The 282,072-nt window shown below is 47.8% G+C and overlaps 6 protein-coding genes across 19 annotated transcripts; 4 read left to right on the forward strand and 2 right to left on the reverse strand.

Moving 5' to 3' along the window:
• Positions 1 to 6,435: 6,435 nt before the first annotated feature.
• GBF1 (golgi brefeldin A resistant guanine nucleotide exchange factor 1) lies at positions 6,436 to 116,351 on the forward strand. Of its 5 annotated transcripts, XM_055720778.1 has the most exons (41): positions 6,438 to 6,652; positions 9,740 to 9,833; positions 12,840 to 12,945; positions 14,274 to 14,340; positions 71,084 to 71,215; positions 76,360 to 76,478; positions 77,087 to 77,195; positions 77,557 to 77,617; positions 79,269 to 79,323; positions 85,987 to 86,122; positions 88,445 to 88,674; positions 89,505 to 89,673; positions 89,763 to 89,974; positions 90,666 to 90,764; positions 91,185 to 91,379; positions 91,754 to 91,940; positions 92,353 to 92,493; positions 93,010 to 93,098; positions 96,268 to 96,470; positions 96,729 to 96,852; positions 97,154 to 97,279; positions 97,859 to 97,941; positions 100,217 to 100,453; positions 101,327 to 101,420; positions 103,829 to 104,005; positions 104,510 to 104,574; positions 104,676 to 104,799; positions 105,364 to 105,435; positions 106,727 to 106,821; positions 107,271 to 107,424; positions 107,642 to 107,864; positions 109,531 to 109,694; positions 109,994 to 110,240; positions 110,629 to 110,828; positions 111,796 to 111,946; positions 112,343 to 112,473; positions 112,802 to 112,903; positions 113,475 to 113,588; positions 113,836 to 114,013; positions 114,222 to 114,359; positions 114,688 to 116,351. In XM_055720778.1, coding segments are annotated over exons 2-41 (5,598 nt in total). In that variant the 5' UTR covers positions 6,438 to 6,652; positions 9,740 to 9,831; the 3' UTR covers positions 114,975 to 116,351. The 5 variants fall into 5 exon arrangements, with proteins under 5 accessions (XP_055576756.1, XP_055576753.1, XP_055576752.1 ...); XM_055720777.1 differs by lacking the exon at positions 9,740 to 9,833; XM_055720779.1 differs by lacking the exon at positions 9,740 to 9,833 and having other exon boundaries at positions 6,439 to 6,652; positions 110,629 to 110,816.
• Positions 116,352 to 119,404: 3,053 nt separating this feature from the next.
• TMEM150A (transmembrane protein 150A) lies at positions 119,405 to 129,163 on the forward strand. 3 transcript variants are annotated; one of them, XM_055720793.1, is made up of 7 exons: positions 119,470 to 119,948; positions 122,017 to 122,064; positions 124,131 to 124,202; positions 124,341 to 124,408; positions 124,549 to 124,676; positions 125,537 to 125,729; positions 127,468 to 129,163. In XM_055720793.1, exons 1-7 carry the CDS (start codon positions 119,488 to 119,490, stop codon positions 127,710 to 127,712), a joined length of 1,215 nt encoding a protein of 404 aa, XP_055576768.1. In that variant the 5' UTR covers positions 119,470 to 119,487; the 3' UTR covers positions 127,713 to 129,163. The 3 variants fall into 3 exon arrangements, with proteins under 3 accessions (XP_055576766.1, XP_055576767.1, XP_055576768.1); XM_055720791.1 differs by lacking the exon at positions 127,468 to 129,163 and having other exon boundaries at positions 119,405 to 119,948; positions 125,537 to 127,304; XM_055720792.1 differs by lacking the exon at positions 125,537 to 125,729 and having other exon boundaries at positions 119,465 to 119,948; positions 127,488 to 129,163.
• Positions 129,164 to 129,410: 247 nt separating this feature from the next.
• On the forward strand, positions 129,411 to 140,091 carry NFKB2 (nuclear factor kappa B subunit 2). Its single transcript, XM_055720790.1, has 24 exons — positions 129,411 to 129,507; positions 132,196 to 132,389; positions 133,282 to 133,326; positions 133,885 to 133,963; positions 134,420 to 134,460; positions 134,563 to 134,661; positions 134,855 to 135,006; positions 135,622 to 135,728; positions 135,872 to 136,030; positions 136,137 to 136,241; positions 136,389 to 136,474; positions 136,600 to 136,738; positions 136,817 to 136,936; positions 137,043 to 137,225; positions 137,396 to 137,537; positions 137,676 to 137,790; positions 137,988 to 138,195; positions 138,284 to 138,453; positions 138,597 to 138,699; positions 138,838 to 139,058; positions 139,180 to 139,249; positions 139,337 to 139,509; positions 139,588 to 139,699; positions 139,800 to 140,091. Exons 2-24 carry the CDS (start codon positions 132,345 to 132,347, stop codon positions 139,916 to 139,918), a joined length of 2,793 nt encoding a protein of 930 aa, XP_055576765.1. The 5' UTR covers positions 129,411 to 129,507; positions 132,196 to 132,344; the 3' UTR covers positions 139,919 to 140,091.
• Positions 140,092 to 140,279: 188 nt separating this feature from the next.
• Positions 140,280 to 187,841, reverse strand: PSD (pleckstrin and Sec7 domain containing). 6 transcript variants are annotated; one of them, XM_055720784.1, is made up of 19 exons: positions 187,814 to 187,841; positions 185,327 to 185,379; positions 185,106 to 185,216; positions 174,904 to 175,807; positions 174,723 to 174,825; positions 173,776 to 174,295; positions 167,795 to 168,238; positions 158,729 to 158,929; positions 158,142 to 158,222; positions 157,479 to 157,591; positions 156,599 to 156,657; positions 155,966 to 156,055; positions 146,670 to 146,713; positions 145,217 to 145,395; positions 144,438 to 144,508; positions 143,707 to 143,864; positions 143,249 to 143,393; positions 142,461 to 142,604; positions 140,280 to 142,175 (listed from the first exon to the last, which is right to left on the reverse strand). In XM_055720784.1, exons 4-19 carry the CDS (start codon positions 175,678 to 175,680, stop codon positions 141,936 to 141,938), a joined length of 3,369 nt encoding a protein of 1,122 aa, XP_055576759.1. In that variant the 5' UTR covers positions 175,681 to 175,807; positions 185,106 to 185,216; positions 185,327 to 185,379; positions 187,814 to 187,841; the 3' UTR covers positions 140,280 to 141,935. The 6 variants fall into 6 exon arrangements, with proteins under 6 accessions (XP_055576759.1, XP_055576760.1, XP_055576764.1 ...); XM_055720785.1 differs by lacking the exons at positions 185,106 to 185,216; positions 187,814 to 187,841 and having other exon boundaries at positions 185,258 to 185,369; XM_055720789.1 differs by lacking the exons at positions 185,106 to 185,216; positions 185,327 to 185,379; positions 187,814 to 187,841 and adding an exon at positions 178,457 to 178,599 and having other exon boundaries at positions 158,735 to 158,929; positions 173,776 to 174,244.
• Positions 187,474 to 193,852, forward strand: FBXL15 (F-box and leucine rich repeat protein 15). 2 transcript variants are annotated; one of them, XM_055720796.1, is made up of 4 exons: positions 187,474 to 187,520; positions 189,009 to 189,259; positions 190,000 to 190,502; positions 190,860 to 193,852. In XM_055720796.1, the coding sequence occupies exons 2-4, from the start codon at positions 189,077 to 189,079 to the stop codon at positions 191,047 to 191,049; spliced, it is 876 nt and encodes a 291-aa protein (XP_055576771.1). In that variant the 5' UTR covers positions 187,474 to 187,520; positions 189,009 to 189,076; the 3' UTR covers positions 191,050 to 193,852. The 2 variants fall into 2 exon arrangements, with proteins under 2 accessions (XP_055576771.1, XP_055576770.1); XM_055720795.1 differs by lacking the exon at positions 187,474 to 187,520 and adding an exon at positions 187,940 to 188,358.
• On the reverse strand, positions 192,134 to 206,101 carry CUEDC2 (CUE domain containing 2). 2 transcript variants are annotated; one of them, XM_055720798.1, is made up of 9 exons: positions 206,007 to 206,101; positions 199,378 to 199,471; positions 198,393 to 198,536; positions 198,006 to 198,067; positions 196,449 to 196,582; positions 195,165 to 195,335; positions 194,772 to 194,833; positions 193,052 to 193,112; positions 192,134 to 192,663 (listed from the first exon to the last, which is right to left on the reverse strand). In XM_055720798.1, the coding sequence occupies exons 2-9, from the start codon at positions 199,449 to 199,451 to the stop codon at positions 192,517 to 192,519; spliced, it is 855 nt and encodes a 284-aa protein (XP_055576773.1). In that variant the 5' UTR covers positions 199,452 to 199,471; positions 206,007 to 206,101; the 3' UTR covers positions 192,134 to 192,516. The 2 variants fall into 2 exon arrangements, with proteins under 2 accessions (XP_055576773.1, XP_055576772.1); XM_055720797.1 differs by having other exon boundaries at positions 205,855 to 206,076.
• Positions 206,102 to 282,072: the final 75,971 nt, after the last annotated feature.

Genomic DNA, 282,072 nt, shown 5'->3' on the forward strand with positions numbered 1-282,072 from the left:
GCGCGCGTTGCTCACTGCTTGGCTATCCGGTACCCCGGAGCCCGTGCGGGCCGCCCGCTCCTCTCGGTGCAGGCGCGGCGAGCCCGGCCGGGCTTTACAGCGGGAGGCGCCAGTCTGGCCGAGGTTCCTGGGGGGAAACACGGGGGCAGTCGGCTGCTGGAGCGCTCCCCGGCGCGGTGGAGCCGCGGTTGCAGGGGATGCTAAGTACAGGCTAATTACCGCATGCACCGCTGCGGCTCCCGGCGGCACCGAGTTGCGCTTCCTTGGCAATCCTGTGCTGCATCTCCCGGGACACGGGAGCTGCCGGCTGTGCGGGGAACACCGCGCTCCCGCCCGCCGATGGCTCGCTGGGAACCCAAGTTCAGGCTCCAGCCCGGCTCCTGCCGAAGGTGATGGCAAAATCCCGGTGCGGCGGCACAGGGTGCGACCCCTCCCTGAAACGTCCCGCGAGGCTCATTCCCGCCACCGCGACCCTCGGACGTGTCGGTGCCCACGGGCCGCCCCGGGCAGTCGCGTTCCCTCTTCCGCGCCCTCGGGCAAGGCTCTGCAGGAACCGGGCTCGGCCTGCCGGGGCCCGGGGGGTTATCCCGGCCAGGCTCACGGGGCTGGGTGTGTGGTTCCACGCTCTGATCTTCTTGAGGTCATTTCCATGTCAACCCGCTCTCCGATTTATGATGCCAAAGGTCACCTCCAAGCTCTTCCACTGACATGTTTTAGAGATTAGGAAATAACGTTGTGAGAACAGGAGTGAATTTTAACCCTAGGTGATTTATGAGCCATATTTAGGGAGCCTGCTAAATGTGTAACGTGGCATATAGATATGTATGGGGAGACAAACGCACACGAAGCACGGGATGTAAAGAGAGGTTAAGTAGACCCAGGCATTATGGATTACAATTCAAAAATATGCGCAAACACATCAATTCAGTATAAACACGGAGAGTTTCAAAGGAGTCACTGTGTTGACACACTTATAAGAAATTACCGTGGTGTTTTAACGGTAGTAATCTGGGGTTTGTGTTTGCCTTACTACTTTTTTTGCCTGCCAAAAATGACAGCAAGCCAGACCACATATTTTTCCAGCCCAGATTTTAACCTACCCAGGCATGGGTTTGTCGCCCCCAAGAGAAGCAGATACAGCGTAAAAGCACTAGTGCTTTGCACAGGGCACTCTGTCTCTACCACCACATGCTGCAAGCTGAAAACCCTACTCAAGGTCTGCAGCAATGAAGGGACCTTGTTTTGGACTGCCTCCCTCTCCCTCCAAACCCTTCACCACCAGTAGCCTGCAGCAAATACAGTCAGTGCGTACGCTTTCACGTAATAATGAAACAAAGGTATTTTTAGCTATTTCCCTTGAGCAAGTGGAAATATGAACCGGCACTATGTCACAAGCTTGTTCCCTGTGGAGCGCAGTGTGAAGACTGCTGGATTAAGACTATCCAGGGACCTGCACCAGGAGTCTTTCATTAGGGCAACCTTGATGCAGCTGCTGGACCAACCCCTGAAGGTTCTCTGGGAGGGAGTGCTCCAGGATTTGTTGTTGAAATGCAGTAGAAGATCTTGCTGGTTAGTGCCAAGACCTCTTAGCTGTAGTGCATCTTGTCTTGCCAGCTGAAGAATTCATTGCTGGGGAAGAGACCAAGAACTGCACCCAGGTTCAGGAGATAGATGTTGCTATTTTATGTAACATAGACAAGACAAGACAAGACAAGAGAAGAGAAGAGAAAAGAAAAGAAAAGAAAAGAAAAGAAAAGAAAAGAAAAGAAAAGAAAAGAAAAGAAAAGAAAAGAAAAGAAAAGAAAAGAAAAGAAAAGAAAAGAAAAGAAAAGAAAAGAAAAGAAAAGAAAAGAAAAGAAAAGAAAAGGAAAGGAAAGGAAAAGCAAACTAAACCAGAGTGAACCTGACTCACATCTTGGCAGAGAGATGGATATGCAAAAGGAAGGAATTACTCAGCATCTTAGATGTATTTGATTTTTCACCAGCCAGGAGGAATTTGTTCTCAGAGAAAATGCTGTCTCTGTCACAGGCAAATGTGATCCTTGTGCTGGATGAGTCCATTGCTCTTGGAGAGTGGAGGAGCTGTTGGTCATTGATCATGGTTTCCATCTTTGTGTCTTAACTGATCTTTTAGCCATGCTGAGTCCATGCCATTGAACGCCTTGAAGAACAGGTCTCAGGCTTGAATTCAGCTCTGCTTCCAAACCATAAGGTGGCCTGGGGAGTAGAGGGTAAGTCTGATGCATTTGTGGTAGCCAGGGCTCCCACTGCAGCAAGCTCTTCTAGCTGGCATTTGCCAAGTGCTGTGGGCTTCATGCCCACGTATATCACGTAGCTGTAGTCTAGCCAAGAGGTGACGAAGATATGACTAACTGAGCCTGGGTTGCTCCTGCCAGAAAGGCATGGCTTGCCTTGGCCAAGAAGAGACAATGGAAAACATTACATTGCGATGCTCATCGGGAGAGTTTCAAGTCACCGGGAAGTGCAGGAGCGCTCCTGAGACACGGACTAAGTAGAACAGTGGGCAGGGTATTTTAGCCTAAGGAGGTTGCTCTGCAGCTTCAATATTGTACTTCATATAGTTTTCACAGAAGGGTTTTTAGTACTTTTTGACAGTCTCAGGTTAGCTCTGTTGCTACAGTTGTAGATCCTGGCCTGAGTGCAGGTTGCACCAGATGCAGCACATCAGTTTCCCTCTGGAGAGCCTCCAGCTGGCTTTGGGCTAGCCTCTACCCAAGCTTGCTCTGGAAGGGAACAGCTGCTTAGAGCCACTATGTTCAGGATTCAGTAGCAGTTTTGGGATGCTCAGCTCTGGGGAAAGCGACTGCAAGCAGTTTCTAGCTGTGAGAACTGCTTGCACCTTCTGAGTCAACACCCTCTTTCTGCCCTTTTCCTGGAGACCTTACTCAGAGAAATACCAAAAGCCTCCAAGAGGAGTGGGTGGAAGTTCAATCTCTCTCAGACTATTTAACCTGCTGGAAAATTTCTGTGTTGCAAGTGCCCAGGGGTCCAATATCTGGGCTCTGTGGATGACCATGAAATGGCAGGGTCTGAGCAAGGTTAGCAGACCGTGTGAAGTTGGTCCCGTCCATTGGTGCAGGATGCAGGGGTGGATGTGATAAGCAATGCAGATTTGTGACAGTCTCATCAAAGGTTATTACACTGGCAGCCTAGACCCAAATGAAGGCAACTGATGTGCCCATGGAGGCACTGCCCTTTGCAAGGAGCTGGCTGCTCAGGTGTCTCGGATGAAAGCAGGTGAGCTGACCAGGCAACTGGGCAAGGCCTGAGGGGATGGTTGTCAGTGAGGCTGCAGCCCCTCTGTATGCTCCCAGCAGGCTGAGGAAGAATACTCAAGACAGAAACTGCTGAAAAGCTGCATCTTTGCAGTGAGGACAAAGCCCAGCTTTCCCAACCAGGCAGCAGGAACCTGAGGGATTTGCACAGGCTGTGCTCATCTGATCCTTGGTTTCACTGTACCATGCTGCATCTAACAACCAGTGCATTTATCTTGGGAATAAAGGGACAACAGACCGTCCTGCGTCCTGGTCCTGCACCTGGTTCCTTTTGTGCACAGAGAGTCCTCCAACTTGCCCACAGATAGCCTGTACAAGTTGTGCACTGCTCTGGCAAAACGCTGCTGGTTTTGGCAGCCCAGGCAACCCAGTTTGGCCCACTGCTGCGAAGCTGGGGGCATTGGTGTTGCACTGTCGCATCAGCAGGATTTTCTTTGTGGCCAGGGCGGTGCTGGGCTGTCTGAGGGCTGACTAATACAGTGCCATAGTGCGTGTGAGTGAACTCTCTTCTCCCCAGGCAGTGTGGGGCCTTACCATATTGTTTTTCTCTCCAGACAATGCAGTGCTAGATTGTAAGTAAAAATGCAAAGCACATTGCAATGTTTGCTCTTTATTAATGCACTAGGATGATTCGGGTGAAGCAGAAGGCTCCTGGCTGGCTTGGTTTCAAACTCCGTGACAGGCTTCCATAAATAACACCTTAGCAGGGTCCAATTCACCAGATCAGACCAGGTGGGAGCCCAAGCTGCACACCTGGCACTGGAAGGGGCAAGAAGGCATGGAGAGGGCTCTAGACCCTTCCTGGGGAGGGCAGGCAGGCTTGGTTGACCTGGACTGAGCTGTGCTGTGCGCAATGGCCAGCCCACCACCCAAAATCCTCTTCCCTGAGCAGGGAGTGGATGGGCATAGCAGCAATGACAAACTCTTGTGAATTTCCAAATGTCTGGCAGATACCACAAGGGCTTTAGCAGCTGCTAGAGCAGGGCAGAAGGGAAGGAGAAAGCACTAGCAACTAATCTGCTTGTTCTGCAAACCTGCACTCATTGCTTAGGTGGCTTTTGCAATCTCTCTGCACTAGGTGAGCATCTGACTGCCTGTTTTATAGCTGAGGAGCGTAAGCTAAAAACTGCATGTACCATGGCTGCAGCAGAGGCTGTGGTGATACGTTTTAGCTTGAGCCCACAGTTAGGTCACTGTAACATGCTTTTAACCGTGTTTCTTGTTCTGCTTTGGGGGAATAAATGTGACTGCTTAATGTAGATACAGGTTAGACTTCCAGCTCCAAAGACTTCCTACATGTTAGCAGGTAAAGCACAGCTGAAGCAGGTCCCCTGGCCTCCAGCTGTCGGAGCTGGGAGATAATGGCAGTTTAAGTCTGAGATACATTGACTCTTGATCAGGCAATATTCAGGCAGCTATTTGCATGGAGAAGGGAGGTGACCATATGGTGACCACGGTTTCCAGACTGTCCCATCCCACAACAATCTCTCTGAAGGTTATGCCCTCAAGAGAGGGACATGATATCTGGCCATCTTTTAGGGTGGTCTTGGAGTGAGCCTCAGATTTCAGTTTGGCTGGCCACAGAAGAGTCCTGCTGCGCATTCCCTCGGGCCTTTTTGTGTGAGAACTTTCCTCTTTTACCCATGCTGCAGCAGATGAAGTTGTGATCAGGACCATGAATGAATAGTTTTTGACCTTTTCATCTTTCCTTCACCTTCACTTTGATTTGCATTCTCCCTACAGACAGAGTGTAAGATTTTGGGGTGGCCACTGCTCTGACCACTCTACCACCTGCCACAATAGATCCCCAGGCTGACAATATTAGTGCTATAAAACTGTTAGGTAACCTCAAGGACCTTCTGTCCTCTGCCCCAAGTTCAATGGCCAGAGGCTTAAACAAGCAGAGCAACCCCTGCAAATTACTGCCATTAAAGTACACTGCATTGTCATGGAGGCACAGACACAGAAAGCAGCCGAGAAGGGTGGACCAGCACCAAAAAGTCATCGTGCTAGGAGCTGTATGGTTGCAAAGCTGTGACTGCTTTTGCCAGGGAAAAAAAAAAAAAAAAAAAAAAAAAAAAAAGAGTCCAACAATAAACTGGCTTCAAAGAGCAGTTAAACCGAATTGTGGTTCCTGGCTGCCAGACTAGGTGGGCTGGATGAACTGGGGTCGTAGCGCACAGCTTGCAGCCCAGCTTCAGCAGAGGATCACTTGTGTTAAGGTTTGAGGAAAGTTACCAGGTGAGCAGGACTGCAGAGGAAGGAAACACTATATGCTCCTCTGGGCAGTGGTGTACTCTGACGATAGCGGTATGCTGTCTTTCACGCATTTGAATCTTCCCACCTGCCCGCTCAGCGCCTACTCTGGGGGAGCTGTGCCAGCAACGGGGGCAGAACTGTGACCCAAGGAGGTGCACAGGACACAAGCTGCTTGCTGGGCACCACCTCCCAGCGGCTCCAGAGAAGCAGCTGGGAGAGGCTGTTGGAGCATGCTGGGAAGGAGTTGCAAAGCACGGAGAGAGGCACTGCTGCAGCCACTGCTTCACCCGGCCCACGAGAGGCGGCTGGCCCAAGCCCTGCCCTGCAGGCCCCGCGCCACCTGCAGCCCTTCGCTTGCAGCCTTTCTCCTTCAGAACACCCGAAGGTGCGCGTCTGAAAGGCCCTGTCGCGGCCACCCACCCTGCCCAGGTGTACCAGGTGGGCTGGGCAGGAGCCGCACCGCACCGCCCCAGGCACGCACACACACCGGCCCAAGGGCGGCCCGGGGCACGGGCGCTGCCCGACAGTGGCCGGGGCAGGCGCGGCGGCGCCGGGTACCCCAGCCCACACTGCTTTGCGAGGCCGGCCCTTCCCCCAGCTTCCGCTCAACCGCCCTTGCTGCCCGGCTCAGGGGAGGCCCCGCCCCGCGACCGCAGCACTCCTTCACGATTGGTCAGCGATCTACTAGTTCTATCCTCTCTCCTCTCATTGGCTTTCCTCCTCTTGTCAATGGAGGGTCCGCCTCCTCCGGTTCCAGACCGTGATCCCATTGGATCTCTGATGGACCTGCGCGTCGCATCGTGCGCGGGTTGGCTCTTCGGGCTGTCCGTCGGCGCAGTAACCAGGCAGCAGGTTGCGGTGCGCCTGTTTCCACGTCAGTGAGAGCAGTGCGGAGCCGGTTTCGCTTGCCTGTGCCCGGCAGGATCCCGCGCTCGGCGGCCTCGCCGGGTTTGCCGCCGCCTCCCGCCGCTGCCGAGAGGGAGGAAGGGGCGGGCAGACGGAGGGCCGAGGCCTCCCGCTCGCCGCGCCGCCCGCCTGACCGATATGTGAAGCGGCCGCCGCCGCTGGCAGCAGGCGCCGCCATTTTGGATGCGGGGGTCAGTGCCGGGCGGCGAGTGCCTGTCGCGATACTGTCGCGACGCGGAGGCGGGCGGGCGGGCGGCTGCGGCGGGGGAACCGTGTGGTGCCGGCGGGGGGCGTGGACGGAGCTGAGGCGGCCTCGGGGGCGGGCAGGGCGGTAGGCCGCAGCCGGGCGGGTGCGGCGGAGGCTGGCGGCCGCCCCCGGGCGGGGCCGTGACAGGCCTGACGTACTGCCCGGGGTGCCCCGCGGGCGGGGGACAGCGGCCGGGAGCGGGGGAGACCGGGTGCACACAGCACCTGCACTGGCACCCGCTCACCGGGGGATCTTGCCCAAAATCCGGTGGAGACGGGGGGCTTCTCCCTGCTCAGCTGGGGCAGGAGGAAGGCTCGGAGCTGGCTTGGGGTGTACGCCGTGCGCTCAGCTGCTGTCACCTTTCTTAGTTTCAACAGTATGAAGTAACTGGAAGAAAACACCCCTCTCCATATTTACCTTAAGTTTCATTTTTACTCTGCAGTTTTGATAGATAAATGTGCGTTGCCTTCTCTTCTGGATTCCCAGGCCCTATCTCGCTGTTGCAACTAAATGCGGAGACTTGCAGAGAAGCCTGTCCCACCTTCCTGGTGTCCCACCACTGCCATGTTACTGCTGCTTATCTGTTAAAGGGCCTTCTTAATCACCCAGAATTTTGGCATCACTGGACTATATGGTTCCCTGCCGTACTCATAAATTAATACTTTTCAGTTATTTCTGGCCAGGCATTGGGAGCTAGCCTTTGGAGAAACATCCTGAGTTCTCTGCGCTTTTGCTGCTTGTGATGTTTATTGCAGAGTAGTTATTACATGGAAAACCTGAGCAAGTTAAGTTTCCTGGTAGAGATTCATGTACCTTCTGTGGGCAGTTTAGAAGGGAGAAAAAGAGCTTTTTCATTGTCAGCTGGGCTTCTGGGTAAGCTTAGCCAGCTCAGAGTTAGGCAGGAATTGTTTGTGGTTCATGGACTGAAGGGTGTTGTGGGTTCTGTTGTGGTGGCAGTGTCTTGTATTGGGACTTGAGTGACCAAATCTAGGTCAGAGATACACAGATCATTCAAGCATTATCATAAACAGTGCAAATTTAGGTCAATGGAAGCTTACTGTGAAATACTGTCTTTCTTGCATATGTAGTGATTATGTTGGTTTTTGTTATTGCTGTTCATTGGAGTTCATTCACCAGCTTTGAGTCAGTTACCATAGCTGAAGGCTAAAGTTAGTGATAGAAGTGATTTGATGGAAGCCTGCCAGACTTTGTCAGTTCTTATGCTAACTCTTGCTTGTTTCCAGGAGAGTTGTATGCATTTCCCTGCAGGGGAAGGAGTGTTTCCTAAAAGTCTATCTGAGACTTCTTACAGTAATACCTAGGAAAAATGTGGATTATCTATGCACTGGGATGTTTTGGCATAGTGTGTTCCAAGGCTGAGCAGAGGAGTGTTCAGTGCATGTGTGAAATAACATTTCTAGATGTTTTGGGTTTTGTTTTTATATGAAGATTCCACATCTGATACTATTTTAGGAGTCTCAGAGTAGTAATAATTACTGTCCATGGAACATTGCTGAAGGCTTTGAGAACCACATGAATGTTAGCCTTTGTTCTTTTATGACATGCTCAGACATCCACCTTTTTCTACTTGTAGTGTTAGTAACCTTGTTAGCAGTGAGGCTGTGAGTGCTGACAGCTTCCCAGTTTCCCATGGTAGGCAGGGCAGCTGCGTTGCCTTGGTTTGGAGCTGTCATTTTGACTGTGCCGTCTGTTAAAGTTCTGCGCCAGAGAGAAATCTGGGGACTGGTCTGCAGATTTAAGCAGATGTATGAACCTATCATGAGAAAGAAACAGGTGTTTACTTTGGACTAACTGAAGGGATAAGGAGCTAAAAAGCATTTGAAATTGAATAGGTACCTTTCCTGTTTTTTCTGCGTAACTCAAGACCACAGAACATAATCCATTTTTTTCTGTACTGAGTTCACTATCTTGTGTTTGATTAAAGATTGCTTTCAGAAAAGGCAGCATCCAGTCTTGATCTGAAGACCTCAAGAGGTGTTGTAACAGTGGCTTTGCTAGGGAGGTTGTTTCAACTTTTTAAATAATCTTCAGCATCAGTAATTCTGTTAATCTGTCCAACCAACAGTTATACAGTATCCCACTCTTCAGACCATACCTTTGTAACAGTAAGCCTGCATTCATGTTAGCATTTTTTTTTGTACTTTGAACAAATATTTAGTGGTTTTGCTTGACTACCACCATGCTATCATAAACCTAACTGATCATTCAGTGCTAGTGTGGTAAATCTTGAAACTTCTCTCTGCAACTTCGGAGCATTAATTTAAGTAGTCTTTTAACTTAATGCATCTATACTGAGCCTTTAAACTTCTTTCAGTATCATCCATCTGTAGTGAGCTCCCAACTGCGAACAGTTGTTGCTTGTGATGAACATATAGTTGGAAGGAATGCATACTGAAATTCTCTGATAGTTCAGAAGGGTAGACTTTGGGAAGGGCACAGTTTCAAGAAGCTATTTCCATTGCTTGAAATAAACTTTTAAAGGGATGAATGGTGCTTTTGGTGGGTTTAACTTACAAGGTGCATCTCTCTGAAAATAGTTGTCTGGCTTCCCTCACCCCCCCCAGTAATTATTTCCCATTTCCTTCTCTAGCACACGATTGCAGAGGTCCTTTGCATGAATTAAGGTGGTTGGCTATGGTTTACTTTGGAATGTGTGTGTGCACTGTTGCTTGGTTAACTGCAAGCTTAAGTGTAAAGCAGGATTTTCCCCTGTTTTTACGCAGTGTTTGTGGTGAAGTGGGCTCTGTGTTTGGTGCTTAGAGATCTAAGAGTGAATTTGTGGCTCCAGCATGATAGGTTATTTCAATTGCATTGGGCCGGTAAATTTTTTGGCATGTGTAAAGTGAATTTTTGTACTTCTGAATGAAGTTACGTTTCATGGGACCTGCAGTGAGGAAAGGAGTGCATTCTCATCAGGTCTTCTCAAATAGTTAACAATGAAAGGATATCATTGCAAAAAAAATTTTTGTACCCTTGCTTGAAAGGATCAGCATGTTCTGTTTCCCAGCAGGTTAAAAGGAAAAGGTGTGTGTGGAGGTTTGTGTCTATCTTCTTCATATTTTGCTGCTTGGAGATAACATCAGATTTGGGAACAGCAGAGCAATGTAAGTCTCCTACACGCAGGAAGGACTGAGTTTAACAAACTTTTGTCTTGATTCTTTTAGGTTAAAAGTAGAGGAAAAGAAATAGGAGTCCTACAAGCAGATTCAGTAGTACAGAGAATAGCATTTAAGCTTTGGCACCGCTTTATATGTTGCCAGAACTATGGAGTATCTGTGTATGTGCAAGGCATGTGATACATATGTCTGGCATTTCTTTACGTGCTTTTCCAAATCATGTTGGGGGGCCTTTGTTTCCATGTCAGTTTGCTAAATGCCTGGAGTGGCACTACAAAATTTACGTGCACAATACCATTTTGTAATGGTGAAGATAGGAGAAACTTGAGTTTTGACAAATCTGAATGTATAAAGTATTTCCCAAAAAGTACTTCTGTGGACCAGAGTTTTGATCCCTGCCTGTGTAGAAATATAGAAGATATTGGAATTACTGAAAGAAGAAGTAATTAAAGAGGGAATTTTACATGGAGGAGAAAATCTCCCGTTAATGCCTAATGTACTAAAGCAAAGACTACATACTGAGGTAGAAAAAATTGCGATCAAGGGTATTTTTATGCAACATTTTAATGTAGTCATATAAATAACACATGGAGTAAGTTACCGTTGGGAACGGAACACTTCTCAAGCATTAGAAACATGAGTAGGAAGACTATCCATGGTTTTGTTATATACAGCTGTGAAGGGAGGATATAAACCTTTGTTCTTCAGGGCACAAGAAAACTACTTGGCAGAACTTTTTGTTTATTTTTCTGAGTCATCTAGTAGTGAATGAGATAAACTATTGATTTGGTCTGTCATGGCAGTACCTATATTATAAAATAGTTTTGTCTTTGCCCTTAATTTATTGTGTAGCACTTAGGAATACTGTTATGTATAATTAATCTAATGAAGTAAGAAACAGTTTTGCCATAAGATTGTTCTTCCTATTGCAAACATATAAAAACCTGAAACAACAAATCTGACACTCTCCTTTGTCCTTTGGTAAGGTATCTTTTTATAATGTTTTGCTTTCTTTCCATTATTTACAGAGTCCTGAAACAAATTAGTCTCTTTCACTCAGAGGATATTTGTATATTTGAAGTGTTGTTGATAATTCAGACATGTTAATTAATGTCAAACCTGACATATCCAGGATGTATGTTCTGAAATTCCTGTGGTGGTGTTTCAGAGGTCTGGTGTAATAGGCCAAAACTGTTTCCTTCCTGCTTTGCTTTTGCTACATGGGCAAATACCCTTCCCTCACTTTGTGTTATTGCCCACCCACCCCCCGAGTCCTTCAGCTGAGCCTGTCTGTTGTGAAGAGTTATGGTCAATGTTTCATCTGCTTTCAGTCTTTTGCTTCCCTATGGATGGCCTGTTGTGATTTCAAGTTGGATCCTTCATTTTCCTTTCATATCTTCTGAAAATGTCTCATTACTTGGTTACCATTTCACTAAATCCTTCTCGTTTGCAGACATGGTATCGTCTGACTCTCTGGCCTCTTAAGTCCTGTTTATTCTTCATAAACAGTCATGTCTCGTCATTCCTCTCCATTCTTCTTTATGCTTGACTGTGTCTGGGCTCCAGCTAGTATAGAGAGAACAGTATTATAGTAATCCACTCTTTGTTTCTTTTTCTCAGACCATTACAAATATTTGTTGCTTGTAAAATTTTTTCCCCTCTTCTGGCTCCCTCTCTGGGTACGCCAATTTAAGATTTTTCCTTGTCGTGGTTTAACCCCAGCTGGCAACTAAGCACCACCCAGCTGCTTGCTTCCTGCTCCCACAGTGGGCTGGGGGAGAGCATCAGAAGAGTGAAAGTGAGAAAACCCTTGAGTTGAGATAAAGACAGTTTAATAGGTAAAGCAAAAGCCACATACACAAGCAAAGCAAAACAAGGGATGCATTCACCACTTCCCATTGGCAGGCAGGTGTTCAGCCACCAACAGCAAAGCAGGGCTTCATCACATATAATGGTTACTTACTTGGGAAGATGAATACCATCACTCCAAACATCCCCTCCTTCCTTCTTCTTCCTCCAGCTTTATATGCTGAGCATGATGTCATATAGTATGGAATATCCCTTGGGTCAGTTGGGGTCAGATGTCCTGGCCATGCCCCCTCCTAACTTCTTCATCCCCAGCTTGCTCGCCGATGGGTGATGTAAGAAGCAGAACAGGCCTTGATTCTGTAAGTACATTTCAGCAATGACAAAAACATCCCTGAATTATCAAGGCTGTTTCTAGCACAAATCCAAAACAGACCCACACCAGCCACTATGAAGAAAATTAACTCTATCCCAACCAAACCCAGCATACCCTGTAAGACCTCAGGCTACATGAGAGTAAATGTCTGCCTTTAGCTTTCTCACTTTTTCTCCTCACATGCCGTCCAGTTTGGTCTCTAGTTTTGCTCATTTCTTTGTGGGGTCTCACCCATGACTTTTTTACTTGCCTGCTTTCTTGAAAGCTTTTTTCATGAAGCAAGTGTGAAATCAACATCTGTTATAAATTGCTTTATTTTGTCAGAGTTTAAAGCCCCAAAGAGTTTTGCTCTGGCCAGTTTATTCAAGCCACTAACGCTTATTTAACTGTACAGGATTGACTTTGCTCTGTGTAGAGCTGTAGGACTTTGCATAAGTGCTGGATATGCTTGTATTATTGCATTGTCATGGATGTCTGTCCTGGTATCCTAACGCTTTATCTTCCTGTGAACTTACATTGACTGGAAAAAAACGAGGAATGTACTTTGGCAAAGTTCTCTTTTGCTTCACAGATGCCCTTCTATAACCTACTGTCCACTCTTGTCTTGAAAATGCGCTCTGTGGAGAAGCGTCTTCCTTTTGTCTTCTTTTTGACAAAATAACTATTTGTCTGCATGCACGAAAGTGAGATCTGAAAGAGTTTCCTGCATCTCTGCAGGCCTCCTACTTAACGAGGGCCAACTTAATGTTTCATCTGAGGAAGAAAATGTTTCTGAGGAGCTGGGGATTGATTTGAATTACTTTTATTTTCAGGATGGTCAGGATGGTGGATAAGAACATTTACATTGTACAAGGTGAAATCAATGCAGTGGTGGGAGCCATAAAGCGTAATGCCCGATGGAGCACTCACACACATCTGGTAAGTTACTGGGAATTGTTGTTCCCTGTTCACTCCATGGCAGGAACCACCTAATTTTAGAAAAATACCTCCCCCTCCTTTTTTTTTTATTTTTCAGCTGTTGTTATAGTACTTTTGTAAGCAAAGTTGGAATGCCTTTCTACATTATTTTATGCTGAGCAGTGTTGGCTTCTTGTGTGCCAGTGAATGTAAGAGGTACAAAGCTGGAAATCTTCTACCTATATACCCTGTAAACAAACACACACACACATATGCACACCCCCACACCCCATCCCTGTTGTATTTCACATGGGGATCCTCTCATTTAGACTTCTGTTACCTGGTATGTCATGGATTTTGAATGTATGATGTTATTTTATTTAGCACAATGTTTTTATAGATCTTTTGTTCCCTCAGAGAAGACTTCATCACAAACGCCGTGAAATAAAAAACACCCTATATATATTTTTAATTTTTCATATGGCATAGTATCTTTTTTTAGCTCTGTTTTTAGCTAGGACTGCTAGCTGTATTCCCAACTGAAAACTGTGAATAGTTTCAAACCCGTTTTGTTAAAAGCCATTAATACAGTGTTTTCCAGTCTAATGATGCATTGGTCAGTTTATGGCTTCCACAGTGTAAATGTGTGCATGTGGCATACTGTATCTGTGGTGCACTTCAGAATGTCACATGAATAGCAGATGGCTGTCGTCCAACACAAGTGGTTTCAGTTTGTCAAAGGGCAGGGCCCTTTTTCATTCGAACAGGCATTTCTTCATTAGAGCTGACTGCCACCCAGTAGGAGGTGTGGCTGTGGGTATACACAGCTTGGAGAAACTGCTGCTTCTCCTTATTTTAGTATTGTAAGAGTAGACTAAGGCTAAAGGATGCAGCTATTTGTATAAATTTTGCACTGTGATTCTTCCTTCATGTTATTTTAATGGCACCAAATGTCATTGTATTTCTGTTCCCATTACAATCTGCATAGATTAACATTATAGCAAATCCAGATGAGCCATTTCAATATGGTATGAGTTAGATTTGCTCTGAAATTTATTGAACAGTGGGAGGCTAATCAGAAATACTTCTAAGGACAATAAAACCAAATCAGAATGCTCAGTTTTGAACCTATACTTTGACGTTTGAGCTGTATGACATTGGGGAGCACTAGCAGAAAAATAAAAATGCTTCTCTTGATTTTGATGGAGTAAACACAATGACAGTGATGAATTCAACCCACAGTGCTTCCGTGAGTATGAAGGTAAGGTCTTCACAGACCCGTTATTAAGATTTGTCTTCAGGAATAGGTTTGCCTCATTAACGACTGCCTTCCTATGTATAACCTATAGGATGAAGAAAGGGATCCCCTGCTGCATAGCTTTAGCGTCTTAAAAGAAGTGCTGAATAATATAACAGGTAAGCTTATACAGAAATTGGCAGGTATGTGTACCTGCTAGGGTATATGCAAATAAATGTACAGGTGTACTTGTTTGTCTTATTTACTATCCAGGGGTCATATATTGAATAACAAGAAAAGAACAAATATGTATATACTTTTAGGCAAATAATACCAACGTAAACTAGTACACAAATACCACTGCTGCCACTATCTGGAGAATTTATATACATACGTGTGTGTGTGTGTATATATATATTTTTTGTGTGTGTCTATACATATATATTTTCCTATATAAATATGCATGTTTCTTCAATATACTGAAGCTTGCAGTAATATATGATATCTGGTGTATTATTATGCATAGTCTTTCTGTGCTTTGTTTATGTTTTCTGATCTGTGGGGAAAATCTGCTTAGAAAGAAGCCCTGCATTATCTGTTTTCTCCTCACATTCTTTGATTTGTTGGTTTTCATCATCTGTTATCAGTAATAAGTGACAGACTTCACTTTCCTTTTGGGTCTCTTGCATCTTGAAATAAAAGGCTTACTTTGTGACCAGTTGCACTGAAAGGAACTAGAAATCTATATTGATTACAGAAGTAGAACACAAGGCTGTGATGTATATTCTGACCAGGTTTTTTTCTCCCAACCTGTCTTTCTCCCCCTTCCCCCCACATTTTCTCTTTTTGTAGTTTCAGGAGTGATTGTTTAAGTGTAACCTAAGTATATGTGGAATGTCTGTAAGTGAGGGTAATCCTGAGTAGCATGTGGTATTCTGCTGGTTCTTCCCAGGATTTATTTTACTGGTTATAATATTTGAAAGTAAGCTTTCTTTCTGGTCCCTTTAGTACAGTAAGTGTATCTCAACCTGAGTTTGAGATGCACTTTTTGCATTTCTCATTGCATGCCCATTCTTCTGTTGATGCTGAGCCTGGAATCCCATAAAAAGTATGTTCCCTGGAAGTACAGTAGTGCCACTTCTAGGTGCTGACAAGAGGTGCTGAGGGCACATGCCCTTGCTGCTTCCTCTTTTGTGACTGCCTGCAAGCGTAATGCTTTACTTTTCTTTGTCAGGTGAAATTCCTTTGGTTGTGAGCAGGACTATTCTGTCAGGCCATGACATCTTGGGGTACTCCTGCACAGCTTGTGTTTCTGGATAGTGTCTTTGTTCTGGGTGTTATGCTTGTTCCAAGACCACATGACAGTATGAAGTTGTCATTTTTTGTAAGCTCACTCACCTTCTGTGGGATATGCATACAGCACCAAAAATGTTTTGAGAGGCATTTTTCCTTCTCTCTCTTCTATAAGATAAAATTTTCAGTAAAAGTAAGACTGTTGAAGTTCTTTGCCATTATTGCAGATGCCTCTTCTCATCAACAAGAGCAGGGAGTGTCAGGATGCTCAAATAAATTCAGTATGAGTAAATGCCAGTGACCAGCCATCAATGTAAAGTAGCTAGATACAATGTGCTGTTGACTTGTTGGGTTAAAAATGCAAGCCCACTATCTACTCATGTTAAAGAAAGCAAAGTTTAATGTACCAAGAGATTCAGAGACTCCCTGTGAGTATTGGTCATCATCTAAGTGTGGTTCATGCTGAGATAATAATTGCTTATAGATGGTGATGGTAGCATTTGATTACACGGGGTTCTTCTAAACAGGTAATTTCAGCTGCAGCGACTGCTGTTTACCAACTACTGTCTTGAGATAGGACATCATTGCTAATGCTCCATTTTTTTCAGTTTTAGATATGGAGCGGTTCCCAAGCAATGCTTTGAACAATATAGAGCCTCCTGCCTCATCTTTCAGGCAATGAGAAGTCCAAGCTTAGGGGTTTTTGTGGGTGGTTTTTTGTTTTCTTGTGTTTGTTTTGTTTTTTCCCCTAGACCTTCCTTTCATGTCTCTTTCATTAGCTCATGGAAACGCATTGCTTTTATATTTAAATTTATTCAAGCTGTAATCTTTGACATTTGATTTAGCTTTTAGTACAATTTTGCATTTATAGTAATATATATTATGTATTTTCTCAATCCCCCAAGAACCCATTTTAATCTGTTCCGGATGCAAATTTCAGGCTGCCTTGTCCCATCTTCCCTCTTGCTCTCTCCCTCCCTTCCCCTCCCCCATGCAGCATGTTTGATCAGGTGTGGCAGGAATATCCACTGTCAAGCTGCGCCCTTTATATTAGTCAATATTATCCTTCCTTCCCTCCCACTCCCTTCATTCTCCTCTGGGCTTTACCGGTTGATTTATAATTTTGGAATTCTCATCGGAGTCTGTAATACAGTTTGTTCATTATTTAACCAAAACCTGTTTAATGAGCAAAGAGAGGCAATGTAAATGTTAGGCATGTTGCAGTGGAGTACCTTTTGTTCTCCTCTGAGCTAGTGGGTATTAACTCTGTCGTTACTGTGATGCTGAAATACCCTGGTCAAGGGTATAAAGATGCACGGTATGCCTCCAGCAGCTGAAGAAGCCCATTTCAAAGTATTGCTCCTTAAAAGTAGCTAAATTATATAATGTGTTTTATTTGATTACAAGATAGTAAAAGTTTGCCTGAAACTCAGTAGCGGTATCCCATCCCATTAGAATGTCTAAATGGGCTCTTGAAGGAAGCATCTAGAGAAGATGCTGATGCTGTTGCTCAGCACAAACAGTCCCATGATTATGGTAGGAGTAACTTTGCTTCTACCGTTCAGCATACCTAGCTAAGGCCCTTGGTCCTGAATTATGTGGAATGATGTTGCTCTTCAAAATTCTGACAGAGAAACTTAATTTCTGTAGCAATTTTATGTAGATATATAAAGGCAGTTTAATAATTTGAAAATGAACAGCGTGTCTGCTCTGCACTATCACTTGGTTTATTGTATGCCTTTTTTACACTTTTATGGGCTACATATATTTTAATTAGTGTTGATAGTAGTTGCTTGAAAAACAGAAAGGAAAAATAGAGGTTCTGTCATATTGGGTGATGCATAAGTTACTCCAAAATAAATGTAGTAGCTCAATGCCTGTGGTACGTACCATATGCCTAAGTTTGATGTGTCTGGCCTTTCCAGTGCTTAGAAAAAGCAAAAATTAGTGTCCTGAGTTACGACCATATGGAAGCAGTGACTATCAAGCTTTGTCCGTCCGTGCAGAATTGACATACAACTACATCTTCAAAGGTTATTTTAAAACTGATGGAAGCCTTAGGATTGATACAAATTTGGATCTAGGGTCACTGTCACCACAACTTCCATCTGACTGCTTTTTAAAGTAAGCTGAGTATCTAGAAAATGGCTGGATGTTGAAATATTTGTTCATTTCGTTAGTTTTGTTATGGACTTAGGTCAACAAAACGAAGCTTCTTTTTGATACCCGGTGGTAACTGAACATCTTCTCTTTCATGGGTGTTTCCAACTTAGGATGCTCTTGAGCTCACTAGGGAGAGGTTTTATAACTGCAAATGGATGGAAATATGAATTAGTTACAAGCCTTCTTTTCCACGACCTGATGAGATTGGGTTTCCTTAAATCTTGCTGTGGCTGTTGAAGTCTTCAGACCATTCTGGTATGATGTAGAGGTAAGAGCAGGTACTTCTGTAGTTGTTCTCCTCCTTGCGGAATTTGTGCTTTGCTCTGACTGGGGGGATGAGTCGTTAACTAGGATTTTTGTGACTGAAGTACTGCTTACTGGTGTGTAGGATGGCTTTAGGACAGAAAATGACTGAATACAACTGCCTTGTACAAGTCGGCACTGCAGTGGGAGAAGCAGGTGTTTGTGGAAAGTGTGTGCATGGAGAGTCTATTTAAATAAGGTTTAAACTAGGTAAACACACCTGTGAAGAGGTGCTTGTGTATATTTTAGGTCCATGAGTGCCAGACTGGAAGGTTTGAGTCCTTTTATCCTCTGGTGGTTCAGAGTTACTGCATTTAAACAGAAGCTGCAAAGTAAGCTGTTAGAAGCACTCTGATTTCATGCACATTCATGACATTTTAAATGAATGCTTGTACAGTTGGTTCAGAAGAATCTTTTCATGGCTTATTTCAGACAAGAAGCTGCTGCAAATCTCCATCTTTAGAGGGTTGGCTGGGGCATTAAGAGCTGGCTAAAGGTCAAATGGCTGTAACCGTAAGAGAACCTTTGCCCAGTGTACTGACTTAATATACTTGTTACTGTAGCCATCAGTTTTCTGGTATGTGGATTTGATTGCACACTCATTTTGTCATGTCTTAGCTCTGGAAACTCAGTTTTTAGGGAAAATCAGACGTTTGTATAAAACAGTACAGGAATTTTATCCTGATTTGGGATTAATGTCTGAAATTTTTCTGAAGGATCTAGTTTTAAGAAGTAAATCAGTACTAAAACGATGTATGGCCTGTTCTCAATGCTATTGCAGTGCTATTGAACAGAATCAAAGATATTCATTGTGGTCTATTCAAGTTAAGAAATTAGAAAAAATAAATGTTTTTTTTAAAGGAGCGTAGGAATTGAATCATATGGATTTGTGATATGTATAGTGCTGCAGTGCTTGTTACTTTGCAGATAACAGCAATACCATATTTTATTTATTATTTATATCTTGAGTTTCTGCAGAAAGTCCTGGACTTATTATTAGCGAATAACAAATACTGATGCACTGTAAGCTGTATACATCTCCCTTTGTTTGCGCTGAAAGATTGCAATGTTGTCTAGAGCAGACGTTAAAAAAATTAAAATTTGCTTGAGCTTTTTTCTATTGCATATCAGCTTCAAGTAAGAGATCTATGACTCACTGGTCTCCTAGATTATGTCTGTTCCTGTGGTAACTGAAAAAAAGAAAAAAAATGATAGTATTTCCATATACGTGTGTGTGTGTGTGTATATCTATCTATCTATCTATCTCCATTTTTTTTAAATAGCCATATATGTTAACTTGGTATTTTGGAAGACAAAACAACTCAGGCTAACATTTAGCTTTTGTTGCGTTCTCTGTAAAATTTTTAAGAAAAATGGAAAGGGTATGAGGAAAGGTTAGGAAATGGATAGAGTAGGGTTTCTTCCATAACTTTTAACTCAGCCTCACTCCAATTAGTGGATGGCAATACTATTTGAGTCCATATCAAATGACCTGACACAGCGCACAGAAGTGGTAATTAATTTCTCTTATTATTTTCTGTCACCTTCTTGTAGTAAGAAATACGAAGATATAGCCGACAATTTTAATTTGATGCTTGACTTGCAGGTTGAATGTAGACTTGATACTGTGAATCGTGTTCAGACAATGTAGCAAAAGTTGTAATTTTAAAAGCAAGTTCCTAGTCTTCATGAATGCAGCCATCCTTCCAAGCGTGTGGAGAATGTAAACCAATGCAGTATTTTTGCCTTGAAAGCTGCAGGTAGTTCCAAATACTTGCTTAGAGAGTGATTAATCTTCTTTTTAATCTCATTGTACCATCAAATTAATCAAATGACTGTCTTACGGCTGAGGTCTTTGAATCGCCTGCACACAGTAGGTTTCCATTGATATTTTTGGCATAGATTTTTTTGGTGTTACTAGAGAAATAATAACCCTGACTTTTCCCAGGTGGTTGCTAATTCTGTGCTTCACTTTCTAAGTGATTTTCCTGGAGTGACGCTAAGAATAGTAGCTGCACTGGGAGACCTGGGATGTGAGCTTTTCAAGCCCAAAACTAACACCAAAATTGTCATCATTTCACTTAAGACTTAGTTTATTTTCTGTATAAAGGAAGAAAGAAGAGGAATGTGATTGATGAAGAATAACTGTTGGTATTTGTAAAGCTTATAGATGCACCAAGACAAGCACTATAACTTTTTCCAAGGCTTTTCTGTTGTGCGTGGGACAGCATTTATGCAGACTATGTCAGGAGTCAGGTATAGATAGGGTCCCTCTGAACTCTAATTCTATTGAATCATACACTGAGCCTTTCAGCATAGGTTACTGTATGAAACCGGGACTCCTGAGGAGGGGAAGCTTGTAGTCGAGAGGTTGTATAACTAAGACTGAACAGGCAGAAGGGGCTAAAATGTGGTTGTGTAGCATCCTTAATTTGCTCTTGTGTTCATCTTCTAGTTTGTGTTTCTGAGTAGTAAGAAGTTTAATGAATAAATCCAAAAGAAGTGGAGTGAATCTGGGAATGTCTAGAGCCAAAAAACCAACCAGCCCAGTAAGATGGTCTGCGCACAGGGTATTTCTGCACTTCTGTTAAAGTCAGGACATCTGTACTGTGCTTTCTGCAGTCCAGCACACCACCCTTGTGATACCACCTAAGCATTCTTTTAATACAGTTCTTTGGGTGCAATTTAAGACAAGAGCTTGGAGCTTAGGATTTTTCCGTCAATTGTGCATGGTTAATGACTGGCAGGTACAGGCAGGAGGTGGTGCTGTTGGAAGGAGTTGTTTCCTGACCTCTAATCCTTAAGGACCCAAGGATTTAGATGGACAAGCACTCCTGGCTGTTGCTTGGCAGAGTTCCCACGGTGGGCTTGGTCTGTAACACCAGCCTTCTGTTACCATTGCAGGGCTGGGCTCTGAAGAGCTGCCACATGTGCATGATGCGCAACTGACTCTCTCTTGTTCCACGCTTGTTGAGCAATTACTTTCCCACTTGTTGGGCACTCCATTATTTCCTTCAGTTACTGCTTCTGTGTGAAGTGGAGCCATAAAGGAAATGGCCTAATGTACATACATTAGTGGGCAATAAATTGCAGTTTGATTTGGTAGAAAGGGAGTACCAGATGTTCTGTTGAAGTTAACGTTCCTCTTAAGTCATCCATGGAGGTTTTATTCCAGGTTTTTTTGATGATGATGTCTTTGTTTTGGTCAAGACTAGTTAAAAGGAATTGTGGCCAGTTAAAGAGATGTTAAGGCGTATTTGCTTTAAAAATGCTCTGGAAGTAGAAGTATGAAATTGCTGAATTACAGTAGAACTTTATTAAATATCTAGCTCTTCTGTCACTTCCTTCTTTTAACTGTCTTCTCATTAAACTGCTGCTGTCTAATCTGTTAAAAACGTTTCAAAGGTGATTTACTTCAAAGAAGCAATAACTTGTGTCAGAAAGTACAGGTGCATATAGAGTTGCATAGTATGTAATAGGACTGTCAAGAAGCATCAGTCAAACATATACAGCAAGTGTACTGACACATTCCACACCTCAGAGCATTTGTAGCTGAAAAGGGTAGAAGCAGAGAGAATTCATGAAGTATACAAAGCTGTTAAACGCTTGATGGTTTTTCTTAATGACTACCTCTATTTGTCCTTCAAGCACACCATCATTGGCTGATCCCTAATGTGGTCTATAGCAAAATGTGTGTTTGAAGGAGAGGTTCGAAAGAAGATTCAGTTGGGCAAAATGCCCTTTTTTCAGTAGTAGTGCAGGGTTGTGAGATAAAGTGCTGCATCTCTCAATAATTAGTGTTGAAGAAAACAGCCAGCAAGAAGAGAGGTAGAACAGGAGGGATTTAAGGTAAGTATAAAAGTAGCAGAGTAATGGAGAACATTGTTATTGAAATAGCAAGTTGATTGGTTAGGGAGCATTAATATGGAGGGGTGTGTAGTTGGAGTCTTCCCTGTTTGAGGTAAACTTGCGAGAGCTTTGTCTTTTTAGAGTAACTGTTCCTACCTTGTCTGCTGTCTGCATGTTCTGGAATAGATTATTGCTGAAGTGGTTTTTTTTGCAATCAGGAAAAATAATGTCTTCCAACATGTTATGGACCTCCTCATTGTAGGTTCTTTAAAAGAAATTTCAGATAGATAGTCAAGACCTTGCTTTTGTAATTTGCCTTTAGAAAATGATACAAGACAGCAAATCTGTCCAGGCAAGAGCTGTAAAACTTAGAGCTGTGTGCAGTCCTGTGAAAACTCCTATCATCTTTTAGATGACATGATTTTAATTTGCTTTACAGTACCTCTAAAAGCTACAAAGTTTGGTATATATTGCCTATAATATAGTGGCTTAAAGGTAGGGTCTCAGGTCTTGTGGTATCATGAATTCTGAGGTTAAAGAGATGGAAATGTCATGTCATGGATGAGTTTGCAGTGCACTTATTACAGCGTTGGTGGTATCAACAGATAACTTTCTGTGGAAAAACTTCGGAGTGAGTGGAAATCTGTGAATGCATTAGTAGAGTGAGGAAGACTGAATTGTGAGAGAGTTAAATATATGTAAAGCTTCTAGAAGCAATGAATCAGTACATCATCACAAAATTATAGGAAATAGAACCCAGTGTGAGAAGGAACATTTATCAACTACCCACAGTTATTGTAGAAAATTCATAGATCTACATTAGTATTATATGATGTACTGTATCCACGTGACTTGGAAATGCCATTGGAAGTGTTAAAGCAACCTGCTCTTGCTTTGAACTCCTCATTGAAGACACTTCTTGTTTGGGCATTTCTTGTTTAAGGGCATGGGTAGGCATAGATTCCTTGTCACTTCAACTTAATGAAATTAATGTGTACATGCTCTTTGCATGGTGCAATTGTGAAGTTAAAACTTGCTAATTCTGTATTCCAGCATGGTGTGAAAGGAGGAGACGTATAGCTACGGGACAGTTGAGGAACAGGGCAAGACATGATGGCAAAAAAACCCAAAAAGTCAATGTGAGATGGGTAGAATTGTAAAAGTAGATGATGTTAGATGAGAACTTGTGTATATATGTAACAGAGCTAAAGTTTGGGGTGATACTGGCTTTAGGTGTCTTGTTAAAATGCATAGATTGATAAACTGTTTCCAGGCAGCTTATGCTAATGTGTTTTGCACTGTAATCACAGTTACACAATTGTAATACTCAAGAGGTACACTTGATTAATGTTTGTTAGCTGAATATGTTAAATTCTTCAGTGATGGTGGTACTTCCATTGTTTGATCCTCTATCTGTACCCTAACACAGCACTTCAAAAGCTCTGATTTCCAGTTCTGCCCTTGTAACAGTAAGTTGAGACATGGTTCTAGCTATACTGAAACAGTAAGTTATGAAACTTACTATATGCAACAGCCTTCCAGAAGGTGTGTGCTGCCTTTGCTTGGTGCAGGAGTCTGAATGCTTGCGTGACTAAGTAATGCTCAACATGTGTGCTACTTAAATGAGATGAGAGACTTCAGAACAATGCTGTTCACTTTTGATGGGGTTAAACTCAATTTTGGGAGGAAGTCTTTTATTAAAATGTGTCTTAGTGTCCCATTACTTTTCAGTAAATTGTCATTTCTCTTGGTACAGTGATGAAGTCTGCCAAGTGGCTGTTGAATTAGATTCTATTTACCTCTTGATTAACTGCTTAAATAATTCAGGTGCCAAATTATAAATAGGAGGTATTGTTGAAATAAACCAAGATGTGGTTGTTATCTTGATCATGGTGTATTGAAGAACAGTGTATTAGATCTGCGTATAGCTTAGTGGAGGGGCTTTGTTCTAGAAATAAAACAAGTGGCAGTGGTAAAATATGGTTGCTTATGTAAGCATCTTTAGTAACTTTACTTAGGAACTTGGATGTTCTTCAAAGCGGGATTAGACAGTTTATAGCGGCCCATAATAGTTCTGTAATAACTAAGATGGCTGTCATGGCAGTATGGAAGGAGACATCGTTAGCTGGTTTTCACTGCAGCCTGAGGCTTTCACATTTGTGCTTTAGAAATACTGTGCTTTTCTTTGCATGCTCAGGTCTTAGTTAAAAATCTGGTTTTTCATTGTGTGAAGTGTAAATATATTGTCAGACTTAACATTTCATAGTGCTTCTTAGATCTTATTTCTTTACTTCCTCTTTCTTAAATACATTCTGCCTCAGTATGAAATTAGCACATTAGCACTTAATGTGAACTGATCAGGCTGGTACAGGGAGTAGGAACAACATGGTCTTGGGAATATTTACTTTAGTGGCATTGTTGATGATGGACACAAAGATGTAGGAAATGTGTGCTGAACCAGTCTGTTAAAATATGGTCAAGAGGAAGAGACTTCTTCCGTTGAAACAGAGTACTCATATTGTAGGAAAAGTAGATTTTGGTTTGGCAAAGAGGTAAGTTCTAAACAGCAGAGTTCTGAAAGCATATGACTTCTTTGCGCAATACGTGAGTCTGAACTCTTCCGTCGTGAAGGTTTCTGCTTCATTAAAAACATGAGGGAAGAAATATCTGTGTTTGGTAAATAAGAGTAGCATTTTCTTGGGGAAAAGGCTTTGCCAAGCGTGTTGGAAACATAAGAGAGGAAGAAACATAAAGATTCAGGCATTGTAGAAAGTAATAGAGCCACTCTAGCAGAGTAGCTGAATGGTAGTTCAATAACTGAAAAAAAATAATGTTTTCTTCAGAGAAAAATAAATTGCTGAAGAAATATTTTATTAACTAATGGGGGAGGGAGACCATCATAGGCATCCTGGAGTGCCTAATTCAATGTTTGTTTGGTAATTGACTAACAAAGTATCGTGTCAGAGGCAGCATCAACTTAAATTTTGCAAATTGTTTTCTCCCTTCTGCTTTTACTAATAATCCATTAAAAATCTGAAAGGGAAGTTCCTTCTCATTCAGCTGCCTTTAAATTGTAGTTTCTTTTTGGATAGCAGTTCTTAATGCTATTGAGTTTCGCAGCCCAGACTGGTACTCGTTCACATGCACAAGACCCAAGTGCTGCAGCGGAAGGTCACACACTCCCTTTCACTCTGCAGGAACAGCAGGTGATGGTACCAGCTGTTCACATCCCTGTATTAGATGCCTGAATCTGAGCAGCTGTATGAAGCTGCTAATAAACTCTAACGTGTAATGCAGTTCGTATTTTGCCACATTTCACTTGATGCTCCTCAGCGCTGGCCAGTATGTTTTTTTAACATCCTTCAATGTCACCCATAAGATGCTCATTTTCTTTCTTGTCGTGCTGGACTCCACTCCTGTCATACGATGTGCCAGTTAGATGCTTGAAAAGTGTTCCGGTGTTACAGCTTTGAAAAGGAAGTGGTACCAGAAAACATGCAAATGTACAGGGTTTAAGGAAGCAGGAATAATCTCTCTAGCAAAACCATTTTAAAATATTAAAATTTTAATGCTGTAGTGAAAATAATCTAGGCTGTTCTAAAAGATGTACGTGTCTTTAAGCAATGTGAGTTTTGGATACAAACCTAGGTGTGTTTTCATTTGTTTTAGAAGAATGGGTGCAAAGTGCTATTGTTCTGAGGAACCTCTACCTGCATTCAGCTAGTTGAAGAGGTCTTGTTATGTGAATCTGCTATTAAAAGAAGGCTGCAGTGGTTTTAATTCCACCTCGAGTAATAAAATTGGCCTGGCCATGAATTTTGATATATCCACAGTTGATTCCAACTTGTGCTTTTTATTTAAAAAGCTTATTTGTGACCTGTTAGGACCCTCTGTTAAGCCAGTTAAATAAACGGTGGAAAGGTTGAAACTGCCTGTCTGCGCTTTCCAGAAAAGGGGAGGAGGGAGCCAAAGAAAGAATATTTACAATTTTAAACCCTTTCAACTCCGCTGTTCACCTCTTCCTCTTGCATCATTGCATCACTGAATTAGCTCCCATCTCTTTCTCTGGAAGACTTATAGTACCTAGAACTGAGAAATACCTTGGTTCCACTGACTGGCCACCAACGTGATTACAGTCTCCTTGCTAATAAGATCCTGAGAGGTGACTTTGGTGGTGTTTTGTTTTTTTTTGTTGTTGTTTGGGGTTTTTTTGGGGGGGCAGTAGGTTTTGTTTGGTTTTTCCCCCCATTGCTGTAGTCTCAAAAAATACACTTTAGAATCAAAGCCGTATTGAGGTAGAAGCTGTGAAGAACATCTTTTAAAAATATGGAGGTGAAGGTGGGGAAGAGAGTTTATTTGGTCTTTTGCTGAAAGGTTCTCAGGGAACTCAGGAATTCAGCAAGAGCCAAGATAATTATTACAAGTCTGGTGTTAAGTATCTGATAGAATTATGAAAACAAAAGAACCTAGCTGTGTAGTTAGGATTGGAAGAGATGGCATGAGATGCCAGAAGTATATGGTAGAATATGTGAAGAACATAGCTGTTAAAACAGTCAAGTGGCTTAGCTCGGAAGAAATAAAGCTAGCTTTTCATTAGATCCTATTCTTACTGCTCCACAACTCAACTAATTTTAGCTGGTCAGCATTCGTAAATTGAACTATCTGAATTCTAGAGCTGATTTTCCTTGCTTGATATGTGTCACTTTTCTCCAGCAAAGATGGCACAATTTTTTTATTATTTTTTTTTCCCCTGGATGGAGAATTGGCTTCACCGATGGCAGATTAGAGCTGTAAGCTCCTTGTTTAGCATCTAGCCTTTTTTAGACAGCCTTACAATTTCTTTCTAGACACCCAGTATTAATTGCTTGAAAGAGCCAGTTATTTTTAACTGCATGTTTCAGATTTTTTAAATTTTTTTTTTTTTTTTACTGTTCAGGTGTCTCTGTCAGCTATAATGAAAGCAGTTGAAGTAAATAGCTGTATCAAATGAAGTACCTCTTGTCCCCACAACTGCTTCCAAAATAAACCGAGAATAATGCTTTACACATTTTGTCTCCTTTAACTCTACAGGCAAGCAAGAGAGGAAGCATGGATTAACATGTAGTGATTTCTAGGAGTTGTCCTCTGCTCAGATTCCTCTGTGCTTGGGCTGACTGACAGGGACATGTGGCTCAAGTGCATCTGGAAGTATATCATTGGCAAAATTTGGTCGGGTAAATATAGCAGGAACGGGTTGTAAGGGCAGGAGACAGATTGTTCTGGGAAAGGAAGTGCTGTCTGTCTTGTCTGAATAACAATTTCCTATATTTCTGAGACTTACCTGTTTCTTTCGGTATAGCTAAAGGTACCAGCAAGACCTGACATACATGCTGTGTTCTTTTGTTGTATGTTCTTGCAGTGAGAGTGTTACTAGAAATGGTAAAATTGGCATGAGTAGCTATAGAGAACTGATGCCAGTGTATCCTTTGGTGTTTAAATAGTAGTGGCACACACTTTATTCCAAGCTCTTCTTGAAAATAGGCAGGGACATCATACATGAAAAGTAACTCCCAGAGTTTTCAGGACATGCTAATACTGAAGAATCCTGACTTTTGCTTAGGTGCAAAATTGTTTCTAGCCCATGTGGTTCCAGAAAAAAAGCAAGCAAGCAAGCAAACGACCCCCTCCCCCCAAACAAAACAAAAAAACACCCCCACCCCTGAAAACGGGCTGAAAGCCCATATTCTAAAATTCTTTTATTTTGTTGGCAGTTGATATGTAGAAGATGAGCAGGGATAGAAAAAGCCAATTACAAGGCTTTCCTTCAGCAAAAAGCTGATTGGCAGAGGTATAAAGCTTCTTGAACCATTGTGACACTGATTCAAGTCTCGACGCAAATTATGCTGTCTGTGGAGAAAGTGGAACCAATGGCATTAGAGAGCGGCCTATGGAAATCAGTGCAAGCATAGGAAGGGTGCAGGCTGTATTGTGTGCAAAGGGCATAATCATGGTCAATGACAATTAAAATCTTAACAGATGCAAGGAGTAGAAAATGGAACAATAAATTACAGACTTTCTGAAGTTTATCAAGGGAAGTTGGCGATAACTACAGATTGGAGGGGAAAAAACCACAACCAAACCCTACTTAAACCTCAGTAGTAGCTGACTATGCTTTCTCCTTCTCCATGAAGCATTGAATAACTTCATCAATACCATTTGCAGCATGTGCTTGATTCAGTGGCCTGGTTTTTACATCTGCTTGCTCAAGAATTCATGGGAGATGGAACCCCGGACAATTTTGTGCACAGTAGCTGCCTGTTGTTAGTTACTGACACCGTGGCTAGTCCTGAGAGATTGCATACTGCTTCACACCGTAGTGAGCTCTCATTCTGCTGCCCTGTGATGTGGCTGTGTCTGGGGTGGGGTTAGCAGCCAACAGGTGCACAGCATACCACACAAATGTGGAGGCAGAGAATTTGTCTCCAAGGGCATTGGGGGTAAATAACTGTAGTTGTAAAAAGTGTTACATGAATACTAACTTTTTCACTGAGCAGTGAGTCTTCTAAAATCTGCCCCACAGACTTCCATGTAGTAACCTTAAATTTTTATCCTCAGAAGCTGGAAGAGCTAAACTGATGTTGGAATTTTCTTTGGCCTCTAAGAAAAAATGAGTAGTTGCTGAAGGATGCAACGGATTCAGACTAGAGGCTGTCCAAAACCTTGCTGTATTTACAAGGAGTAGGATAAGATATGGGATTCTGTGCTTTTTGAGTAAAACCTGCATGACTGAGTAAACTGTTTTGTCAGTGTACAGTGTTGTTCAAAAATATTTGTAAGCCCTCAGGATTACTTCATTATTTCTTCTGATTGCACCAGGTCCAAATACTGTGCTGCTTGTCATGACTTATGCAGGGATAAAACCTCACCTTTTCTCATTTGCAGAGCCACCTCAATACTTGTTATTTCATTTACTGGTTGTGTTGCATAGCACGCCTGATTTGCCTAGGCCTTTTGCAATGTAAACATCAGCAGAAGAAGCAGTACATTAAAAAAAGAAAAAAAAGTCTGTGCTCATCTTATTGTTGCCTGCACATGTGCCTCTTATCCCAGGTGTTCTGTCTTCCAGCAATAGAGATTTTAAGTCTGCCACATAGAAAACTCTTGTTTCTTTTCAGACTGCCCAGATACTGTTCCTCAAAGCCCTTTTAATCTAGTTCTTTATTCCATTTTATTTTTCCTTTGCCTGGGTCACCCTGGAATAAAACTGAAAGGGCTGAACTTCATGTTGCAGGTGAAGTTTCACATCGAAGGACACCTGTGTTTTCTGATCATCTGGTGCTGGTAAACAACATGTTTGGTTTTCTGTGCACCAGCTGTCAGTATGTGTGGCAACAATCTACTTTCTAATTGGGTATCTAGCAACAGAAATTAAATAAAGCATAACATATATTCAGAATGTATTATCTTTGCTTATGTGTCTACCAGCATTTAATAAAAAGATGTTGTTCTTTCCGCAACATGTATATTTTGTTTTTAAATAGCAGAATTCTGCTGTGAACTAAAAGCAAGAAGGTGAGATTGTCTACAGTGCATTAAAAGTATATTAAAAGATTCAGATTGTGGTATTAAAAAGAATTGCAGTTCCTTAAATTTGAAAGAAATCTAGAAGGACCAAAGCACAGGGAGATTATTTGTAAAGGACTTTGAAATTGTAAAGTATTACATGTGATGAAATATGGACTAGTATTGGGAGGCATACAAGAGGGGCATTAGTTTGAATAAACATAAGAAATGGGTTATCAGTGTATTAGCAGAGTTTAAATTTCCCACAAACACTTAATGTTTCTGAATATGAAGAGATATGACCATAAAGCCCAAGTATATGTAGTCCCTGAAAAGTCACCCATTTTCTCTGACTCATTAATGAGAAAGGTGACTAAATGTCTTTTAAAGTAGTAGAAAATGCACCGGTTTCTGTTGCTTATTTTTAATCATTACATACCTCTTGCATGGAGTGCTCTGCAACATTGTAAGGGAGCAAAATGTGGATTAGAAATTGAAGCAGAATAATAAATAATTTGTGCTAGATTAAATTGGAAGGAGGGGAAGGAGAGAAAGATTTACTAATTGACAACTAGAAAAATGCTCAGAGACTGCAATTCTGCAACAATTAATAGAAGTTTTTTAACTTATTGCTGTGAGGAAAGTGGCTAGAATATTTAAAACTTTTCTACAGGAGTTTTTTGTGCAGGGGTTTCTTCGGGGACACTGTTCCACAATAGAAATGGCTTTGCTCTGCAGGTGTCTGTGTGATGATTTATTCAGGGTGGCTGTAGAACTACATGTAACTCTGATCTAGCTGTGTTGATAGGTGTTGTCATGTAAATAGGAAGCATTTAATCTCTGTAAGTATAACTTATTTTGCATTCTACAGCAGTCAGTTGCAACTGTCTAGGTAATACTGAAAGCTTATGGTATTTAAGCCTTATTTACTAGCAGTAAATGCTGAATTGCTAACCTGTTCTGATCATCTCAGCTGTTTAATTGTATGAAGAAGACAGTTGTTTCATTTGAAACATTTAAACTGTTTTACTGTTTTAGCTACTATTTCTGGGACAAGAATTCACATAGGTTGATGACAGAAGCAAATAAGGACATGTAGACATATAGAATCTAAGTGGAAGCATAGTTACCTGTTCTTGACCTCTTGAGCACCTTCTTGGTGGTAAGCTGTATGGGAATGGAGATGATCATTGCCTTTGTGAGATAACTTACTATTTTCCAGGCTGAAATTCCACATTATGAAAATAATCTGAAGTGGTAGCTTAATCTTTCAGTCTGAGCCCACAAACTTAAACTGCACAGAACTTACTACAACAGGCTGTTGTAAAATATTTATGCTGCAACCTTATTTTTGGTTTTGAGAGAAGAATCACTTATGCTTAAGAGACAGAAAAAGCAGTGAAAGCAAGGCAAAACTTGGGACAAGGACATCGACCCTTCAGGCATACCCTATACATGCACAGCTGAAGTTTTATACCTGAAGAAGTTGCCTGAGTTTCTTGTGTTACACAAACAGCGCCTGGGGCCAAATACAAATGCCACGAAAGCTGCTTTGCAAAAAGAAACATACTCTTCCAAAATATTTTTTAGCTTTGTCTTCCATGAAGTCATGTTCCTGTTTTCTCTTTTGCTGTTGCTTTCTGTTTATGCTTTTTCTTTACTGAAATTGCATGTAAGCCCATTAAGATTCTTTCTGTTTCAAACTTACAGTTAGTGTAACTTTTCAGTAGGAAACCCCCTGTATTTGTCTGACACAGTTCTCACTTCCCATTCTTTATGTCCCCTTTGCACAGTCAGCACTGAGTTTTTGTTGGGCTTAATATAAAGGGGCTTAGAAAGGCAGGTGCTTCTGGATTTGAATTTATGAGACTTCCAGACATGGAGTGTCATATGTGCTCCCCCCACCCCCTGTCGTTCTCGTCTTCTGTAGTGCTCTGTAGTCTGTAATAGGTTGAGTTGTAACATTCATTAAACCATTCCTCACATTCCCTGCTTTGAAGGCTTATCAGGACTACTTTTGATTTAGTTATCTGGAACAAAAAAAAAGCCGTTTGTGAAGGTTGGAATGGAGCTCTGGAGCAATAATATATTGGAGATCAGATTTAGGTCCCAGTTGTATTATTCCTAGGGATTTATTTGCCTGTGTACACACAGGAGCAGAGTAGCTTGTATGGAAAGCTTGCAGGAATGCAAATTGGACACATTTTGTTGGGACCTGTAGGGGATTTTCACTCCTTCATAATTTTTCAAAGGTTTGTTATACATCAGGCAGCCACTGCCTCTTCTTTAAAGCTTTAAATCCCCCCTCTTTTTCCTGTTCTAAAGGTCAGATTTTTTGACAACTGTGTGCAGGAACAAGATTTGTTAAATCCCTTCATTTTTATTCATACAAATATCGGTGTTTTGTGAGCAAGAGTCACCCCAGGATTCAGAGGCACATAAAGCTCAATACAAGCCTTCTGAACCTAAATTCAATTCAGAAGTACACCTCTTGGGACTGAACCTGCCATCTGAATATTAACCCTTGGCACTGCACAGGGAATGCATGGTAGAAATGGCATCTCTTTGTGTCATTAGTGGGCTGGCTTCACAGGGTGGCTGGTGTCCTCATAGCTGTGGAGCTGTGTCCTGAATCGTGTCCTGAGTGCTTCCTGGGCACAGGGCTTGAGGCTGAAGAGCTGTTGTATCTCGACATGCCACATATATTCATCTAGCACTAATCCTTTCTGGTGAGACAGCAAAATACTTCATTTTGAGCCTTTCCTGTTCTGATCCAGTCAATGAAGTAATGGAGTCCCCAGTGTTAAATCCTCTTGAAGCTATTTTTAGTTTGATTTTATACAGTCATATGCAACTCGGCTTTGAAAAAGCAATGTGATGTGCTGCTGATCTTTGAGATGAGTGTGAACACTAGGTATCCCCTTTCTTTAGGGATGACTGGCAGTGATTTGCTCCCAGGAAAGCTAGTCATAGGCATTGCTCAGTAGCTGTGAAGTCTTCCTCGTTGCCTTTCTGCAGTGTGGGTGAAGGGAAAAGGTTTAGGAGAGGGAAGTTTCTTTTCATACCCAGAATAGCTCCTCTTGACTAAGGCAGCTGAGAGATGAGAACTGGCAAGTCATACTGTGGTATTTTATGCAATATTCTAAACCATTGCATTGAGCGAAGTGCTATGCTAGCAGGGTGGAGTTTTTGTTACATAGTTATCCATAAAAAAAAATAATTGTGTCAATATAGGGATAATGGTCAGGGATTGTGCATTTTTATCATCTGCTGGACTTTATTTTGAGGTGGCTTTGGAGTGGCCATATGTTCCCTTTGTTTAAATCTTCTATAGGGGTTGATAATTTTGGAGGGAGGTGGAGCAGACAACTTGCAAAGGCTAGGCTGGGCAGCATCTTGAATGTTACTTCATCACAGGAGGATTCTCCAGACCCAGTGTAACTGCTCCTCAAGTTTACCTGTGTTGTTTATGTCGTGTCAGTACATCTGTGCTAGTTATGAAGAACAACTGTGTTCCCTAACCACTGTCACTGTGTTAATACAAATTTATGACATGGATTGTTAGATGTGCAGAAGTCTTTACATAGCATATTTTGTGTTGAGTTAGGTACAAAGCAGTTCTGTTAACTTTCATCATGCTAAATCTTGCCAGTGTAATATACAGCCTCACACGGTGTGGATAGGCAGTATATTCAGAACCTGGATCATACAGTTCCTGTTGGTCATAGCTAGCAACACAGTGTGGATAACTTAAAAGATGCTTTTGCTGTGGGTTTTTTGTGTGTTGATGCGAAAGTACGGGGCGGGCAGGAGAGTTGTCAGAACTGTTTTCATGACTTAGCATGTTTACTGGATTTAACATACCTGAGATACCAGAAATGGTTAGACTGTGATCTGGTGTAGGGTGAAAGAAAAAAGTTAAATATTTCAGCATAGATCACTGTCAGCTTGCTTTAATATTAATGCCATAGGTTTTTTTGGTGGGTTTGTTTTTGTTTGGGTTGGTGTTTTTTTTTCCAGCTATTGCACAGACACTTTTCTGGAGAAGTTCTGCAGCTAGCCAAGAGTTTTGACACTGCTTACATGTAAATTGGCTAAGTAGGTAGAAACTTCGTTCCTTCTTGCAAAGTACTCAGCCTCATGATAAGAGTGGCGAGCAGTTGCTTGGGAGCTTTAAGGACTGACCTCTGAGGCTGTGCTTCCTCGCTCCTGTTTAGAAAAAGGTCTTGATTCTGACTGGCCTTAATGCTAGGATACTATTTCATTCTTGAGCTTGGTGTTTTGAAGCAGAAATGTGATGGTCCAAAATATTTTAGTACTCTGTCTGTTAGCCAAGTGAGGTCCACTTAAAGGCTGGCTAAAGAAGTACTATTTTGGCAATCCCTTACAATAACGCATTAACTCATCACCTCTCCTGTGCAGATAGCTTTTGGCTGCTAAATAAAAAAATGTGATGGGCAAGGATGATTTGAGCTTGACACCAGTGAAAGGAAGCCGGCTTGTCACTGTGCTCAGTGACTGTACTGCTGTGTTTATACCCCTTGTTCTTCAAGTGGGTAAAGGCTGCATTGGGTTCTGTATTGTCCAGGATGAGAAGGGTTGGGTGTGGGGGCTGAAGAGTAGGACATAGTTTGCTTTCTCAAAATAACAAGACAGCTAACACCACCTTGGAAAAAGACCTGCTCTGTGGAGGAAGCGTGTTCAAACAGCATTGCTAGAATAGCTGAATGGACTGTAATGGAATCCGTTGAAGATTAACCTTGGTGCTTTATAGATGAGCCAGGCCTTCACAAAGGTTTGACCTGAGTAGCAATTTTAAACATAGGGTCATGGTTAGTCAGGCAGAACGAGAGAGAAGGGAAGTGTATAAAACTTGGTGATTGCACTAAGAGACTTTGGTATCTCAGAGGCTTTTCTTTTTTTTCCTTTTCACCGATCAGTTTAGATGTCTTCTTCCATGGAACTTTTTGGAGCCTCAGAAAAATGGTGAGGAAGGCCATTTGGTGGGCATTAGGTTAACAGCTAACTAAAAAGGTATGAATAGAATTAAAACAAACTGAGAGGTAAATTGCCTTTTGTGTAGATAACCTGGCCTGCAGAGTCTTGATTGTGCTGATAATATAGGCCAGATGTGACTTGAAATAAGCCCTGTGGGAGAGAGAGAGGGAAAGACATCTCTACAGGGATAACGAGCTGTCTGGAAGCATAAAGGATTAATCTATTAATTTGTTAGAAAGTGTGATGCAATTTAATTCAATGAGATGCATACTTTATTTACCTCTTTTGAGTAACTTTGTCCTTTTGTCTTTGTTGGAAAATGTTTGGGACATGTCCACCCTTAAAAGACGGTTGGGAAGGTTTCCTTGATGTTTTAAGTAGTGATGGAGGCTGGTAACTGCCTCACCTGACTCATCACCAGCTTCATTCTGGTCACTTATCTTATGTGTTTGGAGATGACTTACATGTATTGAAGGTGTTCAAAGAACACTGCCATTTTCTCTTCCTTTTTGAAATTTTAATCACACTGATGAGTCCCTTGTACTGTAGTAATGCATGTCTGCAAAGAAGAATGTGGTGTCCAGTCACTGTGTAAATTGCTGCTTTAAGGATGATGTTTTGGGATTCATGGACTGATAAATGACCAGGTATAGGAAGGCTCGTAGTGAATTTTCTTTTAAGCCACCCATGTAACATTGCAGGTCACATTTTTAAAGGTTTGGGGTTTGTTTGTTTGGTTTTGAGTTTTGGTTCTATTTTTTTATTATATGAAAATTGATTTCTATACATAAAATTATTGGAATGACAGCATAATTCCTGCTGCTGCTGATGTTACCAGAAACAGTGACAAATGTGCAGTTCTGGTGCCTCTGCGGGCTTTGAAGTGACTTGTGGCTGAGAGCAAAGAGGTAGGTAGTCTTCTGGGATGAAGTGTTATCTGTGTAACCTGGACTGGAAGGAGCAAAAGACCGCAAGTTTCCACATGACTAGGGGCAAATTGTAGTGATTAATATAAGTCATTACAATGAGCTGCCTTGGAGCGGCTGGTCAGGAGCTGTAAATCTGACCAGTTAATGGCACTTTAAGCAGAATGACAAGTTTGGCTTATGCCTCATGTGAAGGAGGGTGCAACTGTTGTCCTGCTTCAACAACTTTCAACAATATCCTGGGTGGATGGAGGGTCACAGACAGATGTAATTATTCAGGTTTGGGGTCTCTGAGGTGTTGACAGAAGCATTGTATAGGATACAAAACCAGTGTCTGAACTGCAGCCACTGTATTGCTAGATTAGCTTTTACCAGTAGGGTTTGCAAGAGGCTGAAAGGCAATTGCTTGGCAGTTGGTCTGCTGCATGGGTTTTTGGTGGTATTATAAATCAGAATGGTAGTAAATCGGATTGTGGCTGATGAAGCAGTGGTGAAACAGGGTCTCTGTTTTTCTGTAGCACATTTTAACGTTAGCCAGCTACTTCCCTGTATTAGAAAGGAGATGTGGCCATTTGCTGTGTTGTGCATCCCCTGGTTCTGGATGGCACTTGTATTTCATCTGCTGTTAGTTGTAGCAAACAAAAAATTCCAGCATTCATGAAGGCTAATGATTTCTAGGATAACCAAATCTGGCTTCATCATTCTTTGTCTTTGCTCATGTTGAGAGTCTTCTCCCAGAATTCTTAGTTTAATCTCTTGGGTTTAGAATGGTTGGTGGTATCTGTTTGAGCAGTCAGTATGTGGAATAGCAAACATGGAAAGAAAGCATGGTGATGGGTTTTGGTTTTTACCTTAATATGATGGAAGTAGACTTGGTGTTAAGGAGAAGCACTCATCTGGCTACTTGGAGAATTATCATTTTTACAGAACAGGGGCAGTTTCCTGTTTAAAATTTGGCATTTACATTTTTGAAGCTTGTATATGAGCCTCCTTGGGGAGGGGAGAATCAGGGGAGGGACTTTCTTTTCTTTATAGGAAAATCCAGTTTAAAGACTGAAAAGTCAGAAAAGTACTTATTTTACTACCTTACCATTGCAAGTAAAAAATTGTCTGATCTACTCATGCTGCCTTCCCCTTCAAACCTAAATACTTGTAGCATGTCAGCTTTGTCTGGACAAATACTAGCTTTGGTCTTCCCTACTTGAGACTTAAGTTTTAAACAGAAGGCTAGGATTTAGTTGTTTTCCTCTGTGACAAGAAATTCAGTGTGTCCTCTCTGAATGTGTAAGGTATCAAGTGTAGAATGAAATTCTGAGAATTTGTCAGTAAGCTTCTTCACTCTGAAATTAATTAAAAATGGAGATGTAGGGGGTTTGTCTTGAGCTGAGTTGGGTTTCAATGGAAGATGACTTTTTCAGACTTGGGACTAGGGAATCTAGCTAGCCTAGGCACAAATGGCAATAGTAGGTTTTAATAAAGAAATTGTTATTTAGTGACCTGAAACTTCCGCCGCCTGAGATATGGATGGTTACAGCAGTGGAGGCAACCTGTTACAACACTGGAGGTAACCATCGCTCTTCCTGCACAGATGACTTCTAAGCAGAAATTTCAAGTTTGTCTAAAGGACTGTGGATATACCCACCACCAAGATATTTAGGTGAACTGCTATTTAGATGAATGGAAACTGGAAAAATCACCTTGGCAGTCTGTCTTAAATTTCAAGTTTGAGAAAATCAGGCTAAAGACACCAGCACATAAGGCATTGAGAGATAGAAGGTTGAAAAATACAGTAATATTGTGTAACTGATTGTAACTTTTACTGTTCACAAAAATCTCAGAACTAAGTATAAATTTCATAATATTGCAATATATCAAATTATTCTTCTCTTGGCTGTGCCTCTAATTAACCTTTTCTGACCCAGGAAATTATCGTAGTATGCAAAAGTTGATTAAACTAACCTTCAGGAACTGCCAATAATGCAGTCATGTGATGTGGTGAATGGAATGTGGCAAATAGCTGATGGGTTGCTGTGAGGGGCATTGGATATGGGCCTTGTGCCTCCAAAAATTAGACAGCCCTATTAAAACAGTCATGCGTTAAATAACACATCACCAGGTCCCTTTGTGTTTCTTTATTCTCATCAGGTGTCGGAAACCATTAGGATCAAAGTTTTCCTTTTCAGTTAGATAATAGGCATTATGAAGTGGAGGAAAGGAGAAGCTGCGGCCAACAGTCCTGTACTGATTAAGGGTACCTTCCTAATTTCATATTTTTTGCTAGACAGAATCAGTGGTTTGCCTATGTGCAGCCTGTAGGGAATAGAATTAAGTTTTCATTCTAGTCTTGTAATGTTGATAAGTTGTTTTCTAGCACTGAACGTGTATTGGTAGGCAGACTAAGTAAATGAAGGGTAAAGTTGTGAGATGAAGGACAATATGTAAAAGTAAAGATGAGTATGTACTTTTGCCCCCAAATTAGAATTCTTCAGGTGTTGTTTTTTCCACTCTTCCTTGAGTTTTTAAAGATTATTGGTAAATTAGATGTTCAAATTCAGGTCAGGCAGAGGGTGCTACGATAATGTGTTTATTTATGCATGAAAATACCCAGTTTTCTGTTATCTTTGCACTATTGTTGTATTGTGTGCAAGTAATTCTCCCCACCCCGAACCCCTTCTGTAAGCAATCACTTTACTCTCCCGTAAAAATTTATCTATACTTTAAATGTTAATTTGTTTTAAGGGAGAAGGTGAATTTAAAGCACAGCAGCTTTTCTGCATAATACCACGTATAGTTTACCTTTCTCCTGTTTATCATAGTCCATTTTGAAAGTTAGTATTGAATAATAATGTGTAAACAAAACCCTAATGAATGTCTCATTCTTATTCATTAGGTTGTATCCCTTCCTCTCCCTTAGAGAAGAGATGGAGTAGGTATTGGTGGGTCATCGAATCGTACATTAATGCTTTCCACTGAGGTCCCACTTTGTTTGCATAGAGGACTGAATGCTTCCTCTTCTTTAATATGTAGAGGGATTTAACTAGAACTGGGGAATTGATATTCTCTGCTCCTTCCCTGTACATCGAAGCAGTTCTAATTCTGAATCTTCAAGTATTAATTGTTCTGACGTTTAGGACTAGTTACTGCTCATACCACGGTTTAGGTGCAGATTTTCCTAAGCTAATACAAACAGAGTCATTGGGGAGCAATTTAACAGTCCCTGTTTTCTGTTATTGAGGGATATACTTGCATAAAAGTAATGCACATGGAATGGGTAGGGAATTTTTTTGTTTGTTTGAAGTAATTACTTAAACTGTGAGGCTGTTGTTTTCCCTATGAAAACAATTTTTCCTCCATATATGCTTTGGGAGGGAGGGGCTATAGAGTAAAAGAGTTCATCTCCTGTGGAGAAGCCCTTATTTGCTAGTTAAGTTATGCAATTGCAATCAGTTCCAATATAGTGGAGTCCATTTGTTCTCAGACTGTTGCTTATAGTACGTTGGGAGTCTGCAAAACCACAGTTACTGGTTTGCAGTGGATGCAGGGCAATATTCAACAGTGATTTCCATGAAAATAGGTCACAGGAATCTGGTCACTAATCAAACTCTATTGATTAAATAAAAATATGAGTTACTTTATGTATTTATTCTAATAGCATTATTTGTACTTTGGTAGCTCTCAGAAGCTCCAAGTATGGCTAGGCCAGTTGTTTTTAAGCATAGAGCTTGCATGTATGTTTCGGTTAAAAAAGTGGCACAAAGCAGGAGAGAGGAAGCACTGCTGCTGCTTTATAGATGGGGCATTGAAGCACAGAATTAACCTTCCCGGGTTCCTTAGGAACACCCCAAGGAATTACATCCGTTTTTCCTGTGGATCTAATCTGGTGTCAAAACTGCAAAGCTAGCTTTTTATGTGTGGCATGGGGAAGTAAATTGAAATGAGAAAGGATTTCTTTACTGGCAGTTTTTGCTTTTCACTTTCATTTTATGTTTTAACTTAGCCAAATAGAGAGCTAAGAAAAAGAGATTTAAATAAAATTCAGGCATATGTGCTTCTCTATCTCTCTCTTTCCCAGAGATTGTAATTTGCTTCTTGTAGCAAAAGGAACTGTAAGACAGCGCAGGGCAGAGGAATTTTAGTAACTTTTTTTGGAGTGTTGGCTAGAAGGCCCTAAATAATTGTATTGCTCCCAGTGACATCAATTCTTTACAGCAGTGTGGATTTGCAGTCAGTCACTTCCACCATAAAGTATTGCTGTTGTAAAGAACAGTTCTCATTCTGTATTATATGTGGTGGACTGTACTGATTTTTTCTGAGCCTTTTGGACTACTGAACATGATTTGTTGGTATAGCTCTGTGAATACATGATGCTAGAGAAGCAAGTTTCTAAGAACTTGAGCTCCTAAGCAGATGGATAGAGAAATAGCAGTTCTTTGATAGACTTTCTCTGCCTTTGAAGTGGAGATGTGAATGGTTGAAGTTTCTTTATTATTAGCAGGTTTGGGACACCATTCTCTTTTAGTCATTGGTTATGTTGATCAAAGAAGGAAATGAACTAGTTCTCGTGGCTGGAAGATGAAGACTGGACTCTGCAACAGCTGTGACTTCTGGAGTAATTTCCTGCTGTCTGGCTCATGCTCTGTATTAGAAGATGACAGCACTGGGCAAACTTGACTCATGAGCTAAAAAAAATCTAAGGTCATCCTGGCATAGGTTTTTTGCACTTGTGGTGGGAAGAAAAGTTTTGTGGAGCTTTATTATTACCGGTAAACTTAGTACTGGAATGGCTGGACCTGTTTTATTGGGGCCGTGTTGCTTGTTTTGAAGTGATTGGTGTGAGCTAGAAATAGCACCGTGTAATACTTCCTCGCCTGCATTTGCTCAGTGCTGCTTTGGGGCTGCGGACTCACTGAGGGAGCAGTGTCTTGACAAGACGGCTGTGTCTTCTTCCCACTAGATGAGCACGCTAGGTGACTTGTATGGGGCTCTACCTGGCAAAGACAAAACCAGCACACAGCACAAGATGCTGGAAGCATATACAGTTCTAAATAGAAATTGTAAATTACTTTTTATTCATTGATTCCCGTGCAGCCAAGGTCAGGGAAGAGGTGGCTAAAGTAAAAAAGATGCACGTGGAAGATTTCAGGACTACCCTCTGAACCTTCAAAATCAGAGATATAAATTAAAATTCTTTCTCAGCTGCTCAGTAGCCTCTATAAGGTGAATGATACTGTTTTGTTTCTGCTATCATTTTTCAGATGATATATTGAACATGCTGTAAAAATTAGGTGTGTTTTGAGAGAGAGATCAGTCTTATTGCAAGAGTGAATCCTTTCTTCATCTTGGATTTAGACTTTGAGGTGGAAATTCACGCTCAAGGTGGTAATTCTTTCTCCTCGTTTTTTTTTAATTCCTGAGCCTGCAGGACTTTGATCATTGGACTCGTTTAGCATTTTCAACCTGAATCACTTACACACTAAAAAGGAGGAAGGGGTGGTTTTTTGCAGCTATTGCTGTTGTCAGTGGCCTGTTCTTACCAAGTGTTTGCAAAGATGATAGCAGCTTTGTCATAAACACTAAAGCTGCCTTCTGCTAACGTGGGCATGCATTTGTTAGGCTTTGGAGACTGATGCGCAGCTTGGACTCTAATCATATCTGGTTGTCAAGAGAAAGCTCTATCTGATTTCTGTGCCTGATCAGTCACTGACTGATATGACAGCCCATGTGTCTGAAGTGTTGAGCAGCAGGTAAGTGCTGACACTTTGATTGGACAGGCCACAGTTTGGGGATTGACAGCAATGTCTGCAATGACGTTGGAAGAGCAGCCAAGAATTTACTTTCAGTGGACAAATGGGATTAGTTACTATGTTTAGCTGACATTAAGCTATAAATTATCTGAAAGGTGGAAAGAGATTCTGCTCAGAGTTCATGCAGAATTTCCATTTACTAATCTGGTTGCACTGGGTCTGAATGTTTACAAGGGTCTTCCTGCACCATGTTGTATATGTTTTTGATGGATGTTCTTAGCACTTGTTACGCCATTCAAAGAACCCAGTTAGAAATTAAGTTATCCCAGGTGCTGTGTAAAGCCATACATTTAAGTCCTGAGGAGCTTACATTATATTATCTTTGTTCTGAACACAGTTGGGTATCTGTTTAAAATTAGGCTGATGAGTATTGAGGGTGATGGAGTTTCCTTGTGTTGATAATAAAATGATGAATGGCTGTTTCATCTAATTCTTCTGTCTTCAGGGTACTTGCACCCACACATTTATTACAGTAAATCTTAGGTTCTTTTCAGAAGTAGAAAACAATCTGCTTTGATTAACTCTGTTGAGAATATGGGTGGCCACTGGCTCTGTGTAGGCCTCTCCAGTGTTAAATACCTACCTGTAAGAAATTCTCAGCACTGAGTCATTCTTTGTCCGTTAGTGCAATTACCAGCCTCAGCAGTCCTCAGCATGAGTTTTAGGGGATTTTATTCCTAATATTCAGTCTCCTTCCCCAGCAAAAGTAAGTCATTACCTATTTTTTTAAGGTAAAGTAGGTAAAGCAAGTATAGCAGAGCTAACATCTTGTAGGTGTCACAAGAGCTGGCCTTCAGGGAGATGTTTATCACAATCCCTGGATGACAACAGCTTTCTTTCTCAGGTCACAAATACTCTTTTCCCTTTTAATTCACCTTTATCTAATCTACAGGTGTAGGGTTGTGGGCTTTTTTTCTTGTCTAACGGTTTGTATTTTCTTCACTTAAGTGACCGTAGCCAACAAAGTTTGCCAGTATTCCTTTTTAAATTTTGTTTATTTGTTCATAACTAGGTCTGACAGAAAATAGAAGGGAAGATATTCCAGTGTCTGAAAAATAGGCAGTAAATGTGAAATAACACTAGCTTAATAAAAAGGTGGGTTTTTAGAATTTGTTTCTACCTGTTGCTGTTTGTGGCAGGAAGCCTGCTGAGTGGTTTGATGCATTAAAATGTCATACAGATTTTGTTCTAAGCTGTTGTCTATGGCTGCTTTGTCAGTTGTCTAGTAACTGTGCAGCCACAATTCCTGTTTGAAGTGAACCTTAGGAGAAGGAGTTCAGTGTACTGCTCTGCAAGCTTTGATGGCTGGCCTTTTCTGTTGCAAAGGTCTTAGAAAAGGGGCAAGTTCTGATGGTCACTGTCTTACTGCTGCCAACCACTTTGCATACATGACGTTTTTGGGGTGGCTGGACAGCTGGTTTTCTCTTAGTGTTCTCTTTTGTTGCACCTCTTCCTCTGTTGCACTTTTTCTTACTGTTTGTCATATAGATTTAATTTGGTGTGTGCGTTATGAAGGATGCCCCTTGGTTTGAGTGAGGATCCTTGAGGAGAGGTCTCATGGAGCAACTGAGAAGAAGAGAAAGGAAAAGAGGCTGTTTGTTCTTACAGTGCACAGGTGGCACTCCCTCACTGTATGCTTTTTCATCTATGTGTGCTCATAGTGCTGGTGAAAATTTATTTCGGGAAAAGTCTGTTAATGAACTTAATTTAAAAATGTGCATGTTTCAGGGTGCAAAGATCTTAGTTCTGGTGTTGGTGTAGCAGATTTCATAGAGAATTTTGATATGTGGTCTGACTAATCTGGTATTCAAAGTACTCCAAATTGTTGAGAAAGATTGGAATTTTTCATGCAGTTCTTTTCAGTTATTAGTTACCTAAACCTTTAGTTATTGAAACAGACTTGAAATTAGAAATGACCAGCATGTGTATTCCCTTTATATTTTTCCTGTGCACAACCTTGTGATTCCATCTATAGAGAGGTGAAATCTCAGATTCCAGAGCTTGGCTTTACACATCTCCACAGGTTTAAAGCAGTATTTGCTTTTAAGCCTCCAGTGAAGATTGCCATAAATAGAAGAATGGAAGACTAAACTAATTGTTCACACTCTAGAGTTAGTTGTATGCAGATGTTAGCTGTATCAAGGGTTTTCAATACTTTGACTTGGTTAACTTCCTTTTCCATATTAAATGCTTTGAATTACTGCTATTTTTCTTAGTTCCACATGTAACTTGCCCTCTGTCATAAAGGGTGATAACAGTATACTGCAGTCCATTTGTTGTTTGAGTTTTGTATCAATGTTCCTTTCCCAGCTGGTGATGTCATCTGTTTCTTTTGAGAGAAGTTGATACTGCTAAATTTATTTTGCAAAACTAGGAGTAAGAACCCTGTTCTATGTGGTAATGTTTCAACACGGAGGTGAACCAGACTTTGTAATTTTCATTTTCTATGAGGATCATAGCCCTACAGGGGCATTCGACTGGCATCACGGAGATGTGGTAGGATGGCTCCTATGACTGGAGTGTTGGGATGGAAAGATAGAGGCTCTTTAGGAAGGACAGGCAGGGGAGATCAGGAGGGGGTGTTGCTCTCTGTATCAGTAGCCAGCTGAAGTACATGGAGCTTTGCCTGAGGATGGATGAGAAGCTGACCAAGAGCTTATGCGTCAGGATTAAAGGGAGGGCAGGGACAGGTGACATTATAGTGAGGGGCTGCTACAGGCCACCCAACTAGAAAAAACAAGTGGATGAGAGACTGTATGGACAGATAGGAGCAGTCTCATGTTCACAAGCCCCAGACCTCATGAGGGATGTCAGCCACCCTGATGTCTGTTGGAGGAAAAACACAGCAGGGCATAAGCAATACAGGAGATTCCTGAAATATGTTGAAGATAACTTCCCTCTCCAAGTGACAGAGGAACCAACTAGGAGTGCTACGCTGGACCTTGTTCTCACCAGTGAGTAGGGGCTGGTGGGGAACGAGATGCTCAAGGGCAGCCTTGGCTATGGTGACCATGCAGTGGTGGAGTTCAACATCCTTAGGGCAATGAGGAGGGCACACAGCAAACACACTACACAAGTCTTCAGGAGAGTAGACTTTGGCCTCTTTAGGAATCTGCTTGGTGGAATACCATGGGATAGAGCCCTGGAGGGAAGAAGGGCCCAAGAAAGTTGCTTAATATTCAAGAATCACCTCCTCCAAGCGAAGGAGTGATGCATCCCAACAAAGAGGAAGTCAGGCAAAAATTTCAGGAGACCTCCACATATGAGCAAGGAGTTCCTGAACCAACTCAGACACAAAAAGGAAGCGTACAGAGCGTGGAAGCAAGGACAGGTGGCCTGGGAGGAATACAGATAAACTGTCCAAGCCGCCAGGGATCAGGTTAGGAAAGCTGAAACCCTGGTAAAATGAAATATGGCCAGGGACATCAGGGGAAACAAGAAATGCTTCTATAGGTATGTGATAGATAAAAGGAAGGCAAGGGTCATCTCTGTAAGGAAACCAGAAATGTGGTTACCAGGGATATGGAGAAGGCTGAAGTACTCAACAACTTTTTTTGCCTCCGTTTTCACTGGCAAGTGCTCCAGTCACACCACCCAAGTTGCAGGGACAATGAAGAACCGCCCACCGTAGGAGAAGATCAGATTCAAGACCACCTAAGGAACCTGAAGGTGCACAAGTCCGTGGGACCTGATGAGATGCATCTGTGGGTCCTGAGGGAGCTGGCAGATGGAATTGCTAAGCCACTATTGATCATATCTGATGATTGTGGCAGTCTGGTGAGGTTCCCACTGATTGGAAAAGGGGAAACAATAACCCTCCTTTTTTAAAAAAAAAGGGAAAAAAAAGAAAGACCTGGGAACTGCAGGCCTGTTGGAGCAAGTCCAGAGGAGGGCATGGAGATGAACAGAGGGCTAGAGCATCTCTCCTATGAAGACAGGCTGAGAGAGCTGGGGTTGTGCAGCCGGGAAAAGAGAAGGCTCTGGGGAGACCTTCTAGTAGTCATCCAGTACCTAAAGGGGACGTACAAGAAAGCTGGAGAGAGACTTTTACAAGGGCAGGTAGTGATAGGACAAGGGGCAATGGCTTTAAACTGAAAGAGGGCAGATTTACATTAGATATTAGGAAGAAATTCTTTATTGTGAGGGTGGTGAGACACTGGAACAGGCTGCCCAGCAAAGCTGTGGATGCCCCATCCCTGGAAGTGTTCAAAGGCCAGGTTGGATGGGGCTTTGAGCAACCTGGTCTAATGGAAGATGTCCCTGCCTGTGGCAGGGGGTTTGGAACTAGGTGATCTTTGAGGTCCCTTCCAACCCAAACCATTCCGTGATTCTATGATTTATTTCTTTTAAAGCTCTAGCGCTCAAGCAGTACTGTATAAGAATAATAATTTACGCAAATGCAGTGATTGCATGCATGATCATTTAAAAATACTCCGAAATTTAGACAATTGCAGGTGTAAGAGGCAAGTATTTTCACTGAGTCAGCTTTTCTTTGCAAATATTTTTCACTTAAACTAAAAGCTTTGTGGATATTAGTTCAAGGCAGTAGATGAGACTTACTGTGGAAGTGGTAAATTAGTGTTCACTTTTGTCCTTGTCCTTAGGGATCACTTTTTTAAATTATTTTTTTTAAAATGGATGTAGGCCCCTCTGTGCACTTCCAGTTTTACCCGCTACCTTGTGCTGGCAGTAAATAGCCTGCAAAAAAAATGTCATTTGCTGGGGGATTGTTTTTCTGTTTATTGGAGGTGACATGAGCAGTGGGGCAGCGGCAAAGAGGCCGTGTTGCCATTGCTAAATATACATCCCTGACAGTCTGATAATGGGTTCCAGGAAGTTCAGTGGAAAATTAAAACAAAGCAACATTTATAGCTGATTGAACTTGAAAAGCAGTTTTCATGTTGAATGGCAAATATGTGGACTTCAGCATTCCAGGAGACTGATGCAGCTCCACTGGATGGGCCTGACCTTGTGTGCAGAATGGACTGTGGACACAGCAGCAGGCAGAATGGCTTCATCTATAGAGGACTTCATGGGGAGGAAAAATTTGCTATCGTGCACAGAAATAGTTCTCACATACGCCTATATTTATACAGTGTCCACAGGTCTGAATAGCATCTTTCGTATGAGGGTTTTGCAGCCTGTTAGCACTACAAGAATGTCTGGTACTGGGACTGTCTTTGTCCCTGCCAAAGTGCTAAAAATACCCTGCCATCTAACCCCCCCCCCCCCCCCCCCCCGCCTCCCCTTCTGAAGCTGTAAGCAGAGCTTGCATTTATTGGTTTTGTAAAATAAGGTGAAAGTTACAGATTGTGTTCTTGGCAGTGGTGTGCGAGTTCAAGTGTAGAGGGCTCTATTTTCAATGTCTTGCTTTCTGCATTTGAAAAAGCTCCCCCCACCAAACCCTAAAACCTGAGAAAGCAAACAATGTAGAAGGTGTTTAATGGGTAATAATATTTTGTTATTTTAAATTTATAAAGACCAAACACTTCTAGAAATGAAACTTACTAGGTAGAAGAAAACTAATTCCTTGCTCACAGTGTTGTGTGAGCTAAGTTACCAGAGTTACAGCTTTCACAGCTCAAAAAGCAAACGGCAGGCTGAATGGTTCTCTTTCACTGAAACCCATCTTCTAAAAGTAGTTTTGATGGAGACTGCCTTCTTTAAGAGAACCTAGAAATAGAATTTTTAAGTAACCTACTGCAGTTTTTTGGTATGTATTTCAGATTGGACTAGAGTAAATGTGAAAAGACAACTAATGACTAATGACTCCCACTTGGTCACAAGAGTGTAAGGTTTACTGTTTTGTTTCTTTTGGCTGGTACTCTGCCTTAAGAGTCTGCACATTCAGTATTAAGGGCATACATAGAGGAAGACATGTCAAGTGCTCTAGCTTCTTGTAGTCTTAAGATCATCTGATTACTTGTCCTGAAAAATATATTCTAGATTCTGCCTATATTTGAATGTGAGTTTGGAATGTAAAATGTTCCAAAATAGTATGGCCAACTACAGAAAATCCTTCCTTGAGCATCTGAAAGAGTTTTAGCTGCATGGCCAGTAGCATACCTTCACCTTGAAAAAGGTGCACTGGACTTGGGTTCTTTGATCTCTGAGGGTTAATGGGGCATAAAACCCGTGCACATTGCATCTTGTTGAATCTTGGATTTTCCTTTGTCCTTTCCTTAAAAACAAAAAAACTCCCAAAGCTGAACAAGACAAACAGGTGTATGTGTGAGCTGTGCACTTCCTTGCTGCCAGCTATTTCTCATGTGAAAGAACAGCAGATTGTTTACAGATACAGAAAATGTCAACTCCATCTCTGCTCCATTCTGCCTCTGGAAGGGCTGGACATGGCACTTGATGGATCCCTTCCCATCTGCTCAGCTGCATGTCATGTGGTTCCACTTTCAGCCTTGTTTGCTGGTGTTTAGTTTATAAACTTGGATAAACTGGCACCATTCCCTCACATCACTTGCATGTTAGTGTAACGCACGTTCAAGACTTCCTCTCTGTCATATGTAATGCAGTGGTCTTTTCCTGGTCCATTGGTTGTGAGCCACTTGCTGAGCTGTTAATAGCTTGTGGCAGGCCTGTACTCCAGTTTAACCTGATCTCTGACTCTTTTTAGGGTCTAGAGAGAGTTTTTTGGTGAAGGCAGGGAATTTTCCTGACTCAACTCCCCCTTTTTCCATCTAATGTTTTTCCCGGCTAGTCTCCAAGATGCAGCCGTTTGACACTTGTAGCTTCTGTGATGGCTACTCCTTTTTCAGCACTCAGCTGCATATAAATTTGCAGTAGACCAAGACTGACTTCTGGAATTTTTGTGCTAATATTTGTGGTTCATAATTTTGCATGTCAGTGAAGGTGAGGCCAGGACCCTCACTTTGGGATCTTTATTGGTGCTATGATGAAATGCAGCACACTGTCAGAAAATCAGTTTGTTTATTTGTATCAGTCCATTTTATGTTTTAGTTTAACATGAATGCTGTAAAAAGGGCTTTTTCTCAGTTTTTAAGAACGCCTTCTGTTTGTAATGATGATTCTTGCCAAGAATAAAGCAGGTCAAATCTGTTGGAGTCTGTCTGACATCCTCTTGAACATCAGAGCAATGAGTTACCCTTTCAGATTCCCCTGCTGCTCTTGTCCTCTCTGAACACAGCTCATTTTAGCTGTTAGTTCCACAAACTCATTTTAAATGAGTAATCTATTATGAGTAACGAGGTGTGTGCTTTTATGTGAAAGAAAACAAATTGGCTGCTGTGCAAGCCTTTCAAATTCCTGAGTGTGCTTGGAGGTGTGGGTTACAGGAGAAGCAGATAGTGAGTGAAAACAACTCTATGCTGGGCTCAGCTGCTCAAAGTATTTGTGGTGGTGTGTGTTTATTTATGAGCCTGTCTTTGCTGGGGATTCGCTGCCCTGTATCCTGGTAGAGAAGACTCACAGGCAGAATGAGGAAACCCTCATTAATCTTCATGCTCTTGTTTAGAATTTCTTGCGCTGCCTGCTGCGGCTCCTGTTGGAGCAGGGACTGGCCTCTCGCAGTGAATTGAAATGGCTAAGATTAATATTAATCCCTTTAATACTGCAGCTCATGATATAGTCATTAGGTGACTTGGAACTAATCCTGCCCACCTAACTAGTGTGATTTATTAAATACACATGGAGGATTTAGTGTGAATACAGCTTGGTGGAATAGGCATCAAATAAATACCGCTGTGTATCTGTGTTAATGCTGGCAGATTGGGACACAATTGCAGGACAGGCTAGGAAGAAACAGGAGTGCAAGGGATACTTATCATACGGTTCAATGGAGTTTACCTTTTTTGGATTAGTAGTAATGATTTTTCTAGCTGGACACAGCATGTGCCAAGCAACCTAAATGAGGCTTAAAAAATTGAATTAAAAGATTGGGGGAAGCACAGATACATTTATACACTGCACTCAATGGCAGGAATTGGGCAGCTTCCTTGCTGTACTGTGAGGAGACAGCAGGTCCTCTTCATTGTCTGCTCTGATCCTCCCAGTGCAGGGTGCCAATTAACATCCCGTCTGCAAACATTCAAGGTATAGAATAGGAAGACAGTTAATTAGTACTGAACTAATGAGCATTAACCTGCTATTTCAAAATAACAGAGGCTCCTATTAAAACAGTTTGGGAAAATAGCTGTCTTTTTTCCTTATGTGTGTGACAGAGGTCTCTGAGGAATTGTTTTTGATGGGTTATTTACTGGGTCTGATTAAGAAAGGGTTGTTTAAAGGAGCTGAGCAGAAAACAGTGGTCTGGGCAAGGAGCGTCTGTGTATATAGCTCTGAAGAGATGGCTTCCTGACCCCAGCCCTGGTGACATGCCCATTTTGAGCAGTGAGGGAAGAGGGATCAAAGGTAAAGTTATCAGTGTCTAGATGCTGGAGGCAGAAGATTAAACTTAGATCATTTCCTAAATTCCCACAATCTGATCAGTGCCTGTTAAAGCTTGCAGGCTGCAAGATGCTGCAGTGAGCAGTACAAGTTTCCTTGCTTATCCTAGAAGAAATCTTAGTGTGAGCTGAAGAGGCCATGCAAAAGTTGGCAAGGAAATATTAAGATCTATATGCAAAGATTAAGTTTTTTATGCCTATCATTTGCTTTTTGCACTTCAAGTCTTTTTAGTTAAAAACACAAAATGTGAAGCTTTTATTGAGACTGCTTCTTTTTGAGATGATTTCAGTAGCTCACTCACAGAGAAAAGATGAAAATATAGACCCAACACAGCTGTACCGGTAGTGTTGAACAGGGTGGGAAATAACCTGCGTTGTGGCCAGGTTAATTCTTACCAGAATGTGGTGCAAAGGGGCAGATTTGTTAAACTGGAGCTGTGGGCTGGAGAGGCAGAGTTTGGTGTGAGGGACAGATTGCTGAGTGCTTTATTAGTAGATTTTATTTTTCACTTAAATTTTCAGAAAAAGAAATTGAGTCCTTATCTAAAGTGTACTTGAACTCTGAAGAGGGATTATCTCTGTGGAAGGAGGACTTGCAGCTTGTCCTACTGACTTCTTTAATATTAATAAGAACAGAAAGTTGCATTTCAAGTTGAAGTGCTTACCTAGGCAGAGGTTGGGAAGATGTCTAGTATCACACTAGTGACTAAAAAAGACTAGACTTTCTGTGCAGTGGGACAGATATTATTGATCACTTGCTAGCTCTGAGCCTCTCTCTTGCTTGAAGTATCAGTCTGATACATTGGCCATGTTAACCTTAAGTTTTTCCAACAAGGTGGGTTTTTTTTTCCTTCTTGCTGCTCCTGAGCTTTGTTAACCATACTTTTTCTAACCAGCTATTCTGCTTCCTCAACTCCTGTGACTTCTAACCTTTTTTTTTAATTTTTGTACTTGACATTTCTTTGAAACTTCGAAAGACTTCTGGTTTTGTACTGAATCTTCTTTGAGACTTAACCCAGTTCTGACCACACTAAATCTGTGTTGCTAGGACATTCACTTTTAAGAGGGGACGTATGAGACCTCATGGTATTTTTCTTACCTTTGTCACTTGGGATCAGGGTGCGAAGTTATCTGGCACTTTAAACGTGATCTGTTTTGATTTGAACCCTGTAATAGAAAGCTAGAAATGCTTAATTATGATGGCAGCAAATAATTTTTCAGTGAGATGAGTTAAAATGTCTGGCCTGTTTCAAAGAGGGGATGGGACTCCGCTTGCCTGTTCAGTTGTCTTTATCAGTCAATGTGGGAATACAGCTGTGACTTCTCATAAGAGATGCAAGGTCATGCACTAGTTCTTCGGAGACCATATACAATTTCTGATAGAATAAATCTGGTTGTAGCTGAGGAAATTCAAAGTATGCCAAGTATGAGGCTTGCTGAAATGTATGTTTTGGTCTTATACATTTAGGTTCTTTTTGTTGTATATTGTCATTGGTTCTGGAATAAGATTGCTTGATACAAAATTATAAGATTGTCAAAACAATTGCTGTCCTGTTAATGATTTATCAAATCAATTTATGTTGGTTTATTTTATCTGGATTTTGGATTTTACTGAGTAATAGTGATAGATGCCCCTGACATTCCTGAGTTTTCCTCTCCGACTTTGATGTACTTTCTCCCCAGCCTCATGCCAAGCCCCCTCCCTAGCACTGCTATAGCTCTTCAGTGGCTAACAGGACAGTGCAAAAGATTTGTTTAGAAGGCAATGAAATTCTAGTATGTATAGGAAGACCCATGTATCCTCTAAAGTCTCCTGTCTTCTGGATACTTGAAAATGTACTAGAAAGCTAAGAAGTTGCTAGGACATATTCCAGGAAATTAAAATTTTAATGTAAAGCAAAGCAAGATACTTAATTGTTGCTTTTAAAAAGCCTACTAATGAGGAGGCAAGGAGATTATTTTGTTAGCTTACCTGGTGTCTGTTCATACAGTAGTCAGATTATTTCTGAGGTAGTTGCTTATCTTGGAAAAAAATAATTTAAATAGGCTGCAGTTGTGATTTCTGTTAGTCTGTGAAAAGTGCTTTGTTTTGTCCTAATTGCTTGCTGTCCGATTAGTGCATGTTTGTATATGCTGATGTTTGTTGAGTGGTTGCAGGAGCTAGTTAGGATACAGTGAAGCAGAAGTATTGGGTGCTTTTTTTGGTTGTGGTTTGTTGGTTTTTTTTTTTGTGAAATGCAGCATTGACTATGCAATGAGTAACAGCATGGCTTAGTGACTGATGATCACCTATTAGTACAGTTAAGGCAGATGTAACTCTCAGCTGAATTATCTTAGAATGTCATCATGCATCATTCATATAGTAACAAGTGTAAGGGTCTGATGTTTATTAAATGCTGCCCACCAATGACTTTCTAAAGTAAATAAATGTCTGTTAATTCAGTTAATAAATGAGGTATAGCATTTTGAATAAAAGGATTTAGAATTGAGCAAAGTCTAAAAATACAGTTTTTTGTTTTGTTTTACTAGTCTGAGGAACTTGGCTTCTTTATAAGCAAAGCAGCTGCTTACACTTTCAAGGAGATGCTTCCCACAAGATAATATTATTGAAGGAGGAAAATGTTAAGGTGGTATAAAAGCTAATTTCAAAATTAGCTTCCATAGTCTCCTTTCTAAAAGTTACCTTTAGTGCCTGAAACTCCAGAAATTAAAAGGAAATGCCTCCAAAGTTAAACTCACTATAGGAGCTTTCCCAGGTGGCATAGTTAATAATAAATATTGATGTCTTGAATTATAGGTCGGTTTCTAATCTCCTCTGAAGTCTGTCTTGCTAGGCACCCAGACCAATCATTCATGCGTATTGCAGAGTCTGATATGCTATTAGGTAATTTGCTCCCTCCCCTTTGTATATTAGCTGTTCTTTTTAGGGTTCCTCGTATAAATGAGCTCTCCACTCCTCCTGGTTTTTGATGCATTGGCAGCCATTAGTAAAACCTGTTAAGTCATGAGACATTTGCTAATTAATTTTGGAGTTATTTAAAATAGTTTGAGCTTTGCATTGTTAAAGTTTCATTTTTTTCAAGTGGCCCTTTGTAAATCTAAAGGATAGAAATCCTCAGCAGAAAACTAAGCCCCTGGTAATCGCAGGATTCTCTTTGGAGCTGAGCCTTTATGAAACATTTTCAGTAGCATGGCTGCCTAGGTAGAATTGTAAGAGTCACAGAATGACTGAGCTTGAAAGGGACCTCTGGAAGTTATCTGGTTCAGTCTCTCCTGCTTAAACAGGGCCACCCAGAGCTGGTTGCTCAGGTCCATGTCCAGGCAGCTTTTTAATAACTCCAGGATGGGGACTGCACGACAACTTAGAATTATTGGAAGTTACCCACCCACACCCCTGAACCTAAATGTTTTCCACTGTGTCCTGCTTGTAATAAAGTTTTGTGATTTGCACTTAGCGGTCTTTTTAAGGGGGTGGTTTTTCATGGTGTGTGGAAACAATTGTTTAATTATTTTTTTTATTTTAAGAAATCTTTTTCTCAGTTTGTTAGCTAACATCTAACAGCATCCAGTACAGAACAAAACTAGATTCTAGGTGGCCCTTGTCTCTGGGGCAGAGAGGGATATCTCATTAGGGTCTGTAGCTAACTGCAGTTCTTTAATCTTTGAAATTCAAAGATTAGGTGCAAGTATACATTGCTTGTATAAGCAGTGTGGTAGATAGTTGGGACAAGAAGTACAAGTCACTGTCAGTATATGTAAAAGAATATAAATGAACACCTGATTGCAATTCAGCTAAAGAAAATAAACTCACAAAGTACTTTTACTTTCATGTGATATGACTCAGGGATGAATCATGTCTGTTTTACTGGGAGTCTTAGTTTTGTTGGAAGAGGACACTAGGGAAAGAAGGACATTGGTTTGGGCTGGGATTTTTTGTTTCTTTTTTGGGTTTTTTTTGGTGGCAGTTTGTTGGTCTTTTGGGGTTGGTTTTTTTTTTTTTTTTGAAGTTGGTGTGTCCATTAATGAAGAGAATTTGGAGCATGGAAGTAGGTACTTTAGGTCAGCTGAGAAGTCTGTTATGTAGCCATGGTGAGAGCAAGTGATTAATACCTTGCTTTGAGGGTCTTTTGTAACCTTTTAAGTCAGTTTATGTAGTGAAATGGATAGTGAAAACTGACGCAGTGATTTACTCTCATCTGCTCGCCCTGCACATACTGTCAAGGAGGCATGACTAGACAATGATCCGTATGTACTTGAACAGAACTTTGTGAGCATTTGGGAAGTAGAGGCAATAAAACAGATAAGACTGATCTAGTTAATGAAAGTCTTTTCCACCTGCCTTCTTTTTAAATAGGGACACATAATAATGCCCTTATGAAAATGGCAGAGCAGAAGTTTTCTGTCCTTACCTGGCACAGTGCTGGGCATCCTGGAGATGACAGGAATCATGTGTCTATTTCTACTTGTAGATATTTTGTCTGCTAGCTTTCTGCTTCTCCCTATGTAGTTTAGTGAAAAATGCTTTGAGAAGAAAGTGTTGTTCTGTATTTGATCTACTGTTATTTACTGATTACATAGGGAAGATAAGTATAAATGCTAGCCTCTCTGTCCCTGTCTTTTGGCATTGATAACCCCTCTTGAGATCTCTTCTTTCAGTGAAGATACATCTTTTATTTTTTTCTTTTTCCTTTTTTTGAACTCTTCCCTGCCATTCTCTAACAGAACAGTCTTCAGTTAAAATAAAATCCCCTATTACAGGTTTAAATATTGTTCAATTTGTCCATGCAGTCTGCTAAACTTTATCCAGACATGGAGGTATTCCATAAAACACTGATGTGGCTCTCCAGTAAAATGGTTCTCCATTTCCTTGTCTTCCTACCAATGTGGATGAAAACAGTATGCCACTCCCCCCATCCTTCTTTATGAACAAGCAGAATAAATTGTAGCCCGTCATTTCTGAAGCTTAAGAAGTGGTTTTCTAACTGTAGTGTGCATAACCAGTTAAAACTTCTGTGAGAACCTTCCACATCGTGAAATACTGTGTTCTTTCCACTGCTGACTCCAGAGGATCGCAGGCTGCTCTGCTTGTTCCTTTTGCAGTGCATGCACTGCTTTCAAACACATTGTTCATTGCACAGGCCCATAGCAGTAGTCTTGTAAAAATGTGTAGGTTTATTTAGTGTGGAAAAGGCTGAAGAGGACCTGATTGCAGTCTTCCACTAACTAAAGGAGGATTATAGAAAGGGCAGAGCCACTTCTCAGAGGGGCCAAGAGATCCAGTGATGAATTTTTAACAGGAGAAATACCAGCTGGGCATAGGGGGAAATACTTTCTAGGGAGGGTGAAATACTGGGACATCAGAAGAGAGAGTGGAATCTCCATCCACGGAGAATTTTGAAGTTTGACTGAACAAGGCCTTGAGCAACCTGATAGAACTCCAGAGCATGGACTTTGGATGAGCAGGAGGTTGAAGTAGGTGACCTCCAAAGACCTGCTTCTTCTGGTCCAGACCTTTCTGTGGTTCTGTGCTGGTTGAACTTGGTAATTCTTAATCTCCACTGTGTAGTTACCTCTGACTAGCTAAGTGCTGCCTATTTGTTTAAAACATAGTCAGTTGATCTTTAAAATCCATGTGTGTGTGCTCTCACATTGCTCTTCCTCATTCACTCTGTACCATCCCTCTTTTTATGTACTCAGCACAGACATCTTCAGTGTCAGCTCAGGTGACTTCTGTGCTGACATGTTTAGTCTTAAGCAGTGGAATCGACTCTGCCAGACCATTGGCTTGGCTTTCCATTATTTTCCAAAAAATGTGGGAGCAGGGAAGGGAGGGAAGTAGCCTCACCCCCACCCCTCCCTGCTCTGGCACCTCATCTCTGTCCGCTTGAAAAGTGAAGTGAATCTGAAGGATTCTGCTATTCCCTAGAGCACGTCATTGTCCAGTTGAAGGAACCTAGCAGGTGAAGCTAATATGTAAGGAGCATTTCTTTTTCTCTTGACTCTCTCAAATGTGCACAGTTGTGGATGTTTGTATTCAACAGAACCACTGTGAAATTTAGTCACAGCCACAGCATGTGTTCCAATTTTCCAGGGAAACTTTCTCCCATCTGTGGGTTAACCCTTTCGCCGCTTTTCTTTTTGCCTCTTCAGCATTTTAGGAAATTTCAGTGAGCAGTTTCTGAGACCAGGGAAGCTGGAAGAAGACTTAGATCTCAGTGGTCATATTGGGGAAGAGTAAGATTAAATAAGGTTGGGTGTTGATGGGATGTACATAGGAGATTATTATTATTTAGTTAGTTTCTTCAAAACAATTAAGACACTTTTATTTCTGCAAACTTGTTATACAGTCCCTTCACACCTCTTTTTTTGTCCTATGCTAGTAACAGATCTAAACCAAACTTAAGTTGCTGCCAAGTAGTCTGTAGGTGCGGCTTACCTAAGGCTGTGGTAACTGCCATACTTTTCCAAGGTTGTCACCCCAGTAAAGCTGCATTCATCTTAGGAGTTTTGCCATTCTGTCTTCTAGGCTTAAATTAGATTTTTAAGGGAGATGGTACAGATGCTGTATTGACCAGGGGTAAAGGCTTGCCCTGCCCCGTGCCCCGCCCCCCCCCCCCCCCCCCCCCCCTTTTTAAGCATGCTGTTGTGCTGGGAGTGAGGGTTTCTTTCCTGTTTGTGGAAGAAATCTACTTGTAGGTATATTCTTGTTTGTTTTGCAATCATTTGTTAAGAGACATATTATAGTGTGGAATAAATGTGTTTGACTTTATTTCTCTGCATGAGAAAAGCATGTCTAGAATTATATTTTTGAGTTGTCAGTGTGTCCTGATGTAAAAGCAGGAAGCTTCCCATCAGTGTGCTGGTACAAAATGAACCTGCTGACTTCCTCTCAAGGGAATGTATTTTATGTTTCTAGATTTAAAATCCGAAAGTTACTGTGTTAAACAACCCTAGCTTATAATGTCTAGTAATAAAGTGATTCCAAATCATGCAACAGTGTTGAATCATATTTTACACCATTCTTTGAAAAAAAGTTGTCACACGTGGAAAATAATGCATACTCAGCACTGCCCACAGTAATCATTGTGAAGCAGAGGGTGAATAAGATACTCTGCTGTAGAGGGGACATGGTACTTGTAGCACATTGTCTTCAGCTGCTCTTTCTCTTTGGCCATATTAAATTATGTTGTGGCTTCCTTTGCCCACTGCTGCTCTTTTCACTCATTTCTCTATTTGGATTCTTTTTGTGCTGTGATTCAGTCCTTCACAGAGCAGGAAAATGACATCTTCAGACTGTCTGCTGCCAGATCACAACAGCAGTTTCAATTGGAAACTTAAAAGCTGAAGCAGGTGCTGGAAACTCTATTCTCCCTTTGGTCTGATTCATTGAGCGCCAGCCTTCAGCTGAGGAATGGGGAAAGGAGGAGAATTGATTTTGTGACTGAAATCTTGGACTGATTAATATTTGCAGTGCTTCAAACAGTACTGTGAAGGCTCCATAAATTAACTCTGAACTTAGTGGAGCTTGAGGTGGTTGCGGTGCCACTGGGGGAATTGTTTTAAGTCTGAAGTTGTGACTCAGGACCAAGGTGCTTATCTGCAGCAGATGCCATGTCTTTCTAAGAGAAGACAGGAGGAACATACTCTTGTTTCTGCTAGTTTTCTGGAAGTCCCCAGATTTGGTAAACTGTGGGTTTGGTTTTTGGTGGTGGTTTTTGGTGGTTTTTTTTCCAGTTCAGTTACAGCCTGAGTGTGCAGCTTCTGTTAGAAGACTGATTCAGAAAATTGTGAATGTTTTCTAGGGATAGTTCTGGAATGAGCTCCTGCTTTGTATTTATTATTGCTGCTACTGACCAGTAGATGATCTGGGAAGGGTAGCTCTTCACTCGGTGAATGTTAGAGTGGCTACATTCATAATGTACAATGTCAGAGGGGTATTTTGTGCCTGGTAAGCACAAGTCAGAATTGGAATAATTTTAGTAGGAAGAGACCTCTGGAGGTCATCTGCTCCAATTCCCTGCTGAAAGCAGGACCAGCTTGGAAGTGAGATTGTGTTTAGGGTTAGAGCCAGCTGAATTTCAAATATCTCCAGGGATGGAGCACCAACAGCTTCTCTGAGCAAACTGTTACAGTGTTTGACCACCCTTCTTTAGAAAACGTCTTTCACAATATCTACTTGGCATTTCCCTTGTTGCAGCTTGTGTCCACTGCATCTCATACTCTTCTGCATTCTTCCATTGCTTTATTCCTATTAGAAGAGACTCTTTTCCTAAAAGCATAAGGTAATATGAGAATGAAGAGACATTCTGGCATGTTTGGACCAGAGTAGAGATTTTTTTCATGTGCTGTTTTGGAGAAAAGGCACAATGAGCACTTCTGCTATGTGCTTTTTCAAGGGATAGCGTCGATTCAGATGCAGCCTTGTAAGACCTGGAGTTTCTTGACCCGTAGTGTGTAACAGTAGTAACAGTTGTGGTACAACAGCAGGCACTGAGTCTTGAATAAGACTCTCAGTTGAATTTAGGTGTTTTGTTCCAAACCTTGGTCTAGAAATTGCAGTAGGCTGAGTGCAGGGCATTTACTTTTCCCGTTTATCACTCAGCATTGACAGGTAGATGCAGTGCTAGGAGGAGAAAAGCCCACAGCTGCTTAAGGGGTGTCTAAGGAATTCTTTTTGTAGTGCTGAATGGGCATGAGAGATTAAAGTATTTTGAAAGGTTTATCTTCAGACAGTGCTTAGTTATTAGCCTTAACTTTTTGGAAACCTAATTGAGATGTTATGAACCAAAACTTTTTTGTAGAAGCCTTATATTCTCATGTCTCGATAGTCTGGACCAAGACTTATATGTAGGTGTTTTCAGATGAAATGCTAGCTTGTGTGTAATTTCCACTTATTATTGGAGAGCAATGAAAGAGTTAAAGTGAAACATCAGTTAGCTATTTTTTTTAACCACCCTTAACAGGAATAACTTCTGCTTCTGCTCATCACTGATCCTCTTGTCTGTTGCCTTTTTTTTTTTTTTTTTTTTTTTTAGTTAAAAACATTCTTTTTAATTCAGTGTGATAAAACATCCGTTATTTGTAAGTTGATTGAGCATAAAGTATTTCATTATAAAATGGTCATCCATCACTGGAGGCTGCAAAAAACATTAACTGTGCACTTTTGGCTGGAATGCAGCTTCTCCAGAATAATGCAGCTTCTGTGTAAAGCATGCAGCATAAAAAAATCAACTGTTCAGGAAAACAGGTGCTCGCCTTGCTCTCTCAGAGCTTTGGGATTTCATCCCAAGTTTTTGGAAGGGCCCTCAAAGTCCTTCTGTTACCTAGAGTCACTTTCTGGTTTTAAGCACTGGCCTCAAAGCTGAACAAAATGCTGCTCTGTGTCAAGTGGTTTCATTCTGACAAGGCCGTGAGAATTGACTAGCTGTTTAACCATTGTTATGTGGTTAAATGATGTACATTTTCTTCCCCTTATTCATTAGCTCCTCTGAAAGTTACATTGCATTTTGTTTTTTTCCATAAAGCTCCTTAACACTGCCACCCCAAAAGTGAGCGGTCAGGCCAAGTTGTTTCTAGATGTGACTCCATTATGTCCCTGTTAATTTCCTCGATAGTTCACAGATTGGACCAGTGGGTTTCTGTGTAATAGATTATAAAGATTATTTTGATCTTAACTTGGGTTGTACAGTGCTTGTCATACTTCCATAACTTAAATATGAACTTGAGAAATAGCTTCATTCACCAAGAGTCTTAGTTAACTTTTGGTTTTGGGAAAACCTGGGATGATAGGGCAGGAAGCCTTTATTGGATTGGTGTTACTGTGAGCTGGGGTTTTTTTTTTAGATTATTTCCAGGTAATCTAATGGCACAGCACTTAAAAGGCCAAATGTGTCCCCTTTTCATATGAGGAATTGACACAGAGATGAAGTGACTTGCCCAGGAGCATGAAGGGCAGATGAGTGGCAGAGGCTGGAAAGTAGGCTGTTTTACCTATCTGTGATCAAGGACCTTGCTACTATCCAATGCTCAGTTTATTTGCATATCTGTTTATATCCTGTCAGAGCAAATTCTGTAGGTCTAGGCTTGAAAATCAAAAGGAAATTCTGTCTTTGCCTTTTTAACAGGTCTTGGGAACAAATGCTGTTGAAGTATAATGGTTCCATGTCAGAGGTCATGGTAGCAGAAATGCCGGGGCCGAGAGGTTAAAGCAGAGTTGTGTCCACTGACCTGTTCAGTGTGTGTTGTGTATTTCAGTTGGAGAGTCGGGCTGCGTTGTGCCCTAAGGGAAGGAGAGAGGGATTGTAGAAGGCTACATACGTGTGTGAACTGGGGGCTGGTTTGAATAAACAGGCCTGCTCATCTGCGTGAGTTGGAGTTTTGTGCTGTGCTGTCACTTTTAGATCGCTCTTGCTGGACAGCATGCAGTGATGGCCTTTATAATGGTAGGACAGGATCACTCAGTTGAGCTCCTAAAGCACTCTGGTGGTTTATTGTGTCATAAGCACATACTAGATCAAAACCTTTAGCAATAGATTAAAATAGATCTATTTGGCACTTTCTTAGAGACTTTAACCAGTATTCTTTTTCTAAGATGCAGTGCTAGTGGCCTGTATGCCAAGGAGTTAATCATACTTCTGATACAAGCCTGCTGTTCAGAATGCCGGTTACCTGTCTTCCGTTAAATGACTGCTTCAGAGAAGCTGATGCAATAGGGAGCAGGACTATGGGGTGGCTAATGTCAAGCCATACTGTACCTGAATCTTTATTTGGTGTTTGTAGTCTTCCCGGGAGAGATATGAGCTGTCAGTATACACGTGGACTCTTTCTGCCGTGAAAAACTTTGTCTAAATTGGGAGCATTAAGGATGTGAGCAGAAGAGTGTTGGCCAAAGGTGTTGCAGAGGGAGCTTTGGCTCAGCATGGTGCTTCAGAGTATCATGTTGCCTTCTGGAAATAAATAGTTGCATTCATAGGCTACCTGTACTTGTGTGCATTCTGAAAGGGTAGCGTAAGTAGGATTTGTAGCATTGTTTAGACCTCCTGACAGAAATCACATCAAAATCCTGGATAAGTTTATAGAACTGTGTAGAGCACAATAGGAAATCCGAAAATCCTGAAGTTCTTTAATTCCTGTCACATAAGTTTCTTCAGACAGTGCAAGTGGAACAGAATCAATAATATTTAACCTTACAGGCTGCAAGAAAAAAGTCTTCATGGCAAGTTTTCTTGACCAAAACAATCTAGCTTTGGTATAAGAATGCCAATTATGGGCCTTGCCCACAAAGACCAACTCTTACTGGGGGAAGAGCTAGTTCAGATTGAACCTCAAATGGCACAAAGTCTTGCTGCTTGGGAGAGGAATCATTCTGAACTACCTGTACATTTTTTCTGGTATATTTTGCAGAAAAATAGATATTTTTCTCTTTAACTATGTATATAGATCCTCTTGAGTCTGGAGGAGCGGGGAGAATAGAAATCAAAACATAGTTTTCAACCTCTCACCTGTTAATGAACTTTGCTCTTCCCTTTGAGATGGTGCTTTGACCATAGAAATTAATGGGGTTTGTTAGTGGAGGCTGAATTACTGTCCTTACATTCAGATGTGGTGAAGTATAATGCTTAGGTTTCCAACTGGTACAGAAAGCAACTGATTATTTCTCTCTCCAGGCTGCAATAAGGGCAGCTAGCTTTTTATGAATGTGTGGAATCCCTTCATTTCTTCGCAGAGATTTTTAGGTCATTTTGACTCTTCACAGACATTTTATTGTTTTACAGCTGATGCATGATTCCAGGACATGGGAAAAAAAATAATCATGAAGTTGGAGACTGATGTAATACTGTTTCCATGATGCCCATCTTCAGATGGTGATTGCTGAAGTTGAAGCAATCGCAGACCTTTTCAGTTGCAAAAACGGTAAATGAGTGTTAAATCTCAGGCTTCTGCTTCCCTTCCGTGTGCCATCAGCACCTTGTATCAGTAGATTGCTCCAGCACATAGAAGTATGAAGAAATTAATTTATTTCCCCAGTCCATTCTCAAGAACATAATATTCACTTGTTTTCATCATTCTAGGAATTGAGCTGCCTTTTAATGGAGGCAGTCTGAATTTCTCCTTGTGTGTGTGCATGGATTACAGACAGCTTCAACTGTTGCTGTGAGAAAAAAAAAAAAAAAAAAAAGTTGCTTGATATTTCTACTGTTGTAGTGTCTTAAGGGAACAGGTGAAGTTACTGCCACCAGACCAGTCTCTTCTCCCTTTTGCTTCTGTTCTTTTTTCACTCCTGTAGGTCTGAAACTAGTATTCCCACAGTGTTTCGCACCCTACCATGCCCAGGGCTCCCATTTTGCGTCTGTGGTAATTTGGTGTGTTGGTTCTTGAGCTCTGGGCAGTTGTGTTTTGCCATTAGCACTTGGGAATTTTACTTTCTTGTAATAACATGGTGAAGCACAGTGTCTCCTAGATTAGGTTGGATAGAAAAATTTGTGTAAATCATAACAGTAAGGTATGTTAAACCTTTGAGAGATATTTGTCATTAAAAGATTCTCTTTCCTCTTGGGCCATCAGGGTTTTCTTCATTTTGTTCTTTGGGTTTTGTCTCTCTCTGTTGCTTTTTAGACTCTCTGGCAACACAAGAAATGTCTTGGCTTGTTTGGGATTTGTTGTTCTTCAATTTTCTTGTTAATTTTTCCCCTTGGCACTTACGGGCTTCCCTTGAGGAAGAGGTAAACAGAACGGGGTAACATCCAGACAGCTAATTGATGATAAAACTGTAATCTTTTTCTCTAGCCTTTTAGAAGTAGTGAGGCTTTCCTTTTCACAATATGGTGAATTTGCAATGAGAGAGCTATTCATAGCATGGTAGACACACAAAGCTGTGGAGAATTACTGTGCTTTAAAATACCGGGGAAGAAGTTTTAATTTCTCCTGGGCTTTTAAATTGCCTACTTAGTTTGGGCCTGGTACCGTGCAAGACGTGTAAAATATCATAGTGAAGCAAGTCCAGTGACTGAATAGAGTTCTGTAGAGTATCACAACCTAATTGCTCTTCCTTCAACATGTGCCAATTTCTTTTAGAGAGGAAAAAAGTGCTTAAACTTGGCATACATCAAACTGGTGCTGTCAGTAAGATGGACGGATCAGTCCATCCTCTGGACTTGGCGGTGTGCAACGCAGTTCCCTGTAGGTTTCATTTAGCCTAGTCGGCCTTGTTAGAGTGGCCATGCTCTCTTTCTCGTATTAGGACGGAACCTTGGGAAACCTGGCTCTAATTCACAACAGCAGCAAGATCAATAACTATCAACGTTTGGTCAAGGGCAGATGAATTTGTCATGGGATGACTGGTTTTTGCTTTGGTTTAGTTTGGTTTAGTAATTTCATTTAGAGTTGAATGTCATTGGATCAGAGGAGTGCCCATGGGTTCCGAAGTTCAGAGCTGGTACAGGTTCATCCCAAGAACTGGCTATTGTCATGTGCATGGTGATTTTCTGTAAGAAAACTTTCAAAACAATTTCAGCTGGTTCTAAACAGAGGCAAAGGGTGAATCTTGCCTGCATTTCACTTACCCTGTTGTTATGCAATTTATTTCTTTATTTAAAGAATAGTGTTAGACTTCCGGTTACCTGTGAAACTCATCGCAATTTAACTTACCGAAGGACTTTTTCCTTGTAGGTGTATGGGAAGGTTGATTTCTCTTCCTTGGAAGTTGTTCAGACCTTTGTGTTAAGTAACTTCCACCCATGGGGAAAAAACACTTCTTCACAAAGGGGCAGGATTTCAGTTTTTGTAGAGCTATTGAGGAGTTCAGTTTTTTGGAGTAGGATTAAGTGCCATTACGACTGTCACTAACAATTTTGAACTTGCATCTGTCTAAAAAAGCCACAAAAGTAGTTGTATATTCCAGAACCTATCAGAGGCTCAGGTCAGCAATATTCCCCCATCTCCTTTCCCTGAGAGCAGTCACCCCCTCTATAACAGATCAAAATTTAAGTAATTCTGAATTTGCATATGTGGCTTTACAAACAATGGGTCTTGATCTAATCTTTTTCTGGAATGTGCTAGCATAATCAGGTGTTGCTCTAGCGCTCATCCTCTAGTATGACATAGGAGGAAGGGCTTCTAGAAAACAAGGATGGATTAGCATTGAAATTACACTTAAAGGTAGATGGGTATTACTGTTCACACTGGCCATAAACACACTCATGGGATAACAATTTGGAAACAGTAGGCTTTTACTGTGTAGAGTTAATTGATTTGTTGCCTTTGATCAGAGCAGTTGTGTCCTTTTAGAGGTATTCAGGTCACAGGGCAGGAGGAAATACTCTAGGATTTGTACCAAGGTCTTCACCTGACAACCTTCAGCCTTACTATGCCAAATTAACTCTCAGTTCACTTTAAGAGCTATTCTTGGTTTGAAGCAGAGACTTTTGAATATAATCTCTGACTAATATCTGTCAACTATAGCTCAGAAAAACGTTTGTCAAGGTGCTATTATTCCAATCTCTACTGTCTCCTCGGTGCTAAGAAATAAGAGCAGAATTAAACAACTTTAAATTTTGAAGGTGCTGTCCCAACAACTTAAGTTTTTTTCTTCGCTCTGCCATCTGTATGACTGGTATTAAAAATTCAAGTGGTGAGCAGTTGTGTCTGTGCTTTTAAGTCCATCTGCATAGAAACCATGAAAGCTTGCACTTTGCGTAGCTTGATGCTTCCTGTTGATGGTATCTTTTTCCTTGTGAATGGAGTGAGTATCTCCCACTTCTCCCAATATCACTCCCTCTGAAACAGAATACTACAACTAGGTGAAAAGTGCTTGCAATAACAGTGGAAACACAGCTGGAGTTTTGAGAGTAATTTTGGCTGAAGATACTCTAGCAAGTACCTGCTTATGAAAAAATGCCCAGAGATTTCTAACGGGCAGTCAGCACAGCTTAATTTGAAGCATGACATCAGATGAAATCCCTGGTAACTAATGGCTAACACTGGTGGGACTGTCAGTGCTCTTGCTTCACCAGTAGATGCAGGAGTTGGTATTTCAGTTGAGTTTATGCCGCCTTGCCCAGAGGATATCAAGAGTCAAATGCTCAGTATGCATTCTGTCATCCTTCCCCAAAATAAAAATCTCAATTCTGAGGGGCGCTTGAGAACTTGGCAGTATGGAACAATGATTTGTTAAAGTCATGTTTAATGAAAGGGAGATAAACACATGAAGCTGAAGTGTGACAAATGAAAGCATTTGTGCCATTGTAATGAAATTAGGCAAACAGAACAGGCTTGACAGCTCTGGGTTCCCCCTGTCAAACTGCATTTGTAATTCTAGCCTTGCATTCATGTGTGGCTGTGAATGGCACTGTTTTGCTCTTGATATGGTGGGCCTGGGCCCCTGAATGACCACTTTAATTCACAGGGAATTAGCTTTGAAGAGTATATTTTACAGGCATACCAAAAAGGCTTGCAGTTAATTCTTACTTCTCCTTCGTTGGCTTGAATATCCTTAATTTTGGATCTGTGTTTATTTCTACCATATGTAAACCTTTCGTTAACACTTACTATAGTGCAGTATAGATTTCAGAGATACACAGAGCTTGCTTCCACACATCCCCATAGTGAGCTTGTATGCTGTGTTGTGCAGTCCCAGCAGTCTTTTGAAAATAACTTGCAGTATTTATGTGTTCTGGAAACTAGAGTGTAGGCTCCTGGCTCCTCAGCTTCTCCCTAGCTGTCAGAATCCAGTTCTCTTCATCTATTAAATAGTTTAGATTGGGATAAGACAATTATATTTTTGGGTACCTATAGGTAATGTCAGGTGGCTGCTCTTTTTGATGACTTCTTACTTATCAAGTTAGTGGACATTGCCATCATTATTTGCAGGAAGTTGGACTAGAGATTTCTCTGATCACATTAGCCGCTAAGTCAGACTATGTAAGTAGTAATCTCTTCTCATTTCAGATAAGATCATCTCTGGAAACGTGCTTTATGTTGCAAGGGCTGGTCTAAACCTTGGAGAAAAACAAGACCAGAACAACAAAAACCCTGTGGGGGGAGAAATGACAGAGGGTTCTTTTCACTTGAAACCTTGACTGTACCAGGACTGTGCGGAGGGAAACGTGTTCAGGAACAAATGAATGCAGATCATGTGGTTTAGCTTTTTTACACTTGTTAGTCTACATTAACTGGCCGTTAGTGAACTGGAGTTAAATGTTGGACTAAACTTCCTAGCTAGAAGAAGTCAGGGCATGTCTTTCATTGCAGGTGCAGGGTGGCATGTGTTCTGCTCAGTCTGGAGAATTTGTTTTCAGAGTGGTGAAATATGTGCCTCCTCTGCACATCAACTGTAGAGCTGCTGAAGTTGTAGTTTTGCCAAGGGACCTAGAACCAATATGCGTGTGCTTCTCTGTGGCATTACCTAATTGACTCTATGTAAAGCAAATTCAAGGTCTGCATATTTTTAGAGGAACAAGTTACTGTAGTTCTGTTGGCTAGGTTTGTTAATCTCTAACCAACAGATAATCACAGGACTAAGTCAAAGGAATTCCTCTCTTCCCTGTGAACATGCATTTTGATCTGGGTGAGAGTAAGCCAGCAGTTAAGACTTCAGAAATGTTTTTGAAAAACTGAAGAGTATGGCTACTCAATACTTACTTATAGATAGTTTTAAAGGGCAAATACAGTTTTGCCCTTTTTCCTTGTAACTTTTCTTCTCTCTAACTTGCTGAGAGAGACTGAAAGAACTTCTTCCCCTTGCATGAAAAGACAAAATGTTTTGGTGTTTGGTAGGTGAACTGAGAATAAAGCACATGAAGTCACATAGGCCAGAAAGGCAGTTTTTTCAGGAAGTGTTTTTGAGGATGAGACAGGAAGTACTTGCTGGTACCTCAGTTTTCTGTGGCATAAACTCATTTATCTCCTAAGCAGGAATGCTGAAGAGCTGGATTTCTGCTCTGTTACAGTGTTACCTTTATCATCTTCTCACCTTAAGAAGAAAAGAGAATGCTTTTTCAGTGTACAGTTCAGTACATAAGCAGGGAACGTAACAGCACATGCTTGAAGCATTGCTCTTGTCTGAGCCCATCTGCATTGGAGAAGTGCGTGGGATACAGTTGAGACAGCCTTTCTGAAGGCTGGGCGTCAAAGGCCAACAGCTGCTGCATAAGAGGAGTCCAGGTCATGTGGTTTGAGTTGCAGTTGCCTGTCCTGGGGACAAATGATGTTGAAATAACTTGTCATAAACAATTTTTTCTCGTTCATTTACTCTGATTCGGAACGCATAGCCGATCCTGATAAGAGTCATTCAGGAGTGAAGAGTTGAACTGCCAGAGAAAGCAGCTTATGTGAGCGTTTTAGATCAGGAATGTGCCAACAGTGTGCTAACAATAAGAAACCTCTTCCGAAGGGGACCTGCTCCTGTACCTCAGGAGAAGGGGGCCGCCGGAGGTCTGGTGCAGCTTATTTGCTGAAGTGCCAGAATGGCTGGACAGGATTGCTGAAATGGGAGTTAGGTGCTTAAATGTGAATTAGTTGTTTAAATATCTTTATAGACATGTGTGTCTAAGTGCAAATAATCCATAGGATGAGTGAAGGAAAGCACAGTGTTCTCAAAGGAATTCCATCCTCATATTGCAATTGCCAGCCTGAAGAGTTGGGTTTCTGGTACACTAAAGATATTCTTTGCTTTCTTCTCTATCTTCATGCACTGTTTTGGGCTAGCCGAGCGGTTTTGAGTGTAGGGCTGGTTCTGGTCTCTGCTTTCCTGAAATTCTGTTGAAGGAACCTATGTGAAAAGAATGGGAAGTGGTCTCTCCAGCTGGCCTCCAGAGCAGCCCAGGCTCTTCTTGTAGGACTAAACAATGTTTTAATATATTTTCTCCCTAGCTTTGAGTAGATTGAAAAGGAAGGCTGGTTTTAGCAATCCCTAGTGACATTTTGATCTCCTTGTGGACACTTGTTCAGTTTTTCCTCTTGCAATACCCTTATGCTGAGGTCATGCTTGCAGGGCTCGTGAGATTTGGGGTTTGGTTTGTTTTTTCCCCAGACTTGAAAGCAGTAACCAAAGCAGAACACCATCCCCTGTTTTCTAGGTCAAACACTGAGAAATGTCTCTTGCTAGGAAATATACTTGGAGAAACACCTCTATCAGCAATTTGCAAGTCTTTCACTGGTTATGGTTTCCTCACTGGTAATGCCTGAACCTGAATCTTGCAGAGCAGGAACCAGAATGGTGAAAAATCAGAGCTTCTTTTTTTGGAAAGCTTTTAGAAAAGTTCAACTATGTACTTCCAAACACTCAATATTTATTTTATATAGCCCTTGTTTTGGCAAAGGAATTCTTAAAGTTGTAATAGATTTTGCTGCCCTTTCTGAGGTTCTTAGATACTTTCAGGAGAGCATAGCATTGCTGGTTACAGTTAGGTGCCAAGAAAGAGCAAGACCTTATCTAGTGTCTCTTTCATGAAGTTTAAGGTGCTGGGCAGAACAATTCTGTTTGAAGACTATGGTCCTACCTTGCCAAAGTGTTGTGAAGAGAGTGTTATTCAGTTCCTGCTGTTCTGTGCTCTAAATTAAACTTGAGCTCTGGTAGTAAAAGCGCAAAGTGCACCTTGCAGTTGTTGATCTGAAATGGCTGGCAGGTTGGTTCTGGATACTGCCATGTTCAGTATATAAGGCTATGAAAACCTTTTGGGGAACGAGCTTCTGAATTAACTTCACTGAGCTCAACGGGATTGAGTTAAAAGAGAAGGATTGCTCTTTGACTTACTGACTTGTTTGCAAAATTTTTACTTTGTTTAAAAACTTCCAAGTAGCTTTAGTGCCACTTTCAGATGCTGAACTGGTAACTCCGGCCAACGAGAGTAATCTGCTTCAAGACGGGATATAGCAAGTATAGCTACATTATTACTGTTTTTCCATGCTCCCATCTTCCTGTTAAAGCAAGCACTGCTACCAAGATTGAGCTCTTCCTTGAAGAGGGAGCTGGTGACCCTTATAAGTCCTTAATGCCTGCAAATGCTGCTGGTAAGAAGAGCTCATTGCAATAATTGAATGAATACTCCTCAGATGCAGTTAGCAGTGTGATTGGTGTTTCACTGAAATTCAGATCTTTCAGACAGTATTCCTTTAATGGGTAAGTCTTGCACTAAAAACACTCTCTCCTTTAGTATATTTTTAATTTTATTTTTAATTTTTTTTTGATAACGCAGCACCAGCTATCCAGTCTGAAACAGTTTTACAGCATACACAGTCACTTTCAGAGAGCTTAATGTAAAATGCTGTGTTACCATAAAAGCTAGAGTCTGAACATCAGGGAAGCTGGCCAGAATTGCTGTGTAATCAACAGTATGTGTCTAAGTTAAATCCTAATTATGACAAGCCATTTTGTGATCTTCGTGGAAGTTGGGAATTTTAGTTAGACTGCAAGGGAATCTAGTCTTTAGCCACATCAAGATTCACAAATTTAATCAAAATTAAAATATGAAACAGTCCCCACTCTTGTAAAGAAAATGTCTATTTGTTGTCCTGAAAATGGATTAATGGAAAGTGTTGTCACCTACATATCCTCTGCTAGCAAGCCTGTCTTCCATTATCTCTTTCCATCAGTGCAGCTAGGTACATCTGCTGAAGTCCCATTTTTCTTAGTAATCAAGGTGCAGCTTTTCCATCCTGGGCTCACTAGATTGAAGGAGGCTGGAGGAATTGACAGGATTGTGGTAGTGCTAACTGTCCTATAGAAGAGATCAGGTTTGGGGAAGAAGAGTTTGTGTGCTGAACCCTTGTAGTCTTACTATATGTAATGTTGCCCAAGTGCTTGTAACCAGACAAGTGTTTATAAAGCACACTTAAATAAACATTGATGAAAGCATGTCTTATGATCCTCTGCATTTCCATGAGCTATTGAGAGGTGACACAATTGTAATGTCACACCAGGATATTATCTGACAAATTGGGGGAGTTGTTCCTAAGCCAAAAAGATTGAATCATCACGTTCCTTTTAACCTCTCAGAAGTTAGTGGCATTGGCCTGATTTGAACTGATCACTGAAATGTAAGAGACTGCATAATGATTCCCAAAGTTAATTTTCAGTTGCAGTTTTGCTTTAGTCAACAGCAAAACTATTGCACTTTGATGTTGTTCTCAGTGGTCTTAACTATTTAAAACACCACCACCCCTCCCCCCACATTATTCTTTCTCCTTTGTTTCGTCACCATAATTTCTCACAGTTCTGTTAACATGCTTTCTGATAGGCTTTTTATTTTGATACTTAAGGGTTTTCAATAGAAACTGTGATAAAACAGAATTCTGCTTGACTTAGAATCAGAAAGGTTTGGGTTATCTTTTTAAAAGTAAAATAATTGAGTTGTATCAGTAGATAGAAAAGCAGCAGCTTGTCTAAGGACTCAGGGATTACAGGCTTTTTTCTCCCCCACCTCAAAGAAGCTCGTATGACAGATAACTGCAATACTGGATAATCAAGAATATAAATGCCAGTGTTCCTGTGACACTGTTAGCCATTAGACTTGTTAGCTTTTACTAGGAATAAAATGTAGGTTTTAGCAATTTGAGCCAAGTGTTTGTACTTCAATAATTCTGGTCTCAGCGTTATCCACGTTAATTTTAATACATTCTTCTTTGCCTGCATACTGACTGTATTCTGGTTGCCTTTACTTGCTTTTTAGTGCTTTGTCCTCAGGCCTCCTCTTATCCTGATTCCTTGTGTTTGGTGTGTTTTGGTGTTTTGTTTTGTTCTGGGGTTTGGGGGGATTTTATATTTTGTCACTTTCCCTAGGTCTGGCTATTCTTTTCTGTATTTCCTTTTCATTCCAAAAGCTTCCATTGATCATCTTGAAAAGTTTAGAAAGATTGTTAGTTGTTCTTTCTCCAGCTCAACAGCTCACTGCATCTGCCTTCTTGTATTGCCGCTTTAGAGAGGAAACTTGCTGTCCAAAGCAGCCAGTGAAGAGTAGCCTTTTTTTCTTTGGTTAAGAGGCTAGTACAGGTACTTTGAGAACAAGACTGGAGAGTTTTAAAATTTGTTTATTTTGTGGGTTTTTCCTGTCCTTGCCAAGCAAACTTCTAATGTTGCAGAAATGCAGTTTATATTCAGGCAAAGAGCTGCAAGAGATCCAAGTAATCTGGTACATTTGTACTGTGCATGTACTTAGCATGAGGCTGTATGTGTACTAGGATGTTACAGAAGTGGCAGAAGGTGGGGCAGGGTTTATATAGTTCATGTGATCACACAATTCCAGGAGTACTAGGAAAATGCAACTGTATCTGCCAATTAATTAAAGCATGAATTTAGGCAGCAATGGCTTTGTGGTGTTCACAGAGTGTTCTTACAATAGGATTTGTTTTAGAACGCTCCAGAAGGCTGTTTTGAAGATCATAAGAAAGTGAACTTCAGAAACCGTTGCTTTTAAAAAATACATATGTATACATGTGTGTATGTGTGTCTATGTATATATATGTATGTATATTTATTTTAAAAGCAATGCTGACCTTCCCACCAGCTTTCTGAAACTAAGCTATGGCAGGTCTCTTTCCTCTGAGATTAAGCTTGCTGTAGATTCTTAAAGAGTAAATGAATCCTAATGAATCAAGTCTGATTTAATGTCTCTTTTATTTTTATTTTAACAGAGCTATCTGAAATTGAACCCAACGTCTTTCTTCGGCCTTTCTTGGAAGTAATCCGTTCTGAAGACACTACAGGCCCCATAACTGGATTGGCCCTCACCTCTGTGAATAAATTCCTCTCATATGCACTAATAGGTATGTGATGTGGCTTCCTGGGATTTACCAAAATGCCAGCCAAATGCATCTCCTTGAGATGTGCCTTTGGCAGGATACATGCTTTCAGTCTTAACAAGGAGATTGGGGAAATAAGAAAATTGTCATTAATGCTGGGGAAATTGGCATCTGCAGTTTCTTAATATAATAAGATATTAAAAGAAAGGCCTGGTGGTCTTTCATGGATCTACAGCAATGGCTGGATTTTCCAAAGAAAAATGGAGCCAAAGCTTCTAGTCTACCCTGACTGCTGCGTGTGCTTATGGCCCACTGCAGTGGTCCCCAGCTGCTTTTCAGTGCAGTTTGGGCAAAAGGGCCAGGGAGGGGAGAATACCAGCTTGGGTTACAATGTTGTCATATACATAAACACAGTGGAATTTATTGAGTTTTGGGGACTAATATTTCCACTGTAGAGCGAGGATGTATTTTGCCCAGCCCCAGACCCTATCCAATGGTGTGCCAGTAGTGTACACTTCTCGTAGTTGTCATGGAAGAGACAGTTTTACCACTGCCCAGACTTTCAGATGTGTGCGTTCTCCTTTCTATTTTTGAAAGACTAATAATGTGCATGTGGTAAGTTCCCATGGCTCAGCTGGCTTGTAGCAACTCATTAGCTGGCTTTCCGTCTGCCTTTGGTGGGTCATCCTGTTGTTAATGGTGCTTGATTTTTTTCTGTGTAAATTCTGTTAGTACTTTCTGATCATACTTGTGTGAATTACAAAAGTTGTTTGTCTGAGTTTGTTTATACGTAGTCTTACTTGGAGAACATTATTCTACGTGTCTGCTTTCCCCCAGGTTCAGATTTCTCACTTCATTTTCCCCTTTACGTTGAAAGTGGCACTGTTGTTTTAAATATTTTGTTCTTTAGAGTTAGCATGAAGGAAGTTGGAGAAAGAAAGGGCTTGATGTAGATGCTGACCACTTTTGTGGGAAAGACCCAAAATTAAAATGAGCAAAAATGGAGACTTGCAGGAAAATGGATTTTAGGAGTTTGTTGAAAAATTAGAGTATAAAGACATCAATTAGTGGGCAGTATTGGATATAATTAAGTGAAAGAAAATAACTAAAATAGTGCAATATTGATGTCACTTCATAGAACAATAAAGAAATCTTAATAAATAAGCCTGTGAAACATTTCCCTCTGGAGCACTAAGCACTAGTTTAGAATATGTTACTTTAAACATAGAATGAGAGGTGGAGGACTCGTCTGGGCTTTTATGATCTGGGTGGGATCAGAACATCAGGCTGGTATCGCATTTCCAGGCAAATGTCTTCAGAGGCAACTGACTACAAATATTTGACTTGAGACAAAAATGGGAACAAATGTGGTTAAGAGTTTGTAGCCATTCTCTAGCTACTTGTTATTTGGAATATTAATTAGGCCATTCAGCAAGGGCACATCCCTGTGACTGTTGATGAGCTTGTCTTTGTAGCAGACAGTGGAACAGACCTCTGCCTGGCTTTTGTTGCAGAGTAGAACCTGTAATCTAAGACCTCCGGTGCTGCTTCAGGTGACATTCACAGCGGCCTTATCCTTTGTGCTGCTCCAGATACCAGTGAGGCTGGGATTAGTGGTGCTGGCTGAACATCTGGCTAGGGTTGTGTTGTTAAATTAAAGCTTTTTGGTCATATATTTCTCTTTTAATGTAAGACTAAAGGTAGTCTAAAGACTGTTTGCCTAAAGATAGGAAAAGCTTAAAACCATCCTTAATATACAAATCCATTTCAAACTGTACAGAACAAGAAGGAAAGACTCTGGCACAACCACAGTGGGAAAATTTCAGTGTGGCTGGTATTTGTGGTGCATTTTAGGGCTGCGTAATTGACAGGTGAAACCACCACTTTTTTCAAAAGTGTCATTAGCTGTGTCCTGTGAGTGGATGCCTTTTGCTGTACGTGCTGGGTTGAAAACCAGTGGGCAGTGAAAGGACCAAACACTCCTCTGTAACTATCTTTGTTTAAAATGGCTTCCTTTTCCTATTTCCAAAGCATTTAATCGCTAATCCTCGTGCCTTCTCACTGTTTTTCTTAATGTGTCACATGTTAGCAGGTGGTTATCTGTCTGCTTTTCAGGCCAGTATTGCTGAGGGGTATGTTTTAAAACCAGTTAAAAAAGAGTAATTCTTGAGTAGCTTTTGAGACTTCTGTTCTCCAGTAGTCTGAGTTGCAAAGATCTGTTCTGAAATTGTTACATGTAGCAGTTCACTAATGGCACAGTGTGCAGTCACAGCTCAGTTAAAGTGACTTGATATCCATCACACTTGTGTTTTAGTACGAATAGTTAGCCTTACAGAGCTTCTCCTCTGCTCTGAAATAAGTACTGCTGTTTCAAAAGTTAGTCACTAAATTACATAGTAATTTTTAAAGTATGAGAAAACTGTGTGACAATACTAAACTCCGTTGATTTTCATCGCTCAGATTAGTTATCTCCTTACTTAGCAGTTTTGCGCTAGCCATCTAGCTGTCAGCCTTTTTGATGAGCTCAAGCCTTAGCTATAGGAAGACTAATGGCTGAATTTCAGAATTTTATTTTTTGTGTTTTCCTCAGAAAAGGTATGTGCTTTTCTTATTATCACCATGTACCCACAGCAGCTTCTGGCTCTGTTTCTAAAGTTAATTTTCCCTGGTGTTTCTGAAAATGACATTATCTGTAAGTGAGTAGCTGTTGCTCAGCTTCCAGCGAGGGGACTTGCTGTTTGGGGAGTGTTAAAGTTCCCTGCTCTACCTCTTCTGTCTCCTTGGTGATTTATTTTAGTTCCATTAAAGGTGTTACTGGGCAGGCTTCTGGCCTTCTTGGATTTCCCTGATGGTTGAGCACTTGGATTTTCTGCTTTCGGATTGTTCTTTTGTCTGCCTGTTGTGAAAGTACACCCCATATGAAATGTGTATGCCTAGATGGGGTATCCATGTCTTTGTATTGTAGGTGGCAATTGTCAAACTGATCATTTGCTTTACACAAACTTATTTTTGTTAGTGATTCTGAGCAGGCATTGACAAATCTTTCTGTACTGTTTTCTCACAAGGGAACAAGGAAGCGGGTTGATCTTTTCTGTATCTTGTTTCTGCAAAGTAGAAGTATCTGTGCTTTTAATTGAACTCAAGAGACTTTCTAAATTGACCTGAATTTGTAGAGCTGTTCCAGGGAGCCAGAACTGAAGTAGTCAGCCATGATGTCTGCTGGGAGAGAGGTGTGTTTATTAGTGTTGAAGGTAGGGGCTGGAACAGCAAAGCGGTAGTTATAGATCTGTTAGAAGCATATATACAACTTGCTTGCATTTCCTTTTCACACAGACTGTTTATCCATAACTATGACTAAACGTATACCTAAACCTAGAGCAGCGCACATCTACTGGGAGAGGTGACAGTGAAGTGAATCTGTCTGTTCTGCCCGTGGGAGCCTTTTCTGCAGCAAGTGGCTTTTTCCTTTCGATGCCTGCTTAACTGCTTTCCACTGTAGTTATGGAGGTTGGTTAACAGTAATGCTAATGTGGATGCTGGCATTGTAACACCACTGGTCTTCGCCTGCTTTAATTGAGGCGATTTAGAATGATCCTGCATCACCACTGGTGGTTTAAGCTATTATTTCCATTTGTGAATAAGAGTGCGCGGGGCACCAACATACGGCTGACTTTATTGCCTCTGGTAGAAGAGTGGTGGCTTCTAACTGGATTATAAGCCATTATTGTAGGTACACAGCGAACTGTCTTTGACAGCCAAGCCTCTTACCTAATGCTTCCCAGTATCAGAGTTTAGTATCCTGTTGAGTGCTGCTGCTGAAGCAGGTAAAAAATGACCGATGGTTCTTAGAACAGACTCCTTGATAGCTCAGTGAGGTTTGACTGGCAATCCAGGAGAGGAACTCCCTCTCAACTATGTAAGAGTTTTTGTGTGTTTGTGGATGTGTGACACAATTATGTCAAAAGTAGGCAAGCTCTGTTCTTAATAGGGATGTGTAAGAGATGGCAAAGTGCTGTCCCTGTGCAGACTTATGGGATTCTGAGGTACGCTGATGTAATTTCAGTTTTGTGCAACTATGAGAAGTTTCTTATCCTGCAGCCCTTCAGTATCCCTGCAGCATGGTGGAGGCTGCTCTCCTTGGTCCACTAGAAGGGCAGCTTTCTTAAATGCCGAGGGCTTAGCCCCTGCTAGGCATGAACACAACTGGAGTCAAAGATGGAGTTCGCGAAGCTTCTCTGCAGAGTGTACAAGGTCTTGCTTGGTTCCTCTTTAAGCTTCATTCTTGCTGGAGTTCAAGAGGCCCCGTTGCCAATTAATGAGGTATTAGCTAGTGTTTAGGTTGTCTCCTTTCTTTCCTAATGACTGTTTAGGTAGGAAGGTAACAAGATTCTTGCCCAGTGTCGTATTGTTTAAGTGAGAATGAAATCAAAGCCGGAGGCAGCTTTTCTGAAGCCACTGTAATATGGCACAAGATACGGTTACTAGCAACAATCGTGTCCTAAACATTCTCTCAACTGCACTATTGTTTGTAGCTACAAAAGACTGAAATGGAGAGAAGGAGCCTTGATGAATGATTGAAGTGAGAGGCCTGCAACTCTGATACTCAAACTGTGATTGTGTCTGTCGACTGTTTTCTCTGGGGAAAGCTACTGGTCCATTCCTTCCCCAGCTCTTATTCCTTGGGAGGGATGTAGAACAAGAGACAATTTTTCCTTCGCAATCTAGTGGAACCTGTTTGGCATTTTCTCCTCATGGGAGTAAATTTGAGGTTCCTTGTGTTTAAGAGCTGTTTTCTCTTGTTCCCAAGGAGGAACTGAATGCATTTATCAGCTGATTGTGCTGTATTGCAGGGGGTGGGGCAGGAGTCTTACAAAGTAACATCTAAAAACCTACAGAGCCAGTAACAACTGAATTGCAATTCTTTTCTTTGTTAGGTTACATGTTTTTGCAAATGTAGATAGACTCTTGATAACAAGTCTTTCTGAAAGCTCCTGGATTTAGAAACTGTAACTAGGAGGTGAGTTTCGCTCTTTTAGGGTCAGCTCACTCCTAGTCACATAAATTGAGGAAGCAGATGGCAACAGAGTATCTCTGTGTAGATGTCTCCCCACAGAGGTGGTAGGCTGTAGGTAGCTTTCCCTGTCATATGTTTTTATTCTGTTACTCAGATCCCAGCCATGAGGGCACAGCAGAGGGGATGGAGAACATGGCAGATGCAGTCACGCATGCCCGATTTGTGGGCACGGATCATGCGAGCGATGAGGTTGTCTTGATGAAAATCCTACAGGTAAGCAGAGAGAAATGGTAATTACCATAATGGTCATTGCCCGGTGTGGAACATATCCTGTTACGTGGAGATGAAGAGGAGGGAGCAGTGGTTTGACTCTGTAGCAGCTTAGTGACAGACTTTATTTTTAAACAGATGGCTTATATACTGTGGTAAAAGCTTTTCCAAATGAAAATAATTAAAAGCTTAAATGAAATGCTTTTTAATTTAAGGGCTTGATAATGTGGTGTTGCTAATAATCCTACCTTGTGCATGGTCTGTGTTAGTGATGGGTAAATTATACAGAGCTCTCAAACTTACTTCTGAGAAAAATTCATTGTAGAGACAAACCTATAAACTAGAAACCTCTTTGGTCTATGTACTTTTGAGCAGATACCTAGTTAGTGAATTTAAATACAGGGTAGCTTATCAGGCCTCTTTGAGAAGTAGGTCATGAGATCATTATTGTCTCCTACTCTGCTTCTTGAGCACAGCATTCAGTTTGAAAGGGCTCCTGGAAGACCCTAAGGTTTTCTGCTCACAGCAGTTCTCCTTGAGGAAGCCAGCCTTCTCTTGGAAATGCATGCAAGTGTCATTGTACTATGGGATGTATGTGCTGTTCTTTGCAGGTTCTGAGGACCTTGCTGCTCACTCCAGTGGGAGCCCACCTCACCAATGAATCTGTGTGTGAGATCATGCAGTCCTGTTTCCGCATATGCTTTGAAATGAGGCTCAGTGGTAGGTTTGTTCATACTTCTGCAGTGAAGAAATGATCCGGTTTCCTGAGCATTAACTAGTTCTGTTGTAGAACATGCAGCCATGGAAAGCTGCTGAACTTTATTTGTGTTACTGTGTCTTTCTACAAGTTATGGAAAATTCGTTAGAAGTTCACTGTACAACTTTTGACTGCTTTTTCCCCAGCTTTGTGGCGCCACCTTGTGATTTATGCCCATTTGCAGTAATGCGGTGTTGGAGCTGGTTTTAATAAATTTGCCGTAATCTCTGTAAACAAGGCTCGGAGGGGAGTCTGCTTGAAGAATCCTCTTGATAATATCACACTGAGTAATGACACCTGTGTTATTTGTTTTTGTCTTCGCAGAGTTATTGAGAAAATCTGCAGAGCACACTCTGGTCGACATGGTGCAGCTGCTCTTCACAAGGTAAACCTGCTTGTGTTTGCCTCAGCATTGCTGAGATGGCCCTCTAAGGACAGAAAGATTCCACACTTCCACTTAAGAGCCCTCAGAAAAATCATCCAAAATGGTCATTATTTAGAGGTGGAAGGGGATGAAGGATTTGGCACTTTTCTCTTGGGCTGACCCTGTCAGACTGCAGGGAGACAGAGGTAGGGAAGGTTGAGTGTCCTTTGAGTGGAGATGGACAGCCAGGTAATGAAGAGCTTTAGGATAGGGAACCAGTTTGAGAGCAGAGAATGCAAACTTCACTCAAAAAAACCACAAAACCACCTCTAAAAATTATAGCTCTCTTCAGGAAAGAGAATATAAATGGTATTGGATAGCCACATGTTGATTTCAAGCTGAGAGCTTTGACCTCACATATCGATGAGAACTGTTGAGATCATATGTCTTGGACAAATGTTCTGCCCTTTTCAGCACCCTTCAGAGTAATTAAGATTACTCAAGTAAGTTGTTTAACTTCAAAATTGTTTCTCCAGATATGAAAGTAATCATAGACTTTCTCAGGGTAGTGTAAAAAGGAAATGTGCAGATAGAGAAATATGTTTAGTAGGAAAGGATTGTAGTAAAACTGACAGCTTGTGAAACACAACTCTTGTAAAGTATTTCTTGTTTCCCATTGTCACCTTCAGTTCCAGCAGGATCTCAGTTTTTTCCTCCTCTGTGTGATGAATGTGGGGCAGAGTCAGAATCAATGTCTCCAAAAAGGAGAGATCACGTTACTTTTTCTCCAAATGCATATGCGAATTTTGCTTAGTGCTTATTCATTCCTTACTGTGTATCCTCTCCTCTGTCCTTCTTGATGAGACTTGGAAACACCACCGCCACCATCTGTGCTGTGGACATTGGGATGGAGAAGCAAGGCAAAGACAGAAACTGTAGGGGTGGTTTGGCCATCTTGCTTTCCAGAAAAAGAAACGGCCAAAGCTGTGCTGCAAGGCTTTTATCCTTTCAGCAAGCAGATAGAACTGTAGTAAAGGAACGGAAGAGAGAGCAGGGTGTGTGGAGTCGTAGAGCTGTACGGATTTGTCATTTGGTAGCACAGGCATGAGCAGTCTACTTCCTTTACTTCTGAGACAGGGACTGTTTAGCTCAAACCGTTCAGCTTAAACTGAGATCCAATGTGCACCATAATTATGTTTTCATGATACAGAATAGAGGATAACTGCTGGGGTTTCCACAAAGTTAATGAAAAGAGTTGCCATGACTAGTAATAACATGTACGCTGCAAGAGTCCTGATGTGGTTGACACTCTGGCTCAGCAGCTGTTTTCAGCAGCATCAGAGAAACCTGTTTTGAACCAATGTAATTAGTCTGCCACTGAAAACATACACTGAAAGAAAAGAAATTGTACTTACATGACCATTAACAAAGAAAATCAATATGGCAAAACTGCCATTAACGGTAATAGCATGCAAAGCACCTCTCATCTGTATTTGGGTGTTTTTTTCACAGATTTTGGCAGGAAAAGAAACTAAGAGCATCTCTTTTTGCAGAGAAAACCTAATTCTGTTTTTCTAGTATCTGTAGCATGACTGAAAAGACAAGTCTACTTTTTCCTCTTTTTGTTAACTTAAGAAAGCTTATGTATTTTGGCTTCTTCTTTGTCTTCCAGGTTGCCTCAGTTTAAAGAAGAGCCTAAAAGCTACATGGGAACGAACATGAAGAAGGTAAGACTCAGCACTGTGTTGGCTGTTTTGCTCTTGTCTTGGGCTTGCACTTATCTCTATATTGTTTGTTTTCACAGTTGTGTTTCTTCATTCCTGCAAGTCCCTAGTTCACTGAAAGAGCATGTTTAACTGCATAAATGGACATAGCTTCATTAATTCTGTGGGATTAAGCCCACATAGTCCAGTAGTGAATCTTGTTAATGATACTGCTGCCTAAGTGAGCCGGTCTGAAGTCTGGGAACAGCCATCAGCTGCTGTGGGCTAGAAAACCCCAGCAAGTTAATGGGACCTGATGGTGATATCGTCTGATCATTTGCTGTCTTCTGCTCTCTCTCCAGCTTCTTTCTTCTCTTCCTTCATTTGCTACGTCTGATACTGAGCTCTCGGGATGTGTTTGTCCAGTTCTCCCTATGCAGAATGGGAACTTTTTGAGGCTGGTGAAACAGCATGAAAGCATTATGAAATTGGGCTATTGTAGAAAAAGCTTTGGTGTCTTCTAGAAGGGGCAGCATTCTGTAGGAAAAACCTTACTTCACATGGGCAGTGCCATCTCTGTTGGTAGCCAAATCAAAGTACACTGTTCTTTTTCTTCCTTTTTTTTTTAACTGCACAGTTTCCTGAGGGTGGAAGGTTCGGGTTTGTTCAACAGCACCATCTCCCTCTATACAGTGGGTTTGTAGCAGCTGGATTCAGTATGACGAATACCATAAATGTGACCTTACATGATTATTAATGTAATTATTTCTTAGGTGGAGGGAGGTCCACTTGAGGAACTCTCTCTGTATTTATATACTTATATATATATATTCTTTATACTCCATATAAAGAATTTCAGTAAAGATACAGCATTCTACTGTTAAGAGCAACAGGATGGGAAAAGAATACTAGAGAAGAAATAACCACCTTTGAACTTACACTGAAAATACTGTTTATAGTGTTATAACTTCCACTCTGTATTTTTAATGAGTTGAGGAAAGTTGCAACATTGGGTAAATGTACATTTCAGAGCCAGTGTCTTGAGAGACTGAATGCTTACTTTTAGAAATCTAAAACTAGCTTGGGGCTTTACTTCTTGTGTAGTAACCTAATGACTCCTTGTTTCCCTTGCTGTGGGAGAGAAGTGGCAAGATTTGTGATGATGGTAGGCTGGTCTAAGGAAAGCTAAAAGAGATCAGGTTAATATACTGCAGTTATCAGAATTTGTCAGGGTCAGTGTACAGAATGTGTAAAGTGGAAGTGAATTTGAATTTAGGAAGGCTACCCTTATCAAGCGATGGCTGCTCCCAGCTTGGTTGAGTGTTGCTCTCTCTTGTGTCTGATCTGTGCAGTTACCTTGTACTGTCCCTTTGCTGTGCATGCCAGGAGTCTGTCCTGCAGCCTTGCACTCTGCCAGGTTATTCTGCTCTTTGGGTTTATTTTGCTTTGTTTAAACCATGCATTTACCTATCTTTCACAGATTTCTTCATGTCTCCTCAACAAACTGGAGCTAAGTAGTGGGGAACAGCCCAAAGCCCTGAACCAATTAGAGAGGGTATTGCTCTTTAAGAACCTGAAGGTCTCTCTCTCCCTTCTCCCTTCTTACTTTACTCTCCTCTTTCTTCTCTTGTGGACACCACCTGAGAGATAGTTAATTGTGTGCAGCAAACCTCCCTCCACTCATTTGACACAGCATGGCTTTTGGGGGCAATGCATGCAGCGTTTGCTTTGCGCTGTTGTGGCTGCAGCTGGGCGGGCTTGGGAGGGAGAGACCCTCGTTTTACTGCAGCGTTCAGTGTCTTGGTGAGTCCCACCTAAGACGCCATTGTGGCATCCTCTGAAGAAAGCAGTGGGGAGGGCAGTGGCAAGGTTTGAGTCCTCTATGACAGTGAAAAAATGAAAAGAAACATAAAAAATATAGATTGCTCTCTGAAGGCTCAAGTGTTGTGTGTCCTAGCTGTCGATCTTTGTTATGGAAGTAGCAGCATACCTGAGGAGTCTCCTGACCCAGCATGCCTTAAACAGCTTTACTCAAAGGCGAATCTCCAAGTTTTGTTGCTTGGTACAGGGCCACAGAGTTCAATGTTCTCTAAAGCCTTTTTGAAAGGAGGCTGCTGTATGTTTTCAGCATCTTTGGCCATGTTTCTACTGAAAGTAAATATGGTTCCCAGCACAGTATTTGTTAATGAGGGATTAGTGGAGCCAAACTGAATTGTGAAATTTGTTAGTCCCTGCTAGTTCCCCTAGAAAATACTTCTAAACTAGTACTGTAGGCCTGCACATCATTGGTTGTGGACCGATCATAGAAACCCTGAGAAAGCAACTTAGGTGGGACCCTTCTCAGTTTTCTGTGTTGGTTCATAAACTTAATGTAGCTTTAGTTCTTGTCTGCCATTAATGCTATTTGGTTGAAAAGGGGCTGAACAGAACATTTAGAGATGCATTTGCCATTCTTTTGTCCTGTGTCTGTGGTCAGGAGAGTTTGGAAGGACAGTGGCCGAAGACTTGCAGAGTTATGCAGTTACACAGAAGACAACTAAGAATTGTTTACTTTAGCAGTAGAAAGTGGTGCTGTTAAACATTGGATTCTGCGGTGGGAGTCAGGAGGAACCTAAATCTGAGTTGTCACAGATTCTGGGGGCGGATTATGTTCATAGTTGCCTAAGATGCATAATAATGTTTCACCAGATAAACTGAGTTGTTGCAGTACAGGCAGGTAGGTAAGTGAGAGATGACTGGACTGCATCGGTGTCTCCAGGACTTGGATCGTGGACTGCGTTCTCTCTGCATGCTTTTGTGTCTTGAACGCTACTTGGTGTGCTGACCAGTTCCGTGCTGCATCTAGAATGAGCTCATGTTTTAGTATAATCACTTTAGCTACTAATCATTGGCCCCTGCCCTTTTCTCTTGAGGCTTACAGTATCTTATGGAAAAACAAACGAGTACAGGTAAGGTGGCTTGTAGAAAAATGAGATCTCATGGACCCTTTAAAAAGAATCTTGCAGTAGTACATTTTTCTTCAATTTCCTGGACCTTAGCTGGAGTTTTATTGTTAAAACCTCATCTATCACAGGAAGCATTTAGAGTCTTGTAATTTTTTTTTCTTCTACAATTTTGTCTACACCTGTCTTTATGCAAAGGTAACTCAGATAAATGGGACAGAATCTGTACTGAGTTCCAAGATGAACGAACAGTAGCTCTGAGCTCCCTCTCTGATTTCTAAAGAATGGGTTTTAAGTACTAACTTCAAGTGCTTTTGCTGTGGGAAGTACAAGCTTAATATAATCTGAAGGACATTGATGATTGGAAGGCTAACGCAACTATAATATCACTGAGCATTGGAGAGGGAAGGAGAGTTTTAGATTATGTTTAAAATTCAGGATATTTTAATGATCTTTTAAATGCTATTTACCTGCAGCATTTAGTCAAGAAGGCAACCTTAGGTTTAAAGTTATCAGCCTGTTAACATGTAGCCAAGCTTTCTAGCAAAATCGGGAAATGCCTTGGTATTGAAGATAAAAAGAAACATTAGAAATAGTTCCTTTAGTCAAAAGACAAACTGTGCAAGTTTTTTACATTTTTTTACTAACATAAAATACAAGAAGTCGTGCAATTCTTACCTTTTAATTCAATACAAAATACAGAACGAAAAATGTTACTTTGCTGTCCTTTGATACATGTATTGTTTTAGAATTCCCAAACTCAGAGTTTGTTTGTTAAAGCAACATATAGACCCTTGATACCGGTGAAACATTTCTATTAAGCATTTCAGTTTGCTTCTGCAATATTTTTTTTAAGCTATGCAATTGTCATTGTAGTTTACTATCCCTTATTTATAGGACATAGCAAAATTTAAAAAGGGGAAGGAGAGGGGATGATTATGGGAGGTAGTCCTAGGTAATCCTAGTAGTAATTCTAATAGAAGGATACCTGTTTGTGTAGAATGTGAAATACTGGATGGTATGAGGTGGAAAAGACTTACTGGATAATCTCACCTGTCTGTTAAATTGTCAAAAAAAACCAAAAAACAAAAACCCCAAACAAACAAAAAACACCTTAGATTCTTTTTGGGATTCTTTATACTTTGATTAAATGTTTGAGATTCTTCAAAAATCAACTGAGCCTTTTTGCTTGCCTGACTAAACGGTATCCCATCCATCTGAAGCTGTTTTGACTCAGTCTCTGAAAGGTGGCACAGGTTTGTCAAAATGATGACAGATGGGCATATGTCTTCCGAACCTCAAGAGGAGGAATCTTGGATTTAATACAAACACAGGACAATCACTGAAAAATCAATATTGTGTCTGAGAAAAAGTGCCTTTTCAAAAGGACTGGTGTTGAACTGAGATGGCATTTGGTGTTGTGTGAAAGGGGGAGATCAGAAGTAGTAAATTGACAGCTTGAACCTTCTGATAGGATGGTTCAAAAGTTACCTGTTCCTCAGGAGCATGACTGAGGAGGGTCAGAGGAGTGGGACCATCATGGCTAGCTCATAGCAGTATCTTGGCTCCATTTTGCTGATCCAATTCTGCACCCTGCCACCCCCCACCCCCTGCCTCAATTTTTGTTAGCAAGTAACTTTTTACCTGTCAAAATACTGCAACGGGATATAGTAGCTAGAAGCAAATCTGTTATTTTGAATTTATGTGAAACAGACTTTCTTGGGTTTAGAACATAGTGCTTTCAGGTATTCCTTCCTATATTAAATAGTTTGGTACAATGAACTGTAAGTCTTCAAGTTTTATAAGTTACTGAAAAGGGAGAGAAAAATAAATATGGCTATTTCTAGAATTGTTTGTAGGTAAAGTAAGACTACCTGGTCTAATTAGAAGCTTAAACCTTTAATGAATAAAACTTATTGGTAATAATTAAGGCTCAGAGACATTTTTTAAATGGAAACAGAAACTAATTAAGCATTGGGAATTCGCAAGAATTAAAGATAATATGTTTTTTTATATAGCCCTGTGAAGCAGTGAATAGGAAAGATGAGAGAGCTGGCAATCTTTACCTGAAAGGATTTGGTCCATAAGCATTTTAAAACATTTTGAAATCTAGAAAATTTTATTTTTAGCTGTGTGCTTGTCACATAATGTTTGTCAGAAGCTGTGATTTAGAAGGAGATTCTTGCTGCAAAATTTGGAAGAAATAAAAAGGAGCAAAGTAATTCTGTATCCGTTGTTAATTAACAAGCTCAAGGAAACTGTAGCATAGCTAAAACTTGGGGATTAGTCATCAAGCAAATAGAATTTGTGGTGCAAAGAAAAGTTACACAAATGGTTTACTGCACTGGGACATAACATTTTCACAAGCTTTGTTTAAATGAGAAAAATTACAAGCCATGTACAGTGATTTAGAATTGTAGCTGGAAAAGGGAAAGAGATGGAAAAACAGTAGTGGAACCTAGACGGTTTATTGGCATTTAAGAAGAGTAGTAGCTGGAAGGAGGCAAATTGCAGAAAAAGGAAGAGACTAAAGAATATAGCTGTCTTGAAGACAATTTAAGTCTGATGCTAGGGATATAAAAAATAAGGAATATTACACCCTGAAATACAACTTAACCACGACAAATTTACAAAGAAGAGTACCAAGTAGGGACTGGTACTGAGACTTGCTGAATGGTTTCCACTACATGGAGGGTAGCTGATCAGTGGTTACATTTTCACCCCAAATTGAAGAGGTCTGACAGCATCAGGAAAGCTGACTGCAGCTACCAAACCAAGCGTAAGGGCAGTCCTGCTCTTAGAGGAACTTCCTTTAGAAGGAAGCTGTTACCATTCTCCATGTGGCTAAGTGTTGTATTGTTTTTAGGAAGTTCTGGAGCATCTGTGTGTGTTTGCAGTAACAGCATACTGCAGCAAGTACCATGCAGTTTGCATTGCTCCGGCTGTGGTTCTTGTTTGCCAATCAAAGATCTGTATGAGAACTAGAGGTAGGATCCTGGTCAAGAAGCATGTCAAGGGTTAGGTTAGTTTAAATCTGAAGAGGAGTAATAGCAGAACGCAGGTGAAAGCAGAATATAGTTTGTTTCTAAACCACTAGGGTGATATTTGCAATGTGTTGTGCACCAGGAGTGAGTGAAGTGTTAAGAGAAACACTTGTTAACGGTGAAAGATACCTGGAGGAAAGTGAGCATGGCATTGCTACAAAGATGAGGAGTAAACTGAGGCAAGAGATAGGTGACAGAGCTGCAGACTGCTGTGTGGGACAGGGTGCTCAGGCTTCATTCTCAGCCTTCATGTATAGATGGTTAAATTTTAATTGAATGTCAAACCTAACTAACACTTGCTTATATTCTTTAATTGATGTCCTCTACAAGTCTGGAAACACTGGCAAAACCAAAGAGATTTGAGATGTGCCTGTAGGTCTAAGAATTCTTTATCCTGATACAAAGCTAGGAGCTATTGATAGGGAAGAGGGAGCGTTGTGATAATTCAACTGATAAGTATGTATTATAGAAGAGTAACTCCAGTAATTTGTCCCTTGATTCAGGCATGGAGTATTGGCTAGCATGAGGGGAGTCAGGGGCTGGTTTGCATGATTTTGAGGTGCTGATTAATTTGTGTGATATATTCAAGTGCTGTTGCCTGACTTTGAGTGTTTGAGACAGCCTTTGTGGGTTGGCTTATGTAACCCATTGTGCTATATGGTTTTGCTATATTGATATTCTTAATGAATATTTGTTTTCAGTTGAAAATGAGAGCTGGAGGAATGAGCGAATCATCAAAATGGAAAAAGCAGAAGAGATCACCCAGACCACCTCGCCATGTTACTAAGGTCTCTGCTGGAACAGAACAACCAGCAGCCAATGCTAGTAACACCACAGGTAAGCTGAAATCTGTTTCCAGAGACTAGAAAGCATTTGTTCAAGAGCTTTTTTGGAATCTGTCCTAATTTTCTTTCTCTTAACATGTTGTTTTGCATTAGATGTTGGGTTTTTTTAATATTACTTCTCAGTGACTATAGCAATAAAACATATCATAGCTTTTCAGGTCCAGGAGAAAGAATTTGAAGGAGATGGAATACATACTGATGGAGAAAAGCATGGTCCTGTGGCTAACTTGAGAGCATTTCTCTGCCTTCAGCGTGCCTTACAGGGGTGGTGTGTACTAAAAGGGAATGAGGACCTGGAGAGGTGGCTGGTTATGGGCAGCCATGTGGTACAGAGGAGTTGGAGGGTGCAGCAGGTACATGGAAGAGACTGAGAACAAGAGCCCTGGCAAGAGGAGAGTTAAGAGTAATGGAGCTGGGGAGAAGGTTTCCTGCAACAGGAGATTGCTGACTTAAGTGACATATTCTTTCCTGTGTTCCTGAAGGGTGCACCAAAGGGTATGAGTGTGGCGGTAATGAGGGAGGAGCAAAGTGTGACTGGGGAAAATACACAGGTAAAACAGAGAGATGTGTGGAAACCTAAGCATCAAGGATGGGTGAATGAATGGATCTCTCGCTACAGATGTGAAGACTGAAAGTGCACTTACAGTCCATGAAGTTTGAATAAAAGGCCACACTCATTAAGGGACAGGGAAATATGGGGTACATACTTACAGCTTACAACTGTTATGGGAAGAGTAGAGGCCTTGATATGGTAAGAAGGCATGAAGAGTTATGTAGGGGAAGAAGTAGAGAGAACAGCAAAATTACCTGAAAGGGGGTTGTGCGCAGGAAACTAATGGGTATGCACACGACTCCTTTTCCACGTGCTTTGATTCCGCCTGCAGAAGTGATACAGTATGTGACTAGTGCTGCAAGCTCAAGAATATAACGTTGGGGAGTTTCCATATCCTGTTGTTATGTAGGTGTAGGAGGAGACTAAGTAGTTACAACTGGTTTTAACCTCTCCTCTGGTTAAATGAGTCCCTCCGGCTGCAAAGGACACTGTCTTGTGTGCTCTACATTTTGGCGGCTGAGAAATAAGCATGAACAGCGAAAGGAAGCAGAGAGGAAAATAGAAACAATAGCTATGTAAAATACCTAGTTCTGACATTTGTTCTGTCACAGGAAACTATTCAGTGTAGCAGGAACGATCCCAAGTGTGTTTCTACACAATGGCATGAATGGTGAAAATAAATGCAATCAAATTGCATATAACTCAGAACATCTATCTAGATGAGAACTTATCTCTACATAAACCATTGTTAATGTTTAAGTTTTCAAATAGGTATTAAATTCCGTTAAAGAGCATTATAACTCCTGTAACATTTTAGAGAGAAAGTTGATTTGTGTTACAAAGCATGTCATTAACTCTGACCTTGTAGTGTGAGGTAATGTATTAATGGTGCTTTTTAGGCCAAAATCCTGGCTTAGCAGGTGAAGAAGAAAACATTGCAAAATTGATCATGTATTCCATTACATTTCTTAAAAATCAGGTAATGTTCTGCTGCTTATTTCCAAAAATCAAACCAAAGCAATAAAACCACTGTACAAAACCATACGCATTTCACATGTAAATTCATAACATAACTCTGGTTTGTGCCTTTATTACCATGCCCTGCAGTATATCTTCTCTTTTTTTAAAATAATTGGTTTACATTTTTTAAGTTCTCCTCAGAACCATGAGACCTGCATGTGGGTTTCGGCTAAAGGAAAACTTAGATTCTTGGAGCATTGTCTCATATTTAGAAATAGTAAAAATTCTTCACGGCTCTGTTTCAGACCCATTTGGATTCTATTACAATTCCATTTGTTTAGGGAGAATTAAAGAAATAGTTCTTGTCTTCCAAGCAAGCTAAAATTCTCATTTTGAAGGAATGATTAATTCTTGATTCAAGTCTTTAAAGTGATTGTGCCATTGTATCAGAGAGTGAAGTACACCTTTTGGACTACTTTCAGATTCCTTCTTCATTATAGAAACCCTCTGCACCCTTTATCTAATTATGTGAATTACCTTGTTTGCTGAAGCTGTTAGATTCCAACTATTGTTCTTTAATTTAGAGGACTGTTAGTATCTCACCCATTCATCTATTTAATCCATTAATACCTAGCAGAAGAGAGCTTAGTTTATGTACATTCTCTCCATTAATGCATAACTATCTGAGCATTTGTTGTGCGAAGCAGTGATCCAAGTAATTCTTTGTTGCTGTATTGAATGTATAAATTTGTGGTTGAGGAACAGAATAACACTGATCTTTTTGCTTCCATTTCTCATCAGCAAGTGGAGTTACTTTCATAGATGGTCCTTCTCCCAGCTCCTCTGGGAGCTCAGAAAATGTTTCATCAGCAGTCAGCCCAGCAACAGACAGTGGTTTGGAGTTGTCCTCACAGACTACCTCCAAGGAAGACCTGACAGACTTGGACCAAGTCACTTCTTTGGGAGTTAATGCAGGAATGCCTTCAAATGAGGCCAAAGGCACTGAAAATCAAAATCAGCCCGAACTCCAGGTAGTTTATTCTTAGGGTCAGAATAAAACATTCTTTGCTGTAAGTGATTTGTAAATTCACAAGCATTCATTCTTTTTTTTCTCTTGAGACCATCCATCTCCATTGGCTCAGAAATAACTGTGCAGCCCATCAGAGCACCTACATAGCTAGTTGTACTCCTGCCGATACCATTAACCTTAACTAAAGGAGAAACTGTTAGAGGGAAACGCAGAGGAAAACTGCAGAACTCACTTTATTATCTTTAGGGAACAATTTTACTTGCAGCTGTTGGTGTTTGTGCATGTGCATTGCTGTTGCTGTGAAATATTGACAAACCTGAACAAGGCCTTTGTCAGCAAGTTTTCCTCAGTGTTGTCTCCACTTCTTCTGCAACAGTATTACTGTTGAGTGGGTGGATTAGAGCTGCAAAGAACCTTTCAGCAATGCAGGTGTTTTGAATGATAAAAATGCTAAGAAGGCATGGATGGAAATAGTGCACTGAAATTATGTAGCATTTACAACAAAAAATATGAGCCAGATCCTAACCTCTGGGGCAGTAAGAACTGATTGGTTATAGGAGTATCTTCAAAGTCAAGTCCTGAGACTGGGCACCTAGAGTTACGTAAAATGCATAAAAACTAAATGGAAGTGAAAGGGCAGAGAGGGTGCAGATTGTCTAGATGCGCTCTTTTCTCTTAAATTTTGTTTTCCTGCTCCTCTTCCATTAGTGACCTGTATAGTTTTCATAGTTCTGGATGAACAGTGAACAATAAGCCTTTCTTTTTGCTTGTCTAGTGCTTGTTAACTCTTGTTTTGCTTCTTTCATTCCAAAATGACTGGTATCGATGAAGAATGAAAGTCTGAGGGAGGAGAAGATCCAGTCAGCTTCCGTGGAGTCTATCCCTGAGGTCCTAGAGGAGTGCACATCTGTAGCAGAACATTCTGACTCTGCCTCGGTTCATGACATGGACTATGTAAATCCCCGAGGAGTACGTTTTACTCAGTCTTCCCTAAAAGAAGGTGAGAGTTGGGCAGTGCTGTAACATTTGTTAGGCACCTGCAAAAAACAAAAGCAAAGTTAAGAGTGCTAATCTGTCTTTTTCCTTTAGGAGCAGCACTGGTCCCATATGGTCTACCATGTATTAGAGAACTGTTCCGCTTTCTTATCTCACTCACCAACCCTCATGACCGCCACAACTCTGAGGTGATGATCCACATGGGGCTGCAGCTGCTAACTGTTGCCCTAGAATCAGCACCCATTGCAAACTGCCAGTCCCTCTTGGGACTTGTGAAGGAGGAGTTGTGCCGGCACCTATTTCAAGTGAGTCTGGCTTATGCTAGCATGGCATATGGCACTGGGGAGTCAGATACTAATTTGCATCAGAGTCTATCAGAATTTAGTATTCTGAGCTTTGGCAGGTCTCACTCTTCAATTAAGCTCTCTGCTGCATTGCAATAAAAGTTCTGAATTGCACCAGTGAAACAGTGCTGTTGCAAAGCCAGAAGGGTTGTCATGTGCTGCTTTCTTCAGACCAGGGCCAAGAAGGATGAAGGTAATTTGAATGAACTGTTACTGTGGGGCAACACTGTGTTTTGATATAATTGGTTTTGATGTAATTATGGATGCAGGTTACCAGCTTAGTAGTAGGCAGAACATTTGGTGTACCAAGCTGTTAATTGCACAAGGACCATCTCAGAGGCAAGTCTTCTCCCAGGTTCTTTCACCACTAAAAAGATCTGTGGACTTGGCAAAAGAACAAAGTTGTACTAAGAACAGTGTTACCACAAGCAGAAGAGAATTAAGTATATTCATCCTCACTAGCAAAAAGTGAAACCAGGAGGTTGAATAAGGGCTTGTTTTTTGAAACACTATTGCTATGGGAGGCAGTGTGTGGGTCTCAAGGCTGTTGCAGGTGATGCCTGCAGTGCCACAGTACTGCTGCTTATAGAACATCATCATGACTAGCCTTCATAATTTTTAATGTTGTTTTTTTGTTTTGTTTCTTACTCAGCTACTAAGTGTTGAACGGCTCAATCTGTATGCAACTTCCCTCAGGGTGTGCTTTCTTCTCTTTGAGAGCATGAGAGAGCATCTGAAATTCCAACTGGAGGTGAGTTTTTTGACTCACTGGGTGCCTAGTAATAATTTATTTGGCTTTGATTAAATGCATATAGCTAGGCGGTAAGATAAAGTCTAAGTATCAATTTACCTTTTTATAAATGACTCAGTGGGTTTTGGGTAGGCTGTGTAGGACTTTTATTGTTGAATAATAAAACATCTTTGAGATAGGTGTACTGCACTGCCTACCTTCATACTGTTGGGGTTTTTTTAGAACAGAGAATTCAGGTGCACTGAGTGGCAGAATTATTTGAAACATTTCTGCAACCTCCTTCAGAATAAGCTATCCTTAAAGACCGAGTGTCATGTGGGAAGATGAAGCTTAAATCTATTTTTGTAGTCCTCAAAGCTATTCACTGTCCTGCTTTCTTTTTTTCTTTTCTTAAACTGAGCTGCCCTGTGTTTCTGCCAGATGTATGTCAAGAAGCTGATGGAAATAATCACTGTGGAAAACCCAAAGATGCCCTATGAAATGAAGGAGATGGCTTTGGAGGCCATTGTTCAGCTGTGGAGGATTCCCAGTTTCGTGACGGAGCTCTACATTAACTACGACTGTGACTACTACTGCGCCAACCTCTTCGAGGAGCTCACCAAGCTGCTCTCCAAGGTGCTGGCCATGGGCCGGGGGCTGCCGGGGGTGGGAGGGGGCAGTGGGGTGCTGGAGGGGAACCCAGTAACTCGGAACAAGGGTCAGTGCTGGTGCAGAGCTTAAGAATTGGAGTAGTTGAAAGATTCGGGGTGAGTAGTCTTGTAGAGATGAAGGCAGCCATTTAACATTTGGAAGCAGAAGAGAATAGCCATGATTCTTTAATAATGTCAGAGCAGCTAAGCTGTTAAGTATATGCTAGAAGGCCTTGTATGAAAAGCTTAGGGTGCTCTGTCATATGCTTTAGGCTTCCCCAAGCTGGGGGAAGACTTCCTTCCCCCTTTATGGTCAGAGAGAGGCATGCAAGTTGACGATTCTTACATTTTATTTCCCAGAATGCCTTCCCAGTTTCTGGACAGCTGTATACTGTCCATCTGCTGTCTCTGGAAGCATTGCTGACAGTGATAGATAGCACTGAGGCACATTGCCAGGCCAAAGTGCTGAGTAACATACATCAACAAGAGAAGGAGGTTGTCAAATCCAGCCCAGAAACCATGAACAGCACCAAAGAAACGAGCAATAGTAAGATCTCTTTCTTTGATATTTTGGTATTAAACTTTAGTCTTGTGCTAAACTTGCAGATCTCATTTTGGTAGTTGATATAGTAAGCTCCTTAAGTATATGTTTTCAGTCTTCCTGTTGCATGCTTTATAACTACATGCTGATGTTAATAACCTTGTTATTTGTAAAATCTGCAGATACTAAAATGTGCCCCTCACATGAAGCTTTATATAAAGACTGTGTCAAGACTGGCAGTCGCAACAGAAGGAGGGCATGCCATGTAGACAAAACACTGAGGAATCACAGTCGCTGGGGGGAGCTCCTTTGAACAGGCATATGTTCAGTTTAGAGTGATCAGTTCATTATTTCTCTGTTGCTAGCTTTTTCCTTGGTTTATGCGTTTGTTTATGCATGGAGTTTTTAACTTCTACAGATAATGAGAGAGTACTCAGTGAGGGAAGATCCTCCACTGCAGTCTCAGAGCCTGCTGGGGCATGTCCTCCCACCAGTGGGTGCCTTATGGCTGACCAGATGAAGGAGAGCTGCATGGAACTGGAAGGAGGAAGCGAGGCAGGTAATAGTCTCTGTGGTACCCTGGTACTCTGAGTGTGCGTATGCTGAGAATGGTCCTGACATTTGCTGACTGGTCCTGCTCTGCTATAGACCACTGTAGCTATTGTGTGTTCAAAATCAGAAGGAGGTATGTGGTGAATATTTATTATGTGTGTGCTATATATGCCTACTATTAAATTTCTCCTGGGAGGGGTTTAGATCTGGTGGGTCACTTTGGGGCAGAAGTGTGAAGTTCATACAGGTGTTTAGTATTTTTAAGGCAGTCAGGAGTTCTCCAGGGGATCAGTAATGCAAGTAGTCAGAACAGCCAGAAAATTAAATCTTGTGGATGTGTGAAACTGTCCAGGACAAAAAGAGGATGGGAGGAGTGTAGTAATTGAATAATAGGAGTGTGACTGCCATTTGCAGGGCAGCATATTGCAACGAGACTCCATGACTGAAAGTTATGATGGGACACTAGTGGGCTGAGTGTTACTCTGGGGATAGTTTTAACTATAATGATGCTTTGTCCTTCTAGCTGAGAAGAGTATCCCCAGGAAACCTACTCGATTTTCTTGTATCCTTCCAAGCCCTCAGGAACTTATGCAGATTAAGAACAAAAAGAAGGTATGATTTGGAATATACTACAAATGCATCTTTGAGTGTTCTCCTTGCTTCTGATCTCATGTGGGCTTTGCGTAACTGGTCATACCTTAGAAATTTTGAGTTCTAGTCTCCCATGATAAGAATTAAATAGTCAGTCACTGAAAACCCTGCTACGCTGCAGAGGCAGCAGTGATTATCTGTTCTGGTTTAGTTTTGCTAAAAGTTGCAAGAGGTGCTGGGGAAATTCTGTGGCACAATTTGTATGCTGGGTCCATCTGATTTCTGGGTTGGAAAGTTGCTGCATCTAGTTTGCATTATATGGAAATAGTCAGGTACTTTCATCAAAAAGGGCAGGTTCCCTACTGTTACCAAAGCTGTAAACAGGGAGCATACCAAGAGGCCCATAGTAGAAATGAACAGTCTAGGCTGCTATTCTGATTTGTTTATTCCTGTGTTTTCTTTATCATAAGGATGACTGGAAAGATTGTCTTGATTGTGGCAAAGCCATTCTTTGTCTAAATGTCTGTTTCTTTAAAACTCATTAATCCAAGTCACAGTCTAAACTTCGTCAGCTTTCCATTCCCTGAGTGGTTCCAGTCTAGGTCTAATGTTGGCAGGAGGTGCTCCATGCTGATGGCTTTTGTATTTATCTACTGTTCTGTGTCAAACATCAAGTGCTGGCCTGCTTGTTCACCTCCAGAGAGAGGATGAACATGATATCTACATTCTCTATGGATTACATGGGACTGGTTTTTTTGGCTAGGGTTTGGGTTTGTTTTTTTCTCTATTCACTGATGTTCTTTGTACAGATTTTGTTCACTTTGCACAACATATACGTGAGGTAGATTAGGTTATTTAGGAAGTAAGAGATTACTAAATTTCAGTATGAAAATGACACATATTCTGGATGAAACATGAGTGGCCGTAATAGTTGTTGGGTAAGGAGCCAGATGATACAGTGGAATAATAAAGTAATGGATTTGAACATTTCATTTATGTTAAAGAGAAGGTTTTGATTTGTACCTGACTAAAAGGCTTCTGACTTCTGTCTCCAGTGTAAGTGTTTTTATTTTACATTGTTATAAGGGAGCAGTGGTCATATTTGTGGTCATATTTGTTTAAACTTACTTAAACAAAAACACTGAAGAAAGTACAACAGATCTCTTTCTACTGCTGTGCTCATCTGTGCTTTGTGATCTGCTGTGGCAGTCTCTGGATCTGAATGTAATTTAAGGCATTGGTTTCCCTCTAGAAATTCTGCTACAGTACTTAAGAAGTTGGTTCTTCACCTACAACACAGTGCTGCAGTGGGATAATGCTGACTGGCTTCCCAAGCCACAAGGATAGTGGGGGGAAGTGATTGTCAGCATAGTCTTCAAAGGAACCACTGAGTTTCGGCATTAGCTAATTTCTAATAAATGAATATTGATTTAGTTACACTTTCATTTGTAATCCTTTGCGTTAAATCTAGCTTTTGTGGCAACTTTGCTGATGGACTTTGTGAAAGTCCATTGTTGAGAAGGGAGCTTGCATGGAGTGCTTCCACTGTTCCAAGCGAAAACCTCTGATAATACTGCAGCTTTACTGTGCTGGAAAACAAGGATAGGAGTCAAGAGCATTGCCAGTGGCTGAGTTTCCTTAAAAACAGTTCCAGGTGGTCCTAGAAAAAGGGTAGTGCCTTACACTGCCGCAGAGGGCAGAAAGACGTTCATAAATCTGTTAGTTTGCCCAGGGAAAATCCTTTCCTGACCCTAAATCTGCTAATGGTTTCATCCTAAGCATGTAAACAGGGCACACCAAACACTCAGCTCTAGTAATGTTGATGCTGGCATGGCACCAGCATGTTGTGCTTCCTTTAACCTCTGAAGTACTAAACATTACAACAGGTGGAAGGAGGAAAAAAGATAAATAAAAGCAGATAACAAATCACGCATCAAATGGAAAGTTTTCTTTGACATTTCCAAAGGTAGTGACCAGAAGCTCAGAAGCATAGCACTGACATGATTATAAATGCAGTGCAAACTGCCGGCAGTCTTCCAGGTGGTCTTAAGAAGTATAACCAGTCCATAGAATACCCTAGGGCTTAGGTTGCAGGATTTACAGCTGAACAGAAATGCTGCTAGCGTCATACAGTCCCTTCAGGCCTGTTATACCAGGGCAGCACATGGTTGTTGGTTTTTTTTATGCCCTCACTGGGTCCTTGTGCGCTCTGTGCTGTTTCAGGGTCTGTATTTTGCTGCAATTTGAGGATGTCACACAAGCAGGGAAGCAACGAACAGGGGGCTGGTGGCTTCTGAGGTACTAAGAAACCCAGGGGAGCTAGTAGTCATGATGGTCACGAATTTAGTTCACTAGGTCATCGCTAGCAGTTTGATCGTGATAGGAGCTAACAGGGAACTGACATTTATTCTGGTGCCTTAGTAAAGTTCATACAGTTGTTTGTGCTTTTGGTTTTTCTGAACACCACCAAGAACGTTCAGTTAACCCTTTCTTAGTCAGGTGTATTAATACACTGTGACTTTGGTACAGTCTAGTTTCCTAAAATAAGAATGAAGCAGGGCATAGTAGCTGACTTCCCTTAAAACCAAAAATGCATCTGCTCTTCCCAACTGACAGGTAGCTTTGTCATGCCAGAATACCAGGTGTTCCTGGGACCATGTCTCACTAACAGAATGTTTTCTCGTTTTCTGGTTTAAGCTTTTGCAGTACTTCTTCCTTGCACCTGCTGAATAAGTGCTAAGGATTCTTACTGCATGTCTGCTGGCACTGAGGTAGCATAAAAACACCAGGAGCTAAAGGGTACAGAAGAGGGCATGGAGCAGTGTTGCTGTTGCAGCTGGGTAGAGCTGATCTTGCCACATGTCTGGGGTTCATCAGAGACCCTCCTCTGCTCTGTTTACACACTAGAGCAGGTGGGGCATTTTGGGTATCAGAGCTAATATCTCGGTGAAATGTCAGAGCTTTTCCAAGGTGGCAGCTCATGCTTGCTCTGTCCAGTATTAGTTGGTAGTGAATCCTTGTGATGAATGCAGGTTTTCTGGCCTTGGTCAGCCTTTTTTCCTGGATTACTCAGTACAATAAACTTGATCATGGAATAAACATTTCTACTTCGCTTTTGGTTCAAATACCAAGAACAATCTAAAGTAAGAAATGCACTTCAAGCTTGTAATTACCAGAATGTCTCCTTCAGCTCCTGATAACCGGCACAGAGCAGTTCAACCAAAAGCCAAAGAAAGGGATACAATTTCTGCAGGAGAAGAACCTTCTTGCCACCCCCATTGACAACAATGAGGTGGCCAGGTGGCTGCGGGAAAATCCTCGCCTTGACAAAAAGATGATTGGGGAATTTGTAAGCGACCGTAAGAACATAGACTTGCTGGAAAGCTTTGTTGGGTGAGTATCTTTCTCTGTAAAGACTGGAGAGACGATTACATACATAATCACCTGTATGATTGTTTACTTTCTTTTGTTGGTTTTTTTTGCCTGTTCATGGTATTTTATTTTTTTTTCTCCTCACCCTCCACTCTTTACTGTCTGTCCTCTGTGAAATCTGGTGTTCTGATGCTGCAGCAAACAAAATTGTAGTCAGTGAGTTTATCCTACCTTTCCCATCCTGTTCCAGTTTCTCATTACGTTTCCTTCTTCTTGCAGGACTTTCAGCTTCCAAGGCTTAAGGCTGGATGAAGCTTTGAGACTTTATCTAGAGGCCTTCAGATTACCGGGAGAGGCACCTGTAATCCAGAGACTGCTGGAAGCCTTCACAGAACATTGGAGGGTGTGTACTTGGTGGGCAGAAAGCTCAAAACTGCATTCATTCTTGAGCATCTGCTTGCCGTGATGGACATGTCAGATCCGACTGCCTGTATAAGCTTACTGTGCCCTGCAGGCAGCAGCTGTTGTTTTGTAGATGGCAGTGGCACATAGATTTTGAGGTGCTTTGTGGGAGCTGGAGCCAGAATCTTGGGTTTTTAGTTGTCCCAGAGGTACTTCAGTACCGTGGGTAAGAAAACGGCTGTCTCGAGTCACTGATATCACCCTTCCTGTAGGACTAATTTGTGCATACATTTGCCTTTCAGAAATCAAATGGATCCCCATTTGCCAATAGTGATGCCTGCTTTGCCCTGGCCTATGCAGTTATTATGCTGAACACTGACCAGCACAACCATAATGTCCGCAAGCAGAATGTCCCTATGACTCTGGAGGTGGGTGTGATCTGTGCAGGCACCTGTCTTCTCTGGCTTTGCTAGCAGTGTAGTACCTGTCTTTATCTCAGTGGCATTCTCTGTTTTTTTTCCCTGGCATCCATTGCTCATGTAGACAATAAGCTGGTGTGCAGCACTGAAGTTGAGTACGGTTGGAGAGGGGAGCTGTGGGCAAGGGACAGTCTGAAGAAACACAGGCTTAGCAGAAAACTTGCTGAGCTCGTCAAGAGGCTTCTGTGTGTGTGAGCAAAATGTATCCTAAGACACAATAAGAATGAGAAGATTGTTGAACCGCTGTGGATTTCTGGAGAGTTCAGGTCCTGTGAGTGTCAGTGCAGTGGTACAGACCTGTCATTCTGGTGTCTCGCCTCAGCTAAGCCAGTATTACGTTTCCTTGTGAGCAGAGACAGGGGTTGCTGCACACTACTGCCACTAAGAAAAGTATTTAGTCTTTGAGGCTACATGTTGAAGAACACAGGAAAATCTCCTTCTGGTCTCATGAACAAGTGGACTACTGATCCTAGCCACACAGTTCAAGCTGGAGATATTAGGAATTAATGTTGATGTAACCTTTTTCAGGAGTTTCGAAAGAACCTGAAAGGTGTGAATGGAGGCAAAGACTTTGAACAGGACATATTGGAAGACATGTACCATGCCATCAAGTAAGAATCTATCATCTTCTATGCAGAGGGAAAAGTCGAGTTGTTTGGTGTGTGAGACCTTTGGAGAGTATGGAGAGACACTCACTGATCACATGCCTGTTTGCCTCAAACTAACTTCCAGCTCCATGTGGGGCTGTGGTAACAAGCCTGTCACAGTGATTGCACTGGTTTTGTAACTATGGATTCTTGCCATGGTATTTTAATCCACAGAGCTTAAGCTAAAGTTAAAAAATGTCATGCCTTCTATCAACATGCAAAAGAACGGCTGAGCAAGATGAGCACACGTGAAATGCTATATCTAAGAAGGCTCAGTTATCCAGGCCAGCCCTTTGGTTTTCTTTAGAATTTTTAACGTAGTACTAGAGGTAGTATCTCATCCCCAGGACAGCACTCGTGCCCTGACATAACATGTCCAGGTCTCAGTCTCGTATGTTCTGCTTTGAGCTCTTCATATGAGGCTGCTGTTTGCACCAATCTCTTTTGCCACTCCTGAAGCTCTTGGCGCACTGATCAGTATTTGAGGAGAATTCCTGGTAGCTGAGGCCCTTGTGTGCACACTAGCTCTGGGCTGAGATCTTTAATAACAGCTCAGAAATCTAGCCTGTCAGTAAATCCAGGCCCAGACAATTTGAAGCTGAGAGGATTACATCTCTGAGGAGACAGGATGCAACTCTCAATCTCAGCTGATTTCAGTCTGCAGTGGCAGGCAGCGGCTCGTGCTGGAAACAGGGCAGTGTGATTAGGCTGACCCTCCCTTTTGAGCCTGCTCTGGGAAGATTGGGATGCTGCCTGTACTGAATATCCAGAAATTCTTCCAAGAGGTAGCTCTAGCTTTCAAATAGAGCTCTAGTTTTGATTGGCCTCTCTCCCCTGAGAGTGTTCTTAATATTTTGAGTAGCACCCTGAGAATGTCTTTATATCTCTCAGTTATATAGTACCTCTGTCCATCTATTCCCCTTATCCTGCCTTCACCAGATACTTTGGCTTTTTCAGTATGTTCTATGGCTAAAGCAATTGGTGTGTCATTTCAGTATCGCTCCATGTCAGATGGATTGCCCCAGTGTCATAGTTGAGATTGAAGGGCTCTTTGTTTTCTTTGTATTATTAGGGGGAAAAAAATCAGACTGTAATCTGTACAGAGTAGTACATGATTTCAGCGGGACCTCAGCATTTCACTTTTGAGCACAATTTCGTTTCCTGAGACTTTTCAAGTAAACCCAATCATGTGCTTCTGTTAATATTAATCAAATATGTATTCTTATTAAAAATATGCTGTTGACTGCAAACTTACTTTCCTATATAATCTCGGTCATTATTGCTCTTGTCAAAAATAGGCAGGCACCTGAAACTGAGAAAAGCTTATTTCTTATGCATAAATCAAGAGGGGTTTTTATAGTTGTTGTTAGCACATGAAAATTGCTGCTTTGGCGACTGAAGCACATTATTTTTTGATTGTTGCAGAAAGACCTACTTTTCAGATTGGCTGCAATCCACTATTCTTAGTAGATTTGAGACTCTTGTTCAAGTAATTGGTCATTTGCAGAGGATTATCAGTTACATATGCAATGTTACCCAAGTCTAGGGATTATGTAATTAAGCTTGATATATTTATATATCCTGGGATTGCAAGTACTTCTTGGCATTTATCATAATTGTTTTATTATTGTATAGCTTTAACCCAGTTAGAATAAGGAGCTGGTACCCTCATTATGAATCACCCATCATACATTTGGTTTCTTACTTTGTTTTTAATTTTGTACTACTTGTCTTTCTGATATTTGATGTTGGCATAATATGAATATTTGCATTATTTGTCTAGAAAGGTACTTATGCCTACTGTTGACTGCAGTGGTTATAGCAATGTTTTATTAATTTTTCTTTTATCTGGAAGTAGAGCTATGCAGAGCACTCTGACAAAGTGAGAGTTGGGGTGGGAAGTTGAAGCTATGCCAGTGTGCTGTCCAAAATTTCCCATCATGTAACTGCAGTACGTGTTGCGTTTTGCACTTGGTAGTGTTAGGTAGCTGCTTCTTCAGTACTGTCCTTAAGTGTTTTCTGCTGGGTGCTGCTGAGAGCCAGCAGACTTGATATCCAGGATATCTAAGAGGGTCAGGGGAACCAGGCAGGCCTAGGAAAATAGAATGTTTCAGGAGCTGGCAAAACACTCCAAAGTAGGTATCACTTAGTTTTGAGACCACGTAATTAAAGGCACTGTGTAAATGTTAAGTTTGGATCAGGATGAACAGTTCAACCTTTCTGCCTTCCTTCCTTGTAGAAATGATGAGATAGTGATGCCAGAAGAACAGACAGGCCTGGTAAAGGAAAACTATATCTGGAATGTCCTGCTACATCGTGGTGCCACTGATGAGGGAATATTTCTCCACGTGCCTCCTGGAAGCTATGATCATGATCTCTTCACGATGACGTGGGGGCCAACCATCGCAGCACTTTCTTATGTTTTTGACAAGAGCTTAGAAGAAACAATCATCCAGAAGGCTATCTCTGGTTTCAGGTAACTCTTGCCTTCATTAAGACCTGGAAAAGTTCAAGTGTGGCCATTGTCCTCCGTTTACCTGCTGGAGACATCACAGCAATTGAAGAGCATTTTATTGTGACCTGTGGTCCTTTAGTTTTGTTCTGTCATTTGTATTGATTCATCCCATCTTGGCCTCTCTTGGTTGCCACTCACTGTTTGGCTTGACTGCTCTGTTGTAATAAATCAAAGTGCCTGGGGTATGTATTTTTGAACTCCAACCTGGTTACATTTAAAAGACCTGCTGACATAGCTGTGCTGCATGGTACTGAGGAGAAAAATGTCACTTTTAACTTGCACAGTGATGCTGGCATAATCCCTATATATGAATAAAACCTCTCATGTGTACGAAGCTATAACTGTGGCTGAATGGGATGGGGGATTTTTTTTTTATTTTTTCTGTCCTAGATGACCAGTATTAAAAGAAATCAAACTGGAACAATCTTTGGTCCGGTCCTGCTTAGATCCAGACCAAATGATGCCTTAAGCATAGTTTTAAAGCTCTGTTAATATACTGCTGTAGCCATGATCTGTTGGAAACTAGACCTTCAACACTACTGCCAATCTCAGCAACTCTCTCTTCTGTCAAGGCAAGAGATTAGGTGTATTGGCTTAGGTGTGAGTCGTCTGTCTGTTTAGACTTGCTTCTTGAAAGTGATCCTGTGGACAAATATCACGATGTATGAATGAGAATTGAGATTATTTGAGGGATAATAGTATTCAGCATTCATTATGAGTGGGTGAAGAGAAACGTCTAAAATGTGAACGGAGAGGCTCTCTGATTTGCTGTCTGGTAGACAGACTTGTCTGTGCTGACTAACTACATAATTTTCTGTTTTCTTCTTTCCCCAGGAAATGTGCAATGATTTCTGCTCACTATGGCCTTAGTGATGTGTTTGACAATCTCATAATTTCTCTCTGCAAGTTTACAGCCCTCAGCAGCGAGGTAAGTTTGCAAGGAGGGGAAAGAAGCATGGGTTTTAGTATATCAGAGCTATCTTCCTCTATTAAACAGTAATACTTGCTTATTTTAGTTATCACTATATCTGTAGGTTTCTATCAGCCTCTGCCTAGAGTTTTCTGGAAGAGGCAATGAAAAGTGTATAAATGAAGTAGGATTTCCATAGGACACGTTGAAATACACACGTTTCCTTCTCCTCACTCACAAGTGGCAGTGCAGAGCAGAATGCCAAGATGCAGAGGAGACTTAGATCTCCCTGCAATCAAGACAGTGATCATCCATGATCCTGAGCAAGTTTATGCATTTCAGCTATTGAATATTTAGTTATAGGGCTTATGCAGTGCCAAGAGGGACTGTTTTGTGAGCTGTTCTTCAAAGTGTGGGGGCTGTGCACCCACCCAGCGTAAAGGGTTTAGAAAAACAAATGGTTTGAATTGTTGGACGATACATGGAGTCTTGGTAATAAAATCAGCTGTTAGCCCCAGTTTTGGCAAGCCCTGAAGACCATTTCCATGGGTTGTACTGCGGGAATAAGTTCAAGGTACAGTGGTTAGTGTGAGCTTTTTTTTTTTTTTTGCCTAGATCTGTTTGTGTGCTACAGTATCAGCCTGTTTTTCCCCAAGGCGTTTGGTAGTGTGTGGCAGACTACTAAGGAGCTAAGTGCTAAGGAGAAAATGACAGCAATTCCTTTAAAAGGTCAGAACTTGCAAAGAATCTCACAGCATTGCTCTGAGAACCAGTGCAAGATTCACAGTGAGCAGATCAGAATTGCCACACATACAAAAAAAAGGGAAACAAGATCATTCAAGACTGAAAGCACGGGAGTAAAAAGGCCAAGACAGGTGATACTTTTAAATCCCTTGAAGGGATCGCAAAAAGGCAACAGTCCTGCAAATTAATCCAGCTAATGGAATTGGACTGCAGGGAAATGGGATTGTTTGGACTGAATGCTTTGGATCACTTGCATTCTAGCATTGGTAGCAGTAAAAATGTACCAGGGTGACTATTAAAAGACGAAGAAATCCCAAGCAGTGAGGTTGCCTTAGATTCCCTCTTCCTCCGCAGCTCACAACAGTGAAGATGAAATACTTGATCGTCTCCAGGCATACCAGACCTTGAGACTACCACTAGATAACACACACAGAGGAATGTCTGCCATGAAACAACTGTTGGACACAGATTTACACAGTTAGAAACAACTAGACTAAGCCCTCAGAGGCACCAGCTATTGCCAGCTGCATCCCATCTAGTTGTGACACTTGAGACTGGAATCTGGAGCACTCCGAGGTTTGTGTAAATTAAGCAAGCATGTCTTTTGGTGATGATGTAGAGAATCAGGGACTTCTGGATTTGAAGAAGGCCCTAAGTTCTTATCTTTGGCCAGATTCCAAGTGCACCAATTACTTTCTGTTGTCCTGAATTCCTGTAAGGCTTGGAGACAGTAGTGGGATATGGCAACTGAACAAATATTTGAAAGACAGTCTGGTGAAAGGGGAGAAGGAGGGGCTGTCTTCAGGACCTGAGGAGACAAAACAAAGAGCAACTGTTAGAAAGCAAGGGAAGAACATCAAAGTATCACTTAGCTGCTAGTCGCTTCCCAGGCCAGATCATCCTGGTGATCATCCTGTCCGAGCACTGCAATTGCTATGCCTGGCCACTTTGGCTGGAAGAACAGGAATGGAAAGAAACAGGGGCTGGGGGGGGGAGGGGGGATTAAGTGTGTTAGGAAGAAAAAGTGCCCCACTTCTTGATCTACAGTTAAAACTCACACTGACTCAGCGTATAAGTAGTAGTAGTAGTTTTGGCGGCAGCATGTACTTGATTGGTTTCAATGACTTGGCACGCTTTTTGTGTTTTGAAAAGCTGTGAGTGCGTTTAACAGATTATGGGGAATTGTGATCCAGTAATTGGCAGAGACAGCATGTCAGGGTTCATCACTCTTACTTTGAATCTTGCTGTTAAGTAGTGGTAGGGGTAGCTTTGCAAGTCAGTAATGATCCAGCCATAGTTTCCTTCTCTAACAGTAGAGCAGAGTAATTGCTGCTTCCAGAAGAGATGTGGTACTTTTTGTAGAAGGCTTTGATCATGGAGTGAGTTCCCATAGCAGAATAAATTAGTGTTAGTGAGTTTTCAGCAGGCACTTTCAGTATGTTCTGTATTGCTGTTGTCCTTGGAGATCTTATATCAAAGTGTTTCAGTGATTCAGCTTGTATCAGGTAAGCCGTCTTGTCCTTGTTTTTGTGCAAAGTTGAATGTGAGCTGAGGAGTTATCCAAGCATCATACACAGAATTGTTGTCTTTCCTATAACCAGTTCTGAACAGCCTGCCCTAATTTGTCTTGAAAAGAAAACATCTCTTACTGACAGATTGCCACCCCCTCTTCTTTCCTGCAGTCTATTGAGAACCTACCCACTGTTTTTGGAAGTAATCCCAAGGCCCATATTGCAGCAAAGACTGTGTTTCATTTGGCCCATCGCCATGGTGACATTCTGCGGGAGGGCTGGAAAAACATCATGGAGGCCATGCTACAGCTTTTCCGAGCAGAGCTGCTGCCCAAGGCCATGGTGGAGGTAATAACAGCTGGCCTGCGGGTAATTGAAGAGCAGGGGAGTGGGAAGCCAGTTTTTCATAGAACCAGTTCAAAGAGGAGAGTTCTCTTGCAAAGGCCTGGCTTTGGTAAAGCGTGTGCAGAGCTAGAAAGCCTGCGAAGGGTGTAGCATTTGAGTTATGTGCAGGCTCCAGCTTCTTTTGTAGGGTTTTGGGTTTTTCTCGCATTACTGTTTGTTACATTTGAGAAATTCTAGCATTCATTTCACTTGAACAGATTTTGAATATTGTGCAGAAGAAGGACATGCTTATAGGCATGAAGTATTAGAGCACAGCATTGGTATGGCCAGATGGGGGTGACACTTTACTGGGCGTCTTCACTGGGGGTGAAGAGCTGAGGGTGACTGCCAAACACATGGGCAGCTGGGTGCAGTGTTTCAGCACCAAGTGGAACTTCATGGGCTCGGTGGGGAAGGCTACAAAGAAGTAGACAATTGATCATGTATGTGTTCTGGTCTGTCTTCCAGGTTGAAGACTTTGTGGATCCTAATGGCAAAATCTATTTGCAACGTGAGGAGACACCATCTAACCGGTGAGTACTGTAGATGGCCCAGGCAGTCTTTTTCATACCAAAGCTGGAGAACAATACAATTTCTTGTTTCCTCACTGATGCTGGTGTCTTCTGATTTGCAGTGGTGAATCTACAGTGCTGAGTTTTGTTAGTTGGCTCACCCTTAGTGGGACAGAGCAATCTGGTATGAGGGGGCCATCTACGGAGACACAGGAGGCAAAGCGAGCGGCTCTGGAATGCATAAAGGTAACATACAGGCTGTAAAAGAACCTCCTTTTCCTGGTGGTGACAGTACTGTGTGGATAATGGGCAACAGCAGCATAAATACGCATGCTTCTAGGCAGTATTGCAGGTTCCAGAGGACTTGAAAATTGCAAGAAACTACAGAGGCACCTGTCTGCGTTGACAGCTAAAGGGTCTTATGTGCTGCTGTGCACAAATGCAGTAACGCATGAATACAGGAATGAGTCCCCACAAGAGGCTGGGATCTGCCCCTGGCTTCACAGTAAATTCTCAAATGCCTAATGTTTTCCAAGACAGTGTTAAGGCATATGGTGCCAGCAAATGCTGAACCTAGGGTTTGAGCAGTGTGTGGACAGAGGAGTTATCTGCTAAAATCTGTCTAGCACAGATCAGGTCTGATAAAGGTAACTGATGTTAAAGGAGTGAACTAGCTGGCAGGAATTTTCCTCCAGGTAATTGTGTTAAAGCCACTATCTGTATCTTTCCTGGGAACAAACTGCTTCTGGAGAATGTTTGTATGCCTTCCCCATCCCCCAGATGCCTAGTCCTGTCTTGTATCTTTTGCAGCAATGTGATCCTGAGAAGTTGATCACAGAAAGCAAATTCCTTCAACTTGAATCCCTCCAGGAGCTCATGAAGGTGAGAGAAATACTGGGCAAGGGATTGAACTGGTGATGGAAGAAGTATGCTGCGCATGATAATGGATATGTGCTGTGTACTTGTCTAGCTCCTCTGTCCCCAGAGGAAGTCTTGGACCTTTCTGGGATATGAAACCAGTCATTAGTTTAGCTGTTACATGTAACTTCTGTGCTGGCAGCCACAATTGCTTTCGTAGTAGAGGAAAACATTAAATTGTGGAATGCATTCTAAAAGCCTTGAGGAGGTCAAGGTAAGTGTTTGCAAATATGTGTGGCTTTGTAGGAGCTTAAGGTTTTTCTTCTTTCCTGGTGTGCTGTGTGCCTAATGAGAACATTCTAAAAGGCCACTTTAGAGGCAAGAGCTGTGCAGATTTATTTCGACTGTGTGCTTCTAGGCAGCATGGTTCCTGGCTGCTGTGGGAGCCCTAACAAGGCTGAACTCACTAGCCTTTAGGCTAGAGAACTTCATCTTGCTGGGGGAGGGTAGTTACTTACCTGGTTCTAGTAGTGGCTTCTCAGGCTACTGTGGAGTGTGAGACCACTCCAGAGTGTGGAACAAATCTGGCCGCTGCTCACCATTTCCAAAAGCAAAAAGTGCAGTGCAGCCCTTGCAGGGATGCTGTGTGGCTCCTTGAAGCACAAGTGCCCTTTCCCTTCAGGCTGCTGTAATTGCAGTTCACTGGCCTCATCAATAGGGTGCGTGACGCTATTGAGACTTGTGCTAAAACAAAAGGTTTATTTGTCAAAGTTTGCTGCAGAGGTTCAGAAGAATAGGTATTGAGCTTCAAAATAAAGATGCTAAATGAGTAAACCCCAAAGAACAATATTTAAAACAGCTAAAGCAGAACTTTCTGTTTGGATCACACAAAGACCACTATGTTGCTGGCCCACTGTACAATCTCAGTTCTGGGGAAACATTTTGCTCTTACCCCTTTTATGTCAGGAATTCTCCCTTCATATACAAGCTGATGGCTTGAGGGGAATAGTTCCAGTATTTGTAGTCATTCCTAGGTATGTCTGCCTTTTCTATGCTTCACGTGTTCCTAGCCAGCAGCTGCTGGCTTTCAGAATTCCTCTCCATCTGAGAGACTTTGTCACAGTTCAACATCTTTTAAGTTCACACTGCGTGTCGCATAATAAAAAGAATATGGCTTTCCTTATATTTAGCTTGACTTCTATCCATTGCATTTTTGATAGACTATGCATGACCTCAAAGCGTTCTGTTGGTCCTCACTTGTTGGTGCCCCAGTTTTGGGGGCTTGTGATTCACAAACGTTTCCTGTCTTTTCTAGGCTCTAATCTCTGTGACTCCTGATGAGGAGACATATGACGAAGAGGATGCTGCCTTCTGCTTGGAGATGCTTCTGAGGATTGTGCTAGAGAATAGGTATGACCTTGAAATATATGCAGATTCACTGTAAATGTCCCTGCTTTACTGCAGCTGCTGCCTGGGTCCAGGGAGCGAGTTCCTTATGTGCTTGAGTTGCCAGCTGAAGCAGCATGTGGCTGTAATTTCAGGGCTTAGCAATTCCATGATAGCATGTGCAAACAAGAGGGGCCATTCGCCCATGAATTAGTGCTTGATATTCTGAGATTTGGAGAATATAAACTAAACTTTAGAAGAATTCTCCCCCCGATTGCTTTGCAAGTAATGAAGTAAATAAGAAATCTGACAGCTTTGTTGTTTCTATTTTTCTGTTCTTGTGTCTCCTGGTTGGAGGTTTTTCATTAAAATGAAGAAATATCGGGTTGTCTGGAGTTCTGGGAGAGGTAGCTGGATCCCACTTGTCTCATCTCCTTTCATCCTACCCTTTCCCTCCTCCTCGTTGTGGCTAGGGACCGTGTGACCTGTGTCTGGCAAACTGTCCGAGACCACCTCTATCATCTCTGTGTGCACGCGATGGAGTTCTGCTTCCTGGTGGAGAGAGCAGTGGTGGGGCTGCTGAGACTGGCCATTCGGCTCCTTCGTCGGGAAGAGATCAGTGCACAGGTAAGGGATTTCTGAAAGTCAGTTACTGGGGTTTTGTGGCTACACCTGGCAACACAGGGAACCATTTGCTGTTGAGTGGACCCAAGTTTAAGCTGACTGTGCTGCAGGTAACAACAAACAGCTATTGTAAGTAGCTGTAAATAAATGAAGGGGGACTTCACTGTAGAATGGAGTGTAAAGAGTAGGGTCTGTTATTCTTGTCTCCTTCTCTGGCCAGGTTCTCCTCTCATTACGTATCCTGCTCATGATGAAGCCAAATGTGCTGTCCAGAGTTAGCCATGAGGTTGCCTACGGCCTCCACGAACTCCTGAAGACCAATGCTGCCAACATTCACTCTGGGGATGACTGGTACACACTCTTCACCCTTCTGGAGTGTATTGGGTCTGGGGTGAAGCCGCCTGCAGCCCTGCAGGTTACTGCAAGGGCAGATAACGACACAGGTAAGACAGGCCAGCTTTTGCTAGGAAATCTGATGCCTGCCTGCCAGATAAGCAGCTGCTTCCTCAAGCTTTCCAATTAGCAAAGGGGACTGCAAGAAAACAAAGCTGATATTAAACTACATTAGCAAGATTAAAACCAGCACCTGCTGTTCACTGCTACCCCATGGTCTGTCCCTGTCTCTACTCTGCCATTTCTTCCTACTCAGTGAGCAGCAGTCCAGGTGCAAGTCCCTGGGGGAGCAGTGGGAGGAAAACTGATATCAGTTGCAGCAGCTGTAAGAAGGTCTTTGCTCTACCCAAGGAGCACTTTCTGCTGGTAGGGGTCTGGTGCCTTGGGTAATATAGCCTTAATCTCTCATCTGGGTGTGTAATGTAAACCCAGCTGTTGTTCCTGTCATACTTGCTTTTTTTGTGGGGCTGACTCCCTTCTGTCCCTGTTTTAAGGATCTTGTACAGGGAATTGTTCTTTAAAATTCTATTTCCAAATGCATTTGTGTGGATTTGGTTCAGAGTGCCTGAACCATTCACACAAGACCAACCCACTATTTCCCACTTCTCTTGACTGTGTTAGAAAGACGGTCTTTTCAGCAAACTGTTCCTGTTTTGCTTTAGCCAGCTGGCAATGTACTTGGGGCTGACGGCTTCAGACTTTTAAAGCAAACCGCAAGAAAAAGCAAGAAAAGGCTTTTCCAGAAGCCTTCATTTTCCTCTTTGCTTTTCTAGAACTTCTTTGCTAGGTCCTGATGCTTTGTGCTAAACAGATGGGAGAAACCCCTGTGGCCTTTGCCTTCTGGGCTAATGCTGGGCTATCTTCTCCCATTTTTATTTTTTTCAACTGCTTCTGTCTTTGCTGATTGAGCAAACTACTTGGCTGTGGCATCTTGCACATCAGAACTTTAGTTCTCTTTAGCACCTCCTGAAAATGTTTGGTGTACTGTGTTCACAGCAAGTCTGCATCTCTGCTGGTGAGTTTCTAGATAACTCTAGATAATTCAGTGATTAAGAGAATGAATTTTCACTTCTAGATAACATTGTGTCATAGCTTAAATTTTGGCCCTTGCAAAGATCTCTGTGCTTGGGACGTGGCATTTAAGGTTATCCCGAAGGTCAGGAAAGGTAGATGTGACAGATGTGGAACATGCTAACATAGATTGCTATTCATGAGCGAGATTTGACCAGTATTAGTGTGGAGCTGAGTGACCCCAGAGTCCGTGAGTATGTGAGTCCTGTCATTCCATGTTGTGTTTTTGGAGTTGTCTTGGCAGAACCTAACACCTCCAAGTAGTTCTTAAGGTGTGTGGTACATCTGATTCTTCTGCCAGGATCAAAGCACTGGACTTCCTGCCCTTTTTTAATGCACAGTCAGGCTGAGAAGTGACATAGCAGAGGAAGGAAAGCCCCTTCCTTCTGAAAGGGAAAGCCAAGCATACCTACAGGGTAGAAATGGTCGGAGATCTGTGCTTCCTGCTGTCTCCTGTGCATGCTCCTGTCACAGTTTTCTTCCTCTCACAGGAGGAGAAGGCTGGCCTGTTTTTTTCCAGGGCCCACTGGTGGTTCCTAGCTAATGCTGATGTGACTAATCTGGATTGTTTCTCCCTTACCCACAGCTACTCTTCCAAATTCTTGATTTGGCTTTGATCTAAAACCCATGGCTTTTGTCTTGAAGGTGCCCAGTCAGACAGCGAGGTCTCCTCCTCCTATCATCCAAGTGACATGAGCCTGGACCGTGGCTACACTTCTGATTCAGAGGTGTACACAGACCATGGGAAGCCAGGCAAGATGCATCGCTCGGTGACAGATGTCGATGTCATGAACAGTGGCTGGCTAGTGGTAAGTAGCCACTGGGCTTCTGGTGCCCGAAGAATACTCCTAGCATGGCTGGGGGCAGAGGGTGTGGTAGGGAGAGAAGGCTTAAGACAGTAGAAAAGGGCTATGATGAGCTGACAGTGTAGAGGCTGGGGAGGAGATGCAGATGGAGAGGAGAAAGCTTGGAGGCAAATGAGGAAAAGGGAAATGGATCCTACAGAAATGTTACCTGCCGGCTTCAGAAGAAAGCCTCTTTCAGCATGTGCATAAGGTGCTGCTTGTAATGCTACCCTCTCCTGCTACCCTATTGCTGTGCCCTGCAGGTGGGGAAAGATGACATCGACACCTCCAGATCTGCTGCTGGGCTCAGCAGACTGGGGCCATCTCCTCTTGTCAACCAGTACAGCCTGACTGTGGGGCTGGATTTGGGCCCACATGACACAAAGTCTCTCATGAAGTGTGTAGAGTCCCTGTCCTTCATCGTGCGAGATGCTGCCCACGTTACACCTGAGAACTTTGAGCTCTGTGTCAAAACCATCCGCATCTTTGTGGAGGCGAGCTTGAATGGGGGTAAGATGTCCCTTGGTTTGATGGTCAGGATTGGGCTTGAGGTGGCCAGTCGGCAGGAAGTGTGCAGTATACTGTCAGGGGATGAGTCCCCAGACCCCAGAAAATGGTCTGCTGTGAGAAAAGTGTCCTGGCTCCTGCGAGTAGCAGGGACCTTATTCTTATCCCTCTCGCTGGGATGGAGGGGAGGTCTGGAGCTGATGTGGAGGTAGCAGTATCAGCTGTTGCTGAAGGCTCTTCCTGAGGGGTGCTGGGTGTCTCTTCAAGCAGGTAGTTGCCATTTCACACCTAGTTGCTGGGGATATCAAAAGGTGTCTGCTGTGTGTGTTGAAGGGCAGAAAATGTTGTGGTGGAGTGCGTATATGGTCTGTTGCTGCCTTTGAATTCCTAGGCTACAAGTCCCAGGAGAAGAGGGGGAAGAGCCACAGGTATGACAGTAAATCCAGTCGGTTAAAAAAAAAGCCAAAGGAGAGTTCCACACGGCGATCACGGGTCTTGAGCCAGCACCAGGCACACACGCACAGTGATGAGGACGAGGATGAGAGCATCCCTGCCAGCTACCACACTGTGTCTTTACAGGTTAGTCAGGACGTAAGTATAGCAAGGATTTCCTCCTTTCCTTTCCCGTGCTCAGGGCCTTGCTAGTGAGACACTGCAATTCTTCATGGGGCAAGTGGGGGCTGCATCCTGGGTTAGTGGGCACTGGATGGCAGAGGGTGGCTCTGGTGGCAATGTGTGGTTCAGCAGTGAAAGAGGAAGACTGCAGTTTGGACAGGCAAAAGCAGAATAGCAATGGAGAGAGAAGTCCTCTGAAAAGCAGGGAGGGTGGCGTCTGGAGCTGTGAGTCACTACAGTGGTTAAGATGGGTGTGGATCAAGGGCATCTGGAGGCATGAGCTTCATGTGGGATTAGTGGGGGGTCTCATGGGGCATCTCCCCTTGTGGAGAGGGGAGGCACTGGCATTTCAAATACAACTGGGATGAGGGAGTAATTTCTCTCCCCAGCTGGTACTTCGAAGGTGTGAAGGCACAGGCCTGCTGACTGCCAGGCTGTGGGGCCTCAGTTCAGTAGTAAAGTCACTAGAATGCTGTCATTTGTCCATACGGAGCTGCTCTGAGGGAGCTTGCTTTGTGCTTCATGCTTTTTTTGTTTTGAAAAAAAAAAAAAATCAAACAAAAAATGTTGTAGAGAGTTGTCCCTGGACAGCACATGAATCACTGGGTTTCTCCGTCTGCCTGGGAGAGTCAGTGCTCTGTGCCAGGAAAGGCTTCATTCTCTCTCCTGGCAGGATTAGGATGCTGTACCTGGAAGGTGGGATTGACATGGCTACTGAACTGACACAAATCTTGCTGAAGATGCCTGGCACTTGACCTCTCAGTGAGGGCACAGACAGCAGGGCCTGATGCCATCTCCATAGCTGTACCTGGTTGCGTACATACAGGAAACAGGCTTGAGTAGCTGTGAACCTCTTAGAATTGGTTTGGGGAAGAGCAGGGACCGGGATTGCTTAGAAAATGTTACGTTCTGTGTGTTGCTTAATGTGATGCTTGACTTGCAGCTCCTGGACCTCATGCACACCTTGCACACACGGGCGGCCACCATCTACAGCTCCTGGGCAGAGGAGCAACGCCATCTAGAGACAGCAGGGAGGAAAATCGAAGCAGATTCCCGAACGCTGTGGTCCAACTGCTGGTGTCCTTTGCTACAGGGTAAAGCCATCCCCTTGTGATGAGAGTCAGCAGAGATACTTCCAGAATAATGGCAGCATTCAGGAAAGTTGAGGAGCCAAGAACTAACTGCAGAAAGCAGGCAGAGGTTGTTTTTAGGGTCTGCTGTAACTGAAAAAGAACTTGGAACAGATCTGGAAAGGTATTTTTAGCATGAGTTAGCTGCCAGCTTGTTTCTGGACCTGAAAGTAGATTCCCACTCTGTGGCCTGAAAAACATACAATCCTTTTCTTTCTTCACACACACAGGCCCACTCCCACCCCCCCACACCCGCTCCCCCAGGGGTGCTTGATCTTCATTAGACTTTTCACCCTAGACTAGGGAAGTAGGGATGTGACACTTTCCCTGTGGGCTTTTCCCTGAATCCCTCTCTTGCAGGCATTGCTTGGCTGTGCTGTGATGCCCGACGCCAGGTACGGATGCAGGCACTCACTTACTTGCAGCGAGCGCTCCTGGTACATGATCTACAGGCCCTGGATGCCCTGGAATGGGAATCCTGCTTCAACAAGGTAACCTCCTGGCTGGGCTGGGCATGTAGGCAGGATAGTGTTGCTGGAGTGGCAGGTTGGTGTCCTATTTCAGCACCATCTTCTTGAGCAGGTTGTTCACCACAATCACCTCACAGAGTAGGGTGTTCCCTACTCTGATCCTATGAAAAGTTCCTCTCTGCTTAGGCTTCTGACAGAGCCTCTTGGTTCTGTCAGAATCCACTTGCTTCTCCCATGCTCTCTTCCTGGAAGCCACCAGTCCCAAAAGCCAGCTTTCCTGTAAGGCTGTCTGTGCAAATCTCATCAGTCATTTTTCAGCTCTGAAATGTCAACGTGTCTCATCCAACAGGTGCTGTTCCCTCTGCTAACCAAGCTACTTGAGAACATCAGCCCAGCTGATGTTGTTGGGATGGAAGAAACTAGGATGAGAGCCTCAACACTACTCTCCAAGGTGAGCATGCTTCTGCTGCCTGAAAGCTCAGGGGAAACCACATGCCTCAAAAAAACCACAGTCTGCTGTTACTAGCTTCTCAGCATCTCTGATCTGGGTAGGTGTCAGTTTGCTAGTTTGACTGTCTTCAGTGCTGGGCTTCTGCACCAACTTCTGCTGTTGAGACGTCTTCTTTCCAGAACTGTCTCCACAATCCCGGCCTTCAGAAAAATTGTCAGGAAGAAGGAGTTTGTGACTTTATGAAGGATGGAAAGAGAAGTATTTTACCTGACATTAGTTGAAGACAGTCTGTTCTAGTGGTGAAATGATGCGTGTCACAAGCTCATAGCACTGACCTAAGGCAGAGAGTCTGGATGGGCTGGAAGACGTGGTGCAGGCTGCACTGGCCTCATGCAAAGGAGACAACATCCACTCCTCTGCTACACAGCTCAGGAGAGTGGAGGCCACTGGCTTCCTCAGGCTGGGCCTGTGCGTGCTCCTAGCCTGCCACAAGGAGGGGGAATTCCAGATAGGTAAGGCTGGCTTGCCAAGGTATAAGCAGCAGCCCTGGTACAGTTGTGTTTTTTTCTAGGTGTTCCTACAGCATCTCTCCCCGCTGCTCTCGCTGACCACCTTTGCTGCCCTGTGGCTGACAATCCTGGATTTTATGGACAAATACATGCATGCTGGCTCCAGTGACTTACTGGTAAGGTGCTGAAAGTGATGCTGCAGTGCTTTGAACACCCATTCATCGGTTTTAACCTTCTAAACTTGAAAGGTGTTTTGGTTTGTTTGGGTGGTGGGGGTTTTTTTAACCTTTTAATCCTTCCAAAACCTATTCCATGGTCTCTCCCCTTGGCCTCTGTTTCCAAGGCAGCCCATCGGCTGTTTTGAGCTTTTATTCGTTGCTGTATGTCTATTCTCTGTGTCCTGAGGAGTGTCTCTGATTACAGCTGGAGGCCATCCCAGAGTCTCTGAAGAATATGCTGCTTGTAATGGATACAGCTGGGATATTCCACAGTGCAGACTCACGGACGGGGTACTCGGATCTCTGGGAGATCACCTGGGAGCGGATTGACTGTTTCTTACCTAGGCTGCGCGATGAGCTCTTCAAACAGACAGTCATCCAAGGTACAAGGGGCTGAGAAACCTCAATAAAACAGGTCTTGGATGCAGTGCTTGCACCTTGACCAGTACCCAGCTGCCATAGTGCCTGGATGCTGATGAAATAGTAGTTGCGGGAGGCTGTAGGAGCTTGGCACAAGGAGGGTGAACTGAGGGTGGGCAAAAGGAGTGAGAAAACTGGTGTGTGGGCTCACTGCTTGTTTTCTTTTCCTAGATCCTGTCCCTAGCATACCCATGGAGCAGCAGCATCAGAAATCAATAGTGTCTGCCTTACCCCCTTCTCCTGGGGGGGATGTGAGACCAGCCACCCACCTAGCTCCTTTGGAGAAACCCTGTGAACTGGGTGCCAGTGGTGAGTCTTGTTCTCTTCTTTCTGGAATTGTCTTCCCTGCACAGTGGCATGGATCTGCTTTTCCTTGGTTTAGCGTGATCTAAATTGAACCAGGTCTCTGGTGTTGTGCTTCCAAATGGATAGGTTGTGGCCTTCTTGCTGAGGTTACTAGGGTGGGCAGAGGCTGGGGCAGAATGCCTGCTCCTCAGGGCCTCGTGTGAAGGTGTGTGGAAGGGGCAAGTCTGAAAAGGCCCCTGAGTTGATCTTCAGCCCTGCTTAGCTTTGAGCTGAAAAGTGACTTTGTCAGGGCTTGTGTAAGGATTGTATTTTGTCTCTTCCTTTTTTCCAGAGTCTGAGAGAGCTGCAGCACCTGCTTCACCCACCATCAGCACCTCTGCCTCTCCTTCTTTCACAGCATCAGCTCCAACAAAGACAAGCCCCGTTACAGACATACCTCCTACAACAGCACAGCCACCACTCATCCTGCAGCCTCTTGCCTCTCCCCTGCAGGTTGGGGTGCCACCTATGACTCTTCCAATCATTCTCAATCCAGCATTAATTGAAGCCACCTCTCCTGTTCCCCTCTTAGCTACTCCACGGCCCACTGACCCCATGACAACCTCTGAAGTCAATTAGTTCAAGGGTGTCTGAGAACTGTCTGCTGAGGAATCTTTGTGGGTGGAGGATGCTGGCCAAGTGTTCTCTGGTAGCTGGCATGTTGGTTTTAGATGATGCTAACCTGAGCAGAAGGGCTGCTGCCACAGTCCCCTTGGAGCACATCGCATTCTGCTCCTTTCTTGTGGCAACCACCTAGAAAACCACCTAGAAATCCCTGTCTTCTTGGAGGGGTGCCCAGTTCCACTGACCAGTCTCCTTCCTGCCTTCACAATCTCAGGGGCCAGGCAACACAAGCACCCAGCAGCCTGGGACCAAGCTGCCACCAGTTCATCTAGTGAAGAGGGAAAATTCTTTGATGTCACGCCAGAGAGAGGGGCTGCCTCTCAGATTGTTCAGTCCAGTCCCTGGACAATTCCCCAGCCATTCCCTAGCTTTCCTGCCTATGCTTCTGGTCGCACTGCTTGCTTTGGGCTCTGGGCATGCCTGGGATCAGCAGGTTGAGAATTTTGTGTAGAAATGTGGATTGCTTACAGCGCAGCTCCCAGCTTGCTGCATAGGGCTTCTTGTCTGCTGTAGCCACATGCTTTCCTTCTGTATTATGGTAGTATGGATCACAGACATCCCCACAGGGGTAACCAGACAGGGAGTAGGCAGCAGGGGTGTGTAGCAGGGGCAGTACTACTTTCCTCCCTCCTCCTGTAAATGAAATCAAGCTTTCTGGTTGGAGGGAGCAAGCTCAGAAGGCTCTGCATAGCTGAGTAGATGAGAAGGAAGCGCAGAGTCCTGTGAGCTGAGAGCAGAGCACCATGGCCATCTCTCAAACAGCGCTTGGGGAGCCAGTCCCCAGGGTGCACAGCAGTGCTGTGTTGTCCACCCCTCACTACACTGGCCTCTTGGTGTCCAGCCCCATTACTTAGGAGAACGTCCTCTTCAGCTAGAGAAGATATGGGGATCTGTGGCACCTGCTGTGCTTTCTCTTGGAAGCTCTGCAGAGACTGCACCCTTCTGCATTTTCTAGTTGTTGGGAGCCCAGCTCCTTCTCCACCTGGAACACCCCTGCAGCTCAGGCCCTGGTAGTCATTCTTGTGCTTCTGCCTTGCAGCAAGGATGTCCCACTCTTCCACTCCCTCGTGCCCAGAGCAGAGCTGGCTGCCTGGCAAGCACTGCATCTCCGTTCTTCCTCCTCTCTCAATTAGTTGGCTAAATTCTCAGTGATACCAATCTCAGAAATCCTGCGGGTGGCTGGGAGGGGCATGGGCGGGACTCCAACCCAGTGTATGCTGTACTGAGAGGAACCTACGGTTGGGGTGCAAGTACAACCAGTGTATATATAGAGTAAATGGCTACAAATCCAATGGACTTTTTACAGTGTAATAAATACATCCTGTAAATGAATGCTCCAGTGTAGCACTCCTTTTTGTCATGGGTCTGTGGCTCAGAGCTTCAGGAAGAGTGGAGTTTAGGTCAAGGTACTGTCCCCGGCTGCCAGACCCCTGGCTCCATATAGCAGGATCCTCCAGTGGAGCGCTCTCTGGGAAGCACAGAGGGACTTGCCCTAACAAATGGTCAGCTCATGGCAGGGCTGCAGTGGAGGCTGGCCATCGAGGAGCTAAGTAGAGCTGTAACAGCTGGATTGCTCTTGCTTGTGGCAACAGGTTAGTCCAGCTGTAAAATCACTGGTGCTATGTTGCTGTGTGCTTGTGCTCCGCCAGGGCTGAGGGCAAAGGCTAGGGCTGAGGAGCAGGTGCCCTGCGGCACGGGACACAGGCTTCAGTGACAACCTGGCTGACTTTGGAGAAAGGAGCATTTTGTGTCTGATGGGGAAGAAATCTTCATTTCCACTGACAGGATTCGGACTTGGAGAGGGCATGAGAGATCCTGGGCTCTTCCAGGGCTAATGCTTGCCCTGGATGCGGACAACCACACATACATCCTTCCTGGTGTTTTCTACTTTGTTTTGTGGCAAGATCCACACAGTGCCACAGTGTCTTTAGAGCTGTGTGAGGCACCAATGCCTTCCCTATCACAAGAATTCCGGGAGACTCCTACAGGCTTGATAAGGGGTTTAAAAACTTATTTGAATTGCTTGAGCAAAGGTCTGAATATTGCGTAATGAAAGAGTAATGCAGATACTAGGAAAGTCCTGTTAATAAGCCCTGGTTCTCTTGCCCCGTTCCCACCATTCCTGGAATATTTTAACTCCTGCAGTCTTCTCTTCCTCACCCTCCACGGCTCCCGGATTTTGTCCTTCCAGCCCTTAGATGTTTCCATTTGTGTGTCTGAACTCTTGCACTGCCCTTGGCCCTTCTGTATCCAGCCCACTTCTGTTTTATATTTCCAACCCTTCACTTCAGTTTACGGCTCTGTTTTTCTGGGCTGTCTCCAAAATGTTCTCTGCAACCTCTAGATGATTAACTCTTTGTAAGCCATTGCTCAATGGTCAAGTACCTTAATGTCAGCACTACTGCCCTCTGTTCCCCAGGTGGTCCTTTTGACTTCCTGGAGTAGCATCAGCTAATGGCAGAGTTCAGTTTTCCCCACTACCTTCAGATAGTTTGGGGGGTGCTCTGTTTTAAACTGTGTTTGCAAACTCAGTTTCTACTGAGAGCATTATATCTTAATTTGGACAATTGCAGTGCAAAGCAAAAGCCACCCGAGGGAACTGCAGGAAGCAGGACTGGAATGGAAAGAATGTTGACTGGAAAGACTGACAGAATATCATTTTAAACAGTTTTCACTAGAGTGTAAATAGGAACGGACTACAAAACCCAAAAAAAAAGTCTTTGAATGTTGTTTGGATTTTGTAATAATGAGGTTTCATGTGTTACAGAGGAAAAAAATAATGGGGAAAGTGTTTGAACAGAAGGGGAAGTCAGAATCAACTGACAGGTAGCATGTACTTTTATAGGTAAGTCTCTTGAATTCTATTTGTAACTTACATGTAACTTACATTACATAAAGGACAGTCATACTGCCAGCGCCTGTTGGCGAGGAACAGTGTTCAGAATGTTAGCCTTCAGGTTTGTCCCAGCATATACTTTTTCTAGTCTTGGGCTTCTTTCCCATTTTTATGGGTCTTACTCTTCCAGAAGCAGCTGGACAGACATCGCCATAGTTTGGATTTACATACCTCTTTTGTTCTCATTTACGTCAGGAACTTCCATTGCTGAAACAGAAATAAGTGTTGGGATTTAGCATGTGTCAGTAGGATGTGTTACTACAGAGCTGGTGTTTTCCTCATGGGTGTGAAGCTTCCTAGTGGGTGAAAGCCCTAGGGAAAGATAAGCCCTGGCTGTAAAACATAAATTTGGCACTGAAACTTGTGAAACTGAAGCAATGCTGCTTTTAGATTCAATCTTTAGATTCAATCTGAGCATATCCAGAAGACCTGGTCTGTAGGAAGGACTTCCATGAAGTACCTTCCAACAGCGAGCTGGCTTGTTTAGAAGTTACCCTCGCTCCTGGAAATGCCAGCTGTTGAACTCCTCTGGAAAAATCTGTGCCTGTTTCAGAGCCTAAAGCACCCTGAAACCACGGTGCCCACTCCTTCACCCCATGGGAGGCATCCCGGGGGGGAGGGTTGTAGCTCACCCTGTGGCTCGGAGTGATCTAGGACCTGCCGAGCGCTGCCAGGGGGCTGGGGGGCTGCCGGGGAGGGGGCCAGGCCTGCTGCCTGCCAGTGGACAGGAGTGCAGGGCGCAGCTTTGGGAGCAAAGTTGTGGAGTGCACAGCCACTGGTGTGCTGAACTGCGAGGAGACCTGGGCTTGCGAGGAGGCTGCCTGGAGCATGATCCAGCGCGTCGCATTGGGAGATGAGATCTGCAGAGACTGAAGCCCTGGTATGCGGTGGTACCCCTCTGGCTGGTAGCCTGCCCCTGCCCGGGGGTGGTGGTGGGCAGCGGGGGCTCCCCTCCCGCCCAGGCCAGGGCAGGTGCTGCTCCCGGGCAGCGGCTCCTTGCAGAAGGCAGCGGCAGGGCGCAGGCTTTGGGCGCAGGGGTGCGAGCACAGGCCTGCATGCGGCCGCTGCGGGACAGGGTTGTTGCAGTTACCACCGGGAACTGGCCGCAGCCCGGCCGCTCTGCCCCAGCTTCCTCCGTGGAAAACTGACAATGGCCCTGGGCCGCGGGGCTGAGGGGGGGGCTGCTGGCCTTCACCCCTGGCTGGGCCCTTTGTAGAAAGTGCCTGGGAGCGGGGTCGGGCTCAGCGGGGCGGGAGGGTGGGTGCGGGTGACCGGGTGAGCCGCCGGCCCCGGGGGGCGCGGGGGCCAGTGGGTGCAGGGGTTCGTGCTGAGCCTTGGCGAGGGGAGAGGAGGCTGAGCCCGTGTCACCCCCCCCTTGCCCCCAAGAAGAAGAGGGGACTGAGCAAGGCCAGCTGCCTGCGCTCACAGCGTGCTCCGGGCCAGGCTGGCCTGGGCCCCCCAGCCCCGCGCGGGTGGGCAGAGGGACGGTGCCCGGGGCAGGCAGCGCACGGGGGGCGCTGCAGGCAGCTGCTGCTGCCCGGTTCCGCCCTGGCAAAGGCAGCTGCGGGGGGGATGTCCCTGCTGCCGGGCGCTGCCCGCCGCCCCCGCCGCGCCACTTCTGCCCGCGGGAGCCCGCCCCCGCCCCGCCGGCCGTGCCCTGCAGGGGACGGGGCCCCGCGCTCCCCCCGCCTGCGGCCGCCCTCCGCAGCGCGGCCCGCCCGGGGTGCCGGCACGGCCCCCCCCCCCTCCCGGGCCGGCAGCGCGGCCGCCACGTGGCGCCGGGGCCGCCCCCGCTCCCGCCGCCCGGGGCCGCTGCCCCGGCTCGGCACGGCACGGCTCCGCCCGGCCGCGGCCTCGGCCGCCCATGGGGAGCGCGGCCCGGCGGCCGCGCGGCAGCAGGAGGCAGCGGGGAGGCTCCCCCGGCGGCCCCGCTCGCCTGTAGCCCGGCGGGGCATGCCCGGCCCCAGGATGCCGGCCTGGGGGATCCTGCCCGTCACGCTGCCCGCCTTCACCATCACTGGCATGTGGATCGTGTGAGTGCCGCGGCGGGGCTGGGGGGTGTTGCACGGGGCGATGCTGCGGGGCAGAGGGCTGTGGGATGCTGCAGGGTGCGATGCTGCGGGCCGGGGGGGGTGCGGGGTGCTGCAGGGTGCGATGCTGTGTGGCACTGCTGGGCCTGTGTTGTGTTAGGGTGCTTCTGCACACTCAGTCACTCCCACAGTTCCCCGGCCCCTTGCAGCCACCTCGCATGGTCACTGCGTCCCCTGCAGCAGTGCTGGCACATGCCTCCCTGGCCTCACACCCCTGACACCCCGTGGGACCGCGCACCCAGTCCAGGAGCGAGTGCAGCTGGCACTTAGCACGGGAATGGCCTTGGGAGCGATGTCACCAGCCCAGGTCCTGTGGTGCCAGGGCTGTGACCAGCACAGGAGCGCCCATCCCACGTGGTGGATGGATGTGGGGGCTAGGGGACCCTTGTGCTGGGGGCAGAAGCAGTGTTACCAGGGCGAGCAGCACTAGCCCACCCTGCTGCTTCCCTCCCGAGGCCTTGGCCCTGGCATCTCAGCTGGCCACACAGGACTGTCCTGTCCTGGTCCATCAGCCCCCACCTCCGTGTTGCAGGCACTGGACAAGGGCCTTTTCCTAAAGGGAGCCTTGGTGTAAGTAATGGGACTTTTTGGGGTGTAGGATGGAGCAAACTCACCCCATACCACGTAGGTCCCCCCTCTAAATGTTCCCCCCTGTGATATTGCCCACCCTCCTTCATGACAAAGCCAAATACTGATCCTGGTGGAGGGAACTTGTGCTCTGATAGTTCTGCCTGGGTGCCTTGCAAAGCCCTGGCTGTTTCCCATGGGTGACCCTGGGGTAGATGCCCCTCCAGCCCGGAGCAGCACGGGTGGGTGGGAGGTCTTGGGCCCTTTTTCTAACCCCAAACACGTCCTGCAGCTGTGTGGAGGAGACAGTGTCCCTTGCCAGCTCAGCAGCAGGGTGCAGCCGGGCAGCTGCATGCAGGGGCTCGTGGTGGCTGCGGGGCCTGCCAGCCATGCCCGGGGGCGCAGAGCTGTGAGGGGGGACCGGGGGCATGGGGGACACCTCCCGCTGCAGGAGGGCCAGGCTGTTTGTGCCTCGCTTGGCTTATGGCCCTGTCCCAGGAGGCACAGAGGACCGGTGCGTGGGGGAGACCTGTGCTGGGAAGCAGCTGGGCGAGGGGCCTAGGGGGTGCGGTGCTCTCGCCGGGCAGCCCTTGGGGTGGGCAGCACTGCCCCTTGGTTGCCCCCAGCTGTCCTGTCTGCCCTGGGGCCTCATGCTGGGATCACGCTTTTCGAAGCCTGGCTGTTAGGTGGCCAGCTCGGGCGGGAGAGGGGTTTTCTTACCGGTGCCGGAGCCTATTTTTAACCTGAGCTGTTTACGGCCACTGGCGGCGGCAGTTTGAACGGCACGGGTGCCACTGGGTGCTGTGGCTGCCAGGCAGGAGGGGTCCTCACTGGCTGGGGGGCCCCGGGGCTGGGAACCCCTTGTATGTCACGAATCCCTTGTTACACGGACCATTGCGCAGGGGCGACTCCATCTCAGATGGAGCTGATCTGCCCCAAATGCCCTACCAACGTGCCGGCTGCTTTTCCAGACTTCTTTTTGCTCCAGCCGCTGGCCAGCTGTGGGGAGCGCGGCAGAGCCTGGTGACCATGGGGTGACACCCTGCACATAGGCTGGTGGAGAGCCCTGATGCCGGGGTGGGGGGCTGTGTGGCAGAGCAGCCCCCTGGAGGCCGGGTAGCAGGCAGCGTGGTGTGGGGGATGCCTGTGGGACCACCCATGCTGAACTGGAGGAGGAGGCGGCTCTCGGCCAGGCTGTGGGGGCACAGGGCAGGCGGCCCTGGTCCTGGCACGGAGCGTGGGCTGTGCTTGTGCACTTGCTTTTCTTTTTCCTGCTTTGTAAAGCCAGAAGGTGCCATGGGGCAAGTGCTGGCCCCTGGCAGGCAGTGAGGGCTTGTACCCCCTGCTCCTGCGGCCGGTCCCTGCAGCTGGGCCCCAGTGCCAGCCCAAAGCAGGGGTGCAGGCGGGTGGGTGGCTGTGGTAACTTCTGTTGTCTCTCCCCCAGGTACGCCATGGCACTCTCCAACAACCACATCTGCCCTGTCCATAACTGGTAAGGCCTGGGGGGTGGCAGGGGCCCTCCACCATGGACCACCTTGGTTAAAGATCCCATAATGCTGTGTCCCCCTTCAGACCTGTCCTGCCTGAGCCAGGCCATGCTGTGCCAGGCTACCCAGGTAGCCAAGGCCCCTCCTGCGCCGTCACCATGCTAAAAGGGTGACTCAGGGCCAGGCTGGCCCTGAGAGGGGGCTGGAGCTAGTGGGAGCATTAAAAGGGGCACAGACCCAGCTTCTCCCCCAGCAGACGCAATGGTGACAGTGATGGGGCACAGCCACCCCAGGACACGTGTCTCCTGTCTGACTCGTGAGTGGCTTTCGGGAGTAAAGCCACTTGGGGACTGGCTGCTGGCAGGCTCGGCCCTGCATTTGCAAAGCGGTAAGGATGCCAAGGCCAGGCAGGGCCATCGAAAGCCACTGTCCCTCCCTGCCCAGGCTGGGCTACTCCTGGAACAGTCCAGCCTTGCTGCAAACCAGGAGGCCATTGAAAAAATACAGCATGGAGAAAGTATGAAAATAAGTGGTCAGGGAATTACAGAGGGCTGTGTGTCTCCATGGAAAAGCTTGAGGCTTGCTTGCTTGAGGCTAAATCTGGCAGTGCTGGGGGAACGGGATGGCCTCATGGTGCCCGGGCTCGCCGCGGGTAGAGCTGCCTGCAGCACCCCAGGGTGGGGGACGAGGCATGGGAGAGGCAAGGGCTGGGGAAAAAAACCACTATTTGCTCTCTTGGCGACTTCTTCCACAGGGTTTTTGGCTTTTTTTGCCTCCTTAAAAATCCATGTTAGTTTAATTCTTGCTGGAGTGTTTGAAGAAGAGGGGAAAAAACACGCTGCTGCCATTTCCTGCCCGATGGCTGATCCTGCCCTGGGAAGAATGTGCTTGTGGGGCTGGCTGTGGCACAGCCAGCCCCTAGCAATGAATAATGCTCGGCTTAAACAAAATAATAACACCAAAAAAAACCCAACTCCCAAGCCAAACACGGCCCCAAGAGCAGCCCTTGAGGAGGCCGTGGGGCTCTGTGCCTGCCGGGGTTTGTGGTTGGAAAACAAAGCCACCAGCAAAGGAGGAGGCTGAAAAAACACCAGAGCCCAGCCCGCCCTTTCCCAGACGGCCTGTTTAACTGTGTGCTTGCCGAGCGGCTGGGGCCAGCTGATGGGCAGGGGGTGTCTGAGGGGGCCCTTTGGGGCTCAGGGCTTTGGGGTCCCTGCCTGCGGAGGGGGAGGGGGCCCCACTCAGCCATACCAGGCAGAACTGCCGGGTGCCTGGATGATGCTGCAGCAAAGGGGCACCCAAAAGCCTGCTGCAAGCGTGTGCAGCTCCCAGGAGAGCAGGGGGGCACATACCCCCCTGGCAGGGAATCTGATGATGGCTGTGTGCAGAAGCTGCGGCATGGGAAGGTGTCTCGGGCAGATAAACGCTCTAGGTCCCTGGGCTCATGGGTCTGCAGCTGCACAGCCAGGGCTCCGCGGTGGTCGCAGGCGGCAGAGGCATCCAGGAGGGTGTCCCAACAGCGTGCCAGGCTCCTCAAGGCATCCTGGAAGCTTGCTCCTGTCATACCCCGCCCCCCCGCAGGCATCTGGCTCCCCCCCAGGCGGGCTGGCACTGCCCTGGGGTGCTGTGGCCGAGGGGGGCTGTTTCCTGCTCAGCTCTGCATTCCCACCCGTCCATGCAAGCCCAGAGCTGTCACTGGCTGTGTGCCCAGCTCCACTCCTGCTCCCACCCCCGGGATGTGTGTGACGGGGCTGGCCCTGGGGTGCTCTCTCTCCCGCCTGGGGCTGCAAGAACCCCCTGGGCCCAGCACACCCTGGCCCAGGCAGCCCCCCGCCCCACTGTGGCCTCCTCCTTGCAGGCAGGGACTCTGGGTGGGCAGCAGAGCCAGCAGGCAGGGTACAGGCTGTGGAAACCCAGGCACAATGCTCCCAGAGGACCCCGTGGGGTGGTGGGTCATTCCCCGGCGGGGCTTGTCCCCAGGGCACGGGCACATCCCTGGGGTCAGAGAAGGAGACAGGGGGGTCCCGCGCAGTAGCTCAGCTCTCTTTACCTGTCCCTTTGCTCCCGGCAGGAATTACAACCAGTCCTGCGGTGTGGATGGCCCTGGCTCCTGCTGCACGCTGGACCACATCCCCCTGGTCAGGTGAGCAGCCATGGGGTGGGAGCACAGGGCTGGCTGCTCCAAGAGCCCCCCTGGGAGTGTGTCCTGGGGAGAGGGGCAAGCGCTGCACCCCAGTGCCCCCCAGCTGAGGAGTCCCTGGACCTTGCCTTGTCCCCGCAGCAAGTGTGGCACCCTGCCTCCTGAGAGCTGCTTCTTCAGCCTCATCTGCAGCCTGGGCTCCTTCATGGGTAAGTGCCTGCTGCCAGGGGAGCAAGGCCAGGAGTGGGGTGCCCTGCGGTGCTCACCCCCTACTCCAGTGCGGGCCAGGGGCTGGTGGGGAGAGTCCACAGGCAGCAGTGTGCAATGGGGCTGTGTCTCCCTCCCGCAGTGATCCTGGTGGGGCTGCTGCGCTATGCCCATCTCCTGGAGCGCCTTGGGCCATCCCTCCTCAACACCCTGGGGCTGGCCACCGGCTGGGTCTGTGCTGCTGGCCTCACCATGGTGGGCAACTTCCAGGTAAGGCATCTGCTTGGGGAGCCCCGGGGGCAGCGGCAGCAGCACCACTTGGTGGTATAGGATTTGGGGTGGTTGTTTTGCTCCAGCCCCCTCATCCATGCACTCCTTCACTTCTGCCAGCCGCTGGGCTTCCCCAGATGCTGCAAAACACCTTTGCTTGTGCACTTACAGTTTCGGTCCGGGTTAGGCTGCCGGGTTTGGTTTAACCCTTTTCTGAGACCCTCTGCATGGTCGGTCTGCTCCATGGATGCGTGATCTGGTGCGGTCAGGGACGTGCCAGCCGGGCAGAGGAGACCCGGCCAGGTTGCCGATGCTCCCGCTGCCTGGCCACCCCGCTGTGGGCATTTGCTGCCTGGGGGGCGATTTCAGGGAATCCTGGGCAAAGCCTGTGCTCGCAGGGTCCCGAGCAATCCCAGACTTGGTGGCAGAAGGCAGCGCTCACCCCCATGCCTGCACTGCCAGGCACCGGCCTCCTGGCAGCTGCCAGTGCTCTGCCCACAGCAGCCGGTCCTTCTGCTTGGCAGGAGGCTGCTGCTGGCACCACCCCCCGCCTCCGGGAGCAGCTTCGCTGGCCCTGGTCCCCCTGCACCCCAGCTGCAGCTCTGCTGAAGGCAGGGCTGTGACCCCCCAGGATGCGGTGCAGGCAGCCCATGCCCCTGGGCATAGAGTGCTTTGTGATCCCAGCAGCAGACCAGTGGGTCCAAATCCACTCTTCAGCTGGGAGCTGGGCACAGGGTGAGCTGCCTGCACCCACTGCTGGTGCTGCCTGCATTCCTGCCTGGACATGAGCCCACCCACTGGCTCAGAGCTGTGCCAGGGACCATCCTGGGGTGCTGGCACCTATGGTCTCTTCTCTGCAGGTGGATCACGCCAAGGTGCTGCACTACATTGGGGCAGGGGTGGCCTTTCCCACCAGCATGCTGTTCCTGCTTCTGCAGTCCATCCTTACCTACCGCATGGCCAAAACCCATGGGCAGTACTGGACTGGCCACTTACGTAGCATCCTCACCGCTGTGGCCTTCCTCACCCTCATCTTCAATATCCTTCTGAAAGGTGTGGGGTGGAGATCTGGGATGGGCTGGCAAAAGGTGGTCCTTGCAGGGGGGGTACGTGCCCCACGTCCTCTGCCCTTTGGTCTGGCAGTGAGGCATGGTATGAGGAGAGGGGCTGGGCAGAGGGGGGGGGGCAGGCAGCTCGCTGCAGGTGTGGGCTGGAGGAGAAGCAGTATCAGCGTTGTGCAGGGGCCGAGGAGGGGAAGGGATGCTGGTGGGTATCTCTCTGCAGTGCCCCAAACCAGCCCTGCCCTGGCTGCTGCGGCCCAGCCCAGCCACTGCTGCAGGCTTGCAGAGTGGAAGGGCTGGTTAGTTGTTTTTTTTAATGAAACAAAGGTGTGTTGAGCCCCCAGCAATGCGAAGTCCATCCCGGTTACCTTTACAGCTGAAGCAGAGTGCAAAAGCACTGCGCGCGGGTGCCAGGCAAGTGTGTGGCAGCACCCCTGCCAGCCGGGGCCAGCCAACCTGCCCGGGGGGGCAAGGGACAGCTTGGTGAGCAGGCGCTGGGGTCTGCAAACACCCTGCCAGGGGAGGAGGGCACGGCAGCAGGTGAAGCAGGGCTGGAAGAATGGTCCTGAGTGTGTGGCTGGGAAGCCAGGGGCTTATTTAGGACTGAGGCTGGGGATAAATTGGGAAACAAGGTGGTGGTTGTTGGGCAGGAAGGGGAAAAAGCATGCAGCATCCACGGGTCCCAAAGCGGCTGGCTGGCGGCTGGCCGGGGTGAGCAGCACAGGAGGAGTCTGGGGGGTGCTGATGGGCCTGGAGGATGCCAGAGGGTTCTGCTCCGTCACTGCAGCGGGCAGGCAGGCTGGGAAGCAGGCAGCGAGCTGGGAAGGGCAGGAGTGCCATGGGGCTGTGCCAGCTGGGAGGGACAGGCAGGGCATGTGAGGACGAGGCAGACAGGACTGGTGCCAGCCTGCTGTGACCACGCTGCTCCACTGGGGACCAGAAGTGGGAAAGCTGCGAGCTGTGGTGAGGGCAGTGTGGGGAAAGGGCTGGAACATCTTGGGGTGGGATTAGGGGAGAGAGGAGAGGGCTCTGCCCCGTGTGGGTCAGGTTCCTGCCTCTCCAGCTCTCGCAGATCTTGGTCTTGCTGGCAGAAGGCAGGGTACTGCCAGGGGCTTCATCTGGAGGGCTGGGGGATGTACCTGCCTTTTCCCCTCACCCACGGTGGCTCTGGCAGTAGGTTTCCCTAGAGATCCCCAGTGGGGATGAGGGAAGCATAAAGAAGCTCTGGCAGCAGTAGGACCTGGAGGAGGGGCAGCAGGGCCCCTCTGTGGGGTGAGCCAGCCAGCAGCACAGAGGGACGGGGGCTGCTGCAGGTCTGGGGTTGAGGGCTGCTGAGTTTTATTGACTTTGACCATCCCATGGGAGGATGGGGAGCGTCAGCCTGGGCTGAGGAAGAGGCAAAGGGTGCGGGGAGCGTGAGGCATCTGGGTACCCAGCTCGCCCTGAGGCTGCAGCCTGAGTTCCCCCTGCCCCAGCCTCTTCAGAAAATCCCCACCTGGCATCAGTCCTGTGATTTATTGAGGCTAGTTTGGGCACGTGTGCCACAGCCTCACCCGTGCTGGGGGAAGCGTATGGGTTTTCTTGGTTTTAGGGGAGGGTGGTGTGTTTTCCAGGGGGTGTGTGTGTGTGGAGCTGCTCATGGCTGCCCCAGTGTGCAGTGGCAGTGGGATGTGGTCCTCCATGGAGTGGTTGGAGTTCAGCTGTGCTTTCCTTGACGGGGATGCCCTCAGGTGGTGTGTTCTTCATCCAGGAGAGCTTCGTGCTGCAGCATGTGGCCGCACTGTGCGAGTGGATGTTCATCATCGATGTCCTGGTCTTCTACGGCACCTTCACCTTTGAGTTTGGAGCCATCTCCACAGACACCTTCCTGGTCCTGCTGAAAGCCAGCCGGGCCCCCAAAAGTTACAAGGGTGAGAGTGGCATATCCAGCACGGCCCACATCCACAGCCACACAGAGGGTCTGGCCATGGCCTGACCCCACAGGAGGCATGCTCACGGTGGGGACCCTCAAACAGGGCTCTGACGGTGACCCCCCACCTTGAATGTCTCTGAGACCCCGTCTGCCTGGGGGTGCGTGTGGTGCCCTCCCCTCCCGGTGGGAGCTGGGGCTGGGGCTCCTCTGGCAGCCAGTGTCCCTTTCAGGAGCTGCCCCCTCCCTGCCCGCAGCATCTGGGGTCACTGCTGGGGTGTGGGGATTCCAGCCTGGTGCTGCTGTCAGCAGAGCCGGGATTTGCCCTGAGCCTCTGGGGCTGCTCCGTCTGAGCTGGGGGCTGTTGGAGGCAATCATCAGAGGCCCCCTCCCCATGCGGGCCTGGTTGTGCTGAGGGGGGGGATCACGGTCCCTCCCTCCTCCACCGCCATGGTGGTATGGTTCAGCAGGGCAAGCCTTCCCGCCAGCCGCTGTGACTCTCAGAGAAGCAGAAAACCCAGAGTGCCTTTTCCCTTCCTCAGGAGGTGATGGCAGCGCAGGTCTGTCCACACCCCCAGCGAGGACGGCAGTGGGGGTCTCTCCCTGCCTGCCTGCCCAGGGTAGGGGTAGTGCCTTGTGCTGCTGCAGGATGACACCAGCAGCACCGGCTGGACCACAGCAGCCGTCCTGCCAGAGCTCTTGCTGTTCAGGGCCTTCCATCCCTCCAGCTTTCTCACATTTTTTCAGCTTGGAGAATTGCTGAGGCAGGTTTTACCTCCCAGGCCATGGAGTTCCTGTGATCCCTGGCAGTCAGCTGGGTTAGGAAACAGGTCTCACAGCAAGGATGTCCTGCAAGCACAGTGCCTGCAGAGTGGCAGATTTCTCATCCGTGGTGCTGCCAAGCTAAGCTGTCGCATGTGGGAGCCTGCACACCCCAGCCGGGGTCTCCAGCCTGGGGGTGGGCTGTCGCCAGCCCTCCCACCTGTGGAGCACAGGCACAGAAAGGGGAAGCATGTCTGTAGGAGCAGGGGAAGCCCATGCCATGTTCTGCTGAGACTCGTAAATCCGTCCTCCCGTGCCTGCCCCAGCGTGGAGCCCAGCCAGCCTCTGCCTGGTGCGAGCCCCCTGCTCAGCCCTGGCCCCTTCAGGCTGACCCCAGCCTGGGCAGGGACTGGCCGGGAGGGGAGGGGTGCATGGGTGTGTGTATATATAGGTCTACATATATATATATATATGTCTACATATATATATAGACACACATATATAGATATATATATATAAATTTTCCCTTGTCCCTAGAAAGGGACATTTGCTGCTGCTGCGTGCATTGATCAGGTTGGGCTTCCTGATGCACCCACCTTTTCAAAATCAGCCTATAAATCCACCAGTATATGTAGTTTGAAGAGGAGCATCTCTGACTTTTATATCTAATATATGTTTAAATATATTATATATATATATATTAAAAAAAAGAGAGAGAGGGAGTGGTGAATTTACAATAATAAAAGTGAAAACCAGCTCAGGGTGAGGCAGAGCATCCTTCCCTGCCGCTCAGGGCTGGGGTCTCGGCCACTGTGGGGCCATGCTCCGCGGGGGGCGGGGGCGAGGGGCCCTGCGGGTCTGGGGGCCAGCCGGGACCCCGCGGCTCGGCCAGGCAGGTGGCGGTCGAGCGGATTCCCCCGGGATGCGGCAGCCTGGAGTCGCCCGTCCCATCCCGTCCCGTCGGGGGGTGCCCCGGCCCCCTGCCACTGTCCCCGCCGGGGCGGAGCCGCGCCCGGGAAGCCCCGGGAGGAGGAGCCGGGCCGGGACTTTCCCGGGGCCGCGGCCGGGGCGAGGCGAGGCGGCCGCGCTGGGGCTGGAGGTAAGTGGCTGCGGGGAGGGCGGCCCGGGGGCGCCGGTGCCCCCTTGGCCGGGGGGAGCGCGGCGGAGCCGGGGGCCTGGCGGGCAGCGGGCAGGGCTGCTTGCATCGAGGGGGGGTCCCGTGTGCTCGGCCCCGGCGCGGGGGTGCTGAGCCTGGCCGCCCGCGGTGCGCAGCAGCTCCCGCCCCGCCGGGGCTGAGCGCTGGGGCGGTGGGCGCCGGCGGGGCGGCTGGGGGGCTCGGGGGTGCAGCGCTGGGCGCTGCCCCTCCCTGCTGCGGAGCCTGCGGCCACCGGTCCCGGCCGCTCCTGCGAGGGAGAGGGTGCTGGGGGGCACCTGCTGTCCTGGCGGGGGAGCGCAAAGCCGGTCCCGGGCTGGTGCTGACACCCAGGGGCAAGGTGCTTATTTTCTTGTCCCAGCGCTGCCGGAGCCCCGGCCGGGGGCTGCTAACTGCCCCCACGGGGGGGCCTGGCTAGCTGCCCCTCAAAAGGGCTGCGGACGCAGGGGAAACCAGGGAGAGAGACGGCAAGAGCCCGGCTGGCGCGGAGGGGTTTTCTGAGGGCACAGGGTGACAGCCCGAGCCAATGGTTCATAACGCAACAGCAAAGCGGCTGGTGTGCCGGCCCTAGAGGAGAAAAACCAGATCAGTGGGCGGCTGGGGTTTGCCAAAACCACCGTGGTAGCCACCATGGGAGTAAAGGCATCTTACACTGAGGTACAAGCAGCCTCGGTGCAGGCGGTCGGGAGGGGAAGGCTTGGGCAGCTTTTGGGGGCGGGGGGCTCCTCTCTGCCAGGCTTGCAGGTTGACAGCTCATTTCCAGGAAGGATCTCAGGACAAAGTCCCTGTGAGCGCTGTGCAAGAGGGACTCGGCAGCCTCTTGCCAGACCCTCGGCAGTAGCTGTTTGGGCTCCTGGGATGGAGCAGAGCACAGGGTTTATGCAGAAAGCAAAGTCAGGTGTTTAGGGCCATGATTTGCAGGCATTAGCAGGCCCCGGGGGAAACAAAATGTGCAGGGAGTAGCATGTTAGAGGAGCAGCCGGCTGGGTGGCTGGAACACGTTAGCTGTACACCAGGGTGGCTGGGAGCAGGGCAGTGCTCGTGCCACCGCCTGTGTCCCTGCAGTGCCCTTTCCCATGGCTGCTGCAGACGTTTCCCTCGGGCCGTCAGGGCATCAGCTCTGCAAGTCAGCCGGCTGTCATGGGAAGAAAGAAAATAGCACCTGCATTACTAGGTCACGTTCAAGGAGCTGCAGGCACGAAAGAATGGCTTTAACACGCGCCGCTTGCCGGCGGCTGGCCCTTAATTGAAGCAGGCTGGCTGGCACGGGGAGCTGCACCATCCAGCAAGGCTGCTGCAGAGGTGCTGTGTGCCGGGGCAGGAAGCTGGTGCTGTGCCAGGCAGTGTATTGCGGTCAGGGTGCTGCTCTTCTCCCTACCCCCGTTCCCAGCAGTGCCTGGAGAATCCTTCCTCAGCCCTAGGAGGGTCTGAAGACAGGGAGGAATTAGCCCAGCAAAGGGGGGCTGCAGTGTGTGTGCAAGCCTGGGGTCCGGGCCAGGCGCACTGGGTAACATGAAGCAGGGGATGCTGCCGGTGGCAGGAGAGGGAGATGGGTCCCCTTCTGGGTTGTATGAGGGATAAAAGCTGAGTGTGCTATGGAAAGTCAGGGCTCTGGGGGCCTGAAGGGCACAGCTGCTCACCACAGGAGGCAGGACTTAACCTCGAGAGCAGGTTGGAGGTTACTTTTCCAGGAACAAGGAAGCAGGTAACAACACTCCAGCTCTGCTGGACCAGCGAGGTGGGCTTCCTCTAATGTGCACTGTGGAAGTGCGCAGGCATATGGCCAGCAGCCTCCTGAGCAAGCCTGAGCTGTGGGGGCTGGGGAGATGCAGGCACGACCCCATGATGCTCCTTAGTCATGCTGTTTGCTGCAACAAGTGGAAGTGTCCAGGGCAGCGATAAGTGAGCTGAGAAAACCCCTCTAGAGGGCATGGGGCTGACGGCACTGGAGAAGGGGAGCTGCTCTGTTCAAGGGGCACAGGCTGGTCTTCTGCAGCATCTTCAGCCCTGGGCTCCCCCAGGCAGGCTCAGTGGGCAGCATTTGAGGTGGCTGTGCTTTGCATACTGAGGAAGGGTGTTTGACCCCTCCTTCACCTCTCTGGGACATCTGTGCTAGCAGATTGATAGCTGACTGGTGGTAGCAGGCTGAGGTGCCCAGGTGGGATGTCCAGTGGAATCCCGACAGTGTGTGCTGCTTTCCACAGGCTGGCAGGGGGAGTTCCATGCTCCCTGGCTTTTGGAAGCTCCTGCAGAAGGGCAGGAGGAAGGTCCTACCTCATTTTGCGGTGCTGGATCTCCACCTTGCACCCCGCCACTGCACCTGCAGACCCCTGGGACCCCACGTGCTGGGGTGACAGGCCAGCCAGGGAAAGCCTCAGGCCCCAGGCCGCAGGGCAGCCCCTTTGGAGGACTTGGGTGGCTGGAAAATCTCCTTGAAAATGCTCTTTTCAGCTTCTGCAGAATATGAGTCACGCACGAGTTGAACAATCCCCTTCCTTCCCCTCTTCTCCCACACACCCAAAATCCCCTGAGCGGGACCTGCAGCAGCCACTGATTCAGAAATTCATGGTACGAGGGCACCGCAGTCACATACAGGTTGGGGTTTTTTTCTTTTTTTTTCTTTCCATTGCTTAGCAAGGAGAAATGCGGAGCAAGGGACGGTGCCCGGAGGCTCTGCTCTGATCCTGCCCCTTTGCTAGAAGGCTCCGGTGGTTTCCGAAGGTCAGGCAGACGACCTTGACCCCAGCAGGACCCCCGTCTGGGTAGCCGGCAGTTCCCGCACCATGCTGGGGCTGGATGGGTTGCTGAGACCAGCCGCTGCCCCCTCTGTGAGTGGGGCGCGCTGCCGCGGGGGGCGGGGGCCTGCGCCTCGCTGGGGCCGGTGGGGAAGCGCCCCCGTCTGGGGCGCCGGGAGATGCGCCCCGGGAGCGCCGGGGCTGCGCTTCGCTCCGAAACCGGGCGCTTCCTAGCGGGAAGGAGGGAATGGGGGCGCGGGTGGGAAACGCCTCTCTCAGGCCCTCTCCGCAGGCAGGATGCAGGGGCTGCCGCGTAAGTGGGAACCGGGGAGCCCGAGAGCACCCCTCTGGGTGCCTGGCAGGGGTCTGCGGGGTCCTGGAGAGCTTCCCCCAGCCGGGGGGGGACACCGGGCTCTGGGGCAGCTGCTCCTGGTTGGGTTCGGGGGGGCTTGGAGGTGACACCCCCGTACGGGAGGCGCACCCTCAAGGTGAGGTGATGCGGGGTGGGGACCTGGGGGTCCCAGGGCTGCAGCCAGGGTTGGGGCAGGGTCTGGGCGGCTCCAGCCACGCGGCACGGCAGGTCTTGCTGGGAAAGGGCGCGGTGGCGGCTCAGCGGAGACCGGTACTTGAAACTGGGGGGTGGGCAAACCCCTCCGTGCGCCCCCCGGGGGGGAACTCGGGGCACGGGCGCGCCAGGGGTGCCAGGCAGGGGACGGGCCGCCAGCATTTCCAGCCCGCCCGAAGCCCAAAACGCACGGGCGGGGAGCAGGCGGGCTGTGCCGAGCCCCGCTCCGAGCCGTGCCGTGCCGTACCGAGCCGTGCCGTGCCGAGCCGTGCCATACCGTACCGAGCCGTGCCGCCGAGCGGGGCGGGGCGGTGACGTTCGGTCCCGTCATTTCCCGGCTCGGCGGGGTTTCTAGGGACTTTCCGGAGCGGCGGTGCCTTCCTGCCGCCGGCCCCGCTCACTCCCGCGCTCTCCCCGCAGGCCGCCGGCCGGCCCCGCGCAGACATGGACGAGCAGTTCCAGCCCGTGAGTGCGGCCCGGCCCGGCCCGGTTCGGCCCGGCGGGGAGGCTCAGCCCGGCCCCGGCCCCGGCCCCGGGGCTGGGCTGGGCCGGGCCACTGCCCGACCGCTCGGGTGGCGGGGGGAGAGGGGGGCTGTGCCCGTCCCTTCGGTGGGCGGTGGGGAGGGGGACTGTGCCTGCCCCCGGGTTGGGCACTGGGAGTGCGTGTGCCTGCTCCTGGGGTGGAGAAGGGGGTCTGTGTCCACCGCCAGGGTGGGCAGTGGAGGGGTCTGTGCCTGCCCCCGTGGTGGGAGAGGGGGCTCTGTGCTTGCCCCCAAGGTGGGCAAAGGGAGGGTCTGCTGGTGCCCCTAGGAGTGGGCAGCGAGGTGTCTGCACCGGCTCACCCCTCTTCCCTGGGAGGGACAGGGGTTCCCTGCCTGCCCCCCCCCCCCAGGTGGGCAATGGGGGTCTGTGCCAGAGTGCCCCCCCCAGGGTGGGAGATGGGGGGTCTGTGCCTGCCTGCCAGGGCAACTGGGGATTCCAGCCCCTACACACTTATCACTCATCTTCCTTCCCCTCGCCCAGTGCCTGGATGGGATTGACTATGATGACTTCAATTTTGGCTCCCACATGATGGAGCAGAAGGAGCCGCTGATGGAGACGGGTAAGGGCCCCTCTGGCTGTGCCCTCCCGGGGGTCCCTGGCTACAGTGGGGTTTCCCAACAGGCTGACTCATGCCCTGTAGTTCCCAGCAGCACCCTCACTGGCCCCACTGTGGGCTGGCTGGGAATCCCTGCCCTGTGCCACTGGGACGGGGTCTGTTCAGTCTGGCCCTGCTGCTTCACCTACCAGGGACTTGAGGTGGGGCTGTGACGGGTGCCTGGAGGCTCCCCAAGTGCCAGAGCATTCTCTGGCCCTTCCCTCCTCTCCCTGCCACTCTGACTGCCGCTGCTGGCTAGGCTCTGACAGCAGAGGGGCCAGGGGCCCTGAGGACCCCCCTGGGGTGAACAGGGGTCACCTCACTTTCAGCACCGTCCCTGTACCTCCAGCATCCTTACTGGGAGCATGTACTTTGGTTATTCTGTGTTTCTCACCGGTGCCTCTCCTCTCTGTCCTCCAGTGGAAGGTCCCTACCTTGTCATCATCGAGCAGCCAAAGCAGGTAAGGATGTCACGCAGGTAAGGGTAGGTGTAGCTGTCACCCTCTGCTCTCATGGCATCAGGTTTGGACCACCCTTGGCTGACCCCCTCTTTGCCTCTGCAGCGGGGGTTCCGGTTTCGGTATGGCTGCGAGGGCCCTTCGCACGGGGGGCTGCCAGGAGCATCCAGTGAGAAGGGGCGCAAGACCTATCCCACCGTCAAGGTGAGCACTGGGAGGGTGCTCTGAAGGAGGGAGGGGAGATGTGTGTTGAGCTCTGTGTGTCTCGTGGCACTGAGGTGTGGGAGGGCTGCGACATGAGGGGGGGTGGCCGTGGGGAGTGGTAGCAGGGGTTTGTGGAGAGTCCTGCAGATTGCCGGGTTATTGTGCCTGATCCCCATCTCCTTTCTCCCTGCAGATCTGCAACTACACGGGGATGGCCCGGATCGAGGTGGACCTGGTGACGCACAGCGACCCTCCCCGTGTGCACGCCCACAGCCTGGTGGGCAAACAGTGCAATGAGGCTGGCAACTGTGTTGCCATCGTGGGACCCAAGGATATGACGGCTCAGTACGTGTGAGGGAGACCCGAGGTGGCCTCTTGCCCACGCCGGGGGGTGGGGGTCTGGCTGCAACTTTCAGGCTGGCAAGGAGAGGGGGTTAGTGCATCCAGGAGCTGGGTTTGCTGGATGGGGCCAGGGGTGGGTTTAGGCAAGGTCATGGGTACAGCTCTGTCCCCTCTGAGCATTTTGCTTGGCTCTGGGTCCGGCACGTGCAGCTTGTTCTGGGCTTCTGTCCTTGGGGTTGCAGCTCCCTAGCTTCGCAGGTGACTTCTGAGGCCAGCCCGAGTCATGGGGTTATTCAGCAACTACTGCAGCTGCTCTTACACATCCAGCCCTGGCTGCTGGCTCAGTCTGGTCCTGTTTGCATGTCTCCAGCACTCCTGGTCCCCCCGCTTGGATTTGTCACCTGCGGGAGGCCGGAGTTTCCCAGCCAGCTCTTTCCTGGGCTCCTTTCCTCTCTGGTGTGGTTGCTGCGCACCACTTTTATGCCCTGCGCACATTGCCCCCCTGCTGCCTGAGTGTCACCGCTCTGTGCTTTGCTCAGCTCCTTTCTGGCCACAGGAGCCTGGTGCCCCCCAAGCCAGCTACTCCCAGATCCCAGTGGGATCCCTCTTCTCCTCCAGATTCAGCAACCTGGGTGTGCTGCATGTCACCAAGAAGAATATGATGGAGATCATGAAGGAAAAGCTGAAGCAGCAGAAGATGCGCAACAGGAGCCACATGCTGACGGGTGAGGGCAGCCTGGGAGCTCAGGGGATCTTGCACCCCGAGGTGGCAGCTGGGGGTTAGCATGGCACTGGGAGGGGGCATGTGGCGTACCCTGGAGCCCCATCCCCTTGCCTAGCCTGACAGTATCTCCCCCTGCCCTGGCAGAAGCGGAGCTGCGTGAGATCGAGCTGGAAGCGAAGGAGCTGAAGAAGGTGATGGACCTGAGCATTGTGCGGTTGCGCTTCACTGCCTACCTCCGCGACAGCAGCGGGAACTTCACACTGGCCCTCCAGCCCGTCATCTCAGACCCCATCCACGACAGCAGTGAGTGCAGGGCCGGGCCGGGGAGGGGGTGGGGCAGGATGGGCGGAGGAGGAGAGGGATGCTCTGTCTGCCGTATTGGCTCCCAGCGCCTCCTCTTGCTCTGCAGAGTCCCCAGGAGCTTCCAACCTGAAGATCTCACGGATGGATAAGACAGCAGGCTCTGTGCGGGGAGGGGACGAGGTCTACTTGCTGTGTGATAAAGTTCAGAAAGGTAAAAGCTGTTCCCTCCAGCCAGGACCTTCTGGAAGGGGGCTGCAGCAGGAGCCATCTGAGGCCCCTGGGTGGGCAGGGGTCTGCGGCCCCTGGAGCGTGGCTGGGGCAGGGGGACAGGTGGTGCCAGTGTCCCTTCTCTCCCCAGATGACATCGAGGTGCGTTTCTATGAGGATGATGAGAACGGCTGGCAGGCTTTTGGGGACTTCTCCCCCACTGACGTGCACAAGCAGGTATGAGGGAGGTGAAGGGGCGTCCTGCTGTGCCACGAGGCAGACGGGTGCCCTGTGTGGTGGGGGAGCCCCATCCCTAGCTCCAGGGAGGAGCGGGACCCCACGTCCATCTGTCCTGCCCGCAGTACGCCATCGTCTTCCGCACACCCCCCTACCACAAGCCCAAGATCGACCGCCCTGTCACCGTCTTCCTGCAGCTGAAGCGGAAGCGGGGGGGTGACGTGAGCGACTCCAAGCAGTTCACCTACTACCCCGTGGTGGAAGGTGAGCCCCCCCCAGCAGGCTGGCGTGCCCTCTGCCGCCAGGGCTGCCCCTCACCCTGCTGCCCCTCTCTCCCCACAGATAAGGAAGAAGTAGAGAGGAAGCGCAAGAAAGTTCTGCCTCAATTTCCACAGCACTTTGGTGGGGGCTCACACATGGGGGGTGCTGGCGGCGGGGCTGGGGGCTTCGGTTCTGGAGGAGGTGAGTGGGGATGCGTCTTCCCCCTCCCTGCTCAGGCAGCTGCAGCCCAGCCCTGGGGGCTCCCCACTTCCCTCTGGCCTCACCTGCCCCCCTCCTTGCTCTGCAGGTGGGAACCTCAGCTTCCCCTACTCCCCCGGGCTGGCCTACAACAGCATCTACTCGCCTGGCCCCCACCCCGTGGGAGGCTACCAGGGGGGTGTGCAGATGAAGGGCCCTGAGGCAGAGGGTCCTGGGAGCGACAGGCAGGCGCCCGCGGAGAGCATGTACTGCAAGGAGCTGCAGAAGCATGGTAGGAAGGGGCTACACTGGAGCAAGGGCTGGGGGGTGTTGGTTGGGAGAGGTGGCACAGGTTGGGGACCTTGCGGGGCTGGGCACTGCTCTCCTCCATGCCCGGGGCGGGATGCAGGAGGGTGGATGGGGCTGTTGCTCTTGGGGGTGACGTCCTGCTTCGCCCCCTAGCCCAGCTGTGCCAGCTGTGGATGCTGGCGCTGGCCCGTCGCAATGCCCATGCCCTGCTCGACTACTCAGTCACCGCTGACCCCCGCATGCTGCTGGCGGTCCAGAGGCACCTGGCTGCATCGCAGGACGAGAATGGGGACACGTGAGTGCACGAGGGCTTGGGGGGGGGAGAGCATGGGAGCCTTGTTGGCCATCAGAGCTATCAGGGGGGCTCCAGGGGGTGGGAGGTGGCAGGGAGAAGCGTGGAGCTGAGCCAGGGGCCATCCCACTCTCTCTGCAGGCCTTTGCACCTTGCTGTTATCCATGAGCAGACAGCTGTGATCAAGCAGCTAATTGAGGTCATCATTAGCATCCCCAGCCAGCAGATCATCAACATCTCCAACAACCTGCAGCAGGTACAGGTTTCCCAGAGCAGCTGGTTCTCCTCTGCGTGGGCCTCACCCCCATCTCCTGGTCCTGGGGGCCCCCTTTGCTGCTCCTGCTGCGGGGAGGCTGCAGCGTTGAGCACAGTGCAGCCCTGCTGGCCAGGGTGGTGGTGCAGGACTTGGCTCCTCCTGAGAGTGCTACTGAGGGGGTGCTGCTTGTCTTGCAGACGCCGCTGCATCTGGCAGTCATCACCAAGCAGCCCCAAGTGGTCCAGCTCCTGCTGCAAGCTCGTGCTGACCCCACCTTGCTGGACCGCTACGGCAATTCCCTGCTGCACCTGGCGCTCCAGGCTGGCGATGAAGAGATGCTGAGGACACTGCTAGCCCATCTGGGCTCGGCTGCCCCTTACCTGCTCCGCCTGCCCAATTTCCATGGTGTGTGGGGCTGGGAGATGATGGGAAGTTGGTGGTGCCATCCCATGGGCTGGGCTGGAGGGCTGCTGAGCCTCTGCCTCTGTTGCAGGCCTCCTGCCTGTGCACTTGGCTGTGAAGGCAAAGAGCCTGGCCTGCCTGGACCTGCTGGTCAGGAAGGGAGCAGACGTGAACGCGGTGGAGAGGCAGGGCGGGAGGACCCCGCTGCACCTGGCCGTGGAGATGGAGAACCTGAACATGGCCACCCACCTGGTGAAGAAGGTACAGGAGGGCTGGCGGGCTGGTGGTTGTGGGATGGGGATGGGGCACAGCCCTGGCAGAGGTCAGGGTGTCCCTTGTGGTCTTGAGGTAACGGGGTGGGCGGGAGGCAGCCTATCCTCACAGGCTCACGCCTTTCTCCATAGCTGGGAGCAGACGTCAACAGCCGGACTTTTGCGGGGAATACCCCCCTGCACCTGGCTGCGGGCCTGGGCTCCCCCACCCTCACCAAACTGCTCCTCAAAGCTGGTAAGGTGCTGCCCTCCCTCGTCTCCCTTCCCACCCCCGCGGGGCTGCCTGCCTCGGGGGGTGCCCGTGGGTAGGGGTCTGGGCAGACCCCTGGGCCAGCCCTCCCTTTTGGGGGCTCAGTCCACCCTTCCCTGACAGGGGCAGATGTGCTGTGTGAGAACGATGAGCCTGTGTCCTTGTCTGAGGCCAGCAGCGACACGGATGCCGACCCCGAGGAGCAGGAGCTGGCCATGGAGCTGGGGGAGCCAGCCCCCACCGTGGCATGCGTCACCAAGCCCGAGCCCCCCGCAGAGGGGCGGCAGGCAGAGCAGAGGCAGCGCCGCTGCCACACGCCCCTGGACCTGACTCGGAGCCAGAAGGTGCATGGTGGAGCAGGACAAACCCCTGGGACCTGCTCCTGTGAGCATGCCCATGTCCCTCCGTATCCCGGGACGTGGCTGGTGCTTTGGGGGATGCTGACATCCGTGTGTCTGTCTGCAGGTGCGGGAGATCCTGCTGCAGGCATCCCAGCAGGGCCCTGAGGCAGAGCTGCCTGCTGCCCCCCGGCCAGGTGAGCAGCCCCTCTCCCCCCAAAAGCGCGGGCACCCTGCGGCCTCAGGGCTGGGCAGCGTGTGATGGGGGCAGCTCTCCCGCGCAGGGAAGGTCCTGTCGCTGGACAGTGAGGCACTGCAGGGGCTGGAGCAGCTGCTCAACCAGGACTGCAGCGGGTCGGACTGGATCGAGTTGGCCAAGCGCTTGGGGCTCTGCAGCCTAGTGGAGACCTACAAGGACACCCCCTCGCCCAGCGTCAGCCTCCTGCGCAGTTACGAGGTCAGTGCCTGGCCAGGGTGCCCCTGTCCCTCCCCGCCTGCCTGGCTGCTGGCCCTGCTCAGTGCCCTCTCTCTGCAGCTGGCGGGGGGCAGCCTCGAGGGGCTGCTGGAGGCCCTGGACTCCATGGGGCTCCGCAAGGCTGTGAGGATGCTCCACAAAACTGAGGCCCTGGAGAAGCTGCAAAGCACAGGTACAGGGAATGAGGGGGGCTGGGGGGTGTGTGTGTGTGTGGTGTCCCCTGCTGCCCCCATGACCCTCAGTCGCTGATGGCATCGGGGCTTGCTTTGCAGAGCTGAAGGAAGACAGTGCCTACGGCAGCGAGTCAGTGGAGGAGGAGGTGCCCACGCTGGCCCTGAAGCCGGGGCAGGGGGGTGAGCTGCCCCACAGCCAGCAGCCACAGGTGCACTGAGGGGCAGCAGCCCCCACGCCTGCCCAGGGGGGCCACATCGCTGCCCACACAAGTGCCTTCTGGACTTGGGGTCTGGCTGCCTGGACTCAGGGGGTATGGGATGCAGCCAGCTCCTGCCCCTCTCTGCTCTTATTTAATGGTCCCTTTTCTGAATAAAGGGACAGTTTCCATTAGCCTTTGCCCTCCCTCTCTCCAGCCCTGCCCTGAGCCAGCGGGCACTAACCCCCTCCCTCTGCCCTGAGCCCCTGCCTGGGGCTGGGAGTCCAGCAGCAAGGAGGCAGCTGCCAGCCCCCTCCTCAGCACCCCTCCATGTGGGGGCTGTCCTCAGCCGTGGGGGAGAAACCACGGTGCACACAAGAAGTGAAGAGCGAGTTTTACTTCAGTGACCGAGAGAAGAAGCTGTACAAAGGTTTTTCTCCCCCGAGCCACCTGGAGCAAGGGGGGAATTTTTTTTTCTCTCTCTTTTTTTTTTCTTTTTTTTTTTTTTGCAATAGGCTCAAAAGAGCAGAATAAAAAGTTTGACACATTCGCAAAGTCAGTGCTGAAACCAGCTGGGTCCTGGGCGGCCAAGAGCAGCACGTTTGCCAGCCCCCCGCCTGCTGCCCTTCCGCGGTCCCTGGACCCCTCCCTGCACACCCTGGGCACTCCTGTGCCACCTCGCACCCGACAAGCATCCTTCAGCCCACCCCGGGGTGGTGAGGGCTGCCTCAGCCTGCCCCTCACCTTGGCACGGAGGGAGCCCACAGCCGAGGAGGGGGCTGCACCACCGCTGCTGCAGCATGAGAACCTCGCAGCACTGCAGGCCGGGCTTTGCTGGCAGCCTCCGAGGGCCCCGTGGCCTTGCCTTTGAGAAGCAGCACAGGAAGGTAAGCTGGCTCCAGCCCATACGGCAGTGAGGACCCCCAGCTTCAGGGTTCACCTCCCCCCAGGAGTACTTACCCACTGCTGCCCAACATGCCCCAGGTACGATGCTCACACCCAGGCGGTGCAAACAGGACTGGTCCAAGCTGCCGGGGGGGTCAGGAAGCATTGGTGCATCAGCCCCCTCATACAGCCACAAGTGCAGCAATGGGTGCTGCCATCCCAAGGTTGCGTCCTTGGTGTCAGTGGGCACAGGGCTGTCTCTCTCTGAAGGGTTACTGGTGCCCAGCTGGTGTGGGGGAAGAGGCAGCAGCACACACAGGAGCCCGTGCTCAGCTTGCTGCAGGGGGTGGCGGGGAGGCTGGGTCTCCCCCTAAGTCCATGTAAAAAACCTCCTACCCCAGAGTGCAGTGCCTACAGGACATGGCTGGATTTGTGGTTTGTTTTTTTTAAACAGTTCCCCAAAAGCATCAAAAGTAGGCCCCCCAAAAAACAACCCTCCCTGGTGGTCAGCTTGATCTGGTACTAAAAAGTGCAAAACTGTATCACAAAAACTGTTCAAAAGTTGTAAGAAAGCAGGGAGGGTGCAGAGGTGGCTGGGCTGGCAGGGAGGGGGGCCAGGTGCCATCACCCTGGCTCCCCTGGCTCCCAGTCCCAGGAACAGGGACAGGCCAGGGCTTGGCCCCCTCCCCTCTGCTCCCCCTGGCACAACGGAGCTGGAGAAGTGGCCGCTGGCTTTGTTTTGCTGCATTTTTGTCCTGTTTGTTTTTTGGTGTTTTTTTTGTTGTTTTTTGTTTTTTTTTTAAAACCACTGAAGAATTGAGCCTAGTGGGTGGGTTTCAGTTGTTCGCCCTCCCCAGGCTGGGGTACTGGGTCCTGCAGCCAAGTGCAGGACAAGGAGGGACAGGAACAAGTCTGATGGGGCTGACTGTGTGGCAGCTCCCATAGGCCAGGACTGGGGACTGTCCTGCTCTGCCACTGTCTCAGCAGAGGGGCCGTGGCCCTGCATGGCTGGTGCTGGTGGTCTGGGAAGGGCTGTCAACCCCCAGCTCATGCCACAGATGGACGGATTCATGCAGGGTCTCGGCAGGCATGTGGCCTCTACCTTGGTGCCGGGGGGACAGGAGCTGCAGCGCAGGTGCCCGATACCCCTTGCCTATGACTTCTGGGGGTGGCCAGGGGGCTGGCGGCTGGTGCGCTCCGAGATGTTGCGCTTCACCTTGGTGGCTGTGCCAGAGGGCTCTGCATTGAGTGAGGGGCTGGAGCGAGATTTTTTCAGGCCGTCATCCTCCCCGCCTGCTGCGTCAAAGAGGGTAGACTCAAATGCTGCCAGGTCCTCGGAGCCGGCCTTCAGCTTGGCCCGCAGCAGCATGGCATAGGTGCCATAGCGGGATTTCTGGGGAGAACAGTGCGGCAGAGAGGGGTCAGTGAGCTGGGTGCTGCCCCTCAGCCAGCAGCCCAGGGTGGGGGGATGCTCATGATCCCTCCACCTGGCCAGCATCCCAGGACAGAGGGGATGCTTGTGGTCCTGGACCATGGCAGTGCACAGTGCAATTCAGCCGATGGGGACTGGGGGTGTCCCATCACTCAGGATGGCCAAGCAGGCAGGGGCAGAGGGGCGGGGGGCAGAGGGGCTGGGGGCAGAGGGGCTGGGGGCAGAGGGGCAGGTCTCCCAGCTCACCTCAAACTCCAGGTACTCTTCCTTCTGCTTCAGCTCCTCGTACTCCTTGCCCTTCACCTTCTTCTCTGGCAGTGAGGAGCGATGCTCCAGCAGCTCTGCTGACATTGTCTTGAACTTGGTCTCATGGCTCTTCACCTGCTCCTCCTGGGCAAGGGTGGCATCACGTCAGTGTCCTGCCCTGCCCTGTGCTCTGCCCCACCAGGAGCATGAGCCAGTTGGGGCCAGAACAGTTTTTTTTCCCTCCTAGGTGCAGCTGGGATCTCAGCTTCTGCTCCTGGGTTTGTTTGTTTTGTTTTTAAGAATGGCAGGCAAAAGCACAGGCCCTTGGGGGCAATCTGCTCCTGCCTTGTGGGGAGCTGACTGCAGTCTTAAAGCAGAAGAATTTAATCCCCTCTAAAACTAGGCTGCTGCTTTTTTTTAATCCTTTCTGCTCTATGAATAACTGCCCTGGCACGCGTGAGCACCAGCTAATCCCCCTGGCCGGTCGCCTTTCAAGGTCCTGGCCCTGGCAGGACCCTGCAAGCCACAGCATGGGACCGCGTTCTCCTCCATGATGTGTCTCCATTGCCTGTCTCCCATCCCTACCGCTGGAACAAGGTCTCGCCACCCACCCCCAGCCTCAGCACCCCCTCACTCCATGTCTCCCTGGCCATGCTCCCTTGGCCCTGCACCCTGCTGGGATGCAGCTGGGTGTGTGGCACCACACAGGTCCCTCCACAGGGGACCGTGCCACCAGCAGACCCCGGGGTCTGTCCCCTGCTCCTGGCTGCGCCCACACCCTGGCCCACCTGGGACAGCCTGGTGCAGGAGCTGGGCAGCAGCGGGCGGCTGAACTTCTTCTGGGAGCCGATAGCTGCAGGGAAGGGGGGTGCAGAGAACATGGCTGCCACCACGTTGATGCGCGTGATCCATGAGTGCATCTGTTCAGGGTTCCTGGGGAGAAAGGCCAAGCCACATCTGGGCTTCAAGTGGCACTATCTGTGTCACAGACAGAGGGATCCCTGCAGACAAGATCTGGGTCCCCCAGCCTGGCCCTGGGGCTCTGCTTCTAGTGACTCAGGCCATGGCGAGCCCACCAGGCTGGGAAGAGGAGCCAGGCAAAGCACAGCGCTGACACCGGGTCCCTTTCTTCCCAGAAAGGGCCAGGACAGGAGAGCACAATGTGGCCCCATCCCACCCTCTGCTCCAGTCAGACAAGCCCCTGTGCCCCAGCATGGGGCTCAGCCGGCGATCCTGGGGGACTCACTGTGCTTGGAAGAGGAAGACCCTCCAGTCAGCTGTCCTGAGGTAGAAGACATTGGGTCGCTTGCTGTAGTCAGATGCCCGCGTGGCAAGCGAGTGGTGGATGCTAATAGCATTCTTCAGCTCTTCTTCCACCAGTGCCTTCCCTGGCTTATACTCCTCCTGCAAATCACGGGGTGTTTCAGAGCCGGCTTAGGGATGCACCCCACTGTGAGTCAGCTCTATGAGGCCGTGGGAACTGCAGGCAAGCACTGGCAGTGGGGGGGGCTTGGAGATCACCCTCCACCAGGCTGCGGTGGGCTCTGCCTCCAACTCATGCTGCACCATGGGGAGACACTGCGCAGTCTGGGTACACAGCTGGGCAACAGCATGGTGGCTGTTCCCTGCTGCCCTGCAGCGTGTATACCTGCAGGTAACTGGATGTGAAACAGCCCCCCCACCCTAGGTAGAGACCTTGGGGTGTCCTCTCTCCCCAGCCAAGCCCTCACATGCAGGGCCCTCGGTCAGCAGCCTTTCGCTGCCCAGGCTGAGCCTCAGCAGCCCGGGAACAGGGATGCCACCAGGTCTGCAAGCAATGGCTCAAGAAGGCACGGTGCTGAGTCTGCTTAGGGCAGGCTTTGCAATGCTGTGCACTGCATCCCCTCTCTTGCTGTTGTAGGGACTGCTGTGACCTCCCCCGGGTTGGGGACAATCCCCCTCCCTGGCACAGACATGGGTGGCCCCGCTGCTGCCTACCTTCTGCAGGTAGAGAATCATCCCCTTCAGGATGGCGTGGAAGGGCTTCCAGCCGCGCTTCCCTCGGGGTGCTGCCAGGGAGGAGAGAGCAGCCCAGACATCAGCCCCAACGCCAAGCAGGGGGAAGGCATCCACCCACCCCTGTCCTCCTCCAGCCAGGCCTGCCACGACACACACGTCACCCCACCCCGGGGATGGGTGCCACGCCAGGACTGTCCCCATGCACCTGAGCCCATGCTGGCCACGTGGCTGGCAGATGGTGTTGCTGGCAGGGGGGGCGCCTGGCGCCTGCTGAGGCCAGCACCACTGCGCTCCCCGCCTCGCCGCCCACCCTGCCACTCAGCTTCACTGCTGCCTCCCTGCTCGGGGACAGGGATGGGGATGAGGCGGTGCTGCCTGCCAGGTAATGCTGGCTCTCGATCTAATCAGATCAAGGCAATCAAGGCAGCATTAGATGGCCAGGGCTTAAGAGGGGATTTTAAGGTGGAAATGGCCCAACCAGCAGCAGCCCACTGTGCGACCCCTTCCTTCATCCCTGCCATCCCATGGCAAGGGTGTATCCCCTGGGGAGCCCACCCCACCCTCCCTGCCTGCCCCCTTCCCAGCTGAATTTTGCCTGGCACAGCCAGCCAGTCAGGGGCCGATGCTGGAGGCTGGCATGATGCTACAGTTTGATGTCATATAGTGACTTCTGCCCTGCTCCCCACTGGGTTTCTGGAATGCACCAGTACCCACTTGCTCAGCATCCCCCTCGCCCCTGCAGGCTCCCAGGCACCTACTTTTCTTGCAGTCAGGATCAGCGTGGATCTTGCGCACTAACAGTCCATGCTTGTAGGTTGCAATGCTGGAGTCTTGGGAGAAGTCCAGAAAGGGGTTACTACAGCTGCTGATGCGCTTGATGGACTTCGGGTTGGGGTCTGCCAGCTCCGAGAGGGACTTTCTCAGTTCCTCTTCATCTCTGACAGGCACAGATTGGGGTGGGGAAAGGGTCTGTTGCCTCGACGGGGACAGCAAGCACCAAGCCTCCCACTTGCCAGTGCCACTTTTAGGCCTGGCTTCTGAAAGGGAGGCCAGGAGCAGCAGACCAGGCTGAGCAGTTTGCCATCACCGTGAGCAAGCATCACAAACCCAGCCATGCCTCTGCGCCTCTGCTCCTCTAGGCAGCTGTGGTGCTGCCTGGCCCCTCAAAAGACAAGGCATCGGGGTGTCTGTTGCTGGTTTGAAGGGGGGCGGGCAGCCCCAGGAAGTGAGGAGTCTTTTTGGACAGGGCTGAGACTGATGCCAGCCAGGCTGATGAGCCAAGGGCCATGAAGGAACAGCCCCAGGCACTACCACAGCCCCCTGGCCTGTGACGTATGGGCTTGCAGGTCCCCAGCAGGCAGGAGAGAGGGTCTAAAAAGAAACCCCCCTGAAGAGAGACCCAGGCTGTTGTCCCCACACCTCGAGGGCAGCAACCGGACTACAGGGCTCAAACCCACCAGCAAAGGGCTGCAGGGACGCGGCGGTAGGGAGCCCTCGGTGTGGGCAGGATGCTGGCAGCCCTGGTGGCAAGCTTCCCTCCAGGTCACAGCCCCGTGCTGCAGGCAGGCGGGCTGCTGCGGGCAGGCTGCACCGCTGCCGCTCCCCCCTCCGCGCAGGAAGATGTGGGAGCCCAGAGCTGCTGCCTCCCCCCTCCCTCAGACCCGCTGCTAATTAAACCCCTCAGCATCTGCCGGTGTCTCCATGGCAGCAGCCCGAGCCATTGGCTCAGCGCTGGCGGTACCGCCGGGCTGATTAATCCCCGCAGCGCGGGCCCTGCCGCTCCTGCTGCGGGAGATGGCAGCTGTGGGTGAGGGTGCGGGCACCCTGCGGGGCCCTGGCACAGCCACGGCCCCCCCAGCCTGCCCGCTTCCACCCCAGGCACAGCCGCCAAGGCGTGAAGCAACACCAAAGCCACGGGAGCCGGCCTCCCCCCAGGGTGCCGGGGATGACATCCCGGTGGAGGTGCTGAGGGCAGCCAGGGGTACACCACCTGCACCCCCGGCCCACCCCAGCCAGCCTGAGCTCCCTCTCCCGCCCCCATCCTCGCAGGAGCACCCATCCTGCAGTGCCACTGCTGATGCAGCCTCTGGGGCAGAGCAATGCTGCAGCGGGGCAGGCAGCAGGGGCAAGGAAGCCTCCCCCCTCCCCATACCGGCCAGCCCCGCTGCCCACCCAGCACCGGGCGGCAGCATCCCCTGGAGGGATACTCACATGGCCCACTGCAGCTTCTCGTTCTTGATGGAGCCATACAGAGCCTGCAGAGAGAAGAGCAGGGGGTCAGGAGGAGAGCGGTGCTGGGTCAGGGGAGCTGCGCTGGGGGGTGCAGGGGGCATGCCAGGACAGCTCAGGGACACTGGAGGTTAAGGCAACCCCAGGTCAGTTAATCTCCTGGCTCGGCCAGCCAGCTGACCTTGCTTCAGGGCTACAGACACCTTCTCCTGGGCACCACAGGACCTGCAAGCCCCCATACACCCCAGGCACAGACTGGGGATGGCCCTGGCTGCCTCCTCTCCCTCTCCACCTGCCCGTGATGGTGGCACAGCATTAGCAGCATGATGGCGAGGTGCACCAAACATTTCCAATTGCTTGGGAGAGCTGCTTCTCCCCACACCAAGGTGTCCCAGGCTGGCCAAAGTGACAGCCTTCAGGAGACCTGGGCCACAGGATAGCAAGCTTTCAGGCCAGACTTCAATGGTGCATGTTGGCACCCTGCTCAGCAGGACCTCAGCCTGCTCCAGGGTCCCCAGCAGCTCCAGGTCACAACACACCACAGCCAGTGACCCCCCTGCCATCAGCCACCTGTGCTGGGCTGGCAGAGATGGGCTCATGGCAGCACCTGGCACGCTGCCGTGATGCAATGCTCCCGTGGCAGCACATGTAGGCTTCGGGAGAGACTTCAGCGCTGAGCTGGCCCTGGACCTGCAAAGCCACCATCACGCTGTCACTCACCAGGCCCTCAGAGGACCTTGTGGCTGGTAGAGGCAGGATGGGTGTTTGCTGACTGCTGGGCTGCTGTGGCTTGGGGTGGCTGAGGTCTGTTCCTACCCCCTCCCCAGCATTCCCCAAGCACCCTTCCCTCCCTGGGGACCCAAACACCACCGAGCTGAGCAAGGCAGGACCTGCTGCCTGCACCTCAGCACAGGAACAAGCAGAGCCCCCCTTGCAGCAGGATGCTCCAGGGCCCCACTCCCAAGTGTTTCTCTGGCCCGAGCTGGGCACCAAGCCAGAAGCACTCAGCACAGCTCTGCAAACGGGGAGGCTCCAGAAAGGGTTTCAACACGGCGCTTGCAGAGAGCTTCAGCGCAAGATCTGGAAGCCATCATCCTTGGAGGAAAATAATCGAGTCTCGCACAGGCTGTTCAGGCAGCTGTCAGCATCCATCACTGGGCCGGAGACTGCTGCTGGGAGACCTTGCTGGTGGCTGAGAAAGTACAACTGGAGGCGTGCAGGCGTGCGGGAAAGCCGGCCAGCAGGCAGGCCCCAGTGGTGTCTGGGGAAGGGACATCCATCACTTCCCCAGGAGGCGCGGCGGCCAGGACGGAGCAGGGACCTTGTTCCTCTTGCACTTCCCCATCAGGGAAACGCTGGGACAACACCAGCTTGCTTCTCAGAGGAGGAAAAAGATCGCCCCAATCTAGTGGGCGGAAAGCAGGATTCAGTTGTCTGCTGGGGAGACAGGAGGCTCAGGGCCTCAGCACCTGAAAGGAGATTAGACCCCAGCCCCATTTGTGCAGCCCTAGCGCTGGAAGGGCAGAGGATGCCAAGGCGTGAGCAGAGGGTACCCACCAGCGGGTTGGCAGCAAGGCGGCCGGAGGAGCACAGGTTGCAAAGGGACCTAGAGAAGAACGTGGTGCAAAAAACCCCAACACAATAGTCCTGTAGAACATAACCTGGGAGCAGAGCAGGGGTAGAAGCAAGCATGTCAGAGGACTGCAGATGACAAGGAGTCACCCCAGGAAACAGGAAGGGATCTTAGTCACTGCCAGGGATGCAGCTGAAAGATGCTGAGAAGCGGGGACTAGAAACTGCAGAAAAGCTCCTTGGAAAGAGCAGGCAGAATGGGATGTGTGGCTTGGCTTCCACCCAGCTCAGTGGCAATACAGAGAGGGGTCAGCTCCCTCTCCCCATGGAAGGGAGACACGAGCCAACTAACAGGGATTTTGGAGGGCAGGACGAGGCACCACACCAGGGGGGACCACAGCCCTCAGGCCCCCAGCCCCACACAGGGGATGGCTGCTCAACACCAGGTGAATGAGCCAATGGCAGAAGATGCTCGGGGAGTAGTTCTGGATGGCACAGTGCTGGACTGGAGAACAGTCCAGCAGAGCACCACGCTACAAAAACCTGGGCCCTGGGGCTGCCGGCGAACACTTCAAATGCTGAACTGCCTTGTGGCTTCAAAAGGCTCCAGCCGCTCTGCTACAAGCCCTGACAGCATCCCACAAACCCGTTGCAGGCAGGAGTTGCCAAGTACCCCCACCTCAGAGATGGCAGTGATTGAGAGGGCAATGCAAAGCTTTACGTCTACGCTTAAATCCTGCCAAGACTCTGCTCGGCTAAACACCAACCCCAGCCAACACCGGTCTCAGGAACAAAGCTGGTGGACTCAGCCCAAGTCCTAGCTGAGCAGATGCACACAAAGCCCACCCCGCTTTTCTGGCCCCATGGCAGTACCACCACCCATTAGTCCACTCAACTCTGCACTCTTTGGTGCGTGGACCATTTCTGCTGGGGAAGCACAGGCAGTGCAGGCTCCTGACACTCACAACCATGCCAGCAGAGACCAGACGCACCAGTTTCACTGCTCAGCAGGTCCCCCTCTCCAGGATGTCTTTGCGCCGTGGATTCATTCCCCCTGGGCTGAAAGGATGGCACCTCTTGGCACCTCTGAGCTTGCAAGCAGAAAGCAGGGTGCTGGCCCGATGCTGCTGTGGCTAACCCCATGCGTGGCTGGGTTTGTCATCGATGGGTTATGAGCTCACCGCTGCAGCATGCCAGCCAGCCAGCTCTGCCCTAGACGTGCAGTGCTGAAGAGACCTAGAAATACAGTGTCCCAGCAGGATTTCCAACTGAATCAACATCTGTCTTTGGTGCCCTCCCTTCCGAAAGCCAGCTGAGAGGATGCCCCTGAATCCAGCTCTAGCAAATGTCTCCAGGAGGGGTGCAGGCTGCACTGGGCAAGGGGCAGGTGACTCTGATGCTCCAGCCCAGCCTTAGCGCCAGCCCCTACACAAGCAGGGCAGGGAGAAGACATCCCCCTTCAGGTCCTCAGCTCAGAGCAGACCAGAGGGGAGACCCAACGCTGGTTCGGGGAGCCAGGCAGCAAGCTGGCCTGGGCCTGGGCACTGCCTTGACAGGACCATACCAGGGCTGTAGTCCAGCACTCAAGTAACAGGGGAGGGTTAAAGCAGGAATGTAGGCATTCTGCAGACGGTTTTAACCCTTTCTGGGGTGCCTCTTTTACAGATCATAATTCTTATGAACGCATCCCCTTTCCAGTCTGCAGGTTCCTGTGCTAAGCAACAGTGCTCAGCTCTCAGCGCTGCAAGATGCCCTGTACAGGTCAAGGTTCCCCTTCCTCCTGCTGACCCTGTGATGAGCCACAGCTGCGTAACATTCTGCAAGACAGGCTTCACAGCCACCAAGTGCCCTCCCTGCAGTCATTCTGCCTCTCTCCGTGCCTGACAGCGTTTCAATACAAGACCTCAATTACTGGTTTTTCCCAACTTTTCCTTCGCGAAGTATCTTTCCTCACACGCAGCCCCGAAGCTCTGTCAGGTCCCCCAGACACCCAGACACCCCCCCCCAGATGTGCAGATATAGATGGCACAGTCAGAACAGGGATGTATGTCAGACGGAACCGTACCTACGTCAGGTCTCTAATTCACCTTGGCAGCCCCCCTGCACCTCCGCTGCCTGCCCAGCAAGCACAACCCATGCTCAAGGGCTCATCATCACAGGCATGCACCAACCCTGCTGCCTACATCCCATGTCCCCCCCTCCACTCCACTGCAGAGGGGTTCCTGTGTGCCCAGAGCAGAGCGACTTGGGGACAGACTTTTTTCCCCCCATAGGATGGACTGCCACGGGGACAGCATCCCGTGCATCACCTTCCACCCCACTGCAGGCAGCAATTAGCAGGCTGTGGGGAACCGCTACCCATCCCTGCCCTGCACTTTCAACTCAGCACCACCATAACCTGCACCAACCTCTTGAAACATCCCTTGCCCAGCCAACGACCGCCCCCCGGACGGCAGACCCCCCTGTGCCTCCCAGCGCAGCCCCGCAGCGCGGGAAGCAGCGGCCGAGCATCTCCCAACTGCGCGTTTCCATCCGAGTGCGTCACAAGTTAATGCTGCCCCCAGACCGTACTGCGCTATGACAGCATCGCCGCTTGGCACGGCCCTCGTGTCCCCGCCGGGCTGGTTTTGACCACGGGGCCAGCCCAGGCGGCTCTGGGGTCCCCCTGCGCCCACGGCAGCGCGGGGGCCGGGGGGGGACACCCCCTCTGGCTGCTATACCGGCGGCAGGCGCCCAGCCGAGGCGGGACGCGCCCGGGGACAGCCTGTTCGCCTCTCCTCGCCTAGGACTGATGCACACCAGCTAACACCTCCAAAAGGGAGCTCGGCTCACAACCGGCAAGCTCTCAGCAGTAAAAAGCCCTTTTTTTTTTTCCGGGCCAGGCAGCCACTCCTTCCTCTCCAGCTCGGCTGGGCTGGGAGCGGGGGCTGCAGCGCTGCCCCCCGGCTCTCCCCGCCGCCCCAGCCGGGGGCCGGGCTGCCCTGGCCCCGCTGCCCGGCTCGGCGCAGCCCTTGGCAGGGAGCCCACGGAGCTTGTCACTTACGCTAAGCGGGAGGGCTGGTCCCAGCGGCGCGGCTCTGTCCTGGATTCTTCTCGCGGGGATGTTTTCGAGCAGCCAGCGTTGCTGTCAGCCCGTGGCGAGCGGCGCAATGTCACCCAGGGCTCGCCGTGCCCCCGCCGCCCCCCTGCTCGGGCTAGGGCCGGGGGGGGCGCGGCAGGGACGGAGAGGGGCACCCGGCCCCGCCGGCAGCGGGCGGGGGGACACCCGGGGCCGCCCGCCCGCCGTACCCGCGCCGGGCTGGGCTGTGCGGGTCCCGCCCGCCCCCCCGCCGGTGCGCGGCGCATCCCCCCGCGCCATCCCCGGCCCCGCGCTTACCGGCTTCTTCTTGCGGCGGCTCTGGAGACGGCTGACCACCAGGTCGGTGTAGAGCACCGGCTTGAGGGTGCGGGAGCGCTGGGGCCAGCCGTAGCAGAAGGTCTCCACGCCGCGGTAGTTGCGCCCGTAGCGCACCGAGCACATGGAGCGGGACCGCATGCGCCCCGCGCTGCTGTTGATGCTGTTGACACCGATCATCCTGCCGCCGGCGGCGGGGGGGCGGCGGCGCGCCCGGCGGCCCTGCCCGCCCTGCCTGCCCTGCCTGCCGCGGCCCGCTCCGCCGCCGCCGCCTGTTGAAGCCGGGCCGGGCCGGGCAGGGCTCGGCGGCTGCTGCCCGACAGAGGCGGAGCCGCGCCCGCCCCGCCCGCCCGCCGCAGCCAATGGCGGCCCGCGGCGCCCGGCCGAGCCGAGCCGAGCCGGGCCGGGCCGTGCCGAGCGACCGCATCCCTGGCGCTGATGCCCACACGAGTTGTTGGAGCTGCTCCCGGTGCACCGTCGCTGCCTCCCCCCCAAGCGCACACTCGGCCGGGTGACAGCGGGGGTGACACCCCCCGGGCTCGGTGCCACCCGGGCGGGCTTCAGAGCTGCCTCTACCCTGCCCACACGGGACCCTCCAGAGGGGCGAGCTGCTGGGAGACCGGCCCGGGGGTGTGTGCTGGAGGCTTCCACCCGCCGTGCCCACCTCCCGCCGGCCCCTCGGGGGTCGGGCCGGGAAGGCCAGCGGCCGGAGCCGCCCCGCTGGCTCAGGCAGGGCAGGGGCGCTCCGGGCAGCGCTTCCCGGGAAGCCGCAAAGGCTGGGCACCCTTGCGAGAAGGCACGGGGATCGACGCGTAATTCAGTTAGGCTTGACTGAGTAGGCGACGCGGCCGGTGCAGAAATTTTCCACTCTGTCCTAACCGCTTGGCACAGCGATGGCTGGGCATGGTGAGGGAAGGGGTGCCTGGCCCACCAGATGTGCCGGGCTGCCCCGAGCCTGGGGCAGGCACGGGAGATGGGGCAAGGCAGCGCTCCCGGGTGAAACAGGCAAAAAAGCAAAACAAAAAGAAGCCCCGGGGATTAGACTGAGCAAGCGTTCCTGTGATTATAGCTCAGAGGTGGGAGCTGGGGCTTTCTTCCCACACTGCTAATCACTTACCCAGCACTCCGAGCATCTGAGCCCTGCTGTTGTGCCTCCAGGGTGGGAGGTGGGGGCCCGTCCTACCTTCCTCCCCTGGGGACCCAACTGCATTGTCAGGCTTAATTCATTAACATCTGTGAAGTGCCCTGGGCCCCTAGGCTGGAAGGCAGCACAGATTCGGCTCGCTCCTGCAATCACTAAGCAGCGCTGGAGAGAAATGGGGTCTGATTTGGCCATGCTGTGTTGCTGCCAGCCAGCAAAGCATAAAGTTAAGCTAAAAGAATAAGGAAGATGGGGAAGAGCTAAAGCTCCACAAGGTGATCAGTCTTGTAAAGTTCAAACGCACATCTGAAATATAAGACAACCAGCAACAGTGAGCGAAATCCCAGGGGGCCTGGGCTAAAATCACACTGGCAAAAAAAAAAAAGCAACACCTCAAGAGCCAATCAAAACACCACTAGCTCCAGGACATCCCACTTTGCCTCCTTCCTTGCTGCGTGGGCAGCTGCCTTCATCTGGCCACAGTAATCTGGGTCCAAGCCTGCAGAAATGGGCATCCTCGGGCACGACATTATACGGGTTCTTAGTTCCTCAGCATGGCCCCTGTGCGGAGGACACCCACATCAGAAAGCTGGGCAGCCCTGCTGTGGAGCACAATTCTTCAGGGGAGCTTTCAGAGCTAGAGGAAAGGGTTTCCAGCAGCAGTGCCGGTAAAGGCGTCACTGCCTTACTCTAGCAGCAGTGCTGTACAGGGCACAGCAAGGCACTGCCAGCCAGGGGAATGTGGTGCTCAGCTGTGAAAGCACAAGCTTTCAAGTGTTTTTGTTTCTCCTGCGTAAAACCGGGATTGTTTACATGTATTATCTAGTAGCACATAAAGTTCTCATCTGACTCAGGCCATCACCCGCTCTCAGGCATCGTGCTGCATTTGTCTTGGGACTTCTTGCAGCCATTAACAAGGGGAGCACCCAGGCTCCCTGCTGGTCTGTTCCTGATGCTGTCCCCAGGGTCACAGGGGACTGTGGCCTTGTGTCCCCTGCAGTCACCTAGGTCCTGCCCTGCTGTCCCCATGCCCTGGCAGTGAGTGCTGTGGGTGAGGGTCTCCAGCTCTGAAGCCTGGTAGCAGCCTGTGCTGTCTCCCCAGGCAGTCTTGGAAGAACCCCCAGGACCCTTCTTCTGCACTGTGGGAGCTGCTCATAGGCCCAGCCCTGAGCCTTGGGAAGCTCCTGTGAAGCCTGCTAGCCCTTCCCTTCCCCTGCTGCCTTTAGGAAATGCGTGTGCTCCTGGAGCACTAAAATTAGCCAGCCAGCTGTGCGGCACACTTGCACAGGAGCCTCAGTCCCCAGACACAGCCTGCCAGCCCGGTCTGCCGAGGAGGCAGTGTTCTACCAAGGGTAACAGGGCTACTAGCACAGGCTGACACGGGGAGAGCCTTTCCCCACTTCTCTGCCCCTTGAGCCTGTGTGGGGACCAAAGAACCAGGTGGCCAAAAGCAGCAGGCAGAAAGGAGAGGGTGTCTTCTCCGGCTGAGCCTGGCAAAGGCTGCCCAGGAGAGGCACAACCCCTTCACACACCATTCCTTGCCAGCCCCCTCCCCAGCACAGGCTGACAGCACTTTCCCGATCTCACCTGCCCCGGGACCCCATTCCCCCTTGCACGGGCAGGGGGTCCCTGAAGGGGAACTATGCTCTAGACGAGAGGCTGCAGCCCGCCCTGCGCACTGTTCCTGATGCTGCCTTTTGCTCCCCCTCCCCAGCACGGCTCCCCTACAGAGGCAGCTGAAAAGCAGCGGTGGGAAGCACCACAGCTGCAGAAGGAACAGGCCATTTTTAGCAGAGCAGCCTCCCTGCTGCTGGGCTGCAGGCAGAGCCGTGCTGGGCTGTGCTGCAGAGCCGCAGCCCCACACCCCCACCCCGTTCCCTTACACCCAGCAAAGGTCATGGCCCCTGCCCACGAGAGAAAGCCTGTAGCTTCATGGCACGTCCACTGGCTGGAATTTGATGGGATAACTTGATCTCATATCTTTGAACTGCGAGTACTTTTGGGGGTGAAGTTTAACAGGGATGGGGCAGCACCTGAAGTGCAGGTACCAAATCATGGGATGCCAGGGGCTGCAAAGGGGGCATGCCGAGGGGCCTGCAGAACTTGGATGCTCCAGAGCGCAGGGGTTCAGGGTCCTCATTTTGGATGTTTCTATCCCATTTCAGGTGCTTAAAGCATTTTCTGGAGCTGTGTTTAAAATTAGAGGAGAATTTTGCCTGAGTAACGCCTTTTACTGGCAAAGCGTGGGCTGAGAGGGAGGACAGCCCTATTGAGAGCTGCTGGTAACCCCTTAATGATGGGGTGAGCGATACAGCCAGGAATAGACCCACAGAGGCTGAAAGGGGAGCTCAGCTTTTCGCCCTCTGTTGCCTTTTTTCATCTCCCATCTCCCCCCATTGTGGCTCCGGCACCCTGTGGGAACCCATCTTCCACATCATGAGTATTTGCCAACTGTAGTGCTTAACCGACAGCGATGGTTTCTGCCTGGCACATCTCATGGGAGCTAAGCCTATTCCCAGGGCCCAAGACAGGGAGACAGCAGCTCACAAAACCCTCCTGAGAACAGGCGATGCCAGAGAAGTGCAGCAGCCCAAGGCTGGAGGTGCTCACTGAACACTGCGCTCCCAGGCCCAGCCCCGCTGGGAACTGGGGCAGGCAGGGAGAAAGCAGGAGTCCCCCCAGTCACACCAGTGTGATGACTTCCCAGCCCTGGGGCTTCAGCCACCCTCCCCATCACCACGCCTTGCCTGTGTCACCAGAAACATGCCCTCTGTCACTGGAGATGGCTCCAGTCCCAGGGGCTGGCTACAGCTTGGGGCTCCAGGGAGCCAAGAAGGACCGAGTAGCATGGGGTCAGTGCCATGAAGTTGGGCAAGGCAACCCCAGCAAGCTGCCCTTACCTCTGCCCCCTTGCCTGCAATGCAGGCACAGCAAGAGCAGTGAAGGGAATCAGAACCCCATGCGGAGCTCCGTCCTCCTCCTGGGGGAATGCAGTAGCCCATGTTCCCCTCAGCAAGGCAGGAGGAAAACTGTGGGCCAAGGGACCACAACCATTCCTGCATAAGGACGGACACATTCATCGCATCCCAGGTAGCCATCCACGCGATCCTGCCCAAAGCTCCCACTTTTGCTCCAGCTGCTTGGTTGGCCAGGAAAAGCGACGGAATTTACCTTGAGCAGCTCCTTGGGGAAGTCAGTGCCTCCATTGAGTCCCTCCAAGTTGCCAATGAAGTCGGAGCAGGACATTCTCTTTCCAATGTTCTGGGGGAGCCAGGGGGAGAGAAACGCAGGGGTTACCTTTGGGCCAGGGGCTGATGCTGGCTGAAGCAGGTCCCACAGCCCAGGAACAGCCTCCCCATCTCTGCAGCAGTGTGAGGGACCAGCCAGGTCTCCAGGAGGCTGCTTGCAGGCGTGGGGAAGCTGCCGGCTTTGCCTAGACGCTGGGAGTTGTAATAAAATAGTCTCCTTTTTCTAAGCTGGGTACTACCCACTCCCGATGGCAGCTGGTTTTGGAGTAGTCTCTCTCCCACCACCTCTCCCCATCCACTTTTCTGTCCTCATCTCACCTCCACATCTTCTAGCTCAGCACATCTCCAAAGCCCCTTCACTAGCCCCCTCCTCTCGTTCAGCCTTTCTCCTCCCCAGACGTTAGGAGTGATCAACCCTCATGGGTCCAGGGTCCCTCGCTCCTGCTCACGTGGAGCTGTCCTTGCAAGTCCTCACTCTTGCTGCAGCACCTACGGCTGGGGGCGGTGGGGTTAGACAGTGCAGGGACAGACAGGGCTGGTGGCAGCGGGAACTTACGTGTCCATGCAGATCTGTGTTGAGCAGCATCAGGGCACAGGTGAGGGTGTGGGCTCCATCTGCAGCACAAGCACAGCACAGGAATTAGAGGGTCCAGCTCCCTGCAGCTGCTGCTCCAGCCCCATTGGCATCTCAGGCAGGGCATGGGGGCTCTGAGCCCCCCAGACAGCCCCAAGCCCCCTCCTCCCAGCCCGGGCACACGGAGCACACAGCAGTCAGTGCAGTGCTGGCAGCACGCGGGTGGGTAGGTAGGAGGCCACTGAACTAAAGCTGGTCCCAAACCTGAGAGTACAGGCTCCCTTCCAAGCTTGCAGCCCCTTCAGCCAGGCAGCAATGCTGCAGCTAATCCTGCAGAGCCCCTGGCATGGCAAGGTGACACTGGCACATGGTCTGCCAGCCAGGCAGCCCTCACCTCACCAGCCCCAGAGCCAGCCCAGCGCAGACCCGGCATGTGAGTGCACACACACAAGGCACGGAGACGTGAAATAATGGTACAAAGCAGGTGTCTGTGCTGCCCCAAGTGCGAGGCACCAAAATTGTCTCACCTGGCTGTTCCCTGAGCCTCGCGAGGGTCTGAGAGCTGGGGTCTATCTGGTGAGGTGGGCCTTCCCGCGCCTCTTGTGCTAATCTGCTCAAGGTCAGAATTAAGGACGGGTTGAGCCCTAATTACGCATGATCCAACCAGAGCAGGGTTTTTTAAAGAAATTATCTAAAGCATCTGTCATTTGAGGGAAATGACATCTCCGTAACTGGGGCTGTCTCCTAAGGCGTCAGTACAGGTTCTCAGCTAGCTCTCTGGCTTCAGTTTCAGCATCTTCACTGAGTGGATGAATGCATGGGCTTGCTTGAAACACACACGGGGACATGCACAGTTTCTTACCCTCCGAAGAGATGGCATTGGGATTACACTCATAATAGCGCTGGGAAAAATGAGCCAGCACTCGCTCTCGCTCTTGCGTCTCTCCCATCAGGGCCAGCTCCTTTAGAAAGGACCTGAAGAAGAAGCAGCAGCGTTGGTCACACATGAAGCCCACCTTTCTCCACTCCACCTTGCACAGGAGCGGAGCTGCATTTTCTGGTCTGGAGACACCCCTGCATGCTGGATGAAGCCCTGCCATTGGACATCCCTCCCAACACACCGCGGGACTCCCCTCCAAGCCCTCAGCACTATACCCTGCCAACGCATTGCAGAGATGTGCGGCCAGCTCCAGGAGCTACACCAGAGAAGGAGGTGGGGGCAACACCAGGAGGGTCCGGGCTCGAGGCCTGAAAAGCCAGTCCTAGGCGAACCTGACAGTCACCCAACTACACTGACAATTTTGTTATGACCAGGGATACTCTTCCTTCATTGTGTGGCTGAGATACCATTTTGGGAATCACTCTCCCCCACGTAAGAGGTAAGAGGATCTCCAGGTGGGAGCCACAGGTTCTGCCCACTCCTGCAGATCTCTGTGTGGTACGGAGCTGCAAAGGGCATGGTCTGCTGGGACCCCACTCGGGTGGCAACCACACATACACACATGTACATGCACTCAACTCTGACCTGAGAGCCTGGTCCAGGCTCATCCCCGTGAACACGAAGAACTTCAGATATTCCCCTGCCACCATCCTGCTGAACTCATTGCTGAAATAGAAAAAGCAGGGGCAAGAGTGAGATCAACCAGACTGTGGGGAAAGCTGAAGGCATGCAAGGGTGGGGTGGATTCTAGGAGGCTGGGAGCTCCCCCAGGCTGTGTGAAGCGTGCTGAGGACAGAGACACCCCACACTCCCATGAAACTCAGAGGAGTCACCCACAGATTCAATGGGAATACTGGGCATGTACAAGAAACTGGAGAAGGTAGAGCTGGCAGGGCCCACAAGAGGTCAGCTAGCTGTCCCCCGGCCCCAACACCTTCGTGAAGCACCCAAGATGCAGTCATGGCAGGAAGGTACCAAAACTTAGATGTCTTTTAGTTTTAGGACCTTTAAAAGGAACACCTGCTGTAGATGTACCAGCCACAGGGAGTGGGCTTTGGGGTCCTGCCAGCTATTCCCCGCTAGCCCAGTGCCCTGCCAGGGCAGCAGCTGTGGGTGCATCGGGGGTGCAGGTGGGTCCCTTGCAGAACAGAATGTTCCTTGCGAATACCCACACGTACTTCTTCCCCAAGTGGCGGGCCACATCTGCTTTTTTAAAGCCATCTAGGTTGTAGAGCCTCTTGGCCAGGCGTTTGGCAGCCTCCAGGTCAGCCTTGTGCCCGTTGGAGAGGGTGTCCGTGCTGCCCAGGGCCAGCTGCTCTACGCTGTCCATCTCCGAGTCCGAGTCCGAAACCAGGTGGCTCAGGGGGTGGTCACTGCAATGGGAAGGGACGCTCCACGTTAGCCTGCCTGCAGATCCTTGCTTCGTTCGGCTTCTTAGGAAACACAGGGCCCTCACCCTGCTTTGGAGCCTCACTGTGGGGACCTGGGGTGAACAGCCCCAGCTAGGGACACTCTGAGGTCAGCTCTGGGAGCTAAGGGAAGGTTTGGGAATGTGGCTGGAGGAGAGGTGGGGTGACAGGACAGCTCCACTGACTGACGACAGGACCAAGGCACCCAAACCTGTGTCCAAACTGGATCTGGAGGGATGGGACAGCTTTAAAGTCCCCCACCCTGAGCCTGTGAAACTGTATGTGTGGGCTCAGGCTGTGCCAAGCTCAGACATGGTGGAGACTGGGAGCAGAAACATGTGCACATCACATGCTGTCCTACAGATCTGCACTCATTTCTGAACCTTGACAAACTCCTCGTGCTGCTCTCGAGCACAGTTTCTACCCGAGATGAGACGGCTATTAATTCCTTTGCTCGCCTTTTCCCAGCCACCGGCTTTAAAGCACTTCCCAGAAGGGAAAACAGAGGCAGAGAGGGTGAGGACAAAGGAACCCCCCCCTGCTCCCCCAGCTCACAGCGGGGTGTACTGTCTTCTTCAGGCTGCCCATCAGCTATCAGCCCACCATGCCTTACATGGCCACGTTAGGAGCTCTTGGCTGAGCCCCTGAAGCAGTCTGACTCAGCGCGCAGGAGTTATCCCGACCAAAAAGCTGGTTGAATCTAATCAACAACGAACGTTAAGCAACTCTGACCTCGCCCAAATTTTCTGGCAGCCTTCACAATGTTCCAGTCTGATTTATTTTTAAAAGTCTCTAATTGACTTTTAAGAAGCCTGCTCTCCTGAGCCAATTACCCAGGCCAATCTCCTTGAGGCACTGCTTCCTCCACGAAGGACGAGCCTCCTTGCTGCTCAGTGCCACCCGACCCAGGGGAGCCCTGTGCAGCGCTGGCAGGATGCCCCATGGCTGGGGGGCTTCTGAGCACCTTCCTCCCACCCCCCTGGCACCCACAGCCAGTGTGAAGCGGGGAAAGCTGCTCTGTGCTCAAACCTGAGGGCCAGATGCTTCCCTGGTGAAAGCGGCTCTGACACCCGGCCAGTCCCCAGGGAGATGCACTTGGCTCAGACCACCGCTGAGCTTGGCAGTGCCGGGCAGTGATTGTGGTAAGCCCTCGATGGGTGGCTCAGGGCAGATCTGTGCCCATTTGGCCCCAGTCCTCCCCAGAGAGCCTGTCCATTACCCCATGCCACCCTGGTGGGAGCAGCTGCAAGAGTAGCCACAAGGTTGCTAGGCACTCACTGGCTCTGAGTCCGCCTGCTCTGGGGAGCTGTGCTGGGCAGGAGGTTTTCAGCATCACCATCCCCATCACCAGCACAGCCCGTCCTGTGGGCACCCCTAAAACCTCTCTTCCTGCCAAAATAGGGTGGCCATATCTAAAGGTGCTGCTGGCATGTGCTCTGGTGCTCACTGCCCTCCAGCTGTGCCCAGCTGTGCCTGCACTGGCTGGCAGGGCCAAAGCTGGCTCGACAGCAGAACAGGATGGGTGCTGCTGGGCCAGTGCTGGGCACACACACCTCGGCCCCGCTTCAGCTCCTTGTGCAGCTGCAACTGCTGTGATCAGCCAAGGGCAGGGCCCACATGTTTTTCGCTTCCCAACAGCATTCCCATGCTCCAACTGCATCTTCAGAGCAAGCGGCTGCTCAGTCACCCTCTGAAGACCTTTCCATTCTTCTCAACCACCATGACTAATCACAGCTCAATAACCTGGACCTTGCCTGTCCTGCCTGAGACGTTGTCCTCCCTCACATGGCCAGTTCTGGAGCCTCCTGGGACTAACCTAGAGCTCTGAGTCTCTCCCCGTGACTTCTCTTCCTGATCCTCATGCTGGATCCTGGATGCTTGTGCTGAGCATCCAGGCATGTGACCATTTACAAAAACCTCTCTTATCCTTCAACATCTCTATCTCCTTGCAGGCTCCCAACCCGTGGCTGCAATTCTTTCCTTGCTTCTTGCAGTTGGCATGCAGGGATCACAACCATGGTCTCTAAGCAGCTTTACCAGTGGGATCTGCTGTCCCCTTCCTCACCAAGTCCCCATACTGATTTGGGGTTTTACATCAGAAAAGCACAGCCTTGCTCTTAGGATGAGGCACTACCCAGCCGTGCCATGAAACGGATTTTCTTCCAACACTCAGGCCACTCTCATGCTATTAAATACAAACCATTGGCCTCAATGAGCTGGGAGCGCCCCAGTGGTGGCACCCGTCTGTCACCACTCAAAGCCCCAGCTGGCTTGGAGAACGTGCAGTTTAAAGAGAGAAAAACCAAAAGCCCAATCCTCAAGCTAACGGAGAACAGCATGAAGAGATATGTCCACATCTGAGGCAACTGAGGTGATGGTAATTTTCTTGCCAATGAGCTAATGTCTCAGGGTGGGTTTTTTTAGTGTACTTTCTAAAGTGACATTTCAGTTTGGCTTGAAGAAACACTGAGATAATATTTTTTACATTAGATACATTTTCAACCCGAGAGTTGGCCCACACTTAAGGAATAAATATCAAATTTGGTATTGTGCGAGTATCCTCAGCGTGCCAGAAATGAGTCATCCCCAAGCAGACCCAGTGCTAGCTCACCCGCCTCCCCGCTGCTCGCCACATCACTGGGGGCACAGGTCCCCCTGCCACCTCAGAGTGCTCACGAGACAGCCCGGGTCCCCAGCACCTACGTTGGCAGCAAGGTGCTTCTGGGGGGTCTCTGTGAGGAAGTCACACGATCCAGCTCAGGGCTCGCCCTGGGACAGAGGGTCTTCACCGGCCACCTCCCACCCCAGCTCAGTACAAGGACCGCGTGCTGCTCCTCACCCTGTGGAGCTGCTGCAGGGCCACGGTCCTGCCCAGGGCCACCGCACCACAGACCCTCCTTCTCCAGGGTCCAAATGTTCCTTCTCGGGGCCAAACACTCCTTTCCTGGAGCCAGATCCTCATCTCACCCCAATATTCCTCCTCTGGCCGACTCCCTGGAGTCCAGCAGGAGAGACCGCAGCACCTTTGCTGGCTGCAATGCAGCATGCCACTGCAGGAGCCCCAACATCCTTTCCACGTTGCCACCACAAATGGGGCTCACTCAGCACCATGTTCTCTTTGTGGCTGCCAGCAACCAGGAGTTCCAAATCTTCTCTCCTGGATGTGGGGCAGCAATGAAGCACCAGCTCAGCAAAGCCTGCTCTGGAGGGCTGACCTCCAGCTCCTGGCTGCTGTCAGAGATGTATCTGCATGGTGAGACCCTTCCCACACTGTATCTGCATGGCGGCACCCTTCCTGCACCAATGCCCTGCTCCCAGCGGTGGGGAAGGAGAGACATCTCTGGGGACAGGGTGGGCTGGGTGGCCACTGGTTTCAGCTGGGGGTGCTCAGCTGAGCCCCTGGGTTGTCCAGGTCCTGCCTGACACATTTTCAGGTGAGACACCTGCTGCAGGAAACTCAAACCCTTCAACCACAATCCAAGTGCCACTTGCTCCCCACGGGAGGCTGGTTTGCATTCTGCACCATCAAGGGACAGGGCAGGGAGCCTGGTCCGAGCCTGTGAGGGACACATGCATGGGGCAGAGCAGCACTCTGCCCTCGATTCCTGATGCCCCACACGCATGGCTAGGTGACCTATGCCTCCGCCAAGTGAGCCCAGCCTGCCTAATATTGCTGCTAAGAATGTACCAGACCAGATCTTTGGCTGAGCTAAATAAATGCAGCTCCCTCCATTGGTCTCAGCGGAGCAACTTTGATTTATGACAGCCAAGATCTGAGCTGGTTCATTCCTCGCAGAATTGAAGTTAGGGCTGGGAGGACACTTGAAGGTCAGCCAGGCCAGCCTCCAGCTACAGACGGGGCTGCTCCTGCTTTCTGGCAGCTCTGGAGTCCAACCTGGTCCTCAAATCACACAGCCACAGCAGCACCCGCCAGCATTACTGCTGCCAGATCCAGGCAGGACCGAACTTTGGGCAGCTTTGCCCTATTCCCTCCTGTTTCTCTGCAGATTCCCAGAGCCTCCCCTGCAGCACCAGCTCTCTCCAGACATGCCTGCCTGTCCTCCAAGATGCCATCCCACCAGCCCCTCTTGTGGGGGGCACAACTACTCCTGCAGAGGACAGGGGCTGACTCTGCAATACCACCAAACAGTTTCAGGAGTCAGCCTCAAAATCTGGTTGCTCACCTGCTGGGTGGAGGGTTTTCTCCTTCAGAGTCACAGATGCCATGAGGTCAGTGTAGGGAAACCCAGGTCTCTCAGACCCTTGGGCAAAGCCCAGCCTAGGTGCTCTGGGTCAGACCTGGGGCTGGAATTAACGCCTGACACAAGGGGTTGCATCCCACAGGGATGTGCCACTGCCCATGCCTCTGCCAGCTGCCCCCATCCTCTGTGCCATGGAAGGCTGATGCGTTCTCTGTCCCAGCTCCTGCTGCCCTTCATGGCTTAACACAGAAATGCCATGGGGAAAGTCCCCCCAGCCCCGGGCTTGTGTCCCATTTCTTGTATGCCAACACTTGTTGGGGAGACCTCTTCATCCTGTGCCCTAGCTTTGTCCCTCCCTTCCCCTATTTCCATCCTTTCCTCGCCCCTCCTTCCTCTGCTCACCCTCACCCACAACCTCCCACATTACACCCCAAATCCACCCCCCAGGGCCCCAAACTGGGCACAGCTCTCAGGGTATTATCTCACCAGTTTGCCCAGTGCCAACCGGGACCTCAGGCCAGCTGACAGACCTGTACTGGCCTTGGCGAGGAACACCAGCTCACCAACTGCTGCAGTGGGACCTTACAAAGAAGCACAGTGGAGCTTACCTTGCCCCTCACTGTGGTATCTGGCCCTTTTCACCAAGTGTTTTGCAGCCCTTTGCTGCTGCTTCTCCTGCCTGCCCTTCCTTCTGTCCTGCCCTAGGCGATGATCCCGATTCAGGTCCCAGCAGAGCCTGCCTCACTCGCCTCTCGCAGGGCGGGCATGTCACGTCCTCTCCCTCTGCTGGCACTCCTCAGGGACCAGCATGGCTGTGCCCAGGGCCAAGGCCAGCTCCAGGGGAGCACCATGGGCAGGCAGGGGAAGCTGGGTGGCTGGATTTCAGGGGGCTTGCACCCCCAGAGAGATGCAATTTGCCCATTTACATCCAATTTGCTTGTCTGTGGGGCGGGCAGCTCCGGGCTGCGTGCAGAGTGAGGTGGCATGCTGGGCACCCACTTGCACCCAGCAGCGTGGCAAATTCCAGCAAGCTGGACCTGCATTCACAAAGTCTGGCTGCCAACACAGGAGCAACCTCTCTGCAGTCCCCGGGGCTGCCCTGGATCCCACCCTGCCATCTCACCAGCACCGCATCAGCCCCGGCCAGCCCCAGAGGGAGCCCCCCAGCCCTGGAGGGCTGTGCCCCCACATGCGGTCTGCAGGTCACCGTCAGGGCCCCGGGGACAGCCTGCTTTAACCACAGCCCTCTGCCTAGCGAGAGTGGGGGACCTGCACACCTTCGCCTCCCACCCTAACAGGGTGATAACCTACTCACAGAGCCTCTGCCCCATGCTGGGGGTGCTGCCGTGGGATGTCCTGGGGAGAGGGTCCCACACTGGGACCCTTGCTGCTCAGCCACTGCTCCCTCCCTTTCAGCCAAGGCCACTGGAGGAGGTGCAGGCACGCCAGCACCCGGGGAGGCTGGGTCTGCACTGAGGCACACTCCCCATGTACAAGGTCAAGAGTCTCAGATTATCGCCTGCTGAGGGACATCAGAGCCTTGATGTGAGCTGCAAGGCTGCGTGACCCAGGGCCATCGGCCGCAGGGGACATCACTGGTCTGGCCACCCCTGCCACTGAGAGAGATGGCAAGTCACAGGCTGCAGGGCCATCCCCAGCCCATCGCAACAATTAACGACAAAGGGTTTGGGGGCACAAGGGGGGCAGCTGCAGGGCAGCACACACGGGCCTGGCATTTGTCACCAGTCACCCCCCACGCCAAAGCCCTGCAGCCTGCAGTCACCTCTGCCAACCCTGAGACTGACAGCCAGTGTAAAGCACAGCCTCCCCCACAGACACCCCCCCCTGCCCGGGGTCCCCAGGCCATCTGAGCTAGTGTCAGTCCATCTGTACTGCTTGTGGCCGTGGCCAGTAACGAATGCCCCGCTCTGGTCCCAGTGGCACGGGTGATGTGGTGTTATGGTGGCTGCTGATGTTCCTTAGTTCCTTTCCCCAGCAATTTCCATTAAACACCCCTTAATGGGAGCATCACAGGGATACTCCCCGCTCGAGCAGATCAGCCCTGCCAGGCACCAGGAGCTGCTGGCTCCAGCTCATGGGAACCTTTGAGCAATCAGCCCAGTCACTTCTTTGTCAAACTACTTGGGAAGCTTCAGCTTCATGGTCTGTTACACTTGGACTCTAGAAAGTTGGTAGCACCAGTGATGGGGAAGGAGGAAATTTCTCGGACCTCTCCCTTGCCAGAAAGCCCTGCCCCCCAAGGGCTGACCCTGCAGATGATGGACTGTCTCAGCCCCTGGCATCCCATGCCTTCCCTGCTTCCCAGCCTAGTTCCTGCTCCCAGTCCCAGTCTCCACTCCTCTCCATGGCACAACAGCGGATCGCAGCTGCACCCCCCTCCCTGCCCACCGTCGCCCACAGGGGCTGCAGGGGAGGCTTCCCCCGTGCCAAGGAGCAGAGAGCTGGGCTGCTGCCTGCCAGGGGGCTGTGGCAGGGCCCTCCTTCCCCACGCCTCATTTCCCATCTTTTCCTGCAGCCTCCGCTTCAGGTCAGCGCTGGCAGCATGGCAGGTCTGAACATTGCCCGCAGACAGGCAAGAAAGGGGGCCTGGGCGGGTCTAAGAGAAGAGCTGTGCAGGGACCTGCCAGGAACCAAAGGAATCATATTTTAATGGGAAAGACAGTTGCTTGGGGCTCTGCATGTGCAACAGAAGGCGAGGTTGGTGTTTGCAGTGCTGTGGAAAGCCCAAACCTCGGGGTCCCCAGGACAGGGAGCACACTGTGGGCTGTGGCTGCATTTCCCGTGCGGTCCCCTGCCACCCAAGCAGAAGTACTCCTGCTTGCGGGGGCTGGCAGAGGAGAAGGGGCTCAGCAAAGATGCAGTTTGCGGGGGGGACACACAACACCCCTCCATGGCCTGTGCTGCAGCCCAGCACTGCTCTGAAACCTGAGCTAGGAGGGGAGCACGGTGCCGCAGCATCCTTGGCACTGCCAGTGTGCTCTGCACTCCACTGACTATAAACCAGGGAGGAAAAACCCCTGTTAAGCCACCTCATTGCCGTTCTTGCTGCCAGCTGTGTGTCTGCACCCTCCCAGCGCACCTGTCCTTCACACTCTCACCTCCCTGTGCCCCTGCGGCAGTGCGGCTGTGGCACAGCGGCACTCCATGGGCAGTAAGTCAGACACTGTCCTCCCAGTTTCTCCAGGGCACTCTGTTTCGCTCCCTTGCCTTGGCAGAGGAATAGGAAGCCAATTGTCCCTGCAGAGAGCACTGATCATGGCTGGATGCTGCCACTCTTTGCTGCCTCGTGCCTCCCCGACATCACTAGCTTTACTGCACAAACCTTGCCCAGACTCTGTGCCATCACATCCCCAGCGTCAGTGCCCCAAAAGAAGGGAATCACTGCCCCAAAATTATGTTGCAGTAATCCAGGGACCAAGGAGCAGATGTGATGCCCCACTCTCCTCTCTTAACTGCAGGCACCAGGGCTCAGATCCCCACCTGGCCACCCCAAGTCGAGCCTACGAGGATGGTGCAGGTTGCAACAAGAACTGACATTAGGTTTGGTCTGGAAAAGACAAAACCCAAAAAAGTTCGGTGTGGGAAAGTCCAAAGCCTAGAAAGTGGATGAGGGATTGAAGAGGCTCTGGCATTGCACAGAAGGTCACCTGGCAGAGAGACCTTGTGGGGAGGCAATGCAAATAGGAGGGCCAGTGCCGGCATGACTAAGACATCAAATTCCCCGAGAGCTACCAGCCCGGCAGCTGAACCACAGCACCAGACCTGACATCCTGATTGGACCTGACCACACTCTGGATGAACGTTCCCTGGAAAAGGGAAAGGATGTGGCTTGCCAACTTGCCACATGGCAAGTGCCTCAGCCCAAGACCTTGTTGGAAGCAGGATGAGTGCAGGAAGGCAGTGCCTCAGCCTGGACATGGTCTCACACAGGGACAGGTTGGAAGTGGTGGGGCCAAGCTCCCCCAGCCTGCTGCACCAGAGATCGCCCCAGGCATGGGGCAGCCATCTGGAGCCCAGGTGCAGGCAGGCTTGGAGCAACGTACAGGGAGGCTCTGGTGGGCCGTGCCCATCTCCCAACGTACACGAGGCTGAGGAGGTTCCAGAGGCCAGGACAATAGGTACAAGACCATGGAACTCTTGTCCTCAAGAAACAAGAGGCTACTACTCAGATGGTGAGGGGTGCAGCAGTATCAGGAAGTCTTGGCCTCCAGGACAGAAAGGCTGCTGAATTTCTACTGGTACTCGACTTCTGACTGGCCTCTCCCCACAGCCACCATGGATGATGGAGTGTCCTGCTATGGGAACCACTTCAAACCACGGGATTGAAGTCCTGGGACAATCTGTTTGCTAGGCTGGAGAAAACCTCACAACCCCCCAGCACTGACAAAGCTGGCAAAGATGAAAAAAGGAGATGTCCTCCCATCGACGTGCTACTACTGTGGTGATCGCTGGCCTCATCAGAAAAGCTAGCACTCCCCGTCCTGACCCTTCCCCACTTCCCCAGAAACACAGCTTAGGCTCCGGCTGCAAAACACGCCGCACAGGGTTAGACCCCACACTGAGCCTCGGTGGCCCAGCTGGACAGCAAGCAGTTTTGGTCACTCACCTCATGTTGGAGGCCAAAGGGGTACCAAAGCTGTCCTCTGAGTGGCAAGGGCTGTGCCGAGCACCCTTCCTTCGTCTCCCCCGCTCCTCCTCCCTCTCTGTCCAGGGGGCATCTGTGGCCGAACTGGTCCCAGAGTCTGGCTCCAAGTGAGCCAGAGGAGCAAAGTTCTCCTCAATCAGCTTTGCGCTGTCTCGGATCTGTCCCTGTATTTCTGGGGTGAGGGTTGGGAGGTCAAAAGTGAAAAAGGTCCCGTGGGTGCGGGCTGGGGAGGAGAGAATGTCAATGGAGTCCAGGCTGGTGTAAGATGTGCCTTTGGCTCGATGGGACTCCATGATGCTCTCAAAATGCTTGCTGAAAGAGTCCATGCCATCCTTGGAGAGGCTGTGCCCTAGGAGGAAGGGCACTGGAGACTTGAGCATATCCTGTGTGTCCCGGTCCATGATCCTAGAGCGAAAGAAAGCGAGAAGAGCAGGTCACTGAAAAGCAAAGGATCAAAGCCCCAAAACAAAAGCCCACACACTGCTCCAGAAGGAAACTGGGGAGGGCAGAAATCTCCTCTGAACATCTGTAGACCTCCAAGGAAATGCCTCACCTGCCCAAGACATCATGGGAAGAGGGACAGGGCTGGCCTCCCTCCAGACACATGCTTCTCCTTTAATGCGCCACAGACTTTTGTTCCTTTAGTAGTTCATCCTCCTAAGAAGCTTATGAGATGGCTACTGCTCCCAGTCACTCGACTTGTGCTTATATCCAATAAAGGGCTCAAGCACCAGAAGCAGGATGTGATTCAGCTCAATTTCCAACCAAATCTGGAATTGGCTGAGTTTTCCACAAGCTTTCAGGTCTCCCAGCATCCAGAAGGCTCCTTCTGAAGCTGCTCAGGACAGTGTGGCACCTTCCTCCATGAATGCAGCACCGTGGTTGCTGAGCACCACCCTCAGACCATGCCCAGCACCCACCTACCTGCAAGGTCTGCTGGCTGGTCCCAGGAGATGTCTGAAACCCAGCATGAGGCGGTGCTGAGCCCCAGATTTCTCAAGGCAGTACAGAGGGAACCTCACACCCAGCTCTGGGCTTGAGGACCTGAGCTGGCCCATGTCCCAGAGGCCAGGCTTGGTCCTGGCTCACCATCTTGTCAGGGATCAGCTTGTCTCCAATGCAGATCTGGGTCCAGCCCAACACAGAAGTTTCTAAACCCTGAAGACCCAAGTGCTTTGTCCTGTAAATTAGGGGAAGCGAAGCCTGCCCATCTGTCTGAGCATCAGGGATATTTCCAACCCTGGCAACATCAAAGCTCCAGCCGTACAGGCATAAACACAGCCCTAAAAGCCTACTTTACTCATAAGCCGCTATCACTTTATTAAAGCAGCAGAAAAGCACTTCTTATGCCACTCTCTCCTCTGATTAAAAGAGAGGAACAGCTCCAGCTTGTCATAACTTTTGTTATGAACAAACAGCTTCATGCAGACGGCTGAGAAGATGCATTTCTGTTACAAGCACTAAATCATTTTCATTCATTAGCCTTCACATATCGCTCAAAAATCTCACCCTGATTACTTCAGCAGGCCAAGAGCTGGCAGCTTGGCTCCCCCAGAGTGCTGGCTGGCTCCCAGGGGAGCACAGCGAAGCCACCTGCAGGTAAGCAGGGCAGGGGAAAGGCTGGACTCGCCCATCCACCAGCACTTCCCTGGTTGCACAGCACCGTGTGATGCTCTTACCATGCCCATAGAAGCCCCAGGAGCAGCTGCCTCTGAGGTGGCTTTCTGGCAAGGACAAGGCAAAGGAGACCTCTTTAACATCTGCAGATGAGCTTTACAGATGTGATGTGCATTCACAGTTCCTACCACCCAGCTGTGTGCTACTGAACCAAGCTAACGCTGCTGACTTAGTTTTGTGCCTCAAATCTTTAAGGAGGGCAATGGGCTGTGCCAGGGAGGACAATGCCAGCAGACAGAAGGGACCTTCTTCCCAGAAGAGGGAGCTGGGCTCATTCTTGTGATCAAGTATATTGCCACCAAGCCACAGAAAAAGCACAGCTGGTTTTGTCTACACCGTCCAAGCTCTGGAAGCAATCTTTCCTCCCCAAAATATTAAGCACAAAGCTGTTCATCTCCAGAAGGAACTAGTCGCAACAGCCAGGCTCAACACTGCTTGCACACACCACTCCTGTTTGGACACAGATATTTCATCAGCCCCTGCTGCACTGCCCATCCCCCTGCCCCAGCCCCCCAGGAAGGGTCACCACACCATCACCAAGCCAGACAAATGTGGCTGGGAGGAGCAGAGAGGAGGGGACGCAGAATCTGTAATTGAGCATCTGCGCAAGGGTGATGGCAGCGGGAAAGTAAATAGGTTTCCAGCCTGGAGCTGGGGTGGGAGAGGTGGTCACAGCCTTCCTTGGGAGAGGGCCAGGTGGGTACAGAGGGGAAGCAGATCCCAGGAGCCTACAGCCACGCTGCATTGCATGTTAGTGCCAAAGCCAGCAGGGGAAGGTCTGCCCGCGGGATGGCTGATGGAGGGGAAGGGGCCCCTTCCCCCCGCCTGGTGCTGCAGAGCCATCCACAGCAGCGGGGAGAAGAGGGAAAAATCTCTCTCCCTCAGACCCTCACAGTGGTGTTCTCTCTCTGCTAAATGCTCCTATGACCCTCCAGACCCCTGGCTGCCCCAGCCGTGCCCCATTCCTCCTGCCTGCACAGACATGGCAGGCACTGTCCGGGGATCCCAGCTGAGCAAGAAGAAGGTGATGCTATATAGCACCACCCAGCAGCCCCTCACCTTATTCCTCTCTGAACAAAGCTCCTGTACAGACCAGCCCCAGCAGCTCCTTGCGCTTCCCCCAGGCTCCTTCACACATCTCCTCCAGCCTGGCAGCTGCCTGCTCCTAGGGCTCAGTGTCCAACCTCCAACCCGTGCTCAGCCACAGCTACCAACCACAGGCACTGCAGCCCCCTCTGGGTGCCCATGCTCCCCTGCCATGTCCTCACCATCACACTGTGGTCATGCTGCCCCCCGTCCTCCCCCAGCTCACTGGCAGATGTCTTCTGTCATTGCCCTGAGCATTGCCCCGAGCATCCCCCTCCTTCCAAGCCTGTGGGACGTGGGGGCATCACCCTGAGCTGTGGCTCTGCAGCCACCTTGAGCGCTAGGGCAGAGGCTCAGCCTCAGCACAACACACCAGAGGCTTGTGGCTACCGAGGCAGGTTAAGCACATGCTTAAGCATTTGATGAAATCGAAGCCGTAACCATTTTTTTAATCCCCAACAAGCCTTGCCCTGTAGCCAGCTATTTTCTCACCTCCGAGGAGCGAGCACAAAGGCTCTGAAAAGGCTCCCCAGGTAGTAAATCCAAGGGCTTTCCCAGGCAAGGCTGCTCTGCTTGCAGGGAGAACAGGCGCCTCTGCTCCTGCCAGCCCCCTGTGTCTCAGGGGCGTGGGGCACCCCCCAGCAAAGCCTCTTCTCTCTTATCAGCCCAAGGCACCCGTGCAGCAGCTTCTCCAGCATGTCTGCCGATGCTTAAGGAGGAAGGGAATTGATCCAGCTCTTGCTGACGGGTTTTGGCTCTCCAGGACTAACAGGAATAAAGACGGTAAAGGCTTAGACTAGTCATTAAGAGTCAGTAGTTCTGACTCTATCAAGGAGAGGATTTGCTGGAAGAAGACACCATTTCTTCTGTCGCTTTCCATGTCCCGTTTGATTTGGTGTTGGATTTTTTTAGCTGTTAGCACCCTCTCTTATTTTAGGAGGGAAATCACCAAAGATGTCCTTTAGCCAGAATATGAAGGACAACAAGATAGCACTAAGCTGAAATCCCCCTTGCAGTGGGTGCTAAACCCTGAAGGCTAGATTTTCAAAGGGATTTACATGTCTAAATGCTGCAAATCAGCATCCAAAGGTGCTTCAGTAATTTTGAAGGGCTGGTCCTTCCCAGCTACCAGGACATGCCTGGGGTACAGCAGCTCCTGCAGCAGCAGAATGGTTCTGGCTCCAGGGAGCTCAGGGGGCTTCTATTTCTATATCACCCCAGCATCACCCCTCCTGTCAGCAGGCAAAGCAGAAAGCTTGAAGTAGAAAACATCAATACTGGTGACTGGTAAACAGGGAGGAAGACTGCAGCTGCAGAGCTCAGAAATGGTGTGTAAGCAGAAACCCAGGCCTGTGATGCAGGAACCAAACAAGCTCATGGTTTGAAGCTCAGGATTTTCAAGATGCTGCCTGCACGGTCTGCACCTACTTGGGGAATATTCAGGGGTCTGCAAAGTGAAAAAAACACTGGTCTACACAGAAGCCATGTAAAATGAACATGATGTCCCTATATGCACATTGGTAATTAATTACACCAGGAGCACTGTCTTTAGGGGCAACAATGCACTTAAGGACACATCCCGGCTTCTAGCACTGTCTGGGGAGCTACAGGAAGGTGTCTCAGGGGGCAAGAAGCAGGCCTAGGCTTACAAGCTCAGAGGACCTGTAGCAGACCTAGTACATACTTGGAAATAAAATACCACTACACAAGATAATTGTTACAATAACTTGAAGAACTTCTTTGCAGTGATAATAACTTTACACTTTACACAAAACTTCTATCACTATTCATTTGGGAAAAAAAATGTACTAAGAATGGCTTATTTTCTGCTTTTCTCTAGAACCTGAAGTTTTTGAGGACAAGGTGGGTGGCAGGGAGGGATGAATCTGTCCCCTCCACCAGAGATGCAAGGGCTGGACAGACTGGCAGGAGCCCAGCTCCCCATGTGACACACACCTTCCCTCCCCATCAGCCCAGCACCTTTGTGCTTCTCCTTCCCAGCACAGGGGCACCACTGGGGCTTATATTTTCATTATCTTTTCCCATTGCCGACATCAAACCTTCCCTTTTCCTTTTCCTCCACCTAAATGCTCCCTGCCTGCCCTTTGCACAGCCAGGTGAGTGCATGCTGCCATGTGGCGTCTCAGGCATCGCACTGGCTTTGTGCTTCCCAGGCGAGAACTCTCCCCACTCCTGCAGAGCACTTGCTGATGATGCTGAGCCCCCTCATCTCGGGATACGTATGTCAGGAGATGCCCTTGGCTGCCACTGCCCACACAGGCACCTCCTGCTCCCTGCCAGGGCCTTTCCTCTCCTGGTGGCTGTCCCACAGAGTGTGCTGGAGCTCCTGCCCTCATGATACCTCCTGTGGCAGGCAGGTGATGCCCATCACTCCTCACAGTCAATCCACCACTCCAGGGGACACTCCACAGGCAGAGTCTTATGCCACCAGGCCAAAATGCCACCTCCCACAGGTCCTAACTGCCGGTGCCCGGCACGGGGCAGATGGCAGCTCAGATGGCGCTAGCTGCCCACAGGCAGGTAACTGAACGCTGGCCTTGGCGTCAGCCACCCCATCAGCATCCCAGCAGGCTTTTTCTGCCACACAAGTTAACACAAAAGACAACAAAATGCTTTTTCCAGCCCAACACATCCCCCACTCTTACCCAAACATGGCAAACACCTACAGAGGCCAAGCAAAAGAGACCGCTCCTGGCACTGATGCGGAGCCACCTGTGGAGGGGAGGGCAGCCCAGCAGCGCCTGCCAGCACGCAGCAGCTCCAGGACGTGGCCTGGGCTCAGGTGCCCTGACACTGTCACCCCAACGCCCGGCAGCCCTGGGGCAGGACATAATTCACCTGGTGGGACTCGTGCTGGGAAGCCTCGCTCAGCCAGGCGACCTGAACTGGAGGGCTCACCCCAGGGGAGTGAGGCTCGCAGCACAGCGCCCAGGGGTGGATCACCCGCAGCCCTACCCTTCCCACAGGGCGCTGAGGGGCTTACTCCCAGAGCCAATCCCAGCGGGACAATCCAGGACCCCGTCTGACCCACACACACAGCTCGCATGGAGCTACTGGGATTTTTGCCTCAGACACTCTTTTGGCAGAGCCCATTCTGCCATGCAAGGGACAATAAGGAGGGTGAGAGGAGCCTTTTGCCCACGCGCATGAAGCCTCACCTTTCCCTGTTCTCCTTCCTCATAGCCTCAAACACCTCATCATCCTCATCCACGTCCCCATCCTGTGGCCCATCCTTCTGGCAGCCAGTGCCCGGGGCGGGGGGCTCCTCCGGTGTGCTGTTCCTCCTGCCCGGAGTGCCCCCAAAGCTTGGGTTGCTCTCGCTGTCCTTCTGGCTCTCAATCGCTGAATCCACCTCCTCCTTCTCTGCCAGGATATCGTCGATGTTGGTTTCACGATAGCACCTCAGTGGCACTGTGTCCAGGTCTGTCTCCGAGTACTTCACTGTCCTCTTTATAATCCCAGTCTCGCAGGAGATGGGCTTCTGGCTGCCCGGAGGAGACATCTCTATCTCCACCTCCACGTGGCTCAGGCTGTGCTTGGGCACCAGCCCCGGTGGCTCGGCAGGCAGCGAGTGGACGGGCTTCTGGGGGGGCTCAGCCAGGGGAGCAGAGTCAGGTACAGAGGAGCCTGCAAGGGACCCCTGAGCACTCAGGGTCACAAAGTGCTGGGGAGCCGCTCCTGCGGCATCACACACACCCCAGGAGAGGGGTCACACATGTGGTGGGCACCAAGGAACAGGGATGGGGAGCCAGAAGGAAAAAGGGTGGGAGAGGGAGAGACAGGGAGCTGTCAGCGCTGGTGTGCCCACATGCAGCCCTGAGCCCCCACCCGAACCCCAAACCCTTCTGCAGAAGCAGCCAGGGGCTGCTGGGGCTCAGGGCTCTGTATCGCCCACTCTGCACAACACTTCGTATGGCGGTTGGCAGGTGCAGGATCTGGCCCCAGGAGGACACAGACTGGCCGATGTTGAGGGAATCTCAGCTGTCCAGTGGGCACTGACCAGCCTGGAGGGACAGACAGCCCCAGGGGGAGCCTCAGCAGCAACTCGATCTTGCAAAGGAGAGGTCGATGCAGCTGTGGGCATCCTCCCTGCCAAACTTCTTACCTGTCTGCGGGGCATCCGAGGAGCCGTAGAAGAATTCCCACTTGGCCTGGGCAATGCGCTGGGCATGGGCTGAGCTCTGCCGGTGGTAAGGCCAGGCGCTGCCCTGCGGAGGGGAGAGTGGTGAGCAGGCAAGGAACTGTGGGGCAGAGCTTGCGCCTGGAGCGGGGCGCCTGGCACCTACCTGGGCTCGGGGCTCTGGCTTCAGGGAGCTCCTGGCGAGGGTGGGGAAGTCCTCCGGCAGCCCGTTGACGAGGGATCGGCAGAGGCCGTCAGCATTGAGGGCACAGGGCTCCTTCCCACAGGGACGGGTGTCCCCCGGGGTCCTGCCCCTGGCCAGAAGCGGGTCAGATGCAGATGCCTCCATCCTCAGTGTGTGCAGGAGCCGCTCCTGGGGCAGGGGTTGGGGCTGAGGAGACCCCGTGTCCCCAGCAAGCTCCAGGCTGCGGCTGAGGCTGCGGGGGCCGTTCTCCCAGCAGGGCTGGGGGGGCTGTGGGCCACCCAAGGTCCGCACACTGGCCTTCTCAATGAAGCGGAAGGTGACGATGGAGCTGTGTCCCTCCGGGGCCGTCGCCACCAGCGGGCTGCGGCTACCCAAGGAGGAGAGCACTGGGCTGGGTCTGCCCCGCCGCGGGGTGCAGGGGGCTGTCAGGCGCCCCGTGCCCGGGCAGCCCCCATTGCCAAAGGCAGCCACCTCCACTGGCTTGCGGGCCAAGGAGCCGGTGCTGTTGTAGAGTCCAAGGGGGCATCGGTGGGAGTCAGAGGCCAGGCCCTTGCGCAGGAGGTAGAGGCGGCCAGCATTGAGGTTGGGGGTGAGACAGCGTGGGGGGGTGCCCCTCCCAGCCTTGGGGCTTCCCCCTGCCAGCCAGGACCTCTGGTCCAGCCCACGGGCAAACGGCGGGGGCGAGGTGGCACAGCCCTCCTCAGGGTGGAAGCGGACAGGTCCTCCCACCTGGGCCATCCTGCCGGAGGAGGGCACGGAGACGTCAGGTCTGGAGCCTGGCAGGATGACAAGGGGATGGCAAGGTGGGTTCCCGGCACCCCTGAGATGATGGCCAGGTCTTGGGGTGACACATCCTCAGGCAGCCCTGAAACAAGGGCGAGGAGAGCTGGTTAGGGGAAGGAGGACACCAGACAGAGTCTGAGGCCGTGAGGAAGAAGAGAAAAGGTGCCTTGCCCTCATAGCAGGAGAAAGGGATGCTCCAAGTGAAACAACCCCCTTCAAGCCTCCTGCTGCAAGAAGCAGGCAAGCTTCATTGTGGGCTTCATACCAGCTCAACCATGGGAACACTGGCAGCCTTTTGCTTGGTCCCCAGGCACCCAGAGTGTTTGCTTTCTCCCCAGGGTGCCAGGATGCTCTGGCACTCGCCCCACAGACCAGCACCCCAGACACAGTGAGAGAGCGTACTATGCACTTTGAAACAGGTTTCATTCATCGTGCTTTAGGCTGAATCTATTCACTACCCACAGCCTACTACAATAACTTAATAAGGGGGAAAAAATGATACACTGGATCACTGAGACATCCTCCAATTGTACTTGCTCAAGGAGTTTAACATGAGCAGCACAAGCAAGGAGCTTCTCCCTTTGGAGGCCAACCTGGGTTTAAAGTGTGTCACACCAGCACATGCAGCAGCCTCTACCGGGGGTGCAGACAGAGCTGTCAACACCCACAGATCCAAAAAGCAGGGTTAGAACCATCTCCAGCCCTGGAGGAACGCTCACCTGCCTGCCCACCTCTGCCCAGACACCATGTATCCAGAGGTGGGACCAGTCCCCCTCAGCAGCTGCAGGTGGCTGTGGGGGAAGGCAGGACCCCGAGCCCCCACCGGCTCTGCAGGCAGGGCTGCTGACATTTTTCTTTCTCCCAGCAGAGATAAAACTTGTACTCATCCTTCACAGAGTTTCTCTGAATTCCTCGTGTGCAGAGAAGACTCTGCCTTGGCTGCTTCTGCCTTCTGACAGACGCCAAGATACTAAGTCCCTCACTTAGATCTCATCATTTGAGAGTGAGAAACCAAATGCCAGATGCAAAAAGAGGAAAGCATGGTTTCTTCTCCCTGTTTCTGAATGCAAGACAGACAGGGTTAAATTGCTGAAGGATGGGGCACTGGATTTTCAAGGGTGTTTAGGCTCCAGAGATGCAGAGACATAACTTCATGAAATAGCCCGTATCACCCCTGTGGGGCAGGCGCCCATCTATCTGCATTATCACACTGCTAAAAAGTCCGGCTCCTGCTAAGCAACAGCAATCTGTAATTCACTCACCACAAAAATATACTGTTTTGCTTTATATATCAGTTACTGTTTTAGCAGGTTTTTTCTCCTGTTATGGTTGTGTTCACATTCAAGGTTGCTGAACTTAACTGATAAATAATGAAGATGCGGGGTTCATATATTTCAAATGAAATTCCACTTTTTATCTCAACGCAGACTGACACAGATGCCAAGGGAAAAAAAAAAAGTTATCACTAGGGATAGCTGGCATTCGCCGTAACATAACAAATCTACAAAACCCAGCCTATCTCAATACATGTGAGCTATTACGAAAATAAATGGGATAACCATAGCGTGTCCTCCTGGTTATCAAAGGAGAATGATCAAATCCAGAGTAAAGGCTATGCCCACCTGCAGCCTGCGGAAGCTGGATGGCTACACCACCCAGCGGAGTGAGCTTTTCATTAATAATGAAAGGTAAAAAGCACAACTGCAACCACGATGAAAAATCAGTGACGGAGCTAAGGCTTCTGCTTGCTGATATAAATCGTGAATCAAACCTGTGCTCTTTAAATCACCGTGATGAATGGGCTGGGCTGCAAGGCAGCGGCGGGCTGGGGTGAGCCGTGCGAGGGAGAGCTGGCGGGGGGCTGCCCGGTCAGCCCGGGGCACGCCTCCGAGGAAGCCCCCGGCAGCTGCGGCGGGGGGTCGGGAGCTGCGCGTCCGTGGGGGGGTTCATCTGAGCCATAAGCCACCTCGCACGTACTGGAGACTTGCTCCTCCGGCGGCCCCAGGGGTGCCCCGGGGTCCGTCCCGGCGCCGTGCAACAGGGGCCGGGCAGCGCCGGGCGGTGCGGGGGCAGCAGGAGCTGCGGGGGCGGCCGGGGGCAGCAGGGGGAGCACGGGTGGAGCGGGGGGAGCAGCGGGGGTGCAGGGGGAGCAGGCGGTGCAGCGCTGATTTCACACCGCGGGCCTGCGGGGGCCGGACGCGGTGCCGGTGGTGGCAGGGGACTGGGCAGAGCAAGCGGCGGCTGAGCCCGGGCACCGGTGCCTCTGCACCCCGGAGGGACACGAGGCGGTTTCGGGGGACGCAGCTGTGACCGAGGAGGGGCGCCTGGCGGCCCTGGGACCAACAGGGGACCCTTTCCTGGGGGGTGTCGAGGTAAGGAACGTGCCCCGCTTCCAAGCTGGAGCTGAGCCTGCCCCCCCCTCCCCACCCCCCCCCCCCAGCCCGGCCTCCCTCGCCCGGTACCTCCCGTCTCGGGGGGATCAGCCCTGAGTGGATGTGACATCCATCCGGATGAGGAGGGAGCCCCCGCCCGCCCGCTCCCTCCGCACCGGCACACCGGGGCGGGTCTCGGCCCCGCCGGGCATCCACCGGTGCCACCGCAGCCCGGTGCCGCCGGTCACCGCTGCCGGCGGGGTGCAGAGCCGCCCCGGCCCCCGCAACAACTGCTGCAACTTTCCCCGCTCCCCCGCCGCCCGGCTCCGGCCTCCGCTCCCCGCCGCCCCCCGCCTTACCGGCGGTGCCGCTGCATCCTGCGCGCCGCTGCCCCGCGCTGGCGCCGGTACGGCTCGGCTCGGCCCGCCCCGTCGGGCCCGGTGCGGTGCGGCGCAGCACGGCACGGTGCCACCGGCCCCAGCCCGCCGCTCCCTGCCGCGCTAATCCCGGGCCGGGCCTGTCACTCCGCCCCGCTGACAGCCCCGGCAGCCAATGGGGAACCTTGCCGGGCGCCGCGCCCCGCCCAGTGGCACCGGTGGTGCGTGTCCCCGGGTAGCACCATGCGCGTCCACGTGTCCAGCTGTGCGCATCCCCGTGTCCCGGTTTATCACCGGGCGGGTCCCAGTATCCCACTGTAACACCATGAGGTCCTGATATCCTGCTATGAGCATCCCCATACCCCGCTATCCCGCTGTAACACCATGAGGTCCTGGTGCCCTGCTGTGCACACCCCCGTGTGAAGCTGGCCTCACACACCAGCACATGCAGCCCCGTACAGCAGCGTGCACGGCCCCGTGTCCCGATGTGCACATCTCCATTTATCAGCACGCACATCACCGCGTGGCACGTCCCTGCTCAGCAGCACACATGTTCCCGTGTGACCACAGGCACACGTGCTCACACATGAGCACACACAGCCCTGTGTGTTGTGTCCTGTGCTGCAGGGTACAGGCTGGGCCCGTGCCCCACTGCTGCTCAGGGACCAGGAAAATGAGAAGACAGAAGCTGCCATGTGGCCTGGGCCACTGGCCACCCTGATGAGCCATTGGCCCTTGCCCCAGGGCACAAACTCCATACCAGGGACTTGCCCCTCTGCAGGTCCTCAACCTAAGCACACCATGGCCGCTACCCAGGCGTCCCAGGCCACCAGTGACCTGCCATCACTGTGTCACCAGCCACCCCAAAGATGGGAAATGCCATCCCAGTCTCAGGAAACCACTTTGTGCTAGAAGGGAAAAAAAACCCCATCCTTCACACCCTGCCCCAGGAGCTCCAGCAGCACCAGCAGCGTGTGCCAGCAGCTCATACAGGGCAGCCAGGCGCCAAGGTGAGGGGTGCTGTTGCAGGCACCCCAGCCACCACACTGGGCCTGCAAGTGGCAGCCACTGGGGCTGGCAGCCAGCACTGCTGCCTGCCCAGGTCGCCAGATCGATTCGCTATTAAGCGGCACTTTATTACCCAGCCCAGCAATCGTTATTAAATGTGCAGGAGAGGAGAGGCCCAAGGGAGCAGAGGCCTCATGTGCGTGCCGTGCCTGTAAGGGATGTGGGGAGACCTATCCTTCCTTGCTGCTTTCCCTGCCCATACTGAGCCCAGATCTGTGCCCACCTGCCCTCACAGCCACCCAGGAAGCATATCCCCTTATCCGCTCCCAAACATAGGGATGAGGGGAGAAAGCAGCAGTCTGGGCAGGCTCTCCTCATGTTTAATGCATTGACGTGCTGCCATTTTTTCTCCCTCCTTCTCCAGGCTTCTGCCTGCGCAGGGCCCCTCTCCCACACACCGGGGACCACAGGTCCCCAGGCTGCCTCGCACATAGCCGGCTTTCCCAGCAGACTGCAAGAAGCTAGGCTAATTAGGGGCCTCACTGATGTGGGATCAGCGACCTGATTCCTTCAGCAGCTTCTCGATGGCAGGAGGGTGGGGAGGGGGGAAGGCTTTTCTCTAAGCTGCAGCCGGAGTGACAAATTTAACCAAGTGGAAGAGCTCAGAGCCTTCCCAGCATGTCCATACCAGGATGAGGCATGCCTGTGCCTTCCCAGCACCTGCAGACAGCCCTGCTGAGAGCTGCAGAGGGTAAGGGAGAGGTCCTCTCCTGCCACCCTGGCCAGAGAGCCAGGCCAGCCCCAGAAAACACATTTCCTGCCAAACCACCTGTTTCCCCTGCAGCTGCTGTTCCTCTCCCCTGCTGTGCTCCACTCCATATCCCCCTCAACTCCCCACAGCCCTATAACTCTGGAAGGATGTGCCCACATACATGGATCCAGCTAGCACTGACACAAGCTCCACCGGGTCAAGATTTAGCCCTGGCTCCCCTGGTCCCTCCTGCTGTGAGCCCCTCCCCAGCTGATGCGGGGCAGGAGGGAGCAGGGAACCCCTCTGGAAAATGACAGAAGGGCACAAGCAAGGTCCCCAGTGTTCTACCCCACAGCCCCAACCCAGCGGGCTTAGCTAGAGAGCCTGGAGGTCAGTGCACTGGGAGCCCTCTTTACTGTCACTTGGGTACTTCAGCACCTCCAGTCTTGACCACAGGTAGTGCATGAGAGCCCACCTGGCTCCACATCATCCCTTTCAGCTTTCTGGGCTCTGCCAGTTCCTCAAGCCCAGCCACAGGCAGCTTTCCAGGAGTTTTCTATTGCCAGCATTGCCCTTGCTCATTGCAACACAGCACTCCCTCCCAAGGCCAGAAGGCGTTGGTGTCATCAGGGCAGCACAATGAATTTCTTGCTTGGAAGAGATGGACCTGGGATGTCAGTGTCTTGGCCGATGTACAGATCTGTCTGATATTTGGGTGGGGACAGGGCAGACTAACTCATTCCCCCAGCCGGCTCCAGGAGGGGATGGTGCTCAGCCTGCCCTAAGGCACACAGGTCAGCCTCTAGAAAGGCACTTCTGCAATTGCAGCTCTGCTTGGAATAAACACCCTGGTGCACCTCAGGGCTGCTCCCCTGAGCACAGGGAGGCTGGCAGAGCAGTTTTCTTGAGGCACTGCAGAGAGCATAAGGGCCATATTCTGCCTCCCCACTGCCAAAGTCTGTGGGGCTGTGCTTTGGCCTCGGGGTACAGCACAGCCCTGCAAGTGGGCACAGACACTCCATCAGCAGATGAGTGCTCCTCATCCAGTTCACTGCAAGCACCATGGAAGGAGCAACTCCAGCCCCACAGGAGATGGGTCCCAGTGAGCACAAGCAAAGCTGAACTCCTCCTGTCTCTGCATTGAGGGCTCCAGGGCAACCAATTAGGTTGCATGTGCTCCCTCAAGATCTAGACTTAACTACATGGCTCTAATTAATGCCTTCTGCCTCTGATGCCAACACCCAACCACATCCTCGCTGTATATTAAAAAGCCACTGCAGTATAAGCCAGGTCTTTAATGGGTTGATACACATATCTGTTATTGCACCAAGCTGGTGGTTAAGGATGAATGGTGACAATATCATTCCTTGACAGCCTGTTACACAAATGCTTCCTTACAGCTTACTCTGAGCACAAAGGTGGGGCTGGAGACCCTGCCTGTCCCCCTGCCCAAACATTGCTGGGACCTGGATCAGTGCTCACCTGCACTGTCCTGTGCCTCTTGCAGCTCCCTTGCATGGGGCAGGCATGTGAGACCATGGCAGGATTTTTCAGGGTGAAAGGCACTCTGGAAGAGGACATGGACTGCAAAATGTCTTACCAGAGAAAAGCCGGTGCAGACTACAGTCTATGCAAGGGATAGCTGCTGCCTGCCCAACTACCAGTGCCTTCCCCAGTGTCCCACCTCCCTACCTGCGGCTGTCCCCTCTTGCAGGGCTTGGAAGAGCAAAGCCACAGAAAGAAGGTAGAAAAAGCTTGTACTGGGCCTCAGTGAGCTGTAACAAAACATTTCTGTAATGCCCTGGGAACGCCTGCTGTTACAGAAATCCCCTCAGACTGTCCCAGCCCCAGGCAGCACCCATGCAGGATGCAGGCTTTCCCTTGCACCAGCATTGCTCAGTTGAGACAAAGGCAGAAATGCCAGCATGGTAAAACCTGTCCTGGGGATGTGGGCGGTGGGGCCTCAGCACAGCTTGAGCCATAAATAATCTCCCTACACAGCAGTTAGGGGAACAACAGTGTGGGAGTATCTCTTGGTAAAGAGATGTTCAGGGAAAAAGATGCTCTTGAAGGAAAGCAGATTTCCTTCAAGAAAGAGTGATGGTGGGGTGCACTTTCCACTGAGGATGGAGCTTCATGGGTGCCAGCAGGTCACTCAGACCCACCTCACTGAGGTGAGTCACTGCACCAAAGAGACAAATATAGTCTGAAACAACCCAAATCACCATCTCTCTGGTACAGCCTCCCAGGACACAACTTGTGCTGCAGCACAGATCTCTGGAGATACTCTTCAACTAGTCTCCACAACAGTAAGGTGCAATCCCTTCCCCACCACCTTCAGCCTCAAGATTCACATGGGGAAAGGTGAAAGGCTGTAGAAGGGGAGTAAAAACAATGGATGCAGGGAATCTCTTATGCAAAAAAGAGACAATAGGCCCCAGGCAGACAGCCTGACCCAGCCCAGGGACAATGTGGTCACACACAGAATTGTATAAAAGGTGTGGAAATCCTAAAAGGTTGATTAAGGAGCAACTACAAGCACAGTAAGGAAACTGAGCAAAACCTGCTACTGTGGAGATGTGTGGAGACACATACAAGGGACATGCTGAGAGCTTGAAAGCAGCAGATTCACGAGGGGGATGCTGCAGAACAGGCCTGCATTGGTGTGCATCTGGGAGCTCCTCATGCATGTTCCTCTTCCAACCCTGACTTGCACAACTTGGCCTTGCTTTACTTCCATATATATATTTTTTAGCCCTAACTCTACAGCCAGAGTCTTTTTTCAATAAGAAAGGGGAAGGTATCATGTATAGGGAAGAGCTGAAAAGAAGGCACCATGGGTTTCTGTTTCACCAGATTAAAAGTGGCTCCTGGCAGCACTGCAATCTCAGCACTCAGAGCAGAGTTTGCCCTGTGAGCTCAACATCTCCCATGCAACCAAGAAGTCCAGCCATGGTCCACTCCAGCCCCAAGACTGATGGAGGGTGTCAGACATCCTACAGCCAGAGAGATTATAGAGCCAGATCCTTTGAAAGAACCTGGTAAGAGTCCAAGGAAAAACAGTATTGATGGACTACTCAGCTTCTGGGGTGCTGCATGCACCTCACATCTTAAGGAGTCAACGCTGCAGAACTACAGGCATCTTTGAAAAGATTAAGTCTTTTGCCCCACTTAAGACTAGACAACTGTAAAGGAAATGCCCCCAAAGTCTTTGCAAGGCTAGAAGTGTTTAGCCAGCAAGGTGCCAAGCCATCATACAAGGTGGTGATAGAGCTTAGGACAGCAGGTTAGTGCTGGCTTGGCATCATATCAAACTCCTAAAAATAAGCTGTACCCTCCCACAGCACCAGCCTCCAGGGACCCCAGCAGGCTTGAGGAAACCCAGCCAATCTCTTAATATGCCTTTGACATGGAGATAGCTGCACTTTCAATGCAAAGGAACTGTCAAGGGCAAGTCTTCCCCACCCATGCCCCAGGATCAGCTGGCAAAACAGGAGCACCTCTGAGAACCAAAGCCTGAGATTCCTGACCTGAGGTCTGCTCTTAACCACAGGACTCCACCCTCCCTTCAGGTCCCAGGTCCCTAAATCTCACTCCCACTACTTCCCAAAGATTGAGGTCAAGACCAAACTGCTCCTCTAGACTCTTCAAAAATACAGCTAGGCACCAGCACTGCCTTGCAGCAGTGGAGCTGGCTGAAGCCTCTGTTTGCTCCAGGGGGATATTCATGAGGCTAAAGATGCCAGTAGGATCAGACCTGAGGCCATGTCCTGACTCCCAGAGCAGCCAGTACCATATGTTTCCAAGGAAGACACAAGAAAGCCGCAGCAGCAGTTGTAAGCTAATCTGCTCCTCCTCCAGGGCTCAGCTTAGTTGCTCGCCACTACAGATCAGCTCAAGGCCTGACGCAGGAGCCATGCTTTCCCTCACATCCCTGACATCAGTGGTCAGTGGCATAACAGGAGAGCCACGGGACTGAGCAGTGTCCCCTGCTTGCTGAAGGTACCTGTGCAATGCACCTCCCCAGCTGCCCTGCATGCACCACAGGTGTCACAGCCCAGCACCACTCCTGGGAACATGCAGCTTTGGACACACTTTATCCAAAACAGTTTCTTATGAGGGGACAAAAAAAGAAGTGATAGGCATGTGCCTGGTGAGTTATGACAGATGCAGTTTCCCCTTAGAAGGGAAGCACCTCCAAGCTCACCTCACTGATCTTGCAAGGGACACCCTCTTTAAGCCAAGAACCAGGGCTGCCTGAATGGCACCAGGCACACGCTGTGCCAGAGACCCAACAGGACATGCACTGAAACTGTGCCAGCTGGGTAACTAAGTGCCTGTCAGCTCCATTTCCCCATCTCTCGCGTCCTGCCTCCACCAGGCTTGCCACTGAACTTGCAGCACTTACAGGCCCCAGTAAACTTGCACATAAACATAACCACAGCTCTTTTTACTCCCTTTTAGAAAGCAAATTAAGACAACTGGTTGGTCTTGCAGGAGCAATTGTGCTAATCTTTCCCACATCCTTTTTAAAAATCTAGAAGCTGGCAGTTATCCAAGCTTATATAGGAAGTTTTTCACCCAAGCTCTGCCTCCATCCTACAGCTTGACTAGCAAGGTAAATTCCCCTGGTCTCAAGCAATCTCCCTAGCATCAGGGCCAACTCAGGAAGCTGCTTTGGCAGGAAGGTTTTGTAGTATTAGGGCTCAGCTAGAAACATTCATCTAGCTGAAGGTTAAGAAGGAGACTTCTGGACACCTCTCAAGAAAATGCAGGCAGGCCCACCTCAGGCAAAGCATATACCACCAGAAAAGTAGAAGCTTACTGCAACTCCTGGCCAAGCAGAACAATTCCATGGCTCTTCAGGCTTACCTGCTTTGAACTGTCCCTTCACTGCTAAGCTGCAGTGGGTAACGCTGCCCGAGTCCTGTACTGCAGTGCTGCACAGCCATATCACAGCCACATGCTAGGCAGGAAAAATTCCTAAACACAAGACAAAAGTAACACTAGTTTAGTATACTTACCGTTGGTGTGGTCCTAGATTACTAGCTCCACTAGATATCCTGATAGCATAAAGCTGTGTCTCAGCATACCTCCCTACAATGCAGTAACAGGCTCTGATGCTTTTCCTGCATCCACAATTGATCTGTAGAGGAAGAAGAGAATAATTTAGGTGCTTCATAGCCAGAAACTGTCCATGACTCCTAGCACATACATCCTAGTAGCTGTAGCCATAACTTCAAACCTACCTACTAGCTTCCCCACAAACTAACAGGTGTTAGGTCTCAGAATGTGTACGGGGTGTGTGGCACTAATAAACCTTACTGGCACTAACCAGCCTCACCTGGAGCCTCCACCACTCCTGCCCATAGGCCGTAGGGCTCTATTTAAGCTCAGCCTGGGCTCTTAGTTCTTCTTAAGCAATGTTGTAGGAGCACTGGTCTCTAACTTATTTTAGCTAAGCTATTTGCATGCTGCACTGTGGGCGCTGTTGATCTGGACCTTCCCCTGTAGATTGATGTCCTAACATCCTAGGTAGACCCCAGGTCTGTTGATCATGAGGCTGTGCCTGACCCTGGTTATCCCTACTGGGCACTAGCCAGGTATTGAGTGGCTAGTGGTCTCTGGCTGGGGAGGCACCTGCCCTTTTGTGGACAGCCGTTTTTGCTGTGTCCTGACACAGCTGGCATGTTATCTTGCTTGCACTCCCCTAAACATTGAGATGGCAAATCCAGGGTTGGATCTGGCTTGGATGCTAAAGTAGTTTCTCAGGGCAAGCACCCTGCTGTATGTGCTGTGCTGTTGTAGTAGGGAGCCTGTTTTCAGGCTACAGGAACTAAAAGCTGTTTGTTGTTTCCCAGGGCAATGCTGACTGAGAGGTGCACTTGGAAAAGAGCCAGCACGCCTGAGAAACTGCTGTGCCTGGGCCCTGGCACTGCTGTCCCGTGAGCTGGATTAGGTGTGATTCCTGAATGGTGCCCTGAGGGGCTCAGCAGAGATAACCCTCCACTAACCAGTTCTTGTGGCTCTGCCTTGGCACCAGATCTTAAAGGCAGGAGAGTTTTCACCTTCTCCATGTGCAGCGCAAGCCAGGAAAAGGTTGGGATCAAGAGGCCAAGCACACACAACTGTCTCACTTTGGCCTCTTTTGTAACAGTGCCCCCAACCTCCCTGTGGCACCCAGCATGTGCCCGGGCTGACTCGGCCCTCCTCTGAGCCCTGCTGCTGGCAGGCTCCCAGGAAGCAACTCAGCCAGCCCTGCTCCATCGGATGAAATAAAAAACATAAACAGAGGTTGGTGTGGGAGCAGAGCAGGTCCTACTTGCCAGTCCGGCACACGTGTTGCTTGTGAAGGATAATGAGCAATCCACAAGACGGCTCCTCTGAGCAGGGACTCAGCAGGAGCTGGAGACTCCCAGCCAGGCCTCTCTTGGCACAGAGAGCCTTCAACGAAGGCCAGATGTAATTGAGCATTGCACTCCCTTGCTCGCTGGCACTCCCTCAACTCCTTTCCAGATCACTATTCCATAAAGCCTCCTTGTAGCCAGCTTCAGTCGCAGTTGTTCACTTATAGGAGCAATATTAGGGGACTCCTGGCCAGATGCCACACTTCTATTTCACAGCAGGACCTCAAGATCAGAGCGAGCACAGGGCTGAAACCTGCTGAAGGCAGAGTGAGCCCTCCTGGCCTAGAAGCAGGGTCAGCACTGACAGTGTTCTGTGCCCCCGCTGTGGGGGAAGGAAGGGCTGTCCCAGGCCATGGTGGGGATATTCTCAGCTCCTTTAGAAAGCTGAAAATCCCTGCCTCACTTGCCCTTCTGTAAATGGGAAAAGCACTGCGCTAACCCGGGGGGCCTCCGGGACCCTGCGGGGGCAGGTGCCACAGGCCCAGTGGCAGGCAGGTAGTGCGGGCGGCTGCCCCAGAGGACCGGCCCGGGGGTAAAACGACCTTTCCCCAAGCCAACCTCTGCACTGGGGCGAACGAGCAGCCCAGTGCGCAGACAGGTCATTGCTTTCCATGAATCAGGGACTCTTTCACCGTATGCGGGCCCTGCTCTTTTGCCAGGTGGATCCTTGTACGGCACCTGCCGCCAGCAGCTCCACACTGCACAAGGTGGCCGGGCTCCGCTCCCCCCAGGAATGGGGTCGCTCCTCCGGTACCGGCGGGGAGGGGCCCGCCCCGAGGCCCGGCAGCGCGGAAAGCAGCGCCTGTTTCTGCGCAGTCGTTATGGCAACGGCGCCGGCAGGAGCCCGGGCCCCCGGGCCTCTTCTCCGCGGGGGCTGCCGGTAAGGGACAGGCCCCGCTCGCTCCCCGGGGCTGCGGGGTCACCGGAGAGGGAACGAAGCGCGAGGGGCTGGTTGGCAGGGTGGGGGGATGCTGCCTGGGGGCGGTGGGCCGTGGGCGGACAGCACCCGTCTCGTCCCAGGCCCGGGCGGGGGACAGCCCCGTACTGGCGGAGGAGCGGGGCCCGGCGGGGGTGCCGTGAGAAGCGTGAGAAGCGGGGTCTGGCCTTTCCCGGGGGTTCCTCGGTTCCCGCGGGCGGGGTGGGGGTGGGGTGTCTGGCGGGGCCGTCGCTCACCGGCAGCGGCGGGTCGCGGCAGTCCCGGCTCCGCGTGGTGCTGAACGGACAGCGCCGCCGCGCATGCGCGGAGCCGCCCGCCGCGGGACGGGGCAGTCGGGGCGCGCCGGGACCGGAGCGCACCGGGGGGCTGGCCAGCCTGGGGCTGGAGCGGCCAGGGTGCGCCAGAAAACTGCTGTGCGCCGGGGACCTGGGCTAACTGGGGAACGGGGACGAGCGGTGCGCACGGGGAGCGGCGCTACCGAGCCCGCTGGGACATCGGCCGGGGCTGCGGCCGCCGGGTGCCGCTGGCTCGCCCGCAGGGCCGGAGCCGCTCTCTTCCGCCCGCCGCCCCAGCCTGGCAGGGCCGAGCGCTCCCCTGCCGCCCCGAGGGCCGCCGCTGTCTGAAGGCTCCCGGTGCCGCCCTCGGCCGGGCCCTGCTGCTAGGCTACGCGCCGCCGGCGGGGCGGGGCCGGGGGCATGCGCACTTCCGCCCGCCGGCGTGACGTCACACCTGGACGCCGGGGGCGGGGCTGGCGGTATGGAGCGGCCCGGCAGGGCGGCAGGTACCGGGCCGGGGGCTGGGGCAGGGCTGGCGCCTCGTCGTGGCGCCCGGCGGCGGGGGGATGGCGTGGGTCCTGGCGTGGGTCCTGGAGGGTCTCCCGCGGCGGGGGGGCAGACCGGGAGCCGGGCCCGGGAGCCGGGCCTGGGGGAGGCACGGCCGCGGGCGAGCCCCGCCCCCCCCCCCCCCCTCGCCTTAGCTGCGGGTCCTGCAGCCCTCAGCCGCCGCGGACCCTCGGCGCTGCCCTTCCCCTCGTCTCCGCGGGGATGCTGCTCCTCGGGGGGAGACCCCTCGCTGGGCGGGCGCGGAGCCTGGCCGCTGCCCGCCTCCCTCGCAGGGTGCCCGAGCGGCCGGCGCGGGGCGCAGGGGCAGCCGCCAGGCGGGGTGGTGCCGCAGCCCCCTTGCTGCTGCCCGGGGGCACACGGGTTCCCGAAGCAGCTGGTGGCATCCCCCGCACCCCCCTAGCTCTCCTGAAGGGCACTGCGGGCGGGCGGGCTTGGGTGCCCGAGCAGTGAAGGTGCCAGGCTGGGCGGGAGGTGACACGGGTGACAGGCGGGCGCGTGCCCTGCTGACGGCTGGCCGAGGGTTGGTTTTACGCTGTGGGCTGGCTGTGGGAGATGTCACTGAGTCTGTATGTCTGTCTGCTCATCCTAGAGGCACCCAGCAGCACGCGTGAGGTGATCTAGCCTGGCTCCCACCGCAGCCTGGCTCCCTGGCGTCTGATGATGAGTTTGACCCCCTCCAGGGGATGCCTCCTGGACCTGCCCTGGGAAGACATCTTGGTTCCACATATCCTCTGTCACCTACCGCTGCAGCAGCTCCTGAGCCTGCAGAGGGTCAGCAAGTCCTTCCAGTCTCTCATCCAGCTGTACCTGGCCAATATGCGCTGCTTTGACTCAAGCCAGGTATTGGGTGGCTCTGAGGCTGGGGGAGACACAGGTGTCCTGCTGCTCTGGAGCTAACAGGGGAGCGTCAGACTGTGTGGGGAGAAGAAATCCCTGGCAAGGAGGCCAGTTTCTGCTCAGGAGCTTGGGTTAATGGCTTGCGTGTCAGACTGGACAGATGGGCTTGGGGAGGAGAGGTGGTGATTCAGGGCCCAGCAATGCCAGTGTCTTTAGCAAGAGGCATTGGGAGGAGTGAGCCTGGAAGCTCCACCCAGGCCATTCTGAGGCACTGGCTGGCAGAAACACAAGCCAGCTTCAGGGTGGCACAGCCTGTTGATCCTCAGGGAGGCTGTGCAATAGGGTGCATCTGATGGGAGATAACTCTCTTCAGGGAAGGCTTGTGCTAGCCCTGAGAGACACAGCCTGGGACTTGAAAGGCAGGAGTAGCTGCTGTTCTGTGAGGAGACAGAGTGTTTAGAGAGCAGAGGTGTGGAGCTAATCATGGGGGTGTATATATATATATATAAATGCAAGTGTGATGATGGGGGATGGAGAAAGCAGAGCACCTTCTATCTTGTGGCAGTAGCCTTGGCACAAGGGGAGGAGAGCCTCATGGTGGGATTTGCCCTGGGATGAGGAGAGGGGGCAGCTTTGGTCACCCCTGTCACAGCGGAAGAGCAGACAGGAGAGAGTCTTTGATGAGGATCATGCTGACCTGAAACCCTGGGGGATGCCTCATTCTTTCTGGGTTCCCCACACAGATTGGACCTGCCATCCCTCGAGCTGCTTTCGTTAATCTGCTGAAGGACAATGAAGTACTGCAGCAGCTGGTGCTCCAGAACTGCTCCGACTGGCTGACGGACAGGGAGCTGCTCCCGGTCATCGGGCAGAACCACCACCTGCACCAGATCCAGCTGAAGGGCTGTGCCCAGCTTAGCCGCCATGCGCTGGTGGCCATTTCGCTGAGCTGCCCCAACCTGCGCCGGCTCTCCCTGGCTCACTGCGAGTGGGTGGACAGCCTGTCCCTGCGCAGCCTGGCTGACCACTGCAAGGCGCTGGAGGCTGTGGACCTGACAGCCTGTCGCCAGCTGAAGGACGAGGCTATCTGCTATCTGGTGCAGAAGTGCAGCAGGCTCAAGTCTCTGTCACTGGCTGTCAATGCCAACGTGGGCGACGTGGCAGTCGAGGAGATTGCCAAGTCCTGCCCTGAGCTGGAGCACCTGGACCTCACAGGATGTCTGCGAGTCAAGAGTGACTCCATCAGGTACTGAGCAATGGGGGAAGCCACGGTGGGGATGGCAGGTGTCTGGAGTGGAGAGAGGAAAAGTCAGATCTCTTGCATGCTGAAAGCAATGAGAGCTCGGTCTGGGGCAGAAGCCATGAGCGGGCCCTGTGGGAGAGGCACTGTGTGCTGCTAACAGCAGATTTCCCAGTATGTCATGGAGGGTAGGTCTGGGATCTGACCATGTCCCTTGGGTTTCTCTCTGATCAGCCAAGTGTGGCTCCCAAAGGATGGTGCATGTCTGGCAGTTCTGCTGGGCTGCTGGGAGTAGAGAAGGGAGTGAGTGGTGCATTTAAGGAGTCCCGGCTTGCAACCTGCATGTGCTCTCTTTCTTGGCAGAGTCCTGGCCGAGTACTGTCCCAAGCTGCGCTCGCTGAAGGTGAAGCATTGCCACAACGTGGCCGAGTCCAGCCTGAGCATTCTGCGAAGCCGTGGGGTGGAGCTGGATGTGGAGCCTCCGCTGCAGAGGGCTCTCGTTCTCCTGCAGGATGTGGTTGGCTTTGCCCCTTTCATCAACCTCCAGATCTAGAACTGCTGCTGCTGGGGAGGGGGGGGACTGAGCGATGCTGGGATCCTGGGAGGATGCCGGAACTGGCTGCTGTGGAGATGTGCAGAGGGAGAGGTTGGTCCCGTTGGCAAGGCTGGCCCGAGTGGGGCTCACTCTTTTTCCTCTGAGGCTGTTTAGCAGCCGCTGGGTGTTCGTGAGTGGGCTTCGTTGGTGCCTCTGGGGAAAGTTACTCCCTCTGCAGTAGCATGGAGAGCGAGCTAGTGACTTGCAGGAACACCATGGTGCTGAACAGGCCTTGGCCAGGCCAGCTAATAGACAGGATTTATTATTTGTTGTATTTTAAATCTCTAAGCGGCAGCTGTCCAGAGAGCAGGAGAGTGTTGGATGGGGACTGTCCCCCGGGGTGGGTGTGCAGGGCATGCCAGCAGAGCTGTGGAACAAACCAGGCCAGCTGGAGCAGAGAGAAGAAAAGCTGCCAGCCTTCCTCTTGGCAGAGGGCAGGCCCCTCTGGGCTCCAGGAGGGCAGAGCAAGCTCAGCTCCAGCCCGTGGCCGCAGCCAGCCTGGCACCAAAGGGCTGGCACAGCCCTGGCGCAGGCGGTGTGTCTGGCTAGCCCTAGGGCACAGGTTTAGGTTGGTGCAAGGTGGGAGCTGTTTTCAGGGAGAACGTGCTCCTAACTGCAGTTTCACTGACAGAAAAACACCAAACCAAGCTGTGCTGTCACTGAAAGCAGTTGGTCATTGCCATTTGTTTCTTCCAGCTTCTGACTTAACGTTTCAGTAGCGCCCAGGCCTGCTACTGTATCCTGCCCCATGTCGCGTGGCTGGAGCTTTGGCACTCAACAGCTCTGTGAAACGGCAGGAGCCTTGGCCATGCTGTCAGCTGAGTTTATGAGTGCTCCAGGTTGCGTGGGCAGGGAGAGCCTAGCTCTGGTCTGGAGTGCAGCCTCAGCCCTTGTATCCGTTAGGTGGTTAACCAAACAGCAGCCACATCTTGCGGTGAACAAGATGAAGAGAGTAATTAGGGGAAGAAAGGATGACCCTGCTCCTATCTTTGGCCCCAGGAGTGATTTGAGGTGGTGTCTGTAAAGCATGTGCATGCTCTGATTGAACTACACACCAACTCACATCATCTTTATTAACACTGGCACTCAGTTTAAAGCAACAGTGCATATTGACTTGTAAAAAGCTTGCTGCAAAAGCACAAGCCACATCTTAGACCTAAAAATGTCCCATGCAAGGAATAGCGGAGAATGCCCGGGCCCTGGAGAGCCACTGTGGTGTGCCCCTGGGGGCAGAGGGACAGCTACACAAGGAGAGAAGTCTCCTCATCAGCCGGGTTAGTTGAGGAAGCTGAAAGCAGTGTCCTGGCTCCCAGGTTAGTTCCAGTTAGTGGCAGGTGGAGTTGCCGCCTCATCCCTAGTGCCACGTGTCCATCCTGCTGTGCCTGGCTGGCAAGGTGGGGGCTGAAGAGCAGGAGGACCAGGCTGTCAGTGGAACTTGTACTTCCTGGCTGGTTTGAGGCTGATGTAGGTTCTCTTCATCTCCTCACTCTCTGGCTTCTTGATGTCTTTGTACCTCTCTCCCTTTGTACTCACCACCTGGTTATCAATATAGCGGATCAACTTCTTGGGAGCCTGGAGAGTAAGGACATTAACACCAAGTGGATGGACAGCCACACTATTAGGGAAGGCAAGGGATGAGCAGAAGCAGAGCTGTGCTTTGGGGGGGCAGGTGCAGAAGACTGGGATGGGCTGCTTTACCCACTATTTATGTTGGGAATTGGCCAAAACTGGGAAGGAAGCTGACTGATGGAGGAGCAGGAGCCATGCTAGTCATGAATGGCAGGAACTGATAGACCCTGCAGCACCTTAGCTAAGCTAAACTTCCCTCTCTGCTGACTAGCAGGCTCTGTCAATGGACCTGCCTTTGGCCTGTCCCATTGCTCTTTGGACTTGCAGACTGTTTTTTAAACCTTCTAGCCAAAGGACATTCAAACTCCTGGTGAGCTGGGACTGCTCTTACCTCTTTGGGTGGAGCTGGCCGATGTGTTTTCTGATCATCTGCGCTATCCACCATCATGTATCTGAAACACAAGCAGCATTTAGTGAATGCTCTAACGTCATCACCTGGGGCTGTTCACAGCCTATGTCCTTTCTCCCCTCGCTGGTTTGTGGCTGTGCCATGTGTCCTACTTCCCTAGACTGCAGATAGGAGCACTTAACATTCCCCTCAATGGGCAAGAAGTGTGTCATCCTTCTGGTGAGAATCCAGCAGGATTCTCCTCGAATAGCATCCTTGGCCATATGTGAAGGTTACTGAAATCTTGGGCTGTCGAGAATGCCAATAGCCACCATAGAACTGAGAGAGGTGCCGAGGTCTGGTGTGCTGTGCCACTGGGGCAGCTTTGCTCCTCAGCTGAAGTGATGGCAGCCAAAGGAGACAGAAGTGAGATTACAGGACCAAGCTGGCTGCTTCTGCCCTGAAGAGATGGTGTTCCTTTCATGCTCCCACCTACTGCTTGACTACAAAACAGGTCTGTGCTGGAAGCAGCTTGATAAAAGCATTACTTCATTCCTTGTGACTGAAACATCAGGGCCCAAGCACTTGCTTGCTGTACTGCTGAGTTACTGCTCTTGAGACTTTGGTGCTGGTTTAGCAGGCAGACAGCACAGCTGACCATGACTTCTCCCTCAGTAGTTAGTATAGTTGCTCATGTGTGTCTTCGGCTATGGTGATCTGCTCTCTGTACCTGTGCTTGAGTGATGTTTAAAAGTACAGGATGTTGCCAAAGTGTCATTAAAGTGAAGTTCCCAGAAACAACTAGCAGCTGGCGCTTTTTTTGTCCCCTTGCATGTCACTCTGAAAGAAGCCTGTGTGGGAGACAGGCAAGGGCAGGGATTGCTAATTCTGCTTGGATGCCATTCTGCCTTGTTTTACCTTCCCTAGCTCATCAGCTGTTTATTCTGTCACTGGTGAGGATGTAAAGTGGTAGAAAAGATGTGACTGGATAGCTGTGTGGAATCTGCATGCCCACAGGAGGATACTCATGAAAGCCGAGATCTTAAAGCAGATCGATGAAACCACAGTGTGGGTTCTCCTATTGAGAATTAAGTGCTTTTGGAAATGAATGGAGGTAAACCAATATAAAGCCACTTTCATTTCCATGAAGTCCATAGGGGGACTTCAGAGAGGTTTCTTTAAATGCATTGAATTCACACCTCCAGAAACTGAGATTTAATCTTCCCAGTGTTGCTGTACAGGCAGTCTCTTAAAGATATCTTTAGCCTTGTTTGGAATGTCTCCAAGGCTGGAGGTATGAATGAGTTGCTGTAGTTTGACAAGTCACCATGTGTTACCTGAGCTGCAGCATGGTGCCTGTGCCTTGAACCTTTAACCAGGACCTCAGGTGACAGCACTGTGATTTACACTGTACCCGTAAGGAGGCTGAAACCTCACACACAGCCAGTGCTGTGACCCAGCTGGTACAGGTAACCTGTTTCTTTGCCAGAGCTCTGAAACAAACCCAAACCTGTTTTGTTTGGTTGGTTTTTTTCCCACCTGATGATTGTTATTTGTACTTAAATGTGTTCAGCTATACCCAAATAAGCTTCATAGCATCCTTACTAAGCACTGTACACCCCCAGTTCTTCATAGACCACATTGCCATTTTGACCTTCCCCAAACTGCCACCTCTTCCTTTATTGTGAGCAGGATAAGGGGTTTGTTGCTACTGGGTACTTACTTCTGTAGGATAACCTGTTTTAGTTCCTCATGGTTGGGTGCTCTGCGGGGCCGTGTCAGTTCCTGGGAGGAGAGAAGGTGGGTGCGTGAGCAGCACAACACATGGGCTATACAGTTACGCCCCTGCTAGCTCAGTGAGCCCAGCTGCTGGTGGAGCACCCCAGCCCCTGTGGGGAGGGGAGTGCCAGCCACAGCTCTGCTGGGTTGCTGGCTCAGCTGTGGGCACAGCCTGTACCCAGGCAGCCAAGGCAGGGAGAAGGGCTGTTGCTCTGGCTCACTGCACAGAAAGTTCTTGTGGTCAGAGCTTCTGCTTGCAGCAGACAGTGGACACCTGCGTGTCCCCAAGCTCTGCCCCCTTCCTTGTCCCGCTGCCACCCAACTCAGAGTACAGTACCTTCACACTCGCACCTGCTGGGCCAGTTTCCACCTTCTCCTCCACAATTAACTGCACTGCCTCCTCCAAGTTCCCCAAGGCCATGGCGAGTGCCTTCTCTGCCTGGCTCATGGTACAGGCTGGGAACATCTCTAGTAGCAGGTCCACCCCATCCTTCAAGTCATCACCTGCCTAGTTGGAGCAAGAGACAGAGGTAAGCTGGGGACATGGTGAGGAAAGGGCTATTGAAAATACCCTCTCTGGTTTTGCATTGTCAGGAAATTCAGATTGCCCTTAGCTGAAGGCTCGCTCTCCTTACAAATGTGACTAAACCCCATTCCTGAAGCTAACAGGGTATTGTATCTTTGCAAGGACAAAGCCTCACTCTTCCTTAATCTCCTCCCCCTGTATTTCAACTTTCTTTAAAGTAGGGCTGCTGTGAACTGGCTCATCTGTTTGGCCATACTATGCATCTCCTTAGGAGTGCGCTTTCTGGACACTGGTGCGAATGTCTGAACACCTGCTCACCTTCTGATGTGTGCTTTGATCAGAAAGGGAAGGGACTGCTAAGCAGTGGCCTGTGGCTACAGCAGAAGTGCAGCAGCAGCATTTGCTAGAAGGCTGTGGCCATGGAATGACTGCACTGCACAGCAGGAAGAGATCAGATCAGCACTGCAGAAAGAGCAAGCAGAATGGGAGCAGGGATCTGCTAGGTGCTGCAATGCCTGTAGCATGGGTCATACTAAGTGGTGCTGCAGGATCGGGACCACTGGGCCAATGACTTGGTGTTGTACAGCTCAGTAAGTGCACAGCACAGGTCACAGAGGGCGGGGACTGGCGTCTTTGGGACTGACACTCAGATGTGACCGTTTCCTGTGCAGATCCTGTGTGATAGCAGGTGAGAAAAGGTGATGCAGCTCAAACTGTGGAGTGACAGCAGAACAGGGTGAAGCTGGGTAGAGCCCGGCTAGGGCTGCAGAGGCATCCCCACAGTTCTGCTGCGGGATCTCTGAGGGCACTGGGACAGGTTCTCTCAACCACTGCTCTGGCTCATCCTCTCCAGTGGCTGGAAAGGATGAGCCAGAGTGATGGCTCATACTCTTCTGTCAGCATGTCATTTTCTTTTTCCACTTACTGACAGTCTTGTTCAGGCCATACAATGGTGCAGATCAGACACCAGTGATGATGTGTCACAGCCTATGCTGTGGTTCCTTCCAGACCCAGAAAATGCCATCAGGCGGTGCTGGTAGCCTAGTGCCAGGTGACTGTCCCCAGTGCTCCTGCTCCTCTGCGGGGTGCTCATACCTGGGACCCGGCTCCGTCTGTTAGTGTGCACAGCCTTTCCCCATTGCAGGCTCCAGCTCCAGGCTCCTGGCCCTTGGTCAGGTCTTCAGAGGGTGATTCACTCCTGCTTTCCACAGCCTTTTGGCCAGGTTTTTCTTAAAGACATAGTGATATCTCCTGAGGAACAGTCCCACTAAGGCTGCAGCTCTGTGCTTTCTGTTGGCATTAGACTGCTGGCGCATTGTTTGCCAGAGCAAACTGCTTCTCAAGTGCCAAGACTGGGAAGTACTACTGTTCCTCCTGCCCTCAGTAGGCACAGCTGCAGCTCTGCTCACCACTGACCTGCAGGAAGGCTGTGCTGGTGCATGCTGGAGTACCTGAGCATTGCACTGCCAGGCCTTAAAGGGCACGGGCTGCTTGTGAATTCAGTTCTACCTGTCAGTTCTCGGCCCTCTAGTGCTTTGGTTGTGGATACTTCAGGTATTTTCATTACATTTCCAAGAATTCCCTGGTGTTTGCTCTAACTTTGAACTAAGGTGCTGTTTTGATTTTAAATTTGGGAAGATGCCCTGTAGGTGAGCCAACACATCCTGTGATCAGGTTACTCTGATGCACCTCTCTTTACAGGCTCTTTCTGTAAGAAAAATCATTTCACCTTTGTTCTGTCCTCTCTAAAACCGGATAGTGCTGTCCTTCCACACTTCAACTACATCAGGATTCTCAAAGGGTAGGATGCAGGGGACCAGAGCAAAGCAGTAGATTTTGTCAGGTTCAAGAAAGATAAAAGACGGGTCTGTCTGTTCTACACTGTAGACTTCTGGTGAGAGAGCAGTGATGTTGCTAGATAAGCAACACGCAGACTGGTGTGTCCTGCAAGGTTTAATATCTAGGCACTTCACCTGTCTGTTCTTTAGTGGGAAGTACCTTTGAGGATAATTAATATAGCAATCCATCTGATCTGTAAATGCTGAGGTTAAAAAGTGCCACTGGAATAAGTGTGGTCTTCTGCAGTCCTGCAGGCCAGAGCACATCATTGCTCATTTTGCATGTGCCAGGGTTCATGGGTGAATGGGAAGTGAGCTTTGAGGATGCTCGGAGTCTAGAAGTGATACATGTATGTGATCAGCTGGATTCTCTGTTCGATGATGCACCTGACATGGGCTGCCCAGTGATAGTGTCACTTAGGCAGATGACCATCAGAGGCAGGCAGAAATCTGCACTTTCAGAATTAACCTACAGCAGAATTTCAACAAGCAGCCCTGCATCTGCTATGTCTTTGTTACTACTCTGGATCCGATCTCAACAGAGGTGTCTGGAGAACTGATCAAGTGTTTTTCACCCCAGTATGTCTTAGACAGTATTCCATATGACGCAAACCTCCCATGTGTTGATACCAAACCCCCAAATATTTTAAAACATTTTTTAAAAAAATTGTCAATCAATTCAGGTTACCTTATGAGATCCTAACTGTGGCAAACAAAATTGTATTTTATCCTATGAAATTACTCAACTCCAAATATTAAGACTGAAAGTGTGCAGAATATACTTTCTTGTGCTGAAATTGTCTGAGTAACTCACCTTTGTTGCGAGCTTCACCAAGCCTTTCTGAGAGGGAGAACATCATTTCACAAACATCCCCACTGCAAGAGACAGAAGTTATATACTTAGTGTGAGGAATAAAAGCAGTAGCCTATCCTACTTGGGTACCTCTTTATAGAAAGACAAGGTTTAATTGGAAGCCAAATAAAACAAACTGGTATTTCAGATGGCCAAGGACCTACTTGCAAACTATACTGGGATTAGCATATGTGTATTCAGGCAAAGGCTGACTTAATCATAACGGCACAGGTTTGGTACTAATCTCTCTTCAGCTGGGTATAACAAAAGAACTTAATGGTACTGAGGGGCTCAGGTCCAGGCCCACGGTGCATGGCATGCACATACAAAGCAGTGATATTCACATACCTGTGGATTTTTGCAAAACCAGGGATATACGCCTCCATCATTTCCACAAAGGTGTCCATGTCAAAAGTCTCCTCGGAGGACTCTGGTGAGCCCAGCTCCTCCAGGACACCCGTGATATAAGAGAAGAAAACATCATCCATCCCACTGGAGACAAGAGAGAACACAGGACTTGGCAGCAGGGTCAACAGGCCCATTTTTTCTCTCTCCTTCTCTCGATCCCCATTTCCCCTAACCTTGTGTCCTTCTTACGGAGCAAAAGGACCTGTGGGGACTGTATCTTATGGGCAGATCCCACCAGCAAAGCCAGGTAGCAGGTGGTCAGTGGTTGAGTGGGAAGTATTTATGGATAAAACACTACATGCCATCCCGATTCCTGGGCAGCACTGAATGAAAGCCCCAGCGTGTGCCCAGAGGATGTGCTCCTGTAGATGCTTCAGCTGAGCTAACCAGAATATTCCAGGTGCTCAAACCCTGACTTTTCTACGCTGACTGGCGTCTCAGCTGAGGTCATCATATTCTGTCAAGTTGCAATTTCTATAGGAAGCAGTGTTCTCTGCTTGCCGCTCTCCACACTTGTGTCACTGCTGCCACTGGCAGCAAAACCAGCTGCTGTGTTCCAGCTTCAAGGTGTCTATATCTCTTGCATGCAGGCAGAGTTCAAAACAGGGAGAGCCCTGATAGAGCATTATGCCGCTCAGAAAGCCCTTTGGGGACACTGTGGAATGAAGGGAATCCCATATTCTAATGTGTATTACTGGACAGGAAATTAATCATCTTGGTTGTCAAAGAAATGACATTGCTAGACTGCAATGCTAAATGACAGCTGTTCAAGCATTCCCATCAGAGCCTGTGCAAATTACCTGCATCGTAGGTCTGACTTAAGGAAAAGCAACACGAAGCTAGAGTTCAGTATAATGTGCAGAGGAACAATTAATGCAGAGTGCAAGCTAGAACAATGATATTAGGTCTTCCTATCTCAACATACCTGAGGTCTCCTGCAGGGATGTGGGACTGGATGAAGCAAGTCAGTGTGTCTCGAATGATTCTTTCAAGCTCCATGTCTCTCTAAACCTTTTTCTCTAAAAAACAGCAGGAAAAAGAAAACTCCATGTCACTTCAAAGGCAAGAAGTAGATCAAAATATCTACAAAATCAAAAGGTAGGCATGATATAGGTAAGTGTGCTCTTCCCATCAGAACAGTTCACAAACTCTTCTAATATATCTTGTTCTCCCTGGGTCACAGTAAGCAAAGATAGCCACAAAAAGCAGCCATATGAGGATCCACTGGAAATCCCAGCCCAAAGCAGCCCAGTATCTTGCACCTCTCCTGCTCGTGTTGATGCTGGCAGTATGCAGCTGTACTGTACATTTAAAATGTCCCCTCCAGGAAGCAAAACTGGCAACGCAGATGTGTCCAGCTGTAGGAACTCAGAGACACCTCCTAAGCTGGAACGCTGTGTTGTCTGGCAAGGAAGCAGCGCGTAGTGGGTTTGCATGCTCAGTGCAGAAAGGGGTGGACCTTCCAGCAAAGAGCATTCACAGTGATGCCTGGACTCAGGAACATGTGGGAGGAAGGGCAATGACTCCTAAGGAAAGGCCAACCTAGAGCGTATTTTACAGGGAAATACCAAGCAAGGCACAGACAACAAGTCTGCCAGCCAAAATATCAAAGGTCTCCAGGTCAGGCACGGACTACCAGTGGAATCCTGCCCAAACAGGAGCTTGTTGTTGTGCTTGGTAAATGAGCTATTCTGCAGTTGATGCAGCTGCAACAAGGGGCACTTGATAACCCAAAACTCAGGGGAGTTCTAAGAATCACAGAGCTCCTACAGATGAAATGGCAGAGTGGGGCTGCCCACAGCCCTCCTTCAGCTGTCAGTACTGGGCTTGGACTGAATTGGGCAGAGAAAAGCCATTCCTTAACCATTCCTTCCCCCTGAGGTCTACAAAGCTGCTGGGTGGACAAACTCCTGGTGTAAGCACTGAGTTCTTCTGAGGAAGGAAACTAGCTCTGCATAGAGGGAAACTGATGTGGTCACAGGCCAGAGAGCTTCCAAAGGTCACCATGCTCCCACCAGTGCAGCTCCCTCATTCCAACCACACCAGGACTCAAGCAAGTCTGTTTGACACAGAACTTGTGGTGCAGTCATGTGGGTTGCTGAGAGACAATTCCCATGTTCCCATGGGAATCAAGAAGGTTTAGCATTTCCCAAGATGAGACTTTGGGAGCTAGCAGGATATAAACAAAACCACCCCACGGCACTCAGCACCGCTCCTGCAGGACCTAGAGAAAACCAAAGCCCAGCAGCCTGTTGGCAGGTTGATCTGCAGCCTTGGGGCCTGTTCAAGCTCTGCTCTGCGCTGCACTTGGCCACCACTGCAGGAGCCATGAGCACGTGTGTGCTCCTCTGTGGCTGGCCAGAGCACACTCAAGCCAGCCAGACCTGCCTCGGGCTACAGTCACACTGAGGCTCCAGGGTTTTGACTCTCGATATTCAGGGAGAAAGCTGCGACACAAGGTTACACAAAAGTACTCTGCTGTGTATATGGCATCTCACATTGCATCTCCCTGAGGCAATTCTCCATCAAATATTCCCAGTCTGTGCTCTTCTACTCTTCAGGGCTTTGAATAAATACCGGTTTTGCTACCTGAAGGGCCATCTCTTATCGAATCCCCAGGAAGTGCCATTCCCTTGGGGCAGCACAGGGACATGAACAGCGAGATACACTCACATAGAACTGCCCTGATTTCCACTGTGTTCAAAGCTAAACACAAAAGCCATCTAAATCACCTAAACTCTCCTGCAGCTACTATTAGTACCAACCCTCCCACCGATCTAGGTCCAGTAACTAAAAAAGAAAACAAACCTTCTTCACACATGCCTTTCACCTGCAGAAAGGAACATGAGTTAAAAATGCCATACCACTATGTGACAACATACATGTATTCAAACACAGCACATGTAGAAACAGCCAGATGAAGGCATAATCAGAAAGGATTGTTTGCTGTTTCTGTCTTAAGCTAGAACATTTTTTTGCCTCCTGTAATTTCAAACAGAAAATTCCTATTTCACAGCAATAAAGGAAAGCAAGAGTCCAAACTTTTTCAGGTAGGAGCTCTTCACACAAACACCCAAAGGCAGCTCCTGAGCTCCTGTGCTGCTTCTATTTTTCAGCCTCACAAGGATCCTTTGTTTGCATTTTTCTCACTTTTGCATATGTCAAGTGTGGAAGCTGGCTGTAAAAAACACCACATGTAAAAACACCTTCCTGCTGCCCATTTGTTGTTTCTGTGTGTTTTTTGTGTTCTCCAGCTGTGTGACAGAACCAAGTTTATCCTTCTCATCTTTGCAACATACCCAGAAAAAAATGGCAAGCTTTCTTTTAGCCTTCTCAGACATCAAAAAGCCAATTATAATATTCTGAATCTCACTGTTGGCAAGAATACTGTCCAAAGCATCATGTTTCCCCCCCCCATTTTAGGCTGAATCTGCAAATTCTGGCAACCACAAAGTCCCCTGAACTTGCAAGTAGAAGAAAATTAATTTTCTTTCTTACAGAAACCAGGGATGAGCAGTCAACATATAGCAGTCAAAATGTTCTTGCTACAGACACTACTCTCAAGAATAATGCTTATTTCCTTCTTACTCAGTCCTCATGACAACTTGGGAACTGGAAGTCTAAAGATTTTGTCCATTCCCATGAAACAGGCCAATATTCTATAAGAGATAACTATATAGTAAGCAACATTTCTTGACAACCCAATTACCTGAACAACAGAGCACAATTAACCATGTCAAAGGCACTTTTGTGAGGTCCATAAATTAGTTGCTGGTAATTTATTCTGATAATAGAACAGACAATGTCACTCATCTCCTTAATCAAAGGCACTTGAAGGCAAGTGTCAGACTGGGACAAGAGAAACACAGCAGAAAAATAATTCAGCAACAGGAGTATCATAGCTATAACCAGTCACTAACTGGTCTTGAATCCATTCCCCAGCCTCTCACAACCACAAGAAATGCTGGTGTGAAGCATCTGAAAATAGTTAGGTATTTTTCCATGGAGATACCATGCTGTATCTGAACAAAAGCTATTTCCTTGTGTCTATGAGAGGAGAGAGGCAGCAGGTTTCAACCGTTGGGTATAAATTCTCTCTAGCATCTCACAGAAATCCATCCACTAGCACACTCAGATTTAAGGTTTACATCCAGAGAAGGCAAGCTGCCACCTTTGGCCTGTCTTAGAAAAAAGGAAACCCTTCAAATGATAAAAACATGGTCTTACACGGAAGGACAGAAAGCAGCTAGGTAATCAAGTATTTCTTCAAGGGTCAGCCATCAGCCTTTCACTTGAAGAACCCATCTCTGCTCCTACAAAACCAGAGAGACAAATGCACTTGCATTTGACCATTTATTGCCATAGGGAAGAGATTTTATTCCCTGGTAAACAGGCCATTACAAAACGTAACATCTAGGGGAACTGCAGTGTGCAACTGTCTTTGCCAAATGAGGCTTGTGAAGACAAGTTCTGAAGTTCCTCTGGCCTTTCAGATTTGGCGGCTATTTTCTTGAAATAGAGGAAGCTGATCAAAAACCTATGTCCAAACATTTAAAAACGGATTCTTCAAGGAATAAGCTGATGTTGCTGTATATTCCTTCCTGCACAGCCAAGTTTAGAATTACCTAACTCAGGACACCAAAACGCCTTATACATTATACCTTCAAATGCCACATTTTTTCTAACGGCAACCTGCAGTAGTTAAGGGGAAGATTAACTAGAAGGGCTTATCCTATGTGCACAGTTTTGCAAAGTGATTTATAATGCACAGAACAGTCCAAAACCCAAAGGCAGGAGAAATCATTCTCCTGAGAGCTCAATTTTGCTGAAAAGGTGTTACCATCATTTTAAACTTCCAGCCATAATTGCGACATGGATTTTAATATCACTTCAGTAGTTGCAAGCTGCTTCAAACATATCTATGAAAATCCTGCATTTTTTGTTTGCATTATAATGTGGGCTCTACTTAACATGTTGCACAGAACCTATTTTTTAAAACATATGGTCAAGAAATGGTATTCCTATTGCTCTGCCCTCAGCTAGAGCCTCACAGTTTTGCACTGTCAGAACAAGAGACCGTCAAGCCTTGGAAATCCCTGTCACTTTTCAGACAGTCTTTAAACACTGGGGTTTATTATTAAAGAGCAGTGGATCACTGCGTGTCATCTCATTAAGACAAGATTGGTTTGACATATCAGGAGTGCTTACCTGATCCACATGGTATCACATGGCATACGTATTTCCTCATCTTAGGTAGAGAAAAGTGGTATCAGTTCTCAAAATGTGAATGTGAAAATTACTTATTTTCTATACTAAATACTTTGGCTGGCAGCTCAACAGTTCGCAAGCCTACTGTCTGTCTTGAGATCCTAGTAATTACCGTCACCCTTGCATTTTCCTTCCTAACATGTTAATGTTAGTTTGGGTTTTTTTGTAAAACAGCTGCTGAAATAATACCCCTCTAAAAGTACCATTATCCATGTTGTGTCTGAAATATCTATTTATGCTATATTCAAAAAAAGTTGGTGTCTTTCTGTACAATTCATATGAATCTGCCTTCCTTAAAAAAAAAAAAAGGGGGTGAAAACCTGAAGCGTTTGCATATAGCTGGATCATTTCCGAAGGCTCTTTCAACTCAAATTTCAGTAATCATCCTTAAATGGTCAATGTGATGGGACGGGAATGATTGATTTTGCCGTAGACTTTATATTAACAAGACAGACTTGAGGAGAGCAATTTAGGAAAATGTTTCTGAGCTAAAAGGAACTGCCATTTGGATGTGTATCAACTTTTATGAGACCATAAATTTGCCTACCGATGACTTGAGGTTTCTGCAGGTGGAAGGAAATGGGTGTTCTAGACCTTGGATGTTTCTCAGAACAGGTTAGGAAAGTTTAGGTAAATCTGATCTGGCTGAGGGACTGACTGAAATACCTTGAGAAGGTTCTTTTAGCTCAAGTTTCAATAATTATTCTTAAGTAAGTAACGGGACAGGGATGGTTCACTATGGTCTCTGAAAACTTACAAGAAAGCACAAAACACGTTTCATGCAACTCTGTGTGCATGTGCTTCTGCCTGTGCTTGGGGAAGTGGGGACCCCTGGGATATAAGGAGCTCTCATGGCAGCCTGTGACATACAGCCTCAGAGGAAATCTCTCAAAAGCCCAATCTGCAAGACAGAGAGCAAGCTGTGGCTACATTCCACTGAACTAATTTACTTCCTGAAACCTTGCTGACTTAAAAGAAAACTTTCCAGGCTGAGCAACACCTTACAGACAGTAATTCCAGTGCTCCCATTTTTTGTTTTACTTGCTAAAGAGGTCCCTGAAAGGACGTTCATGGTGTGGTTGCTGTGGGAAAGAAGGCTGAGGTCACTGTGCACGTTAAAACAATTAACTGCTTAATGCTCCAACATTAAAATAAGGCTTTTGTTAATAACTTAACCCACTACATTACAGTAATAGAAGACAGTAATGCCAGTGGCCAGACCCCTTCACTCCCCCCCGAGATCCATGCTGGACGGCTGCACTCGGGCACTGCTCTCATCCCGGGCCCGTGCCTGAGAAGTACTGCTCGTGCCCGGACCTTGGCTCACGGCCCATTTACAAAGTCAGCTGAGTGCTGGCAGAAGTCGATGGCCCATCCTATGGCTGCCTGGCCCAAGCCACAAACCAGGCAGCCCCTCCCGGGAAAGGAACGCTGAATTAGCCGGAGCACAACAGGATCATTCTCTCTATATATATTGGCATCTTTATGCTTTATGTCATTGGTGATTGTTTCCCCCAACGCAAAGGGTACAGCTTTATCCTTTGGGGCAAAACGCGCCCCGTGAAAGGCTAACTTGGATGGGAGAGCAGTGTACTTGTCTGTTCGAAGTCGCTGCCGCGCTGGGACGCTTCTCAGCAACTGCAATTTCTGTAGCGAGGCCTGGGGTGATCCCCGAGCACCGCAACAGCACCAGCGGCCTCCGAAGCACAACCTGTTGCCGGTGGCTGCAGGGATGCAGCCCGGGAGCGAGCGCCGGGCTCCCCGCCGCGCCTCTGCGTGCCCGGGGCACGGCCCCACGGCCCCCGACCCTTGGCGAGCGGGGCGGCCGGCGCCCACCCTCACCGGCTCGTCCCCGCTGCGCCGCGGCGTCAGGTGTTTCCGCGGGGCCGGGGCTGCCCCAACCGGGGGCCGGGCATTACCTCAGCGGGCTGAGGGGCCGTGCACAGAGCGCGCCCCGGCAGCCCGGGCCCGCGCCCGGCCGCTGCCCGCCAGCCGGGCTCCTCAGGGGGCACAGCCCGGTCCCTGCCCCGCCGGCCCGCTCCCCGGGCACTGCTGCCGCGCCCCCCGCCCCGGAACGAACCCCCCGCCCGGGTCCTCGGGCCCCCGCGCTCCCGGGGTGGACACACACACGCACCGGCCGCGGCGGGGACGGGGGTGCTGGCCGCAGGCTGGCTCCTGGCAGCCCGCCGGCAGCAGGGCCCCAGAGGCCGCTCCGCCCGGGGTGCTGGGGGTCCCGCCCGGGGGTCCCGCTGGGGAGGGCGGGGTGCGGGGGAGGACAGGGGTCACCTGATGGCCCGCGCGCCCCCGCCGCGGCCTCGCTCCCTCCCGGCGCAGGTCCCGCGCGGCGCCGTTCAAAGCGTCACGTGGCCGCGCCCGCCGCCAAAGCATAGAGGCGGGCGCGCGGCCGGATAGAGCGGCTTCGTGCTGGCGCGCGGACACCCCCCCGCCGCCATCTTTGTTGGGGCAGCGGCCGTGAGGCGGCTTTTCCTCTCCGCCGCGGAGGCCTGAGGGGCGACGTGCTTCCCCGGTGTCGGGGGGCCCTGGAGAGCTCCGAGCCGCGTCCGGGCTGGGGCCCCGGGCAGCGCCGGCGGCGAAGGCAGAGAGGAACTCAGAGGCGGCACGGGGTGCCCGGCCTTGGTAGTACAAAAGTGTCTTTGCGAGGTCCGGGAACATGGCAGCACTCTGTAGAGCCACCCTGAGAGAGATCACGCGCGGTTCTCCCTGCCAAGCTCGAGAGACTTGGTCCCTGAGGAAACTAGCACCTTTTCAAGTGTTAGGGCCAAGCTGTCCTGCTTTTCAGGGTGCTTCTCCCAAGCCAAAGCTCTTGCCAGGTGGATGTGCCACCGGGGGGATGTTCCTAAAGCTGCTGTCTTTGCAAAAGTTGAGAGCTGCATGTAGACTCCCCAGGCCCTCCTTCCTCTTCTGCTAAAAGGCCCCCCTGCTCCACCCCATGCTTGACAAGCTGCTGCTTATTCCTTTATTCTGGTGCTTTGGAGGACTGCTGTACGTTAAGGCGGCCACAGGCTCTTGGAGAAGTTGCAGCAAAGCCATGCTGTGCTGCAGCATGGTCCCCTTCCCAGTCAGGTGAGCTGCTCATTGGTTTACTGAGTTCTGATGAGGACAGTAGGTGCTTCTTGGAGCGGCTTTGGAGAAGCAATTGCGATGCCAAGTGCTTTTCCTTCATAAAAATCATAGAGCAGTGAGGCATGGTTACTCTCTGACTCATGCTCCTCAGTGATGCATTGCTAAATACCAAACAAATGAGCCTGATTCTGCCTTTGCCGGTACCAGAAACAATCCAGAGTAATACCAGCTGAGTAGGGAACATCACTCCACACTCACTCCAGTGTCATTAAGAGCAGAGTCTCTTTCCATTGTTTATTTCCATTTAAATGTATATATGTTCCTCCCTTGTCATTGCATGAATATACTTAATTGTAGAAGTATTCATTGTCTTTGAATTGGCTGGTTTTTGCTGCACTTACCCATATGTTAACTGAAACTAATCAGCTACGCTGCATTTTCTGTCCTCCTATCTGTGGTTTTACCTTAGTTTTGGAAACGGTTTGAAAATCCCCCAACAAGCCTGTTTCTAGGATGGGTTTCAGTTTGTGTGACCCCACCATATAAAGGATGTGCTGAAAATGCAGCTGCTTCTGGGGCAGGTACACGGTGGAAATTGGATTACATCATAGTGAAGTGGAAGGGGAATTTTTGAAGGAAATGAAGCAGTGTATGTAAAGCCCCTAGAAATAGTCTTTCTAAGAGAAACAATTTTAGCTACCTTGTCTGACATAACTTCCCTCATCAATTCTTGACTGAACTAGAACATAGCTTCCGAAACTAATTCATGTTACGACGGCATATGGGGTTGTACCAGCTTTTTCCATAGGTGGTTCTTAGCACGCCATTCATCAGCACAATTTAAAGATTTATTTGTTTTGCCTCAGTTTGCTTTGTAGTTTCCTGACCTGCTTGGAAACCTCGAGGCTCATGAGAAATTTTGAGAGTTCTCAGGTGCCATCAGTTCAGACAATTTGTAAATCCTTGCAAATCCTATGATTTGTAAATTGCTGGTTCCAGAACAACAGACAAGACCTCTGTTTTTGTTTTGCTACCACAAGTACTTCAAAGTTGACCATCAACCTAGCTGAAGATCAGGGCAGTCTATCCTGGGGGTAATAAAGGGAGGAGAAAACCACACGGGACAGAGAAAATCTAAGTTAAAATGGTACTAAAATTCTCCTATAACTAGACTTCTCTCTTTTAGCATACTGTACTGCAATTTGGTATCTCACCTTCCCACCTTACTGTAATCAAAAATGATGTAAGAGGGTGGTTCCCTTTTTTTTTTTTTTCCTTTCCCCATTTATACTAATGGAAGATGACCGGTACTGGTAATAGATACCAGAACAAATATGGCATCTAATAGCTCCCCACTTTAAAGTTAAATCTAGAGGGTTTTGACCTAAAGCTCAACAAAAACTCCACAGGGATTCCCTACACAAGCATACAGAATACACCCTTCACCAAAGCACCAAAGGTCCAGGCAGAAAGGGGCGACAGCACAGGAAATTGCTCCTGGAGAGCCCTTCTACTTGTCAGTCACAGGCTGCTGCAAACCAGGGAGGTTAACACACCATCAAATTATTTGATGGGATTCATATTCTTTCACAAACATCATGAATAATGCAAGTGCATTGAATCAAGCCAGAGGAAAATTGTTCCTTCTCCAGCTTGTTATTAACTCCTTGTTGTATAACTTACTTGAAATAAGTTTGTTTTGTGGTATTTTAATGTGTGGGTGGATGATATTTGTATATGAGTAATTTTAACAGTTACACGTGCTTCTGTTTTAGATTTAAATTGAAATTAGAGAATTAAAAACTATCCTTTCCATCTGGTTTTGCCTCTTGCTTAATTAAGGCGTGTTCCCTCAGTAAGTATTCTGTGTTTTTTGTCTACTCTAGCTTTGAAAGGCTCCAGCAATGGGGCTTGATCTGAAGAAAGGTGCTTGTTACAAGGATGTGTTTCTTGATATTCTGGTTGTTATTTTCCATTGTTTTAGTTAATCCTATCACACTTTCATATGTATCCTTGAGACTGCTCAAAATATTTTTGCTGTTGTTAAGCCTAGAATATCAGTGCTTAGCTTTAGTTTTTGTCTGCTGCTTTTATTCTTACTAAAGCAAAATGAAATTTAATTGTGATTTATCTTCAGTCTTCTACAGACACCCATTTTTTAAATTTAAAGTAAGTGTATTTTGAGAACAAAGTCTGTGTTATTTTAAACAGCAATGAGTGTTCAATCTCAGAGCTTTACAGAAATTTAAGAAACTTCTGTTTGCCCCTTTGAAAGCACACACCGCTCCCAGATTTTCTACTCCAGCCAAAAGAGATTCTAGCTCTCCAATTCCAATTTTGCAGGAACTTCGGAGGATTGCTGCTTTTCAGGACAACAAGCAAGATTGGAGCCCTGCAGCCCTCTGCTGGGTATATTATAGAAGGCAGACAACTGAAAGCGTAAGTCCTTAAACACTGAAAATGCTATTGCCATGTTCTCGTATTTCTTTTGCAGTTGATTACGAATGTGCTTAATTTGAAATCTAAAAGATGTTTCCTTTTATTGCCCTGGGTAAACTCATGTTACAATTTCAGAGTCTCACAGGTAAAGTAATCTGCATCTCAAGGTTGTGATTAGACTTATTAGAGCCTTTTTGTCTTTATTCTTCCTTGGTAACAGGAAAGTTCTATGCAAGTACTTCCTTGGTTCTTTTTGTCATTCTTTGCCTCTTATTTACTGCTATATGTGCATCTTAGCACAGTTACAAAGGTCTTGTAGTCAAACAGATAATTCTTAGGTTGTCTGTGACAAATCTGTTTCATTCTTGTATTGTGACTTATTTAGCTTTCTAGTGTTCACAGGTATAATTATTATTTTTTTTTACAGAGAAATGAGCAATTTATCTAAAAATAAATAGCAAAGTACATGAATAATAAGTAAACGAACAATTTGCCTGTCATCTTTCTGTCAGGGCAGTCATTGTGCTTTACATTTATATCTTATAATTTTATATACAGTAGGCTCGAGCACAGAAAGATGACGTGTATTTCCAAAAGTTGCAGCATGAGTCTGTGGCAGAGCCTGAAAAAGGAATCAGGAGTTTGTGTTCCCTGACTCATCTTACAGTTGGAAGTGTGCTACTTAGGAGCATTTTTGAGGTTGCGAAAAAGCAAAGTAATTGGGTAACAACGGGGTTTTCAGTCTATGATTACAACATGTGGAGCCTGCTCCTTCAATTTGGCCAACTGTAAAGGAGCAGTAAGATGATGATACTGAAGAGGCTTTTGTTCTTCAGAAGGCCCTTGGTGCTGTTTCATAGGATGGTGATGTACTTAAGACAGTGGAAGAAGTAATGCTAAAGCTGGTGGTAGTTATAGCAAAAAGAACTTCCCAGCTGACAATGTCAGATGATTGCACAGCTAGGAGAAGCTTTTAGACTGCTGAGTATTTGGACATGGTGTCCTGGGTGCAGATATTGTAAGTGCTGTGTGCTCTACATTGGACGGCTTTTCTGAGCTTCTTGTAGGTGTAGCGAGAGTTCAGTGATAGGCTGGGTGTTACTCATTGTGTGTGACTCTCACAACACATGCTTTTTTTAATTTTTCAGCAAGCGTGATACAGGGCTTTCTCAGTACCATTTCTAGCCTTGGACAACAGTCGGCTACCACTGGATGTTGTGTTGTTCTGAAGCAACTGACATTTGCAGCATCAAGACTTGTGATTTTTTTGCATTTTACCTATGAATGCAGGCCCTACTGCCAAGAACTTTCTGACCCTAGAATACTTCTTCTCAGCCATGTGCCAATGTAGATATTGGATAGCTTGCCCAGCCAAGGCCAAATTGTTTTAAATTTAATTCATTGGAAGCTTGTTGGTTTTTCATGTGTATTAGAGATAAAATATTGACAGGATCTGTTCTTCTGTTGGATTCATATGTAAAAGTAATTTTTGTCTTTTTCTTTTTTGTAGCAGCTAACTCAGCCAGAATTCAAGTGTGAAGGCTTTCCCTAATTTAGAGGAATTTTAAGAACTGGAAAATTATGCTACATATTTAGCTATATTTGAACATGTCTCTGAATTTGCATAATAAATGCCTGACTTTTGCAGCTGGCAGAACTAAAATATGGAGAGGATCAGAACATGATTTAAGCACTCTGTCTTACTGTTATCTCTAATTTCTTTTGTTCAGATGCATTTCTTTTGTTCAGATGTAATGGGGAAAAATCTAACTATTTCTGTACTGGAAACAGCTCAGGACACTCAGGTTCTGATCCTCACCTCCCTCAGTCTTCAGGTATTATCCTCATTTCACAGATGGGCAAAGTAAGGGAAGCAATATTTGACCTTTTTTTTGTAAAACACTTTGAGATCTGCTACTGAAAAGTGTATTAAAAAGCTGCATATTTCTTACATAATTATGTAGCTTTTCTTTAACATATCCAACCACTTCATCTGAAGGCAGACTGAGAAGAGGAAACATACTTGGCTGGGATAATGTACCTGCCTGCAGAGTGTTCTGATTAAATTACACACCATAAAATTATACTTGACTAATTCACGTAATAAAAATAATAATAATAATAAAAAAGGATGTTGCCTTCAGGAGTTCCCTTAAGAGCTCCAGGCAATTTGTGTCTTTTGGATTCTGAAGGCTGTTGTTTCTGATACCTGGAAACTACTCCCTGGATGTGCATCCAGTTCCTTGTCTTCTTTTGATGCCCTGCTTCTGGAGGTTCTGCTTTTTAGATTTAGCTGGCACACAGAAGAGGAGGAAAAATGAGTTTGAAAAATTAGGGGTAGGAGACACATTCATTCTGAGCAGCAGCGAACAGGTCACAGTTTCTGAGAACAGGCATGGCCTTTGAAGAACCGCATAGTAATTTAAATCAGATTTCCATAGGTACTTACTAGTAAAACCACTGTAACAAGTGTACAGTGGAGGGTGAATGTTGTTAAATAAAACTTGCCTTCTTCTAGTTTGTGCTATATAGAAATTATCATCTTCATACAGCACAGTCTGGTTAACCAGAGGGGTAAGTTAACTCCCTTTTTTATCTTACTGTACTACTGATTGCTCCCCGTGGAATCAATTGACGCTGCAGTTTATGAGAGAGGTGCACTCGTTTCCATGAGGGAGCCCAGTTATTTTGCTTGTTGTCCAGGTCCCTGGGTTTTGGGAGCAGGCGGACGGCTCGGGAGCAGAGCCCGGCTGCGGCGTGCTGACGAGGGGCAGTGCCGCAGCTGAGCACTAGATGCCACTCTGAGGCCGCAGTAGGATCTCTGCAGCTCCAGCATCCTGGCGGCGAAGGCTGGAAGCGTTCGTTCCTGGAAAGCCCCGTGGGGCTGGGGACAGGCCGCGCTCCCTCCATACCCCTCTAATGACGCTAACAGAACAAATAGCGAAAAGGTGAATCAGGGGCCACATGTGAGTCGGGGCCAACAGCAGGTGTTTCACATGGAACCTAAACCTCCAGAGTTAGCAAGTAATCTCCCAGCTTCAGTGGCTTTGTGCACAGGTGTCCTCACTTCTGACCTATTAGCCAGGTGGGCTCAGAAGGAAGGAGGAAGAGCAAGGTGAAAGGGCAGTTTTAGCTTGCTGGATGGGATTTCATGAGAGTTTAAGGATGATCTGAAGACCTGTGGCTCTTACAGCATTTCTGCTGGTACAGTCTCTCTGGAGGTAGGTCTATAAAAGTCTGTGATCAATAGAAATGCAGTTAGCAACCCTCTCCTTCTCCATTCCCATACGTGTCCTAAACATTGTAGCATTGTGCTGAGGGCCAGACACCAAAACTGTCTATAATCTGACTAAACTAATAATGGGCATGAGTCACAAGCCTCAGCATGGGTTTTGTGCAGCTTGGAAAATGCAGGAGTATTTGAAGAAAGGTTTGGCTTGCCAAGATAAAAGGCTAGTTGTGGAGTTTGGATTCAGATCAAGGCTGAAATGTGAACTGAAGTTTTGATGGGGCAGCATCTTTTCTGGGAAGTGAGTCTGCTTTACTGAACAGTTTGAAAGTGAACGTTTTCTGTGAATGACCCAGACTACACATCTTATAAAAAGTACGCTTTGTTCATACAGTATAATGTTAGTAACATGAACATGTTGCTTCAAAGTACTGAAGAAGCTTCCTGAACAGGGGTAGTGAAAGCTGACAAAGATAGATATACATATATATGTTTATATATATATATATATATATCTCCTTTTATATGGCAGGATTTAACAATGTAACATCAGAGTTTTGAGTTAACTGTGTGGCTTGTAGTCCTCAGACTTGAAGATGAATACATGTCAGTCTGGAGGAAACAGGAAGGGATAAATCCTGTTAAAAATCCTAGTCATTGATGCGTATTATTTCTCTTCAATTACTTGGTATTCCTACATAATCAGGAGTAGCGTGCAATGCATTGCTAAGTGAGTTATGTTGGTCTCAAATAGCAGGCTTATAGAGAAAATAAGCTCTTTGCTCCTACTAGCTACAGGAGATTTTTAGGCAGGAGTGGTAGAGGTACATGTCTCCCAGCTGACTGTTTTTGGAGTGCTAGCTTTCTGGGGATACTAGCATTGCTGCTTTTGTGGCCTGTAGTCTTGTGCAATCCTCCCATGTGAACTGTGATTGGATCCAACCTGGTGGTGGGGAATTTGACCTTAACAGAGTTAAGTACTCAAAAAGAATTGCTCTTGGCAAAGTGTAAGTATAATGCCTTGTTCGACTTTTATTGTCTGTACAAAGAATAAATATCTGTTACAGTAAATATCTGTTTGAGTTAGCTCAAATGGTTGAGATTGTATTTTTGGTGCTGAAATTCCTGTATTTGTTTCTTGCTGACCAGTTTAAACATCTGTTACGTGGGGGTCATAAACTTTACTAGTAAAACATAGCCAGCACCGGCTAGAAATTTTGTGGCACTTCAGTAGCCTGGCAAAATGGTTTCTAGTAAAAAGTAACAGAAAAATATTCTTTTTCTCCTGCCACCACCTACCTTCTGGAGGAATTACCTTCTAGCAGGGTGTTTGTTCAGTAATGTACAGAAAGCTCATATGTGTTTTTCTGTGTATGTTTAAGTATGTGAAGGTATATTGTCCTATGGTTGACTGACACCACTAAGTAATCCAGCTGGGGTCCCCTAGGTGTGTGAACTAAAGCCTGTGTCCTTATCTAAGGCAGGATATTGGGTCAGTTTCTGATTGCCTTAACTTGAATTTAAATGTAGAAGTGACTACTTTGAAGTAGAGCATTCTCAAGTATTAAGGAAGGAATTTGGGCTTTCATATTTAAATTATGCTGCCATTGCACACGCTTTTATCCATGAAGCCACCCAGGTCCTAACCTGGAATTTCAAGGTTTTCTGTCGGCAACATCCATCTTCTGTGGCCCTCCTCATATTAGCATTGATCTACAGGGGAAATAGAAAACACGGCTGTGTTATTATATACCCGGCTGCAATTTCTGTTCTAGTGATTGAGTGTACATACAGAATTTTTGAAACATGGCCATTCTAACTTATTTTGTCTTCCTGTCAATAGCGTGGCACTTGTCCAAATTATGGATCGATATCAGCTGATCTTTTTATGTTAAACTATAATGAAGTTGCCTCTCTTATTGGAGATGTGATCTTGCTTCAGGCGATGCTTTTAACAGAACTTTTGGAATGGAAATGGAGGAGAGGGGAAACAGAAGCAGAGGAAAGACATGGGGAAGAATGAGCAAAAGCTGGCGGCGGGGATGACTAGCAGCACAAAAAGAAAGGTAGGAACAGGGGAAGAGAGGAACCAGGTTATGAAGAGAGCTGGCTTGTTAGGGCTTGCACTAGCATGGGTAAGAACTGTTAGCCTCTACTCTGTTGTTAGAAGTACTGTCAAAAAGCCACTGATGGGTAGTGGGAGCAAAAGCCTGGCTTTCTTGACATTTCAGGCAATGTTACCTTTAAATTCTGTTTGTGGCTGCCTCGCTCAGTTTCATACCGTTTGTGAAATCAAATAATTTAAAGAACAGAGGAAAAATGGGATGAGGCAAGGAGTGGGGAACGAGAGCAGTAAAAGGGGATACTAGATCAGCCATTCTTTCCCTTGCAGGGCAGCAGTACGTCATCTCTACAGTAATTTCTCCAGGTCTTTATCTAGGTGTTGTGGTTTAATTGCAGCCGGCAAGCGAGCACCACGCAGCTGCTTACTCAGTCCCTCCACAGTGGGATGGGGGAGAGAATCAGAAGAGTGAAAGTGAGAAAACTCTTAACATAAGTAAGTTCCTTGGGGACAAAACGCCTTAATGCTGAATGTCCCTCCCTTCCTTCTTCCCCCAGCATATATATATGCTCAGCATGATGTCCCATGGGATGGAATACCTTTTTGGCTACTTCAGGTCAGCTGGCCTGGCTGTGTCCCCTCCCAGATTTTTGTGCCCCTTCAGCCTTCTCACAGGCAGGACCTGAGAAACTAAGAAGTCCTTGACCTAGTACAAACACTACCCAGCAACAACCAAAAGCATCAGCGTGCTATCAACATTGTTCTCACAGCAAATCCAAAACACAGCACTGCACCAGCTGTGTCCCAGCTGAAACCAGGACACTAGGTCTGAAGAGTTCCAAGATACCAATGTTGTGCGCTAGCTGTAGCACAGAGTAGGTGAAGACCTACCATTTCATCATGCTGCCCCTGCTTTTACTTTAATCTTAGTTCACTTTCTTGGACAAGATGTAGGGGGGACTTTTGTAATCTCATTTCTAGGGTAAAAGGTTTGTGGAAGAAAGAGATAGTGTGTTAGGTTTTTAGAAGAAGAGTCTGTGGGGGACTGTTAATTTTCTTTTGTAGGGGAGAAACAGCTCCAAGAGGGGAGCTTGGTGGGTTTAGAACTGATGGTCAGTGACTGAAGTTAACAGAAACTTCCATTTCTAGAAGCAAAGCAATGCTGGTATTTTGATCGGGGGTTTTGTGAGCCATTTAAGAAGTTGGTTTCTTTTGCGACCTCTCCCATAACTGTCTCTGAACCATTTTCTGTTAGATCTCAGTTTTGGTTGGTATGGATATGTGCAAGCTGGAGAAATGCTTTGGAATCCAAGTGAGCCTAATTGTGTCCTTGTCCCATAGAGAAAGGAGGGGTGAGGCCTCCACACACACCAGTTCCCCCCAGTTTCTCTGCACAGGCAAGTAGGCACGTCAGAAGAGAGGGAGCTGTGCGGCACACCAGCCTGCTCCCTGAAGTGGATGACAGGAGGATGGGTAGCCTGGCAGGCATTGCAGCAGTGACCCCTTGCTAGAGTAAAAGCAGCCAGTCTTGCCATTCTAGCTTTCCTCTCCAGAGTATGTGGAGTTTCCTGGAGGTATTCTTCCACTGGATGTCCCTTGACCTGTAGTCCCAGCCAGCAGAGCTTTACTTCTGTGTAATTGTATTTTTTATACAATTCAATATTGAACTAAATTTAACAATACAGATTGCTAGGTTCTTATGCAGTTTCTACCTTCTCTTCCTCTTACCTTAATCTTTTTCAGCCCTGCAAAGCAGGGTAGGAAGAGTAGCAAAACACCAAAACACATGTATATAACTTTTTATTTGCAGAGTTCTCTAATACTTTTTCCTTCATTATCTCATCCTTCTCGGAAAGATATTTCACTGCTGCTTTGTCTTGGCAATTCCACAAATTGTTTGGTGAACTGTATGAAAGCACTATTAGAAAAAGAAATCTCAACCATCTTACCCCACAGTGCACAGATGTGAACAGAGTTTGCAATAAAAAGAGTGGGAATCTTTGCATGGAAGTAATTATCAAACTGGAGTGATCTAAGAGCTCTGCTTAATTAGGGGTATTTTGTAGGAGGCCTAAACATTTTTGCTCTTGTGAGAGACTCAGATTCAGCCTATTCTTCATGCTCTTCCTTTTTTTTTTTATATTAGGTTTTACCATTATTTCTGCTGTCTTTCTTCCCCCCGCCCCATTTTTCCCCCCTTCCCCTCTTCCACCAGACTATACCAGTTTATAGTTCCTTCTGATTCAGGAAGCTGTGTGTATACGTCTTTCTAAATGTTATTACTCTTAGTTACTTTATGGGAGCATCTAGAATGACCCATACAAACACAGACTATTGGTTCTGAGAAGGACATGACACAATCTTCATAAGAATTAAAAATGATTGGATAGGGCTGATAAAAAAACCTAAGGGAAATGAGGGAAATTGAGTAACAAAGCAAACTGTTTGTTTACTGTCAGAGAGCTGTAGCCGAGTTTGAATTTATATTGCACAGTCACATATAGATGCCTTTAATCCCAAGGATATGTCTTTCCTTCTTGGAGCCTTAAGCAAAGAATACCTAAGCAAGACCTCGCAATTTCAGGATAATGCTGGAGTGAACAAAGAAAAAGGTAAGAGTGTGTGACTATGGCAGTCAAGATGCTTTTGAAGTTTCAGTCAATCTCTGGTATCCAATTCAGTTTTAGTCTATTACACTGTTGGGGGCCTATGATTTAATTAGTGCATTTGTATACTACTATTTTATATTTTTTTTAATCCCTAAATGCTAAAGATTGGCTGGTTGTAACTTTGGGTGCAACTTTACAGTAGTTCCATGCCTCTAAGCCTATAATAGCTAAATATCTCAAGAAACTTCCCAAGTTTTTAGGGCCTTGGTGAGTGAGGGTGGTGTTATTGCAGTTCTGCAGTTAAAGAACTGAGGCACAAAGACAGTAATGGTATTTTTAGAGTGGTACGACAAAATTGTGGTAAATCTGGATGGGAAATACTGTACTTGATCTATGGAAAAACTAAACTCTGAGAAATTTTTCCTTCTTGAGCAAGAATGAGAAATTAAATTTGTGAGCACTTTTTATAAACTACAGTGAGAGAAGACTTCAAGCATGGGTTTGGGGTTGTGGAGAGAATTTAAGATTTTGATCTTAAACTGTCAAATGGAAATGAAGAGCTGGTTTCTAAAAAAAGCTTAGTATTGAGAATAATTTTGAATATGAAACCTGGAATTTTTCATACAAATTTAAAATTATTTTTTCATCAAATGTTTTGATTACTGTAGATTGTCAAAAGCAGTTACTTTCTGAAGAAAGTTTTGTTGTGGTGAATCTACATTTTCAACCTGAAAAAGTAAAAAAAATCCAAGTAGCTGGAGTTCCTGGCAAAGAAAGTATGCGGAAGCCACATCTTTTGTGGCTAGGTCTTTTGCAACCTTTATTGCTGCTTTAATCACTTCAGTAATGGGGGGGGGGGGGGGGGCGCGGAAATTAAGACTTGTACCTAGCTTTTCAAAGACTGTGATAAGCTGTTGGTGTAAATCAGCATAGCTGCACTGAGATCAATGAGATCTAGCTGACAATCTGCTTGTGTCACCAAGCTGAATTCCCAGACACACACACACACCCCCCCCCCCCCAAAATAAGGAAAACACAGAAATTATGTATAAGTTAATATATGGTACTGACAGGAGATGGTATTGGTGTTTTCCTCAAACCTGGAAAGAAAGGTGGAAGAGGCAGGAAGCGAAGCTGGAAGATGTGCCAAAAAAAAAGAGAAACAAACCCAAGCCCCCACCCCAAACCCAAAAAAGTAGTAACTTGCCCTCACACTAAAATCTTGTTTTAGGAGACCCAGGCAGATGCTGGCAATGATCCTGCTCAGCAGGAGACTATAAACATATGTCCCGAGTCCCACAGTTTATGTGACTATTTACGCAAGCACAAAGTAAATGGAAGTGGTTATCCCTGTAAACGGGTACTCATCGGTACACAGGCTCCACTTGCTTTGCTTCAGTGTCAGGCAACAGGGTAGGAGTGAGCAAAGCTTAAAAAATTCAGCCCAAGGAACACCAGGTGGCTTATTGGGTGTTGAAGTAGGATATTTCCAATAACTGATCTGTTATTTTCCTTGCAGCACCAAAAAAAAGTGGAGGATATGGAGCAGGTGGGGGGATAATTATTTTAGGTTAAAACAGTTTTTCTTAGGCCTGAAATGTTTACAGTGTGGTTGGAATTTTTTATTAAAAAAACCCAATGTAATATTGAACTAAATTCTAAGAAAGCATTACAGATTTGAGTTTAAAGGGGGATACATTTCATATTCAGCATATCAAACTGAATGATATGAATTTTCAGAAAATTGATTTGTGTAGGCTGAAATAGACAACACTGAAAGAAATTTGCAGGCGATGTAAATCTGCAATTTAAGTGCTTGTTTAATCATTCCATCTTAAAGAAACAAATATTTGTTCTACATCTTCTATGTTCTTATATCTGAACTGTTTCATATACAGAATACTTGTCAGCTTGGACCGTTATGCACAGACTGTTGAATACAAGACAGACTGTGATACTGGAAAGGGGTAAATTCAGTTGTCTAATTTTACTGACAGTAGGAGAGTTACACCACCAATGAATCTGCCCCACTACTTTGGAAATTAGACGTCAGACTTAATAGTAGGTGTAAAAAGAAGAGGGGCAATCATGACTGTGGAAACACGTGGGAGAATTGTGCGCATTACAAGGGAATAAAAATGATAGAACTGTAGTTCAGAGCCTTGTCTGTCTTAGCAAATAGGTTACCATAACTGTTTTCAACCTATTCCTGGCAAAATTCAGTTGATTCCAGTGAATTTACATCAGGGATTAATTTAATCTTCATTTGTCATGTTTTTCAAGCCCAGGACTGTTGGTTTGTATACTGTGGCCTGCTGCATACCACAGTCTGCAGAATTTCACACAGTTGATTCAAGATCAAACCTAATAACTGGTACATTTTGAAAAAAGGCATCTTTCTGCAGCCAAAGATCTCAAAAAATGGAAGAAGTGCTGTTGGAAGTTTGCTGAGGCAATGAGTTGTTCTTTTTTTTGAGCAAAATCGAGACTTTGGTTTTGTTTCTAATTCTGTGACAGTCAAACTTCCTCTCTGTGCCTTAATTTCCCTGTCTGTAGCTTGAAGATAGGATATTTAATCTCATCTGGAAATAAACTTAAAATCCACAGCATAAGACACATAAATGTGAATAAAATATCACTCTGTGATTGTAGTCAGCTCTCTCCTCTATCCTTTTTGTTTTTCTGTGTTTCTCATTTTGCTTTTCCTATCCATAGATCTCTGATATTTTCACGGAATGCAGTAAATGCTGTGCTGACCTTCTGCTGTCGTCTTATGGTATCTACCAAAATTTTATCTACATTTTCTTAAAAATACAAATTAAAATAATTTTAGAGAAAATTGCATGCATTCAAATAGAGAATATACCAAGTTAGCATTTCATTTGTTCATAATACAGCACTTCAAGAACATGTTTTGTTGCTGTTATTTACATAGCTGTTTAATGAGATGGGAGGTTCACAAGGTTTTTTGTTCCATGTTACATTTCAGCTTTCTTCCAGCAATTACTGTAGTAAATCTGTCTACTGAGACTCTCATAGCTGTGTCATTTCAACTTTTGGGATAATCATGGCAATGCTGAAGTCAGAAATCAGATTTTGTGTCTCAGAACACATGGTTTCAAGTGCCCAGTGACAGTGGTATATAGGGCTTGTGTTGTGTTTCTGCCCAGGAGAGACTGTGGCCTGCAGCCCAGGGACTTGTTTCTGGATTGTCTCCTATTTAAAGTTGAACATTTGTAGCTCTCGTGCAAGTATAAAAGAGAACTGACTGATGTTTTCCTTGTTGATAAGTTTTAGGGACAGGGACTGACAGCTGGAGGATCTGTAAAGAAAGGACCCGTAACCAAATGGACCCATGGGAGGGGAGGCACTTCATTAGAGTTCAATATTATAGTGACAGGTACCTTAGAAGTGAGATCTAAAGATTAGATTATACGGCAAATGGAAGCCCCAGTTTCTAAGTGTGATTTGCTGTCAGTAATGCTGTCATGGGCATGAATGTCTTGAGCAATATATACATCACTGACGGGAAAGGCTCAGGAAGAGTGTGCAAACTCTCCACTTCTTATCTTGGTTTGGCATTTTATTAAATGCTAGGATCAGTTGAGTCCCTATTGTTTCCACAAACAATATGAGGCTCTTGCCTGCAGACTGCTTTACAAAGGATTGGCCCCTTTCAAGCTCTACTAACAAGGGTTCTGGAGTTGCTTTCTCTCCCTTGTTGTTTGCCAGCTGAGAGGTACCACACACTCACAGTTTTCTTTGCCTCTGTAGGTCTTGGAGACTAGCAATGGTTGCTGTTTTCCCCATACCTTCTTGGTGCTTTTCCTGTTCCCTCTTCAGCTGATGCTTCTAGATCCCCCTCTCCTGTTCCTGATGGTTTGGAAGGCTTGGTCCTGGGGCTTTGTCCTGCCTCTCCAGCGTTCCCTTTGCCTGGTGCTGCCCTGTTGCAGCCTTGGTCTCGGGGGGCTTGTGTGTCCTGCCTCTCCAGTGTTTGCCTTGCCTGGCCCAGCATTCAAGTGACACCTTAATAAAAAGCTTTCCTTCTTTATCTCCTCTCTGCTGCTGTGCCACTGGGCTGGGGATCGGGTTCCCATCTCTTTCACACGCACACCTGGTCATAAAACACTGGGTTTGTTTTTAACCTCAAACCAGGGAGCTTTAATTAAAGAGACAGTGACCTCTTTTATGAGTTTGCTCGCATAGGGTTTCAGGGCTATTGTCACATACAGCTCACATAACAGAGCACCATTGCACAAAGCTCCATTTACACATCCTTCCCTGGCTTTCTTCCTCTCCTCTTTTTGTTTTCCAAACGCAGAAGGAGGTTGTTTTCTTGTTTACCCCTAGGCAAAGTTGTGTCTCATGTTAGTAGCCTATGGCTATCAGTCTTTTTGAAGAGAACCTACGTTTCTTAATAACAACACATAGATGTCATTAGACTTGGAGAAATGTTATTCTTTAATCTTCCTTTCCCAAAATTTGCTGGATATGAATGATTAGCTAAAATGGATCTCATCCTCTGCTCCGTTCTCCTTAGCTACTTCTCATGCCTGTATAATGACATTTGTGTGTTTCTTATGACAAATACTTCTTAGTCTTCCCTGTTGTATTTACCTGTATTCGTTAATTTTCAATTGCAATGAATAGTCAATAGCAACAAATAGGATTTTTTTTATATATACTCAAGAATGGTATGCACAGGGACAGACAGCAAAACTTGTCCACAGTTTTGCACAGAATAGTTTACATGTAATTTACAGAAAAATTTTCACACACAGAGACATATGTATTCTCATGCATACATATTCAAAGATTCACAAACAGGCACACAGGAGCACCTACTCAGACCAGAACTTACTTGAGTTATGTAGACTTCTGAAAAAGACTCTTATGCACAGGAGAGACACAGGTGGGACACAGAGACAAGAACCACATAACTGGTGGGATATAGAAGCCCACATGGAGGAAACACACGTGTACACAGAAGAAAGGAAAAAAAATACCTGTGGAAGAGTGTAGGTGCCCCCAGAGAATGCCCTGTACATAGACCTTCAGAAGCAGGTACAAGGATAAGTCTGCAGGAAAATATATATGTAGAAACTTATATATGCCTAGTAACTCTGTAAGTCATATATAAGTTACTGTGCACACATACAGCATGTTCAGGTGCTGGAACTTTCACTGAATTGTGCAAGGTCTTTGCTTTCAATGGCATTGCTTTCAGTAAAAGCTCAGTAATACAGAAAAAAATTACATGGTTTAGCTGCAAAGATTGTAGATATGAGAACACATGCCTCTACATATACAGATACATAGACATATATTGATGCACATACAGGGCTGGGGGTTTTTTTACTAAATATATTAATACAGATTTGCCTAGACACAAATATACCACACACACAGACCCTTAGGCACACGCAGATATACCCACGTCTATGTTCATTGAGAGAGACTCACTCAATATCTGTGTATGTGTGTGTTGGGAGAGGGTCATAACCTCCTCCATTCTTCTCCTGAAGGGGTTTGGATAATGAAGGGAAAAGAAATGAGGCCTGGGGCTAATTTGTAGTGGCATTTCCTGGCCTCTCTTCTGCCAATGAAGCTCCGTTTCATCTTTAGCCTTATCAATTCTGCAGTCATGTGGCTTTCCGCTTGGACGCCTCTGTCTCTTCACCCTCCTCCCCAATCTCCGATGCTAATGGAAACTTCGTTAATGCCATTAATCTGCTGACCGGGACAAGTCAAAAACATATCCACACAATCTGAGCCAGGGCTGCAAGTGTCCTGGGGCTGCCAAACAGAGGCACCTCCTGTGTTCATTGCATTCCTGAAGGAACTTCATATTGATTTCTTTCTTTCCTTCTCTGCTTTCTTCCTTGACAACATTGCATCCTTCAGAACAGGCACCAAGTAGATGGCCTTTTCTTCCTGATCCCTCATAATGATATTTCTTCAAGAATCTTCTCCCTACCCTTTCCCCAGTTGCAGTGCTAGTGCCTTCATTCACTGCCCTCTCATGGCAGTCTTTTTTTTTTTTCTTATGCTCTCTTTGGTGACAGGCTTGTTACTAGTATTTTTTCCTCTTGCCTAGTAGAATTTCATAACTAACCAAATGTTGTTGAGAACCTGCCTGAACTGGGCTACAATAAAAAGCATTCCACTCTACCTTAATATTAGCTGATGGGATACAGGAAAGTGTTTCATTATACAGCTACTGCTTGTTGTTGCTTGTTCAGTTGCCACCATCTCTGTGCTTGAAGTGCCGTGCTGTTGGGATGCCCTGTCCTCTGAAATGTTCTGAGCTCTCCTAAATCACTTTTGGGGAGTAAGGACATATAATTGCTTTACATTTTACTATTATGCTGGATTTTGTAATGCTTCACTATTGCTTTCTATCACAATTGAGTATAATTTTCAGTAGCACACCATTCTCTTAGCTATGAGCTAGCTTCAACTTTCCCTGCCAGTGCAGCACACCTGCAGAAAGAAACTTGTAGCTCCGAGTGATGACTCACCATCGCCTTATGCCATAGTGTTGTCCAGTGGCTGAGCATGTGGAAGTTCCACATGTCAGGATTACATTGGCTGAGGTCTCACGGAGAAAATAGACTCTGTTTGATACTTGTTTTAGGAGAAATTTTCCATGATTGAAATCAGAGTTCATAGCCAGCTCTTGAGAATGTCAGGATGATGAGTGATCTGTATTTGATCTAGGAATCTTTGTATACATAAATGAAATAGTGACAGTGGAGGAGGAAAAGACAGCTAGGAAAGGCATGCCGTCTGAGTTGTGACATATGGATATGTTTAGAAAAAAAAGCATCAAATTGATGAAAACAAGGAGAGAAGTTGGCAGTTCAGCATGAGCTTTGATGATGTCAGGCTAAATCTGGAATGATATGGGCCATGACAGAAGGCTGAGCCTTAGTTGCCACCTTCACACAGACATCACAGTAAAGAGGGATTGTTTTACAAGGAGAGAGGACAAAGAAGTTTCAAATTCTTCATTACTGGCAGGAGCTGAAGTCAAAAGTTCATCCTGATGTAGTTTTGGGTATACAGAGAATGCATGTCACTTCCCACCAGCCAAGAGATGCTCCACGTAACAGTGTCTTTCTCCTCCAGCCAGTTTTTGGAACAGACATACTTTTTTCTGTTCAGGGAAGATCAGTGCATTGCACTGTCTGGTATAGAAGGATTCACATTGATTGGTACCATGCTTATTTTTTGGGCATCACTGAATGAGAGGGGAGGAGGAAAAAAAGGAAGAGTGTGTGTTAATCTTGATATAAAAGAAAAAAGGCAGCTGGGATACTCAAATGCCCTGAAATTCCTAGTTAGACGAATGGGACAGTATCTGTAAATGTAAGACCAGCACCTGCTGGGGCACTTTCAGAGCCCCAGTGAAAGCAGAGAACTAAAATCAAATACTTGTAGCCTTAGCAAGTGTCAGGGCAGTTCTCAGCTCATGTAAGAACATTGAGTTTGGTTCAGCTGTGTAGGTTGCTTTCCCTTCTTCATGCCCTGTGACTGGGGATTTGAAATGGAAAAGTGCTGGGGAATGAAGTAATAAAGTGCTCATAGCAAAGTCTATAGCCCTGCATAGCATAGCAGGTCTAGTGCCCTGGGAGATGCTGGTAGATTTTTCTTAAGGATGCTACTAGTTCATTTCTTATCTGGCATATTACAGTGATAATACACAGCCTGTGATGCTGCATTGGTTAACATGTGCTAATCCTGGAGTCTGTGCCACGTGCATGGAGGGAATGGTTGTATCACGCCATCCTGTAGTAGATCCATTACCAGGAAAGAGATCTTCAACAGAGTGAGTAGTTTGTGTGCACCAAGCTGCTCCCTTCCAGGGGGCACCTTAACATAGATGCAGAAGCACCAGGCAACAAAGCCCTATCCTAGATATAACATTGTCCTGTCCAGTGACCTCAGTAAGTCATTTCATCTCTTTGTCTAGACTTTTCCCATTTAGTCCATTCATATCACAAACTTCTTGAGTATGAAGTCTTTCTTCCTGTGTGTGCATCCAGCAGAGGAGATGGTCCTCATCTTGGCTGAAGTCTCAATTCTGCAGTAATATAACAACCTATGCCTCCATATGGCAGAAATTGTGCATTAGACTGAGAAGTAAAAGGTGCTTTAGGCTTCTGACTGGTGCCAAGAAATAAATCAATTCAGCAAAGCCTGCATTAGCTACCTTGGGTACTGGGAGCATCCCAGCTGTGGCAGCATAGAGCCTATTGAGGTTAAATTTAGATCATGTCATGATGCAGCCTTCATGCTGGGAAAGAAGTTTAAAATGTCAGTACTGTATGTCTTTGGAAAATTCCTATTTGAATGCCACAGCTATGCACAAAACTTCTGTTGCCCACTGGTTGGTATGCTGTGACCCATCTTTTGCTCAGTCTTTTCTAACTGCTAGCCTCATAGGAGCTGTCATACTGCTTTGCAGATTCTGCATAGCTTCCATTTTGCCATGGGAATTGGTCCAACAGAGGTGGTGAATGCAGTTTTTCAGTGAAAGTGTATTTTGTTGTAGTCGTGATGCTCTAAAGATATGGAGTAGATAAAGTTTGTAGGTTGAAACAATGTCGATGTATCCACTGGCCTAAAAACCAGGCTTTTTTTCTACCTAGCCCTATTTTCTATACAGGATTATTTTTTTTTTATTCTGTGGGGTGATAGTCAGGCAATGCAGCTTTTGTTTCTGGTTCTGTGACAAACATGCATTTTGATTGTGAGAAGACATACTCTGTCTGTGCATTACCCAAATGTAAAGTGAGGAAGACAATTCCTTCTCGCGTTTTCTGTCTTGTCTACCATAAACTTGTCCAGCACAGTGTCCTTTTCTTGTCAGTGAGCCACAGTCTGTGTTGATGAGCTGCTCTTGTCTCAGTTAGGCTTTTTTGTGCAGGCTGCATGGGCTTCTGGGTTTAGATCCAAAGGCTGGAAACCCCCCACCCATATTCAAACATCTCTTTAGCTTACTTTTTAACTGCATATGTGTAGTACTTGGTGCATCGTGATGTTGGTATGTTTCTGTATCACTAAGGGACAAATAAAACATAGTATGGTAGCGCGCCCTCCTTCCTGTCTGCCTTTATAGTACTACTGTCTTTGCTTTCCTCTCACTATAAATTTGATTTCATTCTACTGATAAGTGTCCTGTGAGTAATCCTTAGGCTTTCTGGGGGTGGGGTGGGAACAGTATTTTGATGAGTACAGCTGTTTCTGGTGGTAACTGCAGCAAAGAGCTAAAGGCTTTGTTGCTCTACATTCAACAATGATATAACAAAATTTGGGGAGTGGCCTTGCCTGGAAACATTGGGGCCTACCAGTTCATGGCAAGTGAAAATTGATGCGACTCATCACAAAGTGTAGTACTTGTGTTTTGGATGCGGAGGGCAGAGAATTAGGAATTCCCACAAGCAAAAATGAATCTATGTTTTAAAATCCTTTCAGTCAGCAAGGCAGGAAACTTCTTTGCTTTAATGAAAGCACAATAAAAAGTAATACTTACAGAGTTTATTTAATTCAAAGATGCCAGGCTCATTAGACAACCGATGATAGAACATGATTTTGCCTGTGATTAGTACATAAGAATCATGTTTACTACTTTCAAAATACAATCACTTCTAGAATGAAATGTTGGAGGTGTTGAATTTAAAAAAAATCCCCACAAACCATGGGGGAAAAATTAGGGCAGGAAAAACAGAAGAGAAGGGATACAACAGATGGAGAGAGTCATCATCCTTACAACCCTTGCCAAAAAGAACTGTTTTGTAAAGTCTTGCAACAAAAACGTTGCAAGAACCTCTTGTTTACAGCCTTAGTGGGAAACTCTGTAAGTCCTGCAGGATGGTGCTTCCCACCACCAATTGGAGACACCAGCTCACCGCTTTAGCAGCACTGCTGTATGCAGCACAGCTCTTTGGAGGACTACGAAGCAGTGAGCCAGCCAGTCTTACTGTGCTTATGAGAACTGACAGGATCACAGCCCAAATGCCTCCAAACCACTCTGCTTGGCCTGTAGGTGTTTAAATGGGGGCAAGATCCTGCCCTCTTGTTTCCCCAGAAAGGTAGTAGGTGAATGCTGTTGACTTGAAAGGGAACAGGTTTATGCCCTGTTTTTGCAGCAGGTGCAAGGGAGTGGTGGTCCTTGTTTCTAAGAACTTGCAAAAGCTGTTAAGTTTAATGTAAGAAAGCTGACTAAATCGGGTATGGAGTGCTATAAACTGTGGTAGAAGTCTTTACCCTAAAAAGCTTGTAGTCCAGACTGTTGGTTTTCAATCATATTCATGAAGCCATTGTAGGCAATCTGCACCTACTCCTTGGTATCCCCTTCAACTGCAACATTGACCAACTCACCAGTTCTTGTGTCTGTGCTGCAGTGTAAGAAAAAAGTTTCAGAGCTATCAGTCTATTAGTCCAAATTCTTGGGAACTCCTAAGATTGTATAAATGTCCTGGTTAAGCTTCTTGGTTGACTTTTCTGCCTCACACATGAACTTCTCTACACACTGAAACTTCAACTTGTAGCCTCTTTAGAGGCATGTCTCTTTTGTGAATGAGCCTAAAGAGAATTTATGAAAATAAATGTTTTGTTGCAGTACTGAAAGAAGAGCTGTAAGAGAAGCTGGAGGTTGACACTGTAGCAACTGCTGCTCTAGGGTGCTGTTCTGGGCTTGGTGCTAACAACGAACAAACACGCTGGTTTTTTGTTTGGGTTTTTTGGGGGGGGTGGGATGCATGGTGTGGGGGGGTGGTGGTGGTGGTGGTTTTTTTTATTGTTCCTTATACCACAGCTGAGGGGATGGCACCTTCTCTGTTCTGCTAAACTCCATCTAGCTTGAGTTGCTGAAAGCCACTGTAGTTTGTAGTTTGGCTGCCTATATGAAATAAATGTGCTGGTCTCAGCCAATTTCCTTACACAGCCCTATGGGTGACAATAATGGTTATTATTTATTTCAGGTTCTTCTGAAGTGGGGTCATGAAGGAGGGTTTGTTCTCTTGGTGCTCTGATTTTATGACCACTTTAAAGGATAAAGGAGGATCAAGTCTTGGGATAAAGCCCTAAGACTGACCTCGATGTCCAGAGCTCCAGCCTGACCTTAAATCCACACAGACAGCAGTTACCAGACACTTTGTGATGTGAGTCTGGGCTCCACTTTTCACCTGACAGAGCAGCAGTTTAGGAATCAGCAGTCTGTTTGCCTTACCCCAATACTAGCTTCTAACACAGGAAAGCTGTTGGCACAGGCATCAGACTGTCACTTTTGTGCCCAAGGGAGGAAAGAGAGGAGTCCTCACCCCATCTTCCTTTTCAGACAGTCTCCAGGAGTTTTGGAAGGAGCTTTTTACAAGCCCTCTTCTATTGTTGGCCAGGAGACAAAGGACGGAGGAGCTGGATTTAAGCATAATGACGTGAGCTCCTCCATGCAGAAAAACCCAGCTGAGAGACCCCCCCTGCTCCACACACACAAAAAAAAAAAGGAAGAAAGGGGGAGAAAATCTTTGAAAATAACTAATTAAAGTTGTTTTAGCCTCTCTCTCTCCCCTCCAAGGGCGCCTAATCTCACAGGGGGCAAAGGGGGAGAGAGGCAAGAGGAACAATGAGAACCATCCCCCCCTTCTCTACACCCCACCTCCTGGTCTCTGAGGTTTTAAAACAAGAGGCCACTTTAAGTTAATGAGCTATCAGCTGACTGGGAGAAGTCTCTAATGAAGCCTGATGTTCACACATTCCCTGGCTTGCTGAATAGGCCTCTGCCAACCCCATAACTGTCAGAAAGTTTCATTCATAAAATCCACATGCTGGGGGTGGGGGTGATGGGGGCAGGGAGGGAGCTGGGTGGAGATGGGAGCGGGGGAGTGGGCTGGAGGTCTCCGTACGGAGCAGTCAGCCCCAGAGCCAAATAGGAGCATGCATGGCTGGGACTGGCAGGCTGGAGGATTCCAGGGACTCAACTCTACTCTCCATTGTCTGGCTAGTAATTAGGAAGATCCTCCAAATGGTTCTGGTGGACATTGAAGTCTGTGGGGATAATTAGTGAAGATTTGGGGGGTGTTCCAGCTGTTATGTCACCAGCTTTGCTAGGACCACAGGGGCAGGTGATGGTGTGATGAAGCCTAGGAGTCCTTCTGGGGCTTTGCTGTGTGGGCCATGCTTTGTTGAGCCTCATGTCTCCTGGCAGGACTTTAGGAGCTATGTTTATGGTGGTCATTGGGGGAAGGAGTGTGGGAACACAGGGAAAATTCTGGAGGAAAAGGTATAACACTGGGGAAGGAAGGAATAGTCATGTTTACTTTAGCAGAAATAAGCTTAGTGGTGGTGGTTTGTGCTGGAGCTAAGACAGTGCACATGCTTTTGGCAAGAGCAAAATGGAAAGATGCAGATACAGGCTCAAAACCTTTTTTCCTCCAAGGGCTGGACTACAGTTTGAGCAGTGAATCAACATGGTAATTGACAGTAATCAAAGGCCACTGTATTCTTGTAGCCTGCAGGTTTTGATATAAGACACTTCCAGATCTTTCCTGCAGTTCTGAACAGCAACGTTAAGCCTAGGTTTCTTTTGGGAGTTCTTGGATCTAACGGCCTAAGCACAGGAATAAGATCTTAAAGCACAGTGGACTTCTCTCTCTCTCTTTGAAACTTGCTTCTCTGGTGTATTTGTTTAATCAGTTAGAAAAAAATAAGGCTGTACAACTCAAGTCAGGAAATGTACTGAAGATGATGGGCCCCCATTTGGTCCCTTCCCAATCCCCAAGCTGGTATGCTGCAGCAGGACCAGGGCATAATCGTTGTGTCACTTAAATTTCAGTTGTACCAAAAGGAACAGTTAAATGAGAGACAGTGTTTGTCTCAGGGAACTCACAGTGTAAATATATGATTCAGATTGAGTGGAAAAAAAACACTGAAGAGTCTCATTCAAAAACCACTGGAATAATAGTAATATGTCTCTTAACTCTGATGAGCTTTGAAATGTGATCATCTGCCTGCTATTACACGTGGTGTCTGAATCCAGGGCTCTGAAGTCAAATCCTATCTGGGACATAACTACAAAGTCAATTTTGTTCATACATTTCTTGTGTATAATATAAAGAGAAAGGGATGGGATTTTGCAAGCTATATTGAGAAATTAGGGGTGAATATTCTTGACACACAGGATGGCACGTGCAGGGGGCATAGGTGTCATTAAGAGCACTGGATTCTAAGTAAAGATGAATGCGTTAAGAAAGCAGCAGCCATTAGAGGCTTCTATGGACTGGAGTACTAAAATATGGCGTTCACTTTTGACTCAATATTTTATTCACTAAAACCTCTGACTTCCCATCTGTTTTGTCCTATCACTGAGATTTCACTAGTGTGGGGAACTGTGTGGTTATATGCATATGGCAGAGGCAGTGCTGGAGGAAACGTAACTGGGATTTGTCAGTAAACTACAAAAGCTGTAGTGTGGTTGAAGAATTGGGAAGTATCTCTCCTTTAACTGCTTATATAGGAATGTGGATTTTCCTTTCGTAGCTGAATTACTGAGATTTGTTGCATTATAACAGTACCTGAACAGTTCACCATCATTATTTGCTGCTATTCCCATTTCAGAGGTGGGGAAATGAAACATAGTTTACGGGTCAAATCCACAAAAAAGCATAAACCTTGCACTGCTTGGTTTCTAGGCTACTTGTTCGCAGTGAAATTCAGACATCCAAGTTAAATATGGGCACATGTAGATGTAGGGAGGCAGTACATGGGAATGGGGAGCTGTGTAAGGTGGGAAGTGTTGAGGTGTGGGGTAGGATGTGTAGTCTGGCAGTTAGGCACTTGCCTCTCACCCAGAAAGCAAGATACCTGTCTTTATGTGAGGTTCATAAATGTATCTCCTTGTTTAGCTCTGCTCTCTCTGTATGAATATGGAACTCAAAACTGGATGCAGGCCATGAATACTAGGCTGTTGAATTTTTCCATGGTAAGGCTTTTTCAGTTGCTTCTGGCGAAGATCTTCCATCTTTTATAAATCATCAGATATTCTGGATGAGGAAGCAGTAGACTTGCACTGTAGGCCAAAGGTATAGAAGTTGCTGGGCTGAAGGGAGGGCAGACTCACAGAAGAGAAGAATCTCTGAGGAATAGCTAGTTGTTTGCATACTACGTAGCAGATAATGGACTCTGCATTTGGTCCTTTCACCTATTCCATGTGCTGAGCGAGGAGCATCTTGGGAATGAAGGCCTGTTCGGTTCTACCCATACCTCACTGAATGCCAGTTCACGTGCATTTTGAGTTGGGCCTGAAGTTGTTTATTTTTGTTGTTGTAGTGCCATTCATTGGATTAGACGCTGACTACTTCTCCGGTTTGGCTTTTTGTCTGCTCTGGCTTTTCTTACTCTGGTTCAGGAGTGCAGCACTAACTAGATCTACCTCAGGTGAAGTCTGCATGGTCTCTAATTGTGTTGGCTTTGATTGTTTTGGTTTTTAGCTCTGCACTATTTCCTGTCATCAGTACTACTTTGGCGGCTGGCGTACAAATTGCTGATGGAGAAGAGGCAAATTCGATATTATTAAATCTCTGGTCATGCCAACTTTTGCCTCTTCAGCACTGGCCTGCCTCTCAGTAGTACCATTGCTCACCCCCAGCATTCCCTTGCCTCTTCCCCCCTCAGCGTTACGTTGCTTTTGCTGGTATCAGTGTTTTCTGGCAAACCCCATAGCAATTTTGTGGAGTGCTGGTTTTCTGTCACTGCTGCTTATGTTTATTTAGCAGCTGAAGGATGGCTGGGCTCTCTGTGGTTGAAGGGCCCTCCTGCATGCTTTAGACCCGCTTGGATGCTCTCAGCCTGATCCAAGGGCTCTACAACAAGGAGCTACCACCATGCCTCTCAGGAAGTTAGGGAAACATCTGCTGAAGGGTTTGTTCCAATCAGGTCAGAGACTTGCTCACACATTTGTAAAGGAGGAAGGGAGCAAACAGACAGTGAGCAGGTTCAGATACAGGATAAGCTCTGCATCTTGTGCTGCATCATGGGTTGTGTTTTCTCTGTACATGAGCCAAGAGGGACCACTTGCTTTACCAGCCTCTCATGTGAGCACTCAACCGACACAAGAGGCTCTGCTCCTTTCCCCTTGGGGGGACACTGGAGGCAAGAGCTCTCAAGGGCTAAGGAAAACAAAACAGTGTTTGCTTAGCTGGAGAGCAGAGTGTGCTCTGCGTAAATTCTACCAGGGCCTGAAAGTGCTTCAGAAATGAAGTGCCTCTGAAATGGGCTCTACAAGATAAATGTAAGGCAGGATGCCATTTTCCTAGCTGATGGGGTGTCCCATTGACTCATTTAAGGGTCAGGTTTTGGTTGCTTGGGGCCTCAGCTCGAGGAAAAATGTCATGAAAGACAATTTTCCCAAGGAAGAAGAGTTTCTCCCATGGTTCTGCCAGTCCTGCCCCTTGTGGACGGCCAGCAAAAGGTTAACCTGTGAGTCCCACTCACCCACTCACAGGACAAAGGCTCTACTTGTGGGAAGGAGAAAAAGGAAAAGGGTATTCTGAAGACCTCTCCATTGGCATGATACAACAACCCATGGATGAGGGAGGGGGTCAGATACATTCTTTGCTCCCAGTGGCCAGATTCAAAGGTTTGGAGGAATGAAAGGTACTTGCTGAATCCTGGGATGTGTTTCAGGTGGAATAGAAAGAATAATCCTTATTTCTGTGGCCCCTTGGTGTCTTACAGATTTTTTTTTTCTCTCTGGACTTGACCCACGAAGAATACAGGTCCTGTTTCTAGCTCTAGGTATCCTTGGTTCAGTCACAGGTGTGCAGGCCAAGGTGGCATATTTCCAGTGTAGTTATTGAAGATGTGGTACCCAGTCTTGCATGTATTTTTGTACCCTGCAGAAACCAAAATGATGAAAATACAGCATTCTTAGTACAGTAAGATCAAAAGACTGCTTCTTGCCACATGCAAATTTCCCACAGCTTTTGTTTCTGCGACTGGGTGACTGCAATTTATCATCTATGTACACAGAAGTGTCTCATCACATACAGGTGGGTTTAACTGCCAGTGTACAGCTCATTGCAGCAGTCAGTTCCCAGACCTCTTTCCCCTCTATAGACATCTTGGTGATGTTCTGGATTTCCAGGAGTACCTTATTTCTCATCAGATATGTTTTTTTCAGTGAACTTAAAACGTATCCGTGCTGGCTGTTGATTATTGGCATCCTGAGTTATTAGTGATCCTTGCAGAAATGGGGATATTGGACTAAGCGTTTTCTCTGTTTGTGGTTTCCTTCCTTTGTGACAGTAGGCCTGATACTACAGTAGAAGCTCAGTTCTGTCATGTAGGAGAGCACATTATAGCACCTCAGTGTTAAATCAATCATCTGAGGTTCCCAGCAATTCAATTTGCTGGGTAGGGGCTGTCATAAAAATGATTGGGCTGAAAAAAACCCAAGCCTCTTTTCTATCCAAACCTCTTTTGTTTTGGTGTATTTTTGAAGCCTGCAGTGGATTTTCTGGACTCATGACGTGAGTTTTTATTATGTGGTGCATTAGAGCCCTTGTGAAAAATAAAACATGTGATGTGGAAAGTCTCTAGTAAAGAGTGACTCAGGAAAGGGAAAACAAAACCCTTCAGTCTAACGAAAGAACAGTCTGTGTGAAAGTAGCTTGGTATTTAATTGGAAATTGCAGTCAGTCTGCAGATGAACAGCCTTGCTGGCATCTGCAGGTGGGTGTTTTGCTTATGCTTTACAGTTCTCCTTCCTGCTTCTGCTTGTGAATGTGTTCTGCCTGTCAGCTCAGAGATGCAGAGATGGCTGCAATTTGTGGCTGTTCTTATTCCAGAAATATCAGCAGTTCCCAATATCACATAAATGAGTGTTGTAAAAGTGTGTTAGTAAGAAACAGACCCTGCAAAAACAGCTTACAGTCCAAAAGGGTGTGACAGCCCTTGTTTTAGAGATGGAGAGAGCCTTTGAAGGTCATTAGAGATCAAGTGATGTGACCAAGATCATGCAGGGCCTTTTGCACTCTAAATTATATCTGGGACTTCTACCTCACAGGTTCAGAGCTCATGAGGGCATTTTAACAGAGAATTTTTAGGACACGCACTGGCATACATTCATTCACAGTAAACGTGATCTGCTGTCTTGGGCCCAACCCCAGATTTGCTTTCATCAAGTCTAATTATGATAATGGTTCATTTAACCTCTCTGCCTCCCCCTAACTTCCCGCTTTAAAGCAAAAGCACTGGCTGAGAAACCTTGGACTGCACAGTTCCATTTTTAGCTTCATCTGACTCATTTGGTCAGGTTAGTTTGTCCTTGACTCAGTTTCCCCACTGTCAAAATAGGACTAATAACACTGTCGTGCTTTTTGAGGAAGGGTTATGAAGATAAATTAGTTTTGGCTGGAGAAGAGTCCTGCAGGGCTAGCAGAATTAGAAGGAGACAAGCGTGCTCTCTGTTGCAAGTATTATCTATCACTTATGTTTCTTACAGCCCTCCTTGACTTTTACTGACTATGTATTCTTTCTCCTCTTGCAAATCACCAGCGTGTATATTGATCAGCAATATCCCTTGCACAGACTAAGGGCCATCTATCCATCAACTTCTTTGCCTTCTCAGAGGCAGATGGTTTTACAGTTATGAGAGTGAAATCCTGGCCCCACCAATGTCAACAAAGCCAGGATCTTATCCCTGGTTTTCCACCACATGAGTGCTTTCTCTTCTGTATGGAGGCTGGCTATGGGGTAGCTACTGCTGTCTTTTTCTAGGGCTCCTCTAAGGAAATACAGTCCCCTCTGAAACACACTAAGATGGTTTCAGATGCAGACAAACTGAGGAGGAGTGAAGGGATGGTTGGGGAGGGAAAGCCAGCCCCACAACAATCTGACTTCTTCTAGAGAGGGTTAAGTACTGAATGCCTCTTACTGGGTCACTTAATGATGGATGGTAGTTAGTGGGGGTGGGGTAAAGCTGACTTCCAGCCCTGCATCACTAAACCGTTCATTAGGAAAAACACACACAATGGAAAATGGCAGAGGGGCTCAAGTGTCCAATTTCTCTCTTGAACTCTCTGAACAGGAGGCTCCAGTCAGGGGAATCCCTGCCACCCTTTCTCCCCCTCCTTCTCTGGCAGTTTCTTTATTAATTAACGGAGTTGGCTGGGGACGGAAACGGAGGACAATAATCAACATAGATGGGTCTGCAGACCTATTTTTAATAATGTGCTTTGCATCTGTCCTAATTGGTATGGAAACAGTGACCTGATTGGAACAACCGGGAGCCTCTTGGGGCCTTTCTTTCTTCTTTCTATCCCTCTGTTTTCTTTTTTGTTTGGTTGAAGTTTGACTTGGTGGGAGTGGAGGGGCCAGTGAGTAAGAAATGTAAAACCTAACCTTAGGGGCTGTTTGCAGGCTGGGGAGCAGAGAGGGGTGACATACTGGGGAACGCACGGGATGTGGGGGCAGGGAGGCCTGGATTGGAAAGTGGTGTAAATGCCTCCAGGGCATGGAATCTGGCTGCTTGGAGGAGCAGAGGCTGAGTGTGGGAAGGAAGAGGCTCTCCTTGTTTAGTTTGATGAGGAATGTGGTGGCTTTTCTGGTGAGCCAAGAAAAGCTCAGGAACAAGAGAAGCACCCCAAAAGCCAGCTGATGGCCAGTCCTTACCCCGCTGTGTAACAAACTTATGTGCAGTGAGAGACAGCTCCTGCCTGTGAGAGATTTTAACCTGAAACAGGCAGTGGGGGAAAATGGATAATGTGAAGTCATAAGGTGGCTTAGGAGCAAAGCGTGGCTGCTCCAGTGCTGCAGAAGCTACCTACCAGACCACAGATGCAGCTGCCACAATAGCTTAGACGTTGCACTGGGGAACCCAGAACAAATGCAGCGTACTAGCACACGCACAGGGACCATGTCTGCATGGGGAGAGGAGAGAAAACTTCGAATATAATTGTGATACGTTCTGCAATGCTGTAATACTTACCTGTTGCAGCTGAGGACATTCTTAGCATTTGCATGGTCATGCAAGGTGCCTGTTGGGGTGGAATCACAGAGGCTGAGCACTACTGAGTGTAAGTAGCAATGTGTCCACAGGTTCTCTCAGCAGAAATGTGCTGTCTTGCGGCTGCCTGGGGAAGTAGTTGAAGAACTGCTTGCTTCTTTCTCCTACCCATTTAAATAGCTAGCAGTAAGCTTCTGCAGGCTGCGCTGTGTTTGTCCAGGCTGTCTTCCAGTGTCTTCACATTCTTTGGAAAGTTGCTCATGACCCTCGAGTGCTTGGAAGAACACCTTTCTCTGTACAGTTGTAGTCTCCAGCAGAGCAACACTGCATGGGAACTGGGAACCTGTTGTCATGAGGAGGGCTGAACTTGTGTGCCCAGGCTAAGGAACTTGTCACCAAGGCAGGAACCATGCTGGATGTTTTTGCATCACAGTCTCCGTGCCAAATTACTGCCTTGCAGCTTTGTTTTCTGTCAAAAGCTTGCATGTACATGCACCATCAAACAAGGTGAAAAAACAAGCCCAAAAACTGAAACTGTGATGAAATGAAAGTGATTTTCATATAAGCTAGGAAAGAAATTGGACATTATTTTAAATAAAGCAAAACACTTGGGTAGATGGATGGACAGAAGGATTGGCTCAAACAGCCTGCCTCATGTCTGCCTCAGAAGTGACTCAACATTTCAACGTTTCCAAGTCTGGCCACCTTTTTGAGTACCACAGCAATTCCTTTTTCCTGTAGCCCAGCTCCTAGAATGAAGCATTATATATATATATATATTTATCATAGCTTGCTTTTGAGGAAGCTTGCTGTTCTTATACTTCCTGTGTAAAACTTAAAGAAATGGTCTCATTGCCCTCAAAAGAATTGGAAACAGAGGCTGAAAACAAGGTCTCTCAAATGTATTGTGTTTAATAATAATAATAATAATAAATCTCTAGTGCTTTTTCTTCAATCTCAGTTTTCTGAGGCCTTGCTCATTAATTTGGGCTACTTCAGCAGCCATGGCGACATTGCTGAATTCAGGCTCTGTTTATGGATGGCAAGTCTGGGCATCCGTGGAATATATAATCCTGCTTAGAAAGAGGAAGAAAATAAAGAAAGGAAATGCAGGGGGAGCAGGCAGCGAGCTCCTGCCACCGTGATGTGTGAGAAGTTGGCCAGGTCCCATGTAAATCAAGGACAAAGTTGACTAATTTCCTGGGTCGGTCATGGTGAAAATATCACATTTCATGGTTTGTTGCCGATTCATAGAAAAATCCTATTAAAACCGGGCAGATTACTTATACAGTTTAAACAAATGATGATCAAAGATTGTAACATGTTCTGTGAAGAATGAAAAGGAATAGAAATCTATGTGCATCTGCTGAAATGGGGCCAGGTGGGCGTTTGCATGCAAACTTGCTGCTTGGGCACGGCGAGAAGCGGGGGTGGGGGTACAGCCGGTTTGGGGAACCCCGGCCCGCTCCGGCCGGGAGCAGCGCCGGTCCCGGGCGGCAGGGGCGGCGGGGCCGGGCCCGCGGCCAGCAGGGGGCGCCGCAGGCTGCGTTTTGCAGGGGCGGCCGGGGCTGGCGGGCCGGGCGCCGGCTCCGCCGGGGAGTGCGCGCTCCCCGCTTCGCCCCGAACCCCACGGGGCTGTGATCCCCTGCTACACGCTGCCTCATGCCCAGGCTGCTCGGGAGGAAACGCCTAACCCCAAACCCCACGCAGCTTAGGGTGTGAGATAAAAACGGGTATGAGTCTCTACAAGACAAGGACTAAACTAGCAGTAAGCCAGACTGCTATTGATCCCTGCATAGATCTGTCTTCTAACGCCTCATCACAGTGAAATGTGTGAAACCTTCTCAAGACCTTCACAAGGTGTCAAACGCAACAACTGTACGCTGAAGAAGAGAATACAGAGGCACGAACCTGTGTTTTTGTTGGAAAGAGAAGTGGTTTTGTGATCGCTAAAATGGAGGTGAAATGGGTTAACAGAAATGCATCTCCAAAAAAACCCAGTACAATTTTGGCAAATACAACAAAACGATTGGCAAGAGCTCCGTATTTATGCTGGGGACAGGAAAAGTCAGATTTTGGGTGGTTTGGGTTTTCTTAAGGCAGATTTCCATATTTCACTGTGAAATTGCCATAGCAGATCAGGCAGAATTTGGTCATTTCCTGTGCACTGCTGAGCATCCTGTCTCAAATAGTAATCCCCATGAACCCTACTGTAGTGTTGCTCATAGCCCACATGGCTTGCAAATAAAGCTTAGATCGTCAAATCTGCAGACATCACCACTCATTTTTACTTCTTCAGTCTAAATGTACTGAAGCACTACAGCACTGGAGCTCCTGTCGCAAGGCTTGCTTTGTGTACCTGCCTATCCAAAGTGTTCTGCCAAAGCTTTTCCAAACACTGGTGTCTGATACAGTAGGCAGGACTCGATGATCTTAAAGGTCCTTTATAACCTGAATGATTCTATGGTAGCATGGGAATTCAGTTGTGTGTGAAATTTTGGGGTGAGGTGTATGAATTTATTAATACTGGCTCTTCTCGTTTATCTATGGATCTAGGAAAATGTATCAATAAACCTGTCTCTTCATGGCCTTCAACCCCAGATCCAAACCCTAATGCCATCTCTAACCCTAGAGTTGTTCGGAGCCTAGGTATCCTATGGCTTCCTAATAACTCAACACAACGTATTTAAATGTTCTAGCAGCTGTACTCAATTTTTCTTGAAGGACCAGACAAAACTAAGCACCAAACCCTCCCATCGTGAATCCTGAGGACAGGCCAAGCCGTAACCTTACTGACCATTGTAACACAGGGTTTGAGTGCTGCCCAGAAATTAAATACAAAGTGTTTGTGACTATCATCAGTCTTTTATTTTCTCATGGAGGGTGTGGGAGAATTTCTGCGATGGAAATATGATGCTGCAGAGCTTCCTGTCCCACACCCTAAATGTGAGCTACTCACAGCATCATTTACAGCTGAAGAACCTGTTGATCTCTGAACACTGACTATGAAAAATTCAAATCCACTGAGGCCAGCTGCAATCCTACCGCAGGGTGGACATAATTAATCAGTAAACCTGACTGCACAGAACTGTATGCTAAATCTTAGTTGTAGTCCTCACTTTATTCCTGGCACGGGTGATGGCCTAGAAATTCAGTTATGTCCAAAAGTTAATCGGAAGATGTTTAAATATGCTGATACTGATTTTACCACTTATCTTACCTCAAGCAATGATGCCATTCCAGCTCCAGCGTTGATCATGGCTCAGTAACCCCATTCTGTCTGACAATTAAAAATGATACATTTTAATCTACTTATCCCTGAGCAGGTTTGGCAGAATTGAGCCACAAAAATTGTTTAGCAGAGCCTCATTTCTAGAATGCTAAGCTAGAGCCTAATGGTAATCCTAACCCTGCCTTGACCTCTGCCCAGACAGTTGCCATCAGTGGAAAATTAAGAATAAATATTTGACTGTAGCAACACCAACTTTCTTCCAGTTTTGTGAGTTTTAAAGATTTAGACAATTAATTTGCCCCTCTAATCTCTTTTGTTCCAGACTCCATCCCCAACTCTAATCCTACTTTTGACCACAGCTTAGAAACCCGGAATTTGGCATTTTCAGACCTTGGCTTTCCTCTACAGGTCTGACAGAGGTCAGGAATAAATTTGACTCTTCAGATCCTGCTGTCACTGATTTTAACTCAAATCCCAAACGTACAGCATCGTACACTATACTCTCATTGCCACCAGACAATGTGAATCTACTTGTGCTAGCCTTATCTTACCTTGCAGAATTCAGCAAATATCCAGCGCTCTGTCCACATCTCTTTAATCCCACTCCTAACAAAACCACCAGCCTTTACTACAGACCAAACATTTTTTTCCCCTTGCTTCAAAATTAGGAATAAGACATCTGAGTCTACTGACACCAGACTGCTGTGTTTGTATGGTCAAGGGAGAGCCTTGCACCTGAGATATGACCCTACTTAACCCAAGCTGTCTGAGTGGCTTTGCTATGGATAATCTGTGTATTCAGTGATTTGGCTACAGAGAACTGAAAATTCAGCCTTCCAAAAATAAGTGATCTTGGCCCTTGGGTGGTGAACAAGTAATGTAATTTCTTTGTATTCAAGGGGAGTGATACTGATTTATGCCAGCTGATAGATATGATCTGGTACATACAGATATTTATGATGGAAAGTGCCTAATGATGCTTCAGCAAGGGCTGAAGGATCCTTGTGCTTTTATACCAGACTGCATAGAGCCTTGCTGAGTAAAAGTCAAGACTGATCTATAACCAGTATGTGCTGTTGGCTATATATCTGTGCCTCTGTTAGGCTTGTCTATGCTTTATTTTGGCCAGAGGTCATAAGCCAGTATGTGGGAATAGCATCTGGAGAACGTGTTGGGAGTTATGGTGGTTGGAGGAGTTGAAGGAATGACTGCAAGTCTCACTATTTTTAATTCAATATAAAATATAGTGGCATTGGCATATCTGATCATGACCTGTTCGGGTGCTGCTAGTTGTTTTGTGACATGAATGACCTTAGCAAGGGACTTGGGACACTGGAGTTAGAGTTTACAGAGGAGGACTACTGTCAGGTTTTGTGATTAAATGTCATATTTCTTGACAAAATGCCACCCAATATGCATGAAATTTTGTAATCATCTTGTTTGGACCAAACAGCTGAACTAAGAAACTGAAGTGGATGTTAATTTGCTTGTTCGCTTTTGGGGAGTGAAATGCCTTCAACTTTGTTTTCAAGTAGGAGTCAGGCTTGAGTTGAGGAGGCTGCTGGGTGCCAGTGTGTTCTGAACAGGGTAACCCTGTGAGCAGCTGGTGTTACTGGAAGGTAAAATAAAGGCAAATGCACGTTACGTTGGAGAGCAAGTAAAAGCCGCAGAGAACTCTTCCTGCCTGATACTATGAATGATGCCTTAGTGTAACAAAGCAGTCTTCAAAGGCTTGTGCTTATGCAGTGCTTAGAGAACATGATAAGGACATCTCACTTGGTGTAGCCAACTCGCCACCATGGCTGTTTTGATCCAACATTTTGTAGTCTTAGCATCGTGTTCATTTCACGTTAATGGTGAGTAAAGCTGATTAGCTGCTGTTTTAACCGCAGGTAACTTGTTGTTATTGGCAGGAAACATGTTTCATCTGCATAACAGTTTCATGTGAGCAGTGGGGAACATTTTCTATTAGCGTTTGTTGATGTGAAACGTGTTTCTTAGTGGAATTATGTTTGGGACTGGAAGAGAACTTGATTTTCATCCTTAACGCCAACTAGAAAAACTGAGTCATGAAAAGGAACTTTTTGCTTCTTCTTAGCAAAGGTATTTTCAATATTGCTTCTGATGTATCAGAGATCAGTCTCTATCCTGCTATTTGCTATACACAAGCGGTTCTGTTCTTTTTAATGTTTTATTTACTGTAATGACACCTACCAGAACTCTATGCAGCCAGAAGTGTGAGTTTTGAAAGTGATAGAATAGTTAACACTTGCTTTATTAAGAAGTATTTGGCTTCTTGTATTTGCTCATGCTTTCCAGATGGTGAAGCCTTGTACAGAGCTGTGTATGTTTTATAAGAAGCTATGTTTGGGTCAGTATGTGTCATATAAAAACTTACTACGTTACCATTATAGTGCCTGTCATTCTGAAGGGTCTCAAAGCATATAGTCATCCTGAGTTATGAGAATAAATGCAGTTGCAGAATCATAGAATAGTTTGGGTCAGAAGACACCTTAAAGATTGTCTAGTTCCAACCCTCCCTGCTATGGGCAGGGACACCATCCACTAGACCAGGTTGCTCAGAGCCACATCCAACCTGGATTATATGACTGTGTCATCAGTAAATACTGAGAGACTCTTCTTAAGAAATGTAGCTTCTGCCGGCCTAGAAGGTGGAAGTTACTTAAGAGAGTGCATCAGAATTAGCTAAACGTTTTAGTGAGCAAGCAGAGAATTCCCTATTTGTTATAAGTCAGAAAAGGAATTTAGGAAGGCAGTTGCCTTGCAACTTAATCATTCTAAATAAAGTCTTTGCTTGCCCCAAGCTATAAAAATTATGTAAGGGCACTGCTTAAATTCTTATTTGGTGGAGGTGGCCTCTTGATTCATGGCAATCCAGAAGCTGAATTGTTTCCAGGTATTCATTTACCCTGGGGTACCTTCTTGTGCTTAAGTGCAGTGACAAAACACAGTCCCAGAGAGCTTTGAGTCCAAGTGTGGCTTGGGGTCAATAACCTATTTCTGACTTAAATCAGGGGCACTCCCACCACATTCACTGCTGCAAGCGTCACCTACTCGTATTTATTACTCATATTGCTGGAATGCCAAGGATCCATATTACCTACGAAGGCATCGCTGTGCTAGGCAACACATGAAAGCAGAACAAACAAAAGATGATTCCTTGTTTCAAAGCTTTAGGTGTCTAAGAAGGTTATGACCTGATCGGAAGATTATAACTGACACCAGAGAACCCAGTGCTTTTGCTTCTGATTGAACTCAGTTTAAAAAACCAAAACCAAACGACAAAACCAAAAACCAACCAACCAACCAAAAAACCACCTCCAAAACCAACAAAAAAAACCCCCAATCCAAACAACAAAAAAAATAAAACAGGCCAAAGCACAGTTGCACTCAACTTATTTGGAGAGAGGGAAGAGTTAAAAAATAAAAACACATGGAAAAAACTAAAATCATCTTCTCTTCAAATGGGTCCCAAGTGTATGAGGAGGAAAGAGGAGAGAGGAGAGGAGAAGCAAAACAAAGCAAAGAGAATCTGAAGCGCGGACAGCCTTGTTTTGCCATCATTTTTCCAAGATATGCTGGAGACTCTTTTATACATTAGCACAGCATTTGGGAATGAATATTTGTTCAGGGAGATATGACTCACCCATAGCAGAGCAGTGAAATATAGGGTATTTTGCTTGTTGGCAGCAGATTTCTGGCCGTCTACGTTTTTATTAGTGCAGGTTTTCTATATGAGTATAGCTATTTATCTAGCAAGCAGGGCCAGCAGATAGAAAGTTGAAGAGAAAGCCAGCACAGTCCTAAGCTATGTTCATAGATAAAAACCCTTAAGGCAAAATATCTACAGGATTGGGCCATGTGCCTGAATTAGGGGAAATGCTGTTACATTTTCCCAGTCACATCAATATCCTGCAGTTCTTGCACTTCCACAAACACAATTTAAAATGCAGCTGATATAATGCCATACTGAGGATGTGTTGTCAGCTGCCAGTATTCAGTCTTGGATCTTTTAATTCATGAGCTAGAAGATGGAGCTTTTTAGTAGAGGTTGTAACAGGCTGATGACCTTTAGTGTTTTGCCCAGTTACCACCAGAGGCGGTCAGACAGACCCAAAGGGCTTTGAATTACACCAGCATGTGGAGTTTACTGGTCTGATCTGACTGCATGGTGGTGACAGTGGAGGTGAAAGAATCCAAATACGCAGCCTGATTCTCTAGAGTAATAATTTGGGAGTGATTGTTGGGATTAAGCCATACACTAGGATGTTCTCTGATAGTGGGAATTTTGTTTGAGTATAAACTGGATCAGACCTGTGAGACCTGATCTTTAATTTATAATACTTGGCGTGTGGCAAATGCTCTGAGGTAACCAGACCCTTTACTAGAGAGGGAAGCAAAGACAAAGGTTACCAAGTGAAACAGCAGAGTCAGAAACCAAGTAGGACCCTCATTTCCAAGTTTATTCCCTAAACTCTTGATGTTTTGCTTGAATAGTTGCTGAAAGCAGAGTAGAAAAGGCAATCTTTGCTCTAGAGATTCAGAAAGGAAGTGTAAGATAAAAGATAAAGACTACCATTGATAAGGATGAGACACCACGGCTTGGGGAATGTATGGAGATTTTCTTAAGTAGCCTTAGCTGTATAACCAAATGGAAATAAGTTTTTTGAAAAATGTCATTATAAAGGACTTTACAGGTGAGCTTTTGATGGAGACCAATGAAACAACCTAGGGGCATTTTATAAGGAGCTCTGTTGTTTCATAAAGGGCATCTGAGGAAGAGGCACAAGGGCACTGATTTGAAGATCCAGCAATTACCATTGGGTGTGGGAGTGTTAAAGAAACAAGAAGCACTGGGAAGGTACAAAGAGAGGGCGGCTGTGCTGACAGGTAGGCTGGGAAGGTCAACTGTGCAGTAACATAGCAGAAGGGCACAGCAAGTTTCCAGGCCAGGAAGACAATGGCTATAAAGCTTAGTGGTTATGTGGACTACTTAGTTATATTTCTGTCTTGGATCATCTAGAGGCTCTGCCTGTATACTCTGTTTTTAGCTCCTCCTATAATTTGGTGTGACCTAAATATGATCTGCATAGGCAAGAGCTTGAAATTGCAGCCAAACTGCTATTGAAGTCAACTAAGTTAGGGTTAGAGTGATCTTAAAAGGCCACTCCGTAGAAGCACTTCTAGTCGGGGTTAAAAGCATACTAGTAAGCACGTAAACATGCAGCATCTTGGGTTCCACTATGTTTTGATATACTACAGTTCTGAAGCTGGTTCTAGCATGTTCGGTGTATAACTTCTGGCTAGGCTACAGAGTGTAGGGGAAGCATGGTTGGTATGCCCAGATTGGGGAGATACTGGTTTCTGAACAAGTCCACTGGGGCTACCATCATGTGCAGCAATAGCAGAGCAATAATAATTTGCAAAGCAGTTTGGGATCTTTTGACAGAACAGTGCAGTAGTATAATTGTACATCTGTATTGTTTTGATATTTTTACCATTATCACCAGCCTTGTTCTAATTTTACAAGCATTATAAAGCATTCTCCTTAACGCTGGCACAAATACAGAGCCATTCCTACCAGCCCAGACTCGCTTCCATGCAGCTTGTCCTGTAACTAAAAGTAAGGTTGTTTTGAAGCATGCAGAATTCCAGAAAGAAACAGAAATACCAGCCTTTGTATTATCAGGATGAGATCAAATAAATAAGTATATGTATATGAGTCAAATATATAGATACGTTTATGTATGGGGGGATTCAAAGTATCTTTGTGTTTTGCAATACGGCAGTCTGTGTGGTTCACTCCACAAGGTATTAAATAGCAAATAAATAGGCTTTTAGCACCTGAAGGTGGTTTTTCTTGTATTTTGGTACAGTTCTTTTTTATTTATATTCCCTATTTTAAGATTTATTTTTGGAACAGGATTTGTATTGTTTAGAAACTCAGACACAGATTCTTTAACAAACAGACCTGTTCTGAAACATCATGTCACTGTTATATATTTATTGGCTCTAATCCTGAAAAGATTATTTTTTTTTAAATGTGTTCAGCTTGATTTCAGAATAATTGCCTAGATGTATAAAATACAGAAATAAATCTGTACATATCCAGAGCCCTTACTAATCAATATAACTGTTCTTTTGGACTTGTTTTCTTCACATCTATTTCCAGGGTTGTAAGTATGGGGTATTTTGGTTTGAAGTATCCTATGTGTATTCTGCAGTAAAAGGATTTATCTTATGAGATTAAAGTTGTGGCAGTAATGGCAATTATGGTATTAATGGGTGATTTTTTTCAATGGCAGCTTTCATTCACATCTAAAGCACTTCTGACATTGCTTGATCATTGAAATTCAGCTTTCTTTGGGTAGAACAAACCAGCTATATACCAGTGCACACCAATACAGAAACAACACAGAAATTTAACAGCAGGCAATAAAACATACCAAAGCTAGTGAATCATTCAGACCTACTTAAGTGGCTGGCTAGCATGGTTTGTGCTGAAGTGTGAAGAATCCAATTCTCCAACATCATGATCCTTGTGCAGTGTCCAAGGTCCGTAAAGCCCACAGATGGTCAAGTTTGCCATTGCAGATCAGAGCCCACAAGTTTTGTCATGGTTGTTTGGAACTGAGGCTTATGTAGAATGGAGGCTGGTTTTGTGTTTAAGTCATTTGAAGGGACTTAGAAGGACTGTTCTGTCTCCTGGACAAAAAAATGTGTTTATCTCATGGTCATTTCATAATATGGGAGATTTATACTGCCTTGTATCAGAAGGGACAACGGAGGGAATTGTGGACTTGATTCTCATTGAAGTTAGCTTGCTATTAATGTTAAACAGATGTGTAATGTCTTTTTGAACATAAATGAGAGTAATCATGGGCTTATATGACTTTTCTGACTTGGGGTGCCTAGCACATGTATGTGTGATAGTTATTTCATCGCTGCTGTTTAAGACCCTGGAACAGAAACTGAGTGAGACACCATGTCCGATCCAAATACAGAAGTCTGTGGAAGGATTCCTACTGACACCCCAGGGTGTCCAAGCCAGGCCTCCTTTGTTATTGTAGCATTTGCATTTTTGCTCTCAGACTCATGAGATTTGGTTTTTGGTTTTGTTTTCTCTTTATGCAAGATCTTTTCCTGACTGCTTCTGTCCTGGTTTTCTCCATTCTTATTCTAGCAGTTTTCAGTAGTCTTGGTAGCCTGTTTCTTGTTTTCTGTCGTAGATGTCTGATTCAGGGGGACAGACTTTGTGCACTGCAGCAGGGCTGGTGGCAAGTCTCCGGCTTTCTTAGTTTAAGGTTAGAAAGAGAACCCTTTGGTGGAGGGGAAGAACCACGGCATTGAAAGGTAGTTTTATGTCAGAAGGAAGTGAGTATTCTCCTCTCAGCAACCCTAGCATCTAGTAAAGTCAGAGGAAATTACTCTGCATGTATGTGCAGGTCAGAGCCTGGGCCTTTTACAGTAAGATTTGCCTAGGAAACAGTCTTTAACTTCAGGTGAGTATCTGAAATGGGAACGTTGTTCTACTTGAAGAGATTGTAAGTGAAGAGATGTGAGTGCCTTTGGGAGAACTCTCATCGGGGTGTACCAGTGATTGTGCAGGCACACTAGTGCCCGCTGTGTCTGTGAAAATGGATACATCAATGGTGACGCTACAGTCTGTGAGCTCTGTGTGGCTGAGTGTGAGAGCATGTGTACCTGCCTCTGTGACACTGGGACTGAGTACCCGTGTGGGGGCTTGTCAATGTGACTGTGTGTGGTGCGCAACATGCAAATGCTAGGCCTGTCTGGTGTATCTATGTTGGTGCGCAAACATGTAAGCAAGCATGTATGTGAATGTGTATGTTGCCATGGGTGAGAACGTAGCCATGAATGCGTATGTGAGCATGAGTGTAAGTAGCTGTAGGTGCAGAACATATGAATAAATGAATGTGAATGAATGTATATGTTAACGGGTGGTCTTAGAGGGAGAGATGCTGTTCCAGACATGGCCTCTGCTCTGTCTTGTCCATTTCTGTACACATATTAGTTGTAAAGATGAAAAGCGCCCCAGCTTGGCTTTAGCCTGGGCATCACCCCTGAGTGCACAGTTGCTATGCCAGCTCAGTGTGTTTGTGTGCTCTTGTGAGAGAGTTGGTAATTGTGAGTGCTCCCTAAGAGAATCTCTGGGGCCAGGGGATACAATAGGCAAGGGTCTAGGGTCTGAAACTGTAGACTTTAATAAAGCCACTGACAGCAAATAAGAGCCTGACATGTGAGTCACATTACTGACAACAAGGGCTGCTTTGTAGTCCCATCTGCACCCCGATCGGGTCCCGTACAGTAACTGAAAGGACAGAACAAACTGCTGCTGCCTTCAATAAATACAACAGTGCCACAAAGGCAGCTGAACAGACCAACTTTGTGTGGCTTTGCTGCAGCTGAACTGCTCTCCTAGCTCTCTTCCTCGCCTCCCCCAACAGTGGAAATGACTGATGTTACCCTGTAAGGGTTGCTTGAGAGCCCTGGCTATGTGCTTGGCCCTATGGCAGTCATTACATGCAGCCCTGGAACATCTCTCTTCCCTGTCACCCCCTGTGCTCCCATCCGGCGCAGCCTTTCCCCTTCTCTGACTGCAAGGACTGGGAGAGCCCCAGAGCCTTTGCCTTGTGAGCCATGTTCCTTGGACCTTCTGCCCTCACCTGGGCTAGCCAGCACTGGGAGCTTAGCAAAGCCTTACATCAGGCTATGAGCACCGTTACTTGAAATGTCTGTTGTTGGACTCTCACTGGAGTGGTTGTGATGAAAATGTTGGACTTCCCAGCACAGTGACTTGAAGGCCTTTCAGACCCTTAGTGGTTGGTCGCATCCATAGCCCAGGTAGCATCAGGGGATGACAGTGTTTGCTATTTATCCGGATGTCACCTAGTAGAGTCAGAAGCATTTTTTCCCTGGCTGCCCTCAGAGCCTCTTGCTCTTCCCTCCCTCTGGGCCTCTCTTCTTTGGCTTGGAGATTTTCCCAGTGAAGCACTTTCACATGGGGGAAAAAAAGCCGTGCAGATCGATCCCCCTTCAATGGGAATTTGTGCCACTGTCATGTCTTTCTCAGTTTCTCAGTGCTTTTCTGACCAGTTTTGTTGGGGTTTTTTGTAGTCTTTTTTTTTTTTTTTTTTTGTCCCTTTAGCCCTAGAGAAAGGGTCCTTGCTGGACCCGACAGCATGTTCTGTCAGGTATTGAAAGAGTGGTATAAACCCTGGGAAAGATCACTAGGTTATAAATCAAAATAGAAGCCTGTGGTTGACAAAGAGGTGATGCTAAGTATCAGGATAGTATCTGTGACAGTGCAGGTGTGCCTGTGTTGTCTATCCTAGCATGCAGCCTGTCAGCCCACCTAGCAAAAGTCTGAGTTCTTGTCTGCCTGAAAAAAGGAACATCAGACTCAGCAGTTTATGCCCAGCAGAAACTCTTGTTTCCTTCTGTGTTATGTAGTGCACACAGAACTGTGTTCCCTGGAGGTTAGGATACATCCCATGTGGGACCTGTACCATTTGCCCTGAGCTTCTGTAGTGTGCAATAGAGCCTGTAGCCTGCCCTGTCAGTGTACATGTACAGAGTCTAATTGACGGTGTCTTCAGCCAAGATGATCTCAGCCATAGTGATTTGTTCATAAGATGTAAGCCTTACCTACCTTAAAGGTCAGATTTTCATCTGTCAACTAGTATACTGCAGATTATAGGAACAGAGCATGCTACAGGTGAGATGCAGCAGCTCTTTCCTTGGGAAGGAGATCAGAAATCGGGAGCAGATGAACCCAGTTTCTGAGCATCTTTAGGAAATCCTGCAAGATGGTCTTCTGTAAGAAAAAAACTCCTTGTGATTTCACATCCCTTTCTGTTCAAACAACCACTCCAAATAACATCAAGCGAAGTACAGACCAGCATAGAACAAATCAACAAGCAGTGAGAAGCAATACATCATACAGGGATGTATGCAGAAGAGAGAGATTTCACTGGTGTCAAATAAAAAGTGCCCAGCTGCTATAGTGGTAGGCATTGATAGGTGATATTTATAGGAGCAACTTGCGATGCTGTTTTGAATAACACTTGATATTTCTGATAGTTTAATGTGTAGAATTTCTGCTAGAAATTCCTATTCTGTCTCTATTAATAATATATGTAAGGTTAAATACCACTGTTTTGAAATAACCTACTTAGCTGAGAAGCAGCACCAGAAACCTTAAGTCCTGTAGCACCTGTGTTTTCAGGGAAACGTCTGGAATTTTTGAAAAGAAATTTAGAGCATTTTATGTCACTGTTAAAAAGGAATGCAGATTCCCCAAATCCTATTCTGGTGCTTTGATCACATAACAAGCTTCCTTTTTGCTTTGCTGTCCAGGCTAATACCTGGACAGGGCAAGGCCAAAGAACATGCATTCAGTCATCGTATCTGATGGTGGATGTCAGTCCCCTCAGTCCTCATCTGTGCTGACTGTAGAGGCTTCAGCAGAGGTGGCACAGCTGGCTGAAGTGGAAAATGATTATCAAGCATGGAGTCTACTGCCACAGCACCTGTGCCTCCCTCTGGAGCAGCTCCATCTCTTGAACAGGCAGGACCTCATGGATCCCATTTCTAGTAGCTTGATGCCTCAAGAGAAGAAGTGTTTCCTAGAAGGATATGGAAGGATAGAGCCCTGAAGAACAGGAACCTCCTGCTGTCATGTGGTAGAGAGAGAGAAGAAAGGGATCTGTGTGCAAGTCTGGCCCAGCTTTTATGTTTTCTTGTATTTACATTGTTTCTGTTTAAAAAGATGCTGTCATAACTGGGGGGAAATTATGTAGTTTCAATACCTTATGAAGCAATAGCCTTAGGGTGCCTTATGGGAGTGGATATCCTTCCTCACAACCCTAGAATGCAAAGGCTTTGTATTTAAGGAAGCCATTTTAAAATTACAGATAGTTCCTGGACCGCATGTTATAGTATGCCTGTTAAAGCACAGATACCACACAAATGAGGATGAAGCAAGTGAGAGCAGCTGAAGAGAAGAGCAGTGGCTAGGCAGAAACCTAGTGGTGACCCTGGCTAGCAAGACTGGCGAGGAAAGGAGGAATGGGTGGGAGAAGCAGGCTGTGGTGGCTGTGTGGCAGCACATCCTATAGGTCAGCTGCAATCCGGTGCCACCTTACTACCTTGGAGAGCAGAGGACAGAGTCCTGAGACTTGGCACAGGCATGCTAGATTGTGTGTCACTGCAGGCAGTAGGAAGCAGCTTGCTGCCCCAGCTGTTCCTGCACCAGGAAATCAGAGAGGAGAGCTTTAAATTCTTCTTGCTGTTCTTTGAGAAAGGTGCAGTTGGTAATTATTTGAACTCATGTTTTTCTTTCCATTTCTTTCTTTTCTCCCTTCATTGAAGAACTGGATAGTTAGGTCATTTGAGTTGTCATTCGTGGAGAAGCATAGCTCATTGAGTGCCCAAGTAGTTTAGTTTAATTTTTCCAGGTTTCTGAGTGGGTTCTCAAAGTGGTCTTTACTAATGACCCCTAAAAATTGAACCTGGTTCTATATGTTTTAAGCAAAGCCTGGCAGAAGGACTACAATAAAATGCAATGAAAAGCCAAATGCAGGGAAAAAAAAAAACCAAAAACCAAAAAACAAACCAAAAAACAACCAATCCCCCAGAAAACCTTAAGGTCAACAAAACTTTGGAAAAGAAAAGACTATGGAAGGCATTGGAAATTACTTTTACGCTTTCCCATGATAAAGCTGAAGCCTTATTCAGTTCTTCTGTCTGGAATATCTTGAATGGAGAGAAGAACTAGGGACTGCAGTGGTAGCCCATGAAGCATGTGATGTCTTACTTGGCCTGTATGGCCTCATCTAGCATATAAGAAAGGGGAGAAGACGACAGGATAGTCATATTCAGGTTGCCAACTTAAAGATGAGCATACCAGCTTCATCACTCTCTTCCCGTGCCCCGCCAAGAAATGCTTATTTGCATACTAAAGACTCTGTAAATAATTGGTGCTACAGATACCTGAGGCTGAAAGTTGTCTGAGTGGAATTTCATGTCCAGACTCCACTGACTTCTAGGAGAAGGTAGAGACCAACTCCTGCAAGCCTCCCTTCAAGCCACAGGCTGGGCTGTCATGCTGAAGCTCCAGAGCATGCACTGAAGTTGGGAACCTCCTGTCAGCGCTTGGCAGCTCTTCTGTTGTTCTTGCTTTGTGGTCTTAGTTTTTGCAGACCCTAGCCAGATCTTGGAGATTTGAGAGGTAAAAGAAACTCAGCCTCAGAAAATCTCAGATCCTTAGCAGTTCTGACCAAATAAATTTGTTCCTTATGGTTGAGGTCCAGTCCTTTTCAAGATAGTTTGAAGACCTAAATAGGTGCAAGAGGCTTTGGGAATGGGGAAAAGAGGTAACCTTCTGGGAAAGAGAGTTCAGTCCTAAACTGTCAGCCATTAAAATAAAGAGACTTTTGCCAGCTGAACAGGAGAAGCTACTTCCAATAAAACCAATCAAAAGCAATTTCCCTGCTGAAAGGTGGCCTACCTGAGACAGAGCAGCCCGCACCAGCTGCACGCTGCTGCTGTCAGCCTTGGCCGGGTCTGTCAATTAGGGGAACACAGAGCAATCTGTGAGTGCTGAAAGGGATCCCTTCAGAGCCCTCCGCGGCTGAGAGACAGGGCCATTGTCTGCATGCATGTCTCACATAGTTTCAGAGTCCTGATAAGCAGGCATGCCATGAAAAACTGCATTATATGGTGAGCTCAGGAATACTTTGGCTGGGGGCAGATGAGATGGAGGGGGGGGAGAGGAGGTAACACTGCACCTTTGCATTGTGGGAGGTGGGACAATGAAAGACGTCGCGTTTGGTGGTCCCCCAATATAACCACCTTTCTCACAAACTCTTGTTGAATGATGAAGTCGTCGTTTCCTCTGCTTTCCCTCCTCCCCTCCATCCTTGTCCTTTCTTCTGGAGTACAGAAATCAGCTGGGAAATGACTGCAGCACTAAGATGACAAACAGCTTAACCACCTTCAACTGCCACCTTGCCACATGTTGAAAGTCCTTTTTCCTAGGAATCTGGGACCACCAGGATCTATATGTCTGTGATTAGGGAAGAAGGAAGGCTTCAGATTTACACACATGTGTTGTGGAGACCATAGAGTAGGAAGGTAGGCACAGCACCTAGAGGAAGGAATGAGTGGGATTCCCTCAGCAGCTGCTTACCAACGTTTGCTTTCATCTTCCTCACATTACAGCCTGGTACCTGGATCCCTTGGTACATATGGACCCTGCATGCTTCCTAGCTGCCAGCCCAGAAGGGCTTGTGCTTTCAGCTGGGCACATCCTAGTCTACAGCAAGATGTTCTCTTCAGCTCGACTGCTTGAGCTTGGGAGTACACAAATGTGTTAGTACATGCTAAAATGTCAACATTACAAAGCAAATAAAACCAAAGTCTTATGTTGCTTTTATGTTACCTTTCTAGGCCATTTTGCATAGAAAGAAGAGCAGAACTTTCTTTGAAATAAAATATCCACTATGTAATGTTAGTTTCCCATATGCTTGGAGGATATAGAAGCTGTACACTGATAGGGAGCAAGGGAATGTGTACATCGGAGCAAGAAAATCTGTTACTGATGCTGTAGTGTATAGTTGGGAAGAACCAATGTTGTGGTAACAGGGCAACAAATGCCACCATCCAGAACAGGAAGGATGGGCTGGCTGCAAGTCACCTTTCCTAACACTTTTCCTTTCCCCTTCTGGCTGGGTACTCTGTTTTCTGCACTCACTGAAGTTGATAATCTTCATGTTTAATTTTCGTTCAAGGCATTCTAGATGATCTTCATTCAGAGTTTGAGCCAAAGCTTGTTGTAGACTTTTAACTGTCACAGATATATTGGACCAAAGCCATTTCTGATAAGTTGGTTAAATTCTGTGGACCTACCAAGGGACAAGTCTGCAAGTCTGGCCCGTACACTTCAGCTTTTACATCCATTTTTTTTGCAGTGCAGTGGGCTGCCAAAGAGAGGTTTGGATTTCTGATCACTCAGTCCTTAGTCTTCAGCAGATATACCCTTGTCAGGCTTTAGTGATTTGCCTGCAGCTCACCCAGTGTACAGTGACACTCCAGGAGATGGCAGCTCCTAGTTTTTCCCAGTTGGGGGATGTGCCTTGGCTCAGCACATTTGATAAGGAAAATTAATGAATTTGTTATTGGATGGAAGCTCCTCTTTCGTATCTGACTTGCTGAGGCCCATGGAAACCCATCTTTCTTCTCATGTTAAATAAAGCTCCCACCATGGATGCCAAATTCTACTGTCTATCCTCACACTCTTGACTGCACGCTTGCACCATACTTGCCAGTCCTGGGTAAGTTTGTAGTGCTGACATATAATATTTGACCTTTTTTTTTTTTTGCTTTGTTTGATTCTTGTATTTACCCTTTATTTTATTTCCTTCTGTTAGGTATGCATACTTAAATTGACCAGAGAGACTAGCTTTGCTTTGTTCTCTGTTCCTCAGTTCTCCAAGCTGGAGACCTCACTAATGTTCACATTAGTCTCCTAAAGCTGTATGTGTTGCCCCCTGTATCCTCATTTAAGTGCAGTTCATGACATTTTTCACACCCAAATGCAGATATACCCTTTTCTGAAGCACACCAGAAGCCCACAGCATCCACTCAATCACACTGTGGGCTGTGGAGGACATCTTGAAGAACCTTGTAGTTTCCTTTTGCTTGTCTGTCTTGGTGTCTTTTTGGGCCTGTTGAATCTGAGTCATTCTTGATGAGGGGAAGATAAGTTGAGGCATCCCCCAAAACTGCTAGCTCTCTTTTCAACAAAATGAACTATCTCTTTGTGTAGCTTATATAAAGATAGTCCTAGCACAATCTTCACATTGCATTCTTACTTGCTTCAAGGAACAGTGAACTAATTAAGTGAAGATATTTAGCAGATTGTCATCAGGAGGCAAGTAAGCCACTCAGGGAGATGAATGGGGCAGTCTGTGCTTCTTGGAACTCTTGTTTCAGTATCTTTTCAGACGTAAACAGATACTGATGGCTTCAGGAAGGGCATGCATTTAATGTTTCCTATATGCTCAGGGTAGAGATTTGCTGCTTCATTGTAAAATGGAAGCTGAGGTTGAAGACCAGAAGGGATGGTGGTAAATGATTCCTGGTGTATCCTGCTGTAATTCTGGTCTTGCTTTTCAAGGTACAGAAGCAAACTTCTCATCCTTGCTCTGCTGTTTGTACTCTATTTATAAGCCTGTGTTCCACGTCGGAGCTGTGTGTCACGAGCTCTGTGTAACAGCCCTCACCTGCTCTCCTGAGTTTCTGCTGTGCCTCCCTGCGATGGGTACGAGTGATTGGGTGGTTTTGTGTAACTCAGACATGTACCTGGGGTATCTAAGGGGAAATATTTTCCCTTCTACCACATATTGCAGAGACTGCACAGTTCTGCGTGTGTGTGTCTAGCAGAAAGAGAACTGCTATACATCTGCTTCTTCGAGCCCCCTGGGACCTATCTGTGGTTTGGAAAGGGGAGGCCTTTGATCTGTGGTTTGTGTGGGCGAAGTAGATTATACTTTTGTGGTTTGCAAACAGCTGATGGTTCTCTCTTTCCTTCAAAGAAAAAGAATAGTGTCTATCTGTGATAATGCAGGGCATCACATGAGCAATTGGGAGTGGGCAGGATAATGTGGTTTGCTCTGCAAGTCGCAGTTCACTTGTATCATGGTGTATATTTAAGAAAAGGTGACAGCCTTGGTTGTGTCTTTAAGCCACAAGCCTCCTTTAGGGGCAGCAGGGAATGGCCCAAAACCAGCAGTGAAACCCCATGCAGCTGAAAATTTCCTTCTGCATGTCTCCAGGGCATGTAGCAGTTGTTCACCCCAGGCAAAAGTGCCCCTTCTTATAACAACTTGTCAGTAGAAGGGATATTTGTCTGCAGGCATCTACCCCGTCAGGGGTCCTGTGGCACTGCCTAGTGCAATTTTAGAGTTCAAAGGAGCGTGACTACCATTATTCCTCATGACCCTGGAGATATGTTCAGCAGTTTGGGTGAGGACTGCTGAGAAAATGTTGAGTTTGAGCAGAAACTGCTGTGTGAATGTTTGTGTGTATTTGGGGAGGGTGGCATTCAGAGTAAGCAGCTCTGAAGGAAGAGAGTGGGGTGGTGCTTGTGCCCCTGCAAATTTGGGAAAAGTCTGGTGTGCAAGAGTCCAGTGCTCAGGATATAAAATATGGTGCCCTGGACCAAATCAAAGATCCATCTTCCATGGGATCCTGTCTCCCTGCAAGGTGAGTATTTAAGGAAGGGAAAATAAGAACAGGATGGTTATATAGTGATCTCTCTGATATATAGCGTCTAGCAATCAGAGTTGAGAGGTTTCTTGAAATGGAGAATATATTTGGCTCATTACAGCTGGTGGTCACCACTGGATTAATATCAGTCCCTCGAACTCCCATGATGCGATTGCCTTGGGCAGCAGGTCTGTAGCATTTAAAGCAACAGGAAGGAGAAGCTATTTGTTGGCAGAGGAGGGACTACTGCTGAGACCTGTAACAGTGTGAGTGCTGCCAGACACGGCGAGCTGGGAGGTCTCCAGCTGGGAAGGAATAAGAAGTGGAAGCATGTAAATCAACTACGTTCAAGACACTGCAAATACATCAGAGCAAAGCCACAGTTGTGGGACAGGAAGCGGGTGATGCATAAGCTATAGAACAGGTTTCCCTTCCAGGTGCCATTTTGGGTTTTGCCTAAATACTTAAGAACCTGATCGATTTGCCTCTGACCTCTTGTAGCTTGTAGGCTCGTGGGGCCAGCCTCGCTCACAGCGGCTTGGAATGGCTCTGGGCAATATTCTGCCACTCTTCAGTAGTGGGCTGTTGAGCAGTGCTGCTACATCCCTTTCAGCAGTAGCCTATTCCCAACACGCTTCAACATTGAGGACGTACCTGGTATGGTCATCTGACATCCATTGCAGATACACAGGACATGTGGTCCTGTGTGTGCCCCAGCAACCAGCTACTTCAGCAGCCTGCTGGAGCTGACTGCTACCCGTCACCTGTAGCTTGTGTGTGGGAGGCCTGTCTTGGCTTTTAATACCTAAATTTGATCCTTCCTAGGGACATTGCCGCCGTTTATGAGGAATGGGATTCTTAAAAGAACTTAGTACCACTTTCATTCTTTTTTCCAAATCAATGGTGTGCTGTAAAATCCTACCCTTGGGGCTTACGCATGTTAGCAAGATTGGAGCCCTACAATTTTTGAACATGTTTTTTTGTGAAATCCTTAATAGCTAGGTGACTCCTACTTATCATTGCTTCTTCAGAGCTGCTGACATTTCCAAGGAACACTAGCAGGTCAGGAAGTCAGCTTGGAGAAGCTGAGCTGCTTCTTTACCACATTAGACTCACCTAGCCTGGTGCTTTATAACTCTGTCTTTAATGATTTTCTCAGCTATTTTTCCTGGTACTGGCGTAAGGCTCACTGAGGTCTATAATTCCCATGATTGCCCTTAGCACCTCTTTTAAAAGAAATGCAGAGTGTTGGCACCCCTCCAACATGGGGGAAGAGTGCCTGTTTTTAATGATAAATCGAATATTTTTGTTAGTAACTTCTTCATACTTTGATTTCTTTAGAGTGTTTGCACAAATGTCATCTGGTCCTGGAGGTTTCTTACTATTTCAATTCTTAGGTTATCCTGTGGTGTCTTTTTTGTTCCTTTTGGGTTTGTCTGTCTGTTTTCAATATATCTGACTTTCTGTCCTCTACTATTATTGCTGTTTGCCATTACAGGGTTAGTGTAATGTGGTCAAGGTGCCCGGACCTCAGACTGGAGACCCCTTATGCTAAATATTTTACATAATTCCAAACCCAAACCAGTTCTTACTTTAGGGAACTTGTGATAAGGCTTTTTAAGACAAATTGAGCCTTTGTCTAATTTTCTGCCACAAGGCAAATGACTATTTGTTTGTTTGGATCAGCTAGTCCAAGAATAACCTTGTGCAAATGTGTCTGAGCTCAAGAACATTGCCCACGGGTGGCAGTCCAGAGCAGAGAGGCCACAAGCCTAGGTTTCCACAGCTTTGACATTCTCATATTCTAGTCCTGTATTTTAATTGCAATGCCAGACATCCCAAACTCATCCTGTTTCCTGTACAGTTTGAAAATCCCTATTCTCAGTGACTCATAGTAGAACATCCCTGTAAGGGCATACCCCCTTCACAGTCCAGTATTTCTGCCTGTGTCAGAGCAATAAGGTATCCAGAACGTCATCAACCAATTCATGTTGTTTAACAACCCACTGTTGTTACTTGGGATAAGCTCTGCAATCTTTCCCCTTACATAGCTTCTGCCTCCTCTCCTCACCTCGCTCCTGCTGTCAGCATCTTTCTGAATGGAGTTTGCTGAAAGAGAATGAGCTCTACCCTTTTCCCCTCCCTTCCCCACTCCCAGCAGGCAAGCAATATGGCACAGTGCGGTCTCCAATGTCCCTTTAGTCACTTCTCCGCTGTCGGTGTCATAGGGCTAGTGTTTAAGCATTTTCACGCTGGATTTGAAATGAGATTATAGACTGGTCCACTCAATTGACTTAATGGATTTTAAGAGACTAGATCCTATTAATGCAGTCAGTGCCCCAGGGTGCCTCTCCTACTGCAGACAAGATAATCTGCCATGCAAATTAAATCCTGCCTCAAGATGCAGGGCCTGCTTAATGTGATCCATTACACAGTTTACTTGTTTATATCTAATATTGTAACAGGAATAGGCTTACGAGCAGCAGGACTCAACTGAATAGAAGAGTAAATTACCAGGAAAATGAGGTTTTAGAGCCTCTCTCTCTTCCTTTCTCTCAATCTCTCCTATTTTCTTCTCTCTCTCTTTCACTGGTGAAAACACATTCCTCTTCAGCTTTTTGCATGTAGGGAACAATCAGGGAAAATAATATGGCTGTGAGTGATGGATTCTGCTTCTGTTTACAGAGGAGTAAATTGGGAACTTACCCTGGAGAAGGAGCTCAAGAGTTTCAACAAAACCTGTATGGAGAAGTGAACCTTTCTTTGGCTCTTGTCCAGTCTGCATGGAGTTTTGGAATGTGGCATTCTGACTACCCCCTTTTACTGCAGAAACTCATGGGTGAGATTTCTTCTCATTCCAATAAAGTCCCAAGAAGAGGTGGCAATGGTGGACAAGAATACAGAGACTAGTCTTAATTGGAGGACCAGGTTTGAATTCAGGAAAGAAAAATCGGGGATATCCAGTTCGGATAGTTTAGAGGGAAAGAGGTCAGAGTCCAAGGAGAAGTGGTTCAGCAAGGTCACAGGCTTCCAACAGAAGGGACTTGGGCCCATGTAGTAATACACGTCAAGGAAAATGTGTGTATAAGTGATTCTTTCAAGGGCAGGAGGGATGGTTTATCTGATCTCCTGCTTTTATGATACTGTAGCTTATGTTAAGAATTCAGAGATAGGGATCCACAAATTTAGGAACACTGACATGATATTGGAAGAGATACCTTTTAATACATGACAAAGTCAGTGGCTTGTCCTGGAGTTTCTGGGATGAGGATGTGGAGGATCAAAGTGATGGGGCAGGATCCATAGCACAAATAGCAAAGACAAAATAGATGGAAAGGGCTGCATGACTGTCTCAAGTTTTAGGGAACTGGTATTAGGAATAGATGAGGGTTTGGTTTGCCTTTGCTTTTGTCCAGGTGCAAACAAGGTCTACACTCATCTCCAAAACTAAAGCAATTTCCTGGTAGGGGAATAAAGATACACTATACCAGCAGACTGCTCGAGCATATACAGACTTGTATACCTTTGTACCAACACAGTAAGTGTGCTGTGCATGCACAGTGCAGCTAAAGCAGCGCAGCTGCAATGAGGGCTCTAGGCACAGCGGTGAGATGGCCCTTCTTCACACTCCTGAATGAAATGACTGACTGTGGTGTAGGTATGTAGGCATGCTGTGATTTGCACAATGCCTGTGTTGGATCCTGAGATCTCCAGGGATTTCTGTGTGAAGGGAGAGTCAAAGGCAAGGGCATATGTGGAGTGATTCTGTAGGACTTGACACAGTCTCTAGCTTTAGAGCAGTCATTGCGCCTACAAAGACACTCTGTGGCCAGACCCAAAGCCTGTTCATTGCAAAGGCAGGAGCATCAGGCTGCTTCACTTTTACGATATCTTATTGAATCCGTTTTTATTTCTGCAGTGATGGGAAGCGTCCCTGACAGGATTCAAACAGTAATCTGCAATTCCTGTCATTCACAGATCTTCTGATTTATCTCATGTAAACTAGTTATCTCACCAAGCCTCAATTGTCAGTTCATAGCAGTGTGATCTTTTCAGTTTTGTCTGTGCATGTACAGCCCAAGCACAGGGACCGTGCCTTTGGGAATAACCAGAAATGTGTACAGTACAACAGTAACTCTATGTATCTTACAGCTGGGGCCTGGCACAAGCAAGTGGTCACGGCCAGGGTGTTTGTTGTCACTGATGGTGCAAAGAGGTAGATGAGCCCCAGCAGTGGTACCTGGTGGGTGGTCCAGGCCTCATAACTGGTGCCGACTTCAGAAAAGGTCTCCGTGCCAGGGAACAACTCTACCTTGAACCAACGCTTTCACCATCTCTGCTGATGGCACCTCATGCAGGAAGAGAAGTAGAGGGAGGAGGGAAGTGAACTGTTTTTTTAACTTAATTTAAAGCTTTTTATGAGATTTTCACAGCTGTGATCTTATCAGGGTTTGGCTATAGAAATTAAAGCTGCAATTATATTTTCCCCTTCCTGGAATGTAAAATAAAAGTCTAGTGCAAAATGCATTAAGAACTGGAATGTAAAAGTGTAATTAATGTGGAGCAAAAAGCACATTGCGTCATTAACTTTTTTATTAATATTCTCACGCAGTGCAATTTCAAAACTCAGTGCCACTCCATTTCCCCCAGTGAAATATCTCCCACTCTTTCATTGCTGCTACCTTTAACCTCATCTTTAATGGGATGACAGCAGCTTTCCTCTGGAATTACATCTCTGCTCATCCATCTGTCCCACTAGATCCTTTCTCCTTCCACTTAGGGTTCCTACCATGCTAGAATGCAATTCTGTTCCTACTGAAAAGAGAGAGGGACAAATGCGTAAGGCATTCACCTCGCATTTGTAGAGCAACAATGGACATCCTTATCTTGGTGAAGGCAAAGGGGTAGGATTCTTTCTTCTGCTGAGCTGGAGGAGCAAGGCTTCGTCTTTGAAAGGCATTGTAAGATGTCTTGCTTGCAGCTCACATCTGTAGACTTTGTGTATGTAAGCAACGCTCATTCTAGATCTGTTTACCCTTGTTGTGTTAAGGCCTAATCCTGTAAGTAGTAGTTGCTAGGCACCATCTGGGTACTGACTTAATTTCCCTTATTTTGTTGTCTCTGCATGCAGCAAGTATTTTTCAGTTGCTGCTGTGTAAACAGAGGACCCCTGCTTTCTGTGAGATGTCAGCCCAGGCTCTTTGCACTGTAGTGTTGATGGGAAAGCTAATATATAGCTCTTTTCAGTATGGTGCATTTTCCCAATGTCAGCCAGTGCCACAGAAGGAAGAATAGGGCCAGAATCAGTTCTTGCTGAAATCAGGGGTGGTTTGAGTAATGGAACTAGAGTACAATATGCAGAAAGCAGACTAAAAGGTAAAGTGCAGTGAAATCAAATTCATAGCAGTGGTGTGGTGTGTGCCCTGCATCATTTTAGAAGAGAGGCCAGGGGATAAAAAGAATCTAGAATCACCACTCAGTTCTTTCTAATTTCCAAAAGTCAATTTTTCTGGACTCCATTTGGTTCTGGAGTGGGCAAAGACCACTCAAACTTGTTTTATGGTGACCTCTAACGGCTTCTCTGTCACAGACCAGCAGGTGATTTGTTCCCAGTTTCTAAGCTCAGCTCCTGGCTTCCTCTCATCATCTATTTTGATGCCAAATTACAATTACAGGATCTGAGTTTTAGTCCCTACAGTTATCGCTAGGCTTGAAGCAGAAGCAAGATTTTGAGAGCTACCATTTGCTTACTTTGGAGATGACTAGAAGAGTCTAGCATGGGGTATCTGTCCACTGCATGTGCCAGGTACATGTATTCACAGACGGTCCATGGTATCAGATCCAAAGGATTCCACCTGAATTTCCTGGTAAAGGTGGCACGTAAGCAAAACCTAGACTGTATTGGGAAGGATGGGACATTTACCGCCTCTGATTTTATCACATCCCTGATGTACATTGTAGAAGGGGATCATCTGCTCACCCATCCATTTGTGTAGAATACCAGAGCTGACAAGTTGTTTAGATCTTACTATGGTCCTAGGAAGTTGACAGTTTGCTTGCATCTCACCCGAAGAATTGGCAACATGATTGTGACGCTGTGATAGTTAGGTCATGACCAGTAGAAGTGGAGGTTTATTGGTCACTTCATGTCAGGAAGAAGAGGAGAAACTTGGAGAAAGGAATTTGGGACTCTACAAGTCAACAGGAGTAATTTGGATGCTGTGTAGAGAAGAGGGGGCTTCGGTGAGTCTTCAAAAGCATTCTCACTTACACTGCCTTGAAAAGCTGATTGACTTACAGAGCCTTGGTCATGGATTCCCTAGCACCAGTAATGTATAGAAGCAAAATAAAAGTTAGCTTTGGCTCAGGGATCTTACAGTCTGGTGAAAATACCCTTTAAGTATGTGATCAGTTCCTTACTGTTAACTGGGTTTTCTCCAAAGATCTGAAATAGCTAATATTGAAGAGAAGTTGTCCTTATTTGTCTGTCTAGGGTAGAATCCCAAAACCCAGTGAGTATGAGCTGGTATTTGTTGTGATCTGCTGCTTGTCTTACGAAGACATCTGATAGTGTCAATCAAACTTCCCATTTATTGATTTTTCAACTGCTTGCTTAACAAAACCAATGCATTTCACAATGTGTTGCCAATACTATCAACATTTTTGTGGGAACTGTTGTTCACATTTTGACTGAAATTATTATTGTAATTGCTTTCAAATTATAAAATTTTTCCTTTAATGAAAACCATCTCCCTGGAAATCATACTGGGTTTCAGATTAATTATATACGTATTTCACACATCTGTGATTCTGAGGTCCTATAGTATCAATTTCATCATTCATTTTCTTAAGGCTTTCTTCTGCATAAAATGTTTGTAGGTAAAATGAGTGTTTACCAGTTCTATCCAGTAACAAAGTTAAGTACAGGCTGGGGACTGGCTCTTCACTCTTTTTCAATAGGTACTTTGTTAGCTTGATGTTGTTTTCCAGCATCCTGGGACTGAACTGGACTGGACTTGAGGAGGACTATGTATTGTGTAACTTGCCAGGTACTTTTCTGAATAGTGCTTGAATTCTTGTAATCCCTCCTCGGTGAGTGCTAGCTACCTGTCAGATGTTACTATGTCAGGTACACCAGGATTAGAAAAATTACTTGCAACATGTGTGTTTAGCTTTAGTACATTCTCATAAAACTAAGCTGGGGAAGTGGAAGTGTTTGGCTTCAAATGTGTGATACTTTTTCAAGTTGTTATGTTCTTCCATATCATCTGCATGAGCTCTTCTCCTTGTCATAGCATTGCTTCCCCCCCCACCACTGGAGTTCTGCTCACCTGTGACCAGTATAAAGTAATTCAGAGATGTCTTCAAGATTTCTCAACTCCCAAATGGCCAAAATGATCCTGACATTGTAAAGACAGCATAGCATCTTGGGAATCACTATTTTTAGAGAATCCCCTCTAGTACTAGAAGTGCTCTACCTTAAACCGTGCTAGTGGTCGCAAGTATGCTTTCCCAAACTCTGTGTTAATCATTTCAGTAAAAATGCAGCCTTTTCTCCTGGAAATCATTGCCCAGAATCTGAGACCAAGTTATTAATTTTTAAATGAGACTGATATCCACACAATTAAGCTCTGGACTTCTGTTAAGTGCCCTGGAGATTGGGTCAGTGGCCAGCAGAACTCTTCGCTGCTTTCATTTGAAATTATGTCTTTATTTTTAAAGGCTTGTGTGGGCAATGATAAAAGGGAATTATTGGTTACTTCAGAGAACACACAGTTATATTAAAAAAGAAAAAAAGGGGAAAGGAAGCAAAAGTACACCCTGTCCCATTGTCTCCTTGTTGCATCCATCTAGTTTTTGTTACTGCCAAAGATGCATATGCTGCTCCTTTCAATATTTAAATATTAAAATGACAATGTCCACTGACAGATTAGTTCTGTGCTTACTGCCCTAATACCTACAGGACATTTCCTTTACCTCTTATCAATTTCTCACTGTTTTTATTGAGATTTTCGTCCTGTGTTCTTTGGCCAGTTCTGCAGAGTGGTGCTATAGGATCGCTGGTTAATACAGCTAGTTTGGGCCATGTACTCCTTGTACAGTTTACTCTTTCAAGGTATGTTGGTACCCCTTTGTATATTGAAGGATGGGTATCGATGGTGATTTCAACTTTAACATGATCTACCTGCATGCTTTCCTGCTTTTGCTGGAGGGTGTGTTATCTCTCTTAAATGGGATTTACATATTTCATGCCTATTCAGCCCAGCAGCTTTTGCTCTCTTCACAGTTGCCTTGAGCCTTTGATCATTTTCTTCTGCTGTTTTACCCCAGCTTAAAATGCCATCTGTATCCATACCATCAACAGTTTGTTGTTCTAGTAACAACCCAAAAGGCAGTCTGCAGAAGCAGCATTTCTCAAAAGGAGTGTGCAGTCTGCACAAATGAGAGCACTGGTTTTTTGAATCTTGCTGATGTATCCACTGTAAAAAAGGATTTGGCAATCTTTCTCCAATATTTTTCTCCTTATAGACAATAAAATATGTTCCTTTTTACATTGTTAGTTACCTTTTAGCTCTGTACATCAGTGAAAGACTCTTCATCCTTTTCCCACAGTAGTCAAGGCATTCCCTCATTTTGATGACTCTTCTGTTTACATTATGATTCCCAGTTTATTTTAGCTTTTGATTTAGCAGTCATAGAAACTGAGACAGCTTGGCTTTTCCTCTTCTGTTTCTTACTGTGTTGATTCTGACTCCTTGTAATACATGTTTGACTCTTCTTTGGTAGCTTTGGCCTCCTTGGCTCTTCAATGAATACATTTGCCTGATGATATCCAGGATGTAACATACTTTTTTGTTCAGTAATGGGTGCTCTTTTCCCTGATATCATTAGAGTTGGTATTGAAAATTGTATCCCTTCCAATTTGTGCTTTTTTTTCTATATGATTCTGCTTTCGCTCCCCCCCCCTCCCCCCAGTTTATAAAAGGAGTTATTTATGGTGGTTTTGACAATGTATTGGCTTAAGACAGTTGGCTTAAGATATCCAGTTGAAGACTATTAAATATCTCAATTATTCTCAAGGTGGTAATGCATTCATCTTAAATATCATGATGTGCATACCACCTTGGAGGAGTTTGTTGCTGAGGCCCTGCTCTTCTCTCCCTGCCTGTTGTTGGTGGCAGCTTTCTCTTCTGCAAGGACTGGTCCAGAGCTGCACGGTGGTTCTGTGTACTAGAGGTAGCCTGAAATATAATCAACTGTGTCCTGGTTACTGTGGACTTAGGGTAGGAGGCTGGGTGTCCCTTGTAGGAAAGCAGAGCTGACAGAGTTCATCGCAGCAGTAACTGATCACCCTAACACAGTATAACAAAACTCTTCCTTCTTTTACTAGGAAGCAGTGGTGACCAGCTACTCTGCCATTCACTCTTCTCTCTCCTTCTAACCCTCGTTGGAAATAAAACTTTTGGGCTGAGAGCAGTGTAGCTGCCTGCATTAGCTGACTACTGCACTTCCACTGACAGCCATACCCAGCAGACATAAAAGCTGTAGAAGAGGCCCATCTGATGAGGGCAGTAGTTGGGGATGTGCTGGCAGAGAGATGGCCTCTTAGAAAAAAAAAGTAATCAAATGCTTACTAGATTAAAATTGCCACCTTCAGATGCACTTGGGAGCAGATGGGAAGCTGGTACACTACCCAGAGGACAGGTGGGCTGTACTTATGCCAGCTTACTTTTCTAAGCAGGTGAATTACTGTCTCTGGACTAGCTGAGGCTCTCCAGGGGTCTTTGAGGTGTTCTACTGTTTCTGTCCTAGCAGGAAGGAAATACAGCCATGCATACACAGTGCAAAGCTGCATTAGCAGCTAGGCAGACAGCTGCCTGTGTGCAGCCTAGAGCTGGCCTGAACATATCAGCATAGTGTGCTTCCAGCAGAGCAGCTGGGCGTAGAGGACTTAAGCTGCCAAGTGCTGAGAACTTCCTTGGTAGTGCTGTATATCCACACTTGCTCTGTTGAGAGGTAAGGCAAGACAGGCAACAGCCTTGGAAAGGAAGGAGCTCCTGTTTACTAGTGTGGGATTGCTGTATAATTATTTGTGAACTGCCAGCATTTAGGTCCTTACCCAAAATCCAGTAGGACTGCAGGAATCTCTTGAGCATTTTAAAGTAGGTTTTCAGTTTCCCCTGTGCATGTCAAGTTTCCCTGAGGAGAAGCAGCAGTGGCTTTCCATGTTCCTGTGTGTGGGTGCAGAGACAACCCTTGCTATATGCCAGCTCCAGCATACAGTGGTCAAATAGCACTGTCAGTGGTGAATGCAACCAAGAGAAAGGGATACCTCATGGCCAAATCAACTTGTAGCTAAACCTACCCACTGCCTAGGAAATATGTAAACTTCTGAGGCCAAGTGCTAGCTTCTGAGCAAAACCTGTGCTTCAGATGCTTGAAAAATGCCTGGCCACTGTTTTTAATTAGTAGTGGAGGCATAATCCCTTCACATGTATACCATGCTGAGAGACATATGCGCAGTTCAGTAGCCCTGTGAATGAGGATGGGAGACTTAAAGGGTGAAGAGAAATTTGTATTTTCCTTTTCTAACATTTCTCCCCTTAAAGAGCCCTCAAACTGTTTGCAATTATGGGAGGGAGAAAGAGGGATTCACAGAGAAAGAGCAGGCTCTCCTCATAGGCTGTACTGTGGACAGGGGTTCATTTGGGTGGGAGGAAAGCTAAATGTCCCCACCCATCTGTCACATTCAGAACTCGGTGACAATTACTGACATGCTATTTCCCCCGAGGAATAAGGACATCTGGGAAGGAAGGACACCCTGTTAGATCAGCTCACAAAAAAGGTAGCACTGAATTTCTTCAAAACTATTAGCCAGACACACTGGTAAGTGATTGAAGATATTTTCCTTGTTCAGCCACCAATACTCTTAAACTCACGAGGTAGCCCTTGAGAACAGACCTGATACACTGATCTGTTCTTGGCTCAGGCAGAGTCACTGCCTTGTCTTCTCAGTAGCCATCATGAAGGCCCAGCACATCATCTGCATAACCAGTGATGTGATTGAGAATTTTCTTTCCAACGACTTGAGTTAAACTATCATGCTGGATCTTCTGTCTGTTCTGGCTGAATGGGTAGAGCCAGTAGCTTCTCCCCGTTTGAAAGAAAGAGTTAAACCTTGCCTACATATGTAATATTTTTGACATCTGTCTCCTCAGAACAACCTTATAACTGAGGAATAAATTCAGTCAGCAGGATGGGGAGCTTCTTACAGTTCTGTCCTGTGTTCCACTTGCTAAGCATTTGCTGGAGGAGTAAGTAGGAACTTCAATCAGTGTCTTCACATTCTTACAGCGAGCAGGATGGCTAAGGGCTCACCAGGTCAGTCTGCAGTCTGTCATAGCCACTACACTTGCCTAACCTTGAAATAGACTGATCCACTTGGTGACACAGGAAAATATAAGATGAACCAGAGAGAAAGCTCGGCTGAGCTAAAAACTGGCATAGCCTGTTCCTCTCTTGCCCACCCCTCTATCCCAGCTGAGGGCCAACAGATAGCACCCATCTGCTGACCACCACTTGTTCCCCCATCTCTTTCTCTCCTTTCCCCTCTCCAACACTTTCTTAATTGTCTTGTGTAGAAATGAATTTGGACAGAGTTTGAAGGCAAGGGAGCACACCTTGTTCTTTAAGGCAACCTCCTTGATTATTGTGGGGACGTTTCCTTTAAATCTGTGCTGGACTCCAGTGGAAGATCTGTCTATGGCCAGACTCCAAGCCTGAGTCCCTGGTGAATGCAGACAGACAGAGAGAATGGAAGGACAGAATAAGAGAAGGAGGAAAAGGGAGGCACTGTGACCCCTGTGCTGAAGCCTTGTGAGCGTGGCAGAGACTTCTGTGTGTTTGTGTGGAACGGGGGCTGTTTAGATAAACAGATGGCAACAAATGGCATAAAATTATATACCCATAATGTCAGTTCATAACATTTTGTTCGACATACTTGATTTAATCGCTTAGCTGACGATTTTGCTTTTGGGCCCATATGGTGGCAAATGGCAAATGAACCCTCTTTACACAGCAACTCCAATCTGGCACTTTTATCACTGAGACTTGGGGAAGAATCCGGGAGGAGAGAGATGCAGATGGAAAATGAATGAGCAAGCAGGGTGGGGTGCATGTGTGGGAAGAGGAGGTTTTGAAGGTGCGGCCAGGGGAGTGTTCTTGGGAGACAGAATTGAGGGGGGTTGAAATGAGGAAGGGAGGGCTGGGACAAGAGGAATCAGGATGTGCTATTTTTGCAAGCATCTAAGAGATGAAACAGGGAATTTCTTAGCAGGGAGAATCTGAGAGCAAAACAGTGGAGAGAAAATACACAAAAAATAAGGGGAATGGTGCTAAAGGAAGGGAAAGAAGGGATGCCACCAGTGGGCAAGGTGGGGATAGTAGCAGGTTTTTTAGGAAGTGCATTCAAATCCAATCTACAAACGTAGGGGAGGAAAGTGTGAAACCAAGAAAACAGATTGTTTGACTGCATTCTTCAAAGGGCCCAGGAACAGAGTCACGGGAAATGTACCAGATGAAACTGGGTTCTCCTGTGCTGTTACTAGGGCAGTAATCCCAAGAAGGGCAACATGAAGATGATGACCAAGTTCCCGTGGCAGATGACTATATTGTCACCAAAATTGTGGTAGAATCTGGCAGGACATTCAGGTTTTAGAAAGCTATTTCACAGCCAAGCTTTTCCTAAAGCTGGGAGGAGGCTGGACCTTCCCTTTGGATGTTTTCCAGCTAGGGTGTGAGCTTGCCAAGTGCTGAGGACCCTAAGTTTGCCTGGCAGTCAGGGAGCAGGGCAGTTGCCCCAGACACATCCAGGATACCTCCATGGACTAATTCTGTGGTGCGGATCTTCCTTTGCATGTTCCAGGGAGGATGGAAGAGGCAGCATCCTCCAGAAGTGCCTTGGACATGGTCCTCAGTAGGGTGGAGCTGGTAAGACATGGTAGTGCCATGCCAAGACCATATCTAAGCCTGGCAAGACTGTGAAGTTAGGAGAAGTCAGAAGGAGCTGAAAATGTACTTTTTGATGAGACATTTCTCCTAACACAACACCAGCATTCTCATTACTTATAGTTCAGAAAAAAAAACACCCACCAAAATCCTCGGTGAGTCCAAAGAATTGGTCAGTGAGGCTGGCATGTTGCTAGTGAAATTTCATCATGACAAGACACACTGTCTCAGCATAATGATACTAAGCAGAAGTCAGAACATTGCAAAAAAATTTGTCATAATTTAGGCAAGCTTCCTCTAACACTTCTTCCCCTTCGGGCTCTGCTTTTTTTGTATTCTTTTCTCTGCACTGTGCAGTAGGGGAATGCCAGGCTGGTTCATCTCATTGTGGGGATCAATCCAACAGTTGATGTGAATCTGATTTGCACAATACTCAGGATGGTGAAGATTGCCATGATAAGTGCTAGCTGCTGGGGAGCCTATAGCTCTGTTATGGGAAAGCTGGATACCTCTAACCCACTGTTGTATATCTCTAACCCACTGTTGTATATCTCTAACCCACTGTTGTATATCTCTAATTAATGGCAGATTCAGCTACAGAAACTGAACCAGATCAGAGTTTCCACTAGGATGTCCTATACGTGTCTCTGGGCATACTGAGCCCTCAGTTCCACTGTTTCTCCTGAATGTTACTGCAATGCAGCTGTGGCTGTGACCTCCCCGCTGTGCAACTAGTTAGCTTGTGACCAGTACTGCTTATTTAAAGACTGCCTGATTGATTGAGGCTTATTGTAGTTAAGTCTAGATGTGGCTCAGGTCTGTCAAAAGTTTGGGGTGACTCCAATATTTGTGGTATCTACAGACAGTCCCTTTCTGACAAAAATTAGTGCTGCTTCTTCCCAGCTTTCCTTCTTCTCCTGACCAATTGAAGCTGCCTCCCAAACAATGCAGCCCAGCAGGCAACCATGTGGTAACAGCTGACTGTGGGCTGTGCTGTTCCCACCTTATCCCACTGACTGGTGGTGAGGGGTGCTAAGCAGGTCCCAAGTTTGCCACCAGACTCCATTTTCTGGAGGCTTATGGGCTTCCAGGATAAACCATAGGGGTTGGTTCCCCCACCCTCCCGCCCTATCCATAGCTCATGGATATGAGTTCAATTTCAAAGCCTCTGCTTCATGAAACTAGTTTGACACAGCTCCCTCCTCCTCCCCCATTCACACCCCCCAGGCTCTTTACAACTAAACAGTTTGTCCTTTTCCTGACGTTTGGGAGAATCTGGGAATGTAAGTGCTCCAATAACTCATGTCTGAGCTCTCATTTACCCCCTGCCGGCATGGGGATGCTGCGCACCAGCCTCTCAGAATGCCAAATGAGTCGTGGCTGCCGCCTTGTCCCCCGTGCTCCCTGAGGCCAGTGAGCGGGACCCTCGGTCTCGGCTGGGGCTGCTCAGAGGGAGCTGGCTGAGCATCCTCACCCGCTCCCAAGTGTGACAGTGCTGGCAAGCCACCGGGACTGGGGGGTGCTGTGTGCAGGACAGGTGGCTCCCCTGTTTTGCTTTTTGGATATAGTGAGGGGAGGGAGAAGGTTAGGTCCCAAACCTTAAGGAAGAAGAGTTTTGTAGTTTGGATCGTAAGGGGTGGCTTCACGCAGGGAAATCCACCTTTTAATTTTGGCTTTGCCGCCCTATGTGTCGCATTGCCCTGGCTCAGTTGCTTAGCTTCTGGTGTCTCAGTTTCTTATGTTGTCTGAAGGACAGAAAGGTGTTTTCCCACCATCCCCATGCAGCTGCAAGGTTCACACTGAGAATTTGTGCAAAATGTTTTGAGATCCTTGGTTTGAGCAGAGCAGATTGTGATGAAAAACAAGATGGGAAAACGCATCATCAGTTCCAGTCTTTGGAAAAGTGGGAATGCTTCTCAAGCTCTGGGCTTCACAGTTGATGGGCTGAGTATCTCCCAAATGTCCTCTGAAAACAACCAAGGATGATTTAGGGTTCAACTATAGTGATGATGGGACCTGTGTCTAAGCTGCAGGGAAAGTTTGGAAAGTTGGGGTGGGTTTTCCCTAATGTCGTCTCTCTCCTCTGGCTCTGACCAGCTCCTTTTAATTTGCATGTCCCTTATCTTTGATTCTCCTTTTCAGCAGTGTAGTCGTCTCCCTTTGACCATTCTCTGAGGACTCTGGTGTCCTCCCAAAGGTTAGTTCGGTAAAACCAGCACAGGTTTCACTACCCACCCAGCTCAGTACGTCTGCGTAAGGGGCACTGTTCTCATTTTGCAGAAGGGAGCACAGCACAAAGCAGCCTGGGACCATCTGTGTTCCCTGGTCCCAGCCCCGAGGAGAATTGATGCACAGGGCTCACTCCGCGCAGCTAGCAGCTCGCTGTGGTGTTCCCGGCAGGGACAGGTGGGTTATCAGCCGCAGGTACTGGCGTGTCAGGCCGTTTCCCTCTGTCCTGTGTTCGCACTGGCTGCTTGGCCAGACTGGGCCGGGAACCCGACGGGCCGTGCGAGGGGAGCGCGCCGACGGTGGGTGCTGCCTCCCCGGTTTACGTTTGCCGGTGCCCTGCGGCAGTGGCTCCTGCCCGGCCCGGCCAGGCCGCGGTCCTTGCAGCCACCTCCCTGCGGGGCTGGGGCGGCCGCCCGCAGCGCTGGAACCGCAGGCTGGGCCGTTCGGTGGGCAGGAGGCGAAGGGGGTCTCCCGGGGCCGGGGTGACGCCGGCTCTCCCTGGAGGTGTGGAGTGCGCCGAGCAGAAGCGCCTCCCGGGAGCGCTGGCCGCGCTCCTTCCCGCCCTCCCGCGGGGCGGCCTGGGCTGCGCGGGGGCTCCCAGCCTTTCCCTGCCCGCGGCCCTGGCAGGCGGCGGGAAGCGCCGCGGATGAGAGCGGGTCCCTGGTGTCTCCTTTAGCTGCCATTGCAGTTAAATTAGAACAGAGACCTGCAAATAAAGCACCCCCTCCCCTGGCCCCCCTCCCCGCTGCCAGAAGCTCTGCATTTCACTCAAGTGCCCACCCGGGAATTTGCCCATTTACTCTTGTTATTTGCATGATAAAGGCTGTTCTGCTGCCTTTTCCGCAGCCTGCCTTGAAAAGGCAGGGAAGTTGGAGCGAGCAGGGGGGCCAGAGGGGTCGGGGCACCCAGCCCCGAGCCCTCCTGCCCCGGGCCGAGGGGGCGCGGCGGAGGGCGGCAGGCGGACAGGCCCCCCTCGGCCCCCCTCGGCCCCGGCTCCCGCTTTCCAGTTTTGTTCTCATTAGCGGCGCTGTGCATTCCCTGCGCTCCTCACAAAGCGGCTTATTCTGGCACGGCAATGTGCCCTCTGGGGTTTACTGAGGAAGAGACAGGGAGGGGAAGGAGGGACTTGCACGGGGAGAGCCGGCGCTGCTCGGGGTTGCATCCAGGCTGCCGGGGCGGGAGTGCGAGGGGAGCTGTAACCCTGCCGGGTCGCAGCCGGCCGTCGGCATCCTGCGTTCATCACCTGGAGCAGCCTCGGAGTTTCTCTGCCTTTGGCCAGGCTCCCTCTGCCTATAGCTATTCTGGGCAATTTAGATTCAATGGAATTTCCTTGAAATAAGCTGAAGCACAAATATGCAATGATATGCCGCTTTCAGTCCAGTCTTCACCCTGGTTCCGATTTAGATTGAGAGCTCTAAGGCCCCCCTGACAAAGGAAAAATTACCTAAATGAAAACATTACTTCCCCCCCCAGACAACTGGATGTTTCCAATGGGGAGGGGAAGCCCCAAAAGTCACATTCAGAAGGTTTTGTTTTCATTCCAGTGCACAAGAAACACAAATTTTGAGTCCTAGAAAGCAGTCACGAAATTCTTCTTTGGCTAGCTTGATTTATGTTCTCCAGGGGTATTTTGCCAGGCAAGAGTGGCTGGTGTTCAGCGGTGGTCTCTTCACATGTTTCCAGGCCCAGTGAGGCTCCTTGTGCCATTGATGAGGAATAGGTGACCACACAGGAGCTGCAGTGGAGATGCTTTATTTCCCCAGGTGTTCATGTTTGCCGTGGGAATCCTCTGTCTGCCTGCAAAGCTGGCCTTGCATGTACTTCGCAGTTGTGGAACTATCTGTAGCCAAGCCCAGCTTATGTACCACAGTCCAGCGGCATCTGGTAATAGTCTTCATCTCCCTGAAATACCTTGTTGCAGCTACCATGCATACTTAACCTCTCTGCCGGCAAGCATAACCAAAGCCCCAGCAGTCCAGCCTCTGAAACACTCTAACTGTGTTGGCTTCAGCTGCTTTCAGCCTGCTCACACAGGCTGCAGAGTTTGGAGGTTCACCCTCACCTTTGTGAACAACTGCAGGAAACTATAAAGGGTATAGACAGTGTAAAGGAAAAATGCCCAGGGAGAGGAAGCCCTCTCTCCTGTCTTGGACATTGAGCTGTGACAAGTATGGTGGTGCGTGAGGGTAAAGAACTGGTGGGAGTTTAAATAGGCACAAGCAGCAGCAGCGGGTACTGTGTCAGTGCCCCAGCTGTGGTTTCACAAAGAGCCAGTGACAAAAGCTTGGAAGGCATCCCCATTTGTTGTGCTCCCCACGACTGGATGGTATATTACTTGATGGGAGAGAGTGGACAGGATGGGATGTAGGATCTGTTATGACTGATTGGACTGGCAGGGTGTGCAGGAGAGAGTCCTGGGAGTCCTGACATACAGGTGCAATGAGATCTCTCTGAGATACTAAGCAGTACATTTTTGTTTTCTGTTGTACTCTTTTCCTTTTGTCCTTCCTTTCTCATGGTGCTTCTTTTCCCCAATGCATGTATCAGAGAGAAATCGACCGCCCCAGAGTGACAGGCCACAACCCTCTGAGGATTTCTGATCTGTGCACAGGCTCTTTTTTAATAGACTTACACCTTATTCGGACTCTAAAGCCTATTGAAGAGGCCCCAAGGGCTGACCAGCCGGGTACAACCCAGACCAGTGCTGTCTGCTGTTCTTTTCCTCAAAGAGGCAGATGCAGATATGTATGTGTGGATTTGCCTTCAGGACCTCAGCTGGAACTCTCCACTGCAGAGTCACTGGATCACTTGGTTTTGCACTTTTAATTTTAACAATAACAAGGCTGGTGGAAAAAAAAAATAATTGTACTACTGTGCATTCCACCCTCCTACAAATTCTTGGAGATGTCTGGAGATAGGTTCCAAAATAATGTTTTTACTGAATGTGGATGTCCTTGGTAGATCTGGAGGGTTTTACAGATGCAGAACTTCATGAGCAAAGTTTGATCAGTGTTTCTACATTTCCCACCAGACTGCACTCTGACTGCATCCACAGTGGGCTCGAGAACCAGGATGCTGCTGATGTGTGGTCATGCTAGAACATGGAGTGAAACAATACCATTACAGAGGCTGGCCCTGTTGCAGTTCCTGGCTGCAGCTCAGGAGGGGTTCCAGAAACAAAACTCTACAAGCTTGCATTAAATTAGGGAAGCAGGTTTCTGCAAGCATGTGGCAGGCTGCACAGCCAGGATTCTGGCATCCTAAGTGGGTTCTGGAGCCAGCAGTCTTGGAGCTTATGGCAGCTCCTGGCTAGCGCTTGGGAAGGGTTCCAGAATGAAGACTTAGTGGCATCCTATTTTTTTTTTTCAGACTCTTGATCAACAAGTTCAGAAGGTCTGTTCTCATATCTGAACTCCTCTGTCTCTGGGAGACATTTTGCATTTTCAGTATGGGTAATGATACCAAACTCATCCTCTCTTCTTGTCCACAAGGAATCAGATCTGCAGCACTGCCTGTTGTCTGAGCTGCTGCTTCCCAGCTGAAGAGTGGTGCACCTCTCATGTCAGTCTGGAAACTTCTGTGTTCACTGTCATTAGTAGTATCTCAGGTCCTCGGGTTTGGTTTTCTGGTATGTTGATGCTCGTTCTGCATCTGAGAATAAACATTTGTTTTGAGGTTTGTAACTTATTTTTTGATGGTACTTGCTGCAGTGCTGACCTAATGGAGGCATTCAGTTTAACAAGCAGCTGTTGACTAGCAGGCTTCTGGGAGTCCTGTCAGTCTCTTCTGATGGCTTTCATCTTGTACTATTTGTAGATTAAAATTAATTTGAGATGGATAATCAGGGGCTTTACTCTGAAATGGCATGTTTTACTTTTTCGCCTCCTTTGGCATCAAGAATGAAGAAGGCTGGACAGAGAGCTTGGCTGTGATTGCTTGCTGCACCTGAAAGGCACCATGGTAAAGATGACAGAGGGGTGTGGTGGGCATGTTCAGTAAATATAAAGTAAAAAAAAAAGTAAAAAAGGAAAGGCTTCAGTAGTGTGGCTGAGGAAGGCACTGCTGAGAGTACCGGGCAGGCCTGTCTGGCTAGCAACACCCAGAAAGATGGAATCAGAATGCAGGGACTAAAATTGTTTAACTCCTGCACTGCATGCTGGGCATCAGTGGCAGGTTGGCTGTGGCCAAGATGATGTCTTCAGGTAAGGAGAAGCAATTCTATACTTGAGCACAGACTTCCAACATGATTCTTAGAAAACCACTTAAGGCAGGGTTTGTCTCTTCTTGCTTTGGATGCCTGGGAGTCATCTCGTTATAGGATACTTACCTACAATATATACAGTAAGTTACCATCTGGATGCGTTTATGCTCTCCCCATTGTCTGTAGAGGGGGCCTATATAGATGAGACTGTGGCTAGTTTTTGTGTGGCAGAAACCTGGTGAGATGAGTCCCTCTGAGCCTCAGTTCTTCATATGTAAAGTGGAAATGGCAGCATTGCATAGTGAAATGATTGCAGGGTTATACAGCAAAGGACATAACGTGCCAAGATTCTGCAGAGGTGGAAGAGGAGCAGAGAGAGGTGTCTGTGGAGTAGTTTACCTGACAGTATGCTCATCTCTTTTGGCATTTGGCCCTACACAAGTGGAAAGGTGTTCAGATTATTCTGATAAGCTTCACAAAACCTTGGCTTTGTAAGCAAATCACATTAACAAATTTATGTTGCTTAAGTTACGTTATCCCCAGATATCTGATGGCTCTTCCTGAATGATGGACAGACAAGGAAGAATAGAAGTATTTCCATCATCTTGAGAAATGGCATCATAGCTCAGTTGCTGTTTTATTAGAGGCCTCCAGACTATTCTTCCACTTTTTCATGTCTCCTGCTGAAGTTTCTCTGTCCAGATGTAACTGTTTGGGGCTTGTGTTCTCTGTTTTTACCTGTTCAGATGGGAAATGTAAAAAAAGTGGAATGAAACAAGAATGAAAGCACTTCTAAGAATCTCTTCCTCATTGCATTAAGGGGGCGAAGGTTATGCAAGGGGAGTTTACGCTGAAGAGATTCTTTGCAAGCCCTCTGAAGCAAGTGTTCTGCTTTTTATTACTGGTTTGAATTAAGATTGATTTTCCTGGGATTCCTGGTTTCCCCCTTGGGACCAGCTCCAAAAACCCTGAGGCTCAAATGAAAATGGAAGGTGCTAATTAAAAGCACCATTTATCTCTCTTTGAAAATAGACCCCAAGAGTACATGGGGATTGGCGGGGGGTGCTCCTGGAAATAAGCTGCTCTCTAGCTTGGTGTTGCAGGTGTTCAATGCCAACAGGGCTGTTAAGAGCTGAATCTCAGTGGCAGAGATACGTAAAGTAATAGCTGTGAGCTCTAGTTCTGTCCCAGCTCAGCCAAAGTTTTGGGGCCTGAAGCACATATGACCTTTGGCCTCCATTGGGCAGGAATTGCAGGTACTGTCTGTGTATGTATGCAGGAGATGAGTGCATGTTCTGTGTTCCCTGCTGTATCTGATGTAAAGTGTTAGAGCTGAACTGGGAGCGCTTAGCCCTGAAGGTCATGCATTCATTTTCTAGGGTACTGATCCAACAGGGCTGTCATGCTCTGACACCTTAGGACTGAGGTGGCTGGCTGGCTGCCTTGTTCTCCCCTTTCTATAACCCACCCCAGCAAGCCCTGGAATAAGTTGGATTGGCACACAGTGAGGAGACGGAGCAGCCAGGGACTGATAACGGGTTCTCCTCCTTTGAACTCAACTGAGTGCAACCAAAATGGTCAGTTCACTTATTCCCCCATCAAGCAGGCCTGATCCAAACCACCGATCAGGATTATGCTGCTATCACTGCACAAAGAACATAGCTCCGGGGCTGTATTAACTCCTCATTAGTAACAGGACTGGCAAGCCTGCTATGTACTGTAGAAGATGTGTAAGAAATTGATACAAATAGGAGCAAGAAGCTAATTTTACATTTCCTTTGCTTACTGTAGTTCACATTATAGATACATCACATTAATAGGTAAGGGGTTAGTTAAAAGGGTTAAAGTAAGAAAGTATTTGTAGTCATTTAAAGGGCTGTTAAAAGTGGACTCTGAAAGTTTGGTACGAGAATCCCCCAGGAGGATCTGCATGCCTACGTACCTTTGGCTTCCTGGATGTTTCCAGTCTGACCACAGATGTCTGGAATTTGGATGAAGTGCTTCCATCTCATGGTTATTCTCCAAGCTGTTATTCCCTATCACACCACTTCTAACAGGCGGACTATCCTCACAGTGTTGAGTTTCTCTTTAGTGCGATCTCTTTGTGCTTGTGGTATGGCACCTAGAAAAGATGTGGATCATTTTTTTGCAGCCACATTTAAAAATTCTGTCCTTATGAGGTTCTCCACCTGTTTAAAAGGATTCAGAGAAAATATTATACATTAGAGAGGAAATATCACTCCTGATCTCCTGTTGCCTACCTCTTACTGTGGGTGGCTAAATGTCTCCTAGAACTGGTGATGGCATAGGGAATCTCTTGCTTCTTGTCACTGCAAGCTAACACCAGTGAACAAAACTTCCTGATTTCTGCAGCCTAATTGGTGAAATGCAAGAAAAAGATCTGGAAGCTGAATGTAGTTTTTGACCTGTAAACATGACAAAACCAACACTTTTACTAACAGCCACAGAGGACAAACTTAAGTATGGATGAGCCAGTGAGACCAAGGGTCACTGTTGCTTTTCAGATCAGGGAGGGACTATATTCTCTGTTCTTAAGCTGCAAACTGTTGCCATGATGGCTGGCTTCCCTGCCTTTCAATGTACCTGTTGTTGGTGGCAGGGACAGACTGTCAGTAGTTTGATTTTCGTGGTGTCCCAGCAGCCAAAAGAAAATGGCATCCTTTTGCCATTGCAAGGAAAAGCTTTGCTCTAGAAACTTGGCAAGCTGATCAGAGGGAAAGCGCTGCAAAGTCCACGGTATCTATCACGGGATTAATGTCGATAGTCTCTCAAATACAAATGGCACCCTGCAAGTGAAACTGTGATGCCATATGCCTGCTGTTGATTTCTGAGCTATAGCCACCACTCTGGAATGCCGGTGCCTGCATTTTCCAGGTCTCCACTGGCAGTGTCTGTAGAGTACCCTGCACCAGCCTCATCGCTGCCAGGCTGATGTATTTCCAGAATAAGGACATGTCCTCTAGTAGTTATAGCAAGATAGACCTGCCTGACTTTTTGGCTAATAGTTGGATTTCAAACTAGTCACCTTGTTTTATACAGTTTGTTTTCCCTACTAGAGAAACAGGGATAAGTTACTGTTAACGCTTTTTGCAAAGCCTTTTCTTGTCCTGCAGTGGAAGGGGGCTTCCAAGAGCCTCAGGGCGAGACAGGCACTGGATGCAGGAAACGCACCGTAGGGTCACCAACAGCCCAGATGACATGGGCAGCATCCAGGAGACTTCCCTGGCTCATTCCAGCAAGGAGACACAGGTGGCACTTCAGTAAACATTTCACAGCAATTTGGCATGGAGCAGCACAGGAGAGTGCTGCCTTGGGTGCACTCCCCGCTCTGTGTGTCCGTGTCCCCGTGCAGTATCTTTGGCTGTTAGAAAACAGATCTGGGCGGCATCAAGCAGCCAGGCAGGAGGTGGCGAGGGCAGGAGTAGATGGGCGCACATGGAGTGCCCGTGGGGCTGCCAGGCACCTCTCATTAGAATGCATTTGTTCCACAATATTACAGCCGGCTGGTTCATCTCAGTCTCTTTCTTTGCGAGGCTGTTGCTTACAGAAGGTAGAGGCAGGGACTTGGGCTGGGTCCAACCCTGGTGCAGCTCTGCCTCTCTTCTCGGTGTCTCGCTGTGCGCAGAGCCGGGCCCCCTGCTGTGCCCTCGCCAGCTTTTACAGCCGCCCTGCCTGTCAGAACAAATGGTACGGCTCAGAAAATAAACTCATCTCATTTGTATGACAACACGGCCCCTCCGGTTAGAATGCTGCACCATTGCTTTTAACAAGGCTTTAAGCTGTTCGGTTCGGAGTGTGTTACAGCCCCTGGTTTATTGAAATACAAACCTTCTCCTGCTCAGTCATTCCAGGTGTGTTCCCCGATGCCTAACTGAGGCTACAATGCCGATGCCCCCGTGCTCCGTGGCCTGGCTAAGGCAGCCCGAGCTGAATGGTGTCACTCCTCTTCCTCCACCATAGTCCTGGGTTCTACGTCCCATGTACTGCTCCCTACAGTGGAGAAAGAAAGGATGGAAAAAGACCTTTACTGCCAGATAGTCGAGTGGCTGTGAATTTCTTGCTGTGCTGTGTTCTGACTTTGTCAGTCTATGTGCAGGGCAGTATCCAGCTGTGGCCCTGGATGTGTGTGTGTGTGCAAATGCAGGTACTTCCATGTCTGTGTCTCCCATTCTGTGAGAGTCTGTATGTGTGCATGAGGGTTGAGTTTGTGTGTTCCTGTTTGCGTGCGGATCCATCTTCAGCTTTGTGTGTTTGTGTCTTGTTTCTGTGTGTTTGATGTGTTGGATTCTGTCTGTGCCTGTCTTTATGCAGCCAGTGATTGTGTGTATTTATGCCTCTGTTGTCTATGCGTATTCCAGTGAGCATATTTTCATATGTCTCTTGCTTACCAGTATTGCAGAGTGTGCAGAGGTCTCATTACATCGAGCATTTCCCCCTGGTGTGATGTGTCCCAGCAGTTTACCAGCAGGTGATTGACTGTGTCCGTTTCTTCTATGCTGCTCAGAGCAGAGTGGCCCAAGAAGGAACCCTGGAGTTTTAGGTGAACCTAAAGGGTGCCTTGTTAATAAGGAATGAAAAAATTACAAGCAGAGGGAAAATAAACCTTTAGTATACACCTGGTGGCATGCAGCTCTTTCTGAAGCACACCATATGTTTTTTCCAATGATAAACAGAGGATCTCATCCTCTACTGTCAAAGTCAGTGATAGCTTTTCTAGGGAAAATGGGTGCAGAATCACATATGTAGAACAAGAGTAACTGTGCATCAGCTAGAGATGCACGCATGTGGCTGTAGATGGATGTGTTATCCTCCCCTTTCACCAGCCTCATTACAGAATACCTATTTAAGGTTCTTCTGCTTCTTCCATACCCTGTTTAACTTGTGCTGGACCAAATGTGTAACTATTTCATCTCATTAGCACATGTACTTAGAATTAAGACACCTGAATCCTTACTTTGCCACTAGTTTCCTATGTGACCTTGACAAATTACTGTGTGGTTTTGCCTCCCTCATTTGCAGGAAGGGCAGCTGATAGTGGGTTACCTTTCAGAGATGCCGAAGGGCTGGTATTAGTAAGATATTTTGAGATTCCTGGATTAAAGTGGTACTGGCAATCACAAAATATTGATTCTTTAGCAATATTAACATTGCTGATAACCAAACATGCAGTTCATCCTTAGGCACGTGATGGATTTCCCTTAGGTAATAGAGCATCTCTGGAGGTGTTAAAAGCAAAATAGTGGCTGTCAGTAAAGCATTGAGGTCTAACGGTAGGATCTGACTGAAAATCTCTGCTCTTTTCACTGGACGATAGGCAGTAGCTGCTGCTCTGCTTGATGAGTTGGGCTCTGTGAACCCAAGCCTCTGTCCCCATTTCTTTGGCATAGGGTCCGAGGCTGCCTCTGCATATCTTCTAATGCCCATGAGCAGGGATTTCCACGGCAGAGAGTGAGCACTAATGGAGTGCACAGCCATTTGTTAGCTAAGGGCTTGGGGTTTGCAGAGCTGCGTACATTCCTGCTGACGAGTGCATAGACAGAGGAGTAAACAACGGCCGCCAGATTTACTGCTGCAGCAAAAATAAACCATTTGTCAAAGAGAGGATAACACAGGGATGCCAACAGCTTGAGGCCACGCCACCTTGGGATAGGATCTGGTTAGAGCTCGCAAACCAAGCAGGAAGGGACAGAAGTTCCACTGGGATTTGGCTTGGAGTCCATTCAGAAATGCTGTCCCTAGGGCTGCAGGGGAAAGTGCTGGGGAGTCAACAGGGGGTGCACAGAGTATTTCTTTATACCATGCTAAGAGCTCCTGGCAAATACCAAACTAGGTAAAAAACAGTACTAGTCTAAGCTCTACGCTCTAAAGCATTTGTGTCCTATAAATCAGCTGCTCCCAATTACGATGCCAAAAGAAGACTCTTTTCAGTATACACAAAAGATGGTCTCAAGGCTTTGATGGACGTTCTATGCTATTTTAAGAGTACTGTTCTCTGAGTACGGTATAGCAGCATTGATCAGAGCATTTGTGGTAATTAAACACCCCATGGCAAGTTTCACCAGGGACAGGTGACAGGTCAGTTAATTATTTTTAGGAAGCAAAATTCCCTCTTCAGTTCTGAACAAATTTGCTATCTCTTCCTCTCTACAGAAAGCGAAAAGTAACAGCAAAATTATCTTTCCCTAGGGGTGATATGGTGTTGTCATTAATATTAATAGAATATACTTCCCTTTATATTTGGCCAGATTTCGGTGAGTGGCAATATACAGAATACATTAATTACGTGTTTGGTAAAAATCAGCAAGATGTGGTAGAGTTATTTAAACGGGAAAACTGACAAAAACAACAAAGGGGATGTGAATTTAACCTGAAGCACAAATTTTTAATAGCAGGAATAAGTCTGGAAAGTATGAACATTGATAGAGATTTGCCTGGTGAGAAGTTAGATGCCAGTGTGTTTCAAAATGTATCCTGAACTGAGGAAACCAATTCACCAGTCCTCCCCTTAGACAATTGTAATATTTTAGATATAAAGTGGCACAATACTGAAGAAGATAGATTTGTCCACTTGATTTTCATTGGAGTGACTGACTCCCACGTTGACAAATTAAAGGGAATAAGGCTTGGTGAAGGGCTAGGCTGCAGCTAGAGAATCGGCATGTACAGAGTACTGACACAACCGTCTCCCCTTGTATGGGCCCTGGGAGGACCCAACTTGAGATACATCACCTGTATGAGGTTCATACCAAGGGTGTGTTGCCCTGGAGAGGGAGGAGGATGGAGGGAGGGAGGAGGAGGAGCACTTTCACACTGGATTGTGACTGGCTGTAGGATAATGTAGGGTACTTTGGTACCAAGAGGAGCATGCTCAGCGAAAAGCAGAAAATAGTCTCGTGTGGGCTGACAATTGAAAGA

Source organism: Falco cherrug, chromosome 9 (assembly GCF_023634085.1).
Source record: "Falco cherrug isolate bFalChe1 chromosome 9, bFalChe1.pri, whole genome shotgun sequence".
Lineage (NCBI taxonomy): Eukaryota > Metazoa > Chordata > Aves > Falconiformes > Falconidae > Falco > Falco cherrug.

Coding starts and splice junctions, on each gene's coding strand:
- FBXL15 (XM_055720796.1), top strand. CDS start 189,077: ATGATGAGTTTGACCCCCTCCAGGGGATGCCTCCTGGACCTGCCCTGG. Junction 189,260..189,999: donor GCTGCTTTGACTCAAGCCAG/GTATTGGGTGGC, acceptor TTCCCCACACAG/ATTGGACCTGCCATCCCTCG. Junction 190,503..190,859: donor GTCAAGAGTGACTCCATCAG/GTACTGAGCAAT, acceptor CTTTCTTGGCAG/AGTCCTGGCCGAGTACTGTC.
- GBF1 (XM_055720777.1), top strand. Junction 89,674..89,762: donor TCAGTCTTCCCTAAAAGAAG/GTGAGAGTTGGG, acceptor TTTTTCCTTTAG/GAGCAGCACTGGTCCCATAT. Junction 104,575..104,675: donor GAGGAGACACCATCTAACCG/GTGAGTACTGTA, acceptor TCTGATTTGCAG/TGGTGAATCTACAGTGCTGA.
- CUEDC2 (XM_055720798.1), bottom strand. CDS start 199,451: ATGGAGCTTGAAAGAATCATTCGAGACACACTGACTTGCTTCATCCAG. Junction 198,068..198,392: donor GGTTTTGCAAAAATCCACAG/GTATGTGAATAT, acceptor TGTCTCTTGCAG/TGGGGATGTTTGTGAAATGA. Junction 193,113..194,771: donor AAACAGGTTATCCTACAGAA/GTAAGTACCCAG, acceptor CTTGTGTTTCAG/ATACATGATGGTGGATAGCG.
- PSD (XM_055720784.1), bottom strand. CDS start 175,680: ATGGCCCAGGTGGGAGGACCTGTCCGCTTCCACCCTGAGGAGGGCTGT. Junction 156,658..157,478: donor CAATGCCATCTCTTCGGAGG/GTAAGAAACTGT, acceptor CTTGTGCTGCAG/ATGGAGCCCACACCCTCACC. Junction 142,605..143,248: donor CCTGCACCAGGCTGTCCCAG/GTGGGCCAGGGT, acceptor ACCCTTGCCCAG/GAGGAGCAGGTGAAGAGCCA.
- NFKB2 (XM_055720790.1), top strand. CDS start 132,345: ATGCTGGGGCTGGATGGGTTGCTGAGACCAGCCGCTGCCCCCTCT. Junction 138,196..138,283: donor CCGCCTGCCCAATTTCCATG/GTGTGTGGGGCT, acceptor CCTCTGTTGCAG/GCCTCCTGCCTGTGCACTTG. Junction 139,700..139,799: donor GGAGAAGCTGCAAAGCACAG/GTACAGGGAATG, acceptor CTTGCTTTGCAG/AGCTGAAGGAAGACAGTGCC.
- TMEM150A (XM_055720791.1), top strand. CDS start 119,488: ATGTCCCTGCTGCCGGGCGCTGCCCGCCGCCCCCGCCGCGCCACTTCT. Junction 119,949..122,016: donor ATCACTGGCATGTGGATCGT/GTGAGTGCCGCG, acceptor TCTCTCCCCCAG/GTACGCCATGGCACTCTCCA. Junction 124,409..124,548: donor CAGCCTGGGCTCCTTCATGG/GTAAGTGCCTGC, acceptor TCCCTCCCGCAG/TGATCCTGGTGGGGCTGCTG.